Consider the following 260958-nt stretch of genomic DNA (forward strand, 5'->3'; position numbering starts at 1 on the left):
GGGAGTACTATCTAACTAGAATTTTAGATCCAGAAAAATTATCATTTAGGAATGAAAGTGAAATTAACACATTTTCAGATGAAAAAAAATGAGGTGTTTTTTTTTTTTTGCCAACAGACCTCTAAAAGAACTGAAAAAGGAAGTTCTTCAGATAGAAGGAAAATAATATACAGAGGAAACTTGAAACATCAGGAATGAAGGAAGCACAAAATGTTCAACATTGTTAGTCATTTAGGAAATACAACTTAAAACCATGATGAGATACCACTATGTGCCTATTAGAATAATTGAATGGTTTAATACATATAGTGAAAATACCAAGTGCTAGAGAGGATGCAGAGCAACTAGAACTCTGATACATTGCTATTGGAAATCAGAAATGGAGCAGTCTGTCTAGAAAATATCTTGGCAGTTTCATATAATATTAACCATACTCATACCATATGACCTAGGATTAATTCTACTCCTAGAAATTTGCCCTAGAGAAGTGAAAACATTTCCTCTCTCACACATACACTCACAACTTGTACATACCCTTGCAGGTAATTCAAAGGCATTATATTGAATGTAAAAAGCCAGTCTTCAAAAATTATATACTGCATGATTCTATTTATATGAATTCTCAAAAAGACAAAACTATAGTGATAGAGAACACATCAGTGGTTACCAGGGGCTGGAGCTGGGGTGAGGGAGGTATAACTCTAAAGGGGTAGCACAGGCTATTTTAAGGAGGTGTTGAAACTGTTCTGTATCCTGATTGTGGTTGTGATTAAGTGAACCTACATATGTGTTGGAATTCATGGAATTGTAATAGGCAAAATATTTGTATTATAAGATTTTAGAGTACCTACAGCTATAACTGCCACCCAAATGGGAGTGGTGGTGTTATACTTTGTCAGTAAGAAAATAAATATCTTCATAGTTCACACACTGGCGGGAGAAATAAAAGAGATAAAACCAAAATGATATGCTTTTTTGAACTTTTTTCGTAATCATCATGATTTTTGTTTAGCAGGGCACCCTCTAGTATAGTGATTAAGATCACAAAAGGAGTTTGATTCAAGCCTTGGTTGTAGCCATAATGTCTGGAAACATAGTGTCTTAGTTTGCCAATGCTGCCATCACAAATACCATAAAATGGTTTGGCTTAAAACAATAAGCATTTTTGATTTCACAGTTTCAGATGCTAGAAGTCCAAAACCAAGGTAACAGCAAGGCTATGCCTTCTCCAGGGATTCTGTGGCATTTGGGTGCTGGCTGCCAGAAGTACTCGGGGTTCCTTGGCTTTCCCATCACATGGAGATGTCCTCTCCTTTCTCTTTGTGGTTCCTGTTGACTTCCTGCTTCTCCCTAAGGCCTTCTCCTGAAGACCCACCCTGGTTCATGTCGCTATACCTTAACTGAAAATAACATCTTTAAATGGTCCTAACTACAGTGGGTTCACACCCACATGGACGTAGATTAAGATTAGGAACACATGTTGTTAAACCTACCACACATAGATAATATTATTTTATTTTTTTATAGGCTGAAAACGATGAAAGAAGGATGAATTGACTTGCAATTGCTAAGTGGATGCAAGTGGATGCCATCTCCCATAGCATCTTTGGAAAGCTAGTTCAAAAACTCAAGGACACAGGCAATGTTTTTGGCAAACCTCTCTGTGGATGACCATTTCTGAAGAGGTGAAGGAAATAGTCACTGAATATACAATGGACAGCTTGAAGAAGTCAGCTCACTGAGCATCCAAGGAACTGAGAGTGTCTTGCAGTACCAGGCAAAAGATTCTCAACACACCATGCCTTTCAACAGTTTAAGACACAGGTCCTGCAAAGCTTAACTGAGGATGATCCTGATTGTTGTTTGGATATGTGTTCATGGTGCTCCAATCTCCTGGCTAAGGACACCTGCTTTCTTGAAGACAGTATCCGTTCAGAAACCAAGCTACATAATACATGAAAGGAGTATGGAACGAATAGTACATGTGATGTTGGGACAGAAGACAATCAAGGCAACCTACTCTGGACATCAGCCACCCAACCACTAGTCAAAGGGGATGGTATGGTGTGACCTCTGGAAAGCACGTGTCTTAGGACCATTTTTCTCTGAGGCAATGGGTCAGAAGAGTTGCATTACACCTAGTATAGCGACTAGTTAATGTCCTCATTTGACAGCAAAAGGAAGGGCATCAGGAGTGTTTCAACTGGCTGGCATGCCACCCCCATTATGCCAGAGAGGGGAGGGACCATTTGGATGAACATTTCTAAAACCAGTAATGTTTTGACTGCTAGTGGGAGAAGCACTGCATGCTGACCAAATCTGAACTTGCTTAGTTACTTCATCTGGGGGCAGTTTAAGGCTCAGCTTATTTATGGAATGCAGAGATCAAACTTTCTGAGGCAACACATCACATATGCAAATACAGGAATTGATGTAAATGATGTGGTCCCCTTGTATATGTCAGTTTCCCCACCTGTAAAAATGTCATAATTGTTATATTTATTTCAGAGGGCATTTGGCAGGATTAAATGAGATAATGCACATAAAATTTATGTATTTTATAATCATTAGCTCATTTAAAAACTTTTGTATCTGCATCTAATGTTAAACCAGAATTACAGCTTTTATTTCTATGTATGGCTTTTTCATTGTTTCCAGTTGTAGGGCTTTTCCACCATGAAATCTATCTTTATTTTACTTAAAGAAACATTATAGGATGGCATATTTTCCCAGCTTTTTGTATGTGGAAGAATATCTTTGATAAATTTACAACAGAAAGAAAGCCTTATAAAATATAGTCACAAGGTGGCATCTTCTTCCCATCACCACTGTCACTATGATTCAGTTTACACTGTCATAGATTTAAAAACAAAACACTATCGCCAGCATTCATGGAAACCAAAGCTTTCCTGCCTTGCTCCCATTTACTGGGCTTGATTCTTGATATCTCAGGATGATCTTTGCCAGAGTCACTTCCTGCTCTCTCCCTCAGTCCCTCTTCCATCTTTCCCCAAACACAAATACTTCCTGTCTTTTTTCGGTGTCTGCTTTAATGTAGAAAGACGGATGCAGTGAAGTGAGGGGTAAAGAAGGTGCCCTCTTAGTGCAGGTCCCAGTGGAGAGACAGGAATTGATGTCCAGGTTCTGGCTGACCAACCTCTGGGATTCTGAATCAGGGTGCAGGTGATAAGGAAATTATAACCTAACCCACCCACCCCTCACCAACACATATTTTTCCCCCAGAAGTCTTTATTTCATAAGATGAAACCATGGTAGGTTTTCCTCGGTTCAGCTCTGTGTTGTCATTTTGGAAACTTTAGGTTGCTTCTCAAGCTTAACTTTGGATACAGTGAGTTTTTATCATTTTATCAATCAATTATTGTATTATATACTAGGATTTGTCAGCCTCAGAAATATTGACATTTGGGTTCTGATTATCCTGTCTTTGTGGGGAGTTGTCCTGTGCATTGTAGGATGTTTGCCAGCATCCCTGGTCTCTACCCACTAGATGCCAGAACCATCCCTCACAGTCATGACAACCAAAAATGTCTCCAGACGTGGCCAAATGTCCCCTGGGAGGAGAGTGGGGGGTGGCAAAATCAACCCCATTGGCAAATCACTGCTTTGGAGAGAATAATAGACCAGAGAACACTGAGAACAATGGCAAGAATGGAGCAGCCGTCTTGATGACATTCAGGCAGGACTCTCTGATATTCCCCTGCTGTCATTCTATGAGGACAATAAACGTAGGCCTGGCTTTTCAGTCCATGGTGCAGCACATGTTGATCTCATGCTCTCACCCCCGTGGCATGCATCAATTACCCAGGGAGTTTTAAAGGTGCCTAGGTCCATGGCAGATATCTCAAAAATATCATCACTCTTGTCACTGCTTTGGAAATAAGGCATTTACTATGACAGTGGCCAGATCGTGTTATTAATGTGAGCAAGAAGAGGTATATGTATTGCTAGCTCACAAGTTGAGTTTTGTAAAATTATTTTGATAACTGTATTTTATGTAATTGGGTGTTTTTATTTTTTTGTCAAGAAAGCCAAAGATTCCAAGACTGTCTGGGATGAAAAATGTAGAGAAGAATTTAATCTAATCCCCACAGCTGCTCAATTACAAACTCTTGCTAGAAGCATGCACTGCTACATAATTCACCAATGCTGCTCGTAAATATAGCAGGAGTTAAGTAAACTTGACTGTCCCAAACTAAAGATCAGAAAGTCCTTGCAGAAACTAATTAATAACTCTTTTTGATAGGAATCTTTTAAATTGTAGGACAGGCTAAGCTTCCTAGAGTTTTGTCTCTCCTTTGGTTTTTGAACTCAACTGTCTTCCCATTGTCATGTAACTCAATATGGTGATTATTTGTACAGTTCACTGGTATGTCTGGCTTGCTGCTTCCTTCGCACATGATAGGACTGCACTTTCCTACTCCCTTTGGGGTTAGACATGGCCTGTGATTTGCTTTGGCCAATGCAATTGAGCAAAAGTGATGCATCATTTTGGGGGGGGGGGGGGGGACTTTAAGAACTAGTATGCAATTCATGCTGCTTCCTTTTCCCTGCCACAGCTTCTGTGGAAACATTGGTTTAGAGGGTAGCCTCCATGGCTATGGATTTGAGTATATTAGTCAGGATTAAGTTTAGGAGAATATGACAGGAAAACTGAAAATAGAAGGGGTAAATAGGCAATCGGGGATGAGTACGGTAGCTCTGCTCATGCAGTCTACAGCACATTGCTCAGCCATCCCTAGAATGAGAACATCATTCTCATAGTCGAAGATGGCTGCTCAAGGTCTGCCTCCATATCCAGTTTCCAGGTGGAAAGATGGAACAGGGGTTGAAACAAAGAGACAGCCGATGAAAGCAGCAGTCTCTTTAAAAAAGCTTCCGAGAAGCTGCCGCACAAAACTGCATTTATATTTCATTGTCCAATTGTCTAGAACCTGGTGACATGACCACATCAAGTTGCATGGGTGGCTGGGAAATATAGACTTTATTTCATGCACCTTTGTGTCGAGGTACAATTCAGTGACACCAGTACCATTTAAAAAGAAGAGTAGAGATCTGGGGATTAACAGCTGGAGTCTGCCACAGTGAGCACGTCTCCTGTATTAGGTCAATTAGAATGGCCTGTTCCTCCAAGCACAGTAATGGGTTAAAGGATGGGTGCATGGTCTATGCCTGCTCCAATAGAGTCCTTCTCTGTGGTGGTGGTTGAAGGTGATGATGATGATACTTTGAACTTGAGCTTGTGAAGCAGAATCTTTCTCAGATCATAAGTCTGATGGCAGAGACTGAATCGCACATTTCAAGAGAAACAGAAGGGAATGAAAACTTGAAGACTGAAGGTAGTCTTGACTTCCTTTTCCAAGCCTTTTAAAATCAGTTCCACCCCTACCCTTTCCCCAGTTTAGTTACAGGAGCCAAGAAATCCTTTGTTTAAATGAGAGCTTGAGTACCTGTCCCTTGTAACAAACTGAGTATTGGGACAATCGCCTATCTCCCTGGGTTTTTGTGGGAAACACATGAGGTAGTTCGTACTAGCTGCCATGGTACCCAGCAACTGAAATGTTACCTCTTAAGGCCCTGAAATGTTAGCTCTTAACGATATGTTTCAAATACTATAGAGTAGATTAAATTTGGCAAATCTTTCTTTTCTTAAATCTGAGCTCAAATGAGATTTTGCTCACTCCCCGGAGGATTTGGATTCTTTCTCCTTGCTTGCCCTTCTCTGTTCTTATAACTGTCTTACTGCTTTGTAATTTTTTTAAAAACAGAATTCTTTTTTCTTTTTAAGATTTATTTTATTTTTTAAATTTCTCCCCCCCCCCCCCCCGCCCCACCTTGCAGTTGTCTGCTTTCTGTGTCCATTCACTGTATGTTCTTCTGTGACCTCTTCTATCCTTATCAGCAGCATTGGGAATCTGTGTCTCTTTTTGCTGCATCATCTTGCTGTGTCAGCTCTCCGTGTGTGCGGTGCCATTCCTGGGCAGGCTGCACTTTCTTTCGCTCAGTGTGGCTCTCCTTACAGGGCACACTCCTTGCATGTTGGGCTCTCCTACGCAGGGGGCACCCTTGTGTGGCAAGGCATTCACTCCTTGCGGGCATCAGCACTGTGCATGGGCCTGCTCCACACTGGTCAAGGAGGCCCGGGGTTTGAACCACAGACATCCCTTGTGATAGGCGGACGCCCTAACCACTGGGCCAAGTCCACTTCCCTTACTGTTTTGTAATTGTTTGCAATTTCTAGAGGATATTTTTTTAATTTCTAGAGGATTGAAACTGAGTCTTATCTTTAAATCCTCAGTACCTAACATACTTCTTGGCACAAAGTATATTCTCAATAAATATGTACAGAAAAATAAAAATTTGGAGACCATTCAAGACAGTGGCAATAAGAGCATCTAGCCTTTATTGAGTCCACATTATGTTTTAGGCACTATCTTAAGAACTTTACTTTTTTAATGACTTAATTTCACAAGTCTTAATATGTTATTATTATTACTCCATTTATATATGAGCAAACTGAAGTCAAGGTCATACAAGTAGTAAATGGGGGAGCCAAGGTTTTATCCTAGGCAAACTGACTCCAGGGCCCTAACATTTTACCTAATACATTGTGCCTCTCATTTAAGACATTCCATTAAATACAGATGAAGTTAAATCATCAGACATTAGAAACACAGGAAACTTTGAGATCATTGAATTCCATCATGAAATCAATGCAGAAACTGGAGTCAAGGTTTGCAAGTGACTTATTTCAGGTGATTTATGTAACTAGAACACAAGACACCTAGCTTCTGGTGGAAATCTTTTACCCAGGAACCCTGCCTCTCTTGCAAAGCCTCCTTCTTTGCACCTGCACCACCCCTTTTGGGATCTTGCTTTGGAAAAACCATGCCAAGGTGGCTACCTGTATTTCAAAGTACCTATATGCCAAGTGCCTTTCCCAGCCAGGGAAACAGATATCTGTGGACCTCCCCTCTGGCAACAGACTACAAGCACATGAAAAGGGACAGGGGGAAAGGGCGCCCTTGTCATTCCTCAGATTGCAGCACAAACTTGACCCCCCCAAGGCTCAGTTTGCCGTGAGCCCTCCTTCAAAGCCCTTAGCACGGTCAGCTCTAATTATAGATTTACTGGTGTGACTATTCGGTTATTGGTTACCCTGTTAAGTCCTTATCGATTTTTTTATTCCTCCTTATGTTCCCGGGGTCTGGTATAGATCTTGGCACATAAGGGAGGCTCAAAACATGTGGCTGAATGAACAATGAACAAATGGCTGAACACATAAAGGTAGGAATGAAGCACCATGACAAGTCATCCTTGTGTTTTGGCAGATGCAACCCCTATATGGTCGAGGGGGTCCTCAAGAGTCTGCACACACACACACACACAACTGACACACACCATTGATCAGAAATTCCCACCAGTCAAGTCAAATAAGCATCTATTTAGTGAGGGGTTTGGGGCACCGAATTGGGAGGGGGGTGGGGGGGGGCAGGCGCAAAGAGACACAAAAGGTGAGCAAGCAGTTTTAGAAGGATGCTTTCCACTCCCTGGCCAGCCCGCGTGTGTGTTTTCGTCTACAAAGTGTTTCCAATTACTGTGGCACTCTCGGTATCTGGATTCATCTCCAGTGAATTCCTCTGCAGCCCCTGCCAGACATATGGGATCAATCAGGTCTTCGGCGCTGGTGCGCTCGCTGCGGGAATGTCGACAGCCTGACAGACGCGCGGTTCTGGTGTCCTGGAATCTCCGAGTCTTTGGCTTGATCCCGTGAGGAGAACGAGAGGGGGAGGAGAGAGATAGAGGCCGAGATAGAGAAAGGAGACCAGAGTGGGGGGGGGGGGGGGGGGGAGAGAGACAGAGGAGGGAGAGAGGGAACGGAGGGCGGCAGAAGATTTTTTCTTGACTGCCCCCTTTCCTTCAAACATTTTATAGGCTTGAGGGAGAAAGAGGAGGAGGAGAGGGGGAAGGAGAAAAGACGAGAGCGAGAGAGGGGCAGAGAGCGCGCGCGGTGCCCTCCGGAGCCCCCGAGCTGCCGGAGGAGTCCGGATCGCAGCCCCAGTGTCAGATGAAAGGGCTCTGAGGCCCGCGGCCGCCGCCCGGGGACCCGCCGCCCGCCGCCCGCCCGCAGCCGCCCGCGCGTCTTCTCTCCACGCCGGGGCCGCCGCCGGCGCTCGGGCGGCCGCTCCGTCCCCAGCGCGATGTGGCCGCGCCTGGCCTTTTGTTGCTGGGGTCTGGCGCTCGTTTCGGGCTGGACGACCTTTCAGCAGATGGCTCCGTCGCGCAATTTCAGCTTCCGCCTCTTCCCGGAGGCCGCGACCGGGGGCCCCGGACGGCTGCCCGCGCCGCCCGAGCCCGACGGGGACGCCCCGGAGAGCAAAGTGGAGCGGCTGGGCCACGCGTTCCGGCGGCGCGTGCGGCGGCTGCGGGAGCTCAGCGAGCGCCTGGAGCTCGTCTTCCTGGTGGACGAGTCGTCCAGCGTGGGCCAAGCCAACTTCCTCAGCGAGCTCAAGTTCGTCCGCAAGCTGCTGTCCGACTTCCCGGTGGTGCCCACGGCCACGCGCGTGGCCATCGTGACCTTCTCGTCCAAGAACAACGTGGTGCCGCGCGTCGATTACATCTCAGCCAGCCGCGCGCACCAGCACAAGTGCGCGCTGCTCAGTCGCGAGATCCCGGCCATCACCTACCGCGGCGGCGGCACCTACACCAAGGGCGCCTTCCAGCAAGCCGCGGTAAGGCGCCCGCCCCCCGGGGCCCGGGCCACCGGCCCTTGCCCACCCACCTCTTCCCGACCCGCTCCAGCCACGGGTTCATCTCCCCATCCCCAAAATGTCATACCCGTCCTCCTATTGTTGTGGGGTTCCAATAGGATAATGGATTTTAAACGCTCAGTGAGATGTCAGGCTCCATTAAGGGGTCTGCTTTGAGGACCCTGTTAGGAGGGGTCCATAAAACACTTCCCACACCCATTCTTCTAAGAATGAACCGTGTCCGAGGTGGAACAGGTGGGTATGTTTTGCAAAGTGTATCTAAGGTAGCCTGTAGAGTGACCTGAATATTTCCCCCACTTTTTCTTTAAACTTTATTTTACTTTCTCAATAGAAGGTGCATATCCTCGTTATCCTACTTTTACTCTGAATTCTTTATAAGATTGTTAGCATCTGGAAGAGAGTCAGCTTTAGATGATGCACTGTTACAAAATTTAACTCTTTTTCTCATTACTGAGTAATCCATTTTCAGTTGGAGAAATGTGGACCATATAGAGCTGACACATAGCAGGAAGCCAATACATATTTGTGGAATGGAGGAAAAAAAGAACCTTAAGCCCCTCACCCTTTAAAAGTCACTATTTACATGTTGTTGGGCATTTATCCAGTACGCACAGCGGTACATGCTTTTAACCAAATTGGTATCTTGCTCTTTTGTAGCCTACATGTTTTACTTTTATATCAGGATGAAATGTTCTGCATTAGCTGCATACTGTTACATTGCATGCAAATACTATAATTTATTTTACCAATTACTGGCTTTGGGCTTTTAGATTCTTTAACTCAGTAATAGTGGGCAGAAATATTTGTGGAGCCCACTGATTTCTTCCTTAGGATTAAAGGATCTGAATATTTGAAAACTTCTTGATACACATTGCTTAGTTCTCACCAGCAAAGTATCAGAGCAGTGAGTATGCCACCTGCTTACCAATATTATGTACTATTAATATTTTGCCAATTTGATACATGAATAGAGGTATATTTTTAACTATTTCAGTTTTTGGATTTTTATAGAAAATGGGCATTTTCTGATACACTTACTGGGCATTTGTATGTTTTCTTTTGATAATTCCTTGGTCATAATTTGTGCCCAGTTTGTAATTAGGGTACATGTTTGTTTTTCTTAATGATTTGTAAAAGCTCTTTATATAGTAAAGATGGTAACCCTTTTTCATATGTGCTGCACATGCTTTTCCAGTTCACTTGTCTTTGTTTTTGTTTATAGCAATGTTTATAGATGGATGAACTTAATTTTTATGTATTCAAATCTACCTAAATTTGTCCTTAAGATTCTGTATTTGCTTATATGCTTAGAATGGTCTTCTCATTTCCCAAATTGGATAAAAAGTTTTCCTTTAAAATCTGGAATTTATTTTGTTGCAGGGTATAATGAAGACATCTAACTTTTTTTTTTTTTTAACAGTTAATCACTTGCCCCAGCACCATTTGCTTAACAGCCATCTGTTTTAGTTTGCCAAAGGGCTGCCCATGCAAACTACCAAAAATAGGGTTGGCTTTTATAAAGGGGTTTTTATTTGGGGGTAGAAGTTTACAGTTCCAAGGCTGTAAAATATCCCAAATTAAGGCACCATCAGAGGTGCTTTCTCACCAAAGTCAGCTGCCACGTGTTGAAGCAATGTGGCTGCTGCGTTCTGCCGAGGTTTGAGTTCAGCTGAGGGCAACTAGGCATAGGGCTTGTTCTTTCCAGGCCTTCCATATCAGTCTCAGCTGTTCTGCTTTCTTCCTGAGCTGTAAGCTATCAGGCACATAGCAGGGCTCGTCTCCTCCTAAGCTGCTCCATCGGCCCAGGCTCTTGGGGATTTGTGCTTAAGCAATCCTCTCATCCTCCCTTAATGGCAGGAGTAAACACGGCGGCTTTCTTTTCCTGTGTCTGTTTCATTCTACGTCTCCCTTTACTCAGACTCAGCAAGGAGGCAAAGACTCAACCTGAGTCATGCCTCACTGAAAATATTTTCCTTGTAACTACATTATAACATTTGGGTGCCTGTGCTCCTTGACTTTATGCAGCTGTCTAGATAATAGGAATGTTTTCATATAGGTACATATATCATGCATTAATAATGTTTGCCATAAAAAGGATCATGTTGTACATTCCCTTTTGCAGACTTTCTTTTCCACCATCTTTTGCAGTCTTCATTCGTGATAGGAAATACACTTCTACTTCATCTTTTTTTCATGGTGACACAGTATTCCACTGTAAAATGTGCATTCATTTTATTATGCAAACACCTATTATTCAATAGGCTGTTGTAAACAACACTGTGTGGCTAAATCTTTGTCCATATTTCTAGTCATGTTCTCAATACAAATTCTTGATGGTGGCATTATTGGATCAAAAGTATGCATATTTTTTTAAGGCCATTGAAACCAACTTGCCAAGTTGCTCTCCAGAAAATTGGTCCCAAGTTGCAGCCTGATCAACAAGGCTAGTATCACTTAAACAATTCCCCCCAACTTTGTATGTGGAAAATGGAGTCCCACTTTGAATTGTATTTTCTTATTAATGAGGCTGAACATTTTCCATGTTTTCTGGCCATAGATAGACCTTTTTTTTTGAATACTCATTAAAATATTCGGAAATTATGACTCATGCTTTATTTGGGGTCATTCTTTTTCTTATTGAGCTGCAAATACTCTAAAATCTTAATGATGGTAACCCTCAGATGCCAAGTATGTGGCAAATACTTTTTCCCAGTTTTCCATTTTCCTTTTAAATTTGTTTATGGTAAGAGCATCTATCATCTTATCATTCTATTAGATTAATTATTCTTTTTATTTGTATTTTTTCCCTTTGCTTATGAAGTTATAAAGGCTTTTGCATTTAAAGTATTGACTAGTGAAGGATCCTCTTTGTTCATTGAAGCAGTTGCACCAGGGTTCAGTTTTGGAGATCCAGTTCTCTAGGGTCTGGCCTCCACTCCAAGTTCCCATGAGGTCCCTTTGGCTGCCTTATTCCTGATACACAGGAAAGACTCTCACTGAGTCAGAGAAAACCTGCCATATGCCAACTCTCTGTTTGGTTTGGCCAGGCTTGCCCTGGGGCCTTGGCATACTGTTGATCCAAAAGAGTGAAATGGGTAATGAGTCAAGTATACCCTGCTCGCCTCAAGACCTGCTTTTGTCTTCAGCTTTCCCCTTCCAGATACTACAGCCCGCCTTGCAAAGAGGAATTGCCAAGAAGGTTCCCAGTGTCCTTCTTCAGTCTGCATCTGTTTGTACTCTAGTGTGCAGGGATTTCTCAAAAGTTAGTGTTAACTGAACTTGCCCTTGATTTTATTTGTTTTTTTCATTTTGGCTGGGAGTTGGGAAGGTGCAGGAGAGGGTCAACTGAAGAGGTCATTGGGGCAGCTCAGGCAGGGTGAAGTTCTCTTGCAAAATAGGGGAAAAGGTGTAGAAGTTGTCCAAGGGAGTCACTTTGGGAACCCCTGCAGACCAGGAGAGTGCTGCACATATTGTCCAGGAGAGACTGGGGTGGACAGATGGAGAGACCAAACAGAAAACCATGAGTTCATAACCCCAAGGCTAGGAACACTACTCATCCTCCACCTCTCCAAAGGGAACAGCCTTGGTAAGATCTGTGGCTGAGCAGAGGAGAAAAGACAGATTCCTCCTTGAAAAAAGGGAGGGTGCAGCACAGGACTGAGTGAGGTTTCTCTTCGGCAAATATAACTACCATAACTTGCTGATTCAGAAGAGCTAGTGCAGAGTCCTGGCCCACATGGTGAGCTGGCCCAAGTGGAGTGCTGGCCCTTGTGTCAAGCTGGCCTGAGTGGAGAGCTGGTGCAGCAAAGATGATGCAACAAAAAGAAACACAAAGGAGAGACAATAAGAGATGCAGCAGACCAGGTAGCTGAGGTGGCACAACACATTGAGCACCTCTTTCCCACTCTGGAAGGTGCCAGGATCAGTTCCCAGTGCCACCTAAAGAGAAAACAAGCTGACACAGAAGAATGCACAGTGAATGGACACAGAGAGCAGACAATGGGGGAGGGTAAATAAATCTTTTAAAAAAAATACATTAGAGGCATATAACAGTGGATTTGAAGTGTTAGAAGAATGAATAAGTGAATTCAAAGACAGAATATTTGAACTCGAAAAGATAGGAAAACAGACATAGAAAAGAATGCAAAAAATTGAACAGGGTCACAGGGAACTGAATGACAACACAAAATGCACTATAGGCATCCCAGAAGGAGAAGAAAATGAAAAAGGGGTAGAAAGAATATTTAAGGAAATAATGATTGAAAATTTTTCAACCTTTATGAAAGACATGAATATCAATATTCAAGAAGGACAATGTACCCCAAACAGACTAAATCCTAATATAGCTGCTCCGAGATATCTACTACTCATATTGTCAAAGGTCAAAGCTAAAGAGAGGATTTTGAGAACAGTAAGAGAAAAGCAGTGTCTTAGTAAGGCTAAGTGCTGATCTCTCATCAGAGGGAAGAAGGCAGTGATATAGTATATTTAAAGTGCTGAAAGAGAAAAACCTCTAGCCAAGAATTATATCTTGCAAAACTTCAGAAATAAAGGCAAGATTAAAATCTTTACAGACAAAAACTGAGAGAGTATGTTACCAAGAGACTGAATCTACAAGAGATATTAAAGGCTTTGTTACAACCCAGAAGGAAAAGACAAGGGTGAGAGCCCTGGTGAATGTAGAAATGAACAACATAAATAAAAGAAACTGAAAGGGCTAAAAACAATAGTAAGATATGACAACAGAAAGCCAAGGGATAAAATGAACAAAGTAACACTTTTACAGTAGTAACTCTGAACATTAATGGATTGAGCTCCCCAATTAAAAGACATAGACTGATAGAATGGAAAAAAAAACAAACAAAACACAAACCATCTATTTGTTGTTTATAAGAGGCTCACCTTAGACACTAAGGGCATAATCAGGCTGAAAGGGAAAGGTTAGAAAAAGCTATTCCACACTCATAGCGATTTTAAAAAAAGAACAGGTGTAGAGATACTAATATTGAATAAAATAGATTTTAAATCAAAACTGTTAGATGAAGAAAATTACTATGTATTAATGAAAGGGACAATTCTAGAAGAAGTAATATTTATGCACCTACCTAGATGTCACAAAATTCATGAGACACACATTGGCAAAACTGAAGGGAGAAATACATTTCTCTAGAGTAATAGTTGGAGACTTAAACACTCCACTCTTGGCATTAGATAGAACATCTGGACAGAGAATAAATAAGGCAACTGAGGGCTTGAATAATATGATAAATAAACTAGATCTAATAGATATTTATAGCACAGTCTATACATTCTTCTCAAGTGCTCATGGATCTTTCTCCAGGATAGAAAAGGGTCAGCTGGACTCAGTCCCTGTCTACCCTGGAAACCTATATGTATTAATTGTAATATTTCTAAGCCTCTGATGAGCATTCTTAAGTACAATTAAAATATGTTTAAAGAAAATTAATAGAAGATGACCAAGGTTTAGAAAAGCCCATTAATAAAGGCTTGGATATTAATTTTTGCATAGAGACCACCCAAGCATGTTTCATCACTAAATTTGTTTGAAAATGGTAAGCTGTATAGTTTGGGTATTGATATAAAATGTATGTGTCTTAGCAAAGAAATGAGGCAATTCATTGGATTCCCAAGTCTGTGCAGAATGTTGATACTTCTACTGATTATGATCTAGAATTTCTGTAAAATTGATAATCACATGGAAATTTTGAGATTATTAAATAATTTTCTAGAAAAAATTAGTTTTCTAAACCTTTTCCATTTGAAACACAGACACAAACACAGGTAGACAGATACACAAACATATCAGCACATACATGGATACACACAAATTCACAAGCACACAGCCACCCCTCACAATTCAGAGGGCTTATACCTCTTACATAAAATCTGAGATGTAGACTTTCCTTAACCAATGTGCAATTTGTTGTTATCCTTTAGCACATATGACTGATTAAACAAAAAGGATAATAGTATTGCTTCATTTTTGTATTTTCATGTTAGAATAGTGCAACTCAGTGGGGGAGTCTGTGTGCAGACACTCACTGTTATCATACATTGTTTGATTGGACAGCATTGCAGTGTAGACATTTTCTCTTCAGACAACACCTCTTATCACTCATCAAAGACTGCAAAGACTGAAACTGAATTCTGTGGTTAGTACAGATCTTTCCAGAGACACAGTCAATAGCCAGGGGAAAAGGTTTAGTACCTTGAACTTAATTTCATTAAAAAACTTTTACAAAATTAACAGAAAACCCTCCAGCTTTTCCTTTCCAGGGAATGCTTTCTTCATAACAACATCTTTCTTATTGCACTTTCTCCCCTCTGTGTCTTTCTGAATTGCCTTTCAGTGGGCCCTGCTGTGAATGCAAGGCTTTCTGTCTCCCAAGCATTTCATGTCAAAATAAAGATCTGAACCCCTCATTCCCACTTCACTCTCGCTAAATATCTGTTAAACAAACAAAGCATGAAGCTTCCTTTGGAAAAAAAACCTCTGCTTTCCTCATTATCCCAGAGTTCCAGAAATATGATCCTCTGGTGGGGAATGTGCTGTCTTGCCAAAAATCCAAGCTTTAGATGACCAGAAGAGTGAGACTGGGTAGGCAGAAGCTCTTCCTTGCTCTGGAGAAAGAAGCATCATCAGTTAAGTTTTACACTGGTACACTTGCACACCTTTCCCTCCAGAGAAATCGCTCAACCTCATAGGAAAAGAGTACCAGCTTTTACTCCTTCTAATAAGACCTGAAGATATAGGAGATGCCACTAGATTAAAACCCTAATGAGGGAATGGATGGAGCTCAGTGGTTGAGTGCCTTCTTCCCAAGTACAAGGTCCTGGGTTCAATCCCTGGTACTTCCTAAAAAACAAACAATAAAAAAAAAAACCCACTAATGAGTAAAATTAGGGCCGGTTGGGGTTTTTTATATAATAGATCGATATAACCTTGTGTGTTTCTGGTACCCCAGATGCTAAAGAAATAAGAAAAGTCTGGGTTCTTCTTCCCTCTAGGAAGGGATGGGGGACTCATACATCCTGCAGTGGATTCACTTGTTCCAAGACTCAGAGCATTACTTTGATGTCAAGAATTTCTCACTCTTGCAAAAACTAAGATTCCTTTTCAACACTGGAATGACATATTTTCAAAGGTACATCAGGAACTGTTCTCTCTCTTGTGCTTCTTAAAGTTTTAAACAATTCTCATAATGTCATTAGTCTTCTATAGGAATCTCTTTTGTAATTCCATAAGAACTTTGGCAGTATAAAGAGAATGAAGGGATGAATGATTAATGAGTGAGTGATCTTTAGTACATAAAATAGATCCAGACCTCATGTATATTTCTTATGTTAAAAGAGATCCTAAAAGTCCTAATTTGGAAAGAGAGGGCAACTAATTCTCAAATGTGAACTCAAATTTCTTAATCCTGCATTTGCAAATATTTTATTTACTGATATTGTTATTCCCAGCATATATTATACTCTGGTACATAGTAAGAATGTAGTACAACGACTGCTACTATTAAAGACACGCTAGCATTATTGGCTGCCGGTATTATATTATGTTTGGTTCCAATGCATCATGACAGTGCTTGGTCAAAATCCACGAACGCTTAGAAACAGACGGAGAACAGACTCTGTTCTGCCCTATGTCACTGTTACAGTCAAAGAGTAGGAAAAATCTTCCCAAACATACTAGTTATACAGATGTCCTAGAGGGGATTTCTCTTAAGGTGCCTTGAACTAGAATTAGTATATGTATTTATTCTTGACTAGCTATACCTTTAATTTGTAAAGTATTTTTGTAATTTACAAAGGACTTTTATATTAATTTTGACTCTATTTTACAGAAAAGGCAACAAATACTAGAAGAGGTTAGGTAGCTAAGTACTAACCACAAAGCCAAAGGCAGAGTTCAGTCTAGTTTTCTGATTTGTCATCTTTTCTTTCTCCTCCTTATCCCACTGTGTTCCTCACCAACAATTTATGTGTTACCCTTATATGTTGAGTTGTGTCAAGAGCCAGCAATCCCATTCTTGGGTACATAGCCAAAAGAATTAAGAGAATACAGGGGCTTGAAAGATACTTGTACACCAATGTTCATAGCAGCATTATTCACAGTACTCAAAAGGTGGAAACAACTCAAGTGCTCATCAACAGATGCATGTATAAATAAGTGCAGTATATAAGTATATAATACAATGAAACATTATTCATTGCATTATATAATAATGCTGTAAAAAGTAATGAAGTTCTGATACATACTACAACATGGATAAACAAGAAAACATCATGTTGAATGAAATAAGCCAGACTCAAAAGGAAGCATACCGTATGATCTCACTTATATGAATTATCTAGAATAATCAGAGACAGAAAGTAGATTACAGGTTACCAGGGGCTAGGGGTTCAGGGGGAGTGGGGAGTTATTGCTTCGTTGGTGCAGAGTTTCCATTTGAGGTGATGAAAAAGTTTGAGTAATGGATCTTGGTGATGGTGGCACAATATTGTTAATATAATTAAAACCACTGAATTGTGCATTTGAAAGTGGTTAAAATAGAAATTTATATAGTTGTATATGTTACTATTTTAAAAGTTAAAAAAAAAACAATTAGGGAGCAGTAGGGGAGTCCATTTCAAGGGCTGCAAAGTGGTCTGTGGGAGCGGACGTGTCACAAGTGATTGTGCGCCTATCTCCCATATGGGAGGTTCCCGATTTGGTTCCCGGTGCCTTCTAAAAACAAACACACAAAAAACAAACAACAAGCAAAAGAAATGAGAAAACCAACTCAGGGGTGTCAATGTGGCTCCATGGTTGAGCGCCAGCTTCCCACACATGAAGTTTCAGGTTCAATCCCCAGCCTGGTACCTATAAAAATTTTTTTAAAAAAGTGATCTGTAAGATGTGAAGCCAAAGCAGTCCAGCCCAGAGAACAAAAACCAGGACTTTGGGGCCATCTTCAACCTATGGGTTTATTTCAGTTAGCTCTCAAACTATCATTTTTTATTTGATCAGACATTTTAAAAACAGGAGACAGCATGGTTTACTCTTGAAAAATCAGATTATATGGCAATTCTGGGTGTGCATTCTCTTAGTTTATCAGAGTTCCCACCTGGCACATGTTGGAATTTCATAGTTTATCGTTTTTGGCATGGCCTGGGGTGGTATAGCCCTTTCTAGTTTTTCCTCTGAGTTTCTTTTTTTTTTATCTTGTGAATTAGTTAGAAATAAGTTGGCTGGATGTGATAGAAAAAAATTGAAAGTACCACTGATTTAAGCATTATTTATTTCTCTCTCAAATTAAATCTTGAGAAACAACCTAGGGTTACTATGGCAGTTCTGTAAGGTCATCAGGATCCAGAGTCCCACTTTTCAACTCTCTGCTCCATCTTCAGGTTGCCTCTGGGTCTAAGATGGTTGTTGGAGGTCCTACCATCACTTGCTCATTCCAGACCTCAGGAAGGAGGAAAAGGTGAAGATAGTCACATTTTCTTGAAGGAAACTGTGGAAATCCACACAATACTTTAACATAGATCTCACTGGGGAAACCATAGTCTCATGTTCACCCTTAGTTGTACAGGGCTTTGATGCTGAGAAGGAGGGAGAAGTTAGATGCTGACGGGGTAACAGGCCATATTCATTATACCACTGTGTCAGGAAGAACATGTGTCTAGCCAGGAAAGTGATGGGAAAGCCCACATTACCATTTCTTCCTTAAGTGGCACTGGCCTGGTCCAACTCAAGATAGAAGAGTCAGACTTCCCTAACTAAAAATATCTTAGTCCTTGGGCTAGATTATATATGTTTGGGTAAAAACTATCAAATTTCCTGGGAAGTCCATTTAAATTTTGGCAATAGAAACGTCTTATGTTCGTTTCCCAGAAGCTAGAAACTTCTAAATAATATGGCCTTCATTCACAAATAACATTAAAGAGAGAGCAATGGGGGAAATGATGGTCAAAACCATCTACTGCAAAATATTTTAAGCTTTCTTATTACTTTAGTAACTATGAATTAGCCTTTCTCAAGAAACAAGGTTTTGACTTGGCCTTCCTGGAATAAGCTGTCAGGTTAAGATGCTGGTACATTAAAAAGGAATTTCCTGCTATGTTTTGTCTTTGCCTCTCCCATAGATTTTTAAGACTGCTTTCTAAATCTCCCCAGTCCATATGAAGAAATGAATTTCTGGCATAGAGTCCGCTTATATACAATAACCTGTTCTGATTTGGAGGCCAAATGCGGATAGGAAAAATTCTGAGAGTTGTTGTAATACATGAATGCTATTACAATGCTTCACTTGAAATGAATGGTAGTCAGAAAATAAAATCTGCAAAACATTGGTAGGTGTGTTCTCTTTACCATGGTCGTGAAGATTTTTAAAGTATTACCCTTCTTTGTTACCTACCTTTCTCATGGGGTTATACTAGAAGTTAATGTTTTATCTTTGTCAAGAGGTAAGCAATCAAGATTTTTTTCAGATTCAAAGCGTATGTTTCTTTTATACCTACATTGTATGTAAAAACTGTAAACCTGAGAATAGATTCTACTTACTCCCTATGTTGGAATATTGATAGCTACTTTGTTTCATATATGAATAGATATAATTTGAAATTAAGGGAAAATTAAGTTCCTACAAGATTAAGAGAAACATTTTTAAAGGCAGTTCTTAGCAGGACTGATTATATGATTGACTTCTTTTACTAAGTAAACAGTACTAAATTGGACATTTTACAGTTTGTTACTATTAAAGTATATAAAATATATTTGATGTATATGAGATTGATGCATTATTTTCTTAATTTTTATTGAAATACTCTTTCTACCCTCACCTGTTAAATGCCTATCCTGCAGGGCCAAATTATAGTATATAGTGTTCACTAATGTAAATGTAAGGGTGTTGTTTTTTTTTTTTTAATTCAAAGATAGTATATAAAATGTGCATGTAAGCAGTTTTTTTCAGATGTGATCCTTCTTAAATTTTCACTGTTTCTACCTATAAACTTACAAGCATTAGTCTCTATCATTATTTCCTTACGTCTGTCAGAGAAATGGTCCCTACCATTGGCCAAGGTAGAACTTCCATCAAGTATTTCCCCTTCTTTCTTTTATCTTCAAGATCTTCCTCTTAACAGACTATGTTCTCTTTACATAGTGAGTTCTCAGTCCAAGTCTATGTATTTTTTAATTGGCAGCATGTTTCCAAAAGCAGTATGGTAAATTGTCAGTATGCTTTCAGAGCCTTAAAAGTATAAATAAATCTTTAAGTAATTACAAATCAAGGAACTTCTCAAAATAAAATAATCTGAGATAGACACAAAGACCTCTGTAAAGGGATTTTCATCCCAGCATTACTTGGAATAGAAAAAGTTGGGAGCAATAGGGCTCTGGTTTGGGAAGACCCAATATATTATACCTTTCTTCACCTCTCCTGCATCCTAAATAAATCAAATTATGATACCACAGAGAAAACAAATGGAGAATCAAACTTTCCCTCTTCTCCTGAGAGTGGAGATGGTGGCTTAGGCACACAGATTTTAATATTGAATTTCTAAACTAGGTAGACTTGCATCCCCAGGAACAGGCAGGGCTGGGCAAATGGAGAGCCTCCCTTTGTGAAACTCAGAGGTGCTCCCCCTGGGCGGCCGGAGGCCAAAGTGAAAGTGAGAGGGAGGGGCTGAGGGGATGCAGTGGGCCCAGGACGGTAGCTCTGATGAGTGATGTTCCACATACAAGCTGGAAGTGGCAACCACAAAGTCTGAACTGCTCACAAAGAGTTTAATAAAATAATGACATAGCCACACTGTATCATAGTAAAATTATGTTTTTCCAGACCATTTACTGTCATAGTCATGGCATAGTAAATTGCCTGAATGTCATATTAAGTGAAGGGCCAATTAGTATTAAAAACTCTGTGTGTATAAACCCTCAATATATAAATATAGTTCCAACTTGATGAAATACATGCATTCATAAAAAGACTGCCAAGAAAATTTCCAAAATATTATTAGTAGTTTGTCTACAGATAGTATATTTTAAAAATATATACATTTCTTCTATATTTATGAACTTAGTTATAAAGAACATGCATTACTGTCTAGGAAGTGAAATATTATCATCTAGCTGGGCACAGGTGATTGAAGACATGCCTTTGGGGCATCTGGAGGCAGAACCTCATTTGGTTGGTCCCACATGTAAGTTCTTTTGAAGTCTTGGTTTTCAGCTTAAATATTCATGAGAACTTTGCATTCTCTTCCACAGTGCAGGTCTACTTTAAAGGATAAAATAAGTTATTAGCTCATTATAAGGGAAATTGAAATGAAACAATCCTAGTTGTTTTTTGTTGAACGGCAAAAATGAGTCCATCTGGATCTGAAAATTGTGTCAGCCTGGAAAGTTCTGATCCTATCTATGGCTATCATTTCTAATGCCAGCAGCTACTCCATCTTCTCCTAGGGTCAGTTGGGATTTTGAGAGTCCAAATTCACATGCAGCTCTGCAGAAAGGTGACAGCAGTTGTTCGACTACTTGGTGAGCTATGTCAGGGGAGATGTAAACAGATAGCCAAAGAGTGATCTGGGTGCTGGGTGCTGAGGCTGCAGATGAGGGAAACAGATGCCGCCATCACCTGACTGAGAAGTCAGGAAAACATGGCTCGCCTTTGGTTTATCCTCCCCAGATGGGGGCACTGACCCATAGCTCTGTCAGTCTCGTTTGCTCTCCTTGGTAATGCTAGCCAAAGAACCTTTTCAGGAAAGAAAGAGGTTTTATAAAAACGCTAATTTTATCACATATAAATGAAATGATTTTCTCCAGGGACCCACTTCGCACAATTAATTCTCCTCCTCTAGCGCTACAGCTTCATTTTTGTTATGATTTCTATCCTATGCAGGAAAAGGCCTTCTGTTTACTTGCTGTTGTTGAAGGAGAGAGTCCGGGCACATTCGAGTTTGCTGTTAAACAATGTATTTTGATAGGGGCCTCTTTTTCAGCTTGGCTCACTCAATTTTGACTTGCACCAATTTAGTTATATCTGTAAAATATGGCTTCATCAACTTTAATCCTTTTTTGTAGGCCTCAGCTTTTCAGGTGACTCTGAAATTACTTTGAAAGAAATTGAAACAATTTTTAGTTCCTTGTTTGTGTTTTTCACAGAACAGTTTCTCTTAGGATTTCCCTCATTTTAGACATATTTTTCCATCAATATATGCATGCTTGGTTTTTAAATGGTGCTCTAAAAGTGATGATTTCGGGCAGTTATTGTTCAAATTTTTAGTTCCTTGTTTGTGTTTTTCACAGAACAGTTCCTCTCAGGATTTCTCTCATTTTAGACATATTTTTCCATCAATATATGCATGCTTGGCTTTTAAATGTTGCTCTAAAAGTGATGATTTTGGACAGTTATTGTTTGATTTTCCCAGCAATAAAGATACGAAAGTTTAGACTCTTTATGTCTAATCAGGGTAGTAAAGTCCATGTTTTAAATAAGCATCTGCCACAGGATGCTATGTGGGACTTCCTTCTATTGTCACAGATTTGGTACCAGGCAGGGCCCATGGCTCAAACTAAAGAGTACTGAATGTTTCACATTATAAAGAAAGCCACCAATTTTTGAGAACGGCATACTCCTTCAGAGTTCATGAATACTGTGCTGACGAAATCAATCACCCCTGTCCCTGGACCCTACTCCAGTTTATCCACGCAGAGACCTGGAAACCAAGCAAGAAACAGAGAGACAAACAGAGCTGGGATTTGGTTCTTTGGCTTAGGATGAGAGCAGTGTTCATACTTAACAGTAAATCTCTCCTCTCCTTCTTGCAGTACATTCCCCTTCCAGGATCCAAGCAAAGAGGAGACTTCTGTATAGCAGCTGGAAATTTACTTGGGCCAAAGCCTAAATTTGCCCCTGTGCCTATTTAATGAAGAAGAAGCAAGCCAGAGACAGGGCCAATGTCTTTGTTTTGGTTCTGCCAGAAGCAGAACTTACGATGAGGATTCTAGTGCAAATAGTTTATTTGGATACTATAGTGGGGTCATGAGACAAGGAAAGGAAGGCAGCCAATAGCAGCAACGAAGAAAGGTAACCGGTGCTCAGTTGCACTGAAACACTGGAAGCCAGTGTAGAATTCAAGGCTTAGAATTATTGCAACTGAAGGGTGAGGGCATTTATAACCGACTCCCACTGGTCATTGTTGATAGTGGCTTCTGGGAGGGCATGAATTCTCTCCCTTCTGCAAATGGGCAGAGTGGTCTACAGGTACCAGATAAGCAACAACCTACCCAGCATACTAGATCTTAAAGAGGAGGTGGTTCTCCTACGGATAATAGACCAGTCTTCATGCAAAGAGAGAGAGGCTGGAGAGTTTTGAACAGGGTTATTACATGGCTTAATTTATGTTTTCTAAACATCATACTGGCTGCTATTTGGAGAATGGATTGGAGGTGAACAAGAGTGAGATCAGGAAGTCCAGTCGGCAAGTGCACTGATCCAAGTGAGAGAAAACCATATCTTTGACTAGGGTGTTGACAGTGGACATGGACTGAAGCAGACAATCTTGACATAGAATTTAGGGGAACAATAGACCCTTGGTAGGACTTGCTAATAGACTGTATGTGGGGAGCTATTGTTAAAAATTTAGAAAATAGAAGAAGATACAGGAAAGAAACTAAAATTACAAATAACTCCACCATTTAAAGATATTCACTGTTACCATCTGCGTATATATATAATTGCAACATATTATACAGTGTTTTTGTGGCTTTCTTTTTCTTAATAGTATAATTCAAAGAAATCATTATTCTAATAGCTTTATGGTATTTTATCATATAACATACAGATACTTTTGTTAGACGATCGGTATATGATGAATATTGTTTTCATTTTTTCTTATTTTATGTTGTTTTAAGCAACATTGAACTTAAGTCTTTTACATCTCCGTTTATTTCCCTAGGATGTATTTTATGAGATAAGTTTAATTGTTTAGACTGTGAACATTTGTAAGATCTTTGATATATCTTAACAAATTGTCCTATAGAAATTGGTATAAAAATTTTTACTCCTACCATCAATGTGAAAGAAAATGCATTTTATTATAGTCTTGCCAGTTTTGGGTACAATAGTTTTTTATATTTGAAAATTTAAGACTGAAATAGATAAGAATTTTGAAGAATTTTGTATTTTTCTTATTTTCTTTTTCTTTCTGCATATACACAAACATACACACAGATTTTTAAAATCTAACATGCTTTCCAGATATTTCATTGATATATTTCTCTTTTGAATGATTTAAAAGTTCTCTCTACATAGTAATGTAATGTAATGATATTAACTTCTAATTCTTATCTCCTCTTCCAAGCCTCACTCTCCAATTTTACTTCCCTGTGTTAAGTTGAATTATGTAACCCAACAAAAATGTGTTCTTAATCTTAATTCACATTCCCGTGGGTGTGAACTATTGTAAATAGAACCTCTTGAAGATTTTGGTAAAGGTGTGGCCCAAATGAAAGATGGTGGGTTTTAATCTCTATTACTGGAGGCATTGTAAAGGGAACCCGAAAGTCAGAGTAGCTGAAAAGAGAGAACATTGCCATGTGACAAGAGGTAAAACTATAATTCAAGGAGTGCCAAAGATTGCCAGCAGCTAGCACAAGAACCCTAGTCTTCAGGGAGAAAGCAAGCCTTGCTGACACCTTGATTTTGACTTTCCCCTAGCTTCAAAACCGTGAGCCAATACATTCCCATTGCTGAAAGCAACCCATCGTGTGGCAAACAACCCTGAAGCAAGTTTTGAAATCCCTGAGCATCCCATCGCCTGCTGTCTTACTTTGCCAAGGTTACTGTGACACACACTGGTTGGCTTAAGCAACAGGAATTTATTGTCTCACGGTTTTGGGGGCCAGAAGCCAAGGTCCCGACAGGCCATATTTCCCCCTGGAGTCTGAGCATTCTGGTGCTGGCTTGCCATGGTCCTGGGGGTTCCTTGGTTTGCATCTCTACCTCTGTCACAAAGCAATCTGCCTCTCCGTGCTTTCCTGACTGACTGCATCCAAATTTCCTCTGCCTCATAAGGAATCTAGTCATGTTGATTAAGGCCCACCCCGTCTTCATCTAAATGAGGTCTTAAAAGACACACACACGTGCACATATGCACACGTACACACCCACAACCATGAATTAAACAAGGTTGCTGTAGTGTGCGCTCATGAAGTCCCTCTAGGGAGCAACAAACTATTTCCTTATTTCCTTTTACTGTCTTCTCTTTCTAGATTGCCTCCTCCTCCAAGAGCTTCAAGGCATAGGACCCAAACCAGAATTTAGTAGGCAAAGGTGGCTGAAGCCCCAGCAGCACAGTTCTTTTCTGGAATTTTGCATAGTCACCTGTATTCATTTATTTGATGCTTTCCCAAAGAGTGGGGGAACACAGTAAGGAAATATCTAATTAGAGAAGGGAATTAGAGGCAATGTGATGCAAAACCCTTTTGTAGCGCTTGTACAGATAACCTCTCTCTTCCCTCTGCCTGTTGAGGCAGGGATCATATCATATGTGTCTTTGTATCTCCTCCATTGCCTAGAAAGTGGCATTCCTTATAAGCTTAGAGTTCTTTAAAAGACACATTTTTAGTGTGTTTAATATTTAGTATATCCAGGGTAGTTTTGTGTTTTTCTGATTTCTGTAACAAATAAATAGGAGAAGGATAGTTATGACTACTTCTCGAAGACACATGCGGTGGATACCATTTGAAATGATAAGATTATAATAATTTTAGCACATCCAACATAAAGTGTCGGGCAGTAGCTCAGAAAGGCGTGAATCCCTGCCTTTCTTTCCCTAAATCTGATCAAGGAAGCATGCCCTACGGCACGTCTGGAGACAACTCTCTGGAGACAACTCTCTGGAGCTGCATCACTCCCATCTCTGCCCCCATCATCACATGGTGTTCTCCTCTGTGGGTGTGTGTCCAACTTCCCCTCTTCTTAAAAGGACAATGGTCGTATTAGATCAGGGTCCTCTCTAATCCAATATGACCTCATCTTGACTAATTACATCTGCTAAGACACTACTTCCAAATAAGGTCATATTCACAGGTTTCAGAAGGACATGAATTCTGGGGAACACTATTCAACCCAGTGCAACTATTTTCTCAGCTTCCACAAGCAGGACGACTGGTTTTCAGTCAAAGAGCTGAATGAAATGTTGGCTCTATTGTAAGTGGTTTATCTACTTGACAAGCATATTCTTGAAACATGGAAAAATTCCTTTTCCTAATCATGAAAAATTGTATTAAGTGATCACTCCCAGTCAGGCAAAACTCCACTCTCTTTCCATGTATGAATTCATATAATCCCCACAATAAGAAACCTCCTCAGTTACTTGCTATTATTATCCCCAAAGTACAGATGAGGACACTGAGGCACTGAGGATGAATGTTCCTTGACCAAGATCACCCTGCTCATAGGTCAAGGAACTAGACTCAAATCCAGACAGTCGGGGCCAGTCTACATTCTTAACACCAGTACAGTTCTGCCTGGGGCTGTATTGTCAGAACATCTTGTACAGATAAGATCCACTGATAAGTATTCAGGGTGAGGTTTATTGCAAAGCCAGGAGGCAGACAGGAAAGCCCTGACAGGGACTTGGGTTTGTGGACAACCAAGCCAAAGGCAAAGAGCGGAGCGGAAACAGGACTTGGAGGAGTGCATGTTTGGAGACTGCCATGAGAATGGACACTTTTTTTTTTTTTCTTTTTTTTTTTTATTGACTTTGTAATAATATTACATTAAAAATATATATGTGAGGTCCCATTCAACCCCACCCCCCCACCCCCCCTCTCCCCCCCCCAACAACACTCGTTCCCATCATCATGACACATCCATTGGATTTGGTAAGTACATCTTTGGGCACCTCTGCACCTTATAGACAATGGTCCACATCATGGCCCATACTCTTCTCTATTCCATCCAGTGGGCCCTGTGAGGATCCACGATGTCCGGTGATCACCCCCGAGGCGCCATCCAGGGCAGCTCCACGTCCCAAATACGCCCCCACCTCTCATCTCTTCCTGCCCTTCCCCATACCCATCGTCCACCATGTCCACTTTTCCCAATCCAATGCCACCTCTTCTATGTGGACATTGGATTGGTTGTGTCCATTGCACCTCTATGTCAAGAGGAGGCTCAGATTCCATATGGATGCTGGCTGCCATCCTCCCATTTTCAGTTGTAATCACTCTAGGCTCCATGGGAGAATGGACACTTTTTTCCCCCTTTTCTTTCTTATTATCTTATAAAAAAATATATAAAAAGTACGTAGATCACACAAAATGTTACATTAAAAAATGTAAGAGGTTCCCATATACCCCCACTTCCCACCCTCACCCCCACTCCTCCCACATCAAGAATCTCTTTCATCAGTGTGGCACATTCATTGCATTTGATAAATACATTTTGGTGCATTGCTGCACCGCATGGATTATAGTTTACATATCTATTCCATTCAGTGGGTTATGGCAGGATATATAATGTCCTGCACCTGTCCCTGCAATATCGTTCAGGACAACTCCAAGTCTCAAAAATGCCCCTATATCACACCTCTTATTCCCCCTCCCTGCCCTCATCAACTCCCGTGGCCACTGTCTCCACGTCAATGATACACTTTTTAAAGGGCCTGATAATCCCAAGTGATCACTCTTATCCTGCACTTACTCTACCCCCATTCTGTCCAGGGAATTGCCTCTCAGATGCCAAGATGCCATTTTTATCCAGTATCACTACCTCAGCAAGCATTTCCCACCTCGGGGAACTTAAAGGATCCCTCTACCAATTATTGCAGAGACCAAGCCACTCGGGCAGTAGGAGGCCATATCGTCCAGTTGCAGCATGACTGCCTCTGTCCTCTTGATTTATTTCCTGAATTCTTGGGTTCCTCTACTCCAAGGACAGCACTCAACCTCATACCCTTTATTAAAATAATAATGTTGCTCAAGCAAAATCAATTTTTCTAGTCCTAAGTGCACCTAGTCCCTCTTATCAAACTATCACACTGCCTAAACTTAAGTTTGTAAATTGACATGCAAAACTTCAGTATCAAACTTGGTCTTCCAACTAAATCTCATTTATGCTTCCCTGTATCATGATATTCCTATTTTCCAATATGCCATCTCATTTAATAAAAGGACACAAAAAAAATTCCCTTTCAACTGTTTTAGTAATTTCTACAGGTAAAACAAAACAAAACAACCTTACTTTATCAATCAGCTCCAGAATATCAATCTTAAGAGAAAATTTTCTCCCAGTAGCTCAGGTAATGACCTGGATTCATTTATATATTCAACACATATTTGTTGAATACTGTCACTATTCTAAGGGCAAGCGTGTAATTTAATTATAAGAATTGTTTAATCCATAAGAGACAATATTTATTTTATTCAAAGTAACTTGAGTCAATGCCTTTGAATGGTAATATATGCAAATGTTACAGGGTCATTGAGTAATAATTTAATTAAATACATTTAATAAATATTCAAATCTATACTCAACCCCAAAACAGCCTTTTTATTTAATTTCAGTTTTTGTAACACATAAAACAGATTCTTTTGTTCTATAATGGTTAATTTATGTGGTCATTCATACAAACTAAAATACAGAACAAAACAAAAATAAATAAAAAGAACTTCCAAATGTCATGTATTTGGAATGCTAATAAACTTCACAAATTAAATGTGTTTTTTAAAAATAAATTTATGGTATTTATAATAAATAGTATGCAGTAAGTTCATGAACTTGAAATCTTCTCTCAACCCCCATCCTTTGCACGCCTGTGTTGTTATAGATTTGATTTGAAATATAGCTGGTTTTTTTAAAGAACTCCACGGTCGAGTTATTGGTGAAGCTGAAATATTTCCAGTGTAATGGTCAGATTCTCTGTGTCTTTCATGTATTCTAAACTCCTGCTAAACTTTCCTTTCTTAGTCACTATTAAAATACCTGGTAAGAAACATCATTTCATTCCTGGTGGCTCTGAATTGTAAAAACATTTTTCTACTTTCTCAGCAATGTTGTTTATTTTTCAACACTTTTCCCAATCTGTACACCATGTTTTCTGGCACACGGTGCTCTTTCAAAAGGACAATTTGACCTGATAAATTTCCAAAATAGTTGTTACACTGGATAAGTCTAGGCATGGCATTAAAGTCTTTCTTCTCTCTGTGACTCCTGTCTTTTGTAGCCCAGATCAATCCATAACCACATAACCACTTTCCCTGAGAACCGCCCCCCCCCTCCCACCCTGGCTTCCTCCCCTTCCCTCTCCCAGTCATGGGTTTAGCCCCTGGACTTTCCTGACCCTGGAGTTTGGATTGAGGATGGCGATCTTGAGGCTGAGATGGATTGTGAATATTCTCTCTCCTAGGAATTTGATTTAGGGCACAAAGAGCTCTGAAAAGAGTATGTTTTTTCATCAGATTGTAAGGAATATACAGGTCAGATTTTGCACAGAGAAGCAGGAAAATCCCGTGTATGCAAAGAAGAATGAAGAGGAGCAGAGCGAGCTGAAACAAGACACTGGGTAGCTCTAGAGGGAAAAAGGAGGAGGGTTGGAGAAAGTAACCACTGCGCTGTCTGCTGGCTGGCTTTTCCTGATTCTAGTCCCTTGAGGTCCCACTCTTCGGTTCTGAGAGATACTGTTAAATGCTTCCAATAAATCTCCCACTTTGCTTAAGCTAATTAAGGGATATCCAATCTTTACAGACAGCCAAGGGAGGTTAAGACCTCCTTCATAAATTTTTATATTAAAGCTATGTAAATACCCTTAATTCAAGAGAAATACAAGTCTCTACTAATTTCCATTTGCAAGCATTTTTCTAAAAATAATTTTTGCTTCTTTTTCCTCTTTCAAGAAATAATATGCCCATTATAGTCTTAGGTAAAACATGGAAATAAAAGTTACTATTACAATTTTTGTCTTATACTCCTTTTATGTTTAGGCAGAAGTGTATATATAGCTATATGTTTATATGTGACAAAAGCACAGTCTGTAATTTTAATTTTTAAAGTTGCATAATGAAAATTTTCTCATACATTAAAAATTTCCCTAAAATTAACTTTACCGTCTAGATATTCCACAATTGAATTTTCAATTTTCCTTTTACTGGTCATTTGGACAGCTGTATAATTTTGCCATGAAAATATTTCTTCTGACAACCACCACACCATGGAGCCTAGAGTGATTACAACTGAAAATGGGAGGATTGCATCCAGCATCCATGTGGAATCTGAGCCTCCTCTTGACATAGAGGTGCAATGGACACAACCAATCCAATGTCCACATAGAAGAGGTGGCATTGGATTGGGAAAAGTGGACATGGTGGACGATGGGTATGGGGAAAGGCAGGAAGAGATGAGAGGTGGAGGCGTCTTTGGGACATGGAGCTGCCCTGGATGGTGCTTCAGAGGTAATCACCGGACAGTGTAAATCCTCACAGGGCCCACTGGATGGAATGGAGGAGAGTATGGGCCATGATGTGGACCATTGTCTATGAGGTGCAGAGGTGCCCAAAGATGTACTTACCAAATCCAATGGATGTGTCATGATGATGGGAACGAGTGTTGTTGGGGGGGGGAGGGGGGGGGTGGGGGGGTGGGGTTGAATGGGACCTCACATATATATTTTTAATGTAATATTATTACAAAGTCAATAAAAAAAAAAAAAGAAAAGAAAAAAAAAGAAAATATTTCTTCTTGTGCATAAATCTTTCTTCATACCTCTTTTTTATTTTTTATTTAATTTGTTCTTCTCCTCTCCCTCCCCTGCTGTGTTGTTTTTGCTGTCTGTGTCCATTTGCTGTGTGATCTTCTGTATTTATTTCTCTTTTTGTCTTCTTGTCTTTCTCCTCTAGGATTCACCAGGATTCAATCCTGGGGACCTCTGATGTGGAGAGAAGTTCCCTGTCAATTGCGCCACCTCAGTTCCTGGTCTCCCCTTTGTCTGTCTTTTGTTGTGTCATCACATTGCTGTGTGACTCACTTGCCCAGGCACTCGGCTTGCCGGGTGGGCACTGGCTCACCATGCAGGCACTCATGCAGGCATTCAGCTTGCCATGTGGGAACTCACGTGGGAACTGGCTCACTTCATGGGCACTGGCTTGCCACTTGGGCACTGGCTAACCATGTGGGCACTCAGCTCACCACGCGGGTCTCCTGTGAGTACTTGGCTTACCACGTGAACACCCACATGGGTACTTGGCTTACCATGCAGGCACTCAGTTTGCCACACAGGCACACTTTCTCTTCTTTTCAACAGGAGGCCCTAGGGATCGAACCCAGGTCCTCCCATATGGTAGGCAGAGGCCTGATCACTTGAGCCACATCCACTTCCCTCTCCACACCTCTTACTATTTCTTTTCAGTTTTATTCTCTTTACTCTGAAATGATTTTTAAAAATTAATAGACTATTTTTAGAGTAGTCTTTAGGTTTTACAGAAAAATTGAGCAGCAAGTACAGAGAGTTCCCAAATACCCCCTTTCCCTCCCACAGTTTCCCCTATTGTTAGCATCTTGCATTAGTGTGGTATACTTGCTACAATTGATGAACCAATGTCAATACATTATTAATTAAAGTCCATGGTTTACATTAACATTCTCTCTTTGTGTTGTGCAGTTCAATGGGTTTTGACAAATGCATAATGTCATGTGCCTACCATTTAAGTATCCTACAGAATGGTCCCACTGCCCTGAGAATCTCCTCTGCTCTGCCTGTTCATCCTTCCTCCCTCCCCGCGAACTCCTGGTAAACCACTGGTCAGTTTTACTATCTCTATAGCTTTGCCTTTTTCCGGATGTTATATAGTTGGAATCATACAGTGTGGAGCCTGTCAGACTGGTGTCCTTCACTGAGAAATGTGGATTTAAGGTTCCCCCATATCTTTTCATGCCTTGAATGCTCATTTTTTTTTAATGCTAGATAATACTCCGTTGTATGGATGTACCCATTTATTTATCCATTCACCTATCAAAAGTCATCTTGGTGACCTTGGTGACCAAACTTGGCTTCCAAGTTTTGGCAATTATGAATAAACCTGCTGTAAATATCCAGGCTCACGTTTTGTATGGACATAAGTTTTCAACTCATTTGGGTAAATACCAAGGAGAATGATTGCTGGATTGTACGGTAAGACTGTACTTAATTTCATAAGAAATTTCCAAACTATCTTCCAAACTAGCTGTTCCATTTTGCATTCCCACCTGTTGCTCCACATTCTGGCCAGCACTGGGTGTTGTGTTTTGGATTTAGCCATGATAGGTATGTAGTAGCATTTTATTGCTGTTTTAGTTTGCAATTTCCTAATCACATTCAAAGTTGAACATCTTTTCATATGCTTATTTGCCATCTGTATATCTTCTTTGATGAGGTGTCTATTTAGATATTTTGCCCATTTTATAAATGGATTGTTTTCTTATTGTTGCATTTTAAGAGTGCTTTGTATACTTTAGCTACAAGTCCTTTGTTGGATATGTGTTTTGCAAATATTTTCTTCCAGTCTGTGCCTTCTCTTTTTGTTCTCTTAAACAATGTCTTCACAGAACAGAAGGTTTTTATTTTATTGACGTCCAGCCTGTCAGCTTTTTCTTTCATGGATCAGCTTTTTGGTGTTTTATCTAAAAAGTCATCACCAAAACCAAGGTCACCTAGCTTTTCTCTTATGTTATCTTCTAAAAGTTTTATAGTTCTGTATTTTATGTTTAGGTCCATGATCCATTTTGATTTAAATTTTGTGAAAGTTGTAACGTCTGTATCTAGATTTATTTATTTATTTTTGCAGGTGGATGTCCAGCTGTTCTAGCACCATTTATTGAGTGTATCCAGTCTCTATTGAATTGCCCTTGTCAAAGATCAGTTAACTATGTGTGTAGTTCTATTCTGGGCTCCCTATTCTATTCCATTGTCTATTTGTCTATTCTTTTACCCTTACCACACTGCCTTGATTACTGTAACTTCATAATGTCTTTAAGTCACATAGTGTCAGATCTCTGGCTTTGTTCTGCTTCATTATTGTGTTAGCTATTCTGGGGCTTTTGGCTTCCATATAAACCTTATAATCAGTTTGCCAAAATATGAATCATTTTTGGTTACATATTTCAGTTTCTTGCCTCATTACATTGGCAAGACTTCCCATATAGTTGTGATGGGCGACTCTTGTCTTACTTCTGAGTTTAATGAGAATGCTTCAAATATGATTTTGTCCATTGGTTTATGATAACTCTCTTTTTCATATCAAGTAAGTATCTTTCTATTCTTTGCCTAATAAACTTTAAAATCATAAACCAATGCCCAAATAGCAAATGATATTTGTGTTAGTTGAGAATATTTTATTTAATTTTTCCTTTGGCCTCTTGATATGAAGCACATGAGTAAATTCCCTAATATCTTTGACTTTCTTGGTTCAATGATACTTGGTCACATTCTATAGGCTTTTAGCCTGAGGACTTAAACTATTTTATAAAGTTATTATGAATAAGGTAATAATAGAGAGTTGAATTTGATTTTATTTATTATCTTTTAGTAAAATAGAAATTTGTGGTATATCATTTAGCTTTCTTTTGTTTTCATTTGCATTCTGATGACTTTACATTCGCTATCCAGATACTCTTTTTTTCCCCTGAGTGTTTATAGAATGAATGACGGAATTTGGCATTTTTAGACTTTTGTTTGGTCTTTTGCATGTTGGTTCTGTTGTTTTTTACTGTCTGAATTAAGTCTGATACTCATCAACTCCTTTATGCACCATTTCCCATTTTGTTGTACTGTCCCAATGGGTTCATTTCAAAATGATTTGTGTCTGTGTTTAATAACTAAAGCATGAGTGTGGGTGGAAAAACTCTATGGCCATAAATCTGAGATTAAGTTATTCTTTGACCCTCTGGTTCTTCTGTCATCTGACTAGACTGCAATAAATAGCCTAAATGTTACTTAAGCCATTACATTTTTCTTTCTAGAATTTTAGTCTGTGACACTGAAGTAAATACTTTGAATAAATGAGAGACATGCTAACAATGGCTGATTTGGGATTACAGTGTAAATGTGAATGTCCAGTTACTGCCAAATACTCTTTTGAATTTGACTTTTGCCATTGTTTTTTAGTTAATGTTCTGTTGTGTCATCAAATAGTACAATAGCACTTTGCCAGTTATGTATTAGTGGTTCCATATGAATTTGGTGAAGTAAGTTTAAGTGGAATATTTATGAAAGTTTTACGGAATAGGATTTACTGTAGCAACAATTTTTAATCTAGAATTTATTATTGTAGTCTGCGTTTTGGATGTATAGCTAGAGAACATTGAGGCATTTGTTTTTTCTTTCATTGATTCATTGTTATTTCTTGATCATGTGCAGAGCGAGAACACAAGACTCAATCCCTGTCTTAGAGTATCTTATGCTCTAGTTTGGGATATAACCAGGCATGTAAGTAATAACTTTAATTATGATGGAATCAGTGTAATGGAGTGTTAGTGGGGGCAATGATGTGGATTTTTTGTTTTCGGCACAGAAGAATTTGCAAAAGCTTCAAAGAGGACATGAACTCTGATTTGGATTTTGAAGAACTAATAAAAGGTAGAGGTGGGTATTTTGGGAGATGAGAAAGGGTTGTTAAGACTTTCTGTGGAAGAAGATATATCAGGAAAGCATGGTACAAATAGAATGATATAGATAGAACATTGGGGAAGTAGACAGCAGACAGGGGTCATGGTAAGAGATGAGACTGGAAGTCTTATTTAGGACTGGATAGTGAAAGAACATGTAAAGAAGTTTTGACTTTATTTCATAGATAGATAAAATATTAGAGGTTATAAAATATGATCTGGCCAGTATTTCAGAAAGGTAACCCTCATGGCAGGTCATAAAATGGATTAAGAGTAGCTACAGCTATTGATGCTTAAAATAATGCTGTTTTTCTATAGTCCAGACAGAAGCACCGGATCAAGGCTGGAGCATTGAGACAGTGAAATAGATAGATAGTTCAGAGGTGAAATGCCTAGGTCTGGATGAGTTAAAAAATGTGGGAGGACAGGAGCAGATGTAGCTCAGTGGTTGAGCACCTGCTTTCCACATATGAGGTCCTGGGTTCAATCCCCAGTACCTCCTGAAAAAGGCGGGGGGGGCGGGGAGATCAGAAAGAGGTCCTCAGAGATTATTAAGAAGTTGTCAGAGATTATTCCTAGATTTCAGATTTGGTAGATGCAGTGGATTATGGAGCCATATTTGATATATCTTGTAAACAGGAGGAGGGGATCCCTATGTGTGCATGGAGAGGATATATTGGATTTGAGAAAAAGTTGGCTCATTTAGTAGAGGTATCCACTGGATCACTGGAACTTCAAGTTTGGAGTTTAAGAGTTTAAACTGACGTAGATGTATGAGTCATTAGCTGGTAGGTGAGAGTCAAAGTTCTAAGGTCATGCAACATTCCCCAAGGAAAGCATGGAGGGGAGTAGAAAGAGAAAATTTGGAAATGATATAACACTATCAAATAGCAGTAAATAAGCGGCGGACTTGGCCCAGTGGTTAGGGCATCCGTCTACCACATGGGAGGTCGGCAGTTCAAACCCCAGGCCTCCTTGCCCCATGTGCAGCTGGCCCATGCTCAGTGCTGACGCACGCAAGGAGTGCCGTGCCATGCAGGGGTGTCCCCCGCGTAGGGGAGCCCCACGCACAAGGAGTGCGTCCCGTAAGGAGAGCCGCCCAGCGCGAAAGAAAGTACAGCCTGCCCAGGAATGGCACTGTCCACACAGAGAGCTGACATCAACAAGATGACGCAACAAAAAGAAACACAGATTCCCCTGCTGCCAACAACAACAGAAGCAGCCTAAGAAGACACAGCAAATAGACACAGAGAATAGACAACTGGGGGGGGGGGTGGAGAGAAAGAAAGAAAGAAATCTTAAAAAAAAAAAAATCAAAAAGCAGTAAATAAAGGCCTCTAAATCTATTACAAAGGAATAGTCAACATTTTGGTATATGTACTGTCGTCAGTCATACTATATATATACATACCATATACAGTGCATTCACATATACAGTTAATATACATAATGAAATCATTCTTCTTGTTTACCTACTTTTAAAATGAAATATTACTCTATAATATCTTCAAAATTTTATTACATGATTGTGCTATAAATTATTTAAAACTGGTACCCTATTGTTGAAATTTTATATAGTTTCTAATTTTTTATATTGCAAATTATTCTGAGATACATGTCTAATTGTGTCATTTTTTTAATCTATGGTTACTTCCTTAAGATATTCCTAAGATCAAAGTGGGAAATGTTTAAGACTTTGGATAACTCTGTACATCAGATATTACCTGTCCAGTTTACACTACCAACAGAAAAATACCTGTTGCCCCACATATTATTATTATTTATTTGGCTTACATTATTGTCGTTAAAGAAGTTGAACTTTTTCACATTTTCTGATGAATAGAATTTTTTTTTTGGTCTTGGTTTCATTTAGTCAAAACACTCACCTATGTTTCTGTTATTTTATTCTTTTCTTTTCTGTAGCAGCCTGTAAGAGTTCTATTTTAAAAACATTAATACTTTGATAAACTTGATGCAGGTATTTTTTCGCTTTATGCTTTGCTTCTAATTTTGATTTTTTGAGAAGGAGCAGAAACATTAAGAAGTACATGACATTATCATTCTGTATCTTATTGCCCTGGCTAGGCTTTCAAAATAATTTTAAATAATAATGAAAATACCTGAGGATCACTGATTTTTTTATTGCCTGATTGGGAAATCTACTGTTTTTTCACAGTTGAACATGATAACCATTGTTGCTCTGAGACAAAGAATCTATCATATCAATGAGGTATCTGTTTATTCCCAAATTTTTTATTCATTAAAAAACAAGCAGAAATTAATTTTATGGAAAACCTTCTTAGTATTTTGGGTTATTACTTTCTCTTAATTGGGACAGTGCATGTGTTGATTAGAACAGAAGTTTTACTAATTTTAATCTTTAATTTTCCATTAAACTTTATAAAGGGGGAAGATTCTTTAAATGTTATATGAATTCAGTTGAACAGGATTTATTTGGAATTTTGCATCTATGTTTCTAAGTGAAATTTTTCAGCAACTTTCTACACTAAATTTTTACTCAACTTTTGCAACTTAAATTGTTGACATACCAATGTGGATATATAAGTCTTTCATTACAGTTTGACTTTCCTTGCATTATTTTCTTATCAAATATCTCTCCTCCTACTCATCTCTGCTTTCATCTTACCCTCTTCTCTTTCTCTTTCAACTGTTGTTTTCTGAAAGGCTATGACTTTCTAAATACTAATGATGCAAGCACCATTTCATCGTGGTTATTTTCTTTTCATTTCAGTATTTTAAATTATGCATTCTTCTAAATCTTCAAGTTGATTTTTAATTTCTCAGATTTGCAGAATACTTTTACAAGCCTACTATAGACTTTTTGTGTTTTTTCATCCTGGACCTGTACTGTCCAATACTGTAGGCACCTAGCCACATGTGGCTATTTAAATTTAAATTAACTAAAATAGAATAGAGTTTGGCAAGAGCCTTAGTTCAAGTGCTCTGAAGCCACATGTGGCTACTGTATTGAACAGTTTGGATTACATGCCCATCATTGCAGAAAATTCTACTGGACAGCGTTGATCCAGACCATCTGTTTCCAAACAGACATGGTGTGTGGTTAAGTATCAGTCCATTTTAATAAGAAGAATAGGTAGCAAATTTGCAGTCATGTATTCCTACATTCATTTTACTCACTTGCTAATTGTTTGTTGCTAACACTAGGACTAGACACATGTCTTCATTCATGCATAAGGATAAAAGGGGAAAAAAACCTTTATCTGACTTGTTTGAAAATTTTCTTGTAAATAAAACAAAGGTAGACTTCAAAGTATAAAACACAATATTCACTATGAAAAATAACTAGATCCTAGAAAGCATTTGTTATTTGGACTTAGCATAAGTAAACAAAAACTGACCCAGTGAAATGGAGAAATGAAGGGATAAACAATGGACTGAAATTAAAACAGAGCTGGCCAAGGACCTGAAAGGAATAAAGTAAGAACTGTATAAGATTAAAAAAAATATTGTGAGGAACTTAAAATGCAAAGCAGATTTGGCTCAACTGATAGAACATCTGCCTACCATATAGGAGGTCCAGGATTCAAACCCAGCACCTCCTGACCGGTGTGGTGAGCTGGCCCATGAGCAGTGCTGATGCACACAAGGAGTGCCGTGCCACACAGGGGTGTCCCCTGCAAAGAGGAGCCCCACACACAAGGAGTGTGCCCTGCAAAGAGAGCCACCCCATGAAAAAAAAGCACAGCCTGCCCAAGAGTGGTGCCGCACACACAAAGAGCTGACACAGCAAGATGACAAAACAAAAAGAGACACAGATTCCCAGTGCCACTGACAAGAATACAAGCAGACACAGAAGAACACACAGCGAATGGACACAGACAGCAGACAATGAGGGATGGGGGAAGGGGAGAGAAATAAATCTTTTTTAAAAAATGCAACGTCGGAACTCATTCTTAATTAAAAGCAGAAGAGCACAATACCACATAAAACCACAACACAGTATGGAAGAGAAGCTTGAAACATTCCCATCAAATTCAGAAGAAAGTGGGGTAAGATAAAAATGAAGAAGAAAAAACTAGACTGTATGAAGTCCAGCAAATGATGAAGTAACAGAAGAATAATTGCTTTTCCTAAAGAAAAGCACTTTGAAATAAAAACAATAATATTCAAAAACATAAAATAAAACTTACCTTGAACTGTAGAATACCAGACTGCTTGTATTTAAACTATTGACTAAATAACAGATGAAGTGTGGTGAAATTTTGACATTTGGAGAATGGGGAAAGTAGTAGAAGTAGCTTTTCGTGCATTGTTTGTGCTTAATATGCCCTAATAAGGAAGGAAATATCTGTGGAAAATAAGTTGAAACACTAACAATTTACTCATTTTCTGCTCCTTAGAGGCTAGTAGCTGTGACAGAGTCACAATGGGTATCATTTCACAGTACCAAATTCTTTAAACTCTGACTTACTTGCTTCTTGAACTAGCATCCTCAGTCCAAGCTATTCAGATTGGGCCACTGCAGTTGAGGTTGTACTGCAGTTGGTAGGATGCCTACAGGTAGTTTAGTTAACAGAGCCCAAGGACAACTGTTGTCTCCTCACCAGATTTATTGTGACCTCTCTGTTTCATTCAAGACCATTTTTCAAAACGATTCCCTTGTGGCCTGACTTTGGCAGAGTTGGGGGAGTCTTGTGTAATGCTGATGGATCTCGGGTGTTAGAACAGAGTTACACAACCCTGCATTTTTATCATTCTAATGACTGTTACTGGACAAGGGGAGCTTACTTCCCTGCCAGATATTTATACAAGCTAATCAGAGGCTTGATACAATACAGATGGTGATAACCTTTTGTCATTCGAAGTCTACATTAGTTTTTCTTTGGCAGCAAGAGCTTTGCCTCATTCACTATTCTGGACCAAAAAATTCTATTTCTTAAATGCCTCACAAAGGGTAACAAATGATGTAAACTAGTTCAATAACACCAAAAAGAGAATCAAGTGCTGTGCCTCGACCACATTCCTTAAACATTACCACATATCTGTTTACTTCATAAATCTATGGGGTGCAAAATGTTTTTTATTGAATTATGTTTTCATTCAAGCACAATGAAACACAAAGATTTTTGTGGGAGGCACAGTAAGCTATTTTCAGTAAATCATCCACCCCTCTCTCTTTACAGTCCATTCCAAATCCAGATCTTGTGTAATTTTTTGCTTGGACCACTTACTAGGCCTGCTATTCTTCTTGCTATTTTAAGCTTAATATATTGTTTTGCCAACAGATATTATGGTTCCGGTAAATACTTGTAAGTTCTCTGAAAGAAGAAAGGAAAATAGAATCAGGGCTTAAAGTGTTTTGCGTACAAAGAGCCGTGTAGAGGGGAGCGGATGTAGCTCAAGTAATTGAGTGCCTGCTTCCCATGTATGAGGTCCCAGGTTCGATCTCTGATACCTCCTAAAAACAACAACAAAAAAGGAGCAGCGTAGAGAGAAGGTGCCACTAAATCCTAAGCTGGATGCTATGGGATGTTCTTGGTATGAGCTAAGGCTTTGATCACAACACAGCATTTGTTTCAGAAGGACGATAAAGGCACAGAAAGAAAACTACCTTCTATGCAAAACAACACAACATGTATTAATAGCATGCGCACACACACAAGCACAGATACACTGCACACTCCTGCTGCGCACTCGGCTGGCTCACTTGAGTAACTGTCTCCAGAGTGTCCTAGAGTTTGTCCATTCATTCGTTAATTTCATGCATTGAATCACGATTTATGAGCACACATACTGTATCGGACCCTGTCAAGAAACAAAAATTTACTTTTTATTGGCTTCTTTCCTCCTTGCCTTTAAAATGCTCACCTTTTTAGTGTCTTGCTTTCAGCTACGTGACTTATAGAAGAAAGAGTAATCAAAATGGTCAAAAGCACAGGGGAGTATTTATGGAGGTTACATTACTATTTCAGAGCAAAAAGACTCAGAAAGGTTTATCACATGGTAAAGAGCAAGGATGATGCTGACACAACTTGTCACATTTTGAAGTGCTAGTAACTAGGAGTTATTCCTAGAATACTGAAAAGTTCCATTTTAAAGACAAATAAAATAATGTCTCACTAGATGCCATATCTAACAGACTATTGGACTTTTTCCCAGAGTTGGTACTGAATGAATATAGGTGTGTATACATAAATATATATATATATAATGTATGACCTATTTTAATTCTTCCAGTTTTTTAAGATTTATTTATTTCTCTTCCCTTCTCCCCCATTGTCTGCTCTCTCTATCCATTCGCTGTGTGTTCTGCATCTGCTTGCATTATCCAGCAGAACTGAGAAACTGCGTCTCTTTTTTGTTGCGTCATCTTGCTGCATCAGCTCTCCATGTGAGTGGTGCCACTCTTGGGTGGGCTGTGCTTTTTTTCATGTGGGGCAGCTCTCCTTGTGGGATGCACTCCTTGTGCATGGGGCACCCCTATGTGGGGGCGCCCCTGCATGGCATAGCACTCCTCGCATGCTGGCACCTGGGCTAGCTCGCCATATGGGTCAGGAGGCCCTGGGGATCGAACCCTGGACCCTCCATATGGTAGACAGACGCTCTATCAGTTGAGCCACATCCGCTTCCCCATTCCAATTATTTTTAATAAGAAGCCTCTTCTCGGAGTGTATACTAATTGAAAATGCACATTCATTCATTCATTCATATGTATGTATATATATCCATATGTGTGTATATATATCATATTTGATATATTTCAATCCATTCCAATTATTATTTTCATTGATATCAAACTGTCACTTATTTTGCCAGAAGGAGCCTCTCCAGGGTGGTTTCTGATTCCCTTTGGCATGCCCTAAGTAATCTTAAACAGCTTCTGTATGGTCTGTAATGATAGGATGTTTCAGGCTCATGTACATTTCCTGCCCTAGACCTGACATTGACCATTTCTTCAAAGATTCTTTTCATTGGGAAATCATATTTGGAGATGACAGCAGGGTCTTAGGAGTGCTCATTTCTACTGGCGCTGGTCCTCAATTCTATGTTTTTTTTTCAGTAGTGTATCTTTGGGATAGATTCCTACAAGGTGGAGTGTTGGATAGATAGTAAAATTCTAATGAAGAATTTGACAAGCTGACTCTCAGCCTCAACTGGAAAGCAAAATTTGCACGGTTAGTCACAAACATTTTAAAAGAGGAAAAAAACTATGGTAGACTTGTCTAATCAAATAAATATATTAAAAAATATTATAAAGCTCTATTACCCAGAACAGTGTGACCAAATGTTGGCCAAAAATAGGCAGGCAGATCATTGAAACAGAATGGACAGACCGACTGCAACTGGGGAAAGAACGGATCAATCAATAAATGATTTGGAGAACATGGCTTATCCAGTTGAATAAAAATAAAGGCAGTCTCTACCTCACATCAGACATTTAAAAACCTACATGGATTTTAAAACATTAATTAGAACATTAGAGAAAAATACATGAGTATATTTTAATAGGCTTAGGGTGGGGAACCTTTCTAAAGCAAGATACCAGAAAAGGCGGGAGATAAGGATAACTCTAAGGATTATGGCCTGAGCAACTGGAAGAATTGCTGCAATCTTAGCTGCTTTTTATTGACAAATATTTGTTGAGTCTCCACTGTTTGCTAAGCGCTGTTCTAGACTTGGGATTACAGCAGTGAAAAAATAGTCAAACATACGTGCCATTTTGGAGGTTACGTTTGGAAAGAAGACTGGGCTTTCTGTGAAAACTCTTCTTGCCCTTGAAGCACATATTCTTTGAATATCTTTGTGGTGTATTTTGTAGAAGGGATCTAGGTAAAGTGACCTCCATCTCTCCCATCCTGGCCTTCATTTCCAACCTGTGCCTCTGCCTTCAAATAAGGTAGGGAAGGTAGGATTTGAAAGGAGTTTCTATGATTACTTTCTATAATGTCACAGGTTCTATCCAGAAGAGAAATTGTATATGTAAAAGAAAAGATTTCACCATCTGCCAATTTAATGCGTTTTTTTATTAAAAAGTAATTTTTAAAATTTCCAAACACTAAATTGAAGTTCTATTTTGAGGGCCCCGATCCACCTGAAGGTGGAAGACTCCATTGAGATAGTTCCAGGCGAACTCGAAATCAGAAATTTTTGTGATACTTTCCTTTTTAAAACTCGGCCCCATTCAGGATCCTCCCTGTGGCTGAGTCTAAGCTTGGGGCTTCTGCTAAGCTTCAATAAGGGAGGGTGTGCACCTCTCGGCTCTGGTATGTCTCCCACTGAGGTCCTCATCATTAACGTTGCTTGGCGCAGGCCTGCTCGTCACATCCTGTTGTGCTGCATACAGCTGTCTCCTGGCGTTCCCAGGACTTCCCCACGTCAGTGACACCAGGCAGAGAACATCTCCATCCAGCTTTCAGCTCACGATCTGTGGTGTTGTTTACTGCCACATTCGTAATATTGCCAGAAGCTTTCAGGCCACTGACTCGCTCTCTTAATACCTTTTTAGGAACACAGAAGATTCGGGGTTCTACAGAGTTTCTCTCCCTTAATACCCCACATAACTATACCCTTTTGTCCCATGCAGCTTTAGCTTTAGCTGACAAGCACTACAAAATGTAGGTAGAGAATTATTGGTTTGTAGTCAATATCCATTAATTATATACTAAGGAGAATGCATTCTGCAGATGTGAGAGACTCTTAGAGAGAATTTGGATCTTATAACTGGTTCCGCCCTCTTGAGTGAATTGAGACAAATATACTTTTTTTTTGCCATATTTCTTTTTAACTTTAACAAAACTTGGGATGCAATTGTCACTCTTCCTGCCTGCCTTCTGAAAAACATGTATTGTCTCTTGAATTATTGCCTGATAGGCATTTAATTCCTTCTAAGACTTTGCCAGAAAATATACCCCTGGCACTCCCTTATCTTTCCTATGGATTTCTAGTGCAAAGGAGCAAGAGAAAACTGAATTATAATGCCAGATTCACCACCAGAATTCTTGCCTTTACAATTTAACTTTACAAAGCATCAGTGGTAATAAACAGAATCTTTTTTTAAAAGTTTCATTTTTTTCTTCTATCTATGGAGAAGGAATAGTGTGTAACATTGTAAAACAATTTAGTGGTCCTAAAATAATAAAGATCAAGTGTCAAATTTAGTGAATCAGTATTTTCCCATGAAGATAGGACAGCACCCAACAAGCTGATTTTGTGCTAATACTGGGTGGTCCAAAAAAGATGAAATATTGAATCAGTTCTACACTTTTGGATGAGCAATGGGAAAATAAATATGCAAGCTGGTAAGCCATCATTAACTCTGAAAAAGATATAATTTGTTAAATTTTCTTCTAGCGAGGCTTTTGTGTATGACTGTGTGATTGTGTGTATGTGTGTATGCTGTATGTATGTGTTTGTGTATGTGTGTGTATATATATATACCTGTAAATAAATATTATTTACAAATATGTATATGCATACATTTACTTGGAAGTAAATACATAGCACTCAGATTTGGTTCATGTTTTGAGAACCTAAGAATCAATAAAGAATAGTTTACCAATAAGTGATATTAATCCTAAAATATTTGTTGCCCTTCATTAGCAAGCTCCAAAGCAATAATAATGGTAGTAATAATGCATTTTAAATGCTTTTGAGGTTAATTGTGGTTCTCTTGAGCAACTTGAGGACTAAACGTGAGAACACCTTCGTGTACTCTAACCTGTGCCTATTTCTGTCTTACTCTCACTGATCAGTGTTTCCATTCCCCACTCCTGTGACACACTAATGGTCTTCACATATACTAGCTGATATAGGAGGGGAAGTATATAAGAGGCCAAAACAATAGAAACTCATACTAACTTTCCCTATTTCATTACAGCAAATTCTTCGTTATTCTAGAGAAAACTCCACAAAAGTTATATTTCTCATTACGGATGGCTATTCCAATGGAGGAGATCCTAGACCAGTCGCAGCATCACTGAGAGATTTTGGAGTGGAGATCTTCACTTTTGGCATATGGCAAGGAAACATAAGAGAACTGAATGACATGGCTTCCACCCCAAAGGAGGAGCACTGCTACCTGCTCCACAGTTTTGAAGAATTTGAGGCTTTAGCTCGCCGGGCATTGCATGAAGGTAATGGAAAGCTAATTGCATAACACATGTGCCTTTAAATATGGTTTCTTTCCCCCTTACTGCCTAAAATACATGGAGCATAAAAACCCAACCCTCACAAGGTCTTCAATGAGCATGATGCCTATGTGTCCTTTGTATCTAATGAGATGTGCTCAACTGCATAAATAAAAATGACATTCTCACCTTGCAACAGGGTATTTGTTTGTTTTTAACAGCTGTGATTTAGATATACAGAAATATCCATACTCTCCAGCCTAAAATGATTAGACTCAATGGAATGAATTTAGGTGTGCTTTGAGGCCACACACACAGTGGAAAGCCTTGACTTAGATCTCATTTACAGTTATCTGGATAAATGAAATAAAGAGTCAGAGACATGCATAGTGAATCTCACCAGAATGTTTCCAGAAGTACACTTGAAGATATAGGGACAATAAACACATATTTCTCAACCTGATAATTTGAAGATAAATATGTTTTTGTACCATTTTAGGAGTAAAGATAACAAAACGGAAGAAGAGCAGAAACTGTTAGAGTTCTTTGTGGAACGTTTATAAGGGTGTTTGGTTGTGTCATTTAAGTTAGAGAAATTACCTGTTACGATACAGTCATGCATATTCATGACCCAGGAGAAGAAAGCACAGATTGGGAGATGTATCATCAGAGGAAAGTCAGGGGGTAAGTTAGCTTCGTTCCTTGCAGGCGTCCATGTACAAAATCCAGTTTGATGGGTATATGTGGCAGCACGAGTTTCTCAGCAATTAGTGATGTTCATATTAAGCAATTCAGCCCTACGATCATTCCAAGAGAAGAATTTAGAGCAGGATCTTATACAGTAGCTGTGGATATAGTGAAAAATATTTAGCTTTCTGAGGGATGATGCTGGCAACGTTCACTGAGGTTAAGATCTTAGTGAAGTGGGCAGGGATTTAGGGGAGGGCTTAGAAGCAGCAAGAAAATGAGTTTCAAGAGTAAAATCCGGACCTGTACTTTAATGAAGTATAGTTTTTAAAGAACCAGACCTTAAGACTGTAATGCCTGGATTTGAATCCCAGTTTTGACACCTACCGAATGGCATTGGACAAATTATTTAACTTTTGATATGTTAGGTTTCTTATTAATAGCATGGGAAATAAGGAATAGTATGACTTCCTGGGGTGGTTGGAAGGATTAAATGGGTTAATATGTATATATATAATGATTAGAGCAGTAACTGAGGGGTTATTATAAGAACCTTTGGCAGTTTAACATCACTAAGCTTCTGTTTCCTCTGCTTTTAAAATGAAAAGTGTATGTAACCAGGATTAAATAAAATAATATTTAATCTGCACCACATGTAGTAGCTAGCACATGGTGGAAGTTCAGTAACCGTGGCTTCCTCCGTGTCTCACAGGGAAGTGATATGTTTTGTGGGAAGGGAGGGTGGTTGTGGTTAGGGATTATGGGTGTTACTGGATGAGATTAAGAAGTTATGGATGTTATTAGGGTGTGTAGAGGACTACTTTCCAGTCCTACTGTCCCTCTGTCTTATAGGATTGGGGTCTCCTGCTCTGAAGAAAATTGACCCAGAAACTGGATGGGATAGAGCCTTCAAAGAAAGGGTTCTGGTTACTATAACTCAACAGGGCTTTGGAAGGCACCACCTCTATTACAGTAAATTAATATCTGGAATACGTAATACTTTGGTTGAATTTCCAGCTTTACGGATAGAGACACTGTCTTTACTGGAAAAACATGCTGATGTCAGAGAAAACAAGCCTCATTTCCCCTAACTCTATGTTCTCTCAAGTAAATTTCAATTTGGGTAGATCCATTAGTTTATTCTCAAGTGTCCATGTTCCTGGCTACTCTCAATAGACATAGGTTATGGAATAATAGCCTGCCCTGTATGGAACTCATCCACTTATCCCTCTCCCAGACCTGAAAGCTAGCGCCCCAGTCCTAGGTTTTAGTGCCCCCTAACTTACTCTATTACTCAATAAAACCTGTGGGCCAATGCCTCAGAGCTAAGTCTTGGGTGCCCATGTGGAAGACCTTTTACCCCTACCAGAATCTGTTGGATGGTGCTGCAATAGGATGCCTGGTTTTCTGGCCTCTTTCCATAAGGGCTGGAGTCTTCCTTTTCCTTCATGCCTATCTATTGTTCAGAGTCTTAATGCATAGGGACAGATGTTTGCTAGTCGCGACCATCACTATTTTCCTTCCCAAGTATTCAATTACAGCCCATGGGCCTGGCTGAGACCCACTTGAGCCCATCACTGTCTGGGTCTAGCTCCATGGACCTAGCACAGGAATTTAGGCTAAGATATTTGAACTCCTACAACACAGTACATCAATTTATTGCTTGCCAGATTCTGAGCCATCCATTCTGGGTCAGTTATATTGGACCTTACCCTGCTCTGTCAAGTCACTTTCTGAACAGCTCTGCCTGAGTCGTTGAATTCTCAGCATGCTTCACTTCTGAGCTTGGCTCTAGTAATCCGAATGGTCTCTATTTACATAACACATGATAATTTATTGAAAATGAAGAGATGACGCGGATCCTGATTCTGTTGTTTGATTTTTCTGGTACTGCTATTTAAGTTTAATCAAACAGCTACAGAAGTCGTGGTGTTTATTCTTAAGTCAGTAGCTCACACAATCAGCACTATGCAGCATTCAGCATTGTGGGTTTATTTCTAATTTGAACAAGGAGTTTGGCAGTCAGACCGCTGCTTACTGACTTCATACTGAGGCAGTAGAATAATGCTGGTGTGGAAGCCAGTGAGTGACCTATAGAACCGACTGTGTTACTTCCTGCTGCATCTGGAGATTCCTCACTAAAGTACTTAATTGTGGCCTGACCCTGCATGGCCTTGCGAACTTATGATGAGGTCTCAGACTGAAGTGATTTGGCTAGCTGCAACCAATTCCCAGGCTGTGGTATTACAAGTAGCGCACATTCGTATTTGTTTGGGGGTGGGGAGCAGTTGGGAATTAAACGGATATTAAAAGGTATTTTCTCCAACTTACACTTAAAGTTTAGTGACTAGAAATGTGCATTCAACTGCTAATTCATTTTTTTTATTGTCCTCTCTCATATGTCTTTGGTAGATCTGCCTTCTGGAAGTTTTATTCAAGAGGATATGTCCCATTGCTCATATCTTTGTGAAGCTGGCAAAGACTGCTGTGACCGAATGGCAAGCTGCAAATGTGGGACACACACAGGTCAATTTGAGTGCATCTGTGAAAAGGGGTACTATGGAAAAGGGCTACAGTATGAATGCACAGGTGAGTCTCTGCCGCCGTATCAGTTTTCTGTTGCTGTGTAACAAATGACCCCACAACTCAATGACTTAATAAATATTTCTTATTGTTTGCGAGTCTATGGGTCAGCTGGGCATCTTTTTTGGACATGGCTGTGCTGACTCATGCAGGTATGATCAGTTGAGTTGGGTAGACCATCCTGCTGATCTCAGCTAGGTTCTCATACATGTCTGGAAGCCAGACATGTAAGAGATGGTTTTATCTGGACACAGGGCTGTCCTCTGTGGGGCCTCTCATCTACATCAAACTAGCCTGGGCTTGTTTACATTATTGTGGCAGGAATCCAAGGGAAGAAAAAGAAAGCTTGCAAGGCGTCTTGAAGCCTAGGTTCAGAACTTGGATAGGAAAATTTGGGGTATTTTTTTGTAGTCTCTCTAACAATGTAGCCAAATCTGCCCTCTAGGCACTTACTCAAGCCAACATGTACCCCAATCTCTGTGCAAAACTAAAGCCAGTGGGCTTCCAGAACCCAGGGCTTGTGTAGCTTGTGAAATTATTATAAAAAGTGCAATATTTGTTGGTCATTTAGCTCTTCATGAGCTTCCACAAAGGGGAATCAGAAAAGTTCTAAAAATGTTATCACTTCAAAATGGAATTTACTTCACAGATATTTGTATTTTTGCCTCCCCCACAAGTTCTTACAATGGAATGTTATTTATAATTTATCAAAAAGGTAAGAAGAGAAATTTTAAACTCTTCAATTCTACATTATGTATCTAACATTTAGAAGTAGTAATGACCTTTCTTGTGTTAAGTAGCATTATATTTGTTCTGTTTTCACTTCAGAAGCAACATGTTTTTTTGTAGCTCACAGCTCTTCCATGATTTTCTCTTCAGGGAAAATATATTCCCATGGAAATTGACACCCACCAGGAAAATTTAGGAGCAGTAGGTTTACTTTCTACTGCCTCATGTGGTCTTTTATTGTTTGTTTCATGTGAGCGTTATTTTATTCTGACATTTTGCAGATTAGCCTGCTCTGCAACATAGAAATGAGGTTCTCTCCTAGCTACCTGGCATACTTCCTCAGGGGCATTTCCTCTCGTGTTATTCTTTTACTCTTTTCTACTTGTCATCCTTCCCTTTATTTTTCCTCCTTCACCTGGACCTGATCCCATTTGGCAGACAAATCCTTTTCTGGGTCTAACCATCCACCCTCACCCGGCAGAATCATTCCTTTCCTGGATCTTCTCCCACCCCACCCAACAAGCTTTCTCACTTAAGCAGAATAAGGGGGGGGGGGCAGGGAAGAATCAACTCAAATGCCTCTGAGTTGGCAAAGTGCCTTCCCTTGTTTCCCTTCCCCTTGAATCTTCCCACACTCTCCTCAACAGCCCAGCTTGGCACTCTCCCCAACACCTCCTCCCTTCCCCCTCCCATCCCAGCCCACCGAACACAAGCAAAAGCTCTCATTTTCTTAACTTGATGCTGTAGTCAGCATGTCTGGTTTCCATGTGGTCCTGGACCGGGCTGCTGACTGCCAATAAACCACTGCCGTGTGGCTGCCTGGCAGCCCCCGCCACACTGAGCCACAGCCCCCACTGCTGCACTGCCTCTGTAATCCTGCATCCCAGGGGATATATCCTGCGGCAAGAGGGAGGGAGCAGTTCACAAACCCACCACCCCCAGTTACCCAAGTAGCTGTGGCTGCGTCCAGTAGCACTTTCCAGGCTGAGAGGCACAGCAGTCCACAAAATGTGTGAGCTTGGGTGGGCCTGTCATTTGAGCATCAGTGAAAGAGTAGGAGGACCTCGTGCTGCTTGGTCTAGCCAAGAATACCAAACACAAAGAGGACCCGCTTGTTTATCCCTTCTCTTAAATTAATATACCTCAGCTTGCACCTTCCTTACACAAAAGACTTAAATTAGATATAGTTCCACCGATATAAGTGCCCATGTTGTTATTTTCAGTATCTGTTCCTAGGAGGGTAGGGACAGTGGCCTTGCAACTCCAACATGTACACCATGACTTTGTGTAGTTGCAGTAGGCAGCTCTCATCATTGGCTTCTCTGGTACACTAGGAGCCAAAAGAAAATAAATAAATGACCTCCCTTTTATGGCATGGAAGACTCATTACCAGGGTCTTTTCTTTCTCAAAGGCAAAAAAGAATATTAGCTCTAAATAATTAAGTACTGAAAATGTAATAATTGAATATGAAAAACTGTGAGCTCCTTTTTCAAAATCCATTCAGTCAACACATGTTACCGAACACTTTCTCTGGGCCAAGCCCTGAGGTGGGCTCCAGCAGGAATTCAATGGTAAGTAGATAGACCTGGTTCCTACCTTCTCAGGGCTTACAGTCTACCCACACCAATCAATTATAATTACAAGCTGTGATATGTACTATGAACTTAAAAAAACAAAACAACATGTTATGAAGAAGGGACCCTAGGGGAGGCTCAACTATGATAGTCCCCGTGAAGCTAAGATCTGAAGGATGGGCCCTTTAAGCGAAGATCAAAAAATAGGATAGCTATTTTATTGCTCAAGGAGAGGGTGTTTCCCTCTGTTCCTAATACTCAGAATTCTCTGAGTGTTTGTCCTCATGATAGAAACAATGTCACTCAGAAGCAAATCATTCCTCTTTAGAGCCAGAAGGAACCATAGAGATTATCTGCTCTGAACCCCTCATCCTACAAGAGGAAATTGAGGCCTTGGGAGAAAGAGTATTTTGGTCAGATGGCATCCCCAGCTGCCAGCAGAACCTGGGACGAGACCCAGGACTCTTTCCTCTCAGTTCTATGTTATTTCCAATATATCACACTACTGATGTTGTATTTTTGAAAATAACATCTTGTATACATATATATTATATATGTATAGATAGATAGACACATACACATTATATTGCTTTTCAGAAGACCATGGACACTGAACTGTGATTAATGTTCAAAAACACAAAGAAATTTGGCTCAAATTGACTCTGCCAATTACAAACTATGTGGCTTTGAACAAAGCTGACAGCTGGTTCTGATTCTCACTTTCTGCTTTAAAATGGGCCTAATGATGCTCTAGTTTATATAGTTTATGTATATGATGGTTGGATTAATTGAGAGAATGAACTTAAAGTGCTTAACATAGTATCTGCATAGGCGGATGTGGCTCAAGCCACTGAGTTCCTGCCTACTACATGGGAGGCTCCAGGTTTGGTGCCCAGTGCCTCCTAAAGAAGATGAGCAAGACATGAACTGACGTGACAGGAAGGCACAGCGAGCTGATGCAACAAGATGACACAACAAGAAACACAAGGAAAACACAATGGAGAGACTCAATAAAGCAGGGAGTGGAGGTGATTCAGGCGATTAGGGGCCTCCCTCCTTATCAGAGGTCCCAGGTTGGATTCCCAGTGCCTCCTGAAAAGAAGACCAGGACACAACAAACAGACACAGCAAATGCAAACAACAGGGGTTTGGGAGAAATAAATAAAATCTTAAAAAAGAAAAACAGTATCTGCCACATCCATTCTCAAGCAGTGGGAGCTTTTATTATATTATTGTTTATTACTATTGTGAGATAATATAGATATTATGAAAAGGCTAATGAATGTTAAAATTATTATTTCAGTAATGAGGTATTTGAAGATAAGTGGCAACCACATGTTATAAATGTCACAATTCCAGCTAGACCAGGGGTCTTATCTTGAGAAATTATACTTTGGGGAGGATAAAAAAGATACATGCCTGCAGATGGACACTGTCAAAAGGTTTTGCACATGTTAATGGTTGAATACGTTTTTTTATCTGATAGGTATCCAGTGAAAATCAAGAATACTGATTGGGGAAGGTAGTGAGATAATGTGCCATTGAGCGTTGAAGAAAGGAGAGGGTTGTTTATCTTGCTTAGGGAAAAGTTATATGCTGAGGCAAGTTATATTTGTTAGTTAATGCCATAGGAATATACAATATTGGAGCTAGCTTAAAGAGATTTTCTTACCCTTCATTTGCGAGATGAGAAAACTGCATCCCACCATCACATAGTAAAATTTTAGCAAATTAATGTCTACCAAGCGCAGGCCAGCATTCTTTCCATCATACTAGCCTCTCTCCAGGAGGGTCTTAGAGACTTCAAAGATGGCTGACTACCTTGATGTTTCTGTGGTCTCCTCCTCTTCTATCCTCATGGCTCTGAGTGATTGGCAGCATGGTTGCTTGGGTCCTCAATGTCCTTCAAAAGTCCTGCCAAAACAATGCAATGTCTTCTTTCAACATGACCTGGGCATCACTGTCACAGTAAGAAACTGTTTCAAGGACAAGCTTCTGATGTGCAAAAAGAGTTTCATAATCTGTTCCATATCATAAAAGTCTTAATTTGAATGCAAGCCTGAAGATATTTGTCAGGAATCACTAACAAGTAACACTTGGTTAAAGAGTTCTGTTTTATGATCTACTGTATGCTTGAAATGTCTTTTCATTTCCCTTGGCTTAAAATTTCTTTGAAGGATTTAATTTCAGAATAATCAGGTGCTTTTAGATGGTGATCTTCAAGAATATGTGCTAATAGGCTTAACAGAAGTGAGAACTGAGTAATATGTAAATAATCCAAGGTAGAATGGCGATTTGTTCATATATGTCTTACTGCAGTGTATAGTTGCAGCACTGAATATGGAAACCATTGTGGTCCAGTCTAGGAGTGGCACTGCGATCAAAGAGATCCTGTTCAGCAAGCAAAATAAGTTTCAGAATAATTAAGGTCCTTGGCTTGATTTTCTCTAACCCCCAAATGGGGAGACACAGACTACAGCAATTATTAAAACCTCCCTCTTCTCATCCATCTTTTCCCTTTGGAACCATAACTTTCTTGCACTCATCTCTTTAAATTCCTCCTCCATACACAAACCTCGCAAGCACCAGTCTAAGCCTCTTATCCTTCTCACACTTTCCTCTTGATTCTACATCACTCTTTGGGGAACCAGATAGTGAGAGAGCTAGGAACATTGATTGATCAATTCTTTCTTCTTGTCATAAATCAATGCTTTAGGAAAGGCCTATGATATTTCATTTTTAAAGTGCATAATTTAGCTTCATTTACTACAAATATTTTGTAGAATTCAGTAAATGGGGTGTGGGATTTCAACCCTACTAGTGGTCTGGTCTAAAGGGTTGAGAAAATATCCTTTCAGGATTCATTGTTGAATTTCAGCTAAGGGAACAGTACTGCAAAGCCCCAGAGTTGTGAGGGCTAATGAAAAGATGTTGCTTCGATTCCTAGCTCTGACACAAGTATGAATTTATCCATCCTTCATCTTTAACATAGGCCCTGGGACAATGACAGTGATGATGATGATGGTGATGACAGCAATAATAACATGATAATGATGCTAATAATAATGACTGATATTTAAATAGCATTTACTGTTCACCAGACATTGTCACAAGCATTGCTATATTTTGACTCATTTAGTCCTCACAATAACTCTTTGAGGCATTGCTCCATTTTAGAGATAAGGAAACTAAGGTACTGTGAGTTAAATAAAGTATCTGGAGTCATACAGGTGGAAAGGCTGGGATATGAACCCAGGCATTCTGGCACCAGAGTCTACAATCTAGTCATAGAGATAGGCATTTAACAAATAAACACACAATTTAAAAAATAATTTCTAACTCTAACTCTTAAGTATTCTTTTGACCCTTATAAGATCAATATTATTTTATCATTTTCAACCTATAAAACAGCAGATTCAGATGGTTCAACCTAATGGTAGGAAGGAAAAGAATATAATAAATTATATAAAATCAAATCTGAACATACTGCACCCTTGCTCATAGTTTGGTTGTTTTTCTTTGTTGTTGTTGGTTGTTGTTTTCTTTATATATAGTTACCAATTCATAGACATGCCTTAGCATGGATATAAGGCTCTGCATTAATTTGAGCCTTCCCTTTACCCCTTCAGCTAAAAGCTGGACCCACTTAGTTTCCACTAAATACAGTGCTATTTTGTTCCACAGACCTTTCTTCATGCTTCTTCTACTTCCCTTTCCCACCTCACTCAACTATCATCTTTGTTCCTACTTCATCAGGAAGAAAAAAAAGTCAGTGACTGTGGCAGTTTGAGATTATTTATGAATTCCAGAAATAGAGATTATGTTTGTAAACTGGTCTGTTCCTCTGGGCATGATACCCTTTGATTGTATTAGTTTCAGCTGAGATGTCTTCAATTATATTATGTCTTATGACTTTGATTTGACCACATCATTAGGGTGACTCAGTTTGACTCCCCCTTTGTGGGCTTTATAAATGGACACTCAATCAAAAACACAGGAGAAGATACATGAGTATAGAGAGAGCTCCATAGACACCACAGAGGAGAGAACTTGATCCTGGGACCACGGAGAGAGAGGAGCCATTTGCCTGATAGTTAACAGCTGAACTCATGAAGAGACCAGAGCAGCTGAGACCAAAAAGAGATGAGATAGTTAACAGCTGAACTCATGAAGAGAACAGAACAGCTGAGACCAAAAAGAGATGAGCCCTCCAGCCTACAGCTGAGACTGCAAGAACCTGGGCCCACGGAGTCTTAAGAGAGAGGGTAAGGCTGAACCATTGTAGACATGGTCTGCCATCTTGCTTCAACACGTGGCAACAGACATTGGGTGAGGAAGTACCTCTTATGGTATCTTGAGTTGGACTCTTTAGGGCCTTGTAAATGTAAGCTTTTATCCCAAGTAAATGCCCTTTATAAAAACCAACAGATTTCTGGTACTTTGACAAAGTACTCCTTTGGCTGACTAATACAGTGACTAATTAATTTTGTATTCTCACTGCTGTCTTCAGAACCTATAGTAAGAACTCAAGGAAAAGGACTTAGATAAGATGTCAACTTTAATACCAGAATCTTGAATGGCTGGTTTCAATGCCTGCCCTAGTCATTACTGATTTCCTAGCATAATATCTGCCACAGGTTAAGAAATAAAAATATGTGTATTTAATTTATTTGAATGCAAAATATTTACATCTGGTCAACCTTTGCCAACAATAAGTAAAATATAGTGTATGATTGATTTAATAGATTAGTCATTTTAAGATGGTTAAATTATCAAATCAGTTGTAATTCCTGTTGTAAATCCAAGCAGTTACAGCTGTTCTGAGTTTTCCCCAAAGGGATTTGAGAGACCTGGAATATAGAGACAATAGGTGTCTTGAGAACTCTGCTCCATTGCATAGATCGATTCCATTTCACTGAGCTTGGAATGATTAGCAAGTTGAAAATTATAGCTGGATGGAGGCCAGCACTGAGTGCTAGTTAGCTTGAGCCAAGGCTCCAGTTATATTGCTTTTTAGTTTTTTTTTTTAATAAAAGGAGGATACACTGTAAAAAAAAAAAGATGCTAGAATATTTATTTGGGGAATGTCTTCTATATGTAAATATAAACACACAGCCCCCCACCCCTACCCCCATGTACATTTTCCTGTATAAATATTATATCATTTCTTTGGAAAGAGAAAGGACAAAGAGCTTTAGAAATTCTTGAATGGAAACCAAAACATTTGGAAATCTTGTTCTCTGTTCTCTGAACAGAGCTTAGCTGATTTTTTTCGCAAAAGCATCCCCCAGCAGTGCCTAATAATGGATTTGTAAAGTGTAAGGAATTTGTACAATGTATTCCTATTTTCTTTTTCTGAAGAAATATTGCTAGTAAGTTGATGCTGTTTCCATCAATTTAATGAGGAGGCTGCCTAGACTAGGCTAATTTATTCAGTTTTCCATTGAGTGATATCAGTATTCAGCCCTGAAGTACATTTTTCTAATTAAGATTTTTAATGGGAAAACTCATAAAATTAGACCATTCATGTGGAGCATCACAAATTCCCAAAGTTAGTGTATTGCATTCTTTAGAAATACTTGTAAAGCTATATCTGACATTCTAAAACTGTCAAGATAAGGATCGTGTCCCATTTCTGTTTATCATTGCAAGATCTTCCTTTTTCCCAGCCAACTTCTTCCCAAACCCCATCATAAGTGACTCTTCACAATAACAAGGTTAAGGAGGCAAAGAGGAGACATTTCATACCTTCTCAATCTGTGGTTTTCAGGCAGTTTTGCTTATGTAACCCCTAAAAGAATATTGAAAAAACATGTACACTTGTTGATTTTTAAGTGGCCATCTGAAAATTTTCATTACAATTTCTAAAGATGACATTTCCATAGTATTGTACTGACATTGCAAAATAAGACTATTCTATCATTCTTAAAATGTACCCACTGAAATCTAAATACTATAGTGTATTACAAAGTCAATAAAAAAAAAAAAAAACAAACAAAAAAAATAAATACTATAGTGTATTTGATAGTTTTTTGCATCTATCTATAAACAAGCATCTTTCTAACGCAGATGTTTTGCATGGTTTCTTGTTTCTTAGATGTCTTCTATTCCACTTTTACCACATAATTCTGTTCTAATGTAATATTTTTATGTTCTTAAGAGTATTATTACAGTATTATACCTCTCTGGTACAAAAAAATAGATAAAAATTTACAGTAATTTTACATTTCCTAGGGCCAAAATTTCCACTAGATTGAGTTTTTATAATTGTTAGGATATAATTTATCAAACGTAATATAAATTTTAATAAGTACTTATTGCACATAAAAGTAAAATCCAATTGGAAATTTATAAGTGGATCTTTTATCAGGCAGTATAGCCATGGGTTTATATTACTCACTATTTAAAAAGCATCAGTTTCACTTCTCATTTTTGTTTTTATAGATGTTAGTGCTGAAAAATCTTCAAATAATTGTTGATGGAAATTGAAGGAGTTGTGTTAAATCAGTGTCACTCAATTCTTTGAGTTCCTCAAGAGTTGTATGCCAAAAATAACCTTAGTTATCTGTCATTTTTAAAAAAAGTTTTTAAAATGATCTGTTAGCTTTTTCAATATTATTGAAACTGACTTGCAGAACCAATTGTTATCCAATCATTTCAATCATTCACTTTTCAGTTTCTGGGAAGCACCCTAAATAGGCTTTATGAGGTCCTATTAAAAGCGTACCTTTTACTATTTCACATAGAAACATTTTGTTTAGCCTCACTGTCTGGGAACATTGGGGGATATCAAAACAGTGGAAATTTTAATAAACCTATAACAATTCAATAGTTTATGGCAAAATATTTTTATGTTATGTTTTCATATATTCTTATCAAAATTTTGAAGCCACAGTTTTAGCTCATCTAATTCATGGCAGAAGTATCTGCCATACATCCTCATTGGAATAGCCACTTCTCACTGCCAGACCTCTCTATCTGCTAAATCAGACTTAGTTTCTGAGAGAAAAAGCCTCAATATACTAATACATGTTCCGGTGACAATCATATTACTCTTGAATTCTACAACTGACAGATAAGGCAGAGAGCCTGCGGTGAATTTGTTAGCCCAGTGAAATAAGTTGCTGCAGCTGTCAGCGTATCTTTTGGACATTTTCATCCTTGCTTGGCTTTCATGGGTCTCTTTCTAGGAAGTGGGACATTCTTCAACAGTGGCCAGGGGTTGAAAAAGAGAGGAGGTAAATGAACAGCACCTTTCCTCCCACCTCCCTGCTCTACCATGAGCCTGGATTCTAAACATCCCAGTAGGGTCCAAAATGCTCCATTTCCAGGATCAGGAAATATGTGAAAATCGAGAAAAGCTAGAGGCTCTGCTTAGGGTGCCTTCATTAAAAGAGGGTTCCAGTTACCAAGATGCTGAACTGGGTTGGAGGCTTTTCACCTTGGAGCAATACAACATAGTACATTTTAGAAGGGGTGAGAAGTGCTCTTTTATTTTGTAAAATGAAAGAACAATTGTGAAAAGGTGCCGTAGATACTTCCTCAGGTCAATTTAGGTAAGAGTCTGCGTGAATGTTGAGGTTCTGGAAATTGATTCTCTTAAACTGATCCATGCCATATCCTCGTGTCTCTTGCAAAGTCCTTGCCCACTTATCTTCCACATTTGCAGAAGAGGAAATTGCGTTTTAGAGGACTTGAAAGGTTTGCCTAATGTCATTCAACTAAAATGAGGTAGAGTTGGCATCCAGAGCCAGGACGCTCTCTCGGACCCTAGTGTCCACACTTTGTCTACTTACAGTCCAGCCACAGCTTCACTCAGTCATTATCACTCAGGGAAATGATCCAGAAATATTTGGCTGCTCTTTCCAAATTACATTTAGAATAAATGGCCGCTTCCAAATTGTAGTTTAGCATCCCTAATGTTAGGTTCCAAGGATCTTTGTGGGCTAGGTGCTCACAAAATGTTAGATCATTAGCCAAGTTTGAGATTGTTAGCAATTCGAAAATGATAACCCAAGCTAGAGGAAATTAGGCTGTAATTGTTCAAATTGCTTATCATTCTATACTCAGTGAAAGAAATCAATGTATGCACTGGACTGTGATAGGTGCTAGCAATGCCAAGATGTATAAGATTCATTCCTTATATAAGCGTGAATCCTGGTTCTGTCATTTACTCTCTGTGTTTGTCTCTACAAGTTGATTGACATCTACGGGCCTCAGTTTCTTAGTCTATAAAATGGGATTTGTAATAGTTGGATTGTTTTAAGGATTAAAAGTGATAATTCATGTAAAAAATTTGCCTTGGTACTTGGCAGATAGCAAGTACTTGATAAATGTAAATTATTCTACCAGTTGTTCTTAACTGGGGCAGTTTTGATTCTCAGGGGACATTTGGCATTGTCTGAAGAGAGATTTGCTTATTGTAGCTTAAGGGAGCTACTGGCATCTAGTGGATAGAGGACAGAGATGCTGCTAAACACCCTACAATACACAGAGCAGCCCCCGGAAGTTCCAAATATCAGCATTGCCGAGGTTGAGAGACCTTGTTCTGTACTGACAAAGTGAATGAATGCTTTAAAGTAGATTCACAGAACAGTACTGTATCTTTTTTTTTAAAGTCCAGATTTAGGAGGAATATAACTGTCATGTAATTCTTCTAAGGTTGAATTATCTCTTGCGAATGAACTTTGCACATCTTATGTTCTAGCCATCCCAAGGTGCTTCTGCTGCTGAGACACTTCAATCCTTTCCTGGGCATGATGTTTCCCACTTTTGTTCCCTTTGCCTCGAATATCCCATATCTTGTCTGAGTTTACAGTTCTTACAAGTCATTCAGGATTCATAACAATCTCACTTCTTCTTTGAAATCTTCTTTTCTCTTCCTCTTCCAAAGATCCATTGTCCTGACACAGTTCAACCCAGATTTCTCGGTTGTCTTAAAATGTCATCTCTGTGTTCACACTTACAACATGGTTTTATAATCTTCGGTAGGTTTTTCTCCTCTAATATTCTGCGAATTCCTGTAGGGAAGGAGTGTGTTTCTTTTAATTTTTATAGCCTTTGCTACACAGCACAGGGACTTGGAGTAAACATTAATAAATTTTGGTGAATGAATGAATAAATAAATAAATAAAGCAAACTACATGGTTAGATGCTAAAACACAGCCCATATGGAAACTCTGCTTGGTTCCCAACTTCCAGAGAATTTTCCATTCCTTTTTTGGAGAAGTGAAGGTGAACAAGTCTACTGACCCTGAGAAACACTGGCTTAGAATCAAAGTAAGCCATCTGGAAGGCCGAGTTCAACAATAGGAAGTGGCTAATCATGCACTTATCTCTTTCATGTTATCTAGTTACTAAGAGTATATCCAAATTTATTCTACAATCCATGATATGGTGAGTGTGTACATGTGAGTGTGTTAGTATGTCTAAAGCTATTTGCATGTATTGATTTAGAGTCATTTTTTCATTCTTTCCCCTTTAAGCAATCATTTAACAAATATAAAGCAAATCATTAGTACTACGCATCATGTTAGTAGTTGAGCAATTTTCTGTTAAAAACATAGGGACTCATAAGTCTTTTTAAAATATAGGAGCAGTTATAAGAATATAAGTCATGAACAATAAAACAAGTTGTAAGAAAAACAAAATTAACACAAGTTATATGTGAAATACGATAGCAAAACCATAAAAACTTTAAAAAGCAAAGTTATTCTATTTCACCACCAACATTTAATATTTAAAACAAAGAGTTGTTATATTTCTTACATATAATATCATTAACCTGGAAAACCCAAAGGAATCAACTGAAAACCATGAGAATTAATAGGTTTGTAAATTGGCAAGATAAATAATTAAAAATCTAATAATTTTAATGGAGAAACATTGTTTAAGAATATGTCAAAATCCTATTAACAAGGAAAATATGTATTTGCTAAGAATATTTTAAAGAAAATTGCATAACTCATGAAGAACTGCGAAACTTTATGGAAATTGATCTAGAAACATGTCTGTAGCAGTTTGATATTGCTTATGAATTCCAAAAATAGATATTGGATTATGTTTGTGAACTGGTTGTTTCCTCTGGGCACATTAGATTATTTTGGATTCAGAGGTTTCACTTTGACTTGATTAAATAATGATTAAGACTTTTATTGGGCCATGTCAGTAAGACTTTGTATCCCCTCCCCGCTGGTGGGCAGGGACTCACAGAAAAAGACATGGCAGAGAACAGAGATTAGAGTTTTTAAGCTGAAGCCCAGGGAAGTAAACATGCAGGAGAAGAACACAGAGAAGCAGATATGTGAGGAAACAGAGAGGGCTCCATTAGACACGGCAAAGGCCCCAAGAAGAGAGATGAGCCCTTCACCTGAGAGTTTGCCGCTGTAGAGACCAGAGCCCTGAGCAGTTGAGTCAGGAGAAAAACGAGCCCTGGGAGAGGAATGAGACTTATCCAAGCCTATATCTAATATTGGAAGAAGCTGGGACCACAGAGCCTTCAGGGGAAGAAGGAGGCTGAACCCTCACAGATGTTGGCAGCCATCTTGTGTCAACACATGGCATCATACTCTGGATGAGAAAGTACTTCTTATGGTACCTTGAGTTGGACTCTTTAGGGCCTGGTAACTGTAAGCTTCTACCCCAAATAAATATCCCTTATAAAAGCCAACAGATTTCTGGTATTTTGCATCAGCACCCCTTTAGCTGACCAATACAATGCCAATTTTTGAATTTACACAGGATAAAAATCCCTTTCCAGTGATTATAATACTCATATTTATACTTCATCATATTCCGTTCCATATAACAAGGTGTCTGTAAAGCAGTGGTTAGGCAAGAGGAAATATCTCCAATCTCTTGTCAAGCATATTTGTGTAATGACCAGGATATCCATTTTCAAGATGCAGTTTCTCTGCCTTGGACATTTCCCGGTATGCCTTGAAAGTTTGCTTTTCTGCCCTCTGCTTTTTTAAAAACATTTTTAATTAAATTTTTGCTTTTAAAATAATTGTAGATTACATGCAGTTGGAAGAAATAATGCAGAGAGACTCTTTATATACTTCTCTGAGTTTCTCTCAATGGCAACAGCTTGCAAATTAATTATGTAATATTACAACCAGGACATGTATGTCGGTTTGACATGTTTACAATGTTAAATCTTCCAATTCTTGAGCATAATACATCTCTACATTTATTTAGACATTCTTTGATATATTTCTGAAACATTATATAACTTTCAACATGCAAGCCCTGTACGTGTTTTATAGATTTGCAAGTAAGAATTTCATTTTATGAGCACTTATAAGCAGCGTTGTCTTTTTACTCTTGATATTCACATGCTTGTTACTAGTATATAAAAATACAACTGATTTTTGTGTCTTTATTTTGTATCCTGTGACCTTGAGGGATTTGCTTATTGGTTCTAGAAAGTTTTTTCATTTTATTTCTTTTTTTTTTTGTAGCTTGGGATTTTCTATATAGAGAATCATGCCATGTACAAATATTTTCTTTCTGATATATATACCTTTTATTTCATTTTCTTGCCTTATTACACTGGCTAGAACTTCTTTAGCATGATATTGTGTAAGTGTTGCCTTGTTACTAATCTTAGGGGGAAAGAATTGTAGTTTTTCATCATTAAGCATGTTATCATATGGTTTTGGAGATGGTCTTCATCAAGTCAAGGAAGTTTCCCTCTATTCCTATTTTTCTGAGAGTTTTTATCATGAATGTGCGTTGAATTTTATTTGCAGAACTTTTTTGCATCACTTGGAATGGTCATGTGATTAGTCTTTAGTTTATTAATGAGGTGGATTACATTGATTGATTTTCAAATAGTGAGCGAGCCAAACTTACATCCCTGGAATAAATTTAACTTGGTCATGATGTATTCTCTTTATATATTGCTGAATTCTATTGCTACTATTTTAAAGATTTTTCTATGTTCATATGGGATATTGGTCTGTAGTTTTCTTTGTACTGTCTGTGTCTGATGCTGATATCAGGGTAATTCTAACTTGATATAATGAATTGGAAAGTATTCCCTCCTCTCCTTTTTTCTAGAAGGGACTCTATAGAGTTGGTATTAATCCTTCTTTAAACATTTAGTAGAGTTCTCCAGCGAAATCATCTGGGCCTGAATTTCTTTTTCGGGTGTTTCAAAATCATGAAATAAATTTCTTTAGTGTTTTATAGGTTTAGTAAAATTATCTTGCATATTTATTGAGAAGTGGTAGTTTTTGTTTTTGAGGAATTTGTCCATTTTGTCTGAGTTGTCAACAATATATCTGACATATTTGACATAGCATTGCTTTACTATCTTTCAATATCTGAAGATTCTGCTTCATTCCTGATAGTGGCAATTTGTATTTTATCTCTTTTTTTTTTTGTCAGTCTTTCTAGAGGCTTGCCAATTTTATTGATCTTCCCTTTTTTTTCTTGTTTCAATTTATTGATTTCTGTTCTTATATTAATATTTATTACTTCCTTCCTTCTGCTTGCTTTGGGTTTGTTTTGCTCTTCTTTTTCTAAGTTTTGAAGAGGAAGCTTAGATTATTGATTTGAGATTTTCCCTCTTTTCTAATGTGTGCATTTAGTGCTAAAACTTTTTCACTGACACCTCTTGGGGAGGGGGGTGGCCTCTTTACTGCTGCGCAATGGTCAAAGTCCTGACTCTCCATTAGGTTTCCTCTGACTCTACTGCAGTGGGGAGAGAGAGGAGCTCCTTTTTGCTTCTGTTTGGGGAGTAGTAGAAGTACCAGCACATACAACCCTGAGTTCTCGACCAGCATGAAAGAAGTTGCTCCCTCCCTGCCCTTCTCTGACACCACTCTGGCAAAATTGTTGGGGTATCTCACAAGAGTCTCACAAGGGTGGAAGTCTAGGATCTCCATTCAACCGCAACTGGTGTGGATGTAGGTGAGGCCACTGTTTTCTCTGGTGTTTGGCTGGAGTAGAGCAGTTATTGTCTAAAAGATTTCCATCTTGCTAAGCTGACATTTTCCTGATCTTCTGGCTTGAAAGAACAGGAATTTGTGGGGTTTTTTTGTTGTTTTTTTTTGTCAGTGTCTATTAGTGCTTTGGGCTTGCTGGCTTCTTTAGTTTCAATTCTGGGATCAGTGAAGATAAGAAAATCTAGGGGACTCACCACAATGTTGTTCTTTGGGTACTGAGGTCCCTTCCTGGTCTGCTTACCTTCACCTTTCAGATTCTTTTTATGTTTACTTTACACACAATGTTGAGGGTTTTTTGTTGTACTTAGTGGGTAGGTTAAGGTAAAGTACAAATTCTACCTCTTTCCTGAAACCAATGCTCTTTCTCTTTTAGGTGCTTCATTTCCTCTCTGTTGACAGATTTTTCTTTCTTGGTTGTGTTAACCCAACTGTTACATTGCTCTTTAGGTTTTAATTTAATTAGATACACCATTTGTAGAAGCATAGTGATATCTATTTTTTCCATATCTTAGGCCTGATGATGACTTTTTATTTGTACTGAAACCAAAGAAAAATGGGAAAAAATAGTTAATGGCCAATAAGTTAAGAATAATTTAGAAAGCTTTATAGAAAAAAAGAGAAGATCAATTAAGCAAAAAATAGTAATTAATAATAGCTCAAGTTCTTCTTAAATTGTCCTTAAGTATAGGAATATGTGGCAGTGAATGAAGCGTACCGTATGTTTGAGAATCAAATGTGGTTGTCCTCCAGAAAAATTCTTCAACACCCAAAGTGATCTTGTCACATACCTTAACTTAAAACTTTTCCATTGCTCCCCACTGTTTTTAGAATATCTTCCTGCTTTTAATGTGCTTTGCCCAGCCCAGCCCTGATGGTTCTAGCCTTACCCCTCTGAACCCCAAGCAAAGTGAGCTCTCATTTTTCTTTAGACATCCCATGCCATCTCTTGCCTCCAGGTCTGCACAGGCTGGTTCCTCTGCCTGGATTGCCATCACCCTTCTCCTATATCACCCCTCATGCCTATTCACAGTCTGATCTCATGTTTGAAATCATTTTGACCAACTAAGCTAACCTGACCTACCTCCTCTACCTTGTCTGAATGATGTGCCTCTGACATGTTGTCACAGAACATGGTATTTGGCCCCTCTTTAATTTACTGTTCAATACCACAAGCTTCATAAGGGCACAGACCGAATTGTGTTTTATTGTTGGCTTTAGCCCCATTAACCCATTACCTGTCACACTCTTTTTATCCATAAGAGGGTCATGAAATTTTAGTTTTACAACTACTTGGCTACAAACCCATGCAGTAGTGATGGAAAAAAAATAGTTGCTCAATTGGTTACATAATTTAGAGGAGGTCAGACAGTATCAGAATCAGTAAAAATTTTCAGAATTCTCACCCCTGCATTTGATCCTTTGCACCAAACTCTATTTTAATTGATGAAATGGGAGAAAGGTTGTGACATGGTGAAGTTTAAGTGTGAAAGCATTGTGACTGCCAAAGTCAAATGCTTGCAAATCTATTTATACAACTATTATTCAGAAGATAGTTCAAACATTTCAAAGAATAGGAGGAAAATATTATTTGATGTTTGAAGTGCTTCAAGGTGCAATAGACTAGACCACACAGATCATCAGAATGAATGCCAAGCAGATTGGATCATTCTGAATCAGGTCCTATGCAAACTACATAAGGAAATCATTTGATTCTGTCCATTTCCATTGCCTCCTTCAACTATTTTTTGGAAGATGTGATTGTTGTACAAGCCTTGCCAAAAAGTAGCTTAATATGAAATAGATCTGTAATTACCATAAACAAGTTAGAATGTATGTCATGAACCAAGAATTATGATAATTCCAGCTCCTAGCAACTGAAATTGAAAGGAAAAAAGTGTGACATACATGGAATACAAAATGCTATAGCTGTTGAACAATAGTTTACCTTTGGTTATGGAGGTGATGGATTTTAACCTGGATTTGAACCATGAGTGAGATTTGGACAGGTAGAAATGGGGAGACGATTATGGAGAATGGAAAATACAGGACTGTCATGGGAATTGGAGGTGGCTTCTATGGCTGAGGGAGTGGACAAAATCTACCAATATAGTGGAATTTGAGGCAAGAAAGGTAAATAGTACAGACTCAATTGTACCGAGACTTAAATTCCACACCACAGAGATGGCCTTTTGTTAATTGGCAAGCCCTTGAAGATTTTTGAGCAGAGAAATATCCTGAACAAAGCAGTGTTTTAGGAGTATTAATGTGACATTCATGGGCAGAAACCACTGACTGTGAAGTAATCTAGGGGAAGATACAATGGATGGAGGTTAGGACATCAGTACAGGCAGAAAATAATCAGGTCCTAAATTTAAGGTAGCACTGAGCACAGAAAACAGCAGTCGTCACAAGCCACATTTCCAAATCCCCACAGACCTCAATGTCTTATTGAATGTGAAGTAAAGGAGACAAGGAAAGAAAAAGATGAAAGGCAACTATATTTCAAGCCTGAGATTTTATTCTTAAATTATTCCTCTTTATGGCACACACAAGGAAACAAATTTGCTGACAAACACGAGGGTACACTCAGAGTTTTTCTTCCTTTTTAGCCACTAAGTGTTATCAGGTCCAAGGTGTGCCAATTCTCTTTCCTTAGGGTAAGCTATTCAGTACAGTGGTAAAGGCCATTGAAATACCAAAATATTTATGTACCTGTTGGTAAATAGCTGCCAACTCGAGCACTGTGTATGCTTCTTTACCAGTCTGATCCATCTTCCAAGTTTGCTGGCCCACCCCACAGTCCAGCAGCTGTAGAGGCAATGTTGGGTAGAGAAATGGCTGAAGCACCCTGCTTTGCTGCTTCAGCTGGTGTCTCTTCTCATCGATTGCTAACCATGCCGTTCTGGGCTGTGGTATTTTTGAATATCAACCCTGCCATGGTGGATTTCCTCCCAGAAGACACTCAGGTTCTTTAATCATATAGAGTTCTGTTAGGCCTATCTATGTCTGAATCCTAACATGGAGCCACTGTAGTTTCAAGTTGAAACCCTGTTGTGCTGAAATTCACAGGACTTCACATTTAAATCATGATTAAAGGGTAATTTTTAAATCTCTTAATATTCATTACTGATGAAAGTGCAAGACATGTACATTCATTCCTATAATGGGAATAGAAAATAATTTAGCAATAGGGTCACAAGTTTAAAAAGTTAAAATCATTTTGCCTAAGAAAAAAAATTGAAAATGGATCAAAGACTTAAGGGAACAAGAGGTTTTCAGAGAAGTTGTTTAAAATTGTAAAAAAAAATTTGGAATCAGTCTAAATGTCAAACATTAAAAGATCAGTTAAACTAGAATGGTTTAACTTATGTTAAATTTTACCTTCTTCTTTATAAAAATCTGAGATGTTAACTATTTTAGAAAGAAAAAAGTGGATTAAAAATAATTCAGAAATCTCCAGAGGCCTCTCCTACAAAGTGCCTGCCCACAAAGTTTTAAATAAAAATCAGGTTAATTTCACATTTCTCATCCAGACAGTTAACTCCTTGAGTCAATTAAGTCTATAGTGTTTTCAATGCAAAAGACTTCACCTAAGTATTCTATACTCAGCTAGGTTGTATTTGTGTATGAATGTATGTGTGTATATGCCTGAGTGTGTGTATACATACATATATACATATATATGTTTATATATATAAATTCCTAACATGTGACAGTTGCTTTGCTGATGCCTCCTCTTTTGGACACAGTCATTTGAGAATTTGCATTTTGTTTATTGATAGATTCGTCCTGATCATCAGTGATCTCTTGACTAGTCTGAGCAGGTGCTTGCATTTGGAACATGGCATCCTGCAGTTAGGGTACCATTTGCTTCTGTGGCACCACACTGGGCTCAAGTTCATGAATTTGTCCAAACAGTCTCTACTCCAGCCAAATAAGCTAAGCAATCACAAGGAGACTGACAGGCTGCTAATGCATTTCACACAGGTTGAGATGTGCAGAATCCAGAATGATTGAAAGTCTCCTCCCCCAATTCACTGTTGAAAATAAAAGGATCCTTGCTGTCCCTTATAAAAATATGCCTGTATGCCTGCCTAGGCTCTTTAAAAAAATTTTTTTTTGTTTTAAAGATTTAGATTAACAGAAAAATTACCCCTTAAGTATAGGGAGTTCCCATGTAGTCACACACACATCTATCAACATCTTACATTAGTGCACGGGTTCTCAGCAAGAGGTCTGTGAGCTTGAATTGAATTACAAAGAAACATCATTCTTGTGGGGACATGTCGGTGCAAGAGTGATGCATTCATTAAATAATATACGGTATAGTAGGGACTTAGTAAGGGGTCTGTGGTTTTCACCTGCCTAGCAAAGGGGTCCATGGGGCAAAAAAGATTAAGAACGCCTGCCTTAGTGTGATATATTTGTTACAGTTGAGGAAACAGTATTGAAGCATTGCTTCTAACCAAAGTCTATAGTTTACATTATGGTTTAACATTTTGTGCTGTACAGTTTTATAAGCTTCAACAAATCATATAATGTCATGTATACATCATTACAGTATTTTACAGAACAGTTTTACTGCCCTAAAAATGTCCTGTGTTCCACCTATTCACATCTTCCCCTCACCTTTGAATGCCTAGCAACCACTGTCTTTATACCAAAGTAACATGTGGCTGTGAGATTATTTATGAATCCCCAAAAGAGAGATTGTGTTTGTAAACTAATCTATTCCTCTGGGGTGATACCCTCTGAATGCATTAGATTCGGCTGACATGTGTTGATTAAATTACCTATTAGGTTAGGGCTTTGATTCGACCACAGGAGGAGGGCATGACTGAGGGCCCCGCCCCTTTGGTGGGCTAATAGAAACAGGTACTCACCCAAGAAAAAGAGAGAGAGACCTCTGTAGACACAGAGGAAGAGAGAACTTCATCAGTTTTGATCTGGAGCCCTGGGGAGAGATGAGCCCTGCACCTGATAGTTTGCAGCTGAAGAGAACAAAGAAGCTGAGCAGCTGAGAAGGCCTGGAAAGAAAGGAGCTCTGTGCCAGAGGGCTTGCCCTGAGAGATGAGCCCTGTGCCAGCCTACAGCTGAGATCAGAAGAAGCTGGGTCCATGGAGCCTTAAGAGAAAGAAGGAAGGAGAGACCAGCCAGAGATTGCCCACCTTTTTGCTTCAACATGTGGCAACTGACTTTGGTGAGAAAGCAGCCTTGAGTTGGACTCATTAGGGCCTTGTAACTGTAAGCTTTTACCCCAAAAAAATACCCCTTATGAAAGCCAACAGTTTTCTGGTGCTTTGCATCAGCACCCCTTTGACTGACTAATACATTGCATTACCCTGATACCACAAGATAATAACTGCAATATACTTTGGTCCATGGTTGCACTTCCCGCTTAGGTTTAATCATTCCTCAGTCTTGAGGGATTTGGGATGGTGTCTGCTCTGACTGCTTCAGGTGAGAGTGGACATAGATATTATGGGGCAGATGAAAGGAATTATTCTGGTCACAGTTGCAGATATTCCTTGTTTGGGGATGGGACTCGCCATCATCATCATTTTGTTAGTTGTCCAAGGCAAGCACAAAGAACTGGAGGGTAGGCGTTAGCTGCAACTCTGCTGGGTTTCAGGGCTCAACTGGATATGAACTGACTGAAGATTTCAGTCTCTGAGAGATATTTAACAGGTTTGTTGAAAATTGTAGTTTCAAAGAAAACTTCCATTCTTTAAAAAGATCCATTAATATGTAAAGATGAATTATTCGAGGAGCAAAGTCTCTTAATATTTATCAGGCAGGAAGCGGTTTTGGCTCAACTTATAGAGCATCCACGTACCATATGGGAGGTCCAGGGTTCAAACCCAGGGCTTCCTGACCCTTGTGGTGAAGCTGGCCCATATGCAGTGCTGATACGCACAAGGAGTGCCATCCCACACGGGTGTCCCCCACATAGGGGAGCCCCACGCGCAAGGAGTACACCCCGTCAGGAGAGCAGCCCAGTGCGAAAAAAGTGCAGCCTACCCAGGAATGGTGCCGCACACACAGAGAGCTGATGCAGCAAGATGATGCAACAAAAAGAGACCCAGATTCCTGGTGCTGCTGACAACAATAGAAGCGAACACAGAAGAACACACAATGAATGGACACAGAGAGCAGACTACTGGGGCGGGGGGGGGGGGGGGGGCGGGAAGACGGGGAAAGGGAGAGAAATAAATAAAAAATAAATCTTAAAAAATAAAAATATCAGGATTTAAAAAAATTAATCTGAGCTAATATGGAAGAAAGAATTTTGTAAAATGTAAAACTGTATAATACATGTTATTAATAATAACTTAAAAGTCATCTAAGTAATTGGTATTTAATTGTTAAGACAGGTTAGAGATTTGGCAGACTTTGTGTTTTCCAAATTCCAAACTGGTTGGTGTCTTAATTTACTTCACTCAGAGAATTGGGTTAAATTGGCTGAAGAAAAAGCTTATGTTAGTACAACATAACTTCAAGAATTACACTTCCAGTAATAGTAGCTGATAACCGCCAAGATGTTTCTGAAAAGAGAAAGTGCTTATTTTAACAACAACAAAAAGAATGATTAAGAAATAATAGTTGGTACATTTCCAGGAAGGAAACATCTCATAAAAAAAAAAAAAATACCATAGCACTTTACCAATACTTGTGAAACTTGTTCAAACCACAGTTTAATTTCATCTTTTCAGATTTGCTTGGTTTTAGATGAGGAATTTTTACCGACCCCCTTGGGAATCAAGGAAGTTGATTACACCTCTCCCACTAGAATTGTGCAATGCTTTTAAATAGTTCTCCTAAAGTCTGTTTTCCATTATCATTATGAATTTCACAATATATTTCCAAATGTACTTCTGGATGTTCTTATCCAAAACACTGTTGTCCAATGTTGTAAAGTCTTCATTACTCAAAAGATTTTGGAGAGTAAAATTGTAAAATTAGTTCTTTCTCACTTAATATTTTTTATTATTATCTTTTTTTAAAAAATACACATATCACACAAATGTTACATTAAAATATGTAAGAGGTTCCCATATCCCCCACTCCCCACATCCCACACTCCTCCCCTCCTCCCGCATCGACAACTTCTTTCATTAGTGTGGTACATTCATAGCATATGATGAGTACATTTTGGAGCATGGGTACACAGCACGGACTATAGTTTACACTCTCTCCCAGCCCATTCAGTGGGTTATGTCAGGATACATAATGTCCTACATCTGTTTTTTAAATAAATCTTTAAATCTATTGCCAGAATCTGATCACTCATACAGAGTATTTCCTTAAATTGCTTTTTAGTATTATTAATATTCAATTTATAGAATCATCAAATGTTGTCAGTGGAAGATATCATATGCATCATCAATTCAGCTTCTGTATTTTCTAGAACACTATGTGACATAGGGAATGCTATGTAAGCATTTGCTAACAAATACATTTTGCTCTGTCACCCACTAACTTTGTAATATTAAAGGCATCAAATCTCTCTCCAAGCCTCTATTTTCTCATCTTTTAAATGGGTATAATAATACTTAATAATAATGCATAATTATTAGTAACACTAATATAAAAATAATATTTATTTTACTGAGAGGATTTAATGAGATCATTTATATAAAATACTACCACATAAATGCAGGTTACTTAAGTTGTTACTGCTTTTTAAGAATCAAATGCGTACTAAGGCTATATGGCATTTAATGGCTTAACTGAGCACTGCAGGTCCCTTTATTCCACAATTTGCGTAGTAATTGAATTTTTAATTTTGAGTTATTTTGCAGATGTGTATAACTTCAGAGATATTAAGCTACAAATTCAAAGCCACATTGTCAGTGTGGAGAGAGGATTTGAGGCAAGGTCGATTAGATACCATTTGTAATCTTTTTTTTTTTCTTCTTGAGCCTGGAAAAAGCAAGGTCTTTCGCTTTTTTTTCTTCAAAGGGTCTATTTCCCATCACTTGCATTATTTCCCTCAACTGATTTCTTTTAGTCCCTTAATGTATGTTACTCACCCATAAGCCCAGGCTTATCATACTGTGTTATATCGTAATTACAACTAATTGCAGATTACAGGAGACCACCTCATAACCTGTAAATAAATACATCACACTTTAAAAGAGAAGAAAAAAAAGGCTTCCCTCCTTGCTTGAGTTATGCTATTATTTCTACGAAAACCTATTGTTTGGCCCATCTTTCCCTATTTTATTTCTAAAGTGTTGATAAATATCATGTGATATGACAGATGTGCTTGTTGTCTGTCCGCAGCTTGCCCATCAGGGACATATAAGCCTGAAGGTTCACCAGGAGGGGTCACCTCTTGCATTCCGTGTCCTGACAAAAACCACACCTCTCCACCTGGAAGCACGTCCGCAGAAGACTGTGTCTGTAAAGAGGGGTATCGGGCATCTGGCCAGACCTGTGAAGGTAAGTCCATGAAATTAAAAGTTGGGGAACTTTGAGGGAGATAATGCTGGCATTTTACTCCAGTTCATTTAGAATGGTCTTTGCTATCCCTTTCCTTCATCATATTTTGGGGGCTAGTATTTGCTATGTAGCATTTCTTTTTATCACTGGACACATCCATATCTTGCTCTAGAGAAAGAGGATCTGAAACCCTAGGAATGATGTATTAATAATTAAATCAGAAAGTTTTAGCACTTAGAAAAAGTCTGAAATTTATCTAAGAGAGGAAAGCTACAATTTTAATAATAAATTTGGATAACAAACAGTCTGATTTTAGCTCTGATAGTCAAATCCAATTTAAAATATATATTTAATAAGTAAAATGTCACAGTATTTATTCATATCAAAATTTAAAAACAACTCATTAGCATATACCATGTGTAAGAAGGTGCAGCTCTAGGAGTTAGTAGCACATATACTTTGCTGGACTTCCTTGTTCTTTTATAACTTAATAAAGGGGTACAATAGCTAAGGTCAAGAAATCTCATACCCATCTAAATTTCAAAATAAAATGTTTCAAAAGTTAAAAATATTGATTGAAGAAATGAATGCCCAATTCTGTGATTATAGCAAATACCCTTGATTGCACACCTTGGATAGATTGTATGCTTTGTGAGTATGTATCAATAAAACTGATTTTTTTAAGTTAAAAAATACTATTTGGTCTGTATTTAATTGGAAGTAAATACCTAATAGGAGTCAGATGTAAAGGTTATTCTTCCATATATGTCCTCAGACCTTCAAAAGCGGTAAATGGGAATCTTATGGAGAATTGAGATGAACAGATGAAATGTTCCCTTTAAAAAAAAAAAAAGGTTTCCTAGAAAAAATGCTAACTTTGGTTTTTACTCTTATTTTTGTAAATGTTAGTTGTCCACTGCCCTGCCCTAAAACCTCCTGAAAATGGTTACTTTATCCAAAATACTTGCAACAACCACTTCAATGCAGCCTGTGGGGTCCGGTGTCACCCTGGATTTGACCTCGTGGGAAGCAGCATTATCTTGTGTCTACCCAGTGGTTTGTGGTCTGGTTCAGAGAGCTACTGCAGAGGTATGCAAACTGCCAATTCACGTTGTTTATTGATTGTCTTGCTTGATTTCCTTGATTTAAACTCTAATGAACCAGTGAAAGTTTTCTTCCTTTTGATTCCATAGACCACAGACCACAAAAAAGGAAAAAAATAACTATAGGAAGTTTGAAATCAAAACTACCAAGTTCAGTTGACCACATCATCATAAGCTACGTCCTTTATGTTCTTTTTTATCAATAGGCAAAGGAAGGGGCTGCCTGGGAAGTAAATGGACAGATTACATAAACTTAAAGTAGCCAAAATAGGCTGCCTGTGAGGGTTCTGGAATAGTCAGGGGTGGGGGCCAATTTTGATGCCAGAATCCATACCAGTACCCAGCAAGGAGCAGTTGGCCAACATGTATATCTCCATCCTTCACTTGAAGTAGTAGAGAATTTGCTAAAGTGGTATCCCCAGCCTACTCAGGCCAATAGAGAGGAGACAGTACCACAAGAACCCAACATTAAATGCAAAGGTGCAACAAAAAGAACAATACTTCCATTCACTTCCACTCTTGGCTTCTCCAGGACCTGCTTTCCTAGTTCTCCTTACAACTGTTGTACTGTCCACAGCCTGAGGTTTCACCAATAGGATTGGAAAAGAAGCACATCTAAGAAATGGTAGGAGGGGAAAAAGCCACAGGACTTAAGGACCTCTACCAGAATCCCTACTCATGGAGCTTCTGAAAACACTATTCACTCCCACCCCACCACCAAGGGTTGCCAGATGAACTACAGGACAGCCAGTTAAATTTAAATTTCAGATAAGCAACAAATAATTTTTTAATATAAGTGTGTCCTATGCAAGATTTGGGACACAGTTATACTAATGTATTTGTTGGTTGTCTTAAATTCACATTTAACTGGGTTTTCTTTGTTTTGTTGGTGGTGTTGCTAAAGCTGGCGACCCTACCCACTCATTCCTTAGGCATCCTCTGGCAATATCCTTTGCTGGGTGTTTGACTGCTCCAAGAACCCAGAAAGCCTCAGCTTACTGTCTTCTCTTGGCTCCTACATCCAGAAGGGAAGCCCACGTACTCATCACTCCGAGGTACTTTGTGAATCCAAGTGGCCACCACTGTTTATATTTATCAGCTACCAATACCAAACCCATTTAGAAACACGAATCTGCTCAAATCAGGTCCCAATTCAGATTCTCATCAATACATACAAACAGGTAAGTAAAAAAGAAGAGAATCTGAAGACTGAATGAAGGAAGGAGATGGCAAGAAAAGGAAAAGTATGTTATCAGTGAGATTTAGGTGGGAAGTCAAAAGAAATTCTCACTCATGTCCTCTCAAATGGTAAAAACCCATGTCACAGTTGAAAAAATTAATTAAATCCTCTAAATATGTTCCTGTAAAGTCAACTGTTATAGGCTCTGTATAAAACCTCTACTCCTTCTTCCAAATGCCTCAAGGCAGAGGGCGGAAAACATCACATTTTTGCTTTCCACTTACTGGTTTTCCAAAGAAGAGCCGGGAAAGCAGGGTAGACTCCCCCTTCAGGATAAGCTCTGATCCGTGCCGCCCCTCTATCCCCTCCACAGTCCATAATCTGAACCTTGTCTCCTACACTACAGTCATAAGAAATGACCACCCCCTCTCAGGAAGCACTCAGCCTTGGTTTTCCAGTTCCCTTCCCTCTGCTCTTGGTTGTGATAAACCATCTCCGGTTGCCAACCTGCTCAGCCTGGATGGGGTGACTTTTGTATGTGCAGCCCTCCAGCAGTTACACTCTGTATCATTTAGGGAGCTTGGTCACCATGTATGTCATGGGATGAGAGAGATTTTAAGAACTGGGCCTCACACCTTGGAGGATTAGGCGACTTCCTGACATCTCAGTCTGAGATATCAAGCTCACCTCATTGCTGAAGTGAAACAGAGAAAGGAGTAAAAGTCAGGAAACCTTTATGGCAGGTTTTATTTTAGCTTGTTAAAATTTTTTAAAAAGTTGAAACTAATATATGGATTTTTAAATTAAAAAGCATGTCCCTGTTTCTTTTCTTAAATGATAGCAAATGATCTTTCTTGATTGAAAAAAGAATCCAAGATGTTTAAGGACTAAATAAGACTTATTGCATCTGCTTTGTTTTTCCCTGAGGAGTAATAAAAGTTTATTAAAACAAAAATTTATGTTTTTAAAGTGATAAATGATCTCTCTTGACTGAAAAAGAATGTAAGATGTTTAAGGACTAAATAAGAATTATTGCATATGTTTTGTTTTTCTCTGAGGAGCAATGAAAGTTTATTAAAACCAGAATTTGCGAAGCAGTATAATTTGCGTCTGTATGAGACACCTAGTAAACTCTAATTTACTATCAGTACTCCAGAGATGATACAAATCCATTACTTTAGGGTCAGAAAAGCTGGAGTGGTTTCAGCATTTTATTGAAGCTAAAAGCAGTTTAATATGGTTTTCCAGATTGTATACATCCTTATTGTACAAATTTATCTTATTCGTCTTTCAATCCCCTGTGGCCCACGCTGTTGTACTGGGCATGATGGACATACTCAATAAAAGCCAACATGTGGAAGGCAAAATATATCTGCACACTGGATCAACACACTCACCGAAGATTCTACTTACATGATGGACACATTCAATAAAAATTAAAATGTAGAAGGAAAAGTATTTCTACTTATTTGTCACTGATCATTGAATTTGGTCTAAAGCACCCCAGGGAGGGAAGAGGCTAGGGCTTATGATTTAACCTTTAATCTAATGCTTGACTTTTCTCCAAGGAGCAATAAATTCTGAACACATACCTAAAGCACTCAGTAATTGTTCCCTGCCAACTAATATCATTTGAATGTGTTCTTTTAGAACAGGATGTCAAACATTTTGAATAGTTTGCCCCCAATTTCTAGCTCCTATTATTTTAAGTTTTCATCATAAAATAAATATATGCCTGATATAAAAATGAGCAAATGCAGAAAAGCAGAAGAAAAATATATCTCACCCAGAGTTTTGACAAGATTCTTGAGTCCCAAATGACTTTGTTAAAAAACCTTGAAAGACTGCTACATTTCCTCTGGCCTTTGGTGCTGCAGAGAGCCATCTGAGAGCAAAAGAACTGTGTTCTTTTGTAGGGGTTGTTCTTGTTCTTTTGTACAATACCTGATGCTTGTAGGATTATAGTCACAAGCTATCACAGTGAGAATATGTGCCTTTCCTTTCGCATACTCTACACAGGGAGCTGCTCTCCTTCTCTGTATCTCTGATCATGAAAAGAAGGATCACATGCCATTTGACTGAAAGAGTGCTTTTTCCATGGCTCTGGACAACCTTCCCCTTCTCCTTTTTTTGGTAACTCTTTCCCCTCCCACTACCTTACTCTCCCCCACTACTCTTTGCCTTCCCCCTTCTCTCCCTGTTATCTTCTCCTGTCATCTCTCTCTTCTTGTCCCCCCTTTATTTCTTCCACCTTCCTTCCCCTCTCCTCCTCTTTCCTCTTCTCCTCTTTTCCTTCCCTTTTTACTCTCTTTCCTCTTTGCTCTGATTGGAAATGCTGATTGGAGTGGGTCTAAGCTAGGATTGGAGGAAAAGAAGTGTAGAAAGAGTGTAAACAACACTTTAGAGAAGATCTTTCTAAAGAGGAAGACAGGCAGGCTGGAGACACAAATAGGGTATAGAAATTGGTGGCGTTAGAACCCTTTAGGCATTGTTCTAGGAAGATAGGAGGTAGTTGTCAGGGAATGAGACACTTAGAATTGGTGATGACAAGGTCTAGAGGATATGGCAATGGGAAGAGTGACTGAGGTAGGGTGAAAGCTATGGTCATTGGTCATGGGAGAAGAGGAAATCACGATTATTACCTTAGGATGCTGAAATGATCATCCATATAGATAATGAATCACCCAATCTGTGTGGGGGTGGGGTGGAGAGGGAAAGAAAGAGGGTGAGAAGCAAGAAGAGATTAAACCAAGAATGAGAAGTGACCCAGAGGTCAGCAGATGATTGGAACAAGGATGTGCTTTAGGGAAGTTTTCATTTCCAAGGGCTGTCATAACCAAGTACCACTAACTGGTAGGCTTAAAACAACAGAAATTTATTGTCTCATCGTTCTGGAGGCTAGGAGTCCAAATCCAGGAGTTGGTTGGGCCATAATCCTGTGAAGTCTGTACAGCTCTGGCATTGGCTTGTTGGCAAACCTTGACATTCTTTGACTTGTGGCAGAATTCCATCCCTGCCTCCTTCACATGACTGTCTTCTCTCTACTCCAAATGTATCCAAATTTTCTCTCTTTTTAGAGACACCAATCATATTGGATTAGAGTCCACCCTAATCCAGGTCGACTTTATCTTAAGTATATCTTCAAAGATCCTATTTGCAAATAAAGTCACATTCTTGAGACTGGGGTTTGGGACTTAAACATACCTTTTTGGGAGACACAAATTTAACCCATAATAGGAAAAAAAAGGAGTAAAGAGGCTGGAAAGGCCAGAGTTGTGATCACAGAGTGGGATATTGGAATGAAGACTGCAGAAGGTGGGATCATAAAAAAGACCTGGGGTGTGCCCATAGGTGCTGAGAAATGATTTGATCATAAACCTGAAACCTCTGTCCTGGAAAATCACAGCCAAGTTCCCACTGAAGGCTGTAGGTTCCTCCGCTTACCAGCCACTTCCCATCTACTGCCATCATCATCCCGGTAGGGCCAGACCCCTCAGACAGTTAAGTTTCTCAACTGTGGGCAGAGGGCTGACTGAAAACTGTAATGTTATTTGGGCAATGCATTTGATAAATCAAAGGCTTTTTTCATCGCCGCATAGTAACACAAAGTGATGGCATGTTATTTACTTTTGAAATTTTACAAAAAGGACATTTCCTTGCTTGTAAAACATAGATGTCATTAAACTTATTATTTTTATATTCATTTAGTAAAATGTGATTCTAATTGCTTTCATCGTCCATAGTGCGAACATGTCCCCATCTCCGCCAACCCAAACATGGCCGCATCAGCTGTTCTACAGGGGACATGTCCTATAAGACAACGTGTTTGGTTACCTGTGATGAAGGCTACAGACTGGAAGGAAGTGCAAAGCTTACCTGTCAAGGAAACTCCCAGTGGGATGGTCTGGAATCCCGGTGTGTAGGTAAGACCCTGAGGGGTGTTCCTTCTGAGATTCATTTATCTTGCTCACTAATTTCTCCTGTTTTCCATGAAGATCTAGCACTAAAAGCCAGCTCACAATTAATATAGATACATATCCATATATACAGATGCATGGCCTTATAGATACATAGACAAATATATTGTTTTATTCCTCTCTGCTGGCAAAAAGACTTCAAAATCTGGATTAAAGTTTCCAACTCCCTGAGGTTTACAGCTTCAAATAACAATGCTTTTAATTTTTTTAATTGGAGTCAGTTAGGATGGATTTCTTTTAAAGAAAATAGTATGTAACTCCCCTGCTTTGATAAGCACAATTTACCTTTACTTTGTTGATGAAAGGACAATATTACGTACCAGGGAACCTTAAGATGGGTCATAAAGTTTTGTCCTATCAGATTTGCTGTCTTGCTACTCAGAGTGCTAATGTAACTGGTTCTAGAAAGAATAAAACCAGTAGATTTTCCAACTTGCTGCTGCTTATACGTTATAGACACAAACAACAATGGTAATATTAATGGTGATAATCATAATGATGATGATAGCTACAACTTAGTGATCCCTTACCATAACTGAGAGCACTTGGAGGTATATAATTGCATAACCAACTTCCCCCCCAAAATGGAAGAAGTAGTAGAACCATATGTAGAGAATACATGGAGCTATGCCAGGACCCAATGGGAAAAAGGCTCCTCCCAAACTGATCTACAGTTTTAATCAAACATAATCTAGTATTAGGTCTATGCCCATTAATAAGGAACGCACCACCAAAAAGGATGCTGGTTTTAATTGGCAGGGTTCATTAAGAGTTCAAGGGTTGAACCTCCCCACACAGAAAACTGAGATCCTCACATGGAGAAGAGATCAGTTTATCCAGGACAAGAGAATAAAATTTACAAATTAAATGAAGAGTCTATTCATTTATAACAAGATACTTATTAGGGGTCCTGAAAAAACGTAGACCTGACCATCATTTATTTCCATACAGGCAGAAGCTACAAGGGAACCAAACCATCAATAGACTTGTTAGGCATAAAATCAGAATGAAGGGAGTTAACTGCTTCAGATATTTCATGGCATTAAATTAAGTGAATACGATGACTCCATCACTGCAGAAGGATTGCTTTGATAATGGGACAATAAATCTCAAACTCTGTTTTGTTGGGACCCCATCTCCTCAGGCTAGAACTTACATGTAAATATTAATGTTTAATTTTGAGAATTGCTTCTTTCCCTGGTTCTATGATCAACTAACTGTTCTTGTGATGAAATTCCAATCTTTCATAAAAATAATACATTTAATGAGGTTCATGTGGAGTTACTCTTAAATCCACTTTAAAATTATTAAATACATTTCTGCAATGATTCTAAATGTATGCAGATCTTTGTGGATTTCCCTTTGAATTCAAAGGGAAAGTGTGTCTTCCTTTGCAATTTGTTGGAGAAAAACTCACTGTAGCCACCAAATTTTGACAATAATCATAATTACTGTGAAAGTTCCTATTTTTAAAAATTGGTGTAAATGAATGAAAAGTGTATCAAAACTAGACAGGTAAAAATAAAAAATTTGAATGTGTGGTACAATGAAGGTATATTTATTTTACTATCACAAAATAAATGAGGATCCCACAGTAGTTAAAATAGCACATTAATGGTGCAAGGAAGCACAGAACAATGGAAATGCATAGAACTGCAAATACAACTCAGCAACAAACATTGATTTATACAATAGTAGAACATTCAATGAAGAAAATCTCAAATCAATGGAGAAGAATTTATCTAAAAATTAATTTTTACTGTCACCTCACAAAACACTTTGCTAAAGTCCAGGCAAGTTAAAGAGTGAAATATAAAAAAGAAACAATAAAAGTTAGAAAAAAATTATTAAACATATATGGCAGAGTCAATATTCTTAAAATTTTCTGATATATGAAACTAGATCAAAATACCAAAAATATAAAGACCCAAATACAATAATAGATAAAGGAAATGAATTAAATGGGCAGTAGAAAAATAAATTCAATTACTTATTCTTAAATAAACAATGAAACAAAGAAAGTCCTAAAACCAAAGTTATGGAATGTGCCCTAAATTATATGCTGATATAATTTCATAGCAATAAATCTTTTCATTATTAAACAGGAAGGAATAAAAAATAACTGAAATTAGCATTAAATTTCAAAGTTAGGAAAAGAACTATCCCAAAGGAAATTGAAAGAAGAATATAAAATTGTTTAAATATAGGAAAATGAATTCTAAACGGTGGGATGCAGTTGAATATATAAGATAGAAATCTTTTGGATAAAATAATGAAATCAATTTAAAACTGTATGTAACAGTCCTCCAGAATGACTGGATCCTTCTGCATTCCCACCAGCAGTGGATGAGGGTTCCCATTCCTCCACAACCTCTCCAACACTTGCAGTCTTCTGTTTTTTAATAGCCGCCAGTCTAATGGGAGTGAGATGGTATCTCATTATAGTTTTGATTTGCTTTTCCCTAATTGCTAGTAATTTTGAGCATCTTTTCATGTGCTTTTTAGCCATTTGTATTTCTTCTTTGGAGAAGTGTCTGTTCAAATCTCTTGCCCATTTTTTAAATGGGTTGTTTGTCTTTTTACTTTCGAGATAATAGGATTTCTTTATATATGCAGGATATTAGTCTCCTATCAGATATGTGGTTACCAGATATTTTCTCCCATTGGGTAGGCTGTCTATAGATTTGCCATATGACCTAGCAATTCCACGACTGGGTATACACCAAGAAGATCTGAAAACAAGGACACAAACCAATGTATGCACACCAATGTTCATAGCAGCATTATTCACTATTGCCAAAAGTTGGAATCAACCCAAATGCCTATCAACAGATGAATGGATTTTTTAAAAATGTGGTATACACATATAGTGGAGTACTACTCAACTATAAGAAGGAATACAGTACAAACACATGGGATAACGTGGATGAATCTTGAGGACCTTTTGTTGAGTGAAACAAACCAGGCATTGAAGGATAAATATTATATGACCTCTCTGATATGAAATAAGCAAACCAAGCTGTCTCAGAGAGCTAGAGACTGGATGATAAGCTTACAGGAAATTGGCGGGGGGGAGAGGAAGGTTGTGAGCTGACACCTACATGGGTGAAATCTATGATAAAGTGGAGGTAAGTAGTTATAGAGGGAAGGGATAAGATGGAGGCATAGGGATACTGTTGGGTGGGGCTTTGCAGTCTTGAGGGGGCTAGGGTTGGTTGGATGGGTCAGATGGCCCAAAGAATTAGGGGAGGACTGGGGGGAAAAAATGAACATGGGAGATTGTTGGGTATGTGGTTGAAACTATAATGTTGAGAAAACTCTTTAGAAAATATAATAAGGAAGAGTTACCTGTTTAAGGTGCTTAATGGGGGGCATCTGGCACAGGGGCAGGCTTCTAGGGAGTGTGTGAGTGCTCATCTTGTCATAGTATGTTACATCATTGAGTGGAGACCATACAATGAATGGGAAGGTATACCCACATCCTGGGGTGACCTGATGTTCTCAAACATAGGGAATTGTGTCTGTTAAGAGAATTGGTGGCTCCCAATGGGGGAGGACAGACTAGTGTGTCAAGCTCTCAGCATTGTTGCAAGTATCTGTGAATCTGGTCCCTCAAGCAGTGAAGCTTGGTTGTCACTGTGGGCCCTGAGGGGAGGGAGAGAAAGGAACAGAATAGATAGAAGCAGGGTAACTGGGAGCAATGGAAGTATTCCACAAGATCGTGCAATGATGGATATAGGACATGTTAAATCTCACCAAAATGTATAAAAGGCTATAGGCTAAAATGTAAACCACAACGTAAACCACAATGTAACTAAAATTTTAGAAAATTGTACAGTCTAAAATATAAACCGTAATGTAAACCAAAATGGAACCATGTTTGGTAGCTATGTTTCAATATCTGTATATCAGCTGCAGCAAATATAACAGGAACATGTAAAAAGGTCATTGAAGGGGAAGGGGGAAAAGGGTTTGATATTGGATATATTGAAGTCCCCTATATTGTATACATGACTTCACTGTGGTCTAAAGCTTTTTTGAAAATAAAATCAAAAATTAAAAATAAAAAGGATGTAGACACTGAGGAAGGAATGAAAGAAATTGCCTTGCCACTGTACTTACAGGGCAACACCTATTACAGTGATGAAAGGCAAACTGTCAAAAACAAAGTTTTATGATATTTTTCATTTTTTATTACCCAATTATTTTTTACTTTATTTTAGTTTTTCTAAATTAGTATGTATTCTATTTCTAACCTTTAAACCTATCATTACTATTTCATTTTCCTACTAATTGAATTTGGCAATATATTGGCTTCATTTTTAAAGAAGTCTTGGACCACAGAGGGGTTCAGCTATGGCAGGGGAGGAACACTGGTGTGGGGTGTTATAGATGGGGGACACATGATTGGGATGCAGTTCTCCAGATCATGTATATAGGGTATATAAAAATGTTTGGATATTCACTGGCTATTTTCATAATAGCTACACTTACAAATGACAACTGAGGGAATGTTGAATTCCTAGCCAGGGGAGCTGTGTCATATTCTCCAATGGAAAAGCAACAATTCCCCGAGTGCAAGGGCAAAGACCAGTGAAGAAGGATGGTCCAATGATGAGCCCTTGATACTGATGACTATGCTTATGATTCTGCTGTGTGCCTAAAATTTCAACTAGACCTAGAGCTACAGGGTGCCTAAGAGTTACCTCCTGAGAGCCTCCATGTTGCTCAAATGTGGCCACTCTCTAAGCCAAACTCAGCATGTAACCCCAGTGTTGGACATGACTCCTGGGGATAAGCCTCCCTGGCACCGAGGGATTACTACCAATCACTAACTGGTGATGCAACTAGAAAAAGACCTTGAATAAAAGGGGAAAATGGTAAAGACAAATGAGTTTATATGCCTAAGAGACTTCAAAAAAGGGTCGGGAGGTTCGATCAGAGAGGTTGAACTTATGCATGTCTCAGCAGGATACCAGAGAAAGCCAAAGTAGATGCAACCCCAGGTACTGGTGCTCCTGAGAGCTATGGAGACACACAGTTTCTACAGTCATGGCAGATGGCTCTGGAGTTCAGTGCCTTGTCAGTGGGCCCTACTTTGTAATTTGTGTTCCTTAGTATGATGGATTTGGACTCAGATGTAACCTTTCTACAAATGCCTCTTCTGTCACTTTTACTAAACCTGGGGTTGGTGTATACTCAGGAGACTTGAATCTCTGGACTGTCTTTGTGCCAACTGGGCCTTGAGCCTCAGCAGAGTTGCAACTTCTACTCTCTGGTTAGTTGGACTTACCCAGGTCAGCTAACAGGGAGGTGAAAATGGTCAACCACCACAGCAGGGAACTGAGAGTGCCTACAACAGCAAGCAGGAGAATCACAACCATCAGCCATGTGGAATCTGGTCCACCTCTTGATTTAGAGGTGGACCATCCCAGGGTCCACAAGATGGAGGAATAAAATATGGATTAGAGTGGACTTATTTGTATTCTACTATAGAATTATTATGACTCTGGCAATTGAAGAAATTACATCATTGATATGGAGAAAGTGGCCACAGTAGGTGCTGAGGACAGGGAGAGGGAAGAAGAGATGTCATGTGGGGGCATTTTTGGGACTTGGGGTTGTCCTAAATGATATTGCAGGGATAGATGCTGGACATTATATATCCTGCCATAACCCACTGAATGAACTAGGGGAGAGCGTAGGCTACAGTGTAAACTATGGTCCATGTGATACAGCAGTGTTCCAAAAGATATTCACCAAATGCAATGAATGTGTCACAATGATGAAAAAGGTTGTTGATGTGGGAGGAGTGGGGTAGGGTGGGGTGTGGGGTATATGGGAACCTCTTATCTATTTTTTTAAATTTATTTTTATTTTTTAATGTTACATTCAAAAAATATGAGGCCCCTGAAATGACTGAGGAGTCTGTAAGAGGAATTCTTTAAAGCTTCTAAGGAACATTAATTCTTATACCCTCATATAATTTGGCTCAAAAAGTGGAAAGTTGTCCAATTCATATTATCAAACTATTATTTTGTTGTCAATTTGACAACTATTACAAAAAAGAAACTGTAGACCAAACTTATATATAACTATATGTATACATATGTGTGTAACCCTAATAATAGCAAAAATACTAGCAATCCAGATTCAAAAGAATGTGCTACTGAAACAAGTGGAGTTCATCCAATAATGGTGTAGCTTTAGGTAGCCTATCAACATAATATATTACTTCATTATATCAAGTAGGAAAATTTGTATGGTTGTTCAGTAGAAGATAAAAATTCATTCATTGTCATTTAAAATAAATTTTCAGTAAAATTCTAAGAAACTCAGGTTACATTGATACAATATTCATACAAATATTCATTCAACTATTTTGGTATTCATACAAAATTTCCAAATTAAACCTGAAGCCGCTTATGGAGAAGTAATGCAGACTGTCTTATTAAATCTGGAAAAAAGAAAATGATGCTCAGAATCTTCCATATTAGATTTGTTCTCTAAGCTCTAGCCCTTGTAATAAATCATGAGATTAACACTCTCATGATACAAAATCATTATTTGTAGACTACATGTCTAGCTAAAACATAGAATGAATCTACTAAAGAAATGAAACTTGCTAAACTAATTGATATACAGAATATATAATAAAAAAATTATATTCATAGATCTATAGATAATATAAAGCATATAAGAATAACCTAAAATAGAAATGTGTGGCACCTGTATGACACAAACTACAAAATGTTATTGAGAGACAAAGAGTGTTTAAATATTTATCAAGGTGTATATTCTCTCCCAATATTTGTACAGATAAATTGTAACCTCATTCAATAGCCTAAAAGTGATTTTCTGTTTGCCCTCTTTTGGGGATTAGGAAATGATTCCAAGGATCATCTGGAGGAATATACAGGCAAAAATCATTAAAATAATTTTGAAAGGGAAAAGAAACAGGAATAATAAAGAGAAACTAGCTTTCCCAGGTTTTAACATATACGCAAAAGCTGCAAAAACTAAGCGTGTGAAGAGTGCTGTACAAATCAAAGGGACTAAATAGATCCCAAAACACATGAGAGTTTCATGTAAAATTAAAGGGACATGACAGGTCGGTTGAGAAGAAAGGAGTTATTCAACTGATCACATAGAAAAACTGGCTAGCTCCTTGGGAAAAGCAAAACAAAGCCCACAAAAGTTTTAGATATCTTTAATCTACACCACAGGCCAAAATTAATTCCACATAGATTTAAAAACATAACTTTAAAAATACAGCCTTTAAAAACTAGTAGAAAACAATACAAAATTTTTTTAAAAACTAAGTGAATACTAACATATCAGAACTTATTAAGCATAAAATAAATGGAAATAATTTGAAAAAAATGTCAGATTATACTATATAAAAATTAAAAACATAGAAATTTTGCATCAGTAAAAAAGCAAATAATAAGAAAGAAAATATATCAACAGGGAATAATATCTTTAATAATCATGACAGCCAGATGGAAAATTTCCTTAAATTGAAAAGAAGTGGTGCTATATGTAGGCAGTTTAGCTCCACCAAGTCTGATCCACAAGCCTGACTCTGCTTTTCCTGTTGGTCAAACCAGAACAGAAAGCCTGGTCAGGCACGTGGCTCAGTCTGAGCAGAAATAAAGACAAATCGCTTTCTCAGGGAAAATGGCCTTAGTTGACACTGAGGTTTGAAAGAAATTGTTGAGGAAGGGAGAAGAATGGAGGGTGATGAGGAGTGCACAGAGTCTATCATGGACCTGCTGGGTGACCTTGGGAAAGTTCCTTAACTTCTCTATGCCTCAGTCCTCTTGTTTGTAAGTGGGAATGATAACAATACTCCCTACTGCAGAAGATTAAATGAGCCCATTAATCTAAAGCTCTTAGAATAAAGCCTGGCATTTAGTAGGTGCTGAATAAAGGTTAACTCTTATTATAGGGAGATACAGACTAAATCAGTGAGCAATGCTGCCAGCAGAGGCACTACACACAGATACACACAAACATATACCTGCACATACACGTGCACATGCCCACACACGCATATACAGTCACACACATGCGCAGTGTCCTAGCCTTGATTTTTCCATTCTTTCTGCATTTTGCCTAGTTCATCTGTTATTTTCATCTATGCTGAAGACATTAATGATCAAGTGATCAAGGCCTAATTATAACACAGTACTTTAGGGTAGGTAAAAATTTTTTTCTTCTAATGTGTTTACTTAAAGATGGCACCAAAAAGCTCATAATGCAGAGACCGATTGCTGAATTTGTCACTTAATCCATGAAAGGTGCAACTCAGTTTCCTATTTTATACTTCAAGGCCATAAAGGAATATTCTGCCAACTGAATGAAGGTGTTCCAAGCAAATGTTTAAGTCAGTCAGCATGGGTTAAAATAGCAGAAATTGTCCAAGAATGTGGTACACTGGCAAAATAACATGAGATATCTAAAGAGGTATATTTTTAAATTATTTACAGTACATCATATGTTCAGTGTTGTACTCAGTATCTTTTAGTGACCTATATTAACCCCAAGACAACATAATTGTTTCTAAGTAAAGAGAATTTGTGGCATTTCCAAACTGTGGGAATGCAAATGACATTCTCTCATTTCCCTACAACAGAGCGCCACTGCGCCACCTTTCAGAAGCCCAAAGGTGTCATCATCTTTCCCCCTAACTGTGGCAAGCAGCCAGCCAAACCTGGGACTACGTGTCAGCTAAGTTGCCGCCAAGGTTTCATTTTATCTGGAGGCAGAGAAGAAGTGAGATGCAGCACTTCTGGAAAATGGAGTGCCAAAGTTCAGACAGTGGTTTGTAAAGGTAGGTCCCTTATACTATACTGGTCAAGTTAAAAACCAAATTATGCCATATGGGTGCAGTGTGGACTTGTCCTCTTTGCAGCAGGAGAATTTTCATCAAAATCCAATGTTTGCTGCAAACCCGTGATAAAATAATAGGTGTTACCCCAACATGTGCTACGAGGACTTCTGTTTCAAAATGATGGATTTCCACAATCCAAGTTCAAAATGCCATGCGAGAGCAGAAGAAACAGAAAAATAGGAATAATTTTAGGTTTGGAAATCAGGTTAAGTTTTCCATCAGCAGAAGAAAACCTTTGAGGAATCTTCATGATCCATAAGGCAGGTGAGACTGAATTAAAGAAAAAAAAATTTTAGAAAGCAAGAAAGCTATCTGTACTTAGAAGCCTTCATTAATTTATAGTCCATTTACAAAAATTGACATTTTACCTGTAATGAAAGCATACTGCAACAAAAAAGTTGCCATTGAGATCAAGAAAGATTTATTAGAAATAAAAATGTCCCAAAATTCATATTTTTACTAGATGGGAAGAAAATGGAATAAAGGTGATTTGGAAGACAAAACTGAAAGTTCTCTCAGAATAGAGGACTGATAAAGACTTGAGTATTCCAAGCAATCAAGTCAAACAGATGGAAGTGAAGTGATACTAATGATCAATCTAGAAGCCCCAATGTCTATTTAATGAGTTCCAGAAGGAGAGAGGAATAAAGGATGAAAGGGAAGAATTCTCCCACCTGTCGAATAACATTTCCCTGAGCTTCAGAAAGTCTTAAAGCTTTGGATCAAAAAATAGTAGCCCCTGAGTATTGGGCCAACATAACTTCCCTATTCAGAGTGGACTTGAGGTCCAAAGTTAATGAGAAACAATTAAATTTCCAGAGAGAAAAGTGAAATTGCAGAAAATTGATAAGAATCAGACTCACATTGCTCTTCTCATTTACATCTCTTAAGTGTGGGAAGGAAATATAGCAATGTCTATAGAATAAAGACAGAAGATAATCTTTAAATTCCAAATCCAAGGATTGATCAAGTATTAATTTAAAAACCAAGTACTTTTTTTTTTTTAAAGATTTATTTATTTTTTATTCCCCCCCCCCCACCGAGTTGTCTTTTCTCTGTGTCTATTTGCTGGGTGTTCTTCTTTGTCCACTTCTGTTGTCAGCAGCACGGGAATCTGTATTTCTTTTTGTTGCATCATCTTGTTTCTCTCCGTGTGAGCGGCGCCATTCCTGGGCAGGCTGCACTTTCTTTGGCACTGGGGGCTCTCCTTACGGGGTACACTCCTTGCCCGTGGGGCTCCCCTATGTGGGGGACACCCCTGCGTGGCACGGCACTCCTTGCACGCATCAGCACTGCTCCAGCTCCACACGGGTCAAGGAGGCCTGGGGTTTGAACCGCGGACCTCCCATGTGGTAGACGGACGCCCTAACCACTGGGCCAAGTCTGCTTCCCCCCAAATACTTTTTTAGGTGTTCAAATAGTTGATATGCTACTATTCATCTTTGTGGGGGGGAATTGTCTAAGCCCCAGAAAAAGTAAATATGAACTGAATAAAAATTTAAAGAAACAAGAAGATCTGAAACACAGTTAAATCAATTCAGCTATACTCCTCAGCGAGTTACAGAAATTTGATTTAACATAACTTAAAACAAAGAGTTGTATTACATCATATAATAAGGTTTGAACTTAGCTTTACTGTGACTGATGTGGATCTGTGTATCGTGCGAACACCTAATTCAGTGTCTGTAAAATTTCACACTATAAAAATTATTTATCTTTGGCTTTAATTTGTTGCTTGTTTTGACAGTATGTTTTAGTACTGCTAATTAACTCTACTTGAAAGCCTTGTTTTCAAGTGTAAGTATACTTCCTTCCTGCAACATTCAAACTTCTTTTTTTCTGCTTATTTCTCTATGTAATTCAAAAATATTTACTGAGTTCCTGATGTATGCCAGGCACTGTATAAGACAAGAAGACAAGACAGATTCTGGCTTCAACTGTGTGTAAAGTTTAAGGCTTAGGAAGTACAGAGGCTGTGGGAACTTATGCAGTGAGTTCCTAAAACAGGCCTGGGGAGTCAGAGAAAACTACTGGAGGAATTCACTAAGCTGGGAACTGAAGGGCAAGTAGGAGTTTTCTAGGTAAAGCAGAACGAAGGCATCAATTCAGGCAGAGAAAAGTACATGGGCAAAGGTCCCATTTCAAGAAAGACCACGGAGCATGCATGGGACTGATAGTAATCCAGTGTGGTGGGCAGGTTCCAGTAGAGGAGCTGGAGAGATGAGGCTAAGAGGGCAGCAGGTCCCAATTCAGGAAGAGTCTCCTAAACCAGGCTAAGATAAATTATCCTGAAGGCACTCGCATATTTCAAGTCAACCAGTAAGTGGGATTCTTTCGAATTAGTTAAATTGGATTTTAAATTTGCGTTCAGGTGGAGATCAGGTGCAGCACTATGGAAATCAAAGCCATAATGCCTGAGAAGAGAGAATTTTTTACTCACAAGTCTCAGAGAGAGAGGGCTTCCATGAGGGGTTAGCAGAAAGATCGGGTGGGGTTGGGGAGATGAGACTCAACCAGCAGGTACTGGAGCACACAGGCAGAGCAAGAGGGACCTTGGGCTTGTGCCTTTACTGTGGTGTGAGGGTGGAGGTTAGTAGATTTCCTGCAGGAGTCAAGGATTCATTCATTTAAAGTGATTGTGCATGAATAGAGAAAGGGGCTGGGGGAACAGGAGCTGGGGGATGGTTAGCTTATCATTTGGGACCAGCCATGGGTTTTATGCGAAGTGTGTGGATGGTGGCCATAGATGTGGGTTTAGGCTCTGGGGGAATTTATGCCCAGTAACCAGGCCAAAGGTCAGTGTTGAGGCAAGTGGTATAGCCAAAGCAAGATGAATGCCAAGGCAGCACATAAAACATTTTGATAGTTATGACAAGGATGTGGGGAAAAAAAAGCAAAAACAGTCACAAAGGATTAACATGACTATATTTTTCACCTCTTTGTTAATTGCCATAGAATTAAGTATCAATATATTAATTGATTTGTGTATTTTCTGAGTCAGATGTGGAGGCTCCCCACATCAACTGTCCTAAGGATATAGAGGCAAAGACTCAAGAACATCAAGACTCTGCTAATATTACTTGGCAAGTCCCGATAGCCAAAGACAACTCTGGTGAAAAGGTAAGACTTATGTAAATATTTGCACCCTTTTTCAAATGAAGTCTAAATATCCTGTAACTATGTGTGATTCTGAGCATTTGCTAAGACTTTAGTAATCATTGTACTCTATAGAATATTTCCATAAATGTTGATACCTCATCAATAGGAAACTGATCAGACTTGAGTTTTTAATTAGAAATCTCTAATACAATTCCTAAAATTGAAACTTTCCAATCCATAGATTTGTTGTATTGTATACAGTAAGATTATCTTGAAGTCATGGGGAGCTTTTCCTGTCATGGGTGCCAGAATTAGGGATGCTGGCCATGTTGAAATGGGCCTTTGGTAGGATACTTCTTGTATACCATGTCAGTATTTTCTCTGACCTACATCTTACTCTATCCATACCTGCTGCAACCAGTTTCATGCCGGCTGGGACCAGCTTGGCTCTGGCAACCAAACAGTGCCTGGACTCTGACCTGTGCTATGCTCTGCTCACTGCCCACCCTACGGCTTCTCTGTAGCTATTTTGTGGGGCTTGGAGAGTTAATGCCCATGGGGCCACCTCTGGTCGTTGAGGATGGGACTTGATGAATAAAGGTTTTCCCCCTTTCTCTCCTGGGTGGACAATTCTGAGACATCTTTCATAAGGTTCCTCAGAGGGTCTCTGTGAGATCAAACACAAACTGTGCATAGGGGTGGACAATTCAATAATTATCATTTTGGTTTTCCTTTCTTCCCTGTGTCATTCCACCTGTCCCCCACTCCCGCTTCCTTGGGCCACATTCCCAAATAAACTTCCTGCTTTCAAGCCTGGGGAAGTCAGATGAAAACACTGCTGTCACAGCAGCTTCCTAAAACACGCAAAAGAAACAAGAGCAAAAAAATGTTTGGGGGGGAAGCAGACTTGGCCCAATGGATAGGGTGTCCGTCTACCACATGGGCGGTCCGCGGTTCAAACCCTGGGCTTCCTTGACCCGTGTGCAGCTGGCCCACGTGCAGTGCTGATGCACGCAAGGAGTGCCATGCCACGCAGGGGTGGCCCCCACGTAGGGGAGCCCCATGCACAAGGAGTGCGCTCCGTAAGGAGAGCCGCCCAGAGCAAAAGGAAGTGCAGCCTGCCCAGGAATGGCACTGCCCACACGGAGAGCTGACACAACAAGATGACACAACAAAAAAAGAAACTCAGATTCCCGGTGCCTCTGATAAAGAGAGAGGAGGTCACAGAAGAACACACAGCGAGTGGACACAGAAAGCAGACAACAGGGGCGGGGAGAAATTTTTTGAAAAAATTTTTGCCTCTAGGATGGTCTAGGGGCTTAGACTTCCTCCCCATTTTCCTTAGATTATTGGAGTAAGGAATTGTAATCAGATATCCAGTTTAGGATTTAAGAGCTCTCTAACAGCAAGCAAGTGGGAACTGAGGAGATTCAAAGAGAACTTCCCTTCGTTTTAGAGGCCAAATGCATGGCCTGGTTAGAACTGTCATTGTTCAAAGATTAAAAATGAATATAAAACAGGGGTGGAGGAATTTTGAAAACTTTATAACATAATTTGGAACTGAAGTAGTCTGGCACTTATAAGGCCAAGGAAGAAAAAAAAAATTACTATTATTTGTTACAGGAAATAAGAATAAGTTTTAAAACATCAACTTTGCTTTCAACCAATTCAAGAAAACAGAAAGTCTAGGAAATAATGAAAGATAAATGATAGAAAAACAGGCAGATTTTTAAAAATTGGTCAGGATTAGAATAAAGCAGCAAGGAAAAGAAAGGAAATAAAGAAAACTGTATTGAATTGAAATATGTAATAGTAAAATCTTATAATATGAAACAGCAGATGTTACTATAAAAAAAAAAAGTCAGTAATATTAATACAACCTTGATTAGCTCTCCCAGAACACAGGAAAATAGGCAAAGGAGCTAAGTCATTGAGAATAAAGACAATCACTATGGATTACACAGCTTGGAGATCCAATATACAATCACTCTTTCTTTTTGAAGAGACTAGAATAAAAGCACAGTACTCAATGATATTACAGAAGAAAATTGTGGTGAGTTAAAGAAAGCCCAGGGAATCTGCAATTCCAGAGAACTCATGGGGTTCCAGAGAAAATTAGTAAGTTAGCAAAGGCAAGTACAATACATATTTTCAGTCTTCCATTTCAGAGGTCTAGAGAAATATCATCCAAAAAGAAAAAAACAGATAACGAAATCTAAATCTGATTTTAGATTCCTCCTTCACAGCATTTTATGCTTGAGCCAGAAGTCACGCCGCCACTCCCCGTCCCAGGCTGAAGGAGGTGATAGCATTCTTTCCTCCTGAACCCAGAAGTGTTCTCTACCCAGTGCTCCAAGTAGCCACTCTCAGTCGTAAGGAGGGATGAAAATTGCTCGTCATTATGGGCCTTCTGAGTTTCGAGAGGAAAGGAGGCTTAATTGAAGAATTTACCACCCACCACCGAGGTTGTCACTCAGTATTTAAAGAAGAGAGGCTTTGCAGATAAGTGTATGTAAAGACTTGAAAAATGTCTTCCTTTCATTCTTCCTTTTAAAAACAAAACCAACTTACTCCAAAAAGTGCTCCAAATAATCAAGAAATTAATCAGAATAAAGAAAGAAAAGAGGGAAATTATGATACAAAACAGGAGTAAAAATGAAAAATATTTAACCATAATTATTCTAAAGGTGTGTTGAATAGTATCACAAAACAGAATGCAAATCCCATTATCAATTTTTGAAAGAATAAAAAAAGTAAATGATATCAGCCAAAAAAGATAGTCTGAAAATAAGAAACAAAGTAAGTATAAAATCTCAGATTATACCAATAAATACTAAGAGGTGGGAGAGAAAGAAATGAGAATAAATAAGGAATGACTAGTCTCATTCTTGATATTCATAATTAGTGAAATTTAGGGTAAAATGTCTAATTTAGTTACTATGTGACATGTAATATATGTTCATTATAGAAAAGTTAACCATAATTTGATCATATTTGTTCATTAATAAAATAGTTTTACCTTCACATTGTTTTCATATATATTTCACTTTATTTTATAATACACTCTTATGTTTTCCATTTTTGTTTTCATTTTTAGCTTTTCCAATATTGATCAACTGTCCCATGAGTTGGAATTATATCCTCTTTTTAATCTATTAGAGATTTTCTTAAATTTAAAAAAATTTTCTCAACCCATGGTTCTCTAGGAACATCAGGGAAAAGCATATCTATTAAGTGCCTTTGTATAAAAAGTGGGGTTTAGGCTCCTATTCCTTCCCCCTCGTTTCACAGGTTTGATTGCAGATTAATTTTATTTTTCTTTTGTATTTTAAAGGTTTTTTTCTATAACAATGTGCAGGATGTTTTCTGAGCCCCTATGTGTATGAAAGTATACATTCATACATTTCCCCTTGTGCTGCAAGAATATTTATATGGATAACCAGATGAGACTAGAATGAGTGATAACAGAAGTGTATGAAAGAAATGTTTATTAGTTCCCATGGGTCCTGGAACAGAGGGGTAGCCCAGCTCACAGGGTCACACGGGAAACAAATAAGGAGCAGAGCAAGAGGTTATAGCAGACATGGGGATTGTGGTTTTATAAGGTTCCATGAGTCAAGCTATAGAAGTTCGTCAAGCAAGAGTGGAATTTGGGGGAATTTATATTTGATTTTTATATAAGGGGCCATGAACTGAGGTAGGACATGGGGAGGAAAGGGAGAAGCTCTTTATCTTATAAAAGCAGATGTCAGGGATAGTCACCGAGGGACCTAACTACAGGGTCTAAGATGCTGAGGCATTGTGGTAGTTATTTTAAGTCTCTGCATCCCATATGTGAAAGACAGCTTCTCTTGTGTGTAGAATTTCTTTGATCATTTCAGTGGGGATTTCAGAGAGAGGGAAGAAGTTAAAATCCACTGGATTTAAATCATCATATTGATCCATAAATCCCCAACCAAGTTGGAAACATGGAACTTTTCTTCTTATCCCCTACTTTCCTTGATTCAGTGGGTTTCAGAACAACTCTGCCAATGGTCTGGAAAAAAAAAAATCAATACAGGGAAAATAACATTTTACCCAATGCAGAATATTCATTCATATGCCATTCATTTGTTCAGTATTTATTGAGTAACTTCTAAGTTCCAGCCATTTTGTTTAACATTGGGATACAGTGGTGAGCCAAAATAGAGATTAGGATTTAGTGTTAGACAGAAATTCAGTAATTTTATACATTAAATGAATAATTCCAACTGCAATATATGTTACGAGGAAGATGTATGTGACGTAAAGACCTATCAGGATTCAGTGCCATGTGTGAGGTCAGGGAAGTCTTCCTGTACAAACTAATGATTGATCTGAAATCTGAACAATGAGTTGGAATTAATGTGGAAGGAGAATGAAGACTATTCTAGGCAGAGGGGATTACATATGCAAATGCCTTATGGCAGATAGCTGCAGAGTGGATGGCCTGGACTCAAAGGACGCCAGTGTGACTGGATGGGAGAGGACAGGTGCTGAGAGATACTATGTAGATTTTGATAGAGACCAGACTGTGCAGGGCTTGATAAGCCCATGGCAAGAAGCTTAAGAACAATGGAAAGCCATTGAAGAGGCGACATGGTCAGAACTGTATTTCAAAAACTTCATTCTGGCTACCCTGTAGAAATTTGCATGTAAGAAAAGCAGTTAGGAGTCTTTTGCAGCAGTTCAAGAGAAGTACAAAGAGAATTTATAATAAGTGTTGGTGGCAGAGATGTAAAAAAGTGGGTAATTGTGAATAGAAGTTAAAATTGGTGTTACTTTGTAATGGATTGGATGTAGGAAGGGAAAGCAGAAAAGTCAAGTCTGACACCCTAGATTTGTGGCTTCTCTAACTGATAGATGGTGATGCTATTTGCAGAGATGGGAAGCACTAGAAGACTAGTTTAAAGGAAGACCACAAAGTGTTCACTGGCCTTAGTAGCATGATGGTCATTGGCGTAAAAGGCAGATTGACACAGGTTAACAGCTGTGGATGTCAGAAGTCTAAAATGGGTTTTACAGGGCTAAAATCAAGGTGTTGGCAGACCTACATTCCTTCTGGGGACTCTGGAGAAAGTTTTTTCCAGCTTCTAGGTTACCACATTCCTTGGCTCACTCCAAACCCCAGTTTGGTCATCACATCTTTTTCTTTTCACTTGGACCTTCCTGACTCCCTCTAAGGACCCTTGTTATTCCACTGGGCCCACTTCTGTAATCTGGGATATAGTTGCCCTGTCTTAAGATCCTTAATTTCATCACATCCTTAAAGCCCCTTTTGCCATGTAAGGTAATCTTCTTAGGCATGAAGGGGTGGACATTTTTGAGAGGCCATTACTCAGCCTATCACATGAGGGAAGAGTTTGAATGCGAATAGAAGTAGAAGGAACCCGGTTGCAATGGAGACATTGAATACACGAGGAAAGGAGATAATCCATTGTGTATGGCTCCTGAGAAAGTGTTGAGGCCCAAAACATCATTAGAGGGGTTAGCCAAAAGTGAAAGTGTTTTGGAGTTTTAGGAGAAAGTAGAAGTTTTGAAAGAATCCTTCTCGGGAGGAGAGGGAGCAAACCATAGAAATACAGTAGGATTATTGTATCGTTTTGGGGGTCTACTCAGGTTTGAGATCATGAATTTATAGTAAGACTCATCTGCCTATTGACTGAATTTCTTCAGAAGTGATAGGTACAAGCATGAAAAAATAGATAATTGAGTTTCTCTCAAATATAGAGAATTGCAACATAAACAGAGGCAAGGCAGTTTAGACTATTGGCAAAATATATTATTGTAATAATAGACCATGAATTTTAAGGATAAATTAAGGAGGAAGGAAGGAAAGAACTGATTATGCTGAAGGAAGTGAACATTCTTGTACTAAGTCTTTGTCCTTATCTCTCATTATTTCCTGGAAAAGAGTTTTCTAAAGGAAATTTCTGGTGGTAAAGTAGGACGCTAATATACATAAATAAATATATATATATAGTGGTCAAATCTATAATTGTGTAACTTATTTTGAGGAGTCTGAGTGAGGAAGGGCACTAATAGAAAATAATTCTCCTTTTTCCTGTCACATACTTTGGTTGCTTTGGGATAGAAGAACAGTTTCTTCCCATAATTAAAGCCCACTTTCTGGAATTAGCAAGAAGAGTCTTGCTATCTAAATAAACACTTGAATCTTTCCATTTCGAAGCTTTTTCCTTCCCTCAAGGAAGGGCTGGTGGGAGCGCCTTGGAATGGGAGAAGGTGTGGCTGATCTTCTCCCTCCGAACCTCCCCCCCACCTCTGTTTTTGGCTTCTCTAGGTTCAGGGCTGGTGTGGTAGTCAGAATAACAGCCCCCCACAGATGTCCTAATCTCCAGAATCTGTGGAAATGATTTGTTATATGCGAAAGAGACTTTGCAGATGTGATTAAATTAAGGATCTTGAGATGTGGAGATTATCCTGGATTATCCAGGTGAACCCAACCTAATCACTGAGTCCTTGAAAGAGGAGAATCTTTCCCAGCTGTGATCAACTGAATTATGTACCCCAGGGGAAAAAGAGCATATACTTAATCCATTCTTGTGGGGGTGAATCCATTGTAAACAGGACCTTTTGAAGATTATCACTAGTCAAGGTGTGACTCAACTGAATGCAGGTGAGCCTTAAACCTATTTCTGGGGGCTTTATGAAGAGAAAGCCACATGGAGGAGCAGAAGCTGGAAGTCAACAGAACCCAGCAACAGCAAGGCCAAGGAACCCAAGGATTGCCGGCAAACCAGACCTCTACTGATCCCAGGAAGACGCTTCTAGCCCCTGGAACCATGAGCCAGTAAATTCCTGTTGTTAAGCCACAGGTTTAGTGTTTGTCATAGCTTCAGGGAAACTAAGACACCAGCTTTGAGCAGACAGAAATGCTATGACAAAAGGAGGATTAGAAAGATGTGAGGTAAGAAGGACTCAACACACCATTGCTGGCTTTGAAAGATGGAAGAAGACAGCCATGAGCCAAGGAATGCAGGTAGCCTCCAAAAGCTGGAAAAGACAAGGAAAGAGATTCTCCACTAGAGACTCCATCTTAACATATGCACAGCAGGGTGCAATCACTGCTGTCTTCCCGTTGGATATGTTTACACCATACCTAGGAATGGGAGTGCAGCCTGACCCACAGCCAGTGCCACCCCCTCCCAGTCTTTCCAGATTGTGGAAGCAGGCCTCCTGCCCTCAAAATTCACCAGGAGAGAAGCAGGTGTCAATCTATGTTCATACGTGTCCCTGAACTGCAGGAATGAGTGTCAACTTCACCCAAGAACTCTGCTGGCACTCCAAGTACCAGGATAAATCTCTGGTTTTATACTGCCCAGCAGTCACTCAGCTTAGGAATGAAAGACTGGTCTCTCCTTTATCAGCATGCCCCTCAAATGGTCCAGGAGTGGTTTTCTGAAGCCTGGCCACCTGATTTGAGGCAGTCATCCTCCCCATTCCCTTCCTCATGGAGAAAAGAGAGGAAATGTCACAGCACTCTTCTCAAGGGCATTGTAGCAGTTTAATATTATTGATGAATTCCAAAAAGAAATATTGGATTATACTTGTAATCTGATCTGTACCTGGGCATGACTGAATTATGATTAGGGTGTTGAGTGCCCACCCCTTGGTGGGTGGGGACACACAGGTAAAAGGCATGGCAAAGAACAAAGGTGAGGGTTTCTGATGTTGGAGTTTAATCCTGAAGCCTTAAATTGGAGGTTTAAGGAAGTAGTATAATCTGGGATTTTAATTTATTATTAGTTATTAGTTTTTTTATATTATTATGTTCCCTTCAGACATTCTAACTTTTGATATCTTTTTTGCAACCACATTTACCACAATTTTTTAGACTAAGACAGTGCTTACATAGTTTTGGTGTTTGTGCATTACTTTCAAACCACGACTTTCCACACTTCTGAGGGATTTACTTGGATTCATCTTTTGGTTGGAATATTCAGAAACCACTTTTCTGAAAGAGCATATATGGTTTAGAGAGCCTTTGCATGTAGGAGACTATCTTATTTCCAGGCTGGCACTTACTGCCTCAAAGATATTTTTCCCTTTTAGATAATCTTTCTTTTATATGCTTGTGGGACTCTTTCACTTTACAAGAAATTATCTGAGATTTGTTTGTTGTTCTTTATGAATGTTGCCTGGTACATGGAGAAGCCCTTATATCTGCAAAGTCATAACCTTCTTCAGCTCAACGTTTTCATTTATATCTTTGTATATTTTTCTTACTCAATTTGTTATGTTTTCGTCTTCAGGAACACCAGTTTTTCATGTTATAGCTCTACTTTCTGTCCTCCATATCTACTATCTATTCCCTGAGTTTGACTTCTAGTTTCTCCTGTATGTTCTCAATGAGCCTCTTAAACTTATTCTTCACATTCCTGATTTTCATGGGGCTAAACAACTATTAAATTGAGTACTCAGATTTAGATGAATACACACACACATACCCATATCACTGTGCAGGAGATATAATGCAATATATATAATAGGCTATCAAAAGGGATTCTACTCAGAATGCAAGATAAAATATATAATATTTAGGCATGTGCATAGCAGGAAAGGTGAATGGCATGTTAAAGGAAAATATGAAACTTTGAAAGACTTCCAATGAAAAAATGAAGGCAAATGGAAATATGTGCCGTATTTGTAGAGAGAAAAACAAAAATAATCATAGAATAAATATATGCCAGTGACTCTATCAACATTATTATTTTGGAACTTGACAAGATGACATAATGGTTGGAAAAAAAAAACACATAAAACCCCACAAAGTGCAGAGTAGAACACACAGATAACAAATAATGAGGGAAACTGGATCTATTAGAAATCAAAATATATTATAAAATAAAACTAATTAAAACAATGTGATGCTGGACTATAATGGATAACTAATATATATATGAATTTTAAACATCATATATATATGAATTTAAATATTCTGTATAAATAATTTAAAATTCCATGAGTGAGGAATCACAATTTAGAGAAAAATATGTTGGCTTATAAATTTTGACTGATTAAAAGATTGTAAAGTTATATTCTCAAGTCCTATTATACATGAATACATTTCAAAATTATTTTTTACATTATTAATAAAACATTGTTAAAAGCTACAATCAAATATAATTTTATGCTTATCAAACCACTCCATGAATGACTTCTGAGATTATTTGAAATATTTTTTAAAATCACAAAATCACAGTGGAAAAGACAATGGTATTTTACTACAAAAGTACTTTTAATGTTCATAATTTGGGGAGCAGAGGTGGCCCAAGCAATTGAGTGCCCACCTCCCACATGAGAGGTCCCAGCTTCAGTACCTTTTTTCTCCTAGAGAGGAAAAAAATAAAAAGTTCATACTTTAAACATTTTATAAAATAAGACAAATAGAAAACTAGAGAAAATGCCTCAGATATTTCTGAATATAAATTTTTTTATGACGTCACAATTTTCAAATGGACTAAGTATATAGATTTATAATTCAAAAATAAATATAATATGCAGGCATATGAGAATTTAATCTTAGCATAAGAATTAAGGAAATGAAAATTAAAATAATAATCAATTGCCATAATTTTGACTATCAAAAAGTGATGATATTCCATATAGATTTGGGCACATTAACACTGACACTATCAGACATTGACAATCGTAATGCAACTTGTTGCCAGGTTCTGGGAATGAAATTTAGTATTGTCTATCAGTAAAATGGTAGTGACTTTTGGGTTATTAATTCTGGTCATGAAATAATCAATATATTTTTAATTATATGTGTAAAACTGTTCATCCCAGTGCCTGTTTAACTTAAATTAAATGCCCTCTAACAGATTTTCTTAAATCATCGTATATTCATCCTACAGGATATTTTGGAGGAATTTAAAAGTCATATTAAGCTCTAAATACTAATAGCATGAAAAAATTTTAAGATATGTTTTTAAAAAACAGAGCAACATTTTATGTGTACTGGTATGCCAGTTCTATTAACTATGTAAATACAATATACTCTGGAAAGAAAAAGCACCAAAAGGCCATGCCTGAATTTCTTTTTCCCTATATATAGAGCATTCTTTTCATGTTTTAATATGGCTTTATCAATAATATATAAATGTATATAATATATAAATCAAGAATGAATAAACACACTATCGATATTAATGTTAACATTCAAAATATTTGTTTCCAAAAGGTGTCAGTCCACGTCCATCCAGCTTTTACTCCACCCTACCTTTTCCCCATTGGAGATGTTGCTATCACATACACAGCAACTGACCTTTCCAGCAACCAAGCCAGCTGTACTTTCCATGTAAAGGTTCTTGGTAAGTGTTCTTCAAAATATATTTGAGCAGGTTTGCAAAAGTAACCTAGGATCCCCAGGTACTTTGTTCTCTCTTTCTCCTTTATCTTCAGTGACTCCCTTTCCACTCATTCTTCCTACTGACATTGAAACCTACTCAAGCCACTCCCTCTTTGAATCCTATAGCCCCTCTACCTTTCATAATATTTCTGATTTCTTCCTTTATTTCTTCTGAAAAGTTGCCTGTGGTGACCATCTCTATCTTATTAACTGCCATTTATTCTCATGGGCAGTCAAGTTTGGTTCTGTCCCCCTCCCTCCTATAAACTATGCTGTTCCTTCTACATTCCTTATTTTACATAATCTTTACTCAGATTTTACATTATTAACCATTCTCCCCTTGAGAAAACTCTCTCCTTCCCTAGCTTCTCCAACACCAGTCTTCTCTGTTTCTTTTCCTATACTTCTCAGCCAACATTCATCTTTATCTCAGGTTTTTCTCCCTCTGAAAGACTCAAATGTCATCTCCAGGGTTCCAGCTTTGGCCTTATTCTCTTTCTCAATCTGTCATTTTCGTAGGTGATTTTGGTAACTGATGACTCCTAGATTTCTATCTCCTGCTCAGATCTCAAATCAATATATAAAACTGCCCACTGCACCTTCTCATATGGCTATCCCACAGACTTTTCAAACTCACCCAAACCTAATATATTCCTCAGCTCAGAAAATTACTCAACCAACCACTGGCTACCAAGCAAAAATCTGGAAGTCATCCTTAACTCCTCTGTCCCCTTCCTTCACCAACAGCCAATCCTAGTTGTCAGGGTCTACTGGTTTTACCTACTGAAATCTGCCCCCATTCCTCCAAACTCACAACCACTGTTGTAGGCCAATCCCTCATTGCATCATCTCCCAATTGGTCCTTTTTCCTTTTTTTATGAGCATTTATTTGTATTCTATTGTATTTTTTATGAGCTTTTACCTGTTGCATGAAGAATATGTTGGATTTCTTATATCTGATCCTGGGATTTTTAAACTTGGAAATGTGATTCATGAGTCTGCCAAGTTTTAATTTTTCATAATGAAGAGCTGGCATGGTGACCTGTAAAATGTGTACTCAAGTATATAACTAGACGCCAGCTAAGTTTGCAAAATATGAAAGAGAGAGGGAGAGACAATAGAGAGACAGAGAGTGAGAAAACATTCCAAAGCCTACATTTCTTCTTTTCTTCAGATGACAGGGTGTTGGTGACTGACCCATAAATGAGGGTGAGGTCACACCCTCCCCATTTCTGCCCCCATCCCCCCACCATGGTCACATCTTATTCTTTGTCTGCACCTGAATTTTATCTTATACTCCAGGATGCCACCCTTGGGCATTAGCTCTTAACCCTCCAGCAATATCATACCCTCACTTGCGTGTTACGTGTTCTACAACATGACTCAGATCTCTATCCCCTGCTCCTCCATTTAGCCCTCTCTCAGATCTTTTTTAACCCTTCAGATAAGAGGAGACTCATGGGAGAAACTGGTTTAGTCATTCCATACCTGCGGCCTATCTGGGAAGATGCTAGTCACTTTTAGGGGAGTCAATTCAGCTACTATGAGCTGAATCCACAAACAGGTGCCACATAATTGTGTTTTCCACTGCTTTCCTCGGTCATTTTAGAAAACCTGGTATTTCTTCAGTGGACTGAAAACAGTATAGCAAGCATCAGCTCTACCTTTTGAGGTTCTGCAAGTAGCCTGGATAAAGCACCTCATTATCAATGGGGCTTCCAGGAAGACCTTTTGTCTTACATGGTCAGGGTTCTCTGCCAACGCAAGCAGATTTCAGTGCTCTCAAGCAAACTCTCTCCTCACTTTTGAGTGTCAGCTGTGACCTCTTTCTCTGTTTTCTTGTTCTTTAGATGTAGAGCCACCTGTCATAGACCGGTGCAGATCCCCACCTCCTGTCCAGGTCCCAGACAAGGAGCATGCTGCAACCTGGGATGAGCCTCAGTTCTCAGACAACTCCGGTAGGAATGCAGGGATTTGTTGTGAGCCTGCGAACCCTAAATTGTATTTCATTTTTTTTAAACTTTAAAGCAGGATAAAAAAGAAATAGAAAGCAAAATCTGTCTAAATAGGATGACTAACTATATAAGGTGATGTGTTTAAGACTAGGCTAATCATAGTTAATTTAACATTATTAACCCTGCCTATCCGTGGGGTTTCCCTTATTCAGTATTCAAAGGACATTTATTAATCCTGTTCAGGTCCCATACTTGAATGTGTTCTGATAAATTTATTGAGTTTCCAAGCATACGTAATCCTGAAAATAGAAACTCATTCTATTAGTATCTCTAGCATATCTACATATTTGCAAAATAAATTATAAGAAATCCTAGGAAAGCAGGGAAAAAATAAGCAAATACAACTGAAATTGAAATTGAACTGAAATTCACTTTAAAGGTTTCACTAAAACCCAGAATTGAGCAATCAAAATGCAAACTGAATAGTTTAATAAAATTTCCAATGACCAATGATCTATCAAGAAAAATCATTTGCTTAGCAAGAATGCCTTAATTTAATAGAGTCTTTGAATCTATAAAAATAGAAACACCAAACATATTTCTATGCTATGGCATAAATATTAAATTTTGTGTTCTTTATTAGTGGCCAAATCAGTGTAAATATAATGCCCAGCTGATTTGTATGAAGAGAAGATGAAACTTCAACTAAGGTGACTATTAAAGTGACTGCAGACCAATAACCCCAAAATCTGACTCCTCCTTTCCAGGGTCTGTATTGGTCATCATCAGAACTCATACACCCGGAGACCTTTTCCCTCATGGGGAGACTATAGTGCAATATACAGCCACCGACCCATCGGGCAATAGCAGGACATGTGACATCCACATTGTCATAAAAGGTATTCTCTTATAAGTCCCCCCAAAAATCCAATTGACATTTGATATGTGTGGTTGCTATAGTCCTCTGTTTTGTGAAAGAATTAGGCTATGAACAGTAGAGTTTTAAAATTAGAAGATTGATACATTTTACTTAGGTTTCCAATTGTCATTACTTGCCTTCATGATACATAGAAATGATTTCTTCCGAGGTAGACTTAAATTAACAGTTTCTCCTAGAGCTACAAAATATAATTGCCATGATACATTGCTACACAATGTTATCAAGTTAACATTTTTCTTAAGGGAATGCCAAAAATAGCAAACCCAAACCAGAAAAACTTTTAGATTGTCATAAAATACACAAAACCTCTAATTAGGCATAAAGGCAGCTTTCAGGTTATACCCACCTAGGAACCAGATGCAGACACTGCCATTAAAAAAATTTGGGGGGGCGGGGATACCGAAGCCAGGGACTGAACCTGGGATCTCCCATGTGGGAAGCAGGCACTCAACCACCTGAGCCACATCTGTTTCCATGCCATGAATTTTTAATGGGGTTTATGGTGAAAGGTTTCTAGGAATAGTGGCAGACAGGAGGAGTCTTTTTCACAATTCGGCTTAGACTCCCGGAATTTACTTTATACTACACTAATACCACTTTATATGGCTAATGCTGTGTTTTTGCACAGGTTCTCCTTGTGAAGTTCCGTTCACACCTATAAATGGGGATTTTATATGTACTCAAGATAGTACCAGAGTTAACTGCACATTAAGTTGTTTGGAGGGCTATGATTTCACAGAAGGGTCTACTGAGAAGTATTCTTGTGATTATGAAGATGGTATCTGGAAACCTCCATATTCCACTGAATGGCCAGACTGTGCTAGTAAGTTCTCATTTTATTTTGAACTTCTTTAATGTGTGTGAATATGTGTCTGTGTATAGCTATAAAGCATTAAAGAGAAAAATTGGGATCAAGTTTGGTGCCAGAAATTCCAAAATTATGTAGACAAAGGAATGCTTATCCCTGAATTTAAAATATTAACCTACTGGAATTTTGCCAAAGATTGTATTGTTATAGGATAGGATTCAGTTTAAGGCAAAACCTTCTTGGCCATTTCATTTTTATTTACCAGAAATATCTGAAGAGACTTATCAGCATGTAGCTCTTGACCAATAAACTTAAATATATAGTCTCATATTCCTCAGTAGGCCTTATATTTAAAAGCCAATATATTTGATGAAATGAAATAGGCCAGCAACATTTCCTTTAGACTTGATTTAGATGCAAATTGAACTATTCTATAATCTTAAATATACATTTTTAAAATAAACAACCCAATTGCTTTGCCTAGTATAAATAAATATACCCTGGAGTGGAATCTTTGATCCATTTTCCACAAATAGGGTTTAAATTCCAGTGTCTCTGAAAAAGATTAAAACCCACTTACTGCATCTATTTTTTTTTCCAAATTAGGAAATTAAATAGAAGTAGTATCACATAACTCTTTCACAGATTTAGATGGTAGGATTTTATTATTTATGAACATTTTGGGGCCTCTTTGCTGAGTCTAACTAATGCAAACCTCTGATCCAAGAAGGAATTTATTGATGTGTAAATTATACTTCCAAGGATGTTATATATCATATTTAGAAATTTTTCAGTACTTTGGGAACTTTCCTTAACTTTCCTCTCTTGTTTTTATAACAATCTCATAAATCATATTAGAATTAAAATATTTAGTTACAATTATTCCATAGAAAGTTAATTCTTTGCTTTGAAAAACACTAATTGAACCTGTTTTGAATTGAAGCTGTTTTTTCCAACATTTTTCAGTAAAACGTTTTGCAAATCATGGCTTCAAGTCTTTTGAGATGCTTTATAAAGCAACTCGCTGTGATGACACGGATCTGCTGAAGAAGTTTTCTGAAGCTTTTGAGACTACCTTGGGGAAAATGGTATGTCAGAAGTATTCCTTTATTGGTTGTCATATTTTAAAGGACTCTACTGAGCTTTCCATAGCCTCTCTTGGTCATTTGCAACTAAAATTCCTTATCCCAATTATTAACCTCTTTTTCATGGTTCCTAATATATAGAATTGATATTTCTAATATTTAAAGTTACTCATAGATTTTTCACTTCTTGGAATGAATTATAATTATAAGTAAATCTGTATTTTAAAAACCAATTTTTAAAATTATTTTTAACACCCTGAGTCAGAAAGTCACAGCACCTTAAGACCCACCTGGTTTGAGAATGACTGACTCACCATTTAATACCTGACAAAAATACCAAGCATTATAGACTGAATTTCTTTTTGAGGAGGAGATAACTGAATTGTAAAGGTTTTCTTTTTCATGTATTTTTGTTTAGGATTCTTTCAGTGCATAAGGGAAAGCACAGTGGGAGCAAGCCATGAACATACCAATGAAAAGAATACTCCAGACAGAGAAAACAGAAAGGGCAAATGCCCTGAGGCAGGAATGTGTTTAGGAATTTGAGCTGATGGAAAGAGGTCAGTGTGGCTAGAGTAGAGAGAATAATGGGACAAATAGTAGGAGATGGTCAAGGAAATGATAGGGTAGAGTGAGTAAGGTTTGAAGAGAAAGCAGACCACAAGGGGCCGCGAAGGTCATTGTGGAGACTGGCTCTTATTCCAAGTGAGATAGAAAGCCATCGGAGGGCTTAGAGAAGAGGAGTAAAATGGTATGACTTTCGTTTTAACAGGACCAACTAACAGATGACTCTGGGCAGTGGGGGGAGCTGGGAGAGGGAGTAGAAGCAAGATGACCACACTACACAGGAAGCTAAAAGTAAGAGATAATGGTGGCTTGGATCAGCACTGGAGGTTGAGAAATGATTGGATTTTGAATATATTCCAAAAGTAGCTTTCGAAGGACTTGCTGATAGATTGGATGTAGAGTGTGAGAGAATGAGAAAAGGCAAGGATAACTCCAGAGTTTGGCCTTAGCAACTGGAAAAATGGAGGCAAGTATGTGGAAGCTTAAGAAGCATTTTATATCTCCAACTGCACATGTTAATTGTACAGTTAGATATACCAGACTGGAATTCAGGGAAGAGGTCCAAGCTGAACATAGGAACTTGGGAATTGACAGTGCATAGGTAGTATTTAAAGACACAAGACTGGATGTGATCACCTAGCGAGAGAGAGTGAGTATAGACTGAGAAGACATCTGAGAGCTGAGCCTCAGAACTGGGTGGCCAAGTAGATGGGGAACCAGCAAAGAAGACCAAGAGGGAGCAGTCAATGAGGAAGGAGGGAAACCAGGGAAGTTTTCTTTCCTGGAAACCAAGTTTCAAAGAGCATGGAGTAATTAACTGTTCAGATGCTGATGACAGATCAAACAAAATGGAAATTGAGAGCAAACTCAATTTTGCAACACAGAACATTTTGTACTATAATGAGAGAAATTTCAGTGGAGGGGGTTCAGGAGAGACTGGTGGGTGGGATTGGAAACTGTGTATATAATCAACTGTTTAAAAGGAATTTTTATTTCTTGCTTCAAATAAAGGCGCTGTGAATTGTGATTTTGTGGTATGTAGGTGGAAATTACAACAAATTCATAGACTTACAGGTATGATTCAGCAAAGAGGAGAAAAGTGATCATTTAGGAATGAGAGGGGACCATGGAGTGATGGCCTTGAGTAGGTGGGAGGTGATGGGATCTGGGGAATGACAAGGTTTGGTTTTAGGGAGGATCATAGATTGCTCTCTCATCATCTCAAGAAGGAAAGTAGAATATACAAGAACACAGGTGCGGGAAGTGGGCTCACATGGTGGTGGAAGCATGCGAAACTTCTATTTTGTCAGTGCAGAAAAGTGCAATGATCAGCTGAGAGTCAGGATGGGAAGAAAGTATTAGAGGGTTGAGCAGAGAGAAAATGGTATAAAATAATAATATTCTAGGAGAGAGGAAGCAAATATATAGAAATATAGTAGGATTGCCAGTAACCAGGGATGTGTTTTCTCTCCAGCCATAATTGATGTGAGTACAGGTGTGGAAAGAAGCAGAGAGATTAATTGAACCAGGGTTAGGAGCTCTCCAGGTAAACAAAGAGAGGGTGGTGTATGCAAAGAAGTGATTCATGGCAATGGACTTGGAATCTCAGCCAGGTAAATAAGGAAGCAAAGACGTGAAGAACTGAGGGCACTCAGTGAAGAGTGGTAGGGTCAGTGGGTTTTAAATTCTGATGGGGTCAAACAATGTTTGGATTCACTGGTGTAGGAGAGGGTAAGGTCCCTGGAAATGACAATGTGTTGGGGAAGACTATGGGAGTAAAGTGATAAAATAAGGTTGGATGACAGAGGGAGAAGAGGAAAAGGAACTGAGAAGTTGGGGTGACAGAAGGATTAGTTATATGGACATAGAATGCACCAAGAATTGTACCAGGAATGGTTATTAACATTCTTGGAATTTAGGGGATGACTGCCACAAGAAGGGGCAGTAAGTGGGATAGTTGATGTCATGAGCTTCAAAACTGGGGGGTGGGAGTGGGAAAGGTTTAAAGAGGTGAGATGAAGAATGACCTGGAAACAATGATGAGAAGCAGGGAGGACACTTCTTCCACCTCCAGGCCCACCACTGGAGAAAACTGGAAAGCCAGATTTCATTCAGAGCCAATGATGAAGGAAGCATTAAGAGGAATTTTGAAAATAATAGTTTCTGCCAATGACTGACTGACTATCCGAGGGAAGTTTGGGGAAATAGGGGAGTGGTAGGAGGAAGGGTCAGAAAAAAGGACTCTCCAAAGTATACGTGGGTGAAAATTTTGAGAAAAGCGATAACCCGGGAATCTGGGCCTTCTTGTGGTGAATAACATAAACACGGATAATGGAAGGCATGGGACGAATCCTGGTGATCAACAAGCAGTTAGAAGCTGGAGAAGGATGGGAGTCTCCTCAGGGCTGCAGAGCTTTGGGGCCCTCACTTCCCTCCTGCTGATGGATTGTGAAGGCTGGAGGAGCAAAGACTTGTCCACAGCAGAGACAAGTGATTTGTGTTTGATCCTCTCTCTCTTTTTCTTTTAATTTTTTTTTTAATTTGCAGGTCCCATCATTTTGTAGTGATGCTGACGACATTGACTGCAAACTGGAGGACCTGACCAAAAAATATTGCCTGGAATATAATTATGACTATGAAAATGGCTTTGCAATTGGTAATTAAATTATTTGGTGTTGGTAGTTTGCAAGAATTATTTGCAAAATAAGAAAATAGTTCAGGAAAAGTGGAGCACACTAGAAAAATGAACTTTTATTCATTTATTCGTCAAGTATTTTAAGATGGCTGCATAATTTCACAGTGTGCTTCATGGTCATTATGAATATATGAAACTTTGGTACCACTAAATTATTTCAAAAAATTAGCCAAAACTCTTCAGAATGAAGAACCCTTAGGAAACGAAGTCAAATTATGATTGCAAAATCTAGTACTGATTTGATACGTTAGAAGAGAATAGTAATAGTCGTGAAGTGCTCATACTAATTTTTATATGGCATTGAATTGAACGTGAAACTAATTTGCTTTAAGTTGAATTAAAGTAGTTGACAGATGAAATAGTCAAATTCCTCATCCAGAATATAATTCAATTTATTTGTCTAATATGCTATTCAGTGGAATTTTGATGTTTTTCTCCACATGGACTTTGCATATTTTTATTGAGTGTATTTCTAAGTAGGGAATGTGACTTTTTTGCTGGTGTATTGGCCACTTAGATGACTGCCTTAATATTTCTAGATTTCAATTGTCAAAACTATTGGGGTTTTTAATTAGGAAACTTATTGTCCTTTCCAGTCATTATACTCCTGGTATTTATTTCACTCATATAAAACTGTCCAGAACTTCCAAAGTTACATTTTTAAATATATATATATATATATATATGATAGTGAAAACAAAATAGTGTCATAGTTAAGCACATGGACTCTAAGACCAAACTACTTAGGTCCAAATCCCAGCTTTGCCATGTACTAGCTGTGTGGTTGTGAGCAAGTTATCACAGCACTCTGTGCCTCAGTTTCCTCATCCATAAAATGGGGATATAAGAGTCCTGACCTCAGAGGGTCATGGAAAAGATTAAATGCCTGAGTACGAGTGGTTAGAAGGAAATCTGAGAGTGTGATGAGTATTAACTCAATTACAGCAGACATCCTTTTTGTTTCTTTTTTTTTCCATCCTTTTTGTTTCTGACAGTATTGATATTGGTAATACTTTTAGCAATTCAGCATGAAGAATGATGTTGACTGTTGTTTCAGACTTTTTACATTTTTATAGTCTCATTTGCATATATGTGGTTATTGTAAAAATTTGGAAAATGCTGAAAAAGAACAAAAAATAATCTGCAATCCCAGAAATACTCTGTTAATATTATATATGATAAGTATATGTGTGTGTATCCAGTTTTGTAAGCATGCATTTTTTTAGTTAACATTATATTAAGGCCATTTTTCTGTCATTAAATATTATACTGAATAGGGTTTTATGGCCACATGTTATTTCATCAAATCATTTTACCATAATTTCTGTAAACAATTGCCTGTTGGTGAACTTGGGGGTTGATTTCCACTTTTAACTATTAAGTACACTTCAGTGAACATTTTGGAAGGTACGGCTTTAGATAGGAAACACTGGTGGTGGAGTTGACAGTGGTACATACATCTGGAATAACAGTGCTTCCTTTGGGAGACCTTTGGAGTAGGCTGTGAGGGCACAAGGATGCACCCAAGGGAGTTGGCTGTCATCATAAAGCAACGAGATGGACGATATTTGTCATCTAACAGAGATCCAAATTGCAGTTTTCTAGATTTAACCTGGGCAGGTGGTACTTGTGAACTTAAGAGAAAGTCTTCCTTCTGAGTATCTCCCCAATGGGGAGTCCTGAGGTCAACATAATATTTATAACAACACAGGATGGGATGGGCTACAAAGAGCAGGTGAAGATATTAAAGTGGGTTTGACATCATAACACTCAAGTAATTCAACATAAAACTAAGACAATATGCCAATTTTGGCCTGTCAGATTAACAAATAGGAGTAAGAATCATAATGCGTGAAGTTGGCAAAAGCATAGAAAAAGAAATGATAGTATACATTGCATGTACAGGAGAAATTGGAAGGCAGTTGAAAATGTAGATCCAAAGGATTAAGAATGCTCATAGGCTCAGATCTAGAAATTTCACTTCTTAGAATATTTCTCAAGATAAATATCAATCCAGAGTGCAAAGATGTACTATTTTTCATAAATTCTTAAAATGTGCATTTTTCACTTTGACATCTCTGCAACTGGAAAGACTTTTCATTGATGGTGTTTTAGATTTGATGAAATACTTTATGTATAAGGATGTTCTAAAAATTTGAAACAACATAAGATACTGAAAACAGAAATTGGTTAGACATTTTGTGGTTTAGCCTATACAATAATTAGAAATAACAGTGTAGATGTATCTTTATTGACACAGAAATGCCATGTTATATTAGAAAATTTGGAAAAAAGATTAGTATGTATATATAAAATCTTGTTTTGATAAAAGTGTGGTAGGCTTACTTTTATACCAGATACTATACACACATGTAAATATATAATGCATTACATATGTAAAATGTGTATATATGTATGTGTGTACGTGTAAACATATACCTATGCTTATATAGTCATAGAAAAAAGCTTGCATAAAGTGTTAATGGTGGTTATTTCTATGTGGGACAATTATAGGTGTTTTTTCATTTTTCTCTTTGTTCACCTGTTTTTTTCTTTTTCTGTGATAGCTGTATAATATTTGGGGGGAAAATGCTTACATGAGGAGGCAAAAATTTCAACCCCAATAAATGTTAATAGCCAAAAACTTAAGTTAATTTTTTGAAAGTCCATAAAACAGTTTACTTAAATGGGCAGGCCTGTATAAATAGATCTTGATTTTTAAAGCCTGTATTTGAGTATCAATGGTATACACATAACAATATTAATGCATTTACTGAGGTTTCACAAGTCAAATACTGAGCTAGATAATTTATTTGTATGTGTGTCACTCATTCCACATTTACACCTGTGAGGTAAGAATCATTTTCTCCCTTTTACTATGAAGAAACTGAGCCTCACTTGACTGAAATTATTCAACTGTCCATCAGGAAGCCACAGTCTGAACCCAGGTGCTAAGTCACCATGACTCTAGTGTGCCTGGAGACTCGCAGACATCCCTGTTGCCTCTAGCATAATTGAATTCAATAAGCATTTAACTTATGTGTTGCTTTCAGAAACTATTCTCCACATTTAAAATATGATGCAGGTATGTTGGATAATCTTCGCAGGAAGCAAATCTGTTCATGTGCACTAAGATTGTAAAGCAGGTATTATAAAAAAGAATGGAGCAAGCCTGAAGGAAAACAGGAATGGGCACGAATTCTGCACCCACCTCCTATTTACCTCTAAAGCAAGGGTTCTTAACCTTTCTTGTCCCACTGATGCCTTTGCCAGTCGGGGGAAATGAATACCACTGAAATTTATTTATTGCATACATTCATAAGTGAAGGAAATGCTACATTTCAGTTAGAAGTCAGAGAAAATAAAGATAATAAGTTGATTTTTTTTTCAGTCCAAGCCCATAGCACCCCTGAAATGCTTCCACGGGTCAGTGGGTCCCTGGCTAGGAATCCCTGCTCTAAAGCTAATGATTAACTCAGAGATAGAATGGTTTGAGTGCCTTGGTATCTCTTTAAAGACTTTCCTTTCTACTTTTGGTCTAATCCAGGGGAAATCTAATTTTAACATGAAGTACCCAAAACTGCAATATAAGAATGTAGACTGAAACCTGTATGTGGTATATTATGGGCAATTTAGGAAACCGTCAAGGGCAGTTTGACTTCAACAGGTCTGTCCCTTGGGGCTCCACATTAGAACCTAAACTGTGAGGAAGATGCAACTGTCTGATCATTTGTTTCTGTACCCTCACTATCCAGGACCAGGTGGTTGGGGCGCAGCTAATAGACTGGATTACTCTTACGATGACTTCTTAGACACTGTGCGAGAAACTCCCCCGGGCACTGGCAAAGCCAGATCTTCACGGATCAAAAGAGGCATCCCAATGTCTGACCACAAAATTAAGTTAATATTTAACATCACAGGTAAGGGTAGACTGTCTATTTGGAAAGGTAATATCATGTGAAATTCTTATTTGAAAACATACTTCCCAAATCTTCCTTTTCTTATCATTATGAAGGAAAGCCCTGGAACTTAGGGAAAGCACTGTGAACTCAGCCTTGCACAGTTGGCTAATTAATAGCACAGATGCATGTTATGGTTCTGACCTCAACAAATACCCTGCTTTGTTTTTGTCTTGGCATGATGAGCTAAGGCGTGTTTTTAAAATGCAGGAATTTACGGTTATTTAATATGCTATAATGAAGAACTCTCAAAAGTAATGTAGATCTGGCAGATGACAGAAGAATTTTTTTCTAATTGTATGGTTCTTAATATCATTCAATTATTCAGTAAGTAGTGGTCGAGCTGATTTTAGGTGTTTTGTTTTGTTTTGTTTTCCTGAAAAGCTTTTTAATAGGCTCTTTCTTTTTTGGTAAAAACTCATCGTAAATAGCTTCCTAAAACACCATTTGTGTGTGTGTTTGTTATGTTTTATTTTGTTTTTATCTCAGCTAGTGTGCCATTACCTGATGAAAGAAATGATACCCTTGAATTGGAGAATCAGCAACGACTCATTAAGACCCTGGAAACGATCACAAATCGACTGAAAAGGACCCTCAATAAGGAACCCATGTATTCTTTTCAGCTCGCATCTGAAATGCTGGTAGCCGACAGCAATTCGTTAGAAACAGAGCAGGCTCTCCTCTTCTGCAGACCAGGCTCAGTGCTGAGAGGGCGGATGTGTGGTAAGATAGTTCCCACTGATGAAAAATATTTCTTTTGCTTTATAAGGGAATATTGAAATGAAACATACACTTTGCTACTGTGTTCGTTATTTTGTCTCAGGAATATAAATAACTTCTGTTAATCAGAATAAGGAAACTGTTTTAATTAGGGGATTCAAATCTTAGTTTGCTTTACAGATCTTTAGACTTTACAGCTTTCTGCAGCAGTTCCAGTAACTAATACTTTTAGAGCACTGCTGAAGCAGGCTGAGCACTTCACAACCTATTAAACCTATTGAACGACTCTATGAGGTACCATTCTTATTAACCACATTTTACAGGTGAGATAACTGGAGCCAGAAAGGCTCAGAACTTACCCAGAAAGACAGTTAAGTGGTATAGCTAAGATTCCTACCCAAGCAGCCAACACCAAAGCCCTAACTTGTTTTTTTATTGAGGTGAAATTCATGTAGCGAGATTAACCAATTTAACATGGACTGTTCAGTGGCGTTTAGTACAGTCACAAAGTTGTACAACCATCCTCACCCCCAGAGGATACCTTTTGTACCCATTAAGCACTGTGCATTCCGCTCTCCCTCCAGCCCTTTAACTTTTAATTCCTATTTCAGACTGCCACAATCAGATCAATTCCAGCTGTTAGCCTAAGAAGTCATCATTTGTAGATAGTGGAATCTCCTTTAACCCAATTCTGTACATTCAGCTGAACCTAGCAAGTTTTGTGTCAATCTGTTGGCAAGGGATTTTGTGTCCTCAGCAGTTCTTATTGCTATTCCCAGACTCAGTGGAGTTTTTCATAGTTTCACAAATTCAGCTGACCAAAAGCACATTAAAATTGTCATTCCGAGTCTGCTCTAGTTTCCTCCCCACTTTTTCCGTAAAAAATCAGGTGTCACATAGACCAGTGTTCAGCATTTCTCAGTATAGTCTTCAAGCCACCTGTGGCAGCACCATCGAAAGCCTTGCTGAAATATAGCTTGACTTGCATTCCAGAACTAATGCATCCACCACTTTGAGAGGGAAGGTATGGGATCTGCACTTTTAGTAAGTTCTCTGGATAATTCACACATACCTTAAAAGTCTCAGAACCACCTAGGCACTGAGCTCAGGTGTCCCCTGTCTAAGGATAGTACCCTAAACCAGCTTTCTCAGTGAATTTAGCGTTCTGCTTTGTTCTCAGAATTGTGGAGCCCCATCAAGCATGCCAAACAGTATGCCAACTCTCCAAGGAAGAACGATTTTTAAAACTGGCCCATTTGTTCAGGGTCCTTGAGTCTAAAGATGATTCAGGCTTGCCCTCAGTGAGCAATCATTCCTGCAGCCTAGACAAGGGTTTACTTATCTCTCCAGTTTTAGTCTCACCACTTTGCCTGTTTTTCCTCCAGAAATGATGCTGTGTGGGATTCAGTCTGTTTCATAAGGGAAAGCATTCAGAGGAACAGCTGAGAAAACTCTTGATATCTCTGAACCCCCAATTAACCTAGACACTTATTATTTTATCCTTTTGGTCCAGCAGCGTGTTCTCTGTTCGCTGTCTCCCACAGCAACCTGATTTATCATGGGTTTAGCACATACTTGATCAGCAACTATTTTTATTTTCTCAAAAAGAGAATCTGCTGCCATTGGTTTGTAGCAGAAATATATTGTAGGAATATATTTCTAGAAGGTTTACCTTATGAGTAAACCACTGGCAGGAAAATTTAACCCATAAACAGTAGTGCCTGGAAGTATGCTCTATTACTTTTATGCTAAGGTGAGAGAGTTGCATTGCTCTAGTGTCCTGTGCCGTGTGTCCTGCTTGTTTCTCTTCAGTCAATTGCCCATTGGGAACCTTCTATTCTCTGGAGCACTCTGTCTGTGAAAGCTGTTTGGTGGGCTCTTATCAAGATGAAGAAGGGCAACTCGAGTGCAAACTCTGTCCAGCTGGGACTTCCACCGAGTATCTCCATTCAAGAAGCATCTCTGAGTGTAAAGGTAGAGACGTACTATAATTTTGACCAGAAGAAACTTAAATTTTGTTTCCAGTTTTGAAACCTAAATGGCAAGTAGATGAAAAAAGAGCATTACTGGAAACAATCTCATTAATTATTCTTTATTTTAATTATAAAATATTACTTGCACATTTCCCCCACATTAAGAAATTAGTTTACCTTTCACGTGGAAACATTCCATTGCTCTAAATAAGTCAAAACACATTGTTATTAACTCCAATCCACACTCATCAATTAGCTGGGATTTTTCTTGAGTCTTACATTCATTGTTGGAAAGGAATTTCATGACACTTAGCAATTATAAGCTTTTGTTAAAATAGTACTTGATATGATAAGATCAACTCTCCATTTACCTGGAAATGAATAATTATAGGCACATGTTCTCCCTACTAAAAGTATTCAATGTTTTCGAAATATTTTTACTGTTACTCTCAGTGAGAGTTTCTGTGTGGAAATGCTTATGATAGAAGATTTCTGTGCACTCTGAAAACTCGTAAGATACACCTAAAATCAGGAATTTCAAAATTATGCCGACTTACAGGTGTGGCTGTTTAATGACAAATATAAATGCAGGGCCAGAGATGGGTGATTGCAAGTGCACTAAGGTGCTCTCAGTGTTGAACATGAGAGCCATTTGGGACAAGGGCCAAAGGAAACGAGAGTGCACTGGAAGTTGGGGGATCTGGTCCGAGACCTGCATTTCCACAAAGTTATCACCATGAATTTTAGAAAGTTGCTCACCCTACCTGGGCCTGATGCTAAAACTTTATTCAAAAACTATTTATTGAATACTTCCTATGTGTCACACTCTGTGCTAGGCTATAAATGGAAGTAACTGGAAACAAAGTCTGAAACGTATTAGTATACAGAACATGGGAGAGACTGAAATAGAGTGTGTATGGTTGGCTACCTGAGGCAGAGCTGTTCATGTCCCTCATTCCATTCTGAATTAAAATGCAGAAAACACAGTGCTAATTCTGTGCAGCCTCATAGCATCATTATTAATCATTTTGCATTTTTCTTTATAGCTCAGTGCAAGCAAGGTACCTACTCATCAAATGGACTTGAGACATGTGAAACGTGCCCTCTGGGCACTTATCAGCCAGTGTTTGGTTCTCGGAGCTGCCTCTTATGCCCAGAAAATACTTCAACTGTGAAAAGAGGAGCCGTGGGCATTTCTGCTTGTGGAGGTGATTGAAGCCTTAGACGTTGATATTTGTCCAAACTATTTATTATATGCATGGCGGAGTGGAATAGTCTCAGCAAAATCACAAGTCTACTGTATGCAAAGAACATAAGTAACTGTCTCTTCAAGGAAAATCCCTTCTATTCAGGAAGCCAATACTTAAGTATAAACACCCTCATTATGACACTGTGTGGGTGCTTTTAGGAATGAAACTTGGTCCCAGGCTTTAAATAGGAATAAACATGTGGCTTCATGACATGGGAGAAACATATCTAAACCAGAAATGCAGTTTCCTCGTTCATAAAATTAGGCCTGTCTAATATTCCCTGAAACTCTGAAAAATATATTATCCTATGAATAATGACATTTCATTCCTTACAATTTGAAGATTTTTATCAATGGTTCACCAGTTTGGTTGCCCTTTAGAATCACCTTCAGTGTAAATGAGTATTGTAAAAATACCAAATCCTCATCTTCACCCAGGAGATTCTAATTTAATTGGTGTTAGAGCCTGGACACTGATTGTCTTTTTTAAGTTCCCCCAAGTGATTATAAGTAACAGGAAAAATCAAGAACCACTAATTTTGGTTTTTAGACTTCAGCATGGAGAGCTTGTTAAAGCCCAGATTCCTGGGCCCCACCAGAGTTTTTGATTCAGTAAATCTGGGAAGGAGCCTGAGAATTTGCCATTTCTAGGTAGTTCTCAGATGATGTTATTTTATTGGTCCAGGACCACAGGTTGAGAACCACTGGTTTAAATGATCAGAAATGATGACGAGATAAGGGTCCCAATATTTAGATATTTCTAACATCCCTACTGATCACAGTTTTCGGGCAAAATATTTATACAGATGAAAATAAAAATAAAAGTTGAAAATTTGGAATAACAATAAAACTACACTGACAGTCCAGACCAATTTATTGCCAGAAATTCCAAAAATTTGGAACTCTACATGAATGGTCAATGGAACTGGATGTAAAAAAAAAAAAAAAAAAAAAAAAAAAAAAGCTGTTGACCTACCTCTGCTGCCTCCCTGGAAACAGAACAAGCCTGCCTGGCTAATAGAGAAGAGTGTTTTTTAAAAGGTGTGTCTTCCCTATTCCCTACACTCTATTGTCAAACCTAAGGTCTACAGCAATCATAAAACTGAAACGCTTTTCCTTTATTGAATGATTGCTCTTTTTAAGAAGCCAACTTCTTGGTCCCAGGTTTTCTTAATCTGCAGACACACGTACACACACACCTCTGACCCTCACTGCACACCAGTCATACATATCATTGCATCCAATTAAAGACTGAAATTCCTAGAAAACAACAAAAAAGGAAATTATATATGGTAGTGTGTGTGTGTGTGTGTGGGGGGGATGTCTAGCATTGCATCTTGGGAGAGATAGTAGTCCTAAAATGTTCCCTTATATATTTTTTCCTTAGTTTCCCCTTCCTCTCTCCCTCCCTCCCTTCCCGTATTTATTTTTATGGACATGTACAATTTATCTTATTTCCAGATAAGATGCCCTTGTTGCATTTCTTTAGCATGTTGACCTTAAAATATCATTAATCAGTGTAACAGTGATATTTAAGTATATTGCTAATTTAACATAATATTATAGTCTCTATGCATTTTACTTTCCATCACTTCTCAGTGATTAAATACTCATGAGTCTGTGGTCACAAACCCAAGTGTCTGAAATTTTTCATTTTTAATTGATTTTTATCTGAAGAATAAGTCCCTCAAATGATTTGTTGTTGCTGACCTATGGTCACGTTGGAGAAGGCAAGATTACTTTTGGTCCAGGATGACAACACCTCTTACCCTGACCCTCTAGGATGAAATTAAAAGGAAGCTCAGGATGATAAATGTTAACCTCTGACTTTGTCTCAGGAAGTCTGTTGTGAAAGCAAAAATCTACCTGGCTCCACAGCTGTGTATGCGTTATCCTAAATGCTATCAGGGAGCAGCCATCAAGGTTAAATGATAGCGCCTTTGGAAACTGTAAAGGGAATAGGGCAACTGAATTGAATTTTATTTCACATTTACTAAAGTATATTCTGGGGGAGCAATGTAGCTCAAGTTGTTGAGTGCCTGCTTCTCACTAATGAGGTCCTGGGTTCTATCCCCGGTATCTCCTAAAAAGAAACAAACAAATGAAAAAAATAACTCATTTGGAGTGGATATAGCTCAGTGGTTGAGTGCCTGCTTCCCATGTACAAGGTCCTGGGTTCAATTCTCAGTACCTCCTTTAAAATATATATATATATATATATATATATATATATATATATATTCTGTTAGTGAATGAAAACAAGAGAAGTAGCAGGATAATCTCACAGGCCTGTTCACAAATGTTTTTGAGAGTCCTGCCTCTTTGCTAGTGTAGACTGTATTGAGCTTGGCATATGAATTTCCTTCCACTCATTCTGAAAAAATATATAAACTTAGGCCATAATTTCCTCTTTTTCTGTATAAAATAAACCTGAATATTATACCAGTTATTTGAAAATATTTTTTCCCTTTTGAGTATCATTATAGATTCAAGCCTTTGTATGGACTTAACTTGTTTTAATTAATTTCAGTTTTATTTTTTGATCCTCCAATTGCTACATTTGGCTAGTTGGGAGCCTTTTACTCTGATTCTTATGTCCTTTTGTCTTGACTTCTAAAAACATTTATGTCATTTGGTGGTGTCAAAATGTTCCTAGGTAACCTTGTATTATTTTACCCCAACTAATCCTTTAATGAATCTATTTCTTCTATGGAAAATGGTATTAGAGACTAAAATCTGGCCCCTAGAGATACATATCAGACTTGTACTATGGGATGATATTTTCCTCTGGCCATTTCAATGCACTATTTTTAATTCAATTTTAATATTATTTTTGACAAACAGATTTTTCTCACTCTCTACAAGAGAAGAGGTGAGACTAGGTTAGTTCAATTTATTTATCACATATATAAGTACTATAGTAAATGCTCATTGACCACTCCTGGAAAGTATATTTCTCATTAGGACAACTGTCTGCCCCTGGAATGTAAATTAAACTAATTTTCACATGCAAATTTATTTTTCTATGTCAAAATATTTTAAAGTAAATTATAGATATTACAACAACCTTTTAGTCATTGTGGGAAGCCAACAGACTATTAGGTTAAAATATTAACAATATTTTAGTGCAATTATATCTTAGTAAAATTTTAGGCATCCCCTTAGTTTTTTAGGGACATAGTCTTCTTTTTTTGTTTTAAAGGCAAGGTTATGCTGAAAAAATTGTACTTAAAAGATAAGTTTAGTACGTAATAGTATCTTGGGTTGGACTGACAAGCTTTATCCTTTTAACTTTTCATATGCGCTCCTAGATATTCTTTTAAAGAGAAGTTTTTATATACTTCTACAAATAAAAATTCCATGTTTTCAATTAATGACTTTAATTGGCTGCTTGGAAAATAACTTCCCCAATCAAGCAATCATTTTTGAAAACTTAAGACTCAGGAAACCATTTTAAACTCAACAACATAGCAATATGTCTGTGTAAAAAACAGCTCTGCCAAGAGCTGTGACTTGTTTGATGGAGCTCAGAGTGCTAACAAACAGTAGGTATTCTTATTCTTGGTAAAACAGAGGTTCTTAAAACAGTTAAAACTATTTCAGGCTTATAACAAATGTAACCACACAAAATGCTTTTTTCTAAATTTGCCTTAATATCTATATCTTCTGCTATCCCTTGATCCAACTTCTGACTTTTTGTCATTTGGGTAGGTAAAAAAGCTGTTTTGCCAAATATTTGGCTGACTTCATTTTTGCTTAAGAACTTTGATCTAAACTTCTTGAGATTACCACACACGCTTTATTGTTTCCCCATACTAATAAAGAGAATGCCATGAAACATGGAGCATCTTCCTCCCTTGAGCCTCAAATGCATCTCACAATTGCTGAACCATATTAATTAATTCTGGTATATGAATTTTATTTATCAAGAATCCAAAATCTGTATGATAAGTACACTGATACTGTGGCTAACTATTCTGTCTTCTACACTTAAGTTTATGCAGAGAGGTCTTGATAGTTTAATAATCTTCTCTGTTCATATGGCATCAGGGCTCATCCAAATGACACTCATTTGCACATGGAAAGGACATGATCCACATGAGTCCGTCTTTGGGTCAAAGGTATATCTGTCAATGATAAACAGTCTAAAACCCCAACCAAAGGATATAGTCATGAGTAGTCAACTCCACTGTCCCTCTGTCACATGCAACCAAAATTTATTGAATGAAAACCAGGCTTATGTTATGTTTGAGGATATTTTTTAATTAATATTCCACCAATTATTGGCAAGAGACTCTCAGATGGGTTAAATAACAATATTCAACCAAATGTTCTTTACAGAAAGTATGTTTGACACAAAACATACTTTAAAAGGTTAAAAATAATGGATTGCCAGAGACATGAATATAAAAAGTAAGCCAGCAGGTGGCAAACTGAAGTTATGCAAAAGCTAAATAGCATCAAATGCGGAAAATATTTTGTATCGCAAAAATTCAAAAGGATTATAAACTGGTCATGATGAAGCTTTAGTCATCAAATAACAGCATAAAAATATGTGAACCAAAATCTGTGTCTCATAAGAAGAAATTGCAGAAATACAATTTTCATGGAAGATTTTAATACTGCCCTTGGATTTTCAAAGATAAAATAGGTAATCAATAAATAAGGACAGGGAAACGGACTTTGGCCCAGTGGTTAGGGCGTCCGTCTACCACATGGGAGGTCCGCAGTTCAAACCCCGGGCCTCCTTGACCCGTGTGGAGCTGGCCCATGCGCAGTGCTGATGCGCGCAAGGAGTGCCGCACCATGCAGGGTGTCCCCCGCGTAGGGGAGCCCCACGCGCAAGGAGTGCGCCCGTAAGGAGAGCCACCCAGCGCGAAGGAGGGAGCAGCCTGCCGAGGAATGGTGCCGCCCACACTTCCCGTGCCGCTGACGACAACAGAAGCAGACAAAGAAACAAGAAACAAGACGCAGCAAAAAGACACAGAAAACAGACAACCGGGGGAGGGGAGGGGAATTAAATAAATAAAAATAAATAAATCTTTAAAAAAAATAAATAAATAAGGACATAGGGAAGCAGACTTGACCTAATGGATAGGGCATCCGCCTACCACATGGGAGGTCCGCCGTTCAAACCCCGGGCCTCCTTAACCCATGTGGAGCTGGCCCATGCGCAGTGCTGATGCGCACAAGGAGTGCCCTGCCATGCAGGGGTGTCCCCCACGTAGGAGAGCCCCATGCGCAAGGAGTGCACCCCGTAAAGAGAGCCGCCCGGCGCGAAAGAAAGTGCAGCCTGCCCAAGAATGGCACTGTACACACGGAGAGCTGACGCAGCAAAAAGAAACACAGATTCGCAATGCTGCTGATAAGGATAGAAGCGGTCACAGAAGAACACACAGCGAATGGACACAGAGAGCAGACAACCTGGGGGGGGGGGCAGAAGGGGAGAGAAATCTTTTAAAAATAAATAAGGCCATAAATAACGTAAAAAATTGATAAGATTGAATCATTACTATAAATTATACTTTTTACTCTAATAACATTTTAGTGATGCGTTTATGGATTATTTTTTATTATTTTCAAATACCTTGAACCAAAAAGAAAATCTTAATAAATTTTAAAAACAATAATTAACTATCCAGTGTACATTCTTGACCATAGGGTGACAAAAATAAAAATTAACAATAAAATCTTAAGCAAACAGTAACATATTCCAAACAGTTATACATTTTAAACTATATCAAAAAAATTGTCAAAAGAATCAAAATTATAATTCACAGTATTTAGAAAATATAAAATGAAATAATATTATCAAGCCATTGTGATTTAGTTAAAGGTATTTTCATAGTAAATCCATTTTACAGTCTTTCATTATTACATTTTTTAAAAGGAATAAAAAATTCTAATTGTACAATGAAAACAGTTGAACAAAATTAAAAGGTGAAACACTAGCAAAAGTATTTTCTCTGAGTATGTCAAAGGGTTCATATCCTTAATATATAAAATAATCATAGAAGTACATAGAAGACCCCCTCAGTAATAGACAACAATTCAGCAGAAAATAAACTTGTAATAAATATAAAGAAAAGCTACTTCCTTTATCATCAAAATGAAAAAAATTACAATTCTATTTTTACCTTTAAATTGAATTTTTAAATATACTCATTATCAATACTGATAAGTATGCAGTGAGAAGAGTGATTTCTTATATTGTTGATGACAATGTAAATTGGTACTACTATTTTTTTATGATTTGGCATTTATGTATCAATAGCTTTAAATTTGTTCATATCTTTAGACCTAACAATTCAACTACTTGGAATTTATTCCAAGGAAATTATTGGAAATATATACAAGGATTTATGTAGAAAATTTCATTTTAGCATTATTTCTAATAGAAAACAAATGAAAGCAATCATCCACTGAATGTCAGATCAAGTATGGCCTGTTAATGGGATGCAATGTTTTGCATTTATTAAACCTGTCTTGGGAAGTGGATGTGGCTCAAGTGATTAAGCTCCAGCCTACCACATGGGAGATCATAAGTTTGGTGCCCAGTGCCTCCTGGAGAAGACGAGCAAGACAGCAAGCTGGCATGACAGGCAGGCATGGCAAGCTGACCCAACAAGATGATGCAACAAGGAGACACAAAGAGGAAAGACAATGAGAGACACAACAAAGCAGGGAGCTGAGGTGGCTCAAGTGATTGAGCACCTCTCTCCCACATGGGAGGTCCCAGGTTCAGTTTCTGGTCCCTCCTAAAGAGAAAATGATAAGAGAGCACACAGCAAATGGACACAGAGAGCAGACAACAGGGTGGGAGAAGAATAAATAAAATAAGTTTTTTTAAAAAACCATCTTATAAAATACTGTTTAATGATGTGAAGTGGAAAAAATAAGAATGCAAAGTTCTATGGCCAATTCCAATTTTTACTGGGTTCATGTATTTTGTTAAAGATAGGAAGGAAGCACAACAAATTTTTATCTGGATAAGGTTATATGAATATTAAATATGTAGAAGGGATTATGTAGTAATTCACTGGTTTTCTTACAACCAAAGGACTTCTAAACCAAAGACACTTCTTTAAATATAAGGCGTGTTGCTTGCTGTGTATAAATGATGTGTTTTTACCTCTGCAGTACCTTGTCCAGTAGGAGAATTCTCTCGTTCTGGGCTAATGCCCTGCTATCCGTGTCCTCAAGACTATTATCAACCCAACCCAGGGAAGTCCTTCTGCTTATCTTGTCCCTTCTATGGAACTACAACAATCACTGGTGCCAGATCCATCACAGATTGTTCGAGTAAGATGATACTCCTCATTTCTTATATAAGCGCATATTGATGACTTACTTTCTCTATGTCAGCTTTTTTTCTGAATATTAGTACTTCAGTGAATTGGGGTGTCTGGACTTATTGTTTTTTTTTGAGGTCTTTTTTTATGATAATGCCTCAAAGATTCTTAATATGGAAATGTTGAACTGATAACTTCTAAATTTCTTTCTAAGAACCTAGGATTTAATGATATATCACAACCAACCAAAGTAGATGTGACTTTACTCTGAAAACCAGAATATTGACTATAACAGTATTTAGATAGAGTCTACTTACTGGCAATATCTACCACACTTTACTGTTTTCCTATTACTCTCATTAGGTTTTAGTTCAAGTTTCTCAGCAGCAGAAGAAAGTATACTCCCACTTGCCTCTCCTGGACATAATAGAAAAAATTATGAAGTTAGTAGCCAGGTAAGTGCATTTTCTATTTGAAAATTTTCTCTAGTGGAATGTTTGGAAAACAATTTGTCATTATACTTGTCACACAGAGAAAAACTACGAGAGTTGAAACATTACACAATCAAGACTCATGAATATTATAAATGAATAACTGTGTGTACTTGTGACTTCCAATAAGAGATTTCCAAAAATGCTGCATTAGAGGAACTTCTAAGTATGAAAAGATAAGTTTTTTCCCAGCAATATCTGGCATCAAGAGTATGTAGCTGTGGGGAGCTTTTTGATGCACTAAATAACACTGACCCCAAGCATAACCCATCATTTGAGTAAGGGCATTTGGCTTAGTGAAAGGCCTTTCCTAATTGCCAGGAAGAGTTACCCAACTTTCATGAAAACAATCTAAATTTTTTTCTCCAACAACAACCAAAAGGTCACTTATTTTAATAATATATCTCATGAATATAACTCAAGAACATAACTAAAGCATTTGTTTTCCATTTAGTCTTTGAAAAACTTGTTCAGTCTGATTATTTTGGTATAGTCTGCAATTACTGTTAACTCACTTGCCCAAAGCCATATATTAATACATTTTTTTCATTTAACATTTTTAAGGAGAGTAAAATGCAGTTCGAGTTCTTAACTTCCTGCAACCTAGTCAAAGCATGATAACTCGTCAGGGTTTTGTAAATCATATCTGAAACGGAGCCTAGGGACCCCTAGAGCAGTGGCCCTCAATGCTAGAGACATATTAGAATCTGCTGGCCAACTTTTAAAAATAATGATGCACAGACCCCAGCCCCAGAGGTTCTGACTTAGCAAGTCTCGTTCGAGGCCCTGGCTTTAGTGTACCTTAGAAACACCTCGGTTGGCCTCTAATGTGAAGCCAACGTTTGGAAACACTGCCTGGGTTTACTAGAACATCATTTGAGAGTGATACTTATCATTTGAGCCATATATGGCAGGCACCAGTGTTATGTAAGTAGCAGTCCAGGGAACTTACCTGGAAACAGGAACCAAGTGTCTAATGTCACAAACCCTCCAAATCCCTAGTTGGGATTGTTTTGAAATGAATAGAGTGTTTTGTCTCTGAGGGATTTCTTTTTTGCCACTGGTAGGTTTTTCATGAATGCTTCTTAAATCCTTGCCACAATAGTGGAACCTGCCAGCAACTTGGACGTGGTTATAGTTGCCTCTGCCCACCTGGATATTCAGGTAACTTTTCATGTGAAATCATTGTAACTTGCAGTATCAAATTTTGGAACATCGAAAGTATACCCTGTAAGATATATAAGACGATACCTATGCATGAAAATCTGGTTGAAAAAGATAAACCCATGGGTGGAAAATATATATTATAAACCAAAGAGAGTTGTCTTTCACATTTTGGAAGAAGAATAAAGAATCATCTTCTGAGAATCATCATAACCCACATTTTATATTGGAATACAGTTCTGGGGGCCATGTCCGAGGTTCAGTCCAGAAATACCATTTTTGAAGGGAAATATTTTATACCTTAAAATTGCAGCTTATTTAAAATAATTCACTGTTTTCTTCTAATCCATTTTTGCATTTTTTTCAAATTTGTACAACCAAATGAATTCTATTTAATGAGAAAAAATGTTATGTAAATAAAAGAATTCACTACAAAATAAACAAAGAAAAGTTGGAACATAGAACATAGCCCACAGCAATCAAGAATATTGGCATTCCAGTTATTTACAACTTGCTCGTGTATGTTTGTTTTTGTGTTTCAAGTTCTGTAAAATTTCTTTTGGCTTAACATTCCATAAGAAATAATGGATCTTACCTAGAAAATAAATAACAAGAGAGAGCATGTGGTTCTCAAACTCTAACATGCATCAGAATTACCTGGAGGGCTTGTTAAAACAGATGGTTGGACCTCACCCCAGAACTGCTGGTTCAGTAGGTCTGTGTAAGGCCTGAGAAGTCGTTTCTATCAAATTCCCAGGTGATGGTGATGCCTTTGATCCAGCTATCACACTCTGGGCTACCTGGCATAGTAGAAGAACATGGGTTTCAGTAGTTAGCCCCTAGAGAGCCTGTGTGCCCCTCTGGAAATTTGCAGCCCCATTCTGGGCACCTGGCATGTGAGCTGCATTCTGGCAGGATTTAACCCCACCCACATCTTTAGCCAGGGGACCTTGGAGCAAGTATAGATGACCTCATAGCTTTCACTTTGGCATTTATCTAATTCTTGGCTTGCTTTTATCCTTCTAAACCCCCTCTCCCTTTTTTTTTTTTTATCTCCCTACTTCTAACTTGGGATCTTTTGCTATCTTTTGTGTATCTTTATGAGGATATCTTAAACCTGTTTAGAAAGACACAGTGTCTTCATTAAATAAAGAGCTCAGTGGTAGCACTCAACAAATACTTCCCTTTCCTTCAGCCCCAGCCCCTGTAAATTCAGATTATTGGGACAATTATCTGTAAATAATCATGGCTCTGTTTGTGTCAATTCCTTTCTTTGACACCCTCCATTCTTTGGTTTGCATTCTAGGCTTAAAGTGTGAGATAGACATTGATGAATGCAGCTCACTGCCCTGCCTCAACAGTGGAATTTGTAAAGACCACATTGGAGAATTCACTTGTGAGTGCCCATCTGGTTACACAGGTAGGGGGAGAGCCTCTTCTTTTTACGATGTAAAACTTTGAACCATTAAAATTTCATTGCTGAGGTAAATCTGAAATGTATTTATTGTTCAAATACATCAGGTATTACAACCATACTGAAAAGGCCTATTTTCCAATATTAAGTTATTTCTGTGCATTGGGAAAGTATTGGTTTCATTCTACTATCATGTGAGTAGAGTAAGAGATTAATTCTGCACAGGGAAATTGCTTGAGGTTTATAAAGCAAGCAGAACTGGGTTTGTTTGCTTTTATGTAAATTTCACATGGTTTCAGTTACATACTGTATTTTATTATCTGTACCCTTCTGCTATGTGTTTATGCTATAGCTTCTTCTTCTTCATTTATTATTATTCTTATTATTATGGAATCTGTGGGTTTACTGAACAATCATGCTTAAAATAAAGGGTTCCTGTATATTATTAACACCTTGCACTGATGTGGTACATTTGTTACAACTGATGAAAGCACATTTTTATAATTGTACTATTAACTATAGCCCATGGTTTAACTTAGAGTTCACTGCTTGTATAGTGCAATTTCATGGATTTTTATTTAAAATTTTTATTCTATATCTGAATGTGGTTAAACAGAGAAACATTAGGTTGTATGACAGACCTGGTTTAGTGTCCCATCTTGTCCAGCTAGGTTTGTGACAAGCTGTTTAACTTCTCTGAAGCTGTTTGTCATATAAAATTGGAGGTCATCAGATGAGAGAAATATATATAAAGTCAAGCAGAGTGCAAATAAATTGTAGGGTGTTTCTTGACTCTTCACTAGTATTTTACTGAATTTATGACGTGTGTATGTGCTTATTTCTATGATGTTCATGTGTGTGTCTATATAATTATTACTAACTGTGGGTTTTAGGTATTTATATTCTTCAAAGTGCATTCTGCCTCTCCTTTAACTTAAATGAATACATTTATTTAAATGTATTTTTAAATTTAAGCCAGAGAGTTGCAGCTTCCAACCATGCCCCCATTAAAGAAAAAAAAAGCTTGGAAGCAAATACTGATCTTCTTGTCAGTTCCCTTGTTCAATCAAAATTTAATTATCATAATATAATCTGGTCTCATAAAATTAAATATGACTTATTATTTTGTAAATAATAATAACTTCATAATATTATTGTAGGGAATAGTTATCTAAATCACCCAGTACTGTACCTAAAAATTATGATACTAAAAACATATCTGAATATATATTTTAAAATATGTAGGTATATAATTTTCTATGTTTTACTAGGTTTGATAAAATCCTTCAAGCATTTTAAAGGAACCAGATTCTAATGGCTATATCATCCCAAAACAATTTTCATTAAAAAATGAAAATATGACTATGATCATTTATTCTAGTAATCACTTGAATCAACCCAATGCATATTTTTTCTCCATTTGGAATCCAAAGTAGTCCCAGTCATAGGGAAAAATGCATTGATTTTATATAGTAGAATCACATTTTATCTGGAAGTTTAGTTCAAAAGTCTGTAGATAGGGGGAAATTATAAATGGGCAAAATAGCCCTTGAAAAAATCCCTTAAATCAGCAATCAAGAAAAGCACCAGGCAGACTGTCTTTAAGTAGGGACTGTTTTACCTCCAACACCAGAAGATGATTTTTGTCTCATAAACACCAGAGGCCACGTCGTGTGTATCTTGCAATAAATCATGCTGGGCTTGTCTTCTGCGAGGCATGCAGGCTCTGAGACCCACCGAGGAAGCTCCAGACAAGCACATTTGCCACCCTCTGCCCCGGGCATGTGTTCAACAGCTGGATCTCTAGCCAAGTCACTTGGCGAATTCCAGTTTTTTCCTTGCATGCTCCCTCTCAGTCTCTTTGCCATATGCACATGGCTGCATTTTCACATATATTAAATTTTTTGAGTGGATCCACTGTGAAAGGCAAAAAAAAAATTGCTCACAATGGTCTGCATGAAAGTGCAGACTCTATCTTAGATTTACTATTCTCAAAAGCTGACTTCCTTTGGTGAAATTTGCTTTTAGCACATTTCATGTTTTAGAGTGCATAAATGATTAATATGTGTTACAGAACTCTAGGAGTTATAAATGTAAGCACCCTTACGTCTTCAACCCAATGAGTTTTCATACATACTTGAATTTGAAGACTTATAATTCTAGGCGCACTTCTCTGCCTCTTTAATTCTCAATTTCTAGGTCTGTAAAATGACGGACATGAATTACATCAGTTGTTCTCAAATTATATTTACATAGACATGGGACAGATGCACAGAAGTTTGGCTGTGTTTTCCCAATTTGCAGAACTAAATAAGTCATTTTCTTTGCTATTTTTCTCTCATAATTTTTTTCAAACTCTGTAACTGTTACCTCTTACCTATAAAGGAATAAACTCACCAAAATGGTGAACAAACAGCAAACAAATAATATGAGAATTTTTTAAAAACAAAATCACACTTATTGCCTTAAATAAAAAAGATGACTGGATATTCATGGTTGTAGCTTTCCACTGAATGCTGAAATTGTTGTCAGATTTCTTGGGGAAAAACTTGTTGCTGTTTGTAGAATGGAAGAAAACCTTTTATTTCAAGATGTTATGCGAGTGAAATGTCTCACAAACAGGCAAGCCATGATTTCCAATTGCTGTAATTGGCACCTGAACAAGTTGCTTGAAAACTGTTGATCTTAAAGTCCTTTGAGGTTTTCTCCAGCTCCAAGATTCTCTGATCATTTGCAGGTCAACTATGTGAAGAAAATATAAATGAGTGTAGCTCAAGTCCTTGTTTAAATAAAGGAATCTGCGTTGATGGCTTGGCTGGCTACCACTGCACCTGTGTAAAAGGATTCATAGGTAAGATGTGTCCATTCTCCCTACATTGTCTTAAAATCCTGTAAAGCATCACAAATTATTACATACACCAACATTTCATTTGAATTCTAGAAGTACATCAGAAGACATAAAGAAGTTTCCTAAAAAGTCAAATCAATTCAACACGTTTTCTTTTCTTAGCAACACATTTGCCCTTTAAATCTGTCTCTGTATGTATGTGTGTATTTTAAAATATTTGAAAAGCAAGTGTAAACATTTCAATCGAAATCACAGAGCACATTCATCAATCCTACTAATAAGGTTCCAATCTTTCTGTTGTGTAGCCTCTCCATTCCTTGGGTTAGGAGCTTACTAAGTCTTCAAAAAAATTTTTTTTAAACAAGAGTTTCTTTTTATTTTTCCAAAAAATTTCACTACAAAATTCACTACAAGAAATTGTATATTTCAAATCAACAGCCAATATGATACCTGGCATTAAAACATTAGACTTCATTGTTCATATGACTCATCTGGGAAGCAAAAAATCCTGAACCCGCCCCCCCCAGACAGTCTCATTCTTGATCTTGGATGGGGCCCAGAAATATGCATTTATTCATCCATGCCTGAAGAACATTGGACTACAGAAATTTCTGTTACAGTCAAATAGAAGAAAAGGATATCCATTTCTATATCTGCTTATGTGGTGCAAATGTATAAACTGAAATGATGATATTTGATAATATATAAATAGATAGGATTTAATAAGTTACTTAGTTTAAAATACATAAAATAATTGGCAGCAGTAATTGAAAACTGACTAAAGAAACAATTGCACATTGATAGAATGGTATATTATGTAGCCTTCAAAGTTTGCATTTTATGGAATTTAAACAACCAAAAAAACATAAAAAGTTCAATATGTGAAACTTGTTGGGCCCCTGATTTGAAAAAACCAACTATAAAAAGAAAACTTTGAGACAATCAGAAGAATTTGACTATGGACTGGGCATTAAACAATATTAATGAATTGTTAGGCATGATAATGGCATCAGAGATTTATACTGAAGTATTTAAGGGCAGAATCCCATACTGTCTGGAATTTGCTTTAAAGGAATAGAGATAAAATTGGGGGAGGGGGGAAGGAGGGCAATAGGTGAAAGAAGATTGGAAATATGTTGGAAAGTTTTGAAACTGGTTGAAGAATTAGATAAGGATTCATTATACTGTTCTCTCAATTTGTGTGCATGCTTGAAAATGTATTTTTAAAAAATAAAAATGTGGAATATTTAAATACTTGTAATATATGGTTAAATGAAAAAAGCAGGGTACAGACAGTATGAACAAGTGGCTTCCATTTTGCTTGTGTGTCTATATATAGTCATGCAGGGGAAAAAATATTAGATATGTACCTCTGAGATTAAAAATGTGCTTTATTTTCTTTAATGTGTTTTTCTGGATTTCCTATATTATCTACAGTGAATGTGTATCATTTTCAATTACCTACTGATCATTTCATTCTATTCAGTGACCAGAATTTGCAGAATTTCCACTTTCTGCAAAGAACTGTACATCAGGCAGTGTGAGAGAGAAGAGGTGTAAGGGGGGGTGGGGAAGAGAGAAGGATAAGAGATCGCATGCAAAGACAGTCAAGAAGAAACAAGAAACTGGAGAAGAATTATCACATGAGATCATATGCAAATGGATGCAAATAATATGTTTTTAAAAAGTATAATTAATTGATTAGGAGGAAGTCCAAGGCGATAAATGGCCAGTGAAGGAATGAGGAAAGGCCAAAGAAACGGAGAAAAGATTTCTATTTGACTTATTTTACTTTTTTAACATTATCTCAATTAGATATTCATTACTAATCTTAAACACAGAAAGAGATAAGATAGAAAGGGAAGATAAAAAACACAGAATCCTAAAATGACTGGCAAAATCCAGAGCTCATTAAAGAACTGGATCTCAGATCACTGTGATATAGGTCAGTGGCTCTACAACCCTGCACGCTCCATTCCAGTTGCTTAGAAGCAACATTCTATAAAACGTCAACACTTTGATTACTGTTTTCCAAGAGAGTTAATCCTTTGGTTTCTTTGTCTTCCTCATCCATCTCCAGGCCTACACTGTGAAACAGAAGTCAATGAATGCCAGTCAAGCCCATGCTTAAATAATGGAATCTGTGAAGACCAGATTGGGAGTTTCTTGTGCAAATGCCTACCTGGATTTTTGGGTACCCGGTGTGAAAAAAACATAGATGAGTGTCTCAGCCAACCCTGCAAAAATGGAGCTACCTGTAAAGATGGTGTCAACAGCTTCAGGTAAAAGGCCATCTGGTTCTTTACACAATTTTTGCTTTTTTTAAATTTTCAGTCATTCTACACCCTTTATGGAGTATCACCTGATTCAGCCATTCCCAAATGCTGTCCCAATGATAGGCTACAGTAGAATCTCCCCACTGCTTGAGGTTCTGAGGCACTAAGATTGGGATAGAGTCTATACTTTTGGAATAGAGAACCTGTATGTTTTAAGTCCCCCAATGATTCTGATACACAACCAGGTTTGAGAACCACTATTCTATACCTGAGAAATCATAGAAGATGAAAGGAAACATAATTACACCAAAGCAGATACAGTAGCATGTGATTAAAATCCTATTTTTAAATGTTTTTTATTTTAGCTGAAGTTTGCACATATATAAACTTTTTTTAAAGAAATTGTGCAAACATTCTGTCATGTTCCAGTCTACATACTATGGTTTTCAAACATTATTTAGTTCTTTTGTTCAAAAGAAATCTAACATGAGGTGTAAATAAGTAAAATAATAAAAGTTGAGCTTTTGCTATTGGACTTAGTAGTGTTCAGGGAGGAAAACTTTATCTCCCTGATGCATCTCTTAGGGTGCCAGTAGAATACAGTTTGAATATCAACACACTCATATTATCACAATCAAAACTTCTCCTGCTTACCCTGTCCCCTAGCAGGATCTACGGTAGCAGGATCTACGGCTTCTGTGGTACAGAAGACAGGCTGGTCTTGCTTGCAGAATCCCAGGCAATTTTATTGTCCCCAAGATGCCGCTTTGTTCTAGTTTCCAAAAAGTTAAAAGAAAAAGTCTTCCACAGTTGCAAATTTCCCACTGCCCTTCTGGGTCCACCCCAGCAATAGCCAGAGCCCTCACCAAAAGAAACATGAAGGCAGTTCTGCCATGGAGACTTTCACCCACCTGGAAATGAGATCCTGCAGGTAGCATCATCTTCTCAGGCTCTTTCCATCTTGTGGCATACAGCGCATAATTACTGGCAATGAGGAATTTGCTGGTGAAGCTAGCTACAAGGGTTCCAAATTATGTCTAGTCCAAAATAACTGATGAATACCAAATTTATCTAAACACCAACCAGAGGGTAGGTAAGGGTAAACTAATTCAAAAAGAGTGCAGGTTACTGCCAAAGATAACCTATTTTGAATTTTGTAATGATATCAAACCTGGGAGGAGACAGATGAGTAAAATTCTAGCCAAAATTACCATCAAATGCAGAGAACCCTGTAAAGTTCCCCCAGTTACAACGAATTGTCCTTTTAAAGCCCCTAACACCACTTATTCACATTACTCACCTTGACACCTATATCAAAGAGGTTTTCATATGAAACTGCTAGTAATGATAATAGCTACCATTTATTAAACAGGTTCTTTTTTACTATAAAATATTTTAAAAATACAGAAAAGTACAAAGAATAATACAAGTTATACCCTCATCATTGTGGGTATTCAAACTTTAGCATTTAGCCATATTTGCTTCACATATTTTGATTTAAAGAAAGAAGTGCTAAAGACAGAATTGGATTTCCTTCCAACACACATACGTATTCTACTCCCCTTTTCCTCTTGTGGTAACCACTGTCCTGAAGGTGGTATATTTCATTCTCATTCAGGTTTCATATTTTACTTCATATATGATTCTATAAACAGTATAGAGCACATATTACATAAGTGATATCGCACTATCTATATATATGTATTTATATGTATGTATCTTTTAATAATTTTTCCACTCAACATTATGTTTTCAAGTATCATCAGGGTTGATATATTTGGCTCTAGTTTATTCATTTCAACTGCTTATTAGTATTCCATTGCCCAATTACACCATGACTTATTTTCCCATTCTCTTCTCCAAAAACATTTAGAGCAATGCTGTTATGAACATTTTTTAACATGTCTCCTTGTGCACCTGTGCAATGGTCTCCAGGAGAAAAGACTAGAAATGGATTTCCAGGGCTCTGAATATGCAAGCCTTCAGCTTCCCTTGACATTGCCAAATTGTAGTTCTATTCAATATGAGATTTCCCATTTGACATTGTCAGATATACATTCCATTCTCTTGAACTCACATGGTTTGTTGCATAAATAGAAGTAATATGGCATACTGATTAAGAACAAGGTTTGAGGATGGGTTCAAAACCCTATGCTGGGAGCTGACATAACTCGGGGGTTGAGCACTTGTTTCCCATGTATGAGGTCCCGGGTTCAATCCCCAGTATCTCCTAAAAACAAAACAAATAAACAAACGAGAAAACCAACTTGGGGTAGCCAGTGTAGCTCAGTGGTTGAGCACTGGCTCCTCCCATATGAGGTCCCAGGTTCAATCCCCAGTCCCAGTACCTCAAAACAAACAAAAAATAAAATAAAAAATCTATATTACCACTTAATAACAATAGGACTTGGGCATATTACTAAATCTGAGCCACAACTTACTCATCTATAAAACAGAAATAATAATAGTACTCCCTCATTATTATAATGGTTGCTTTAATGTATACAAAGCATTTAGAATAGCATCTGAACGTCTATATTTTTTCTAGCACTTATGTAGTGAGAGAAATCACAGCATAATATAATACTTCATCTTGACCACAACTACTTTCTACTTTATTTTGTTACTACAATGTGTCTAATATGTATTGACTTAAATAGACTTTATTAGATAATCTGGAAAAAGTAACTGACAGTGAAAGCACCATTTTGATGCAGGAAATACGTTTTGGCATTTCTATTTTCAAAGTCTTTTGAAGCAATGTTATACTAAATGGGAGGCTCCTCTAATGTCTTTCTGCACCTGTTCTAATTGTTATATTTCATTTTCTTTCAGGTGTCAGTGTGCCCCGGGCTTCACCGGGCAGCACTGTGACTTGAACATCAATGAATGTCAGTCTAACCCATGTCGAAATCAGGCCACCTGTGTGGATGAATTGAATTCATACAGCTGCAAGTGCCAGCCAGGATTTTCAGGCAGCAGGTGCGAAACAGGTATATATGACTTCAGTGTTATGAATGGCAATAATAAAAATAGGAATATAATAACTACTCATGTGCCAAAAACTATGCTAAGCACTTGGTGCTTATTTAATCTTCACAGCCCTCCAATAACTACATATTATTATTTTATCCCCATTATTATTTTTAATATATTAATATATATTATTATTTAAATGATTCTTATTTAAATAATATGTTGTTATTTAAATATTATTATTTAAAATATATTATTTTATAGCACAGATGAGAAGATTGAAGCTTAAAGATGCAAGGGGTGGATGGAAGAAATTGTTCCTAAAATTCTCATGTTTAAGTGTTTAGGAAGGACGCTTTGATTTAGGAGCTGTGAATCCATGGGCGTGCTTGAGAATTAATAGATCAAAGCAAAACTGCTTTCTAAGGCTTCCAGGGTCTTTTAGTTATTGGACATTTGTTTTATTGAGTGACATATGCAGGGTCAGGGGCAGAGCTGAATTGCTCATGAAATAAGGAAAAGCCAGATCCTTGTGGGGGGGGGGGGGGGCGGGATTTGACATTGCTCTTACAGTTTCGCCCAGCTTCTCTCCTTCAGCATCAGTCACTTCCCGATGTTATTCTCATCAGTAACAGAAATGCTTTCAAATTAGCCATCTTTACTAACTCCCCAATTTTACTGTCGCCTTCCAACTGTTCCTAGTTTCTCTGCATCCTTTTGCTAATGAGTGCTTTTCCCATCTTACAGACAGATTTTTCTTATTTTAAAAGCATGTGTTATATATTTTGTGAATAACATATATTTGTTGTTGAAACTGCTTCTCAGATAAAATAACTGTATCAACTGAAATGAGCTTTCTTTGAGAATAGTACTGCTTAACTGCTGCTTGCCTTAGACGTCTGAAGAAGGCCTTGTAGGTGACACAATCTGCACATTTCTCTTACTCGTTGCAGAACAGTCTACGGGTTTTAACCTGGATTTTGAAGTTTCTGGTATCTATGGTTACGTCATGCTAGATGGAGTGCTTCCATCTCTCAGTGCTATAACCTGCACGTTCTGGATGAAATCCTCAGACAGCTTCAACTACGGAACACCAATCTCCTATGCACTGGAGAATGGCAGTGACAATACCTTCCTCTTGACTGATTATAATGGGTGAGCAGAAGTGTGTGGATGCAGTAACTTCATGTATTGATTGGGGATGTCAAGAGCTTATGTAAAATACAGCAGACTGTATTTTACAGTAAAGCAGACTGTCCAGCAGAGCAGGGCACCAGCCTTGCAGTGGCCAGGCAACAGGCCTTATCCTGGCACCAAGTTGAGGCAGGGGTGGAGGTTGGGGAAGGCAGGACAAGGGGACAGTCACCAAAGAAAGCATCTGGACAAGTTCTGTACAAAGTCTAAGGTTTAGTAATAACACGGTACACTTGTGTTGTGATTGGCTGTTTACTAAGTATTTTCATTTGTATTACTTAATTTGATCTTCACGGTGACCTGAGGAACTAGTATCTATTTGTGAGTGAAAAACTAAATTTCAGAAAGACGAAATGGTTTGCCTAAAAGTCTCACACCCTAAGATTGGCAGAGCTAAGACTTATGCTCCTCCTTTCACATACTAGAACCTTCAAGGGTTAATAGATTTCAGTGACATTATGACCTATAGGAGACCCATGCATTGAATATGAATCAGTCTATAAACTCAGGTGTGCAAGATGACATTTGTTTACCTCTTTGTGGATCAAGTACAATCCAACTCCAGGACACGAGACCTCTGGACTGTCAGGGAAGTCAACCTCCCTTAGACCCAAGGAGTTTTGGGAAGGACCTACCTAATTGGTCACTGTTCACCCTGCTTATCACTGAGCTAGTACACTGCCTCAGCACTCCTGGTACCTTCAGGTCCACTGCTCTGTGCCACTGTACAGTCCTTAGCAAGCCTGCAAGCTTGTGCCTTCAATCTAGACAGACACCGAGGCACACCAGATGACCTTTTCCTCTGTGACCCTCCCAAATCTGTAGACTCCTGCCAGTGAGAGGAGGTTTGCTGGTCTCAGAATCCATTAAGCTTTCTTTCCTATCCTCAACCCAGGGAACTCTGCTTTATTCTGATGGAAACCTCCCCATCCTCAAGCCATCTTCTTCATGGACTTGAGCTTTTTTTTTTTTTTTTTTTTTTTTTAATTAATTTTTTTTTATTGACTTTGTAATAATGTTACATTAAAAATATATATGTGAGGTCCCATTCATCCCCACCCCCCCCACCCCCCCTCTCCCCCCCCAACAACACTCGTTTCCATCATCATGACACATCCATTGGATTTGGTAAGTACATCTTTGGGCACCTCTGCACCTTATAGACAATGGTCCACATCATGGCCCTCACTCTCCTCCATTCCATCCAGTGGGCCCTATGAGGATTTACAATGTCCGGTGATTACCTCTGAGGCACCATCCAGGGCAGCTCCATGTCCCAAAGACGCCTCCATCTCTCATTTCCTCCTGCCCTTCCCCATACCCATCGTCCACCATGTCCACTTTTCCCAATTCCATGCCACCTCTTCTATGTGGACATTGGATTGGTTGTGTCCATTGCACCTCTATGTCAAGAGGAGGCTCAGATTCCACATGGATGCTGGATGCAGTCCTCCCATTTTCAGTTGTAATCACTCTAGGCTCCACGGTGTGGTGATTGTCCTTCTTCAACTCCATCTTAGCTGAGTGTGGTAAGTCCAATAAATCAGATTGTAGGTGCTGGAGTCTGTTGAGGCTCAGGACCTGGCTATCACATTGTCGGTCCAGAGATTCAAATCCCCTAAATATATCTTAAACCCCAACGTTAACTGTACCTCCGGCACATTAGCATGAAAGACTTATGAAGGGAGATCCCATCTGAGTCCAGATTCATCACACATACACACCATTTCCAAAGAGGGGCCATCTGCCCTGATAGTTAACCCCATCGGCCATGACCATAACTCTCATGGGTCTCTTTAGCCTTCAAAGGAACCATTATCTGGGGGTTGTATCTGCTTTATCTGTCTCTCTGACTCTGCTCAGTTGTGCATGAGGGCAATCCTTCTGCCAGCCTCCAGACTCTTTTTTAGAAACTCGTAGCCATATAAACTCATTTCTCCTTTCCATTTCCCCCTTACTTTAGGTCAAACAGCATTTTAAAGTCATGGTATTTTATGTAGACATGGATATTCTGCTGATCCGCATTGAACCTTCCGTATAAGGTCCTTTTCCAGTTGCATCATCAGTTGGTATTTGATAGTGGTCCCTCGTTGCCAGGGAGGCTCATCCCCGGGTGTCATGTCCCACGCTGGAGGGAAGGCATTGCATTTACATGCTGAGTTTGGCTTCGAGACTGGCCACATTTGAGTAACATGAAGGCTGACAGGAGGAAATTCCCTGGCACAATGTTGCTCTAGGCCTTGTTCTTATTTTAGGTTTATCAGCTCACAAGCATAGTCATTAGCATCAGGGGCTCACCGTTGAACCCTCACTCCCTCCCGGTCCCCGCCGCTGTACCTGGGAGACTGTCGCTGCTCCCCTAGGGACCACGACAGAGCACCACTGGCCAGGAACCCAGTACCCCCCCTGCTGTGGTTTCCAATTGTTGCCACCATGAGTATATCCAATCATTACCATGCACCCTGGACATATGTTCTGTATAGCTCCCTGTCAGCCATATATCACCTGTCATTGGTATCCCATACCAGTATTCCTCCTTTGCCATTGTTGAAACACTCTGTGATCCAGAACTCCCCGAAATTTGAGGCCCAATATAATGTCATGGTCCCTTACTAGGGAATGGCATATAGCAATGGGTTTAAAGGATAGATAAAGAACTTGGATAAAGTTAAATAAAGAACTTAGATAAAGAATGTTGACTTGAAAAAATTTCCACATCCTATCCTTTTTTTTTTTTTCCCCCCCCCCTAATTATTCAGCATTTCTTCATAGGAGTCCTAGACCACAGCAATGCATATATACAATATACAGCACTCCCATACATCCATCACAAAACCTTTTCCCTTCCACAGCGATACTCTTACACCCTATTCACATCATATTTACTTAAAGTGATGTACAGGGACTTGAGCTTTTAGAGACAAAATCTAAGAAGTTTGCAAAAATCCCCCTGAGGCAAAATAATTAGAGAGGGAAACATTAACCTGCTTGAATAGGAGAAGGGAAATAGGACAACACAGAGAGGAAACAATCAATATTGGGGGGAAAAATACTTGTCTTTTTTTCATAAGCCTATTTGTACAAGGGCCGAGGAGATGCTGGAAGAAGCATTCAATGAATTATTTTCCATGTCAACTTTGCCTGATCTTTTTTTTTTTATCCTTTGGATCTTTAGGATTTTTTTCATTTAAACCGCCTATTATCTTTGTCCCTTTCCTAAGTCACATGGTTGTCAGAAGCCTCTTTTGGTTGGTCACCCTTGTTTAATTCCATTTCATTTTTGGCAACCGTGAGATAGAACTTACCTTCCATAGGATTAATGGAGCTTGTTCCAGGCCTCAAGAAACACACAATCTAGAGAAGCAAAAACTGTCTGACATTTATACAATTCTAACTCCTTCAATTCATGATTTGCTCTCTCCAGAAGAGCCAGTTGGTGAATTGGCACAAATTGGGCTAACTTTTCTAAGCTCATCCTAAGACTCTCTCCTTACCACTCAATGTTTAAGAAACACAAACCAATTTTCAGTGTGCTATATACAATAAAGTTTAATTAATAAGTCAAATCAGTTTCTATGAAATATGATCAAATACAGTAAAGGAAAGAATGAGTTTTCGTATAGCACTTTGACCATAAAAAAATAAAAGAAGAAAAATAGCAACCTGTCACACAGAAGGGACTGCAACATACAACTGCTGATTATGTTCCTCTGGAATCTTTTCTCTGCAGCTGGGTTCTCTATGTGAATGGCAAGGAAAGAATAACAGACTGCCCCTCAGTGAACGATGGCACTTGGCATCATATTGCAATCACTTGGACGAGTGCTGATGGAGCCTGGAAAGTGTATATTGATGGGAAATTATCTGATGGTGGCACTGGCCTTTCTATTGGTTCAGCCATACCTGGTATGTTTTAGCAAAATGAGTGTAATTCTTTTAGATTCTAGAGATGGTGGTCCTCTGATGAACATCGAATTTGCTAGCTTTGTTTCCTTGGTTTTAGAAAAAGATCAACAGTTATCTGTTTTATTTGGCTAACCCCTGATTATCCAGGCTGTGAGTTATCAGAAGCTTTTTCCTAGGTGAGCTACATGATCCTCTGTGTAAGAAATATCTTTGGGGAGATACATAGTAAGACTACAAAGAAGCATGCTGAATTAACAGCAGGTGGTTGTTAACTGTCTTCCAGGGAGGCGATTAATTGCTGGATTTCTTTGATTTTTGTTTCATTTTGTTATATGTTCAATGTACAAACTGATGCACTTTTTCATAAGATTAACTCTTATTCAATCATCAAAATCCAGCTCTAAATGCCTTTGCTGATCACTGCCCTTCCATACTGACATTTTCCTCTCATCCTGCTAGTTCTTCTATCAACCTGCACACATTTACAATGTAATATTGGAAAGTATTTGTGTATACCTCTTCCCTTAGAATTATAACCTATCAAAGGCAGAAAAACTTTAACTCTGGTTTTTTTTTTTTTCATCTGTATAAGTCACATGTCTGGTATGGTTAGACAGCACATAATTGGTAGCTCTATAAATACTTGCTGAATTTAAGTAGCTTGTGTTTTTGAAATAGAAATCAAAGATGACTGGGCAGAAGAATGTGGAAGGGCATTTCTGATAGAAGGAGCTCTGGATTCAGTGACAGAAACCCGTGATTGGGCTTTCTTTGAGGAATGGTTGACAGTTCCCTGATTCTGTAGCACAGGGTATATGGATAGGAGGAAAGGAAGATATAATGGAGAAAGATGTTAAAGTTCCTTCAACAGTAAGTGGCATTATCATGTGAGACAGAGTGTTGCTTGCTGTTTTTTTAAATTTATTGAAGTATATCACTCACAAATAACATATATAAACAATAAGTATATAGTAATAGTTATGAACTTACAAAACAAACATGCATAACATCATACAGGACTTTCACACCTCATCCTATCATCAGTCACCAGTATTTTGCATTGTTGTGAAACATTTTTAACTAATGATTAAAGTGTGTCCTCAAAATACTACTTCTAACCAAAGTATCTTACATTGGTGTACTTTTCCCTGAATCCACTCTATAATTTTTATTATTATACTTATTGTATCATTTATACATGAATATACATAAAGAATATGTGTATAGTAAAAGTTGTGAACTTAAAAAAAACAACATCCATAACATCATACAGAGGTCCCATACATCAACCCACCACCAACACCTTGCATTGTTGTGAGACATTTGTTACACATTATGAAAGAATATTGTCAAAATCTTACTAGTAACCATAGACCTTACCTTACATTTGATGTATTTTCCCCCAATCCACCCTATTATTATTTTTTAAATATATTTTTATGACAGAAGTTGTAAACGTATAAAACAAACATGCGCAATTGCAGAATTCCCATACAACACCCCTCTATCAACACACCATACATGGTAGAACATTTATAACAGATAATGAGATAATATTATAAGACTTTACCAGGTCCAGAGCATACATTTGGCACACTCTTTTCATTCTCCCCCATTATCAACACAGTACATCTTTGGCATAGTTGCATGAATATTTCATTATTACTGTTAACCATAGTCCATAGGTCACTCCAGTTGTATTTTTCCCGTGCTTATTCACATTCACACCACCCTGTAATAGTGACCTGCTATTATATGATTCCAGTGTATTTTTATTTCATTTATTGCACTTTTCATTCCCATAAGATCTGCTATTTTTCTATGTATGCTTTCAAATTCTTCTTTGTGCTCATCTAATGTCTTCTTAATATCCTTAACTCTTTAGCCATCTCATTGAATTTATTAAGAAGATTTGTTTCAACATCTATAATTAGTTGTCTCAACTCTTTTATGCCATCTGGAGGCTTATCTTGTTCCTTTAATTGGGCCATATCTTCCTATTTCTTGGTGTGGATTGTAATTTTTTGTTGGTGTCTTGGCATCTGGCTTACTAAATGTATTTATTTTGAGTATAGTTTCTCTCTTTAATTTAGGGCTTTCTTGCCCATTTCTCCTTTGCTGGTTGTGTAGTAGGAGCCAAGGGTATAGTTGGTGCTGCAAGCTTTGGAGGCTCAAGCTGCCCTCATTGCCCCTGGGACTGGTGTAGCTTCTCCCAACTTTCTCCTTTGCCAGGGATAGGGACAGAGCCACATCCGTATGTAATAATCCAAGTCATGCAGGCCTAGACTATAGTTGCCCAGAGAGACTGATGAAGCTTCAAGCTCCTTTCTCCCGTACCTGGGACAGGGATGCAGCTGCAGGTATGGGCAGCAATCTATGCAGGTGAGTCCAAAATGATTGCAGTTACCCTGACTAACTTCCAGCTATTCAGTCTGTGCCAGTCAAATATACCTGCAGTTACCCAGAGTGGCTGGTGCAGGATTCACCAGCCTCCTCCCTGCTATAGGTGAGGCTGAAACCTATAGGCTAGGGCTGCAGGCCAATCTGGGTAAAAGATTGGTCATTGTGATTTTCAGTCAGCCTGGCTTTCCTGAAAGCTGAGGTCAGTGGCCAACCAACCGTCTCTTCCTCCCCTGTTTTTGGGAAATGGAGCTTCCAACTCCAGCTACAGAATAGCTCCTGGGGCAGCTTGTACCTCCAGAGTAGAATGATCACTGGCCTCTGCAATGTGACCTGTTTTTTCCTGGAAAGTCTGGAGCAGGTTTCCCCACCTGCCGGAGGTGGGACTGGGGCTTATGCTAGAGCTGCAATCCAATCTGGATGGAAAGAAGCCAGTCCCTACCAGCACTGTGATTTTCGGTTTGCCCCACTTCCCCTCATGCCAGGCACAGAGTTAAGATGGTGGCTACTGGCCTCTTTCTGATTCAGACAGGTTCAAACTTTAGCTGTTCTTAGGATTATCCTTTAGCCAACTGAGTTTACTAATCTGTAGCTGAAGTTGGTGCCCAACCATCTCTTTCTCCCCTGTTTTTGGGAAATGGAGCTTCCAATTCCAGCCACAGAATAGCTCCTGAGGCGGGTTGTGCCTCCAGTGGAGGATGGGCATTGGCCTCTGTGGCTTGGAGGGCTCTACTTATGAATCTTTTCTGCAGATGGGCAGTCTCCTCCTTCCGTTCTTTCAAGGATGTTGTAGGATGCTCCTCTGGTTTCCTGGAGCCCCCAAACAGGTGCTTTAGATAGCTCTGGGTGATTACTAACTGCCCTGTTGCACAAGCTAACTCCAGGAACTCCTTACTCTGCTGTGATCTCGCTGGTTGTCTATTGGTTGCTTTTTGTTTTTAATTTTGGTTGCTCTTGTTTTCAACTAATTTTCCTCCAAGTAGTGATATTGCAGGTGATTTTTATTTCCTTCTTTTTTTCCTGATGTTCTCATAATGAACATCTATTTCTTTTATGGCAAAAAAAGAGCATTTCTATCTTAAAACTAAAATTAAATCCAGATGGAAGAGCCGAAAGTGGATTGAAGCAACAGGAAACTAAAACCAGGAAATGGTTATGGTAGCCACCCACAGGAGATGGTTGTCTGGCCACAGCAGTAATGACAGATGGGCTGCTGTACCTCCATTAATGTTGGTGAGCTCCAGTTGACAGACCTTGGTATCTGGCTGGCCTCAGTTTGGGTGACCAGGTTTTTAAAGTCTCTGTTAGCTAAGATAAGTCTAGTAAAAGGACAGTTTTCACTGGAGGGGGGATATTCAGTATTTGATTTTAGATATATTGGTTTGAGGTCTCTGTTGGAGTTCTAATTGTAGGAATGCGAACATCTAAAAGTAGGCAGCTAAAAATACAGATCTGACTTCACTTTATATCAAATTGGCAGAAATGTTTTCTATGATAAGATACTATTGGCAGGGATTCAGAATGGTGGATCCTCCTATAGAGTGCTGGCAAGTGTGAAAATTGATGCAACTTTTCAGGGAAGCATTTTAGAGATTCATGTCTAGAGACTTAGAGAAACCCTTTGCATGCATATAGCAATTCTACTTCCAGGAATCAATCTGAAGGAAATAACCAGTGACCCAAATAAATATTTATGTATTAATATGCTTAACTAAGCATTATTTTAGTACCAAATTTGGAAACAACTTTAATATACAATGGTACATGTTTATTAAATTAAATAATCAAGCAAATTGTAGATTGTTGTGCATTCATAGGGTAAAATAATGTAACTGTTTAAAAACACGAAATAAGATGTTTGAGAAGAAAAGAAAAATTCAAACTCTCATATGAAGTAAGGGTCTGAATTATGTTTTTAAAAATATCTCACACACATATATACAAAGAAATACGGGAAGAAAATACACAAAACTATCAAATTATTATTTTGAGGTAAGAACGTTTCTTTAGACTTATTTTTTTTCTAGTTTTCTTCCATATGTGTGCATTAATTTTTTAATTATTAATTTTATAAGGCAAAAAATGTAGGTTGGAGAATCATGAAAGAGCAGTGGGGTCTACAGATTGGCCAGTGAGTAAGATCAGAGTGGGGGAAATGGAGAGAGCAGTTGAAAGGAGAAGAGAGGAGGTGGGGGGTAAAATCCTGGGAGCATCAGCATCTCAGAGGCAGGAAGAAAAGAGAATCTAAGAAGGAGAAGAAAGGTTTGAGAAGAACTCAAAGAGGATATGATTGTGGGAACATCATGTGTCCTGGCTGGAAATAGGTGGTACCCACAAAAGGAGTAACCAAAGAGAGATTCATGAAGGGGCTGTTTTCAGAGATGCAGGCAGGGCTGAGAGTGAAAATCCCATGACTAGCAAAATAGGAGGCCACAAGTGGTGAACCAGAAGCAATTGCCTGAATTTAGCCAAACCTGTAGTGACAGGAAAGGAATCACCCAAGGGAAGTGGTGCCCTTAGCAGGAGGAAAGCAGACAATGCCAATCTGGAGCCTGGCCCAAAGGGAGCCAAGAGATTAAGTTGCTCTTGCTTCCCACTTTCTGTCTCCTGCTGTCCTTCCCATTGGCCAGACCCAAACAGAAGCCAGAGGACAAGGAGTCCAGTGGTGCAGCCCGCAGTAGTCAGCCTTGGGGACACAAGGCAGAGGGGAGAAGGGTGGAGAGTAGACGTGGAGGAGCAAGCGTAGACCATCCAGACACCCAGGAAGGACAGTTTATTTTTTATGTTTTATTCTTTTGGGGAAGGACAATTTACTGAAATAAAATGGTCTATAGAAAAAAATGACAGAAGTTTCAAGAGATTAAAAAGGTGGGGTTGCCCCCGGATTTGGCAATTAGGAGGCCACAGGGAACTCTAAAAGCTTCCCTGGAACTGGTGATAGAAATTATAGCATTTTAGATTAAGGAATGAGAAAGTGAAGATTAGCTACTAGTCTGGCAAGGAGGATAATTTCCTAGAAGAGAGTAGGTGAAATGGGACCTAACTATTTGGATGACATAAAATATTATATACTTGTACATATATTGCATGTATAGTTTTCCCAGTTAAATATTCACTAATCCAATATAATTTAAATCCTATCTGGTAGTTTTTTTCTCTTGTCATTTAAAGAATTGAATTTGTCCTTATTGAGAAAAACCTGTGGTATGTTTAGATGATTTAGTTTTCCAGTACTGCTCTACAATACATTTATATTGTCTGTGCCTTTTAGAAATTACAGATATTCAGGCCCATTTCCTCCTTTTTAATCTCTCTCTCTCTCTTTGTAGGTGGTGGCGCATTAGTTCTTGGGCAAGAGCAAGACAAAAAAGGAGAGGGATTCAACCCAGCTGAGTCTTTTGTGGGCTCCATAAGCCAGCTCAACCTCTGGGACTATGTCTTGTCTCCACAGCAGGTCAATTCCATTTTCAGTGTATGACAGTAATGAGATGCAAAGGTACAAACCTAGTAAAACTGTGAACAGCCTAATGATGCCATATCTTATTGTAAGCTCTTGGTTTTCAGAAATGATCACTTGTATCATTTGATGCTTGGGGCGTAGAGGAAGCCAGGCAGAGCTATCAACAGTAACTTTAAGGAACTCCCTTTTGGGTTTCTTGGTGATCTTAAATTTCATTGGAAATGATTATTTTATAAAATCATGTAATATCAAAGCTGGAAGCAATCACAGAGAATAATACTTCCCATCCCTCCAACTAAAGTATGAGATCATAGATAGTGAGCAAGAGATGAGCCAGTATTTAGAGGCAGTTTGGAGACAGTCTGCGTTTAAATCACTCAACTTCTCTAAGCTTCAATTGTCTGGCCTATTAAAAAGAAATAAATAGAACTACTTCATGGATTTTTGACAGGATTGACCTAAATAATGCCTATACATCTCATGATTTGGCTTAGCACATGCAGAGGGCTTGATAAGCATTTACTTCTGTTATTACAGTAGCAGAACTGCTTTAAGGCTGTTTCCTCAACTCTAGATCAAAGTAAAAGATAGTAGAATGGAGAAGGGGCATCTCTGCATAATCTTAACAAATTGCAAGTTTAGACAAGAAATGATTGCCTGTGTGTGTACAATTGAGAAAGTCAGACAGCACTGAGCCTAGTGGGAGAAATATTTGGGAAAATAAATGTCAAGGATGTGGGAGCTGAGGGAGAAGAAAACTTTCCTGTTGCCCCGAAAAACATATCAGCCAAAAGCCTGCTATGCCCCACCCCCGGAACAGCTGTGAACATTTTAAAAGGACTAAGTTAAGAAATAATAACTGTCTTCATGTAGCAAGTAAGGCTTATCTAAAGATGTGTTTTTAAACTTTCAGGTGAAATCACTGGCTACCTCATGCCCAGAGGAACTCAATAAAGGAAATGTGTTAGCCTGGCCTGATTTCCTGTCGGGAATTGTGGGGAAAGTGAATATCGATTCCGAGAGCATATTCTGTTCTGGTTAGAATTTCCTTCTTCCACAGACTCCACCACCTCTTGAGTACCCTGGGGTAGCAAAAGGGAACGATTCAAAATTCTCTGTTGGTCAAATGTCATGTGTCTGTCAATTTATTGTTCAACTAGTAGTGCATTTTTGCCCTACCTTCATCCAAAGGCTAGTTTTGTTGTTGCTGTAAATTCTGAAATATGTTTTTTTACAGGGTATAAATTGGCTGGAGAAGAAATTCAGGCAAAGGTAAAGAAAGGTTAGGAAAATAGAGTGAGAGGAAGGATAAGATTAAACGCCACCAGTTCTGTGCTCATAATTTGAGATGGGCCACTCTTTTGGGCTCTCTACTTCCTGGCAGGCATCTAGAAGAGGAAAACAGGATAGTGAGAGCCCAGCGAGAAAATCAGTGGATGTTACAGTCCACACATTGAGTAGCAAACTCTGAACCATCAAAACTGCCTCATAAAATTAAATGAATTTAAACAAGTTTCTGAAAAGGTTCCAGAATTCATGATCCTTTAATAATGTTGTGACCATTTGTATTTTATTAATGAATTAATGAATATTAATGAATGTTCCTAAAATACCAATTTCTTTTCCTTAAAGAATATATTCAGCAGAATTTTGCTGAAATAAGGAAGATTGGTTATAATGCAAATACTTTTCCCTAGTAATTTTGCTGGCCGGAAGTCTGGCTATCTTGTTTTAATATCAGTGGTGTGGCTCTCAAATATTGGTGCACAGTAAGATTCAAAACCCCGGATTTAGTGTTGCTGCCCCCATGTTACTGACAAGCTCTGGCCCTCTACTCTTTGCCAACAGATTGCCCACCTATGGAAGGATTGGTACCTCATCTGCGAACAGCATCAGCAGATTCAAAGCCAGGCTCCCAAGTCAGCCTGTTCTGTGATCCAGGCTTCCAGATGGTCGGGAACCCTGTACAGTACTGTCTGAATCAAGGACAGTGGTCCCAGCCACTTCCTCACTGTGAACGTGAGCTGCTTTTGTTGAAGTCATTTCAGTGGCTCTTGAAAAACTTTGGAAGCATCAGAATACTTTTCAGGAAAGCTAGATGAAGGCTAGATACTTCACAGTAGCAAACAGCAATTGTTCATTGAATATTTCCCTTGTGAAATGAGCTGTGCTGGGCATGAAGGAAAGTTGAGTAATGATGATCCAGAAGGACCACCTGTGAATGCCTGCAAGATGGCACAAGAAATGACTGACCATGTAGGCTGGAGGCCCAGAGGGAGATGAACCACTGATGGGCGGGAAACCAGGGACAAGATCTCTTGAGTTGGGTGCCTTCCTTCTTTCCTTCCTCCTCTTCTTTTTCTCTTCCTCTTCCTCTTCTCCTTCCTTACATCTCTCCTTCCTTCCTTCTTTCCTTCCTCCCTCCCTTCCTTCCTTCCGCAATGTTTAAATACTTACTATGTCCTAGGCACAGATCTACATCTTGGAGATATAGCAGTTGGGGAAAAAATTCTCCTGTTCTTACGGAGTTTACATTCTAGTGGGAGATACAGAAGATAAACAAGTAAATATAATATTATTTACATGTAGATAATAATGGTAAAGGCTAGTTTTTTTTAATTGATTTTGTAAAAATATTACATTAAAAAAATATATATGAGGACCCCTTCAACCCCACCACCCCCACCCCACCACTCCCCCCCCCCAGCAACACTCACTCCCATCATCATGACACATCCATTGCATTTGGTAAGTACATCTCTGGGCACCTCTGCACCTCATGGTCAATGGTCCACATCATGGCCCATACTCTCCCCCATTCCATCCAGTGGGCCCTGTGAGGATTTACAATGTCCGGTGATTGCCCCTGAAGCACCATCCAGGGCAGCTCCAAGTCAGTAAGGGCTAGTAGTAAAGGCTATGAAGAAAAATAAATTAGAGTAGGTGTATTGGTTTCCTAGGGCCTCCGTAAGAGATTATCACCCAATGTGTGGATTACAAGAACTATTAATTCTCTTGCAATTTTGTAGGCTAGAAGCCCAAAACTTAAGGTGTCATTAGGGCCATGCTCCCTCCAAAAGCTCTAGGAAAAAATCCTTCCTTGCCTCTTCCTGGATTCTGGTGGCTCCTCGCAGTTCTTGGTGTCCCTTTGCTTGCAGCTGCATCACTTCAGCCTCTACCTCCATCATCACGCTTCCTCGTGCATGTGTGTGTGTCCAAATCTCCCTCTCCTAAAGGACACCAGTCATTGGATTTAGGGTCCACCCTAATCTAGTCTGACCCCATCTTAACTTAATTGATTACACTTCCAAATATCCTATTTCCAAATACAGGGACATTCTGAGGTTTTAGGTGGACATGAATTTTGCAGGGATACTATCCAACCCACTACATAGGATAGAAAAATGGAAGGGCTTGAGTGGAGGCGGGATGGCTATTTCAGATAGCATGACCAGGGAAGTTCCTCCACGGAATCACCACCACCTGCCCTATCATTTGTTTATCTATTTCCTGCTACAAAGCAAGTTCTACAAGGCAGGGATTTTATCTGTGGATCACTACTGTAACCCCAGAACCTAGGATGTCTAGATGATAGTAGGACCTAAGTATTGGTGAATGAATGAATTGCATGTGTACCATGTGCCAGACAACGTACCAAATACTAAGGGTCTAAATGTGGCTGCAGCATGCCACTGCCAATAGAATGCTGCAGTCTATTTGCGTGCATTGAAAAAGTTCATGCTCATCTAAACCACTAGTTTAATATGAATGTAATGTCCTCCAAGCATTTCACACCTAATGTAGTTGTGTTTTATCCGGTCACCTCACAGGCATAAGCTGTGGGGTGCCACCCTCATTGGAGAATGGCTTCTATTCAGCCGAGGACTTCCATGCTGGCAGCACAGTGACCTACCAATGCACTAATGGCTACTATCTGTTGGGTGATTCGAGGATGTTCTGCACAGATAATGGGAACTGGAATGGCATTTCACCCTCATGCCTTGGTAAGATAAATCTTGGCAGGTACTGTGTGGGCTGACTCTAACTCTTTTGGAGACAGTCATCCCAAATATATTTGGTAACCCAGAAGGCTATCGTGGCATTCCTAGGATAACTTCATCTCATCCCAGTAAGCTCTGGGCAAGCCATTATAACAAAAAATTATTTAAATGTTTTACATTTTAACGGGCTATATTTTACCATGATAGACTCCCCTTATTTATCTTTGGTCTTCTACCCATCTATAAACAAGGACAACAATAGCTTTTATTGTGTGTCTGCAATGTGACTGTGTTTATTATATTTAAATTGTATAAGTGTATATAAAGTATTATGAATTAAGTGGTATGTAATGATTTCAAAGTAAAAAATATACATTAAAAAATAGATCAGCTTTAACATTTACACACTGTCTTCATTTTAGATGTTGATGAATGTGCAGTTGGATCAGATTGCAGCGAGCATGCTTCCTGCTTGAATATTAATGGATCCTACATATGCTTGTGTATCCCACCATACACAGGAGATGGTAAAAATTGTGCAGGTAACTAATAAATATATATAACTTGGAATTCCTATTCAATTTTAAATTCAAGTATATATGTTTAATGTAATTTATTTTTAAATAAGCCAACATTTTCAACTTCAAAGGTCATAGACAGGAAGAACAGATAAACTTCTCATAAAAGACATGTAAATAACAGCTACAGGTGCTTTAAGTTAGTACTATGCCTCTTTTAACTTCCCAAGGTCTAAAAGTCAAAACCGAGAGCCAATCTATATCACCAGAATGGTACGTAGTACCAGGAAAATAGTGTGGATTTGGAAATATAATCAGTGGCCTCTTTTCCCTACATGTGAACTAACAGAGCTGTCAATGAAAAGAAAAATATCCTTTATCACATTTTCACTGTCAACATCTTTCCTCTGCTTCAGGGGCACAGAATTAGATCATTGCAAAAAAAAAGCACATCTAGCCTTCCCACCTGTCAACATTTTGTGATAACTTTGGAAACTCTGGCCCATTTCTCAATCCATTGCTGCTTTCTATATTCATGGCAAAAGCAAGTCCCATAAAATGGTAGGACAGAAAGAAAGAGGAATTTAAAATAGTGCATCAAGTCATCAGGGTATAGGTCTCCAATGTACTGTTTGGGACAGAGGGAAAAGCCCCAGATGTGATACATCATTACCTGTGGCAGATCAGGTTTTCCACTATAAAACACACATAGACACACAGAATAAAATCAGGAAAGTGTCAGTGAGTCAGACAATAGAAATAAAAATGGAAGCCAGGAGATCTGTTCTAATTTAGAGTATTGGATGTTTGTGCATTCATCATCCTATTCACAATCTGAAAATACTATCAAAGAACAAGTTACAAAGCTTGTCTAGGGACATATCTGATCTGGAAAATTTTCTTCTCTTTAAAGGATGAGTAAAAACTGATAAAACAAATTTTGAAATATAGGCTTTTTGTAAAAATACTGCTCAAAGGAAAGGGTTTTATCCTGAAGACTCAGAATACGTCACTGAAAATAAATCAGTACAGGAACCAGAAGAAACCTTGAGAAGACTGCTTATATGCAATGGAAGACAAAGAAACATAATTTTATTAAAAAATACTTTAATCACAAAACCACAAAGAGGAAAGACACTAAGATTAAAAGACAACAGAAACAAAGGCAAACGTTGCACAAAGAAAGGCAAACTTATCAAATGGTGAGCTTTGAAAGCAGTTCACCAGGATTTAGTCTGAATAAATATTCTCAGTTTGGGTCCAAATTGAATTCAAATGTTGCAGATTATTCTGAACTATAAGATAAATGTTGTATTAACAATTACAATAGCAGAAATTGACGTGTAAGTGGCAAGAAAATGTGGGAGTGTGGTGTAGAGGTGAGAGGTAAGAGTGCAAAGGATTCAGATGGCATAGTTTTAACCTTTACGTTTATTATCAAATAAAATGTAAATTAAAGAATATCCTCAAATAGTTTCAATTATAAAGTCATACAACTGCTTTGAGAAATACGCAAATTACTAAAACAGAGAAGATTGAAATCATCTGTAATCCCAGCACCCAGAAATACCAAGGCCAACTGTTAGAATTTAAGGCTCCATCACCCTAGTATTATTTCTGTGTGCTTGTAAATATGTGTATACACATATATAGGAAAACACACATTGTATACACCGTTCTTTGTGTTTTTTTTATTTCATATTAGATTATGAACACTTTTTATGTCTGAATATTTTGAGAACATGATTTTAATTCCTGCATTATAATCTACTTTATGGATTTCCCACTATTAATTTTTCTCTGGATTTTAACATTTAGGTGAAATGTTATTGAAAACAGTGTAATAAGCTTTCGGGTCTCTAAATTTTTGTCCTTATTTCTGGTTATTTTCCCAAAATACGAAAATAGATTGCATTTTTTTCTTGAGAGAGCTTCATTTAAGTTCTTAATTTATTCAGCAAAATATCCTTCAGGAAGACTAAATCAGATGTCCTCTCCTGTTGAGAATTCAAGTATCACATTCATTCCAATTGCTTCACTCTAGCCCTGAACCTCTAACTTGTTTCCCCTCCTGTGACCTTGAATCTGTACACAGAAGAGGCTAATGGTCAACAATATATTTGGTGAGAGAAGCTGGGAACATCTCCTGAACCTGCATTTGTGCAGCTTTGATAGGAGTTTGAGAAAAAGTTAATTGCTCTTAAAAAGGGGGTGCGAGATTGTGGGGAGGGTGGAGACATGGGGTGCTGAAGGCCTTCTGAGCCATCCTTGGAGCCATCACTATTTACCCCATAAGCAAATACCTTTTTGATCAGATAAATTTTGGATCATTTTGTTAGTGCTTGCTATTTCAAAATCATGTTGGTAGAGGGCCTATTAAGTATATGTTCTGTTCTAATGTCTCAGTATTTGACCTGGTGCCTTAACTATAGTGAAATTCTCTTGCTGAGAGATCTGGCATGGTTGTGTGAAAGCCACTTATTGCCCCACAAAAACTGTTTCTTTCTTTGAAGAACCTATAAAATGTAAGGCTCCAGGAAATCCAGAAAATGGCCTTTCTTCTGGAGAGATTCATACAGTGGGTGCTGAAGTCACGTTTTCTTGTGAGGAAGGCCACCAGCTGATGGGAGTAACCAAAATAACGTGTTTGGAGACTGGAGAATGGAATCATCTGATACCATATTGTGAACGTACGTTTGGTAAATTTTCCCTGTTTATTGTGGTTGGCATTCCCAAAAATGTAAGGGGTAGAAACAAAGGGTGGTGATGTGTCAATGTTTTTTGTATTTGAAACTCAACTATTGGGCTCACATTTAAATTTGACAAAGAAACCTAGAGCTGCCCCTAAGGCTGTCAGAGATTTTTGCACACACTAGCTAAGAAAAGGAATGATTTCTGTTTTTCCCCCTTTCAGCTGTTTCCTGTGGTGTACCAGCTGTTCCAGAAAATGGTAGCATTGATGGGTCGTCATTTTCCTATGGCAGTAAAGTGACATACAGGTAAGTGTCTAAAACTAAAACTGTATTATAGAAATAGTTGATGGCCTGCTGCCAATAATATAATGCTGGGAGAAAGGGACAAGAATAATTCCAGATGTTTTTAAATTAATTCAAATTTATCTGAATTATATGTACTGTGAAGAAGTCTGTTCCAATAATTTAATGGTCATCATATCCAGATTCCCTAAATCCCCTGACCAGTTATTAATACCTCTAATTGCCTTGAGAGGCCCTGAGAATGGGTGCCTCCATTCTCTAAGCCAACAAATACTTTTTGCTATAAACTGGGGCATTGGCTCCAAACCAAATATGTCTCCTATCTCAGGAGCCTATACTAGACCAGACCTCCTCCAAGCCAGGTAAATTCTGTTTGTAACTACTAACCAATGGTACAAACTAGAGACAAGCCAAATCTTTAAAGCTATTCTACTTATTACCCAACAAGGTTCCTTTGGGAAAGATGTACAGTTTTCAACCGTGGCGAAAAAGGATTATTTCAGTAGTTAAAAAAAAGAAATCTTCAAATATGTGAAAGTTCTCAATATTTTTGGAGGTGTTGGCCAAGGTAAAATTATAAGATATAAAGCAAATTCTGTCATTTTCCTCTGTCTCCTTTAGGTGTAATAAAGGATATAGCCTGGCTGGTGATAAAGAATCATCCTGTCTGGCTAGTGGTTCTTGGAGTCATTCTCCTCCTGCATGTGAATTGGTGAAGTGTTCTAGTCCTGAAAACATAACTGATGGGAACTATATTTTGAGCGGGCTTACCTACCTTTCTACTGCATCATATTCATGTGACAGCGGGTACAGGTAATATCTACAGGCACCAGCCAAGCTTCCTACAATACCTTGTTCCTCATTATTAACTCGATAGGTTTCATTTGTATGTGACTGGCTGGCTTTAAATACAAGTGTCTAAATGTAAAGGGTAATCTCAAGTTTGTTATTTTCCAGAGGTCTCGTTTATAGTGAATTTCCAAGGGGATAGTAAATACTCAATCGAACATCGACTCGCAGAGCCCACTAAATTGCCATAAACGATCAGACTTCAGACATGAAAGCTCATATTGTTTGTGAAGCATACTACAACCTCTGATAAAATACTTCTACCATGGATTCTTTTCAGAACAACTTACCAAGCTTATGCTCATTGTTGCATACGACGTTGTAAAAAGCATGTTGAGGAAAGGGTGTGCGTCCTTAACACCGCAGAGATTAATTTGATAAATGGCATTCATAAAATTGCACATATACTCAAAGAGAAGGGACAGTAGAAAGAGTCAGGATCTGACGTGAAATAGGTCAAGTAAATGATACAGGCGATGAATGAATTAGATGGCAAGCAAAGACAGATAAGCCATGGCTAAGGGATGTGAAGCTGTAAGGTCAATTGTACACCAGGGCTCAAAGTCATGACCAACAAGTCCAGATGCCCAGGCTCACGGCGAGGGCAGTGCCCTTTTACCTTCACTGCCCTGACTTAGCTACGCCAGAGAGTGTTCCCTTTCCTGCAGGATTCTTTCTCAAATAACCCAGGAATCTGCAGGTCACAGGTCTGAATGCCCTACAGAACCACCAAAGAGCACATGACCCTGTTTTATTTTGCGCTGGATAGTTGCTACTGTTATGCTGTTTTAGCACACTTATTGTTTTAAATGGCTTACAGCCTGTTGATTTTTCCCTTTTATTTAAATTCCTCAACTGTCCCATCTTCTCTTCTAAGTCCTCCCAGTTTCATAGCAGTAAATGACTCCCTTATGTCGTAGTGGTAATAAATTGCCATTGAAAGGAGCAATGTCGTTCTTCCCTGCAGCCTACAGGGCCCTTCCGTCATTGAATGCACAGCGTCAGGCAGCTGGGACAGAGCGCCACCTACCTGTCACCTTGTCTTCTGTGGAGAGCCTCCTGCCATCCAAGATGCTGTCACCGCTGGGAGTAACTTCACTTTTGGGAGCACCGTCACTTACACTTGCAAGGAAGGGTGAGTAGAATCTAATGCAGGAAAGGAGCAGAGGGAGCTGAGTAACTGATGAAGCCGAGGGAGTGACTGCTCCCTGGTGCAGAGATGGGCTTCATTGGGCACTAATTTCTGTTTCCTGGGAGCTGAAACCAAAGAAGGCTTCAAGCTCTTGTTTTCTGACAGTGGAAAGTACAATGTTTTCCTGGAATTAATTATCAAAATAATGGATACTGAGCAATGTAATGGAAGATATCTGTGTTCAGTAAAGATGCAAAAACCTCCTTTAATTAGGTATTTGCATATTTACATTCTGCAAAAGCAAAACTTTGTCACAACTTAAGTATGACATCTCTTCAGGAAAATAAAAGAGATAATAGAGGTCAATTTCTTTAATGACTAATGATCTCATTTAATGCAGAGACAAAATTTTTAAAACTAGAAAGCAGATTACAAAGTGCTTTCACACTTATTGTCTTGTTTGATCCCTGTAAAAACCCTTTGAGGTACCAGAGAAGGGAGAGAGTCACTCGGGCTGCTGGCCTGCTAAGGGTCTTGAGACCAGTAAAGTATTGGGCCATGACCAAATCCCAGGGAGTTTTATTTTTGTCACCCCCATGCTTCCTCAAGGAATATCCCATCCTTAATAGTACCCTCACACTCCCCATTCACTACAGTTGCTTTTCACATGATTGGAGGCAGCAACAGCAGAAGGGATGCCATTTTCTGGATTTCTGTCTAAGTTCTGTCATTCACTAGCTGTGTAGCCTTGGGAAAATGATTTGACCTCTCTGTGCCTTGATTATCCTCTTTAAAACAAGTTCATTGAAGGCTTTTGTTTCTTATTGATATTTTGAGGAATAAAATGATAAATGCATGGCCTAGCCAGAAAGAAAACTCAGTAAATTCAACAAACTTAGCCATTATAATGCTGACTGGAGTACAGATATGGAGATACAGTTCCTGTATATTGTGGAAGTAGGGGAACGGTTCATTTCACCTGGATAGACCATCCTACTAATGCAGAACTGCCAGCAGGGGGCGACAATATTTTCTTGCAAAAAGATCTTGAGAGTCGAGCACTTGCATCAATATTTGATGGCAATCCCAAATTTTCACACCTTTTTAAGTGAAAAAGCTTTAATATTAAAATGTAAATGTAGGAGTTAGTTTTGATGGTCTCATCTATCCCTTCTGGATTTACTCACTTAAGAACTGTCTCCTAACGAATTGCAATTCTTACCAAGCATAACTGTTCCAAATAATAACTAGACATTGGCAACATCTGGTCTTTTTTCTGATTAAAAATGTAGTACATGATCACCATGTAAAACTAGAAGATACAAAATATATTTCCCAAGTCACCCAAATTCCACTATTTAACTTCATTTCCACCCAGATTTTTGTCTTTACATATATTTTTTAATATTAAAGATCATGCCATATAAATGTACATTTTTCTTCTTCACAAATCATCCACTTCTTTTCTTCACAAATCATACTTATGTAAGATATTATAAGAGTTTTATGTCTGCCTAATATTGTCTATATATTGTGCAAAAATTATTTATTAAAAGAAGCAATAAAAATAATAATGAAAATTACAACAAATCCACACATTTGTAGAGGATTTTACATTATACAAAGGACTTGCCCGTGAATTATCTCATGTGCTCCCTTCTACAATGATGGGGGCTTGACAGAAGAAACATGATCCCACAGTAGAAAGAAGACATGAAAAAATTGGACTACGTCTTCTTATATATTAGACACATACTCCATGGAAACTTTCTTCCATAAAAAAGATGGAGACAAAATCTGCTCATTAAAAGGCATGAAGCGATTTCTATAAAAGTGCTCGCTCTCTCTCTCTCTCTCTCTCTCTCTCTCTCTCTCTCTCTCTCTCTCTCTCTCTCTATCTATCTGGAGTACTATATAAATATGACTTTATTATTATCATTTTCTGTATCATCATTGTTATTATTTAAGAGGTAACAATAATTATAGGGGGAAACTTTCTTAAATAGCTAATCAAATTATAAAAAGTGTACATAGTCACAAATCCCTATAACACGTAATTTTTTCTAAAAGAAAAAAATAATTACTAGGATATAACATTTTCATTACTCCAAAGGGGAAAATATTGTAATAATTTTGCAGCAATAGGAAAGAAGATATTATATCAGTTCTAAGGGATAACAATAGGGGGAAACATACCCCTTTTATCCCCCTATTGTTATCCCTTAGAACTGATATAATACCTTCTTTCCTATTGCTGCAAAATTATTACAATATTATTGACATCCATAAGTTACGTTAGTTGTAATTTTCCCATGTACCATCATATTATTAACACTTTGTAAAAAAGAACATTCTTATGTTTATGCTATTAACCACAATCATCCTCCACCACTGTGATCACTATGTTATACATTCCCTAGATTATTCTCTAGCTTCCTTTCAATTGACATTTATGGCCACAGAGTACAATCACATTTATAAATCAGCAGTGTTAGTTATATTCTATATAAGGTGTTGCCATCAACTCTATTCATGTCTACACTTTTAAATTATTAAAAATTCTATATACATTCAGCTTCAGTTCCTATTCTCAACCAGCATTCTATGTCCAAATAACCTATACTTTTGAGTTTACGTCCATGAGTTTACTAATCATGTTTAGTTCATATTAGTGAGGCCATACAATATTTGTCCTTTTGTGTCTGGCTTATTTCACTCAACATAATGTCCACAGGTTCATCTATGTTGTAATGTACATCCCGATTTCATTTATTCTTACAGCTGAATAGTATTGCATTGTATGAGTATACCACATTTTGTTTATCCATCATTGATTGATGGACACTTGGGCTGGTTCCACATTTTCACAATTGTGAATAGTGCTGCTATGAACATTGGTGCAAATGTCAGCTGCATCCTTGCTTTCAGTTCTGAATATATTCCTAGTAATAGGATTGCTAGATCATAAGCAGTTCTATATTCAGCTGCTCGAGGTACTGCCAAACTGTCTTCCACAGAGGCTGCACCATTCCACATCCCCACCAACAGTGAAGGAGTGTTCCTATTTCTCAACATCCTCTCCATCACTTGTAGTTTTCTGTTGTTTTTTTAAATAATGGCCATTCTTTAAGTTATGAAACTTGTAGTGTTGGCCTGCATTTCCCTAATAGCTAGTGATATTGGACATTTTTCATGTGCTTTTTGACCATTAGTGTTTCCTCATTGGAAAAATGTCTATTCAGGTCTTTTGCCCATTTTTTAATTTGGGTTGCTTGTCTTTTTATTGGTGAGTTGTAACATCTCTTTATATAATGTGGAAATCAAACCCTTATCAGATATGTGGTTTCCAAAGATTTTCTCCCATTGAATAGGCTGCTTTTTTATGTTCTTAACAAAGTCAATTAAGGAACAAAAGTGTTTAATTTTAAGGAGGTCCCATTTATCTATTTTTTTCTTTCATTGCTCATGCTTTGGATATAAGGTCCAAGAAACCACCAGCTGCCACAAGATCTTGAAGGTGTTTCCCTACACTTTCTTCTAGGAGTTTTATGTTTGTTTCTTTTATTTTTAGGTCCTTGATCCATTTTGAATTAATTTTTTAGTAAGGTATGAGATAGGGGACTCTATCTTTCATTTAGATGTGGATATCCAGTTCTCCCAGCACCATTTGTTAATAGACTGTTCTGGCCCAGCTGGGTGGACTTGACTGCCTTGTCAAAAATCACTTGACCATAGAAGTGAAGGTCTATTTCTGAGTTATTTTGTTTTATTTTATTTATTTAAAAGAAATTTTAGATTACATAAATGTTACATAGAATGTATAGGGGATTCCCATATGCCCCACCTCCTCCCCACCCACACTTCCCCCATTAACAACATTCTTCATTAATGTGGTACATTCATTACAATTGATGAACACATATTGAAGCATTGACACTAACCATGAATTATAGTTTACATTATAGTTTACACTCTGTCCCACACAATTTTGTAAGTTATTACAAAATATGTAATGGCCTGTATCCATCATTACAACGTCATGCAGGAGAATTTCAATGTCCTGAATTTCTGAGTTATTGATTCAGTTCCATTGGTCAGTATGTCTATTTTTATGCCAGTACCATGAGATTTTTACCACTATAGCTAAGTAACATGATTTAAAGTCAGGAAGTGAGGGCCCTCCAATTTTGTTCTTATTTTTTAAGACATTTTTGGCTATTCAGGGTTCCTTACACATCCAAATAAATTTGATAATTGGATTTTCTATTTCTGGGGGAGAAGGGGAAGGAAAGCTGTTGGGATTGCACTGAATCTGTAAATCAGTTTGGGTAGAATTGACATCTGTAGCAGTTTGATATACTTGTCAAATTCCAAAAAGAAATATTGGATTATGCTTGTAATCTGATCTGTACCTGGTCATGATTGAGTTATGATTAGGACATGGTGAAGAACAGAGTTGAGGGTTTCTGATGTTAGAGTTTTGATGTTGAAATTTGATGCTGAAGACTTAAGCTGGAGCCCTGAGAAGTCAGCATGCAGAGGAAAGAAAAGGCAGCTTCAGGAAAGAAGGAACCTTGAACCCAGAGAAAAGCAAGACCAGGAATGTAGGAACATAGAAACGTAGGAAGCATGAATCCTTGCAGACATTGGCAGCCATCTTGCTCCAAATAGACTTTGGTGAGGGAAGTAACTTATGCTTTATGGCTTGGTATCTGTAAGCTCCTACCCCAAATAAATACTCTTTATAATGCCAGCAGATTTCTGGTATTTTGCATCAGCATACCTTTGGCTGACTAATACAACATCTTAATGATATTTTGTCTTCCAATCCATGAACATGAATGTCCTTCCTTTTATTTAGGTCGTCTTTGCTTTCTTTTAGCAATGTTTTGCAGTTTTCTGAATACAGGTCCATTATGTCCTTGGTTTAGATTATTCCTAAATATCTGATTCTTTTACTCACTGCTATAAATTAATTTTTTCTGACTTCCTCCTCAGATTGCTCATCTATAGTATAGAGAAATGCTACTGATTTTGTATCCTGTAACTTTGCTGAACTCATCTATTATTTCTTGTAGCTTTGTTGTGGGATTTGGGGGATTTTCTAGATATAGGATCATATCATTAGTGAATAACAAAAGTTTTACTTCTTCCTTTCCTATTTGGGCGCCTTTTATTTATTTGTTTTTTTCTTGCCTATTTGCCCTACCTAGATCTTCTAGCACAAAATTGAAAAACTGTGGTGGCAGTGAGCATCCTTGTCTCGTTCCCAATCTCAATAGGAAAGCATTCAATCTTTCACCAGTGACTACAATTGTTTTTCTTATATGTACCTTACCATGTTGAGAAATCTTCCTTCTGTTCCTGTTTTTCAGAAAGTTTTTATCGAGAAAGGATGCTGTGTTTTGTCAAATACCTTTTCTGCATCATTCAAGATGATCATGTGGTTTTTCTTCTTCAATATATTAATGTGTTTATTATACTAATTGATTTTCTTGTGTTGAACCACCCTTGCATGTCTGGTATAAAACCCATTTGATTATGGCATGTAATTTTTTAATGTGCTTTTGGATTCACTTTGCAAGTATTTTGTTGAGGATTTTTATTCGTATTCATTAGAAAAATTGATTTGTAATTTTCTTTTTTTATAGTATCTTTATTTGGTTTTGGTACTAGGATGGTGCTGGCTTCATAGAATGAATTTGGTCTCATTCCCTCCTGTTCAATTTTTTGGAAGAATTTGAGCAAGATTGATATTAGATTATCTTTGAATGATTGGTAGAATTCACTTGTGAAGCCATTTGGTCCTGGGATTTTCGTTTTGGGAAGGATTTTATGACTATTTCAGTCTCTTGTGTCATGTTTGGTTTGTTGAGGTTTTCTATTTCTTCTACAGTCCCAAGGTTGTTCGTGTGTTTCCAGGTATTTGTCCATTGCTTTTATGCTGTCCAGTTTGTTTGCATACAGTTTTCATAGTTCCCTCTTATGTTCTCTCCTATTTCTGTGGGGTCAGTGTAATTTTCCCCCTCTCATTTCTGATTGTATTTATTTGCATCTTCTCTCTCTTTTTTTTTTTCCATTGTCATTCTAGCCAAGTGTTTGTTGATTTTGTAGATCTTCTCAAAGAACCAACTTCTGGTTTTATTGATTGTCTCAATTTTTGTGTTCTCAGTTTCATTTATTTTTATCTGATCTTTGTTATTTCTTTCCTTTAGTTTGGTTTCCGATTTGTTCACTTTTCTTTTTGCTGCTTTTGGAATCTCTCCTTATCTCTGGTATTTGTCATTCAAAATAGTAGGTGTTTTGGAGTAGGTCTGTTCAGATTTACTCCGAGGTGCATTGTCCTCCTTGGATGTTGATGGTTATGTCTTTCATAAGGATTAGGAAGTTTTCAGTCATTATTTCCTTAAATATTCTTTCTGCCCCTTTTCCTTTCCTCTTCTCCTCTGGGGCACCAAGAGCATATATGTTTGTGCATTTCACATTGTCTTTCATTTCCCTGAGACCCTGTTCCATTTTTTCCATTCTCTTCTCTTTCTGTTCTCCTGTCTTTTCAAGTTCAGATGCTTGGTCCTCCAATTCACTAATTCTGTCCTCCATCAATTCAAAGCTGTCTTAAATGTCTCTAATGTATTTTTAATCACATCCATTGTGTCTGTCATTCTCATAAGCTCTGTTACTTTACTTTGCAGGCATTCAAATTGTTCTTTATGCTCACCCAGTATCTTCTTAATACCTTTTATCTCTTTAGTGATGTTTTCTCTTAACTCCTTGAATTGATTTAGGAGATTTGTGTGGTTATCATTGATTAGTTATCTTAAATCCTGTGTCTCTTTAGGGTTTTTGGCACTTTCCTTTGGCTGGACCATCTCTTCTTTTTTCTTAGTATGGCTTGTAATTTTTTCCTGATGTCTAGGCATCCAAATATATTGGTGAATTTACTCTGATGGTCGATTTCTCTCTCTTACCTAATGGTTTTGTTTCACAGTCTTCGTTGATTTTTTTAAACTTTTTTCTTTTTTTATTAAATGTATTTTTCTTTTTTATTGTCTTTTTAAAAAAATAGATAACAAAAAACATTAGTTTATTTTTTATTACAGTTAATAGATCACAAAGAATATTACATTAAAAAACATGAGGTTCCCATGCAACCCACTCCCCACTCCCCCACCCCTCTCATTTTTGTTAATTGTATTTTCTTGAAGATATATACATCTCAAAAAATGTTACATTAGAAAACATAAGAGGTTCCCATATACCCCCCCCACCTTCCCATCCCACTCCTCCCACATCAACAATCTCCCCCATCATTGTGGCACACTCATCATACTCAGTGAACACATTTTGGAGCACTGCTGCACCACATGGATAATAGTTTACCCTGTAGTTCATACTCTCCCCTAGTACATTCAGTGGGTTATGGCAGGGTATATAAAGTCCAACATTCTTCTTTGATTTTTGAGTCAACTTATTCTACGTTTTTAAAATTGTCCAGCTTAAGTTATCAAAATAGGACTGAGGACTCACTAATGGGATGCAGATCCAATCCAAGGGTCTGGGACAAGAGACTCCAAAAAGCATTTTTCTCCTTGCAATTTCCTAGCTGGCCAGCAGATTGCACATATCAGCAAATCTTTACAGGAGGTATCTCTTTCACCCTCTGCTTGCCCATGATTCTGGTCTGGCCAGAACCAAGATTCAAAGAGGGCTCTGCTGACCACACTCCCTGAAGAGAAATCATTCTCTGCTCTTCCTTGCACTCTCCTTCTTCCCATGGAGGAAGATGTCTGTTTTCTTCTTAGTTGTCTGCAGTGAGCCACAGGTTTTATCCATACTGTTTGCCTTGAGGATGGGGATGGGTGCCATTCCCAACCATGTGGACTATTAACTCATGGTTTTCCTTTTGGCTTCTTCATCTCTCTGTCCCTTACCCTCCTGGAGGATGTACAGTACTCTCCTCATCTGTAGATCCCCAAAACAGCTTCCTCGGACAGCTTTTTTCCCTTCCTCCATTGCTTGAATGAGAGAGTTCCACCCTGCCTACCTACTCTGTTGCCATCTTCCCAGAAGTCTAACTGCTAGGATGTAGTTCCATTTTTTTGTAAGTAAAAGTCTTGATGAGAAGAACATTTACACCCCATTACGAAGGGTATTGTGACGGTGGCCAAGTTAGAAGAATATCTTCCCTCTCATTCCTTTTTCTTGCCCAAATTTTAATTAAACATTTGAAATACATAGGAAAGCTCAAAAAATTAAAATAAAATGATTTCTATTTAAGATGATCTATGTTTCCTTTGCTGAGATAGAAATACATGTCAAATTTTTGCCACAGTTACTTTAGGTCTCTTTTTATAAAAGAAACAAAATGCTACAGATATAATAAGAGTCGATTTCATTTCTCTCCTATTTTCCCCATAGTAATGAATATTGTGCATTTTTATCTTTATTGAATATGTATATTCCCATTGGCAATGTATTCCACTGATTAATGTTTTAATTTTTGTAAGTTACTTCATACTATTAGTATCCTTTTGCAGCCCTTTTTCACTTATCATTGTTTTTTACCTTTATCCCTGTTGATTATATAAATCAACTAAATCATTTTAACTGTTGCATAGCATCTCATTGTAAGAATGAGCTATATTTAAATTACCCATTTCCCTACTGAGATATGATTCATTTATTTCCACTTTGCTGATATAAACAGTGCTGAAGTAAATATTCTTACATATGTCTCCTAGCACATGTAAGTAAGAATATCTCTAGCCTAAATGAAGATTTTGAATTGGTGGGTCACAGGAAAAACTACTAGATAGTACCAAATTCCTCTCCAAAGTGATCATATTAGTGAACACTCTAGCAAGCCATGTATAAGAGTTTCCACATTCTTGAGTACACTGATGTTATCACACTTGTTCATTCTCCCCAACTTGATAGCTGTAGTTGGTGCCTTGCTGTTTTCTTCCCCCAAATTACTAAGAAGACTAATGCTTAAAATATTTATTGAGAAATCAAATTTCTTATTCTATGGATTAATGTTTGCATCTTTTTTCCCATTTTGTTTTTTTTTCCCTATTGATTTATGTTATTTATATATTCAGAAAATGAATCCTTTTTGAATAAATGAATTGCAAATATCTTCTGCATGTCTATGGCTTTCATTACACTTTGTTATGTCTCTTGTAATAGATTTTTTATTTTAATAGAGTCATATATATTGTTTCCTTTATAGTTTGTTTTTTTTGTGTGTGTGTCAAGTTTAAATAATCATTCCCTATCCTGAGATCATAGTCAATAACTCTGCCTTCCTCCTGAACTCAAAGATCTTGGGAAGATCTTAATTATCTAATCACTATCTGATTTTAGTTACCCCTTCTTTTAAAACTTTCCAAATTGGTCATGTTTGTAATACAGTCAATTCTTACTTAGACTGTGTGTTTGTTTAATTTTTTTTTTTTTGCCATGATTGTTTTTTTGAAGCTCTCTCCATTCTTCTGGGTTTCATTTTTCTACTTCCTGAAGTACATCCTTTACATCTTTCTTTCAATAGGAGCTGAGTTATAAAATCTTTTTTTTTATTTTAAATAATTTTTAAAAATTTTTTATTTTATTTATTCATTTTTTTAAAAATATTACATTCAAAAAATATGAGGTCCCCATTCACCCCCACCGCCCCCACCCCACCACTCCCCCCACAGTAACACTCTCCCCCATCATCACGACACATCCATTGCATCTGGTGAGTACATCTCTGGGCATCGCTGCACCACATGGCCTGTGGTCCACACCATAGCCCACACTCTCCCACTTTCCATCCAGTGGCCATGGGAGGACATACAATGTCCGGCAATTGTCCCTGCAGCACCACTCAGGACATCTCCAAGTCCCGAAAATGCCTCCACATTTCATCTCTTCCTCCCATTCCCCGCACCCAGCAGCCACCATGGTCACTTTTTCCACACCAATGCCACATTTTCTCAATTATTAACCACAATAGTTCATGAATAGAATATCATTAAGTCCACTCTAATCCTTACTGTATTCCTCCTTCCTGTGGACCTTGGCTTGGTTGTGTCCATTCCACATCTATGTCAAGAGGAGGCTTAGATTCCATATGGATATTGGCTGCAATCCTCCTGCTTTCAGTTTTAGGCACTCTAGGCTCCATGGTGTGGTGGTTGACATTCTTCAACTCCATGTTAGCTGAGTGGGGTAAGTCCAATAAATCAGAGTGTAGGAGCTGAAGTCTGTTGAGGCTCAGGGCCTGGCTATCATATTGTCAGTCCAGAGATTCAAATCCCCTAGATATATCTTAAACCCCAGCACCAACTACAATTCCAGTAAAGTAGCATGAAAGGCCTGTGAAAAGAGATCCCATCTGAGTCCAGCTCCATCACACAGAAACACCAGCTCCAAAGAAGGGCCAACTGACATGGCACTGAACTCCATCTGCCATGACCATAGAACCTTTGGGTCTCTGTAGCCCTCAAAAGAACCAATATCTGGGGTTGTATCTACTTTATCTGTCTCTGAGACTCTGCTCAGGTGTGCATAAGGGCAATCCTTCTGACAACCTCCAGACTCTTTTTTAGAGACTCATAGCCATATGAACTCATTTGTCCTTTCCATTTGCCCCTTACTTTAGGTCAAACAGCATTTTTAACTCCTGTTATTATATGTAGACAGGGATATTCTGCTAGTCCACGTTGAACCTTTAATTCAAGGTCGTTTTCTAGTTACGTCATCAGCTGATACTTGGTAGTGATCCCTCGGTGCCAGGGAGGCTCATCCCCGGGTGTCATGTCCCACACTGGGGGGAAGGCATTGCATTTACATGCTGAGTTTGGCTTTGAGACTGGCCACATTTGAGTAACACAGAGGCTGTCAGGAGGGAACTCTTAGGCACAGTGCTGCTCTAGGCCTTGTTCTTATTTCAGGTGTATAGGCTCACAAGCATAGTCATTAGTATCAGGGGGTCACTGTTAGACTCTCATTCCTTCCTGGTCCTTGCTGTCGCACCTGGGGGACTGCTGCTGCTCCCCTAGAGACCATGACAGAGCCCCCCCCCCACCCGGCCAGGAACCCAGTACCCCCCCAGCTGTTGTTTTTAATTGTTTCCACTATGAATATATCCAAACATTTCCATGCACCCTGGACACATGCCCTGTATAACTCCCTGTCAACCATATGTCCCCTGTCAATAACATCCCATACCAGTATTCCTCCACTGCCATTGTTGAACCACTCCGTGATCCAAAACTTTCTGAAAAGTGAAGCCCAATATAATGTCAGTTTCCCTTAATAGTAAAATGGAATATAGCGATGAGTTTAAAGGTTAGATATAGAATATATATTGATTTGGAAAAATTCTACATCCTATCTTTTTCTTTTCTTTTTTCCCTAATTATTGAGCTTCTCTTCACGAGAGCCTTAAATCACAGTAATTCATCTATACAATATACAGTACTCCCACATATCCAATATAAAACCTTTTCCCTTCCACAGTGATAATCTTTTAACTTATTCATATCATATTTACTGAAACTGATGTACAGATATTGAGACAATAGCTTTCAAACAAGGTAACATTTGTGTTTACATTGTGGTTTATACTTTAGGCTATACAGTTTTCTAAATTTTTTAGTTATCCTATGTTTTACATTATGGTTTACATTATTAGTCTGTTGTCCCCTATATGTTTTTGGTGTAATATTACATGTTTTATTTCCATCCTTGTGTACTCTTGTGAAACACTTCTTTTGCCCTCACATTTACTTTGGTTCCATCTATTCAATATCTATTTCCCCCTCCCCTTGGGGCCCACAGTGACAGTCAATCTTCATTTCTTGAAGAGCCATGTTCAGAGATACTTGCAACAGTGTTGAGGGCTTGACTTGCTCAACTGCCCTAATGCCCTGGGAGCCACCATTTCTCTTGAGAGATACAGTTCTCTCTATTTGATGGCATTATTCTTCCCCAGGTTGTGGGTCTACCTTCACTCTCATTATATGGGTCTCTACCCAATGGTATAACCCACTCTGGCAAAATGAGCATTCAGATAATCCCTAGGAGTCTGTCCTGCGTAAGATTATCCCCTTTGAGTATCTTAAATGGGTAACTTTCCTAATTATATTTTGAAAAGGTTTTCTCAGCATTATACTCTCAACCAACACCTGGCAATCTCCTATGTTCGTGTGTTGCCCCACCCTCCCCCCAATTTCTTGGGCAATATTACCCATCTGCCCATCCCTAGCCCCCCTCAAACCCCCAAAGCCCCACCCAAAGGTAATCCTATGCCCCTATTTTATCCCTGCTTTGTACAAATACTTACCTCCAGCTTATCATAGATTTCACCCATGTAGATGTCAGCTTACATCCTTCCTCTACCCCCGATTTCCTGTAAGCCTATCTTCCAGTCTCTAGCTCTCTGAGGCAGCTTGCTTATTTCATATCATTGAGATCATGTAGTATTTGTCCTTCAATGCCTGGGTTGCTTCACTCAACATAAGGTTCTCAAGATTCACCCATGTTATCACGTGCGTTTGTAGTGTATTTGTTCTTAAAGCTGAGTAGTATTCCATTGTATGTATATACAACAATTTATTGATCCACTCATCTGTTGATGGGCATTTGGGTCAATTCCAACTTTTGGAGATAGTGAACAATGCTGCTATGAACATTGGTGTGAATATATCGGTTTGTGTCTCTGCCTTCAGTTCTGCTGGGTATATACCCAGCAATGGAATTGCTGGGTCATATGGCAAATCTGTGGTTAGTTTTTTGAGAAACCACCAAACCGTGCTCCAGAATGGTTGGATCCTTCTGCATTCCCACCAGCAGTTGGATGAGTGTTCCCATTTCTTCACATCCTCTCCAGCATTTGTATTCTTCTGGTTTTTTCATAGCTGCCAATCTTATGGGAGTAAGATGGTATCTCATTGTAGTTTTGATTTACATTTCCCTGATGGCTAAAGATTTGGAGCATTTTTTTATGTGCTTTTTATTTCTTCTTTAGAGAAGTGTCTGTTTAAATCTTTTTCCCATTTTTTAAATGGGTTGTTTTTCTTTTTATTTTCAAGATATATATGCAATATATATATATATATAATAAATATATATATATGCATATATATATTCTTCATATATGCAAGTTGTAAGTCTCTTATCGGATATATGGTTGCCAAATATTTTCTCCCATTGTGTAAGTTCCCTTTTTACTTTCTTGACAAACTCCTTTAATGTGCAGAAGGCTTTAATTTTAAGGAAGTCCCATTTATCTATTTGTTCTTTTACTGCTCGTGCTTTTGGTGTAATGTTCATGAAGCCATTTCCTATTACAACGTCTTGTAGATGTTTCCCTACACTGCTTTCCAAGGTCTTTATGGTTTTGGTTCTTATATTTAGGTCTTTGATCCATCTTGAGTTGATCTTTGTATAAGGTGTGAGAAGATAATCCTCTTTCATTCTTCTACATATGGATATCCAGTTCTCCAGGCACCATTTGTTGAATAGGCCATTCTCTCCCAGTTGAGAGGGTTTGGTGGCTTTATCAAATATTGTATGGTTGTATATATGAGGTTCTATATCAAAACTTTCAATTCGATTCCATTGGTCTGTGCGTCTCTCCTTATGCCAATACCATGCTGTTTCACTACTGTAGCTTTGTAGTATATTTTGAAGTCAGGTAGTGTGATTCCTCCAATTTCGTTTTTCTTTTTCAATATGTCTTTGGCTATTCAGGACCTCTTTCCTTTCCAAATAAATTTCATAGTTAGTTTTTCTAGTTCCTTAAAGAAGGTTGTGTTGATTTTTATTGGGATTGCATTGAATGTGTAGATCAGTTTTGGTAAGCTAGACATCTTAATAATATTTAATCCTCACAGGGCCCACTGGATGGAATGGAGGAGAGTATGGGCTATGATGTGAACCAATGTATATGAGGTGCAGAGGTGCCCAAAGATGTACTTACAAAATCCAATGGATGTGTCATGATGATGGGAACGAGTGTTGTTGGGGGGGGAGAGGGGGGGTGGGGGGATGGGGTTGAATGGGACCGCACATATATATTTTTAATGTAATATTATTACAAAGTCAATAAAAAATAAAAAAATTAAAAAAAAATTATTAAAATAAAAAAAAAAAATTTAATCTTCCTATCCATGAAAAGGGAATATTCTTCCATTTATTTGGGTCTTCTTTGATTTCCTTGAACAGTCTTGTATAGTTCTCGGTGTATAAGTTTTTACATCTTTAATTAAATTTATTCCTAAGTATTTGATTTTTTTTATTTACTATTTTGAATGGTATTTGTTTCTTGATTCCCTCCTGATCTTGCTCATTATTGGTGTACAGAAATGCTACTGATTTTTGCACATTGATCTTATAACCTGCGACTTTACTAAACTCATTTATGAGTTCCAGAAGCTTTGTTGTAGTCCTCTCAGGGTTTTCTATGTATAGGATCATGTCATCTGCAAATAATGAAATTTTGACTTCTTCCTTTCCAATTTGAATGCCTTTTATATCTGGTTCTTGCCTCAGTGCTCGAGCAGGTACTTCTAAGACAATGTTAAATAGAAGGGGAGAGAGTGGGCATCCTTGTCTTGTTCCTGACTTTAGAGGGAAGGATTTTAGGATTTCTCCATTGTAAACGATGTTGGCTGTGGGTTTTTCATATATACTCTTTATCATGTTCAAAAAATTTCCTTGTATTCTGATCTTTTGGAGTGTTTTTATCAAGAAAGTGTGCTGTATTTTGTCAAATGCTTTTTCTGCATCTATAGATATAATCATGTGATTTTTTTCCTTCAATCTGTTTATATGGTGTATTACATTGATTGATTTTCTTATGTTGAACCATCCTTGCATACCTGGAATGAATCCCACTTGGTCGTGGTGTATAATTCATTTAATGTGCTGTTGAATACAATTAGCAAGTATTTTGTTAAGTATTTTTGCGTCTAGTTTCATTAGAGAAATTGGTCTGTAGTTTTCCTTTCTTGTGGTGTCTTTGTTTGGCTTTGGTACTAGGGTAATGTTGGCATCATAGAAGGAGTTAGGCAATGTTCCTTCTTTTTCGATTTTTTGGAAGAGTTTCAGCAGGATTGGTGTTAGTTCTTTCCAGAATGTTTTGTAGAATTCACCTGTGAAGCCGTCTGGCCCTGGGATCTTCTTAGTTGGGAGGTTTTTAATGACAGATTCTATCTCTTTACTTGTGATTGGTTTGTTGAGATCTTCAATTTCTTCTTTCATCAATATAGGCTGCTTATGTGTTTCTAGGAATTTGTCCATCTCCTCTGAATTGTCATTTTTGTTGGAATATAGTTTTTCAAAGTATCCTCTTATGATAATCTTTATTTCTGTGGGGTCAGTGGTGATATCTCCTTTCTCATTTCTTATTTTGTGTATTTGCATCTTCTCTCTTTTTTTCTTTGTTAGTCTTGCTAAAGGTTTGTCAATTTTATTGATCTTCTCAAAAAACCAGCTCTTGGTCTTGTTTATCTTTTCAAGTGCTTTCTTATTTTCTATTTCATTTAGTTCTGCTCTTATCTTTGTTATTTCCTTCCTTCTTCTTCCTGTGGGATTACTTTGTTGTTTTTTTCCTAATTCCTCCAAATGTGCAGTTAGTTCTTCAATTTTTGCTCTTTCTTCTTTTTTGATGTATGAATTTACGGCTATAAATTTCCCTCTCAGTACTGCTTTTGCAGCATCCCATAAATTTTGGTATGTTGTGTTATCATTATCATTTGTTTCAATGTAGTCATTGATTTCTTTTGAGATTTCCTCTTTGATCCACTGTTTTTCCAAGAGTATGCTGTTTAATTTCCATATCTTGGTGTGAAATCTGGGCCTCTGGCCCTTGCAGATTTCCAGCTTCACTCCACTGTGGTCAGACATATTATTTTGTATGATTTTGATCTTTCTGAATTCATTAAGCCTTTCTTTGTGGCCTAGCATATGGTCTGTCTTGGAGAATGATCCATGTGCACTTGAGAAAAATGTATATCCTGCTGTATTCAGGTGTAATGATCTGTATATGTCTATTAGATCCAGCTCTTCTAATATACTGTTCAAATGTTTTGTTTCTTTAGTGATTCTCTTTTGAGATGTTCTGTCCAGAGATGATAGTGGTGTATTAAAATCCCCCACTATAATAGTAGATGCATCTATTCTTTCACTTAGTTTTTCCAGCATTTGCCTCATGTATTTAGAGACGCCCTTGTTAGGAGCATAAATATTTATGATTGTTTGTTCTTCTTGAGATATTGTCCCTTTCACTAATATGTAGTATCCTTCTTTGTCTCTCACAATTGTTTCGCATTTAAAGTCTGTTTTGTCTGATATTAATATAGCTACTCCTGCCTTTTTTTGGTTATTGTTTGCTTGTAAGATTGTTTTCCAACCATTCACTTTCAGCCTCCATGAATCTCTGGGTCTAAGATGTGTCTCTTGTAGACAGCATATAGATGGGTCATATTTCTTTATCCAATGTCCCAGTCTGAATCTTTTGATAGGTGAGTTTAATCCGTTGACATTCAGTGTTATTACTTTCAAGGAATTATTTATGTTAGCCATATTTTGATTGGATTTGTGTTTGTCATATTTTGTTTGTTTGGGGTTTTTTTTCTTCTCTTTTTGTCTTTTTTGTTGCTCTTACACTCTCCTCCAACTCTGCCTGTCCTGTTTTTTCCTTTCTTCCTGCAGAACTCCCTTTAGAATTTCTTGAAGGGGAGGTTTCTTGTTGGCATACTCTTTCAATTTCTATTTATCTGTGAATATTTTGAACTCTCCATCATTTTTGAATGCTAGTTTAGCTGGCTAGAGTATTCTTGGTTGGAAATTTTTTTCTTTTAGTACCTTGACTATATCATACCACTGCCTTCTTGCCTCCATGGTTTCACATGAGAAATCAGCACTTAATCTTATGGAGCTTCCCTTGTACGTGATGGTTTTCTTTTCTCTTGCTGCTTTTAGAATTTTCTCTTTGTCTTGAGCATTGGATGATTTGACAAGTATATGTCTTGGGGTGGGCCTGTTGGGGTTTATGATATTTGGGGTGCGTTGTGCTTCTTGGATATGTACATTTGTCTCTTTCTGTAGATTTGGGAAGTTTTCAGCCATTATTTCCGGCAACACTCCTTCTGATCCCCTTCCCTTCTCTTCTCCTTCTGGGATGCCTATAATATGTATGTTTGTGCGTTTTGCATTGTCATTCAGGTCCCTAAGTCCTAGCTGGATTTTTTCTATCTTTTTATCGATCAGTTCTACTATCTGTTTGATTTCTGATGTACTGTCTTCCACATCGCTAATTCTCTGCTCTGCCTCTTCTAATCTGCTGCTATTTGCTGTGAGTGTATTTTTGATTTCTTGAACTGTGTTCATTCCCATCATATCTGTTATCTTTTTGCGTATGTGTGCAATTTCCCCTCCAAGTGTTGTCTTCATGTTGTTAACCTCTTCCTTTACTTCATTAATTTGTCTGTGATATATGTTCTGAGATCTTTAATTACTTGTGCGAAGTTCTGCTCCCCTTCCTGGTTTTTAGTTTGTTAATTGGATTCAGCCATATTTTCCTGATTACTGGTTTGGTTTGTATATTTTTGTTGCTGTCTGGTCATCATTTTATCTTGATGGGTTTAATCAGTTCCTTAGCTTCTTTGTCTAGTCTTGGGGATTAATTAGCTGTTGTTTTTGCATAAGTGTTATATCTTCTCTTTGTCAATTTGTTCTTCTTATTCTAATTTCTTATTGCTGGCTAAGTTCACTTTGAAGGGAAGTATTAGGGCCAGGGAAAGGCAATTGTGTAAGAAAGGAAAATGTGTAAAGTAGTATTGGTAATAAATGTTAACAGAGCAACAATATGAGATCTGGGAGGATGGATATTAGATTCATGTGAGTTGTGCAGAGTTACAGCAGTAAGTAGAGTACCTATAATGAGGTATTCGACTGAATATGGGAGGAATATGGTATGAATTAAAAAGCTAGTGTTTTCGTGAGAGAGGGAAAGAGAAAAGAAAGGCAATAGTTTCAAGAGTGGATAAAAGACAGAAAACAAAACAAAGGTATTAAAAATTAAGAGTTAGACAATTTGGGGATCAAAGAAAGGGAGGTGGAATATAGGAGAGACAGTAGATGATGGAGGATATCAAGATGTGAGGGAAAGGGGATAGTGTAGGTAGCCAAAATCAATTCACACAGAAATGAGGCAATGGAGGATGAGGAAACCAAGCAAATGTGAGGTGTTTCCTGCAGCACCTATTGTATAATTAAGATAAAATAAAATAAGAAGAAAATGAGGGACAAGAGAGAAAAAAAGAGAGAAGAAAGAAAGAAAAAGGAGGCATGGGTAAAGAAAAGGGAGGGGAACAAGTAAGGAAAAGAAAAGAAGATATAGAACACCTACAACAGCAACAACAAAAAACCCCTAAATAAATGAAAAAAAAAAAAAAGACCTTGGGGGATACAATGGGAGAAAAAACTAGGAAATAGTGCAATATTAGCAACCAGGACAATAAAAACTAAAAGATAAAAAATTAAAAAAAAAACAAACACTAACGTTGAGGGCTAGGACAATCGAGGACCTCAGATGGGCCTCAGGGCATGGTGGATTCAGGGATGGAAAGTCTGTGATATTGCAGACACAAGAGGTGTGAGTCTCTGGGGTGTAGCCTACCAGGGTTTAGGGGGCACAGAACTGGCAACCTCAAATCCGGTTAACAAGGAGCCTGGGAGCACCGCAGTGCAACACAGCCTTCAGGGATCCCCGCAGCTGGGTGCCAGCCCTATGGGAGAGGTCACATCCACAAACTCTGACCTATGTGTCCAAAACCCACAATTCCCCCTCTCTCTAGGGTCTCTTCTGTGGCTGTATCACCAATTCAACTACAGGACACCTCCCGCCCTGCAAGCCCCCGAAACAGCCAGTTGGGGGCGCCTCTATATTGCAGCCGATTTAAGAACGCTGCAGATCCACAGCCAGGCCTAGGGGGCGGGGCTCTAGCCGGAAGCGCTGTATCAGTGTCCAAAACCAAAAATCCCACACCTCGCAAAAGATTCCCTTAATCGGCTTCCAGACGCCTCCCACCCTGCAATTCCCCGAAATAGCCTCCCGGCCACGTCTCCTTACTGCAAGCGATCCAAGGCCGCTGCATATCAGCAGCCAGCCTTGGGGGTGGGGCTCCAGCCAGAAGCGCTATTATTCGTGTCAGAAATCAAAAATTTCCCTGCCTTGCAAAAAACTCCTGACCGTCTCACCAAATCAGTTTGTGAAGGCCTCCTGCCCTGTCAGCACCCCCAAAAGCCCGCTCAGGGCTCACGAACTCCCCAGTACCACAGAGCCTCCAGGAATCATCGCCACAGTGCCAGTGCCACAGCTCTGCCCGCCCCAGGGGGGAGCGTCCTGCGTGCAGCCCCCAACTCCATGTTAGAGAGCCCCAATTTTATCCTCCACATGAATTTTCTCTGTTACCTTCCCACGAAATTGATGTCCAGACACCTCCTGCCCTGCAAAATCCCAAAACGGCCTGGTCCCGAAGAATCTCCAACACTGCCCAGCCGCTTCTCTGCAGGAGAGACCACCAGATGCAATCACTCAACCACCATCTTGCCCCACCCTTTGAGTTATAAAATTTTTGTCCGGAAATGATATTTCACCTTCTTTCTTGAATGATAGTTTAGCTGGATACAGAAGTCTAGATAGATAGGATTTTTCTCCATAGTTCGAAGATAGTGTTCCATTGCCTTATGATTTCTAATGCTGCTATAAAGAATTCTATATTCATTCTTAGTTCTAAGTCAGTGGTTCTCAACCAGGGGTGATACTGCCCCCCAATGGCATTTGGCAATGTCTGGACATGTTTTTGTCACAACTGGGAGAAAGGACTACTAGCATCTACTGGAAAGAGGCCAGGGTTGATGATAAGCATACCGCAATGCACAGGACAGCCCCCCCCCCCAAAAAAAATTATCTAATCCAAAATGTCAATAGTTTTGAGATTAAGAAACCCTGGTCACATTCTTGCTTCTCTAGAAGTAATGTCTTTTCCCTTTGATTGCACTTTTGTTTTTTAATTTTGTTGTTTTAGTGTTTCACTATGATATGGCTCATGGTATATTCATTCTTGTTCATCCTGTTTGGGACTCATTGTAATCTTAAATCAGAATTCATGTCTTTCATCAATTCTAGAATATTTCAACCAATTTCTCTTTAGATATTTCTTTTCTTTACTTTCTTTTTTAACTCTTCCTGGAACTCTTATTCCATATATATTATACCTTAACATTTCATCTCCTCCATTTATTAACTTATATTTTCCTTCTCTTTTTTTTTAAAGATTTATTTTTTTAATTTATATCTCTCCCCTTCTTCCTCCCCCCCACCCCCACTGTCTGCTCTCTGTGTCCGTTCACTGTGTGTTCTTCTTTGTCTGCTTGCATTCTTGTCAGCAGCACCGGGAATCTGTGTCTCTTTTTTGTTGTGTCATCTTACTGCATCAGCTCTCTGTGTGCATGGTGCCATTCCTGGGCAGGCTATGCTTTTGTTGCATGTGACTGCTCTCCTTGTGGGGCACACTCCTTGCACATGGGGCTCCCTACATGGGGAATACCCCTGCGTGGCATGGCACTCCTTGTGCGCATCAGCACTGCACATGGGACAATCCACCACATGGGTCAAGAGGCCCTGGGTTTGAACCCTGGACCTCCTATGTGCTAGGCAGATGCTCTATCAGCTGAGCCAAATCCACTTCCCTATTTTCCTTCTCTTCATAAGTGTCTGTTGCACTTGTTTAATTTCCTTATATATAGCTTCCAGTTCACTCACTTTTCCTTCTTTATAAATCTGGTTTTGAATGTGTCCATTATTTTCTTAAATTTGTTATCTGTATTTTTACTTCCAGAATTTCTATTTGTTTATTTTTCAAGTATAGCATCTTGTTTTTAATAGGATTTGAGTCTTTCTTTTTGTCTATATCAACATACTTACATTATTTTTTGTATTTTAAATCATTTTCTCTATTCTCTCAATTTATTGATACTCTAATTTTGCTATTTATTCTGTCTCTTGGCCCATTCATGATGGAAAATATCTTTGATTATGTTTTGTACTTTATAGATTGTGAACTTATATTAATAAGGGCATGTCTTATTTATAAGAGTCCTTTTATTGTCCAAGTGTGTGGGTTAATTTTTTACCAGGGGTCCCAAGAGTGTCAACAGCCAATAATCTATTTTTATACTAATTTATCAGTTTGAAGTTTTCCCCTGCAGCACTGATGATATAAATTCAGACTTCAAATCTACATGACATAAAGACCTGGGGTTTTATAACAAGCAAGGACTTTTTTTTCCACCCAGAGCCCAGATGAATACAGACATCTCACTTGTCACCTTGCTGTGCCTATGATTGGAATTTTTCTAGTTCACTCTTTTAGTCACCCTTCTTTCCTTCCCTGTGCAATCCAAGAGCAATCTTAGCATTAGTTCACAGGCTTACTTTTCTGTTTTTAGTTTCCCCTTCATTTCTGGTAGTTGCAGATTTCCTTTCTTGTCAGCTCAGCTATTCATTTAAAATAAATTTTCTAGCTCATCAACCATTAAATAGAGAGGATCTTCAGATTATGTTATAGCCAGTTCTCATTCTCTCTCTACACTCCTTTTTAATTTTTCCCTGAAGGGATTGATTGACACAGGTCAACTTGCACCATGTCTTATCCTATTCAAAGATGGCATCACTGTGTTCAAGTCACAACTCTTGTGTAATGTGCTTGTCCTGATGTCTCCTTCCACCTACCTGGATGCTGCTGGTGTCGTAGGGAGGCTAAGGCCTATTTCCCAACCCCCCCCCCCTTATGTACTCCATTCTCTTCTCCCTTGTAGCTGCCTGATACAGGCCACTACCCTTCTCTCCATGTAAGTCACTCAGGCTTATTTGGTGCACATTCATGCATTCTTGCTTCTACTTCAGTTTTTCCTCTTACATTTGTGTTGTGCTTTACATTGGCCATTCCTTGGCCTAACAAATTCATCTTTTATCAAAACACTACACTGGGGGTTTTTAGATGTTTAAGCAAACTAATAAGTAGTCATTTATTTCTCATTTTTCTTTGTAACCTTATGCATATATTCCTGTGATGAAAACCTCAGAAGGAAGTAAACATTATTGACATCCTAAAATCTTAATCAAATGTTTTCCTTTGGATTCTTCTCAAATACAAACTTCTAAATGTAAATTACTGGATATGCTAAGACAAGATCTTTGATTGTTAGTATTAATTCAGAACTTTCTGATGCAGATTTATCCTTTCTATTGATCTTATTAAATTGCAGCTGCTTGTGGTATATATGTATATATATATATGCTATAGAGTACACACATATATATGTATTATGCTGCTCTTTTAAGGTTCTTCTTCAAAAAAGAGAAGAGCTAACAACTCACTTGGGAGCTCTCTCATAAAGCTTCCCAGACACATTCTCATTAGTAGGCTACCACTCAACATATGAATCAAATCACTGAAAATTGCACCTGAAAATTACTCTGCCCATTCTCAAAGACTTTTTGGTTCTTATTCCAGAAATACACAAATGCATTCCAACCAGTTCATTCTAAGATGTGTCTTTCTATTGCATCACTGCTGTTGATGGACCACTTTTCCTTAGAATTTTGGAGTAAAACAATTTGTTTTATAACATATGTGGCCTGATTTTCAACAGCAATCTGTAAGAGTGTCCTCAATGTCTCTTAAATTATAATACAAAATACACAGAATGCAATTTAAAATCCCAACATTTTAGAGTTGTTCCAATTCCAATTTTTCCTGCTTTGGTAGCCAGCATTTATTTATAGGGCATATCTCATCATCTGTTCAAAATTTTACCATTCTTTAAAAGTGCTCGTTTAATGAAACAAGCAGGTGAAATATGTCCCCTAGAAATCTTAAGACATATTCAGTTCAGAAAGTTCAAAATAATGAAATGGTGAAGCAATTTGATCAGAGACCTGTTATATTTCTATTTAGGCAATAGCCAGCTATTAATTCCTCTTTTCTGACATTTGGGAAATATATCCTTCTTTAACATCTTGAAATGTTGACAGATGTGCTTTCCCCATCTTCAATAAATCACAGCTTCATTTTCAAAGTGTTTATTTGCCATTCCTAACTTTGCTAATACATTTGTATATTCCCAAAACATCACAACTGTATCACACCCCCACTTCTTTGCTATTGCTACTTTTCTGCCTTCCATCTCTCTTCTCTGAAGACTCCCATCAAGAGCCATTTCATCTCTGGGTCCTTCGCTCCCCTTCCCACTCCCAAGGGGAGTCAATCACTTCTTTCTTAAGTAACCACTCTATGTGTGAAGGGGGTTTACAGTGCAGCAGGCACCTAGTAGTTGGGGTTGGGGAGGGGGTGCCTGCAGGAACAAGCACATGCAGTGGCATTGCCTCTGTGCATTTAGGAAGTGACACCTTCCTAGAACCTAGCAGAGTGTTTGGCACACAGCAGGCCTCTAAGAATTAGGTAATGAAGGACTAAATGTAGATCAAGAGTCATTAAGAAAAGTGAAGATTGCTCCTCAGAGGGATATCATAGATTCTAAGAAGTTATGGGTAGTGTTCAAAGTGCATTCTTTAGATTCATTTATTCAACAAATATGCCTTTAGTGGTAATCTTCCACTATATTACAGAAGAGCTTTGTTGTGATTTTCCATTAGGCAAGTGCAGTCAGTGGAGATTTTTCCATATCAGAGGTCAGAGGCCTAACGAAGTGCTGCCAGATTACAAAATACAACTCTTGTGTCCTCAGGAGGCTTTGAGAATTAAGGATAATTCTGGAGGCAGATGCTTCTGCCTCAAAGCAGCTGGTCCAGTGAAATAAAGGAAACATTTTATAGGTGGCTTGATGAATCCTTATAAATCAGGAATGTCTAAGGTGGACTCTGAACTTCTGGCAATGATATATATGCTAGCAAAATCAAGAGACCCATGGAAATAAGGATGCATGGTTCAAAGGGCACAAATGATGTAAATGGTGCTATAAAACATCAGGAGTCTCAATAAATGGAAATTACATCCAGACCACATCCTACACAAGAATCTGGACACTCAGACCTAGGATAATTCATTTTATTTCATAATAAAATTACACTTTTGGGATATTGTCTTTGTGTAGCCGCCTAGATTCTGTAAGACAGAAGCCATCTGAAAACTATATTGAATTTGGATCCTCATGCAAAGAACTGAGCTATCCAAAACAAATAATTGCAACAGACCCTATTGGAGACTACACTTAGCTATTGGGGACAGCTATGCATGTTCATTTGGAGACCACTTTTGTCCATAACATGATATTGACCATAAGTAGGGGTGGACACACACATATCTGTTGATGCTCTATCTTTTTTTTTTCTTGAACTCTCTGTCTCTATAGATTTCATAAATCTTGCCAGCTGGAAAGCAGGAATTCCAAACTCCCTATAATTTTCTGATGCCTCATAAAATTAGAACAGACTTCAGGAGAAAGTTTGCTAATTAATCAATTAAGAATCTAATTGCTAAAAATCTAAGTGCTAAAAGAATCTAAGTGCTAAAAAATGAATCTGTGCTGAAGGGTGCATCAAATAATTTGTACTAGTGACGCTACAATATAGTTTCCAGAGGACACCCACCCACCACATTCTTAAAAGAAATAGATACAAAGTAGTGCCATAGAAAAGTAGGGATTGGAATCAGATATAGCAAATTCAGATCCTAACTTTGCTACTTACAGCTATGTGACTTTCAGCAAGTTTGTTAGCCTGTCTGAACTACTATTCACTCATCTGTAAAAAGAAGAAATCAATTTGTCTAAACAGGATTAAATTAAATGCCCAATTAATTTAGTCCCTTACCCTAAATTATCAAAATGATGGGGTAAGCAGGTGTCACACATATCTTCGAAACTCTGTCATCTCTATTCTCAATAAGAAATTGAGAATGAAAATAAGAATGATTCAAATATAATTATTCTAATACCACTTATAATATTTTATCCTACGTCATTGAAAGAGCACTTGGGAGTAATTTGACTTTTTAAAGTAATCAGTCTATCATTATATATGGGCAAATACCTTGTGCATAAGGAAAGGCTCAGAGTTATTAAGAAAAATATAGTCATGCTGATTGAATAGAAGAGCCATGTGCAACACGTCTTTTAACTATAGGTATATAGTTATGGGTTTTCACCAGTCATGAGGGATGAACTTATAATCACTCTTTAAAGTCCACCGAATATTCCTAAATATATAATGGAACCACTTGTAGGCTAAATTTGGTTCATCAGGGCTTGTTTCAAACACTAGTGCTAAAATCAACACACTAAGACAGATGGAGTGCCAATTTTGAATGAGTCAGATAGGAACATATCCTATTTTTCACCTTTATTTTTGTTTTTAAAAAATGTGTAACAATTATTATTTACTTTTGAACGAAAGATCTTAAGAAATCCATTTCCCCTTCTAAACAAACATTGATATTAGCATCAAGATTTATATACATATCTCAAATGAACATCATTTGAATGATAAGCCCAATATTCAAACAGTAACTATTTTAAATAATAAGGAATAAAAGCACAGTCATTGTTGGAAAGAATTTTTAAAACAATAAGAAGATGCAAGCACACTTTCTCAAAATAGTCTTAGTTTTTGTTTCTTTCCCCCCCTCCTCTTAGCTATACCCTTGTTGGTTCTGACACCATTGAATGCCTGGCCAATGGCAAGTGGAATGGCAGTAACCAGCAGTGTCTGGCTGTCTCCTGTGATGAACCCCCCAACGTGGAACATGCCTCTCCAGAGACGGCCCATCGGCTCTTTGGGGACATTGCATTCTACTACTGCTCAGATGGCTACAGCCTGGCAGACAATTCCCAGCTCCTCTGCAATGCCCAGGGCAAGTGGGTTCCGCCTACAGGTCAGGCCATGCCCCGTTGCATAGCTCATTTCTGCGAAAAACCGCCATCGGTTTCCTACAGCATCTTGGAATCTGGAAGCAAAGCAAAATTTGCAGCTGGCTCCGTTGTGAGCTTCAAATGCATGGAAGGCTTCGTGCTGAACACCTCGGCCACGATTGAATGTCTGAGAGGTGGACAGTGGAGCCCTTCCCCCATGTCCATCCAGTGCGTCCCCGTGCGGTGCGGGGAGCCGCCGAGCATCATGAACGGCTATGCGAGTGGATCCAACTACAGTTTTGGGGCCCTGGTGGCTTATAGCTGCAACAAGGGGTTCTACATCAAAGGGGAGAAGAAGAGCACCTGCGAGGCCACGGGACAATGGAGTGGCCCCATTCCCACATGCCACCCTGTATCTTGCAACGAACCACCCAAGGTTGAGAATGGCTTTCTGGAGGTAAGAGTGATTAGCCAGTGGCCCGTGGCTGTCATCGGTTCCGGGGCCTGCCCATTGCCGCTAACCCAGTATGCAGGAAGAGGGGACGTGAAAGACTAATGGTTAAAAAATAAAAGTGACTAAAACCTTTAGGCAGTGAATATTGGAGAAAAAGGAATGAAAATGATTATGAATCCTTTTAATATATAGCTTTTTTACCTTCTTGCACATAGGCATTCTAAGACATATGGAGCAAAATCTTAGTTAGGCCTAAATGTGAAGTTTATATGAACTTTAATAAAATTCCATTTTGCTTTATAGAAGAAATTAATCCAAGATAAATGTATATATTATTTCATAGAAATCAAGATCTAAATGGTACCTAGTAAAATCAGTTATCATTTATTTTTAGATGAAGTATGGGGTAAACCATCCATTCACTGTGATGTAGTTTTTTAGTCTTCTTTTAGGTCAAAAAGTATTTTCACCATGGACAAAGAGTTAAGTTAGAGCCAAACAAGGTCTGCTTTTACACTGACATGTCTTAATAAGTTCATTTAAAAAAAAAAAACACAAAAATTAGAATCTACCATCTTTCCCCAAATCAAGGGCTATTATAAAATAGGCAATACTCTAATTAAACACTTATCTCAAAACCCATATATATATATATTACTTTTTCTCCTTTATATTAAGAAACAACAACAAAACACCATTGAAAGTCCTTTATTTAAAACTTTAAGTCTTATTAGCTTTCCATTGGAAGCAAGTGCATATATATGAGAAGGCATTTAACAAGTATCAATTCATTTAATAAATTTTCCTGGAGCTCCTACTGGGTGCCAGGGATAGTTCTAAGCATTGGCGGTCAAGTATCTGACAGTACAGACAGGGTCAGTGGCTGCATGGCACTTATGTGCATGTGGGGTACTCAAGAAGTAAATAAGTAGACAAAACAAATAGTTAATTGCAATTAACAGTTCATTACAGCATGAAAGCTCAAATTTACCATCATCATTAGCAAAGGGCCATTGTACTCTTTTTAAAAAGTTTTCATAATTTAGTTTTGTACTGCCTAAAAATGACCTATTATATTGTATACTAACTTATTTTGATATTGAGATAATGAACTTTAGATGTTTTCTTTTAAAAGTTGAACAATTGCCTTTTATTTTCTGTATATGTATTATTATAGCAAATTTTAAAATATTTTAAGAATGAACACAAAACTCCAACAGTCCTCACAGGACCATATCCATGAAAAGTATTTTATTTGCCTTTTTTATTAACTAAAAACAGTATTAAGAAAATATATATTTATGTGATTAAAACAGCAAACTATAACTTTGCTTTAGTCGGCAAGATTTATTTTTAACTTACTTATTGTTCTATTAATTCATCATTTGATTTAGACTCTTGCTCTTTATTCATAACTGACTCAGCCCTGTGGTAAACATTTCTCCAGTGACAATTACCTAATTTGATCTCTTACTGTCTTATTACTTGTTAAAAATAAAAAGAGAACAAACCTATTGGAAAGCATGTAGATCCTGTTTTGCTTAAGTCCTAATTGATTCCTTTTAATAAAGGCATTTTAGTTTAGTTCTTCTTTATTATCCAGCATATTTAGTTAATTATGTTATCTGGTATAAAAATTGTATCTGATCATTTTCTCTCTATTATGCAGCACTCAACTGGCAGGATCTTTGAGAGTGAAGTGAGATATCGGTGTAACCCAGGTTATAAATCAGTTGGAAGTCCTGTCTTTGTCTGCCAAGCCAATCGCCATTGGCACAATGAATCTCCTCTGTCCTGCATCCTTCTCAGTTGTGGAAAACCTCCTGCAATCCAGAATGGTTACATGAAAGGAGAAAACTTCGAAGTTGGATCCAAGGTTCAGTTTTTCTGTAATGAGGGTTATGAGCTTATTGGTGACAGTTCTTGGACATGCCAGAAATCTGGCAAATGGAATAAGAAGCCAAACCAAAAGTGTGTGCCCATCAAGTGCCCAGAGCCACCTCTCTTGGAAAACCAGCTAGTTTTGAAGGAGTTGACTACTGAGATTGGAGTGGTGATGATTTCCTGTAGAGAAGGCCATGCCCTTCAGGGCCCCTCTGTCCTGAAATGCTTGCCATCCCAGCAATGGAATGATTCATTTCCTGTTTGCAAGATAGTTCTTTGCCTCCCACCTCCACTAATTTCATTTGGTGTCCCAGCTCCTTCTTCTACTCTTCATTTTGGAAGTACTGTCAAATATTCTTGTGTGGATGGGTTTTTTCTAAGAGGAGATTCTACTACCTACTGCCAGGCTGATGGCTCCTGGAGTTCTCCACTGCCAGAGTGTGTTCCAGTAGAATGCCCCCACCCCGAGGAAATCCTCAATGGCATCATTGATGTGCAAGGGCTTGCCTATCTCAGCACAGCTCTCTATACATGCAAACCAGGCTTTGAGTTGGTAGGAAACACGACCACCCTTTGTGGAGAAAATGGTCAATGGCTTGGAGGAAAACCAACATGTAAACTCATTGAGTGTCCAAAGCCCAAGGAGATTTTGAATGGCAAATTATCGTACACAAACCTACACTATGGGCACACCGTTATATACTCTTGTGACCGAGGCTTCAGACTTGAAGGTCCCAAAGCCTTGACTTGTTTAGAGACAGGTGTTTGGGATGAAGATGTCCCATCGTGTAATGCCATACACTGTACTCCCCCACAACCCATTGAAAATGGTTTTGTAGAAGGTGCAGATTACACCTATGGTGCCATGATCATCTACAGTTGCTTCCCTGGGTTCCAGGTGACTGGTCATGCCATGCAGACCTGTGAAGAGTCAGGATGGTCAAGCTCCGTCCCAGCTTGTGTACCCATAGACTGTGGTCTCCCACCTCACATTGACTTTGGAGACTGTACTAAGATCAAAGATGGCCAGGGATATTTTGGCCACGATGATGACATAATGGAGGTTCCATATCTGACTCCTCACCCTCCTCAGCTGGGAGCAGTGACTAAAATCTGGGAAAACACGAAGGAGTCTCCTGCTGCACATTCTTCAAACTTTCTATATGGCTCCATAGTTTCATACACCTGTAATCCAGGATATGAACTTTTGGGAAACCCTATGCTGATCTGCCAGGAAGATGGAACATGGAATGGCAGTGCACCTTCCTGCATTTCAGTTAAATGTGACCTTCCTGTTGCTCCTGAAAATGGTTTTTTACATTTTACAGAGACTACCATGGGCAGTGCAGTGCAGTATAGCTGCAAACCTGGGCACATGCTAGTGGGCTCCAACATAAGACTTTGTCTACAGAATAGGGAGTGGAGTGGTGTTTCTCCACTCTGTGAAGCTATTTCATGCAAAAAGCCAAATCCCATCATGAATGGATCCATCAGAGAAAGCAACTATACATATCTGAGCGTGTTGTACTATGAGTGTAACCATGGGTATGTGCTAAATGGCACTGAAAGGAGAACATGCCAAGAAAATAAAAATTGGGATGGGAATGAGCCAGTTTGCATTCCTGTAGACTGTGGTTCACCCCCAATCTTGGCCAATAGCCAAGTGAAAGGAGATGAGTACACATTCCAAAAAGAGGTTGAGTACACTTGCAATGAAGGGTTCTTGCTGGAAGGAGCCCGGAGTCGTGTTTGTCTTGCTGATGGAAGTTGGAGTGGAGCCACTCCGGTCTGCGTGCCTGTCAAATGTACCACCCCTCTGCAGGTAGCAAATGCAGTGATGGATGGCCTGGACTACAGCTTCGGGAAGGAAGTAGTGTTCCACTGTCAGGAAGGTTACGTATTACATGGTACTCCAAAACTCACCTGTCAGTCAGATGGTAAGTGGGACTCAGAGGTTCCTCTCTGTAAACCAGTCAACTGTGGACCTCCTGAAGATCTCGCCCATGGCTTCCCCAATGGCTTTTCCTTTTATCATGGAGGGCATATACAATATCAGTGCTTCCCCAATTATAAGCTCCAAGGAAATCCTTCAAGAAGGTGTCTCTCCAATGGCTCCTGGAGTGGCAACACACCTTCCTGTCTGCCTTGTAGGTGTTCTCCACCAGTAATTCAAAGTGGAGCTGTCAATGGGACAGACTTTGGCTGTGGAAAATCTGCCCACATTCGGTGCTTCAAAGGCTTCAAGCTCCTGGGACTTTCTGAAATCACCTGTGAGGCCAATGGCCAGTGGAGCTTGGGTCTCCCACGCTGTGAACACATCTCATGTGGTTCTCCCCCAGTGATATCAAATGCATTCATCATTGAGAGTGGCTTTATGGAGGAAAATGTGATAACTTACAGCTGCAGGGTTGGGTATGTCATACAAGGCAGTGCAGACCTAACTTGTACAGAGAAAGGGACATGGAGTCAGCCTTATCCAGTCTGTGAGCCCGTGTCCTGTGGACCCCCACCAACTGTTGCCAATGCAGTGGCAACCGGAGAGGCACACACCTATGAAAGCAAAGTGCAACTCAGGTAAGACCACAGTTCTAGCATCTCCAAGAGTTACATGCCCTAAGGTTGTAAGATGAAAAGTCAGATAAAGTTCAAAAATTTACCTAATTGGGAAGAAAACACCATCTCTGGACTGGTCTCCAAAAAACTGAAACTTTTGACACTTGGCTTTATTCTTCCAGTAATTATACAGAAAATCCATTGACTATAAAAATAAGTTTATACCTTTTTAAAATATACTTGCTAATATTGTCATAATTCTCACATTCTTTTGCACTTCATGAAATAGGAAGATCATCTTGGTAGTCTGAATATCTCTTAAATCCTAGAGTTATTTTTTTTAACGTCATGCTGGCAAATTTCTTTATGAATAGCATTTATGATTATATTTATAATGCAAATGTTGGGAACATAAGGCAAAAGCTGAAGAATTAAGGCTGAAAAACACATACTTTGAATAATCAATATAAATAAAGGAGCTATTCTAATGGGACCCTCCAAACTATCTGAACAAACTAGGCATTTAATGCCCAGAATAGAGATTTTTGCTGGCAAGTTCCATATCTAAAATGTTTTATTTAAAAGCAAAAAGATGAGAAAATATAGAATGACTTTATAACCTAAATATTTTGTTGGAATAAATACTCAAAATGTTCAAAGATATTTTCTCAAGCTTCACAATCAATTTAAATATTATTCACATCTCTGAAGGAATTACAGTTTCTCCTTCATATATTGGCAGGTTAGATCTTTTTAATAATTCAACAATTCTTCTTGAGCACGTTTATTGAAGATATTTCAGCCCTACTTTCATTTTCTCTTAGTTGTGGTAAGTAGACTCAAGGGAGGGCCATCAATTATAAGCAAGCTAAAGTGTACCAGATCAGGCAGTGTGCAAGAAAAAAAAAACACAAAGTACTATTCCTTGTTTTTGAAATAAATGCATTTTTATTTTCTTTTTGGATGTTGCTGTGCCAGATACTTTGAGATGCCACAATGTCACTCATTTCACAATGTTTACCAATTTTTTATTCCTTGTTCTGTGTTACTTACATCATCTTTCCACCTTTATTTAGTATCAGATAAACAGATCACTCCCAGTTTGCAAACCTCTGACTCCTATCTGGCCTGGTAATTTGTGAAATTTTAAAAAATGTTATCCGACTAATAAATGTTAGTTAAGTAAGTGGTTTAATTGAAAAAGACAGTGTAGTAGATTACTCAGAGCATGGGTTCTGGAGCCAGATTCTGTAGGTATGAATCTGAGTTCTTTCACTTCCTAGCTGTGTGACATGGGAGAATTTAATTTCTCTGTGTCAGTTTCATCATCTGCAAAACAGGAATAAAGATAATAATAGCACCTACTCATAGAATTGACGTGAGGATTCATGAGTTAATCTTTGCAAAGCACTTAGAATAGTGACTGCAATTTAATAAGCACTATATAAACATTTTCTAAATAAATGCAAGTTTTTCAAAAACATAAATGACTTTAGAGTTAAGCTGACCTGAGTTTGAATACCAAAATTATTGTTACATGATACCATGTTACCTAATTCTCAGGATTAAAAGAAATACCATATATAAAATACCTAGAAGAGTGCCTAACACAAAGTAGATACTCAATAAATATTAATTATGCTATATTCCTGCTAGTGTCTTGGTCTATTTCTAACTTTGCTTAGAATTTTAGAATTTCTTGAACTGTTAGCTATTTAGAATAAAAATGAATTCAATAATAATATTCGTAACTGTTCAAACCCCGGGCCTCCTTGACCCGTGTGGAGCTGGCCATGCGCAGTGCTGATGCGCGCAAGGAGTGCCGTGCCACGCAAGGGTGTCCCCCGCCTGCGGGAGCCCCACGCGCAAGGAGTGCTCCCGTGAGGAAAGCCGCCCAGCGTGAAAAGAAAGAGCAGCCTGCCCAGGAATGGCGCTGCCCACACTTCCTGTGCCGCTGACGACAACAGAAGCGGACAAAGAAACAAGACGCAGCAAATAGACACCAAGAACAGACAACCAGGGGAGGGGGGGAAATTAAATAAATAAATAAATCTTTAAAAAAAAAAAATTCAATTTTAGTCTTGGATAAACTTTAATGTGGATAACTAAGAATTGATCTGGTTAATATTATTGGATTGATTATACACAACAATGCCATCCTCTGGAAATTTGAATCAGTTTTGATATATCATATAAATGTCTACTTTGCCTTGTCATGGCTTAAGTCCAAGAATAGGGTCATGGACGATATTGTACTCTCTTCACTGGCCTCATTTTTGCATTTCCATTGCAGATGTCTGGAAGGTTACATAATGGACGCAGACATTGATACATTCACCTGTCAGAAAGATGGTCATTGGTTCCCTGAGAGCATTTCCTGCAGTCCTAAAAAATGTCCTCTACCGGCAAATGTAACACATATACTTATTCACGGGGATGATTTCACTGTGAATAAGCAAGTTTCTGTGTCATGTAAAGAAGGATATACCTATGAGGGAGTTAACATATCAACATGCCAGGTAACACATATATATAAAACCCATGTTCAACCCTTCCTCTGCTACTTGCTATCTGTGTGACTTTAAGTTGCTTAAAATTCTGAATTTTGGCTTCCTTATTTGAAAAATAGACATAATAATTAACACACTTCATACAGTTGGTGTGAGAAATGACTTAGATGATGGAGAAGGTTCCTAGACCAGCAAAAAAGACAGCCGTTCTCCCTAGAACATTTCCTTCCCTAGCCTCCATAGATGGATCAGAGAATGGAAAATAAAATGAGTCATTGATACACTCGTCATTTGCTGTAGCTGGCGGGTTAGAAAGGGCCGAGCGCTGCAGGGTATAAAAATGACTTTTACCTTCCGCAAGCCCGTGTTGGAACCCCAGCTCAAACTCTTACCAGCTCTGTAACTTCATAGTTCTCCTACTTGTTTTCCTTATTTGTAAATATGGAATAACTGAAAGGATTAAGTTACTTAATGTATATAAAGTGTCCAGTTCATGCCTGACATTTCAGAGAAACTCAAGAATTATTTCATTCTTCTCCCAGTTTTCCATTTATAAATAATGCATACTCATAATCATTGGTTACTGCTGAACAGAAAAGCAGAAATAGAGAGCAAGTGAAATAACTGCCAATGCCACCACGTTCTCTAAATTTGTATAGCTCCATATGATCCCTTTTGGATATAGAGCTGAGAAGCTATTTGGGGGAAACTTTTAAAGGCCCTGAGTTGTCTGAACCCAAGCCGCACCATGATTAAGGGAATCACACTGACGTTCTCTCAGAACTTCCCCAGGTCCCCTTTGGAGACCACTGGGTGCCCTTATTGCCACAGGACCCTGAGATACAGGTGGCTAAGATCTTTTTATCTGAATCAGTAATTTATTCCTGACGACTCTTGTTATCTCTCCTCACACATGGTATGGCCCTTGGCCTTCATTCCACTTTGGTTTTGGTTTACTTTTTGATCCGAAAGGTAGAATAGACCCTAAGTGTTTATATGCATAAATTGTGTACAGTGGCATTCAGTGCCTAGGTATGTTTTGTTGTACTGTGACAAAATGATTCTATAGTTCAGAGAATGAATAAATCAATGAGAAGATCAGTACAAATTCTGAAAAATGAATTCCAAAAGAGGACCAGCCCCTTCAGAAATTAAAACAAATTATAACAAATCTCCTGCCACCAGGGTATGCATGTAAAATTAGGTAGTCGGAAAAATCACTGGAACAGAAGAAATGGCTCAGTAGTAAATCCTGATAAAGGAACCATCACAAGTGAGTGGAGAAAGGAATCATTAATAAACAAACTATTCTCATACAGTTAAATAGCCATGGGGAGGGGAAGAATTAAAATATACCAAAATAAATTCCAGATATATAAAAAAAAAAATCAGTGTCTAGTGTAAGAAAATACCTGGTAATGCCCAGAATGATTTATGCAGAAAACATGCTTATTGCAGCATTATTTACAGGATTGAAAAATTAGGTACGCATTATATTTCCAACATTAGGGAAATGATTACTTATGATACAGACAAATACATAAAATTACTTCTGACTTCTATGTTAAGGAAAATACCATTTCATACTGTCATGGAAAAAGCTAACTCTTTTTTATTTGTTTTTTAAACTGCATGACTCCCTTTCCAATGTTTTCAAGTATTCATGTTGAAATGGAGGAAAGGAATCCATCCTTTTAAATGATGGATTTATGGGGGTATGACTATAAGTTGCTGCTTCTAATAAATTTTAAATTAAAATTTGGAATTATGTAAAATATGAGGGTTCATGGTAGAAAACATCAGATATTTGCATTCAGTCATCCAGTCCTCCTGCATGATAAGAAAAAGATACTTCTTGGTATTGTGTTCTTAATTACTGCATGAAATCTTATGTGTTCAAGAAATGTGCAAAACTGTTCAACAGTCATTATTAAGGTCATCTAATAAGGAATGCGCATTTTAAGGTCACAAATTTGTAGAAGTAGTTTCATACTTTAGTTCTTTTAATTATTTCTAAGATTATCCTCTGATACAACTGATATTTTCAAACTTCTTCAATCATACAGATTAAGTCCCAAATGGAACTTGTATTTGTTATTTGTTATTTAGCTTGATGGCACCTGGGAGCCACCGTTTTCTGATGAATCCTGCAGTCCAGTTTCTTGTGGGAAACCTGAAAGCCCAGAATATGGACTTGTAGTTGGCAGTGAACACAGCTTTGGAAGCACAATTATTTATCAGTGTGAACCTGGCTATGAATTAGAGGTGAGTGAAAGACTAAATTAGGTTTATGTACTTGAGAACATTTTTAATCTTAGCACAGATTCATTCACTGACTTTGGTCATAAAAGATTCTTGTATACTTTGCTACATTTTACCCTAACACTTGTCAAGAAATAATTAAAGTGACATATAATCTTAAAAAGAAAATTAACCTCAAATTTAAAAAAATAAAGCCATGAAAAGGAAGAAGAAGTAAGTATACCAGCCATAAACCAATATTGTTACATAAAGTGATCACTAAATCTGAGTTTGACTTTCCTGATAACTACACTCTGCATCAGGGCAATCTTGCAGTCACCGTGGGGACATGGCCAAAGGACTTCAGGAATGCAAGGCCAGAATTTCCTCAAGCCATGGTGTCCGGTACCTTGGCAAGTTCTTCATTGAAATGCCAGAGTCCCACATGACAGACTGGCATGAAAACCCTTAGAGTAGTTCTAACCAAATACTAACATCAGTCTCAAGACCCTTTCTGGTTTGTAATATTAAAATCCCATCAGTAATACCTAAGATCAATTAGTTTCGCTAATTCATTTGGTGAGAGGATTATAATCAGTTTTTCTGAAATCCATGATCATATCATCAAACTTGACATTTAAAAGACCTGTTTTGCATTTCCTACTGCTGTGATCTAGCTTTTCTGGAAACTTTTCTCTGCTCTTTTTATTGTTGTTAGTGATATTTCAATGTAGGTATTCTTTGCCAGTGATTGGTTAAATTTGTATAGCATGACCCATTACTTTATGACCATGGAATCAAAAATAGGCCCAGAAAGCTGGAAATAGGCTTAGGTAGCTCTTGTTTAAATTCCTAAAAGGATTTTTTTAAAAAGGAAGGGTAATAATATAATGGTTGATTGCAAATGGAGTTTTACTGTTTTTTAAACTCAGTGTGCTCATGTGAGAACTAATCGTGCAGTTTATTAAGAATGTCAAAAGACAAATCAAAGTTGAGTTTGCAGACTCCAGCATTTTATAAGGGGCATGAAAGGAAGCCAGATCATTTGCAAGAATGGGAGTAACTTCAGGGTGGCAGTCCATTTTTATAGAAATCAAAGGGAAGTTAGCTTGACTCCTACTGATTGAGTGAGGATTTGTCTACTCTTAGGGGCAGATTTATGGTAGGAGGGCTTTATTTTGTTTTGGGTCAAACATAATGAATCATGGGCTGGATTGGCTATCCAGGGCAGCTGCCTTGGTAAGGATTTCAAATTTCAAAAGATATCAAGAGGGATTTCAAAGAGGATGTAGGGCACAGTTTTTTGTTTTTTTTGTTTTTTTTTGTTTTGGCTCTGAAGGGTCCCCAGGGTTTTCTGTATTTAATTTTATCCAGAAGAAAATTGGCACAAAATTTTGAACAAATATATAGAAAACTAATGGGTCATTAAATTTGCGAAGTTAAATAATTAGTCAAAAATTTGGGAAAATTAAGAGAGACACTTCAGCAATAGTTCTCACTCCAAACTACATGTTAGAATCATCTGGGAAACTTAAAAATATATATAGAGAGAGAGACATTGAAGAAATTACCATTTGCAGGAAATGTGAGCAGGCAACATGACTTATCACTGACTACTGTGCCATGACAAAAGGACTCAGGAGCCACCTGGAAAAGACCCTTGTGGGCCAAGATGAGACAATTTTAGCATCATTTAAGGGTAATAACCTCAGTGGACTGAAACACATCAAAAATGTGTTTGATACTAGACTCATACTGAAAAATATTCATTGGTTAACTATTAGAGGATGCTCATGAACAAACTCATTATTCTGAAAACTGTTAACTAAAGAAGAAGAAATGAACATTTCTCCTGTCTTTCCAATGCTAACTGGATAACCCAAGTAGTGGATGAGGAGTTTACCTTTGTAGAACTATTTCAATAAAAAATGATAATAGTTGAATAGCAACATTTGCAACTCCTATGAATTAATGGATTTAGACTATGATTGTCTATGTCTGCTGGTATCATATAAAAGAGAAGCAACTCGCCATTATGTGCCTCTGGATGGAAAAGCACACTGTCTATAAAAGCATTACTGCCAAAAATTGAATTTGAATCTGACTGGTATCAGAGACAGAGGAACATGTTAAATGACACTGCAGGGAGGCAACCAGTAAAAAATCTGACTGTGGGAAACTCTACAGGATAAATGATCCAGCTTCTTCAATAAATAAATTGGAAGGGAATTGGAAAGGGAGGGGCCATAGAGAAGGAGTCTGTAGATTTAAAGAGATATAAGAGATATACAAACCAATCAAAATGTGTGGACTTTATTTTGATCCTCATTCAAATGAACTATTAAAATTATCACATTTATGTAACAATTGGAAATTTGAACACTGGTATTAATATTAATATGATAATATAATTATGGTTATGATTTTTAAGACAATTATCTTTTAGAGATTCATAGTGAAATAGTTGCTATTAAATGATTTGATGCCCAGAATTTGCTTTAAAATAACATGAATTCAGGGAAATGGAGCAGGGTTTAGATAAAACAGGATTAGCCTTGAGTTCATTGTCGAAGCTGGGTGATGGGTACTTGGGGGTTAGTTATATTGTTCTTTTACTATTGTATTTTTCATGTTTTGAAGTTTTCCATAATACAACTTTTGCAAAGGCAAATAGCTATTCTCAACCCAGATTGATTAATCTGGTATTTCTCTGGATTGGGCCTGGGGCAAATTTCCCCCAGGTTATTCTAACGTGCAGCTAAGATTGAGAACTGCTTCTATGACATAATTCGGTGTTTCTCAAATGTAATCTATGAACCACCTGCTTGAGAATCATCTGAAAAGTTGTAAAAGGAAAACAGTATATTGCTAGGCCAAGACCTTCTGAAGCAGCTGGGACCTGGTGGGGGCTGAATTTTTAACAAGCACCCCTGATGATAGTTAAACATAGCAAAGGTCATCTGCTGGTAAAGTGTTTAAAAATAGGAGTTTGGATACTGGCAGACATCTGCCCTTGACCTCTTGCTGGATTATTGACATTAGGGAACTGGCTTAACATTTCTGAGCCTTAATTTCCTCATGTCTATAGTGGAAATAAATTAGCCACCTTGCAGAGTAACTGAGAGAGCTGTAGATAATACAGATCAAGTGGCTAACGTTGCCCTTTATGTATCATCTTGCTAGGGTGATTCTAACAACACTTTTGTGTTATTTGTATTATTACCACAATCAGACAAAACAATTAGGACATCGAACATCAAGTGTTATGTTTTCCTACTATGTAAATAAGTTGTCATTCACATGTGAAGTAAGCAGTTTCTTGAGACATCCAAATCTCAAAAATTATACCACACAAGTAATTTTCCTGAAAAAAAATTTCTACAGCCTACTAAGGGGGAAATCAAAATAAAGACCTCAAAAATGAGATAGCTGGGTTATAAAAATCACTGCTAGGGAGCAATGAAGTAGATGTTATGATTCTAAAATTTAGTTTAAGTGTGTAAACTAATTGTTGAAAAAGCAGAATATTCAGTCAAAAATAACTCTTAATACTCATTTGGACTAGAACTCCATTAAAAATAGGGTATGTAAAGGGCAGGAGAGAGAAAAAGAAGGAAGGAAAAAAGCATAAATTTTGCATCTTACTAGGGAGGAAGCCAACAGATGGTACTTGATTTTTTTTTTGCATCTATTACAGAAAATAGATTCATCTAAATTTTTATTAGCTTTATTGTCAAGACAGAATATTTAGCATTCAGATCACTAGAGAAAATACCCAGCAAGCAAGTGAGTGGGCTAGTTTTTAAACTAGGCATCTACTTCCTCAAAATTAATCAAGAATAATTTCCAAGTTACAAAAGTATATTTTTGTGTGTGCATAGAAGCACAGAAAAAGTACATCAAATATTAACAGTTGTTATCTCTGGATGATAGACCTTGGAAAACTTACTGTTTTTCTTTTCTTTTTTCCAACCTTTCTATAATGAACACATAATACTTTTTCAATAAAAAGAAATATAAATAAATATTTTAAAAGTCAGTATAGTATCCTCCTAACAAAGTCAGTGGAATATTTACAGGTAAGTATATTTGGGCACATAGTTATCAGTAATTAAACTGATAACTCAAAGAAAATTCCTTTGAATAGCAAAATTGATACTGAACAAAAGCAGGTTTTGTTGCCTGGTACATTCCATTAATGACCAATTCCTAAAACATTGAGATTTCAAAGAGAGAAGAGGTTCAGAAGACCTAAAATCTGTCTCCCCATACTGCAATAATTCTGGTAGTTTGATAGTATCCAAAGACAGGCAGGTTTATGCTAATGAGTAACTGGGGTGGAGCTGGCTCAGGTCCTTCATTAATAAACATTAAGGGGCTGTCTAGTGATCATTAGACTTCAAACATAAAGCAGTATAGGGGGGTAGATGAAAAATGGGAGTGAGTCACAAGGTTTTTATAATCACAAGATAAAGATTTTATGATTTTGCGTTCATTATCAGAGAGCAAGTCATCTGCATTCTAGTTCAGCAAGTTTCAAGTAATTTTCAGGTATTGGCTTTCTACAACTTACTAGAAAGTAAAAAGGCATCTATTATGTTTCAGTAATCATACTCATTTGTTCATTCTTAACCCTCAGTTACAAATAAAGGTGAAAGATATCAGCTGATCCAGATAAAAACCCAAGTAAAGTGACAAGTCCTTTTCAGGCATTTGGTTGATTTATATATAGCACAGCATCAAGACAGACGTCCAAAGACAGAGTAGTCAAAAAACATGTTGCAAAATTCTTGTGTTGAAGTTCATTCACTTGACTTAGTAAGCCCCTTATGACATTATTTAGAATCTAATCTCCTTTATATAGATATAATGTTAGAAGCCTTTATTTCTCTTGTTTATCATTACATAGTAGATTTGAAACGTAAAGTATGAAGAGTTGATATCAATAGGAACACTGGTGGTGATAGTGAGAGATAAGCAATAGAAAGTAAAGAAGCCAGGATTCATAAAAATTATACCCAGGATTCAAAGAACATAGCAGTCTTGGCCCAATAGCTATATGGGACAAACATATAATCCCCAAGGGTGACAGGCTATTGAAGAAAATGACCAAAAATTATTCATGATAATAGTTACAAATCATTTTTCTTGTAAATTATGTTCCCTTCAGAAGGCATGGAATTTTTAATTTTAGAAAGATGTTTATCCAAAATATATAAAATTTTAAATGTTTGGGCACTTCGTAGGGTAAGTTCAAGTTTAACGAATAAGTTACTGTATTAGGGTTCTCCAGAGAAAGAGGACTGACAGGATATCCACACAAATACACACACACACATATATGTGAATATTGAGATTTATTCTAGGAATTAGCTCACATTGAAAGTGAAGTTGAATTTCCTCGGAGAAGCTGGCTAGCTACAGTAGAGACAGAATTCTGACTTCTGAAATCCTCACTATGACTTTAAAACTCCCACTGATAGGACTAGGAGATTCCCTGCACTGCAGAGGGCAGTCTCCTTGACTGATCGTAGATACAATCTGTAATAGGTGCAAATCCATCTACAAAATACGCTCACAGTAACAATCAGGCCAGAACTTGCTTGACTAAATAAACTGGACACCATATCGTAGCCAAGTTGAAATTAACCAACAGATGAAATTAACACAATGCAAATTATAGTTACATTGTCGAAAAATTCAAATCCTCTTACCAATTATTATCTTTGGATGTTCAATGGGTATAAAAAAAGATTCACATTTCTTGCTGTACCTCTTGGGTATTGGAAAATAAATTCAATTCAAAATATCTTAAATATATATACTAAACCAAACCACCTCTTTGATATTTCAAACATATTCTTTGTCAGCCTTTGTTACAGTGGTCAGTTAAAATAGAACGTAAATAAAAGTCTGTAGTGTAATCTCACTAGTCTGCCAAGGTATGAATCTTGAAGTAATTTGATGAAAACATTTTTGAAAGATTAAACCTAACCCTTAATATATACTTATTTAATCTATTTATTTAGCATTCCAATGCTGAGAGATTCAACTGCATAGCCAAGATTACTTTGCATTCCCTTATCGTCTTTCCATTATAAAATTGTGGTCTGATGACCTTTTTCATTTTCATTGATTCACAGGGCAACAGGGAGCGTGTCTGTCAGGAGAACAGAGAGTGGAGTGGAAAGGTAGCAACATGCAAAAGTAAGTCAAATTACTCTTAGCATTCCCAAATATCAGACCGAGCACCCAAATAACAAGGTGGCCACACCTTCTCTATAAATCATTTCTATAATTTGTAATTTTAAAAAAATTGACTCCATAAACTACATGAGAATCTTTAAGGGGATTTTTCCTCAAAGGCACCAAAGCAGTAAAAGGGTAAAAAACTGGAGCACAAACAAATGATTCAATTAGAATAGGTTACAAGATTCTTGTTGCTAGAATGGTAAACGCTTTGTTTCTGAAATGAGTTAATTATTGAGTTTATCTGCATTATTTTTGTGCATGTTTTTCCCCCAAATAATCATAATTAAAAGACTTAGAGCTGTTGCTTTTGGTGGCAGTATTGATCAATGCTGATAACATTTTCAGGTAATGTTAGCATATCTCCTGTCAAATAAATGAATATTCCCATTTTACGTAGAATTTTGCATTAGTGTATTTATGGGAACAACCAAGTTTATTTGGCAAAATGTGTGTTAGGTCATATGACTTTTTCCCCAAAATTTAATGCTTATGTCTCATCTGCCAAAGATAAAGTATTTAGGTGTGGTAGTTTCAAACCAGGTCAAGTGGCAAGCTTTTTGGCTTCATTCTCTGGATAATCCTGGCTGAGTCATCAAGTTTCCAAACTGCAAGGGGCCTCTTAGATCATCTAGTCCAGTCCCTTCAATTTACAAATGAGTAAATGGGGGCTAGAAGAGGTGAGTGACCCACCCAATATCATAATCTAGCTAGTAGCAGAGCTGGCACTAGTACTTGAAAGACTGAATCCTTGTCACTGCTGTTTCAACCATGTCTTCAGCAGTAGATTAGTGAGCTGATTTGGAGGTGTAGGAACATTATTAAGTCTTTTAAGGAAGATTATATGGCTGAAACTCAGGGGAAAATATATACCTATTTTTAGTTTGCAAAAACGTATGTAAATATTATATAATGAAAGCTGAAATACTGAGTAACATCTCAAGTCACAGAAAAACATCGTGAATTATTAAGGAGTTTGGACATATCAGATAATAATATTTTTTATCATGACTGCACATGATCAAAATGTGTGTTTATGTATGTGCAGAAAAGGGGAGTGTGGAATGAAAAGGAAACATGCTCCCTGGCATAGAGAATAACTGGGGTGTTGGTAAGGACATTGTTGCAAACTGGAAGAGGCCCAAATGGGAAGTTTTGCAGGAGATTTCATTCAAATTACAATGAAAACTGTTTATATAATTTCCATCTCTGAAATACAAGGCAGTAATAAACTCTGTGTGAATCCTATTATTCCCTGTTATTCTTTTTTTTCTTTCTAAATTATTAAGAAAATAATTTCTAATTTCATCATAGAAAGTTAGAAAACACAAATAAGCAAAAAGAAAATAATGATTTTTAATATCACCACTCAGAGATAAAAAAAGATAGATATTTTGATCTATTTGATTCTACAGTTTTTCCTATGTATTTAAAAATATTGATATTTCTGAAATAAGTGTTCATACTGAGCCACTCTGGTAAGACCAGAGTGTAATTTACTAAATTATTAAATATATTTATATCTGCATATCAGATTTCAGTTCATCAGTCCATAAGGATTCCCTAGGTTAGTGCTTCTCAAAGTATGATCCACAGATGAGCAGCATCCAAAAGATCTTGTTAGAAATACAGAATCTCAGGTCCCACCCCAATCCCACTGAATCAGCATTTGCATTTTTAAAACCCCTAAGTGATTCCTATGCACATTACAGTTTGAGTTATCCTCATATACATTGTAATATTCCCAATGCTCAATCTGCACACTCTAGTTAAACCAGAATCTCTGGGGTGGGAAAAAACTCCCGAGGTGATTGCAAGGTACAACCAACATTAAGATCTGTGGTCTCAGTGCACAATAAGACTCACTAGGTTGAAAGAATCCCAGGGAGCAGCTAAACCTGATACCGCCATAAGGGTCCATTTGCCTGATGCACACAGAAAGAAATACTGAGTCACCAGGATTTCGAGAAAAGAGAGTTTATTGCATGGTTGGCCAGCAAGGAGCTGGAGGCAAGCCTCAGATCCGTCTCCTGGAATGAAATGAGCCCCAGGAATGGTTTATACTGTCTGGAGATGGTGGGTTTAAGGGAGTAACTAAGGGTGCAGTGAGATGACGTGGGCCAATCCAGTTTGGGAAAGGCAAGGTTAAATGAAGCATGCTCTGTTGCAGTTATGCTTGGTCCTAAATGGAGGCCTAGTATGCTCTGTGACTAGAACCAGTTAGACCCAGCTTCAGAAACAATAACTTTTCTTGCCAAGGCAGTAAGGTTCCTATGAATAAACATGGAAAGGTGGGCAGTTGAAGGGAAGTTTCCAGAAACTTCTACAAATGGTAAGGGAGGGACTACTCTGAAAAGTGAGTTAATAAGTGGCAGTTTCAATGGTGTTGGTAAGTGGAAGTTTCAGTGCCCCCCTTTTTAGTTGGCACATTCCTCAATCTTGAGGAATTAGGGGTGATGATCGCTCTAGCTACTTCCTGCTGACTCAGGGTTTAGATTGGGCTTAAAAGAATGGAACACCTTAGAGAGCGCTTGGAGGCATTCTCAGGTCCTGGACTGAGGAGGTGGCTCTGGTTTCCCCAGCTTTGTCTGGTTGGCACAGGCTGGCACCCCTGTTCTCTGAAAGTAGAAGAGTCCAATGGACCACCGTCTCTGGGATACAAATTTGTCAAAAAGGTTTAGAACTAAAAGTCTGGACATAAGAAGGACTACTATTACTATTATTGGATTAAAAATGGGTAAGAGCCAAGTCACCTGGACGCCCATGAGGTTTGTGTAGGTGAGTTATTAATCATAAGCAGCCGTGTAGCCTGATTGTGCAGGTTTTGCCTATTTAACTTAGTCTGACTGGAGGTTTATCCCAAGTGCAGCAGGAAGTGTTTGCTAAAGTGCATACTCCTCCTTGTTCTGCTAAAAGATAGTCTCTAAGGCTGTCTGATTGTCCATGACAACATTTGCCAAAAAGTCAAGGGAAATTCAAATGGCCTCAAGTGTAGTAGCAGTGGAGTTCCTCAACCATTGCAGTTAAATTGCATAAATCTGCTTCATGGTAAGTAAACCCACCCCAAAGAGCTAATAGTCCTATTGCTAATCCTAATTAGCTCCTATTATGCCTGGTGTCTGTTCATGCTGGAAACTGTTAGTAGGTTGGTATGTTGAAATATCTAGCTGCAAATACCCTAAAGAACATTTTCATCCAAACATTATTTACACATTGGAACATTCTGACCTGGGCATCAAAGATGCCATCTTCAAAACCTTTAAAGGGTAATGGTCCAAAGTTGATAAAATAACAAGAACAACAACAACAAAGATAATGTTTCATGGGATTTCCACAGATATTCAGTGCTTGTAGCCATGGAGACAGTTAAGTTTTATTATGACCAGAGTAATGTTACATATAGTTACTTTATGATAGGCAAATTTCCCCCATGGGGCTACGATTCCTAAGGTAGCAAATATACTGGCAAAAATTTAAGCCTAATGCATGGCTTGTCAAGGCTCAGGAAACTAGGACAAGAGTAGTAGGAGTTAAAACCCAGGTATCTGTAGTGGCAACATCTATGCTAGATTCTCTGGTTATCTAAACACAGAAAAGTATGTACCATAGTGTGGTATAACTTGGGCCCATTGTTGATTCCATGTAGCCATGTGACTGATTTTTTGTGTCTGGATGCCCTTAGGGTTTTTAAAAGCATTGTGGCTCTAGGCCTTGCACACTGTGGCAGCCTGCAACATCCAGTCAAGACCCACATAAGAGCAAACTCCCCACTCCATTTAAAATCTCTTAGCCATAGAAACTCTATTTTGCCTGAACATTTCTCCCTTTTGATCAAGATCCTTCTCCAAAAGCATCACTGACAAAAATTTGATATTACTCCCTTGATGCCAGAGAGGGTCGTTCTTAGGAGTCATGTCCCACATAGGAGGAAGGAAGTAGTTTATTTGCAGAGTTTGGCTTAGAGAGAGAGACCACAATTGAGCAACAAGGAGGTTTTCTCTTAGGCATTTATTATAATTAAACTTAGTTTCATCATTACAGAAATAAGTTTCATAAGTGCAAGCTTCAGATCAAGGGCTTGGTTTATCAGCATAATTCCTTTTATGAGGAGGGCTCATATATTCCAGAATTTATTTTCATAGTTCTCCCTATTATAAGTTCAAATGGGGATACTTTGTTTTCCAAAAAGGAGCAGATCTTAGATTTAGACTTTGCAAAGTTCCTTGTTTATAGTTTCAGTACATTGGGCACCATATTGGGTGCCCCTATCCCAGGTCGGGTAGTTTAATAGTTACATGCTTTCCATCCACAGTCCCGACCTTGCAAATACTTTTTTCATTTTATGCCCAAAACACTCTGAAATGAGTCAGGGTATTACATTAACCTGCACAGAATACCATGATCTTATTCCCTATTCTGCATTCCATGTCACAGTTAAGTTAGGTTGTCTAAGTAAACTGACCAGACAGGTTAAACCAGATAGTGTGTAATAAGTCTCTCCTCCTTTGGTCACAGAAATTAAAATCCTAAAATACAGATAGTATCATCCTTTACCGTGTACTCTGATTCACCTTAGTCCTAACCATGCCCAACATCTCCATGCCCATCCCACTGAAGTCTGATCCCTTTTGCAGCCTCTTCAACAATTACTGCGTGAAGTAAACCTATTCCTTCAGTACCTCCAGAGCTAGAAAAACCCAACTTTGAGTCTCAGGGGTCATACAGACACCCAAAGTTCCAGGGAGCTACCAGGTCACACACATGGAGCAAAGCACCACAAAAATTTAAAAATAATACCCAAAACCCAGAAACAAATGTTACTGCTACAAGAGCTTGCACTCTAAGCTCTAAATCCCTTATTCACATTTTCTGAATGAAACTATTTTCAGAAATAAAAACATTTGACAATTAACTTGGCGGTGGACTTAGCCCAGTGGTTAGGGCGTCTGTCTACCACATTGGAGGTCCGCAGTTCAAACCCCGGGTCTCCTTGACCCATGTGCAGCTGGCCCATGCACAGTGCTGATGTGCACAAGGAGTGCTGTGCCACACAGGGGTGTCCCCCGCGTAGGGGAGCCCCATGCGCAAGGAGTGCACCCCATAAGGAGAGCCGCCCAGCGTGAAAGAAAGTGCAGCCTGCCCAGGAGTGGCGCCGCACACACAGAGAGCTGACACAGCAAGATGATGCAACAAAAAGAAACACAGATTCTCATGCTGCTGACAACAGAAGTGGACAAAGAAGACGCAGCAAATAGACAGAGAACAGACAACCAGGGTGGGGGGGTCGGGGAAGGGGAGAGAAATAAATAAATAAATCTAAAAAAAAAAAACAATTAACTTAAATTGAGGTCATCAGCCACAGACCTCAGCATTTTTGTTTTGTCTCACATTTACACTTTTATCAAGGTTCTGTTAATTAACAGGTAGGATGTAATTTATATATTAGACTTGCTTCTCTTTTAAAGTCCCTCCTCGTTGAAGATGAAGCTTTAACCTGTAACTGACTACATGTACATTTTAGAGAAGCATCAGAGTAAAACAATGTCCCTGACAAGACTTGGTTGTTCTTGTGACAACTTGCATTTTCTAAGAATAACTAAAGTTATGACGAATAATGTTATACTGCTGTTTAATATCATGCAGACATGTCATTGACAGTGAGAACATTACCAAATTTCTAGTAATTCTATATAGTTTCTAAATATTAATGTGAATAACATTTTATCCATATAAATTCAACCTACAGAAGGTTAGAAAATCCCTTTTGATTTGACAATCCCTTTTGATATGCAACCCGTAACATGTCAAATGAATTTACATCTTTCTGCTGCCTCCTTTTTCTTTTCAAGGAGAAAGAAAAATTCAGTTGTGATTTTCCTGGGACCCATTAGAAAATATAAAAAACATTCTTTAGGGTTTGGCCTAGAAGACAGAGTGTCAAAAGTTGTCAGGTTTGAATATATGTTTAACAGGAAAGTGGGTCACTGTGAAACAACATTGGATTCCTTATTTAACCAAGGTTAGGAAAGAGAATTGTTCTTTTAAAAGTAAACAGATTTGTTGTCTAAACCAATAAAGGATGATAAGTCAATATAAACATGAACAAGAATATTATTCCAATATAATTTTTGTCTTTTAGGCAGAATAACAGATGGGGAAAAAATATTTTATAATTTCTCACCAAGAGTAGTCTCGTAATCCAAGGAAACCTCATCACTTTAGCAGTGAGAAAACCAAGCTCTAGTTTTTTAATTTACTCTTTGCTATGAAAGCTCTTAAAAATTATCTGTAAGCGTATTCAAATCTTAGCCAGCATTGATTGTGACAAATAAAAGTCATTTAGGGGAAGCAGACTTGGCTTAACGGATTGAGCATCCACCTACCACATGGGAAGTCCAGGGTTCAAACCCAGGGCCTCCTGACCCGTGTGGAGCTGGCCCATGCGCAGTGCTGATGCACGCAAGGAGTACCATGCCACGCAGGGGTGTCCCCCATGTAGGGGAGCCCCACGCACAAGGAGTGTGCCCCATGAACCACCCAGCACCAACGAAAGTTCAGCCTGCCCAGGAGTGGCAGCTGCACACAGAGAATTGATGCAGCAAGATGATGCAACAAAAAAAGAGACACAGATTCCCGCTGCCACTGACAAGAATAGAAGTGGACACAGAAGAACACACAGTGAATGGACACAAAGAACAGACAACTGGGGCGGGGTCGGGGGAAGGTGAGAGAAATAAATAATTTTTAAATAAATAAATAAAGTCATTTGGAGAGGGGTGGATGTGGCTCAAGCAGTTGAACACCCACCTCCCACATGGGAGGCCCCAGGTTCGGTTTCCAGTGCCTCCTGAAAAAACAAAAGCAAAAGCAAAATGAAAAAACTAACTCAGAGAAGCCAATGTAGCTCAGTGGTTTAGTGCCATCTTCCCACATACAAGGTCCTGGGTTCAATCTCTGGCCCCAATACCTCAAAAAAAAAAAGTCATTTAAGTTTTGTCCTACACAGTCCTCTTTCTCATTTTATGGGACTAAACTACACCCCTTTTCCTTAACAAATCACATCCTGAATACTTTATATTCCTCATACCTGCATACCTTAAGTTACTACATATCACAAGTATTCTTAAGTGTAAAAATAACTCAATTTTGTTAAGAACAAATTTACATTTTGCCTCATTTTAAAGATCTAATAAATATAATGTTAGCTTATTTTATTAGTATATACATAAATTTATGGAGAACATACCTAAGTAGAATAAAATTTTAAGTTTTTATTGTATTTAACACTGATAGCTCAGAAGACAGCTGTTTTAGGAGATGGTTTTCAGAAATATTGTTTTTCTCATTTTACCATTTTATCAATATTCTAGTGAGCTATATTATGAGTAATTCCCAAAATAGTTTTCTGGAGACAAGTAGGGAGATCTGGTTTGTTATTATGGCTAAGCTAAGATTTAATTGCGGGCTTATGAAAGAGGCCAGCATTTTTCTATTTTTCCTCCATTTCAGGTTAAAACCCTGTTTTCATAACGTTTCAAAATTAGGAACAACCAATCTCAAAAGCATACCGATTATCAGGCTATGGGAAATATACTACAATTTTTAATTTGTCCTAAACATAATCCAGGAAAACTCTTCTATAGCTCTCAAGGACATTTTTCTTTACTTACTGGGCTACCATCGTAAAAGTATTATTAGAGGAAAAATCCCAAATTGGGAAATTCCCTTGGAACTCATAGTATATGAGGAACCCTTTATAAGAAAAATGATATTTTACAACATTTTCATTGTGCATATCACCTTCAATCCTCAGGATTAGTAGAAAGAGCTCCAAACCAAACCCATGCCTCCCCCATAGCTGCCCTAACCGGCTGTGTTCATACACCCACCGTTTGAATTGTTTCTGTATTTCAAGAGGAGGGTTAACAAGGGCAGGGGATTTAAGATAAATAAGGTGACCCTATTATCTATTAGAGTCCTATGTCCCCAATTCTAATTGTTTCCAATTAATAGATTTATTCACCTAAAGATGTAACGTGGACAGTTGGAGAAGCCTCTGCTGTTTCTGGGGGCAGGCTTAACAGTCACATTGAAAGACTCTTTGATTCCTTAGAGAGCAAAGAGCACTGGGGGAGGTTGCTGCTGTTTTGGGAAGCTCTGGGCAGTCCCCCTCCAATGCCCAAGCTGCCCACAGCACCCACAAGCACCAGCACCCCAAACCCCAGCTCCCAGGAGGTCAGACAGTCAGGGCCAGGAGCTCCAGACAATCCCTCAAGCTTGATTATGCACCTAGACTTTTTAATATTTGGATTTAATTCTATGGAAACTCTTTACATTGGAAATATAAGAAGTTCAGTTTCTTTAATTTCTAGAACTACAGGAGTATATGTGTGTGTATAAAAATATGTATATATGTGTATATATGTATGTATATATATGTGTACTTATTTATCTTTAAGCAATTTAAATAGCTTCCAAGAATTTGTTATTGGTTCATTTGGTTTACCATCTGAAGGTAGAAAATAGATAGATAGATAGATAGATAGATAGATAGATAGATAGATAGATAGATAGATAGATAGATAGATATTAAATAGGCACAAATAGAAAACTTAGAGCTTCAATTAAAAATATTTAGTCATGAGTCAGACACAAGGCCACAGAAACAGAAATAACAAATTATTAATTTAAACTGTAATTTTGTACCTTTTCTGCAAATGCAATAGCACTGGTTTGATTCTTAGTTACAACATGGATACACTCTGGGAAAGGGGAGTCGGAATGTGGTACACTAGCAAAATATCCTATAAACAGTTTTCCAATAGGAAGGAGACCAGAGTGGAACTCAAATCCATAACCAGAGACCAGATCGGGACTCAAACCCTCAATTAGAACATGAGCACTTGAGCAACTGACTTTTACGTGCCTGGAACCTGTACCCAGCAGTAACCTGGTTGGACTAAGGTGGGACTCAAACCCACAATCACCAGAGTGGGACTCGAGCCCACAACAAGAGTCCAGCCAGGTTTCTTGTAAGAGTAGGCATCTTAACAAAGTTAGTCACGCAGAAGACGTCTTTACCCAGAACTGGTTCTCTCTCAAAATGAAACTGCGCTGAAGGGCTGACACCTCCAGCAGGGACAGGAGAGAGTCCCAGTCCTCGAGCCCCTAGACTGACTGGTCTAGGCAGCCGCTCAGTGTTGATAACTAAAAACTACATCCCATGGGGCCATGGAGTCTTTATAACCATCCCTTCATGGTCACCAAATTGATACCACCAAGAGGGTCGTTTGCCTGATGCACACAGAAGCCCATACTGAGTCGCCAGGATTTTGAGAAAAGAATTTTCTGCACGGTCGGCCAGCAAGAGGCAGCAAGCCTCTGATCAGTCTCCCCGAACAAAATGGGCGCTGGGGTTTTATACCATCTGGGGAAGGTAGACTTAAGGGAGCAGCTAAGGCTGGGGTGAGATGGCAAGGGCCAATCCAGTTTGGAAAGATGTTAAAACATTTTAAAGATGTTAAAAGCATGCTCTGCTACAATTATGCTTGGTCCTAAAATGGAGACCTAGAGTGCTCTGTGACTCGAACCAGTTAGAGCTAGCTTCAGAAACATTAACTTTTCTTGCAAGGCAGTCAGCTCCTACAAATAAACACGAACAGGTGGGCATTTGAATGAAAGTTTCTAGAAACTTCTACAAACTAGAAGGGAGGGGCTACTCTGAAAAGTGGGTTAGTAAGTGGCAGTTTCAGATGGGTTGGTAAGTGGCCATTTCAATCCAGGGACTCTCAACCCTGAGAGTCATATGAGGAGTTTCTAATAATATACCAAAAACTAGGCTATAACCTAGAGATCCTGGTCCATTTGGGCTGGGATATAGAGTCTACCCAGGAAGTCTAATATACAGCCAAAGTTGAAAACCACTGGTCTAGACCACTTCTTCCTTCCCAAAGATCCCAAGTCCATTTTAAAAGATTTCTGGAAAGGTGACAATATTGTCACGTAAAGACGATTGGTATCATTAAGGCAAAATAGCAATCTTTGATTGCCAGGATATTCATCCAATACTTAGGTGTGCTATTTTTTTTTTCCTTCAGTTTGTATCATAACACCTCACACATAAGTAGACTGTAATATTTTCTATAATGTATTAAATGCCTTCACAATTGTAGAAGAAAAGAGAATTGGGAGAAGCATTTAATATGAGGCTTTTATTCATCTTTCTAGAGACCAGATGTGAAGCTCCACTGGAATTTCTGAACGGGAGGGCTGAAGTGGAAGATACTACAGCAGGACCCAGGGTGGAGTATTCCTGCAACAGAGGCTACAGTCTCGAAGGAGCGCCTGAGGCCCATTGCACCGAAAATGGAAGTTGGAGCCACCCAGTTCCTCTCTGCAAACGTGTGTGTTGGCTTAAAGGAGAAACTTTTAGTTTCATGATTGATTTACCAGATATCTAAAACATAAGGTCAACCTCCATTGCTAAGTGACATTGGCCCAAAAAAAGCAATTAGTGCATATACAAACCAAATAATATGGGGGGGGGGGGGGGAATTAAAATCTATTTGTTTGATCTAAAGTATACAATCTAAGAAAGGGCTTTTATCAGATTCCTTGGATAATTACAAGTCTAAGGAAAGAGAAACTGCATGGAAAAATTTTGACACAAATGTCTGACAAATTCCAATGGGGATGAGATAAGGGTAAAGAAAAATATGTTTAAAGTTCAATATTAATATAATACAAGTATATTAAATAAAGATCATTATAACCACTTGTATAATAACAAGCAAGGTGTATGTTGAGAGAGCTCTGGTGGCTGATCAAATTATCTTATTGTCAGTAACTGAGCTTTTGAAGTCAGCTGAAGCCTCTCAATTCACTTCTTTTGAGCCCATTTAAAAGCAGAGAAATGGAATTTGCTTGAAATACATGTTGATATGCATGTCACACTTTTGAACTAAGCAATCCTAGTACTATCTTCATTTCCTTTCTCCCCTCAGACCTATAAAAATGAATCCATTTGGATGTATCAGTAAGACTTGTAAACTCTATAATTTGAGTTCTAATATGCTGTTCATAGTAATAAAAGTCTAAAATCATATTCAACTCACTTAGAAAAGTCTGATGGTGCTCTGGTTCCATTCTTCTGAAGGATGTTCAGTTTTCAAGTAAAGTAAAGGAATAATTTACTCTATTTTCTAAACATTCTTCAAATATTAATAGAATATTTGATACTCCCACTGATTTCTAGCATCTCTTAATCCTCAGTGCAGATCAAAAAACAACCTAAAATAACATGGTACCCCGTAATTTTTGATAACTAATTTGTCGTATCAGAATTTTAGAACCATGTGCTAGTGGCTCAAAACAGCTTGTTGTTTTCAGATCTTAATCTGATTATATCCTTACAAATAATTTCATATGAATCAAAACAAGTCAGTTTTTACTCTTGCAAGTTCTCTCTTTTTAAGCTTCGTATTACCATCACTGAGAATCTACCTCCTGAAGGGCTCATACTCTCTCTTAATGAAATAAAAGCAGAAAATAGGGAAAATATCAGCAAGCATTTTCTTTTGTTCTTAACAGCCAATCCGTGCCCTGTCCCTTTTGTGATCCCTGAGAATGCTCTGCTTTCTGAGAAGGAATTTTACGTGGATCAGAACGTGTCGATCAAGTGCAGGGAAGGCTTCCTGCTCCAGGGTGAAGGCATCATTACCTGCAACCCTGATGAGACCTGGACACAGACAAGTGCCAAATGCACAAGTAAGTCCACAACAGGTAGAAGCCGGTTCATTTCATTAGGGATGAGTGTTCTCCCATCTTTGTGAGATTATTCTGAATCCAGTGACTTAATTGTAGATGTTTAGATCTCTGCCCTGTCACGGTTATCAGATTCTGCATTGTTAGTTTTTAAAACTTGAAAAGAGATCCTTGAATTCCAAACATTAAAAAAAAAAAGTTAAAAAGGAAGAAGAAAAAACTTTCTAGAACTAGCCTAAAACTTATCTGACCAGGATTCACTGAACTGATTTGAAAAATGTGCTCTTCTAAGACTGAGCAAGATATTAAATTTAAGATATGTATTTTTTCTCCATACTTTCAGATGCCTCAAACAATCCTTTTAATAGGATTTGGAGGCTTTCCAATGCAAAAAGTTATTCTACAGCCATCCTCAAACTTGAGCCTGTATCAGAACCATTTAGAGGACTTGTTAAACAGATTTCCAGGCCCAGTTTCTGATTTGGTGGTACAGGGATGAGGTCTGAAAATTTGCATTTTAACAAGTTCCCAGGTGGTGCGGAGGATGATACTGCTGATCCATGGACCACACCTTGAGAACCACTGGGAAAGCACCATGTTGATATCAAACAAGCAGTCTCGTGACATCTTTTGCCACCTCATGATAATTTCTTGACATCTCCCAACACACACTTTCTACCTCCACTTCAAACATCTTCTCTAACCAACATCCTTCTCTCCTCATAGTCCAAGCCACTCCATCTACACTCAGTTAATAAATATCCATAGAGTCTATCCAGATGCAAGGTATCAGCTACATAATAAGAGAATATAATCCTCTAGTAATGGCCTCCATTTTCAGAACACGTGTATTTCAAGTAATAAAATAAGAAATGTGCATATGAATACCCCAGGAATTCCAGAATCAGAGAAAACATGAGTTTGGATTCTATTTTCAAAACTTTTTAACTCTGAATTTATGCTAGTGTCCTAGTTTCTTTGAATCCCAGGGCTCCCTTTTTTTTTTCACTTTTTTTATTTTTTTAAAGATACTTTGATTACATAAATGTTATAGAGAACATATAGGGGATTCCCACGTGCCCCACTCCCCACACCTCCCACATTTTCCCACATTAGCAACACCCTTCATCAGTATCGTACATTCACCACAATTGATAAACACATTTTAGAGCATTGCCACAAGCACAGACTATAGTTTACATTGTAGTTTATACTCTTTTACTTTGTAGGTTATGGCCAGATATATAATGACCTGTGTCTGCAGTTGTAATGTCATTCAGGATGATTCCCAACTCCCAAAAATGCCCCCCTCTTACATCTGTTTTTCCTTTTCCCTAACCCCAGAACATCCATGGGTTACTGCTTCCATAACAATAATATTTCTTCCATTGCTAGAATCACAATAAGACTACAGTAGAATATTAGTAAGTTTATTTTGGTCCATAGATCATTTCCCAATCCTGAGGACTCTGGGATGGTGATGTCTCCTCCACCATTAATTGAGGAAGGCTTCGATCCCATGCATCCAATGGATGGGACTCTCTTGATTGCAGTTGTAGGCAGTCTCGGTTCCCTGGTATGTTTTTGTCCATCATTTCCTCCCTGTTAGTTGTCCTCGGTGAGTCCATTGAGCTGGAGGGTAGGTGTTGCAACTCCACTGAAAATCAGGGCTCCACTGGCACAAAGATTTAAGTCTCTTAGATGTACACCTACCAACTCTATTGGTAACTAGATTATGGTTCAAATAGAAGGACAGAAGAGTCATGCATAGGGAGCAGGGCCCACATTTGTTAAGAGCATAAGCAGTACCTATCACTGTGAGTTTGTTTTGAAAAATAAACGAATTTGTATATTAGCAATATCTCCAGATAGGAAGAGATAAACAATAATTCCTGAAATTTCAACTAACAGGCTATTGGTGCCTTAGGATTTTGATTTTACCTCAGGTATGCATGTTCTGTATTTCAGCTGGGATTTGGGTCCCCAATCCTTATACAGTCTCCACCTACTGAAATGGGAAGAACTCAGCAGGTATAAACTGCAAGTTTCCCTTTGAACCCCTAGTCCAGGTTAAAGTCACCAGCCTAGACTAGAGGTGGCCACATGGCCTGATTCTGCCTGGTGGTCCCACATGGGTCTTGGGTCTCCAAGACTTACCGCTCAAGCTACTGGAAGAAAGAGCAAAAAAAAAAGATATGTGTTTTTTTCCCAATGTTCCTTCAGTACCATGCATAATCCTCAATAGTCTTGAGAAGTTCAGGAGTTGCCTTGGAATTCAGGAGACAATTACCACTGTTGTGAACCTCAGTCCCTGTTTTGCCTTTCTTTTATACATTGGCAAGATTTTATTTTATAAAGTATACACAGAAACTCTATCCTATCCATACCATTAACCCAACACTAATGGCAAAATATTTTCATCAATTTCTGATTTATCTTTCCTACATCTCTTTTTTTTTTTTCCACTGGAGAAGTTGTGAACACACAAAGCAATCATGTCTACCATGCAAGATTCCTAAACATCACCCCACCACCAGCACCCAATACTGTTACAACACATCTATTACAAAAGATAAAAGAACATTGTCACTGTATCACTGCTGTCTATAGTCCATAGCTTATACTTGGTATATTTTTTCCAAAAACCATCTTATTATTAATACCATGTATTCTTACTGTATATTTGTTATAGTTCCTGAGAGAGTGTCCATCATCCACTACAGGGTTCACTGTGTTACATGGTCTCCAGCCTTGTAAAATCCATCCAAAGTGTACACTCAGTGTCCTTTAGTGTCATCATACTTATGCTGTCGTTATCTCAGTCCATTTTAGAATGTTTTCATTTTTTCCAAGGGGAAAAATCCCACAGCTCTTTATAACCCCCCCCCCATTGAAGACCCTTAGTTAGCATTAATATATACTTTCTTTGCCATCGCTGCAAAAATATGACATTTTTACTGTTAACTAGAGTTTATAAGTTACATTAGCTGTATTTACCCATGCAGCACCATATTCTTAACACCTTGTAAGATGACTGCCGACATCTGCCAGGGTTCAGGCTTCCTGGGTTCCTCTCTTCCAGGGGTTCATTTCTCTCTAGGCTCAGCTCCTCTGTTTTGTCCACACGCCAGCTGTAGATTATCAGGAGAACAGCTCTCTCTCTCCCCAGGGCTTCTGCCGTTTCTAAGGAGCCATCTATATTCCTCTGTGTTCTTCTTCTACGTATTCACTTTCCAGACTCCAGCTCAATGCTACCAACATCAAAACCCCAACATGAAAACTCCTTCTCTGTCCTTTGCCACGTCTTTTATCTGTGAGTCCCCACCCACCAAGGGTGCTCAACACTCTACAGATGCCGCCCAAAGCCCTAATCAAAATTTAATCATGCCCAGGTACAGACCAGTTTACAAACCTAATCCAATATCTATTTTTGGAATTCATAGCCATATCAAATTGCTACACTACAGTAGACCTTTCAGCCACAATCATACTCGTAAGTCATCAGTGTTAGCTATACTCACTGTAATGTGTTACCATCAACTCTCTCCATTTCCACACATTTACAATATACTTCTTAAACATTCTACATACACTCAGCATCAGCTCCCTCTTCTCAACCTACATTCTATCTCCTAGTAACCTATACTCTAGAGTTTACCTCCATGACTTTACTCATCTTATTTAGTTCATATTGGTGAGAGCATGCAAAATGTGTCCTTTTGTGTCTATCTTATTTCACTCAACACAATGTCCTCAGGGTTTATCCTTGTTGTTATATGCATTCCAACTTCATTTCTTATAGCTAAATAGTATTCCATTGTGTGAATATACCACATTTTGTTTATCCATTCATCAGTTATGGACACTTGGGTTGTTTCCATATTTTAGCAATTGTGAATAATGCTGCAATGAACATTGGTGTGCAGATGTCAGTTCATGTCCTTGCTTTCATTTCTTCTGAGTATATTCCTAGTAGCTGGATTGCCAGATCATATGGCACATCTATATTTAGCTTCCTGAGGAACCACCAAACTGTCTTCCACAGAGGCTGCACCATTTTACATTTCCACCAACAGTGAAGGAGTGTTCTGATTTCTCCACATCCTCCCCAGCACTTGTAGTTTTCTGGTTTCCTGTTTTTCTTTTAAATAATGGCCATTCTGTAAAGCGTGATATATCTCATTGCGGTTTTGTCTGCATTTCCCTAATAACTAGTGATGTTGAACATCTTTTCAGGTGCTTTTTAGCCATTTGTATTTCCTCTTTGGAAAAATGTCTTTTGGAGCTTTTTGCCCATTTTTTAATGGGTTGCATATTAGTCAGTCAAAGGTGTGCTGATGCAAAATACCAGAAATCTGTTGACTTTTTATAAAGGGTATATATTTGTTGTAGAAACTTATAGTTACCAGGCCATAAAGTGTAATTTACTTCTCTCACCAAAGTCTGTTGCCACGTGTTAAAGCAAGATGGCTGCTGACGTCTGCAAAGGTTCAGGCTTCCTCTTCCTCCTAACGCTCTGTGGTCCCAGATTCTTCCAATATTATCTGTAGGCTGAGATAAGGCTCGTTTCTCTCCGGACTCAGCTGCTCTGTTCTTTCCACAAGGCCATCTGTGAACTATCAGGAGAATAGCTCGTCTGTCTTCCTGGGGCCTCTGCCATGTCTAATGGAGCCTTCTGTCTTTCCTCACTTATCTGCTCTCTGTGTATTTACTTCCCAACACTCCAGGATCAAAACTCCAACCTCTCTCCTCTGTTTTCTCTGTGAGTCCCCTCCCGTTTGGTCCTACTGACATGGCCTGAACAAAGCTTAATCATTATTTAATCAAGTAAAAGTTAAACCTCTGAACCCAATCCTATTATACCCAGAGGAAGAGACCAGTTCATAAATATAATCCAATATCTATTTTTGGAATTCACAAACAATATCAAACTGCCACAGGTTACTTGTCTTTTTATCATTAAGTTGTATGATCTCTTTATATAGTGTGGAAATCAAACCCTTATTGGATAGGTGATTTCCAAAGATTTTTCCCATTGAGTTGCCTGTCTTTTCACCTTAATTCAAATTTTCATTGGGATTGATTGGAAAGCAATTTGGGTAGATTTGACATTCTTCACAATGTTTAGTCTTCCAATCCATAAATGTGAAATGCCCTTCCATTTGTTTGGGTCTTTTTGGTTTCTTTTACAATGTTTTGTAGTTTTCTGAATACAGGTCCTTTATGTCCTTGATTAAGTTTATCCTTAAATATTTTATTCTTTTTTTTTAAAACAAATTAATTTTATTGGTACATATTAATAAGGCATATAATTCATCCAAAGTGTACAATCAAAGGTACTTGATATAATCACATAGTTGTGCATTCATCACTTCAATCATTAAAATATTTGATTCTTCTAGTCACTATTATAAATGGAATTTTTTTCTGACTTCCTCCTTAGATTCCTCATCAGTAGTGTATAGAAATGCTACTGATTTTTGCATATTAATCTTGTATCCCACCCCTTTGCTGAACTCATGTATTAGTTCTAGTAGCTGTGTCGTAGATTTTTCAGGATTTTCTAGGTATAGGATCATATCATCAGCAAATGGCGAAAGTTTTACCTCTTCCTTTCCTATTTGTGTGCCTTTTATTTCTTTTTCTTGCCTAATTACTCTAGCTAGAACTTCTAGCACAATATTGAATAACAGTGGTGACAGTGGACATCCTTGTCTTGTTCCCAGTTTCAGCAGGAAAGCTTTCATTCTTTCACTGGTGAGTACAATGTTAGCAGTGGGTTTTCATACATGCCCTTTATCATGTTGAGAAAGTTTCCTTCTATTCCTATCTTTCAGAGTGTTTTTATCAAGGAAGTATGCTATCTTTCTTCAAATGCCTTTTCTGCCTCATTCAAGATGATCATGTGATTTTTCTTCTTCAGTTTATTAATATGATGTATTATACTAGTTGATTATCTTGTGTTGAGACACTCTTACATACCTGGGATAAAACATACTTGGTTGCGGTGTATTAATCTTTTAGCGTGCTTTTGGGTTTGGTTAGCAAGTACTTTGTTGAGAATTTTTGCAAGATTTGAGGATTGAGCAAGACTGGTATTAGATCTTCTTTGAAAGGTAGGTAGAATATACCTGTGTAGTCATCTGGTCCTGGGATTTTCTTTGGGGGGAGGTTTTTGATGACTGTTTCCATTTCTTTGCTTGTGACTGGGTTGTTGAGGTCTTCTGTGTCTTCCAGGTTCAACATGAGTTGTTCTAATGTTCCTAGAAATTTGTCTTTTCATCTACATTGTCTACTTTGTTTTTCATATAGTTTTTTGTAATACATAATCTCTTTTATTCCTGTGGGGTCAGTGGTATTATTCCCCCCGCCCCCTCATTTTTATTTTATTTTTTGTATCTTCTTTTTTTCTTTGTTAGCCAGCTAATGATTTGTTGATTTTGTTGATCTTCTTGAAGAACCAACTTTTGGTTTTGTTGATTCTCTCCATTATTTTTTGGTGTTGTTTTTGTTCTCAATTCATTTATTTCTGCTGTAATCTTTGCCTTTTTTTATTAAACAAGGAGTTTGGCTTGGAACAAAATATCCTTCCTTCTTCCTAGGACCAATCCCCCTCATCCTAGTCCTGATAGGCTTCCCTGTCAACCAGTGATTAAAATGTAGTGTCCATGAGAGTCACCTGAGGAGAGTAAGTAACCTGCAGACTCATAAGCCAGAAAACCCAGAAATTTTCACTTTTATCAAGAACCAACCCAAAGTGAGTCCCATATAAATCCATGCTTTGAAAACCACTTCTATAACCAGTCATCATCTCACCGTGATTTTTCTACATGTTGTTCCCCCCAAACTGGGAGCTTTTTCCCTCTGATCCACTCAACTTTTATAACCTTGTCCATATGCCCCTCTCATCGCAAATCATGCCCTGACAATCCTAAGCATAATTAGCCAGGTTCATCTTGGTGTTTCCACAGAACAATATGCATGCCTCTAATACAGCCCTCTTTAGGTATATCACAGTATTTCTTTGTCTGTCTTCTCCAACTTGTCTGAGTGCAGGAACCTCATTTTCTTCATCTGCTTCTTGTACAGTTTCTTGTACATCGTAATTATATAATATATTTTTATATGTAGTTGACTGATTATTTTTATCTACCTTAGAAGGAAAAGAAAATTTAGAAAGATCATACAAATTAATCATGCCTTCTAACATTTGTAATAGTATTATAAAACCAGTAGGTACTTTTGGAAACCAGTTTATGAAGATGCCTCATCCAAAAGTCAGACTTCTAGCAACTGGATACTGATTCAAGCCAAGAGTCTCACCTCATGATCATTCCAGTCACCCCAAGGCTATCCATAAGATGATCACAGCAAAATTATGATCATTTTTATCTAAAGATATAACATGTCCTTCTTAAAAGAGAGTGGATTATCATTCCAACTAACACAGATTCCAGAAGCCAGGAGTCACTGCTTTACAGTCTTAAAAAGAGAGCAAATAAATGAAACCTTGACTTTCATAACCATCACCAAGTTGTGTCAATTGAGTATCTATAGTCTGAAAGCAACATCCATTCATTTACTCATTCTTCAAACATACGTAGACAGCCCACTGTGTGCCAGACACTGTTCTAGGCACTAGGAAAACAGCGCTGATGGAATATGCCATACTTCAGTTAATATCTTTACTCTCAATAGAGAGACAATAATTGCCATACTTCTGTTCTTCTGCTTCAGTAAGCATCCTCCATTGAGGTTCCCTCACAGTTACCTCTTTGGAACCATAGAACTGCTCACTCTTGGTCTGCCAGCTTCTTTCCCGGAGCTCAATTTCAACATTTAAGTCAGAAGACAAAATCTTTGATTTTGTAAGTCTAAATTTTCTAACTAGTATGCAGATCGTATATAGGTGAAAAACTTGCCTTTATGTATTTTATCTTTGCTGTTGAAAGTAATATGGTCTTATATATGAGACTATGTATTCTCTTCCTTCCTTTGGTGGGTTATTAATACAGGTTTGTTTTGTTTTCCTACAGAAATTTCTTGTGGTCCACCAGCTCATGTAGAAAATGGGATTGCTAGAGGCATACAATATCGATATGGGGACATGATCACCTACTCATGTTACAGTGGATACATGTTGGAGGGTCCCCTAAGGAGTGTTTGCCTAGAAAATGGAACCTGGACATCACCTCCTATTTGTAGAGGTAAGGGAATATTCGAATGTTTATTTTTTAGTGACACTACAGGAAATTTGAAAATGGAAGTCTGATGTGACCAACAATTAACATGCATGCTATTTTATTTTCCTTGTCTTTAAATCTTATCTGAACTCATTTAAATCTTATCTGAACCCATTCAGAACTCATTTCCTTGAGTTCTGAAAGCTTGCACATAGAACTCTCAGATTCTATGCTTGAAATTCTGCAAAATGGGAAAGAGGCAGAAAATGAGACATTCTAGAACCTTCTTCTAAAACATACTTTTCTAAGGAAAGTATGATTTTTTTTTTACAAACCATAATAATTATTCATTCATTCTGCAAATATTAACTGAGAGCCAGGAACTATGTTGGTTAACAAGACAGACATAACCACGGAACCAAAAGAAAAATCAAGTTGTTGGATGGATTTGGATAATGGTCAGATTTGGATTTGGAGTAAAAAAAAGACCAAAGTCATCAATGACTTGTAGGCACAGAGGATTGAGGAAGTCAAGAGACAAATGGTATGAGCCTCAAATTAGGCAGGGGTTATTGCAGGAGAAAAGGGATTAACTGAGTAGTAGCAACAATAAGAAATGGGATCACAAATATCTGGGATGCAGAGAATGTTCAACTTGACTTGAGAGTGTTGCTGAGGAGGTGTCATCCTCAAGGAATAGTCCAGCTTTCAATTAAAGTGAGAAATCAGAATGAGGCATGTGTGTTTGCGTTTTGCTTGTTATTTTTTTTAAAGATACTAAGGGGCAGTAGTGGCCCCAAAGCACTACTGACTATCAGCCACCTTTGGAAGGGCATTTCCAAATCTTCTGAAAGGGGAATTTCCCCTAGTCCAGATCCAAAGAGACTGTCCTTTATAAAAACCACCCTCCTACTCAGAATCCACCAATTACTAAAACTGTGCTAGCCATATTCTCATAACTGCCCAAGCTGGTTTATGTCTCACTTAGGTCCCTAATGCTCATCCCCCATGCCTGAAACCATAGGATTTGCTCTGCAGAAATGCCTCCAGGGGAAGGTTGTATCATACAAGCAACCATGCTAGGCCAAGCCCTCAGCTAGGCTCTGGAGTATTCTTGCCTTCAAAGAGCTCACAGTCTACTAGAGGGAATAGAAAAATAGCACCAAGAAAATGAAAGCATAATATGGTGCATAGTATGAGAGAGGGATGCTGAGCTTGCTCTGAGACTCCAGTGTGGGTAAAGCTGAGTTTTCCTCTCGTGTGGGTAGGAGTGTTTGGGGCAGCCTAACAGTGTATGTAAACCTTGAGTTGGTCTGATAGCCATTATCCAGGGAGACACAAGAAAGAATGATATTCTGGGTAGAGGCAAAGGGAAATTAGTAAGAATGATGTATAGTTAAAGGCAAAAGGAGAAATGTTTTCATAAAGAGAGGGGTGGCCAGCCATTCCTCTAGAAGGGCAAGTAAGAAGTCAAAGCATGTCCATTGGATTTGACAGGAGTAAGACATCAATAATGCAAGCTTGAGAAGTACCAGGGTGTGTTGAGAGCAGATGCTGACTAATAAGTTGAGGAGGCAAAGAAGTGACCAAAGCAAATGCTGCCTACTCTTTCTAGAACTTGGTGGAATGGAAATAAGGGGAAGGCCACATCATGAACTAGTTGATTTATATCAGGTTATTTGGGGTTAACTGAAGAATATGAAATGAGAGGATGAGAAAGTTGTTTGGTTTTTTATTTGTTTGTTTTTGTAAAACAGGAAATACTGAGAGGCCAGTAGTAACACCTAAGAGATCTTAGAAGGATATAACTCACCCCAGTTTCCCTCCATCATCTCCCTGCCCCTAAACGCACCTTTAGTAAGCAATCTCAGTAAACACCATGTGCTTGCTCTCTCACTGCACCTTCAAAACACATCCCCTAGCTACCTCCTCCCCACACCTGACTGCTGCTCCAAAAGCCCTTTTTATCCAAAGTTCTTTGGAGCCATCACTACTGAATAAACTGACAATAGAAGGGAAAGTTGACTATATGGAAGAGAGAAGAGCTAAGTAAAGACACCCTAGAATGGCTGAGATGGGATGGAACAGAGCACCGATGATTCCTATTCACCGTGGACCAAGTCAGAGACAAGATTCCCAAGCAGAAGATCCTGAAGATGACACTGCAGGTAGTACGCTGGTGCTCCACAGCTCCCATTGTGGGAGAAAGTGCTGAAGCTTCTTTGGAAATAGGCCAGAAGATCCCCCTGCAGTTAGTACAGTTGGAGACAGACCTTCATATGAAAACAAACTTCCCTGTTATCCCCATGGAGTCAGCTCCAGTCTAGTGGGATTCATAGCCATTCTCAGGATGGCCCAGAGATGTAGGGACTGCTCCACCATAGGAAGCAACATCTTCCCTCACATAGCTTAAATCTGAATCCCAAAGGATCCCCGCAACTTGAAGGGGCCAGGGAAGGTTTCTAAACCCAGCATAGGGGTTTCTAAGACTCTGGGAGATATCCTGAGAGATAGAGTCCTCCCAATTTCATCATAGAACCAGGGTGAATTTTTAAACAAAAATCTATTCCAAAAAAGTTAAATACCTGTACCAGACATTTTGATCAGCCTGGGGAAGGTAGACAGATAATTAAAAGGATCCCATTCTATTGCAGAAGACAGATAGAAAACACAGATATTGCCATAGAGAAAGATGGGTGATTTATACACAAAAGTATACAAATAACAGACATGCATTGAGTTCAAAGTGCTGGGGATCATGGCAGAGGGAGCATGATTTGCTGTCTGGAAAGGTGGAGATGGGAGTCAAGGAAAGTTTCACAAAGACAGAGATGTTTGACCAGGTTCTTGAAGAATGAGAGGGAGTTTAGCAGGAAAAGGGCTAGGGCAAAGGGAAGAAAAAGAATAGTATACCAGCAGAGAGAATCTGCAGCAGTATGAAGTCATAGAGGTATATGAGATGTTGGAAAGTTGAGTGTCTGGGTGTACTAGATCTGAGATTTCTCCCAGGAATTATCAAAAATGAACACAGCCTGTAATAAAAGCCAATAAAATGCCACACTTTTCCATTTATTGAAAGTCCTTCTTGAGATTTAGTTTTATTTCTCTTCCTTAAAGCTTAAGTCAGGAAATACTACAAAGTGTAAATTAACAATCCTATTTTATGACAACCACCCTTCTATAACTCGCTAGATTTATAACCATACTGCTTCTTTGCCAGCTGTCTGTCGATTCCCATGTCAGAATGGAGGTATCTGCCAACGCCCAAATGCTTGTTCCTGCCCGGATGGCTGGATGGGGCACCTCTGTGAAGAACGTGAGTCTGTTCTCAACCTTACATACCGTGTCCTCAAATCCAACTCAGGGAAGTTGCTAGGAATTGGCTTACTCGTGGCAGGAATCCATTTGCTTTCATCCTTGTTACAGACCAGAGAGAGTGCATAATGCCGATCTGCATATGCCAATAGGCTGCAGAAGATCTAGAATATTAATGACTTTGAAAATACAGTTACCAGGATCCACCCAAAACCATCTGCACATACTTTCTAGCACAAATTTGCAAGCATCTTCTTGGGAAGGAGCCTATAATGAAAACTTTTCCAGCCTCTTCTCAGGCCACCTATATACTATCCCGCTCATGGCTATAGTTGGTATTAATGGTCACCTTTGCATGACATTGTATTTTGCAGGTAGTATTTACAACCCAGCATTCACCTTTTTCTTTAAGGACAGGTCCTCCCACTTAAGAAAATGAGGAAAGCTGGCACTCCTATATTCTATACAGTGTTGCAGGATTAACATGGAATTTTGATCCTCATAAAAATACATCTGTATTTGAACTTCCAGGAGAATGTAAATGATTTTTTTAAATTTCTAAACTGTACTTTGTTTCAATCTCTTAAATTACAAGGACAAAATGGTTTCATGTTTCACTAGGATTGGCATATGTAAACTGCTAAGGAGAGTCAAGTCATTAATGGTATGCCCATTGGTCTAAACCAATTTTTTTTTTTTGAGGTACTGGGACCAAGGATTTAACCCAGGACCTCATATGTGGAAAGCTGGCACTCAGTCACTGAGGCTCCCCTGGGTTGGTTTTCCTTTTGTTTGCTCTTTCTTTTTTGTTTGTTAGCTTGTTTTTAGGAGGAACTGGGAACCAAACCCAGGACCTCCCATCTGGGAAGCAGGCGCTCAACCACTTGAGCCACATCTGCTCCCTAAACCAGTTATTTCTGAAGGCCGAGCCTTTTATAAGAGATGCTAAAACTTTTTAAAGTATGACCGCTTCAATTAATCCATAAAAGAAAGCATATGACAAAAATTAATTTAGGCTCCTAACAACTCACCAAAGCAAGTATTTTCACAAGGATTTAGAAGTGAAATTTCATTTCGTTTCCCCTTCCTTTTGCTCCCAATCATTCCTTTCCATGCTGGGGTCCCAGACTTGACCTGCTGTAATGCTAAGTGTCCACAGACCCAGGAAGCATTTACCTTGCTGTTCTCTAACTACAGACATGGTTTAGCTGACTGAGCTCACTGAGTGTGTGCCTAACCATCTGCTTTAGACCAGAGCTTCCCAAGTACTAACAGACCCAGGAATCATCTAGAGAATGTTGTTCAAATGCAGATACAAGCCCAGCAGTTCTGGGTTGGAGCCTGAGATCGTGCATTTCTAGCACTGATGCTCGTCCTGCTGGTTTGAGGACCACACTTTGAGTAGCAAAGCAATAGACAATCTCATAACTTTTAAGCAGACTTTGCCTCTTTATAGAGCTCAGTGACTTCAGTAGGGAGAATAATTGTGGGAGACTTGTCCCATCACTGCTAAAATGTTGCCACACCAGCCTACACTACAGCCCATCTGACGCTCATTCCCTCATTTGTTCAGGACAAGGGAAGAGCCTCGAGGCAGCCGAACCCTCTTAGAGCATTTATGTCATTTGAAATGGAAATTTGAAACAATAATCAATGGAGAACAGTCTGCTTATTTTGTGAGGAGTTAAAGCAAAGCACTTAGCAGGCATCAACAAGAGGATGTCAAGGAAAGACTGCATTTGGCATTAGAGAAATTACTTGTGACGTCCTTTCCTGATTGTGTTTTCCCGACAATACTGATTAATAAGCAGAACACATACAGGAAGATTATCTAATGGGTCAAACAAGGTTTTATTCCAGCTTGAAGACGTTTCTTGAACACTTAAAAATTTCTGAGCATATGTATTTTGATCAAATCCTTTTGAATCTCTTTTTCAGCAATATGCATTCTTCCCTGCCTCAACGGCGGTCGCTGCGTGGCCCCTTATCAGTGCGATTGCCCACGTGGCTGGACTGGGTCCCGCTGTCACACAGGTAGGCTTCCTTCTATGACCTACCTCCAGAAGACACCAATGAGCATGACTCAGACTCAGCAATGAAATGAAAGGGTTCCAAAGTTCATAAGAATTTCTCAAGGTAGTCCTTTGAATGGTAGTCTCGGTGCTGAATTTCACCCTGCTTCTCCTGCACCTTTCAGGATCATGTATCAAAGAACGTCAGCCTCCTTCTGGGCATCTGCTCTAGTTTGCAGAATGTGGAGAAAACAGAATCTTGCATGCTACTCTATCCCCCACTGTCACCTCCTAGTAGACAACCTCTTCATCGCTGGATCACTGCCAGAGTCTGCCAGTTGAACTTTCCATCTCCATTTCCAGGCTTATCATCATTAAGGCTTTGCCCCACTGAAGGACATAAAATAATTGCCTATTGTCTTCACCTCCAGCCCAGATTCCTCTGACTTCCAAGGTGCTGATGAACTAGTTTCGGTACACCTGATAAACCTTACTGCCCACTCCTACCAAGCCCCATCATCCCCTACCAAGATGGCTTCCTTATTACTCTCCAACAGTCCCTTCTTCCCACCTACTAGCTTTTGGTAATGGTCTCCCTCTTTACCTATTCAACACTTACCTAACCTCAAAGGCCCTGCCTTAGTTTATTTCCAATCGTGTTCTATCCACAGTAATCTATTTCCCAACATGCCAACTTTATTGATGCTCTACAGTTAGTTAGAATCATGCACTTTAATGCTCAATTGACCTGATTCATTTGTATTTCTTTTAACTTCCTAACTGGAATAAGCTCCTTAATGACTCTGAGCACTATAGTCTTCCTTATTTCTATCTAGAAGCAGGGAAGGGATGCAGACTGACCTGTAAATCGAGAACTAGAATACATTAAGATACATGCTAATTGAGTATTATAAAAAGGGCTATGATGACAGCAACTATGAGTAAACTAACCAAGAATAGGAGTTCAGAAAAGGTTTCACAAGCACAGAATCAGAAGAAGAGCAAGAGGAGTCATTCTGGTCAAAGGCAAGGAGGTATAAATTACCTAGGTGTGTTCAGAGAAGTATAACTGAAGTGAGAGAAAATGTAGGGCTGTGGCTGGAGCTGATGCTGTAAAGATACACAGATTCATATCAGCAAGTGCATTGGGTGCCAAGTTCAAGATGCTAGATTAGTTCTTGTGAGCAGCAGATCACTGGAGGATTTTAAGCAACAAAATAAAGTGATGAGAATTTCTTTTATGAAAGTGATTTTGGCAGTAGCATAGAAAATGACCTAAAGCAAGACTTACAGTTAGGAGATAATTGAAGTAGAATTGGTAAGAGGTTAACTGAGTCTGGAGAAATGATAGAAAGGATGGACTTGGGGAGATACAATCAATCCATGTTACAGATTAGTTGGAAGGTGGTGCCATTTACTAAGACTGAGAACACAGAAGGAGCAGCTTCAAGGATACAGATAAGGAGTTGAGGATACATGCTGAGGATAAGGATACATGCTGAGTTTGAGGAGCCTTTGGAACATACAAGGAGAAAGGCCTAATAGGCAGTTGGATGATGGTTTAGGTTCCCAGAAGACACATCTAGGTTGAACACCATTGGAAAAAAAATCACAGGGGAAAAAAATGAGACTGTGCAGAAGACACAGTGGCCTGGAATGGAATAACAGGGACCCTGACTTTATCACAAAGGGGGAAGAAAAAAGCTTTTATATAGGGAAGTTAAAATAGTAACTTTTAAGTAAAACCAGGTACCACTAAATCACACTCCTAAAAAGGAGTCATGCTTTCTTTCTTCCACAAACAATAACTATGGAGGGTTGATTTCATTTGTCCAGTTTTATTTTTGCTCATTTTAATCCTGCTTTGTTTTATAATAACCGCTTTGTAGTAAATTGCAAATAAGAACATTCTGCTGGCCTATTCTTGATTGTAACTCACCAGGAGAGCTCCTCAAGGTCAAAGCCTGGTGTTTTATTTGTTCTGTCCTTTCCCAACCAGCACTTTCCCCATGTTTTATGAACAAGTGATTAAAGAAGTGACATTTATTTTATATCTCACCAAAGATGGGTTTTTCATGTGGGGAAGGGCCAACCTTTCCAGGCTGTGGTGAGCTTGAGGGTAGAGTGTTTCTCCATTTCCAGCTTTCTCCCATTAGGCATTTTATTTTCTTCTGGTGAGGAGTCCTTTTTCTGATATGTTAAACTTGCTGTTGTTAGGTCTTCAGTTTTCAGTGTCTTCGTTTTTTTAACAAGTCGACACCACATAGATGAGTTTTGTAATGAGACGGTAGATTTGCGAAAAATAAATCTTCGAGTATTCATCTGTGTCAAATTTTTCATCCTAATCCAGGTTCTATAATTCCAGCTAAAGCTAGTAAATGCCATGAAACAAGTTTCCTAGGTGAACACAAAAGACTTTTGAATCATCTGTTATTTCAGGCAAACCATATGCTCCACTTAGTGTATTAAGAGTTGATAGTTGACTTAATTGCTCAATCAGGCAGTGTTCAAAGCCAACTCCCTCAGTCTAACTGAGCATAAGAAAAATTTGCGAGTCAAACTGTAACAACAAAAAAAAAGATTAAAAAAGAGAGAAATCAGTGTGACTTTGGAGTGATCAGCAAAGTTATGTAGGTAGAAAATGTATTGACTAGCTAGGAAGGAGAGGTTATGCACATGTGAGTTCTAGTAGAGTGTCAGAAATGGATAATGCAAACAATATATAAGAGATAGTGGTTGGAGCAGACAGTAGAGGCAAATCTTACTCTGTATACTTTCATGGGCATCATCAAAATTGCTAAATACAAATAAAAACATAAATTTTTCATCCCAGCCGTTTGCCAGTCTCCCTGCTTAAATGGTGGAAAATGTGTAAGACCCAACCGATGTCATTGCCTCTCAGCTTGGATAGGACATGATTGTTCAAGGTAAGCCAACTGAAACATAAGACTTATCTATAAAATAAAGTCATTGAAATTCAAGGTAAGTTGTTCTGTGAGCCAGAAGGTATCTCTAGTTTGAGTGTAGCATTTGTATCCATAAATATCCATTTTGAGATATATTAAAGCAAAGAAGTATTAGTTCAGGATTACTAAAAACTATGTCTCAAAAATAGTCTCCTTGGGAAGTGAATTTGGCTCAATTGATAGAGCATCCACCTACCAAATGGGAGGTCCAGGGTTCAAACCCAGGGCCTCCTGACCTGTGTGGTGAGCTGGCCCACGTGCAATACAATGAGAGCCATGCCACACAGGCATATTCCCCACATAGGGGAGCCCCACACTCTAGGAGTGAGCCCTGCAAGGAGAGCCGCCCATGTGTGGGAAAAAAAAGCACATCCTGCCCAGGAGTGGCGCCGCACACACGGAGAGCTGATGCAACAAGATGATATAACGAAAAGACACAGATTCCTGGTGCCACTGACAAGAATGCAAAGCGGCCACAGAAGAACACACAGCAAATGGACACAGAGAGCAGACAATCGGGGGCAGGGGGTAAAAAGGAAGGGGAGAGAAATAAATAAAAGATAAATCTTTAAAAAAAAGTCTCCTTGAACAGAAGGTTGCATCCCTCATATGCAAGGAAAGAAAATAAACTCTAAACTCAACACATTTTATTGAAAATGGTTTAATACATGTTCATTCAAGTCCTTGATTATAATATAAATAATATTGAAATGTATAAGAAACTAATTTTTAAAAATTCAAGTGTCTTTTTTTTTTTAGTAAAGTCAGGTATATATGTACAATATTTCATTGGCTAAAAGATCGCTCCAGTAAAAATGTGTTCCATTAATTGATTTCTCATTTCTGGTCAGATAAATATAGCTTAGAAAGGATTAAGGAAAAATGGTTAAAAGCTTCAGAAAGTTTCAGACATACCGTGCCATACTATGGATAAAATATTTTCAATACTAAAACATTGCCCTAACAAATATTGCAACAGTGGAATCTTTCAATATATGTAATTGCATTATTTCACTTAGATTTGCCCCATCCTGTAGGAATCATTAAAAACAAATGGGTATTTACAGATTCATTTCAAAAAAGGGGAAACTCAGTTATTTTCCCATTTCCTTATCTTTTTTTAAAAGATTTATTTATTTATTTCTCTCCCCTTCACCCACCCCCACCCCAGTTGTCTGTTCTCTGTGTCTATTTGCTGCATCTTCTTTGTCCGCTTCTGTTGTTGTCAGCGGCACAGGAATCTGTGTTTCTTTTTGTTGCGTCATCTTGTTGTGTCAGCTCTCCGTGTGTGTGGCGCCATTCCTGGGCAGGCTGCACTTTCTTTCGCGCTGGGTGGCTCTCCTTACAGGGCACCCTCCTTGCTCATGGGGCTCCCCTACGCTGGGGACACCTCTGCATGGCAGGGCACTCCTTGCATGCATCAGCACTGTGCATGGGCCAGCTCCACAGGGGTCAAGGAGGCCCGGGGTTTGAACCGCGGATCTCCCGTATGGTAGATGGACGCCCTAACCACTGGGCCAAGTCCGCCACCACCATTTCCTTATGTTTTGATTAGAATGTCAATGAACTTTCAAAATCAACAAGCTAATTTTAAAAAAATAATAAAAGCTAGAGAAGGGAGGAAGGAAAGGAGAGAAAGAAAAGGAATAAATTACTCAAAAAAGCAACAGAAAGTGTTAATTTCTTCTATTTTTTTTACTCTATATTTCAACCTCCACGTTTTACAGATGAGTGTGTGCATGGTTCTCTGCCATCAAAATGCTCCCATATGAGTTCTTCCTTGACAGAGGATAGTTACTAGCTTAAGTGAAAATACTGTGTATGAATAAAGAAAACAGAATCTAGATTTTTTGTGCAAAAGTTTGCTATAGGAATCCAAGAAAGAATTATGGCAAAATAAGTTGAAATGAATACCCCACATTCAAGGAAGGAATCTAGCAACCAAGAGGGCAGGCAGGCTTCCCCCTCCTTGTAGTGTAATAGTTTCTTCTAGGAGACCATAGTGATTAGGACATTCTTGTTGCAACTAACTAGCTTAAGCAAGGAAAGGAATTCCTTATCAGAACACAGAGGACTTGCACTGAAACCAAAGACAGGGGAATTGCTGGGCCCTAGGAGAACCAGAACTGGGGACTTAAAAACAATCCAAAGCCTCCCACCTCACCTGCTCTCTGTATCGCCTTGCAGAGTGATTTTTCTCTGCTGCTCAGTTCACATGGCAGGACAGAACTGCTTGCAGCTCCCACATTTTGCATAATATAGTGCAGTATCCAGTGGGTAGTGTACTGTCGCAGTTTGTTTGTTTGTTTGTTTAAATCGAGGAAAAGATTTCTGACTGATCCAGATTGATTCAAGAGCCCACCAGTGGATCAATCACCTGTGGTCCCAGGTTGGGTTATGTTATACAACATAAAGTCTTCCATGGTATTAATAATTTTGTCAAAGCATTGGATAAAGGAGAGGGGTGGGTGACTTCCCAGAAGATGGAGTATACTTCTCTGAAATGGAAGGGGAAAAAGCTTTTCTGGTGTTTACCAACTATTTTTCTTCCTTGCCCACAAGACTGCAAATACCTCAAAGATTGTATCTCTAGCACCTAGTACAAGCACAAAAGGAGATACACAACAAATTCTTGCTGACAGATGGAGAAACTTCCTGGTATCAGTGAGAACTAGCAGTATCCCTTAAATCCCTCAACCTGTAATAATGTTCTCTGTGCATAATATTGATTTTGTCCTGCTCCCAGGTAGGTTGAATCTTAAAGAGACAAACTGTGTTTCCTCTGGTCTCTGTGCATCTTCAGAAAACTGATCCTGCACGAATGCCAGAAATTAAAACCATAGACTGTTAATGCTAAAAAAGACCTTCAGCTTCACCAGGTCAACATTTCTCGTTTTACAGATTAGAGAATTGTCAGACAGGAAACTAGTGACCGTGCCAAGGTGAAAACTCAGGTCCTCACCAGATTCTCAGATCTTTTCATAAGTTACCACCTGTTATCCATGCTCCTTAGTTCCCTCAAGGAATAATCACCATCCCTACAAACATCACAGATATGCTCGGTTTTAATCAGCCCCAAATGAGCTATTAACTCTTCCGTTCAGTCTTTTCTCTTTAATCCATTTCTTGTTGTTGTTTTTTTCCCCCAGGAAAAGGAGGACTGGGTTTTAACCATTGCACAATCAACTGGCTCTCCCGAAAGCAGGATCATCTCTTCCTGGTAGTACCTGGGCTTTCTGGAACTCACAGAAAGAGAGTCCAACATGGTGCTGGGTCTTGTTTAGTAAACGTGTTATTTTTAATTTTTATATTTTGTAATTCTTTGTGACATACTTTCTTATGTTTCCATTTTTAAAATATACCTGTATTTTCTATATAAAATCTATATTAAATAGATGCTGCTCCACCCAAACAAAATGTACATACTCTGCTGGCTATTGAAAGTTCCTGGTACACATTTTATTCAGTTACTTAAAATGATTTTTCAATTAAAATATATTTTGCTACTAAATAATATTTCACTGGATAATGCCATTTTATGCGGTGGCCAGGGAATAATAAAGAGGATCAGTGAACTTGCAGCTATGCCACTAGCATACAACATAGGATATGTAGTGCACCCAGAAATTACCAAAGGTGACCCCTTCATTCTGGATCCATCTTCTTTACAATATCTGTAACAAAAATTTCTTTTTGTTTAACTAGAGAGTAACTGTTGGACCTAGTACCCACAAAATGCTATCCTGCTACTGAAGGCAACCTGGCTAATTCCTTTTCTAACATTTGGAAAGCTGCAGGCATCGACTTGGGGGTGGGAGGGGGATCAAGACCGTGGTTCACAAATTAAAGTTCCCTTTCCTTCTCACAAATTAGAAGGGCAAAAACTGGAAGATTAACAAAGAGCCCATCTCTGGACCATATTCCACAGCTCCCTGTTTTGGGATAAGGGAGATAGGAAGAGGAGACCTGGAGAAAGAGAGGGAAAAGCAAATGGGAAAGGACCCCCAGAGCTGAGTTCCTGTTCCCATCTGGAAAAAGGCCGGAGGCTGCCCACAGGAGTGGCGATCTGTCCCTCAGACCCCGTTGCTTTACCTGTCTCCATCACTCTGCTTCTACCAGGATAAGGACTTCCCCAGACTTCTGGAAAACAGAACCAAAGACTAGATTTAAAACTTATATATGTGAAACTCACTAAGCAACTCTTCTCCATCCTCCAGGAGTGTTGGTCTCACCGGGAGCAGGGTACCTTGTGGCACCGTGGAGAAAGCAGGAATGATGTTTAGCCTAAGCTCCTCCACTATAAATGAAGTAGAAGTTTCCTTACCTACCACTTGGCTCTTAGTGGAGATTAGCTTGATTCTCCTAGTGGTTCTGTTCTCTGCCCCACACTTTCCCTCTTCCTTTTTCCTGACATTTACTCTCTGGACCAATCTTACATGTAAATGAAAATAACATTTAATCATTTTATTTATAGCCCACCAATTTCCAAAGTGTTGTCATTCGTAATCATAAACATGTAGAATAAAACTCAAAACCATTAAAAGGTAAATAACAAGAGAAAGAACGATGGTGCCAGCAAACTTAAAATAGAGCAACTGAAAAAACTCAGTTCCTGGAAGTGTCCATATTTGTATTCTCTTACTTTGAGTAGGTTTAAAAAATTTATATTTTCAAAGTAGGTAAAAAATTAGTCAAGTTAGGCAGTAAAAAGAAGTAAAGTATCATGAGTAAGGTTTTCAGAAATCTAGAAATATGAGTCAGAATGATAATACTAAGAGTAGCTGAATCCTATTTTTTTAATCTTCAGTAACAGATATATCTACTGGTAAAGTTTTAAAGATAGAAATCATTCCCATGTTGTATCAACTATCCCACAAACTGCAAAAGATGGTATTGAGTAATATTTACTGAACTAATATCACTCTTATGTGAAAACCCAAAGATTAAAAATAGACACACTATAGATGTCATTTAACTACTATGTACTAGACGCTGTGCTAGTTGTTTTACAGATAGTTTCTTTGAATCCTCATAATGATCCCATTGAGGTATGTATCATCTCTTTTGGAGATGAGAAAAGTGAGACTCTGAAAAAATAAAATAACACAGCCATTAAGTGACAAAGCCAAGGAAATACAAATCTGTTTTATTCTAAGACTCATGCCTTTTCTACTCAACTGCTTCTGACTTTTAACATAGATATAGCACTAAGCAGTTTTAACTAACAAGTTTCACTCAATAATGTAATTTTGAAAACAATACATGACAGTAAAGGTGATAGTTTCCAAGAGTGCAATATGAAAAGCATATGAGAAGAGCAGTTGATATAGAAAAGGTATAGAAAAGACACTTGACAAAATCCAACACTTATTTTTTTTAATTATTATTTTTTTAAAAATTACATTATGAAAAATATGAGGTCCCATTCAACCCCACCGCCCCCACCCCCTACTCCCCCCACAGCAACACTCTCTCCCATCATCATGACACATCCATTGCACCTGGTAAGTTCATCTCTGAGCATCACTGCACCCCATAGTCAATGGTCCACATCATAGCCCAGACTCTCTCACGTTCCATCCAGTGGGCCCTGGGGGGATCTACAATGTCCCACAATTGTCCGTGAAGCACTATCCAGGACAACTCCATGTCCCGAAAACGCCTCCACATCTCATCTCTTCCTCCCGTTCCCCACACCCAGCAGCCACCATGGCTACCGTTCCCACACCCATTCCACATTTTCTCTGTGGACATTGGATTGGTTGTGTCCATTGCACATCAATGTCAAGTGAGGGATTTTTAAATCTCTAATGGATGGTTCCCTGATATACTAAAGCATACTATTTTAAACCAACCATGACCATCCCTATAAGCATCTACTAATGCTTCACTTTAAAATCAGGGACAAAGCAAAAAAGGCTATCCTCATTTTCCCTGAACATTATTCTATGATTTCTAGCCAAAGCAATAATACATGAAGGGTGTAATGAGAAAATTGAGTCACAATTCTCATTTTGGCACAAGGCAAATAAATTCCTTATAAGATGCTCCTTATAAGATGAAACCCAAAGGTATAAAAATCCACTGGAAGCACTGAGTCCAGTAAACTGGATATCTATAAGATAAATATACACAAATAGCTTTCCTATATACCAATTATAAATAGAAAATATAATGAGAAAGATCATCTTCACAATAGCACTAAATGTGCTTGTGAGTCTGCATGTGTATGTGTGTACATTTGTGCATGTATGCACGTTTATATGTATGTCTATGCATATTTTATGTATGTGTGTATGAAATGTATGTAGCCTCAGAAAAAAATTATATCTATAAGCATTTGCCTAAATGCTCAAAGAATGGAAAAGCATGCCATTTCCTACATGAAAGAACTTTGTGTTTAAAAGATATTTTTCCCAAATAAAGTACAACAGAAATAATATAATTCCATAGGATGGGGGGGGGCAGGCATTTTTTGTTTGTTTTGGAGCATGACCAAATTATGACCAAAGTATTTATTCTAATGGTCAGTAAGAACAAAAAAAATGGAAAACAAATATTTTTTAAAAAATAGTAATAACCATCTTTACTGAAAAATCAAAACAAATTTAATTGCTGGAGCAATTAAAATAGTGCATGCTGGATCAAGAATACACAAAAACATCAGTGTTATGCTCTGTGCATATAAATGCAAATATTTAAAAACTCATAAGTGATCAAAGCAACCTTGATAATCTTAAATTTATTAGAAAATATTAGAAAGTGAGCGCAAAGTATTGAGTGGCTGGCATTAGACAATTGGTAAAAATATAAAAAGTTTTGATTTTGTAGTCTTACTCCATAAAAACAAATTCAAAGAGGATAGAAAAGTTAAATGTTAATATCAAAACCATAAAACATAATTTTTTAGATTAATTTTTTTCAAACATTTGCAAGATGAAAAACTACTCTAAACCTAGACGTGATCAAATAATTAAGAGATAATATGGAAATGTAAGCAGTTTGCAAGGAGAAACATTCTAAAAAGAAGTGTGGGGAAAATAAAATACTTAAAGTGGCTAGATATTAAAAGGACATGCAAAGCTCTAATAATTAATTCAGTTAGCCTTGGCCCACAATGAAGACTGATTTCTAGTGTGGTAGGCTCGAGCACCTATAAACAGATCCTAGTCATCTAAGACACTAATACCACACAGGAGGCATCAACACTGTTAGTCTAGGTCTTTATAGAAGCAGAGGACAAGAAATATACTGGGGGAAACAACCGGGAGAGAAAGAAGGTTGGGAACTGGGAAAAGCCAGGCAAGCGACCAGACCACAGTGCAAGAACTGACCCAGGGGGAGGGAGCAAGGGAGTTGGGGGAAGTGTGGTAGACTGCAGTGTTGTTCTTAGGAAAGCTCAGCAAGGTTGGCAGAGGAGATCCCTGTCTCCCAGGAACACGCCTGCCTCAGTAGCCCTGCCCCACTCAGTCTCTGATGGGAAGCAGCCCGTGGGGGCCTCCAGGAGCCCACAGTGGAAGGTTTCAGGCACAGCAACTGAGACCCTCAGTCACTGGTGCTCTCTGCAGACCATTGGGAGATCTGAAAGCAACATTCTCACAGCCACCTTTGTAACTCAGGAGCAAGAAAAGGGAAAAATTACTCAAAGCGCTGTGCTGCAACAATTATTTGGAAAAACTAAATCAGTTTAAGTCCTCACCTTCCCATCATTCACCAGAATCATTATATTTAATGAGTTAAAGACTCAAACCACAAACATTTAAAAAAAATATTGAAGACTATGTACTGGTATCTGGATGAATAAGGACTCTTTCAAATTAAAAAGAACCCACAAGTCTCATCATGTTTCAACCTGTATCCATACTTTATTCCTTTTTATGGCCAAATTATAGTCCCTTGCTTGCCAAATAATATTCCAGTGTGCATACTCGTTCATCAGTTGATGGCCATTTAGGTTGTGAACCTTGTAAGCATTACTCTAAATGAAAGAAGCCAGACACAAAAGGCCACATACTTTATGATTTCATTTATTTGAAATACCTAGAAGAGGCAAATCTATGGAGACAGAAAAGTAAATTAATTGTTGCCAGGGACTCAGGGAGGAAGCAATAGGGGACTGCTTTTTGGTGTGATGAAATGTTTTCAATTAGATAGTGGTGATGGTTGCACAACTCAATGAATATACTAAAAACCACTGAATTGTACACTTTACAAATTTAAAATAAATTTTAAAGGGCCCACAAAAGAAACAAAATTACTATATTTGACTACAAAATGCAAAATCTCTCCAAATCCAAACTTAAGATAGGTTGAATTTAATAACCAAGCAAAAACATACATGACAATGGAATAATATTCTAAGATACTTTTATTTAATAGACATCCAAAAGAAAACATTTTGTTTTTGGATGAAGATATAAACAAGCAATTCTCTAAAGAAGAAATATAGGTGAAAAATAAGTGGTCTCACTAATTAAAGTAATTCACATTAAAAAATGTAAATTTTACCTACCAAACTGGCAGTTTTGGTGGTGGTGGATTAACGATAATATTTAGTTGTCTATTAACTAAAGTTATTCTTCTAAACTTCTGTAGGAAATATAAACTAATACAACCTTTCTTCAGAACTATTGGCAGTATGTATCAAACTTTTTAAATGTGTATGGATACCTTTTAATTTAGTAATTCCTAGCCTGAGAATCAATTCAATAGAAAGATCTAACATACAAGCAAATATTTATGCATGAGGATAATTATCATGGCATTATAATTAAAAATCAGCAACAACATACATAAATAAAAGCTGGGATTGGTGGGAGCAGATATGACTCAAGCAGTTGAGCTCCTGCACCCCACATGGGGAACGGGTTTCAGGTTCGGTTCCCGGTGCCTCCTGCAAAACACAAAAAAATGAACAATAAGCAAAACAAATGAAAACACCAACTCAGGGAAACTGATGTGGCTCAGTGGTTGAGCACCAGCTTCCCACATAGGAGGTCCTAGGTTTATTCCCAAGCCCCAGGTACCTAAAAAAAACAAAGCTAGGATTGGTTATATAATTCATGGTCTAACTATAGTATTAAACATTACATTTACAGAGATTTAATGACAGAAAAATCATTATGGCATAATGTTTCATGGAAATCAGTTTATAATAAAAATATATTTATAGTTTGCTCTCAACTGCATAGAATATTCATATGCAAATTGCATAGAAAGGGCATACCAAGATGTTAATAATGATTTTCCTTAGTACATGGAACTATAGATGACTTTTATCTCTAATCTAAATTTTCCCTTCATTTCTGGTTTATTTTTTACTTATTTTCAATGAATAAAAATTAGTTTCATATTCATAAATATACTTTATGTTCATAAAAAGTAATTGTATATTCATATAATTAATTGAAGTAAAAGCCCATGCTAATGTATGTATCATAAGCCTAATTAATTTGGCATATGTATTAGAATATATTCCATAAATGTAAAGATCTTGCCTCTGCAAGTTTTGTTTAAACATTACTTCAGGATTTTTAAAGAGTTCAGATCAATATCACTATCAATTTGATATAAAAATGGGAATTGTTACCAAAAGGAAATATCAGGAGATTCTGAGCTACTTCTGTGCACAGGACGGAAATATTTACTTGAGATAAAATTAAGGAATTTAATAATTTATTAAAGTTATCAGTGTATTTTTTACAATATGTCCTTGTGCTTTACTGACTCACCCCAATAGAACACAAGGAATGGACATGACAAAGTCTTGGTTTAACCAGCCAAGTTACATCAGAATTATTTTCTTATGCTTCCTTAACAACCAACACAACCGCAGCAAAGCTGTTTTCTTGGAAGGGACATACCTAACTACACGTGAGTCTTTCCCAATTCTCACCTTAGGGCACTGACAGTAAAATCAAACCTTCATTTTGTTCTCTGCTTATCTTATAAACCAGCCAAGGTAACTTGGGCCCAAAGTGTAGACCTGGACAGAACCTGGGGGAAAAAAAGATTGGCCTCCTTTGAAAGTTATGGAAACCTGAAAATACATGGTACTGAAAGGACATGCTCCTAGCTGCAGCAATTGGCAGGCAAAGCCAGTTAAAATATACAATCTTGGGCAGAATCTATCTGGACTGCTAAATTTTGTGAACCAAGCCAAGCCACTTTAAAGAGAAACACATAGAGTTAGGTTTTTTGGGTGTCTGTAAGAGTTTCAGTACAGGCTGCTGTCCCCTTCTCTCGGGAGAAAATGCTGATCACACCCACCCTTCAGAGAAACCATCTTCAGATGAGTTCATTCACCCTCCTAAGTCCCGACATGTCTAATTACATGCCTGATCCTCACCCTTCTGAATCACTAGGATTCCTCCTTTCATTACATCCACTCGCTCTTTTTATTTTCCCAGCCAAGTATTCAAGCTACTTTATGCTTGTATAAGTTAAAGTGTATCCTATCAGCAAAGTAATAGAGTGAGAATGAACAAACTAGAAAAACCTGAAAGGATAGATTAAGGTAAAGCAAAAAAAACTGGAGCAAAAACTGCTTGTGCGCATTCCTCAATGACAACACCTTCTTCAAAAGAACTATTATTGAGAATCTATGAAATGTAGTCAAAAGGGAAATATTTTCAAACTGTATTTTGCTCACTTTACCGTTTGTACTCTGCTTTGTAGTTTAAAATCTATTTTCTCCTACCATGTCTCCTAAAGGTGTGAGATTTAGGTGTTCAGCACTATGCAATGGCTGAATAAATGTTGGTGAACCTTACTTTCCTCTGACCAGCCCCTCCTGAATCCATCTCATCTGGTTCTGGGAAACTCCCTCTTTACAGTTAAGAAAACTGAGACACAGAAAAGCAACACCAACAAGATCTAGAAATTTCATTGCACCCCATGAAGGCCAAAGCTGAGGCCCAGAGTAGTCAACTGAAGCACCCTTTCTAGAGAACCAACCTTACCTAGAAGGCAGCACTGGCATTTGTAGCCCCATGGAAGCTTTACATATAACTGTGGTTGTTTATTATGCCAGTCTATGCTTCTGATGTGTGCAAAATAAAATGTTCTTAATCACAAAGCAGCCTTGGTTTATGTGAGAGTCCCACCAAAAAGCAGCCTTGGTTTATGTGAGAGTCCCACCAAATAGCTGCAGGCTATGTTTAAAGGACATTCAGAATGTTCCGTGAGCCGTAATTGCAACATTGAGAAGATCTTATGATGAAGGGCTTTCAGTTCTCTGGATGTTCTCATCTTGAGACCTCTGCACAAGTCATTTCCTTTACCTGGGCCGTTTTTCCTCTGTTCCCAGTTCTCTTCACCTAACCCCACCAGCATAATCACCTTCCTCCATTCTTTCTACTGTTTATTCTTGAGTTCTCAAATGCCTTTGACTTGTTCTAAATGTCACCCCCACCCCACCCCTAGAGGACTTATAGAGGACACAGGGAGAGTGAATACTGCCTTTTCTCATGTCATGTTTCCTTCTAAATAGCAATGCAAATGAGTAGAACAGACAAGTCAGTGTGGATATCCAACTGCACAATATACAGTGTGAGTGATTTATTCAGATTCAAGAGAAGCAACAGGTCAAATAAACCCAGATGATCTCTTAAACACACACATATGCATATGCCTTTTTATTCCCATCAAAGCAGTTCATGACTGGTGGTTACGCCACTGCCCCAGTCTGCTACACTTGAACCTTGAGTAGGCCCCAAAACACAGAAAGGGAACTCAGAAGTTTCTAGCCATGGTGCAGCAAGAATATGCTCATATTATAACTGAGTAGATTGGTGCTAAGGTGTCTCCTACCAGAGTAAAAGATAAAGCAGACACCAAGCTGCGGCTGATTCCTGACTCTGTCTACACAGGCTCGAAGACCATCTAAGTTTGACACCACCACTAAGTGAAAAAACAGGAAGTCATATCCACTCATTTGTATTCTTAATCTCATGTTTATCTTTACATTAATATTTTGCTAGTCCTGTCAAACTAAAGGAATTGCAAATCTACCCAAATCAAAGTCACTTTTCTCCCTGGTCTTAGGGGAAGGACTAGTTTGTGGGCTGGTGTAGCTGAACTTCTGGTCAACCATCACAAACTCCTTTGAACCCAATCTAGCACATCCTTCAAGGTGAAGCTAACTAGATCACAGGTACCTCTGCTTCAGCCTATCATTGTTTGCTTTAGATTTGTCTCATGTTAATACAGTATCTACAACTTGAGGACCAAGGGCCAAGACAACTGGGAGTGAAGGCACATAGGGCAGCCATGGATGGAGCATTAAACTCTCTAGATTCCCACTGTTATTCCTTCCCCTCTCCCGCCCCCCATGCTTGCAGTTAGGAAAATGCAAACCATTCCAAAGAGTTCTACCTGTTTTTCTTGATAACAAACCTTAATTTATCAACTCCTTTCATTTCTATTGCTAAACGTGAAACCTTTCCCATCTCCTGTATGGTTTACTCTTTTATTCTGCTTCTGAATTCCCCTCGACCAATAGTTGCCCTCCCCTATAGTTCTGAGATTAATCAATAGCAGAAATTTATCATGAGCCTGTCTCGCCAGCTAAACAAGCTCCTTGAAGACAGAGATTATGTTTTTTTCATCATTGTATATTTGACAACATAGTAGGTGCTCACTAAAATACTAAGAATGAAATCATAAAGACTAGGGAGGGGAAAGCTTTCATAAAACTTAAAGCATTTGGGGGAGTCCCAACTCCAGGAATATAGCATCATAAAAATGTCAATCACTATGTTAAATAATATATTTGTGTGTCTATTCATAACTTTTCTTCAAAGGTAAAGCAACCTAATTTTTCCATTCTGTTTTCATAATTTACCTTTCCACAGTCAAAAGGAGAAGAAATCTGAAAGATTAAAATGATGTTGGCTACCTCGAAGGCTAGGCTAGCTCAGAGTGCTGAGAAGTATTTAACACATAACTACATTTTGATGTACTAATGAAGTTTTAAAGGATGTTTGGTAGTGAAAAATTACTATGATTTTTAAAAAAGAGTAAAACGGTATTCAAGAGTTACCTTTTAAGCATTCCTGTGCAAATTAACTATCAATGCTCCTCAATGCTTGTGAATTTTGGCAGCCCACCTCCTTAGCACCTTGGAACTTGCTGTTTTATTTATATCATTGATGAGTATTTGGTTTTCGTTCTACTTTGTGGCTTTAACCTTGTAAATGAGATTATGTCCTCTGTGCTGTCTATAAAAACGGACTTGGCCCAGTAGTTAGGGCATCCGCCTACCACAAAGGAGGTCCATGGTTCAAATCCTGGGCCCCCTTAACCAGTGTGCAGCTGGTCCATGTGCAGTGCTGATGTGCGCAGGGAGTGCCCTGCCACACAGGGGTGTCCCCATGTAGGGGAGCCCCACGCACAAGGAGTGTGCTCCATAAGAGAGCCGCCCAGTGCAAAAGAAAGTATAGCCAGCCTGCCCAAGAATAGCACTGCACACATGGAAAGCTGACACAACAAGATGATGCAAGAAAAAGAAACACAGATTCCCGATGCTGTTGATAAGGATAGAAATGGTCACAGAAGAACACACAGCATATGGACACAGAGAGCAGACAACTGGGGGCGGGGGGGGGGGGGGGGGGGTAGGGGAGAGAAATAAATAAATAAAATAAATCTTTGGGAAAAAAAGATATTATATGGATCCTTGGATTTTCATACAAATACTACAGAAAAAAAATTGGGAAGGGGAGAGGTACAGATGAAGCAAGAAAAGAATATTAATAATAGTTGAAGATAAGTACATGGGGTTCATTATACTATCCTCTACTTTTCTGTATGCTTGAAATATCCCATAATCAAAAAATTTGTTTATATCACATTTATTGGCTATGATCTAATGAGCCTCATGCTTGATATCCATGAAACCTTGGAATAAATGCATTGCTGATCAATCCACAAACAGGCAAAAGTCTTGTGTCTAGCAGACTAGGATCTGAAATGAGAGAGCACTGAACTGTGTCACTCCTTTAAAGAGAGTACAGCTGATTCACTCTTGTGCTCAGTTTTCTTATTGACATGTAAGATGCCTGAACTTAAGTGCTTCATCCTCTGGGCTCCATAGCACTTCATACCTACCACCTTACTCTTTACAGCATGGCTATAAAGATTATGTGTCTGAAACTCCTTGATGGCAAGCTCCAATTTTTATTTATGGGCGCAGCGGTTAAAAACACAGACTCTGGAGTTCAACCACCTGAATTCAAACCTTGACTCCTCCCCTTACTGGACCCATGATTGGGGCTAGGTACTTAACTTCTCCATGCCTCACTTTCCTCATCTGAATAATGGAAGCAGAAACAGGAACTACTACTGCAGCTGGTGTAAAGATTAAAGGAGTCTCATACTTAGTGAGTAGGTACCTACAGAATTTACTGAACTAAGTAGACTTCCTCATGGGTCCCATTGCCACGCATATGGGCCATGGGATTGTGATCCCGGTGCTCTTATTTCCTAGTTCCATATTCTGTCCACCCATCAGGTGACCTGGAAGAAACTTCACAACAATACTGTTCAACCCTTCAGAGGAAAGTTACAGGCAATGTCATCAACCTCAGGTGACCTTGCTGATGATCTACTCAGGTCAATGAGACATTCTATAGATTCGATGGATTTAATGCCTTAATTTCTCCCAAACCTCTTCCACTAGAGAAGGTTGGTGCTAGAGTTGAAAACCCTCGTCCTGGCCTTTGTGCCACACTATCAATCTACCAAGAAAACCTATTTTCCTGATCTTTCTTCCCATAAACCCATCTGGTGCTCCTGATACCAATATAACACCACTGACCCTCCTTCCTTAGGTCTGCAGGCTTGGTGTTCTGCCTTCTGACCCAGGTATTGAAATAAGGCCCTGAAGAGCAAAGCTTTGACCAGATTTACCTCACTGCATGCTCAGGTATAACAGTGTCAGGGTGGCAATTAAAGTTAAACTTAAAACATAAATCACGATATTCAGCAGAGTTAAAGATGCTTATCTTATTCATCCAAAGCAATTTTTTTTTCATATTTTAAAATCTCTGAAATGGAAATGTATCTTACAATGGCATGCCAGGGTATAATGTGGTAATTTAATGGTATATCTGAATCTTGATTCAAGAAGAAGTAATCAAATTCGGTCTTCAATGTTTGGGATGATAATTTAATATTTGGCAGAAGAAAACATATAAACTTAGGTGAATTCCTAACCAGAGCTCCAGAAGTATTTACTGGGTTTGAAAACAGCGTTATTGAGTCTTTGTCAAGGGCTGCATTCTCTAAACCTTGATATTTCTAATAGAAAATAAAGACCAAGATAAAGGAAAAACAGGCGTTCCTGCCTCCTCAGCTCCACCCTAAAACACAACAGCAGGAATTATTTTAAATCCTGAGCAGTGATTTGGGGACAGCGCTTTCCTAAACATCATTGTTTTTGTTTGTAAGAGTCATTGTGGAATGTCCCTCTCTAGATCCCCACCCCCATTTTCTCAGTTTCCCGGAATAGCCAAGTGGAGAATGAAGAAAAGAGGAGTTGGCTAAATCTGGCTTATTCACCCTAAAGGGCTTCTTACCACATAGTCCTTCCCTTTCACAGGCATAAACCTTCTCCACCCTGCAGCAGCCTGGTCATCAGGTTCCCTAGTGATTCACAGAAACACAAGCTGGAGGGCCTGCCTTTTCTGGCAGCAGTACGGGGACTACACCCTAACACCCTTACTTTGTCTTCCTTTTGCTGATATGATCATTTTTCCCTTTTCTCCCAGTGTGCTGTTTTTCAACTTCATATTCCTCTCTCCCAGCAAATGTCCCATTCCCCAGAAAGGCTTCTTCAGTAACAGTCACAGATTGCCAATCTCCTTGACAGCACACTCTCGGCAGTGTTGTCATAACCACAAGGGGAAAGGGTCTTATTGAGGTTCTTAAGGTCCCTGAAGGCCAGAGCCTCTGTGGATTTCAGATTTTTAAAAGGAGGCTCAGAGGGGAAGACTTACCAGAGTGACACTGTCATTAGCAATAGAGTGAAGTATTGCACAGCAGCCTTTCTTCCAGGAAGTTTGTACCTCCCAGTTTAAATTTCCCTCCAAGCGCAGTTTCAAGAATAGCAGATAAATTACAATACTGGGCCATTGTTACCCTCTTCAAAATCTTTCTGGTTTATAATAAAGAGCTTTGAGAATGCACTGGGCATCACCATTATTACCCAGAGGGTGGTGGCTTAACAGATGCAGCAATCTGGTTGGAAAGGGAGCCTGATGGTACTCTTGCATAGAATGTTAGTTAAGATCAAGAAAATCAATTGTCCACTAAGAATGGAGAATACACCGAAAGGGTAAAAGTGTGCCCCAGCCTAAGTCCTCAGCATCCTCCCTCAATCCAGCAATATATTCCTAATTTTTGATCCTTTAGAAGGCTTGCACATTTGGGTCTTCCCTGCCTGGATTCCATCATCATCCTTTCTTTCCATGATAATATTTGACATTGACTTGGGGTCATAGTTTCCTCCCCATGCTACTGAGCACCTTGGCTGTATTCCCTCTTGAACTTAAACCTGCATGAATACACACACCAGATCCAAAGAGGATTCAATGATTTTGCCTCAATAAAGGTGATAAAATCAAAACTTAGACTTGGTGCCTAGAGGTGGGGGTGAACAGACTTGGTCATCTGGGTCTCTTAGTCTAGCCATCTGGTCCCTGGCTCTGTAGAAAAGCATGAGGCCTCTGTGCCCAGACCTTCATGAGGCCCCTCACAGATGTCCCAGAACATGGAGAGAGGCCCATTCCAAACCTTTCCTCTCTCCTCTCCTCACTCTCCTTGTAACATTTCTTTTCCTCCAGAAGTCTGCATGTTCCTCCCATATTTCTAGATACACCACCCCTTCCCCAGACGTTGGCAAGACCCCTTGTGTATTGTGAATTTTCACAGTCTTAGATTAGCTATTTTCTCCTCCAGCTTTTAGAATTACTGGATAAAACAAAGGGGGAAGCTTTCAGTCCTAAGAGGAGGGAGGTCATCTGAGGTAAAGGCACAATTTGCTTTGCTTTTTCTCTTTTGATTGTCCAACTACCTGTACAAAAGGGTTAACTCTCTGCCAGTAGCACTGACTCAGAGCAAAGGTGATTAATCTGGCCTCTCTCTATGCAGCCAAGGTAAAATAGCATTCAGCCACAAAGTTTCTTCTGAGGATGTGCCTGGCCTCTCTATTTGTGAAAGCGCGTGAAACCTGGACTCAAACACAGCATTTGCATATTGTAGAAGTTTCTCTCACTGAGCATCTATTGTTGTCATACAACCTCTAGTTCCCCCTCCCTCATGTGTTCCTAACCATGTCTGGGGTTCCACAGACCATTGCACAGTTTTTCCAAATAAGTAACATCTTCTGATCTTTCTCTTTGGCTCTGGCTCCTTAATATGAGGTGTCTCTGGAATAGTTATTGTGTGACTTTCACTGTGTGAAAGCCAATCCTTTCTGAAGTAAAATTCCTAGAAGTGCACTAGAGGACCCTTCTCTGGGCCTAATACTGATACCTCTTCTGCTTCCCAGACCCTCCTCTCCCTACTTCCAGTTACTACTAACCCGTTCCCATGCCCTCCCCAACCAGCTAGTGTAAATAAAGCCTTGCATTTTTATCTTGAAACTTTCGATGCATGTAATTACACAATTTTTAAACAATAATATAATCTCCTAGTCCTGCCCGCATTGACTTTGCTCTGTGTTTTGGACAGGAGGCAGAGGGAGAAGTGTACAAAACATCCTAATCTGGAGTGGTTCAAAGTTGTACAGAGATGATTCCATTATCTCATTATGAACCATTGTGTCCAACTTGATGTGCACTGATCCACGTATTTATTTATTCATGTCTGTTTAGGTGTTTTTGTTCTCTTTGATTGACTATAATTTAATCTAGGAGAGAAGTCATCATCCTTTGGCCTGTGGGCCAAATCGAGCCCAGGGACTGATTTTGTAAATAAAGTTTTATTGGACCATAGCCATGCCCATTTGTCCATAGCCATGCCCATTCGTTTACCTATTGACTATAGTTGCTTTTTTGCAACTATGTGGCCCTTTGCAGAAAAAAAAGTTGCTGACTTATCTTTAGAAGACTCAAGTGCTTCTGCTCTAAAGGCTAGCAAAGGATAATTTGCAGAAATGAGTAGTTCGTGCCCAAACCAGCAGTAATGGGTGCAAATCCATTCCACATGACTGATGATATAGAACCTAAAAGTCTTTCCAATTATTATTCACAACTCTTGGGAAGTTATCTTGCACCAGGAAATGAGATTTATATAACAATGTCATTGGAAGACAGGGGAGTAGACTCCAGGGTAGGGGAAAAGGCACTGAATAAAACAACACTTAATGTCCTAATTTCACTTAGCTTTGAGTTGCTCATCTGAAGGCTCACTAGAGATTATCAAGCATTCTCTAAGATTCCTCCATTTCAAAAAACAAACAAACAAATAAGCCTTTGGTGATCAAAATGTAGTTGCTGATGCCACAGTAAACAGTGCCTCAAACAGCAGGGCTCCTGAGGGTTCTAGAGACATCTAGACACTGTAGGAAGGCAGACAATCTCAGGAATTCAGCACCCTGTCAGAGGGCCTTACTTTGGAATGTATGCTCCCCAATGTAACAGAGTTAGACTCACTTATAATTTCCCTACGCTTGGCTCTTCTGCCCCTTTTATTTGAACTTATAATAGCACTATACTCATTAAATATATGTCCCAGAGACTTAAATCTTCAGGCTATTCATATGCCAGTTGAGCCCTGAATCTCAAAAGAGTTGCAACACCCACTCTTCAGTTCAATGGACTCATCCAGGACAACTAACAAAAGGATGATGATGGACAATGCCCATCCTAAAAAATAGTGTCCACATCTGCAAGCAGATACTTCCATCCTTCTGTTCCATGGGATCTAAGCCCCTTCTCAATCAGAAACAGAGTGGGCAATATCATCCCAAAATTCTCAAGACTGAGGAATGAACAAAAAAAAGGAGGGAATACAACAATAGATTGAAAGTAGAGTTATTATTATTCTAGCAGTGGAAAAGCTTATATCATTGATATGGAGGCAGGGGTCACCAAAGGTTTTGAAGGGAAGGAGAGGAAAGAATAGGTGTAACATGGAGCATTTGGGGAACATTGGAATTGTCTTTGTTGTTGTTGTTTTTGTTTTTTTTTTAAGATTTATTTTTTATTTATTTCTCTCCCCTCCTCCCCCCTCCGCCCCAGTTGTCTATTCTCGGGGTCCATTTGCTGTGTGTTCTTTTGTCTGCTTTTGTTGTTGTCAGCGGCATGGGAATCTGTTTCTTTTTTTTTTTGCGTCATCTTGTTTCAGCTCTCCGTGTGTGTGGCACCATTCCTGGGCAGACTGCACTTTCTTTCATTATGGGCAGCTCTCCTTATGGGGCGCATTCCTTGCGCGTGGGGATCCCCTATGCAGGGGACACCCCTGCGTGGCACGGCACTCCTTGCGCTCATCAGCACTACACGTGGGCCAGCTGCACAGGGGTCAAGGAGGCCCGGGATTTTAACCGGACCTCCCATGTGATAGACGGATGCCCTAACCACTGGACCAAGTCCACTTCCCGGGACATTGGAATTGTACTGCATGACATTGCAATGACAAATACAGGCCATTATGTATTTTGTCAAAACCTATAAAATTGTTCAGGGCAAAGTATAAACCATAATGTAAACTTTAGACCATGGCTAGTAGCAATGCTTCAATATGTGGCCATCAAATGTAACAAATGTACCACACTAATGACAGATGTTGTTAATGGGACAAAGTGGGGGAGGAGGAGGGAGTAGGATATATGGGAATCCCCTATATTTTTTATGTAACTTATGTAATCTAAAGCTTCTTTAAAAATAAAAATTTTAAAATTTTAAAAAAGAATGATAGGGACAGAGGAAATGTTTACAGAATAAAAAATTACATAGTTGCTGAAAACAGTGCCTTGCTCAGGGGATTTTTTCATAAAAAAAAGATTATATAAACTCCATGAGGGCTAAGTCAATGTCTGTCTGCTTCACAACTCTACCCTAAGCCCCTCATAGAGGGTTTGATATTTGTTTGCTCAATAAATATCAGTTTTAAAAAGTGAAAAGAGGGGTACATGGAGGGAAATTGTGGGAAGATGATAAAGTAGGAAACTCCAGCAATTGATCCCTCCTCCAGAACTATTAAACAGACAGGAATGGTGTACATCGATGATTTCAAAACTTCAGAGTCCAGTAGAAGACTACAGTATCCAGGAAAGAACGAGAAGAATAGGTTAGTGAATTATGGTAAATACCAGTAAATTGCTTTCTCCATGGAGGATTAACATCACCCATGCCCCACTTTTACAGCAGGCAGCTGTGAGGTCCAGCCCCTCACTGCTTGCTCACCAGCAAGGGGAAAGAAATACAACTTCCCCAAGATACTGGTAGGGGGAGTATGGGGTACAGGTGAAGGGTTTGGGGTATGGGATGGGCCAATTACTGATCACTGTTTTTGATTAGCTACTTCAGATGGCTGGCATCTCACCTCTGAGGGTGGCCATTGTTTCTACTCACCTGGAGAAAGGCAGCTCAGGAGACTTAAAGACGGTGCGCTTCCTCAGAACTGCAGAAGACAGTTGAAGGGCTGCTTTTGCTGGGTTGGGGTCAAGTCAAGAAAGCACGGCTTTGGGAAGCTATGGAAGACGCTCCTGGTACCCTTCCTGGTCCCTCCCCAGGGCAGTGCAGAGCCAGTCCGATCACCCACTGTGGCCTTATTCCAGCTGGGAAAGGCTGACTTAAGAAACTCCTTTCTGAACTGTCCCTATCCTAGAATTTGCCCTGCCAACAAAAGCAGCTTGAGACAATAAAAGCACCGTAACAACTGAGGCAGGCGTCCTGGAGCAAAGACTTTTCTGAGATGGATGACCTGGGAGAGGGAGAAGTTGTTTCCTTGGAAGTAGAGGGGTAAACAGGGGAACACCTCTGGCCACTAGCAAGCACTAGCCCAGGAAAAGGCACAGGGACAAAAAAAGACAGGAAGGACTCTGTATTTCGCATTCACCTTGGACAGACATCTGACATTTCTGATAGGAGGGCTGACCTCTGACAGCGAGCACCAGCCAATGCAAAGTCAATTTTCAATGACAATGAAGGGTGTTTTTGCTTAGGTTTTGTTTGGTTTTGTTAGTTCCTGACACTCAAAAAAGTCTTTAATCACCAGCAGGTTACAAATTCAATAAACATATTTCTCAGAGAATAAGCCAGAGTTAATATTTTGAAATATTGAATTATACAGTATGCAAAACAAAAGAGTATAAGACAAAGAAGCAGGAAATGATGGTCCATCCAAAGAAAGAATAAAAATCCAGAAAACATCAACCTAGAAGACCAGATTATGGACATATTGGAAAAAGTTTTTTAAAATGATCTTCAATATGCTTGAGGAGATAAATGAAAATAGAGAGAAAGAACCAAGGATATCAGCAAAACAATGACTAAACAATATGATACTCTTAATAGAGGGATAGAAATTTTTAAAAGGAAACAAAAATGAACTACGGAAGTTGATGAACACACTAATGAAATGAAAAGTTCCCAGGGGAGTTTCAAGAGCAGAATGGACCTGGCAAAAGAAAGAATAAGTGAACTCAAACACAAGACAATTGAAATGAGAAAGGCTGAGGAGCAGAAAGTAAAAAGAACTATAAAAAGTGAAAATAGCTTGAGACCTCAGGGTCACCATCAAGCATACCAATATATACATTATAGGAGTGTCAGATGGAGAAGAGAGAAAGGGACAGAAGGAACATTTAAAGAAATAGTGACAGAAAACTTCCCAAACTTAGCAAAAATTGTGAATATGCTCATCAGAGAACTCCAAACAGGATAAACTTGGAGAAAGCTATGCCCTGTCACGTACTGATCAAACTGTCAAATGCAAAAGACAAGGAGAGAGTTCTGAAAGCTGAAAAGAGAAAAGAAATGTGTTATGTACCAGAGTGTAGCAGTTAGATTACATGCTGATGTCTCAGCAGAAACCGTGGAGGCAAGAGGGCAGTGAGTTGAAACACTTAAACACTGAAAGAAAACAAATGCCAACTAAGAATTTTATATCCAGAAAGTTTCTTTCAAAAATGAGAGAGCTATTAAGACACTCCCAGAAAAAAGCTGAGAGAATTCATTCCCACTAGACCTGCCCTACAAGCAATGCTAAAGAGAGTTCTTTAGACTGAAAGGAAAGGACACTAGGCAGTGGTTCAAAGTGGCAAAAAAAGAAAGAAAGAACGAACTCCAGAAAAGGTAATTATTTGGGTAATGATAAAGTCCAGTACTATTGTATTGCTTTGTTTGGGTTTTTTTTAGACTATAACTCCACTTCTTACTTCCTACAGGTACTAATATGCAAATGCATAAAAAGTAATAATAGACAAGATGGCAGCAGAATGAGGAACTCCAAGAGCCAGCTAGTTCTACAGTGTAGCTAGCTATATAAATCACTTGTTTGGGGGGCCTAGGAGACCAGAAGACCTTCCTATAACACCCTTGAAAGAACAGAAGGAAGAAACTACCCATCTGCAGTGAAAATTCATGAGTAGAGTACTCCATGCTGCAGAGGCCTGTGCCCAGCCCCTGCTGGTGATACAAGACACCTTGGGAGCTATTCCCTGGCTAGAGTTGGAAGCTCCATTTCCCAAAAATGGGGGAGGAAGAGATAGTTGGGTACTGACTTCAGCTACTGATTAGTAAAATCAGATGGTTACAGTCCAATCCTAAGAACCACTAAAGTTTGAAACTGTCCAAATCAGAAAGAGGCCAGTAGTCTCCATTTTAACTCCACCTCTGGCTGAGGGGAAATAGGGCTGACTGAAGATCACAGTGAAGGTAGGAACTGGTTTCTTTCCACCCAAGTCTGATTGCTGCCCTAGCCTAGGCTCCAGCCCCACTTCTGACAGGGAGGAAGCTAGGGGGACCTGCACTAGCCTCTCCAGGCAACTGCATGTACTTTCAACCCACACAGATGAGACTGTTGGACACATCTGTGGTTTTATCCCTGTCTTGATAGGGCAGGAGGAGGGGCAGTGTTCCCTCAGCCTCTCTGGGTAACTGCAGCCAATTTCAGCATGCACAGACTAGACAGTTGGACAATTGTGGCTCCATCCCTGCCTCTGGCAGGGGAGGAGGGAGGTTGGTGTTTTGTCAGTTTATCTGGGCAACTGCAGTCAGTTTTGACCTGCATAGCTTAGTTTGTTGCATACACCTGTGGCCCCATGCCTGCCCTAGGCAGGGAAAGAAGGGGTATGGAGCATCATCAGTGTCTCTGGTAACTAAAGATGACCTTGGTCTGCATGGCTTGGATTACTGCACGTGGCTGCAGCTCCATCCCTATCCCTGGCAGGGGACAAAGGTGGGAGAAGTTTCATATGTTCCTGGGACAAGGTGAGCAGTTTCAGCCTCCACAGCTTATAGTCCCAACAGCATCCTTGGCTCCTACTTAGCAACCAGCAAGGGAGAAATACAAGAAACAGATGAAAAATTTCAGATTGGCTAAACACAAGCCACTATAAAGTTCCAAATTAAGTTGAACCTAGTATCAAAGAGGGTCTGTAGCACAAAGCCAGTCCAACAGAAAGCTCTAAAGAGGGAAACTGAACCCAGAATAAATACATCTAGTAAATGCCAAGACGTCAAAAAAAATTGTAATCCATACCAAGAAACAGGAAGATATGGCCCAGTCAAAGGAACAACCTAAGCCTCCAGATGACATAAAGGTGCTGAGACAACTAATCACAGATGTTCAAACAAATCTCCTTAATAAATTCAGTGAGATGGCTAAAGAGATTAAAGGTACTAAGAAGAGACTGGGCAAGCACAAAGAAGAATTTGAAAGCATACATAGAAAATAGCAGAACCTATGGGAATGAAAGACACAATAAACAAAATTAAAACACACTGGAGGCATATAAAAGTAGATATGAAGAGGCAGAAGGAAGCATCAGTATGCTTGAAGACAGGGTCTCCAAAAGTAAACATACAAAAGAACAGATGAAGGAAAGAATGGTAAACATTGAACAGGGTCTCAGGGAACTAAATGACAGCAAAAGACAGGAAAATATATATGTCATGGGTGTCCCAGAAGGACAATAGAAGGGAAATGGGGTAGAAGGAATATTTGAAGAAATAATGGTAGAAAATTTCCCAACCCTTTTGAAGAACTAGGTATCTGTGTCCAAGAAGCACAGCATACTCCCATCTGAATAAATCCAAATAGACCTACTCTGAGACACGTACTAATCAGAATGTCAAATGCCAAAGATAAAGAGAATCCTGAGAGCAGCAAGAAAAAAGCAATTCATCACATACAAAGGATGCCCAATAATATCAAGTGCTAATTTCTCATCATAAACCATGGAGGCAAGAAGGCAATGGTATGATACCTTTAAGGTACTGAAAGAGGAAAAACTGCCAATCAAGAATCTAATATCTGACAAGACTGTCTTTCATAAATGAGTTGAGTATTCACAGATAAACAGAAACTGATAGTTGGAGACTTCAATACACCATTCATCATTGGATAGAACATCCAGGCAGAAGATCAATAAAGAAACAGAGAGCTTGAATAATATGATATATGAAATAAACCTAGTGGACTTACACAGAACATTGCAACCCAAAACAGCAGGGTATACTTTCTTCTCAAGTGCTCATGGATCTTTCTAGGTTGGGTCACAAAACAGATCTCAATAAATTTTAAAAGATCAAAATTTTAAAATCTCAAGACAAATGAAAATGAGAATGCATTATATCAGAACCTATGGATGCACTGAAGGCAGCACTGATATGGCCCTCGATGCTTACAGTAAAAAGAAGAAAGAGCTAAAATCAATGACCTATCTATATTCCTGGAGGAACTAGAAGTAGAACAGCAAACTATTTGAAAAGCAAGCAGAAAGAAGGAAATAGCAAAGACTGGAGCATAAATAAATGAAATTGGGGGAAAAAACAATAGAAAGAATGAAACCAAAGTTGATTCTTTGAGAAGATTAACTAGACTGAAAAGGAAAAAGAAAGAAGATGCAAATAAATAAAATCAGAAATGAAAACATAGATTTTACTACTGACTCGACAGAAAGAAAAGAAATCATAAGAGGATACTATTAACAACTGTATGCCAACAAACTATAAAATGTAGAGGAAATGGAAAAATACCTAGATACATAACCTACACTGACCCTACAAGAAATAGAAGACCTTAACAAACCAATCACAAATAAAGAGATTGAGGGAAGCGCACATAGCTCAATTGATAGAGTGTCTGTCTACCATATGGAGGGTCCAGGGTTCAATACTCAGGGCCTCCTGACCCATGTGGTGATCTGGCCCATGCGTAGTGCTGCCACGTGCAAGGAGTGCTGTGCCATGCAAGGGTGTCCCTCATGTAGGGGAGCCCCACACACAAGGAGTGTGCCCTGCAAGGAGAACCGCCTGTATGAAAAAAGCACAGCCTACCCAGGAGTGGCACCACACACACGGAGAGCTGATGCAGCAAGATGACGCAACAAATAGAGACCCAGATTCCCAGTGCTGCCTGATAATAATACAAGCAGACACAGAAGAACACACAGTGAATGGACACAGAGAGCAGACAATGGGAGGTGGTAAGGGGAGAGAAATAAATAAAATAAATCTTTTAAAAAATAAATATAAATAAATAAATAGATTGAAACAGTCATCAACAGCTTCCCAAAATGAAAATCTCAGGACCAAATGGCTTCACAGGCAAATTCTACCAAGCATTCAAAGATTTAATACCCAATCTTACTCAAACTCTTCCAAAAAACTGAACAGGAAGGAACACTACCAAACTCGTTCAATGAAGGCAATATCACCCTAATACCAAAGCCAGATAAAGATATTACAAAAAAAGAAAATTACAGAGCAGTATCTCTAATGAATATAGATGCAAAAATCCTCAATAAAATATTTGCAAATTGAATCCAAAAGAATTATACACTACAATCAAGTAAGTTTTATACCAAACATGCACAAGTAGTTCAACACAAGAAAATCAATCAGCATAATAAACCACATTAATAAATCAAGGAAGAAATATCACATGATTATCTTAATTAACACAGAAAGGGCATTTGACAAAATACAGCGTCCATTCTTGATAAAAAATACTCCAAAAATAGGAATTAAAGAAACATTCTCAACATGATAAAGGCCATATATGAAAACCTATAGTTAATATTATACTCAGCAATGAAAGAATGAAAGATTTTCCCACTGAGATTGGGAATAAGACAAGGATGTCCACTGTCAAAACTGTTCATTATAGTATTAGAGGTTCTAGCTAGGGCAATCAGATAAGAAAAAAAAAGAAAAAACATCCAAATTGGAAAGGAAGGAGTAAAACTTTCACTCTTCACAGATGATATGATCCTATACCTAGAAAGTCCTGAAAACTCTACAACAAAGCCACTAGAGCTAATAGACAATTTCAGCAGAGTGGTAGGATACAAGATTAATATGCAAAAATAAATAGTGTTTCTATACACTAGTAATCGGCAATCTGAGGAGGAAGTCAAGGAAAAAATTCCATTTACAAGAGTGACTAAAAAAAATTCTATTTACAGTAGTGAGTAAAAGTTTAGGAATAAACTTAACCAAGGATATGAAGCATTTGTATTCAGAAAACTACAATGCATTGCTAAAATAAATCAAAGAAGACCTAAATAAATAGAAGAACATTCCATGTTAACAGATTGGGAGACTAAATATCATTAAGATGTCAATTCTATCCAAAATGATACACAGATTCAATGTAATTCTGATAAAAATTCCAACAGCCTTTTTAAATGAAATGGAAAAGTCAATTATCAAATCTATTTAGAAGGGTAAAGGACCTCAAATAGCCAGAAACATCTTAAAAAGGAAAAGGGAAGTTGGAGGACTCTCATTTCCAGACTTTAAATCATATTACCTAGCTACAATGGTAAAAACAGCGTGGTACTGGCATAAAGATAGATATATAGACCAATGGAACTGAACTGATGGTTCAGAAACAGACCCTCACATCTATGACCAAGTGATTTTTTTACAAGGCTGTCAAACTCACCAAGCTGGGGCAGAACAGTCTATTAAACAAATGGTGCTGGGAGAATTGGATATCCATATCCAAATAAAAGAAAGAAGGCTCCATCTCACACCTTGTACAAAAAGTTAACTCAAAATGGTTCAAAGGCCTAAATATAAAAGAAAGAACCATAAAACTCCTAGAAAAAAATGTAGGGAAACTTCTTCAATACTTGGTAGTAGGTGGTGGATTCTTAAATCTTACACCAAACGCATAAACAACAAAAGAAAAACATGTATAATGGGACCTCCTCAAATACTTTTGTGATTCAAAGGACTTTGTCAAGAAAGTGAAAAGGCGGCCCACTCAATGGGAGAAAATATTTGGAAACCACATATCTGATAAGTGATTTCTATGCTATCTAAAGAGGTCATATAACTCAACAAAAAAAACACAAGCAATCCAATTTAAGAATGTATGTTTAAATAGACATTTCTCCAAAGAGGGAATAAAAATGACTATAAAGCACATGAAAAATGGTTCAACATTACTAGCTATTAAGGAAATGCAAATCAAAAGTACAATGAGATATCATCTCATGCCTCATAGAATAGTCATTATTTAAATTTTTAAAAATCAGAAAACTACAAGTGCTGGAGAGGATGTGGAGAAATAGGAACACCCCTTCACTGTCCATGGGAATGCAGTTTGGCACTTTCTCAGGAAGCTAAATATTGAACTGCCATATGGTCTGGCAATCCCTCTACTAGGAATATATACAGAAGAACTGAAAACAGTGATGTAAACAGACATTTGCACACTGATGCTCATAGCAATGTTATTCACAATTGCTTAAAGATGGAAACAACTCAAGCGTCCATCAACCAAGAACGGGTAAACAAAATGTGGTATAGATATAGGATGGAATACTATGCAGCTGTAAGAAGAAGTGAAATTGGGACAGACACATACAATAACATGGATGAATCTTGACAACATTATGCTAAGTGAAATAAGTCAAACACAAAAGCACAAATATTATATGATCTCACTAATACAAACAAAACACAAACAATAAACACATGGAGTTAAAACCTAGAGTATAGGTTTCTAGGAGATAAGAGGAGGATTGAAGGCTACTGATGCTTAAAGTATGTAGAATTTTTAATTAGCTTTACTGCGAAAGTGCTGAAATGGGTCCAGTTAATGGTGTCACATTATAGTGAGTATAACTAACATGAATCATTTATAAATGGGATTGTGGCTGGAAGAGGTAGTCTAGAGACATTAAATGTGAATTGAAAGAAAGCGAGAGAATAATATGAGGAATGAATAACATAGTGAACCTGGAAGTGGATGAGGATTGTGGTTAATAGTACAAATGTTTTTTTATGAACTAGAACAAATGCACATCACTATTACAAAGTGGTATGAATATAGTGATGCGTGGTAAAAATATGATTAATATAATTCATGACTATAGTTAACAATGATATTGTAATATTCTTGCATCAATGTCAAAGAAGGTAATATATCAATGCTTAGAGTCAATAATAGGGGGTATGGGATTTTTTCTTTTGGACTAATGAAAACATTCAAAAATTTACTGAGGCGATGACTGCACAACTCTGTGATGAAAGTTAAAGCCACTGCATGTATGCTTTGAATGGATTGTACAAGGCATGGGACCGTGTAACACAGTGAACCATGTGATGAATTGTGGTTAACAGTGCAAATATGAGGGCGTTCTCTCCTGAACTATAACCAATGTGCAATACTAATCCATAGTGTTAATGAGAGGGGATACTTGGGAAAATATACCAAAAGTAAACTATGGACCACAGTTAGTGGTAATAGTCTGATGATGTTCTTTCATAATCTGTAGCAGGTGTTCCACATCAATGTATGGTCTTGGTGGAGCTCTTCTTATCAGAAGTTCTTCTAGAACAATATCTGACTGGAAGCTAGTATGTAATGTGCTTAGAATGCTTGAAAGTGGTTCTTATACCAAACAGAAAACCAAAGAACCACTACCATCTACTGTTTTGGAAAGTGTGTTCTGTGGACCACCCTATCAGAATGCCTTGTGGAACTCACAGAAACTTAGATTACCCACCTCAGACTTAATAAATTTCCATGCCATTTTGAACAAATACGAAAAGTACTATTGTACAATGCTCTATTGCAGCAATAAACTCAGCATGTCTGACAACTCTGAATCTCTGTGCATTAAGCATATTGGGAGTTTCAATACTTATGAAACCCAATCACATAAATTATGCCTCTATGATTGTTAATCAGTGTGTCTACTTGGCTACTAATGGTGTCCAGTTGTTTGGTGAAACACTGGCCTAGGTGTTACTGGGGGATATTTTATAGATGTTATTAACATCTACGATGTTGAAGCTGGCTTTGAGGGCGTTACCTACTATGATGTGGGTGGGACTCATCCAAGAAGCAGGACACTTTAAAAGCAAAGAACTAAGGGCTCTGGGACTCAAGACTACACTCTTCTCTGCTTCCTGAGTTTCCAGCCTAAAGAATTCAGCCTCAAAACTTCAACACCACTCTTACCAAAATTTCTAGCCTCCAGGCTGCCCTACAGATTTCAAACTTGACAGCCCCCACAATCACATGGACCAATTCCTTACAATAAATCTCTTTTTCCTGTTGGTTGTTTCTTTGAAGAACCCTGACCATATATAGTCCCAGAATAGTCTATTTTCAAAGTCCATGGATAACAAATTCACTGTCATTGCCCGCCCCCCCATAAGCATCTGAGTTTTCATGAAACCCTTTCTGGTGCCCAGTCAGTCTGAAAATAGGAGGAAAACTGCCACTTGTCATCAACTTTGTGTGGTCACAATCCAGAGACACAGTCAACCATGCATACTGAAGTACACTTGAGTTATGTAACTCCACATACCCATTCTTAATCTTAATCTGTGTTCCTGTGAATGGTATTTAGAAATTAAGATCTAGGAAAAAAATCTCCAGGTGGTTCCAATGCGCAGTTAAATTTGAGAACCACTGTCCTAGACAAAAACTCATATATTTGCCTAATGAATGAAAACATAGGCCCTAGAATCAGACATCTTGTTTCAAATCCCATCTCCACCACTTACCAGTGGTATAACTTTAAGCAAGTTATTTGCCTCCCAAAGGCTCAGTTTAGTCATCTGTCAAAAGGGATAATGAAAATATGTACCTCATGGAATTGTCTTAAAGATTACTTAAGACATGTATGTAAAGCTCTTAGAAAGGTTCCTAGCATGTGATAAGTACTCTTTAAGTGCCCACTATTGTTATCATAGAATATAGCTAGTTTTAAATCATATATTTTTATACCAACCAAATGTAATTCAAGGACCTTGTTTGGATTCCAAAAAATATATTCATGAGATAATCAGAATTCTTTTACTTACTATTAATCATTTTTAGTTGCAATAAAAATGTGGTAGTTATATTTAAAAAAATATCTTTTAGAGGTACATGAAAAACTAGTAATGAAATGATATCTGTGATTTTTTTCTAAATGGATAGAGGTGGGGAATAAATTAACATAATTTTCCATTTATTGATAAATGCTGAAGCTGCATGTTGAGTACATGAAGTTTCATTAGACTATTTTTTCTGCTTTGGGGATTGACATTTCTCATAATAAAATGTTAAAAATGAGAGCAGGGTGAAACATTTTATATCCAATATGATCTCACCTATATTTAAAACATATAAAATGACTGAAAGATATGTTTAAATAACCAATTCTTTGTTTTCCAAATTTTCATACTAGTTATTTTCTAATCAGAAAAAATATGAGATATTAAAATGATGTTTTCTTGGTTAAAACATGCTTTTGAGACATATGTAAGTAATCTACTTAAAGCATACTCCCAATGTAGTAAATATTTATGTGTATACAGGAAAGTTTAGAAGACACTACATTGACATACTATGTTTTTCTGTTTGGATTATGGGTGACTTTTTTGTATTTGTATTTTTCTGTATTTTCCAGTTTTTCTTCAAGAATATATATTGCTCTTTTAATTAAAATATTTGGCCAAAGTTTAAACATGTATAAAGAATGTAACTGAGTAGATTGAAACACATGTCTAATCTATGAGGTTGTAATGGTACTAAAATAATAACACCTTAGCTGCCTTGGAGGATGTTGGGAAACTAATTTACTATTTTAATGACCAGTAAATAAAGGCAGAAAATAAATTAATTAATTTAATTAAAATGATATATGTTGTTTTTAAAAGGTATTTTGTGGAATGACAGAAGAAAAATTAAATGATCATTTTAAAATTATTTTGATCCTGGGATAATCTACCTTTCTGCTAGCTTTATGTGTTTTCTTCCCACAAGATGGCATAACATTACCTAGACACGTATTGTAACATAAGAGAGTTACGAGATCTAGAGCCAGCTGTGTGCAATTGCATGTGTATTGTGAATTACTCCCCTTTTATCTACAGGCCATCGTTTTTATTATTTTGCCTTATCTTCCGCTGATTAGAACATGCACCTTGCACCAATGCTGACTATTCAGTTAGTTTTATCTCAAACTATTTATAAAACAGGAAATTATTTCCCCAACATGAGTCACCTCCTTCCTACTTAAAAAGCAAAGCAATCTCTTCCCTACTTTGATTACCTAAAACTCAAAATACTGGGTCTTTTCCATACTTCCAGTCTCTAATAACATAATCTAATTTTTTAACCCTTTGTTGACTTTCACCTAAAATACTCTGGCATAGTAATATCCAAACTTTGAAAGTATGAGGCTATGTATTCCAGTTTAGAACACTGTCATAGCCACTCTCCTACCAGAATCATTTTATATTTTTCTATTAACTGGTTAAGAAAATGCTTTTGAATTATTTGACATTTTACATGGAAATGTAAAATTTTCATATCAGTAAATTTATATACCATGGCACATATATTCATTTTTAAGTGAATAATTCATACATATGTAACAAATTGTCTATGAGCAATATACATTTGCAGACCCCTTAAATAATGCCATCCCATCTCCCCTTATCCCTCATGAGTAACTCCACTAAAGTAGCTTTCCAAAATCTGTCACAGTGACTTTTCTTCTTGCTAAAATATTAGAACAGAAAAGAACTTTTAAGATTAATCTGTTTCTCATTTTTCAGAGAATACTGAGATTAGTATCAATATGCCAAGTTTGGGAGTCACATTGTAATCAGCCCAAACTGCTAAAGGAAGGCGAGTGTTAGCCACCTCCTTCTCTGGTCATATGGACTGAGCCATCCATGAGTACTCTGCACCTCTAAAGCCTACAAGAAGGATAAGAGAAGTCTGACCTTCTCCCCCTTCTCCATGACTGAGGATTGGGACCTCAGTGAGAGGGCCTCACAGTAGAGTTCATCCTCCAAGGAAGTGGGAAAGGGCCTGGCAAGACCACCTCTAAAGAGGCAGTGAGTGTAAACAACAATCACAATTGGGATTGGATTGTATCATGGCCCCACAAAAGATATGCTCAAGTCTTACTCCACGGTCCTGTGAGCCTGAGCCCATTTGTAAATAAGACCCATGAAGATATTAGTTAAGGTGTGGACTCCTTTGTGAATAGGATCTCCAAAGATTCCATTTAGATGAGGCCAAACTGAATCACATTGCACCTTATGCCATGTGACTGGAGTCCTTATGAGCAAAGGAAATCCAGATACAGTGGCTCAGAGATTGCCATGTGACAGAGGATTCCTATAGACTTGGGAGAAAGCGTGACTTGGCCAGCACTTTGATCTGGAAAGAATAAGTTGCTGTTGTGTAAACCAACTCATTGTGTGGTATTTGTAATAGCAGATTTAGCAAACTAAACCACCACACCTAAGGGCTGATGACAAAACTCCATAGGAATGTTTGGACTCCCCCTGGGCATTAACGTTGGGAAAATCATGAGGATACAGTTTCTTGGGGGTTAACAATCCAGCAGTCCACACAGTAGTTCCCATGTTGATCAGTGGCACTACATTTCTGCAAGATACAAGGCTCATAGCTGGAGTTCTCTCCCTCTTTCCTGTCCTTTATAGATCTAGAATCTATAGAAACGTGACATTTAAATCAACACCATCATTTCTATCTTGCCCATAGAGAAGACTTTGCTTTCTGTTCTACTACCAATCTTGTGAAATTCCTCTTTATATCACAGCAGAATTTCTCTAATTACTAATGGATTCCTCTGAATCCAATATCTTTGTCCCTTGTCTATAGAGCATTGATATACTAATCCTTTCTAAACCACACATTCCCACTAATCACTTTCCCTTCTCAAGAACACTTAAGGCTCCCTTTTAATTGCTTATCAACCACAAACTCCTTTCTTTCAAGGCCTTCCATAATTGGACCCAGAAATATTTATTCAACTTCCTTATACATCATCTGAACCTAACACAGGAAGAAGTCCATTTCTAAGTACTTAACTTTCATGTAACCAACACTTCAATACACTGTATATTAACATTCTCTATTGTCTTTCATGTGCAAAAGTCATTTTTGATACTTTACAGCAATGGTTTTTTTCAGAGCTTTTCATATTTTTTGTAACAACTTGGAGATATAATTCACATACCACGCCATTCATCTATTGAAAGTGCACAATTCACTGGTGTTTAGTATTACACAAAGTTGTGCAACCATCATCACAATCATTTTAAAGACATTTTTGGGAAGCGGACTTGGCCCAGTGGTTAGGGCGTCCGTCTACTACATGGGAGGTCCGCAGTTCAAACCCCGGGCCTCCTTGACCTGTGTGGAGCTGGCCCATGCACAGTGCTAATGCGTGCAAGGAGTGCCATGCCACGCAGGGGTGTCCCCCGTGTAGGGAAGCCCCATGTGCAAGGAGTACGCCCCATAAGGAGAGCCACCCAGCACAAAAGAAAGTGCAGCCTGCCCAGGAATGGCGCCACACACACGGAGAGCTGACACAACAAGATGACACAGCAAAAAGAAACACAGATTCCAGTGCCGCTGATAACAACTGAAGCGGACAAAGAAGAACATGCAGCAAATAGACACAGAGAACAGACAACTGGGAGAGGGGGAGGGGAGAGAAGTAAATAAATCTTTAAAAAAAAAAAAAAAAAGAAAGACATTTTCATCACCTCAAAAAAGAAAGCCCAAACCCTTTATCATCTCCCAATCCCTCATGTCCCCTAGCCCAAAGCAGCCACTAATCTTCTTCTTGTCATATATTTGCCTGTGGTGGACATTTCATATAAATGGATCATATAATATGTGTGTTTGTGTGGCTAGCTTCTTTTTACTTACCATAATGTTTTCAAAGTTTATCTATTTTTTAGCTTGTATCAGTACCTCATATTATTTTTTATGGCCAAATAATATTCCATTGTATGGATGTAGCACCTTTTGTTTAGCCATTCATTAGTTGATAGATATTTGGATTATTTCTATTTTTTTTACTATGACAAATAATGCTGCTAGAGCATTCAGGTACAAGTTTTTGTAATTGCTAGGAATTGCTAGGTCTTGTGGCAACACTGCATTTAACTCTGACAAACTATCAAACTGTTTTCCAAAGTGGCCGCACCATTTGACATTCCCAGAAGTCGCATATATAAAGGTTTGAATTTCTCTACATCCTCACCAACACTTATTATGTGACTTTTTTTTTTATTATAATCATCCTGGTGGCCATCTCTCATCTCTCCTCAAACAAAATAAATTATGAAAGTATTAAAGAATGAAATGTACGTGGATACAACAGGGGCAGCACATGTACTATTTTATTTCTTGAGGGGCTAGGTATGCTTTTATTCTTTATATATTTTGATTGCCCTAGATTTTTATAATACATGTCTTAAATCTTTGCAGAAAGCTCAGTATGATAATTAAAATTATTTTTATTAAGAAAATAGAATATATTATAAAACTACAAAAGGAGAGTACCTTTTCAAGCATGTAAACCATAGGAAATAGGGCATGAAATGATCAATAGCTTTGACAAGAAATAATCTCCCTGGTGCAAAACCTTTAATTTAATCATGGCTGCAAAGTCTCTATTTGACCTGCGGTAACAGTCACAGTTTTGGGGATTAGCACCTGCACATCTCTGGAGGGACCACTCCTCTGTCTACCATGGCCAGTTTAGAATAAACATAATTTATGCTGGTTATAACTAACTTCTGAATGTGGCAGTTGAATACTTGGTTTCCAGGGAGAGCTGTTGCAATTATCCCAGCTGAAGCAGACAGGAGTGGTCATGCCAGTTAAATTACTGCAATACGTAGCTTCTGCCTCCAGTCCCGCCCGCATGCCCCACCTCACTGAGACTGACCCAACCCCTCTGATCATTCTAAAGTCCAGCAAATGAAAGGGTTACTCCCTGGCAGAACTTCCCCTGAACAGATGCAAAGCTGTTATCCATTCTGATTGGCCAGTGCCCACACTACTCAGGTCATTAAATATTTGGAATTGCATATTTCACATTCGACATTGTGGTGTTGAAGACAGGATACGCCAAACATAAATCATTCCAGTTGCTTAAAAAAATATGTTCTAAGCCAGTGATCCTCAAACAGGCCTGGGGCAGAATCACCCCGAGGGCTTGTTAAAATTCATATTGCCGTGGTAGTGATGGAGCACAAGGTGGGGAGGGTAGTTAACACCTGAAGTACATATTTGAGAGAGGGTAAAATGGGAAATTCTAGGTTATATATATGATACCAGAATAAAAAATTTTTAAAGCCTTGAACTATACGAGAGTGATTAACAGAACTCTAATGTTAACT

The 260958-nt window shown here is 38.3% G+C and overlaps 1 protein-coding gene across 1 annotated transcript; it reads left to right on the forward strand.

The window, feature by feature from the left end:
• The first annotated feature begins 7709 nt into the window (after window positions 1-7709).
• On the forward strand, window positions 7710-228610 carry SVEP1 (sushi, von Willebrand factor type A, EGF and pentraxin domain containing 1). Its single transcript, XM_058302548.1, has 48 exons — window positions 7710-8750; window positions 44298-44553; window positions 47647-47823; window positions 71361-71519; window positions 72429-72608; window positions 77546-77725; window positions 86418-86615; window positions 89677-89795; window positions 100000-100129; window positions 102018-102125; window positions 102890-103021; window positions 103691-103885; window positions 104837-104958; window positions 108070-108178; window positions 111973-112137; window positions 112666-112899; window positions 114709-114870; window positions 115916-116077; window positions 123259-123420; window positions 123774-123865; window positions 124969-125065; window positions 126372-126485; window positions 129217-129330; window positions 131408-131609; window positions 134439-134596; window positions 135533-135734; window positions 139504-139679; window positions 145409-145533; window positions 146453-146576; window positions 147388-147558; window positions 149370-149543; window positions 149963-150082; window positions 152572-152748; window positions 152973-153057; window positions 153676-153867; window positions 154871-155038; window positions 180749-181421; window positions 183088-185876; window positions 188149-188374; window positions 190475-190630; window positions 196750-196813; window positions 207083-207256; window positions 208445-208621; window positions 216655-216825; window positions 220022-220117; window positions 222055-222150; window positions 224962-225055; window positions 228244-228610. The coding sequence occupies exons 1-48, from the start codon at window positions 8220-8222 to the stop codon at window positions 228263-228265; spliced, it is 10710 nt and encodes a 3569-aa protein (XP_058158531.1). The 5' UTR covers window positions 7710-8219; the 3' UTR covers window positions 228266-228610.
• The last annotated feature ends 32348 nt before the right edge of the window (window positions 228611-260958 follow it).

The sequence above is a fragment of the Dasypus novemcinctus genome, chromosome 8 (genome assembly GCF_030445035.2).
Source record: "Dasypus novemcinctus isolate mDasNov1 chromosome 8, mDasNov1.1.hap2, whole genome shotgun sequence".
Classification (NCBI taxonomy): Eukaryota; Metazoa; Chordata; class Mammalia; order Cingulata; family Dasypodidae; genus Dasypus; species Dasypus novemcinctus.

Coding starts and splice junctions, on each gene's coding strand:
- SVEP1 (XM_058302548.1), top strand. CDS start 8,220: ATGTGGCCGCGCCTGGCCTTTTGTTGCTGGGGTCTGGCGCTCGTTTCG. Junction 114,871..115,915: donor AAGCATCTCTGAGTGTAAAG/GTAGAGACGTAC, acceptor TTTTCTTTATAG/CTCAGTGCAAGCAAGGTACC. Junction 207,257..208,444: donor CCCAGTTCCTCTCTGCAAAC/GTGTGTGTTGGC, acceptor TGTTCTTAACAG/CCAATCCGTGCCCTGTCCCT.